At 37.2% G+C, this 288,358-nt stretch overlaps 8 protein-coding genes across 11 annotated transcripts in view; 4 read left to right on the top strand and 4 right to left on the bottom strand.

Moving 5' to 3' along the window:
* The window catches only part of abcc4 (ATP-binding cassette, sub-family C (CFTR/MRP), member 4), a 68,349-nt gene extending 56,640 nt beyond the window's left edge, over nt 1-11,709 (bottom strand). The window contains exons 1-4 of one of the 2 annotated variants that reach the window (XM_041259680.1): nt 11,464-11,709; nt 4,318-4,428; nt 1,501-1,621; nt 51-275 (exon numbers count right to left, since the gene is read on the bottom strand). In XM_041259680.1, the coding sequence (XP_041115614.1) occupies nt 51-275; nt 1,501-1,621; nt 4,318-4,428; nt 11,464-11,537 (531 nt within the window). In that variant the 5' untranslated portion in view covers nt 11,538-11,709. Of the gene's footprint in view, nt 1-50; nt 276-1,500; nt 1,622-4,317; nt 4,429-11,463 lie in introns of those variants that run through there. The other variant, XM_041259682.1, reaches the window with a different exon arrangement.
* A 7,090-nt stretch (nt 11,710-18,799) lies between these two features.
* On the top strand, nt 18,800-31,360 carry LOC121321330 (claudin-10-like). The gene is given in 6 exon segments (XM_041260225.1): nt 18,800-18,968; nt 25,518-25,748; nt 27,948-28,109; nt 28,195-28,276; nt 28,932-29,039; nt 31,138-31,360. Coding segments are annotated over 6 exon segments (891 nt in total). The 3' UTR covers nt 31,277-31,360.
* Nucleotides 31,361-43,308: 11,948 nt separating this feature from the next.
* LOC121321101 lies at nt 43,309-53,049 on the top strand. The gene is made up of 10 exons (XM_041260008.1): nt 43,309-43,775; nt 45,486-45,647; nt 45,770-45,851; nt 46,143-46,250; nt 46,822-47,032; nt 49,574-49,814; nt 50,150-50,311; nt 50,407-50,488; nt 50,965-51,075; nt 51,448-53,049. The coding sequence occupies exons 1-10, from the start codon at nt 43,556-43,558 to the stop codon at nt 51,545-51,547; spliced, it is 1,479 nt and encodes a 492-aa protein (XP_041115942.1). The 5' UTR covers nt 43,309-43,555; the 3' UTR covers nt 51,548-53,049.
* A 166-nt stretch (nt 53,050-53,215) lies between these two features.
* dzip1 (DAZ interacting zinc finger protein 1) lies at nt 53,216-71,694 on the bottom strand. 2 transcript variants are annotated; one of them, XM_041259678.1, is made up of 19 exons: nt 71,541-71,694; nt 69,583-69,748; nt 68,681-69,289; nt 64,806-64,890; nt 63,692-63,819; nt 62,242-62,403; nt 61,762-61,905; nt 61,442-61,504; nt 59,725-59,865; nt 59,243-59,291; nt 58,858-58,899; nt 58,476-58,535; nt 58,016-58,167; nt 57,363-57,567; nt 57,069-57,204; nt 56,622-56,848; nt 56,176-56,306; nt 55,450-55,624; nt 53,216-54,667 (listed from the first exon to the last, which is right to left on the bottom strand). In XM_041259678.1, the coding sequence occupies exons 2-19, from the start codon at nt 69,583-69,585 to the stop codon at nt 54,573-54,575; spliced, it is 2,607 nt and encodes an 868-aa protein (XP_041115612.1). In that variant the 5' UTR covers nt 69,586-69,748; nt 71,541-71,694; the 3' UTR covers nt 53,216-54,572. The 2 variants fall into 2 exon arrangements, with proteins under 2 accessions (XP_041115612.1, XP_041115613.1); XM_041259679.1 differs by lacking the exon at nt 58,476-58,535.
* Nucleotides 71,695-77,786: 6,092 nt separating this feature from the next.
* dnajc3a (DnaJ (Hsp40) homolog, subfamily C, member 3a) lies at nt 77,787-91,155 on the top strand. The gene is made up of 12 exons (XM_041259677.1): nt 77,787-77,948; nt 79,446-79,556; nt 80,536-80,660; nt 81,728-81,802; nt 84,345-84,497; nt 85,365-85,546; nt 86,077-86,196; nt 86,768-86,873; nt 87,072-87,192; nt 88,852-88,984; nt 89,195-89,343; nt 89,766-91,155. The coding sequence occupies exons 1-12, from the start codon at nt 77,867-77,869 to the stop codon at nt 89,924-89,926; spliced, it is 1,518 nt and encodes a 505-aa protein (XP_041115611.1). The 5' UTR covers nt 77,787-77,866; the 3' UTR covers nt 89,927-91,155.
* Nucleotides 91,156-93,286: 2,131 nt separating this feature from the next.
* Nucleotides 93,287-153,537, bottom strand: uggt2 (UDP-glucose glycoprotein glucosyltransferase 2). Of its 2 annotated transcripts, XM_041259675.1 has the most exons (40): nt 153,515-153,537; nt 152,024-152,157; nt 151,558-151,640; nt 151,271-151,401; nt 150,574-150,686; nt 147,093-147,270; nt 144,146-144,242; nt 143,186-143,258; nt 142,144-142,244; nt 141,548-141,647; nt 141,126-141,186; nt 137,984-138,075; nt 134,334-134,484; nt 133,033-133,152; nt 131,981-132,066; nt 130,516-130,651; nt 130,022-130,153; nt 128,808-128,972; nt 128,186-128,309; nt 124,618-124,716; nt 124,094-124,188; nt 122,361-122,567; nt 121,353-121,484; nt 119,661-119,791; nt 119,014-119,109; nt 117,622-117,724; nt 114,741-114,820; nt 112,797-112,986; nt 112,009-112,167; nt 110,559-110,644; nt 107,328-107,412; nt 106,974-107,056; nt 101,221-101,322; nt 101,053-101,137; nt 100,024-100,206; nt 99,218-99,378; nt 98,361-98,475; nt 97,058-97,174; nt 94,816-94,975; nt 93,287-94,317 (listed from the first exon to the last, which is right to left on the bottom strand). In XM_041259675.1, exons 2-40 carry the CDS (start codon nt 152,143-152,145, stop codon nt 94,295-94,297), a joined length of 4,557 nt encoding a protein of 1,518 aa, XP_041115609.1. In that variant the 5' UTR covers nt 152,146-152,157; nt 153,515-153,537; the 3' UTR covers nt 93,287-94,294. The 2 variants fall into 2 exon arrangements, with proteins under 2 accessions (XP_041115609.1, XP_041115610.1); XM_041259676.1 differs by lacking the exons at nt 151,558-151,640; nt 152,024-152,157; nt 153,515-153,537 and having other exon boundaries at nt 151,186-151,273.
* A 5,709-nt stretch (nt 153,538-159,246) lies between these two features.
* On the top strand, nt 159,247-251,392 carry LOC121321302 (heparan-sulfate 6-O-sulfotransferase 3-B-like). Its single transcript, XM_041260201.1, has 2 exons — nt 159,247-160,081; nt 249,956-251,392. The coding sequence occupies exons 1-2, from the start codon at nt 159,537-159,539 to the stop codon at nt 250,656-250,658; spliced, it is 1,248 nt and encodes a 415-aa protein (XP_041116135.1). The 5' UTR covers nt 159,247-159,536; the 3' UTR covers nt 250,659-251,392.
* Nucleotides 251,393-278,303: 26,911 nt separating this feature from the next.
* LOC121320898 (2-oxoglutarate receptor 1-like) lies at nt 278,304-280,982 on the bottom strand. The gene is made up of 2 exons (XM_041259671.1): nt 280,949-280,982; nt 278,304-280,239 (listed from the first exon to the last, which is right to left on the bottom strand). The coding sequence occupies exon 2, from the start codon at nt 280,227-280,229 to the stop codon at nt 279,240-279,242; it is 990 nt and encodes a 329-aa protein (XP_041115605.1). The 5' UTR covers nt 280,230-280,239; nt 280,949-280,982; the 3' UTR covers nt 278,304-279,239.
* Nucleotides 280,983-288,358: the final 7,376 nt, after the last annotated feature.

The following is a 288,358-nucleotide window of genomic DNA, read 5'->3' as shown; positions in this document are numbered from 1 at the left end:
AGAACCACGTGCCACTGTAAAATACTGAATGTTGATATTTCATCATTTACCTTTTTAAAAATCATATGACACATAGCCACTCGAATTTTCATTCCTGCTCTCTGGACATGATAAAAGTACAAGTGGTGGAGAATAGCTAACACAAATGCTGAGAGAGACACACCTGCCGCATATCCACAAGCGACATACAGTGCTTCCCTGTCATCAGGATTGTAGGTCTCAAAAAAAAGAATCAATTGGCCTAAAAACACAGGCTGGATTACTTTGAGAGTTTCCTGCAAGAAATAAAAGAGACACATTTAAGATGCAGTTCATACCCCTAAAAATCACAGAAAGCCATTCATTTTGCTACATAAAAAAATATCACAACTGCTAACAAACAAATAGGTTTGAAAAACAAAACTAAATAGAAAAAGTAAACCCAGGCCTGAAAAAACAAACTGGTTTGGGAGAGGAAAAATGAAAACTGACAGTCTATCTAACCCATCGTTAAAGTTAACGTTGTTCAAAAAGTCATAATCTTAGAACATGGTTTATTTTATTAATATACAAATATATACTAATATATATATATATAGATATATATATATATATATATATAATATATATTATATATATATATTATATATAATTATATATATATATATATATATAGTATATATATACACACACACACACACACCAGAAAAACAATTCAGCTGATGCTTTTTCTCTATGGTTAGCAAATCTATAGAAAAAGATTAGATTAACATTTAGGCCCAATTTCCAGCTTTATTATTCCACAGCCTGGAAATCCATCCTGCCGTTAGAGTTCCTTCTCCTTTTTCACTGAACAGTACTTAATGCTGTTAGCTGATAGCTGATCATGGGCGCATACAAAAAAAGATTTGTATTGTGAGTGGGGCCCTTTCCTTTCGGTTGCTTTGCCATCGTGCATCTATTACCATTAAAAACTGCGAAATATGCAACTGTACATTACTATATTAGAAAGAAACACACCAGCATGTTTAAAGTCATTGGTGTTTATTAATTAACAAGAAATCCAAACATGCATGGATTGGTTCAGTGCTCAGTTTGCAGTGGAAATCATTTCTACCCTAACAGAAGCTGTACATGGTTTAGTTCCATCTACTGTACTGGACTAACAGATTAGCTTGACAATCACAATCCTGATTTATTCTTACTAAATATATCTTCTTCATACCAATTCAAACACTTGCACTCATTAATAATTAAAAGTTAATTTGCTCAACTGCAGTAAAGTACTGTATACGTGCAAAAACAATGCAGTCGTTACTTTCAGTCCATACAGCTTCTTGTTTTCAAATGCATGATGAGTTTCAGTTTTGTCTTGGCATCATTTTTACAGAGACAGAAATGCAATGGAAAGACACAAATTCAGACAACATATTAAATGTAATACAAATCCTAAACAACATAACCCCACCCACATACAATAAGACTATAGCCTATATCCTGAACATGATCATTTACACTCACCTCAATCAATGTGAAAGCCCCTAAAACAACATAGGACTTCCAGTAACATTTTACAGTAGCTTTAGTAAGCTTTGGTACCCGTAGATCTTTCTTCGCTTGCTCGACTTCTTTATCCCAGTACCTGTGGAACACAATACAGTTGGGCCCAGTTGCTGTATAGAGAGGGTCACAGACGCACACAGTACATGAGCACCAGAGTTCCTGTTTTCATACAAAATGCCCCATGCCCAAATCTTCTCTTACAATTGAAACAATACTACAATACGGTTGTGAAAATGTGCATGTTAATTTGTATAGGCAAAGGAAAGCATGTATTACATTTTGTAAGTGCAAGTGTCTCTAATAATTAGATGCTTGTGTGCTATAGGGTACATCATTTGTGGATGTGACCTAAAGTACTAATATAACAAAAAAAAAACACACACACAAAAAAATAAGTTTTTGCATCAGTATTTCAAATCTATTTAAAAATAGAAATACTGTTTATGTACAAACCTTTAAAACATTTTAAAAAATAAATCAATACCATATCACACAGAATGCTCTTTTTTTCTTGTTGGTTATTCAAGTTGGTTATTCATTAGCCTCAGTACAGAAGACTGCCTAGCATTGGCTTGCTGCACATAGCTGAACAGTCAGGTTATTACTGTAAGCTGATTAGCTAAGAGGTAAATGTGGGGAAAGATTAGGCTTTATGAGGAACAGGGTTACAGGAAGTGGATCAACATCAGCAGCGATGAGGCCTGCTTGTGTCCAGTCTAGAAGACAGCTGTTAAGTTACTGATGTCTATTGGAGAGTGCTGCTATCTTTGAATGATGCTGAAAATGACAGGCAGACAGTCCAACTGCCAGCAATGCTTGAAGCAAGGCTGCCCGAATGGCCACAAGGCTGTAAGGGCTGTAAATCAATCATAGTTCCTCTGTGGAATGTCTGCAATAAAACTGGTAATGAACTGGCACTTGCACTACAAGAACAGGTAACAATCCCAATGCTTCTAATAAAGCTGGACCCGTTTTACTGATATTCAGTAGTAAGTACAGTGAGCACACATGGGTTCTACACCGCTGCACATAGCAGTGTTTGGATATCTGTTTCCCACAGAATGCCTATTCCCCATTGCACGCTTGACAATACCGTACATTTAAAATTGCCTCATTGTGTGTAAAACAATACAGGCCTAATTCGTTTTGTTATGAGATTACCATTATGAAAGTGTTTGGAAATGAAATGGTTCCCTGCATCACTGAGTCACTTCAGGGAATTTGTGACAAATTCACTTTAAGAAACCAGTGCCAGCATTCATAACAGAAACTTCAACTAAACAGGATAAGGGCAAATAAATACTGTGTGAGAAGTAATGGGTGCGTACAGTATTATTCTTTAGAACTGTAAAAACAGGACACGATTAAACTTTCACCAAAGTGCAACTGCTGTGGGAAATTAAGATATGCCCTGCAGTAAATGTTACACATTTAAAAAAAAGAGATAAACTAACTTACAAGAAAAATACATTTCATGAACTCTTATTGTATTGCAACCATATGCATCAGTGTTGACTTGCAACTGTAAGAGAAAAGACATGTAAAAATCCCATTGCATTTCATTTTTAGTTTCTCCATGTTCTCCACAGTGTGCTCATCCTAGTCTTTAAGCAGGTTCCGGATGCTCTGGAATTGAGCAGTGAATTACCGTACAATCAAAGAAAGCCCTTTGGTGTCTGGAGTATACATAGGTGGCAGTCTGTGACCAAGCCCCTGGGGCAAGGTGCCCTGCCCAAAAATCACTTTCATGCTCTTGATATTGGATTTTGCAACAGCATTTTCTAGAAATTCCACAGTGAAAAATGGCACAATGTGAAAACAATTTCAAAAATGAAAAAAAGTGTTCTGATACACAGAAATTGGAACAGATTGAACTGTTAAACTTAATTACACAGAAGATCCTTTTTCAGTGATAGCTCGGTGTACAACAGTGCACAGAAAAAAAAGCTTTAACAAAATGGGCCCAGTTTGGGCATAAAGGAGCTCACTTCTACACATGCTACAGGGTAAAGCAAGCCAGCAACCAATCCATAGCCATGAATACATGGTACCATATTTGTCAATGGATTAAATATTTTCAAGCTAATTGGATAGGGGTAGGTGGGGGTCCTTAATCCCTGCTAACCAGCCAGCAAGTACCACCCCTGAACATGACAGGAGAACAAAGAAACACAGTAAATACATTTGTTCAGGTTGCTAAACAACCTACTCAACCATTGTTAATTAGCAGTACAGTATAAGCCTACAGTGCCTTGTTTTAGGACTTCAAAATAGTGCGTTTCAAAAATCCTGTACATATAGGGAGCTAACAAAAGGTGGAATTTCCCCATTGCTAAAAGGCCAGGCAAATTTTAATTGCTGTTGAAATGTAATTCTTAATACAATTTACATATTTTGCCATACTTTGGCCCCGGTTATAAGGAGTTTATACATGTTCACTATTACATTTTGTCCAAACATTACGCAGACAAGCGTCTTTCTGTGCGACAGGCTGTGGGACAGACGCATCAGAAAAACTCCATAAACCTCCAGATTAGGATACACTCAAAAAAGCTGTGCTGAAGACAGTCCTTAGCAAGCTTCCCCACAAGTCATCACATATAGTATGTACGACCAGCTGCACTACATTAAAAAAAAAGGACCACTAAGTTTGACCTTTGGGGAATTTACTGCCTTTGTCAGAGCTCTGAAGGGCAGTACACTGGACATGTGTACAAAAAATGAAATACTGTACAGAACCAGACACTGTGCACAGACAGTAGAAGACACACATACCACTGTAGCTCCTCTCCCAGTCTTTCTGATTGATCTTCTGGAAGAACTTTGTACATATCATCTTCTTCTAGCTTTCTTTTATATCCAATTCGAAATAAAGGGTTTAACCAACTGTAAGAGAAAATAACAAGAGTTTCAGTGACAGTCACCCCCCACCATGCCTTCACAGGCTCCCAGATTCTGATTCTCTAAACAGCTTGTGCTAAAGCATGTCCAGACCAAGTTTCATCATAAACGACCAAGTGCTTCTAATATATAAAAACTCAGTTTGACATATGGAGGTAAATAGACTAATTGTACTTAATACCAACAGATACTGAAACTCTTGCACCCTTGGGTCTTTGCCAAGTTCCATCATAATTGGATTTGCTGTTACAGCTGCAGAGAGATATGTAAAAATGTAATTGTGGCCGGAGTCATGTGACACAGGTGAGAAGATGGCTACCTAACTCTGAAGCTCTGTACCCCTGCATCGAAAATCCTGAAACACCCTGATCAATACAGCCCTGACACGACTAAACAGAAAGCCATGGCCGGCCAACAGAATAATCACTTACCACCCCAACCAAGAAAAAAAACAAAAGCGAAAAATCCCCCTCAACCAACAGAGATGTACAGTCTGATATAAACAATATCGCTAAGGGCATTGCAAATATCTATAAGGTACTGAAAGATATCTCTGGCGATCTCAGGCTTGGGAAGAAATGAAGGTTTATCCTTCTGCCTCCCAGTCTGAATTGGAGACCCTTCGCAGCAAGCTGGAAGACACTGAAAAAAGAAAATCAGCACAATAATCTCTGCTTCGTTGGGTTTCCTGAGGGGACATGATTAAAGGAGGATTACGGGAATCTAGAAATGGACAGAGCTCCTTGGTCCTTGACCAACGTCCGAAGTCCATCATTGCTAGATTTCTGCGATTTCAAGATCAGGAATTAATCCTCTGTGCTGCCAGAAACAAAGAAATTCCCTGGGAAGGGCAGCGAATATAAATCTTCCCTGACCTTCAAGAGTCATACAAGAAATGGCAGAATTACTACATGAGCATAACTGCAGCAAGATGGAGTGAGTAAGCACACTAAATAAATATATACAGAAACATATTTATATTTTATTTTGTTTTGCTGTAATGTTTTTTTGTTTTCCATATACTACAATGGGGTTAAGCAAAAATAAAATAAAAAAAAATACATGTTTTATAATTGTACAGCGAGAAGAACTTAGTATTGAATGCTGTTTTTTTTTTTTTAAATCAGCCCTCAATTACAAAAAAACAGGTTATTTATAGCAATACAAAAATATAACTTCATTATTATTATCACCATTAACAATGCTAGTATCTGCTGCATATGGTAATGACAGTGAATTGAAGGGCACAGTGGTATCCACAGTAATTAACTGAATCACTGTGCTGTCACTTGCATGTATGAACATGGGTTTGCAAGTATATGTTTATGCAGATATAGGTGAATATAGGTGTGTATGTGTGTCGGTATGCATATACAGGTTAACTTCACTAAAACGAACTCCCATGGGACCTGGAGAAATGTTTGGGTTTATAATAGGGTTTGCCATTTTTCTGTATCAGAACAATGACAGGGTCAGGGGGTTATCCTAGCTAATGTCTATACCCTGCATTTCTGGGGGGGATCTGGGTCAGTATCCATCGGTTGCAGGGCGAGCCTTTAATCAGATAATGGATCCAATATTTGAGTGCAGGCCATGCACCTAAGTCAGTGAGAGTGTTGAAGGGCATGTGTGATGGGCTGGGCTTAGCAGATATTGGGCGCCTGCAAAATCCCAAGGAAAGAGACTACACATTCTTCTCTTCTCCCCATAATGTATTCTCTTGAATGTATTTTTTCTTAATATCAAAATCTCTAGTTAATTCCACTGTACCATGAGTAACTGGCAATATCGCTGTGTCAGACCATGCCTGTATATCGCCCCCAACTGCTTGCATTTACAAAAATTATCAAATCCCCAAGGTTTAATTGAAATCTTTTACAAGAATTCAGAGACATTTGTTCAGATTGCTCTCTTATATAGAGAATGCAAAGGTAACCCCAGAAGCCATAAAAGCTTTTCTGAGGGGCTTTATTATTCAGTACTCTTTACTTTAAAATAACTGTTAAAGATAAAATAGGAATATAATTGTCTCCTGAGGAAAAAAAAAAAAATAATAATTTGCCTTATTTAGGGTTAAAAAAATGTATTTTGAGGACAGAGATACTGCAGGGAGATTATTAGCTTGCGATATAAAACAACGAGAGGAGGCAGCTATCATGCCAGCGGCGAGGGCTTGAGGGAGAAATCTTGCGACCGAGTCACGCAAAATAAATTAAACTTTTAGGGAATTGTATCATACATTGTATTCGTCGGAGGCAACAGCACAGAAGTGTGCGAGATGCAATCCTTCTTTGACAAGCTGGGCCTCCTTGGACTAGATGACCAAGACAGAGACTCCCTGGATGCCTCCAATAACACTGGGGGAGGTAATGGAGGCAATAAAGGGCTTACCCTCAAAACAAGGCCCCAGGTCTAGATGGTTTCACAGGGGAAAAAACATGTTAACAGCATAATTTACAAACAACTCCTTACCAACCTCCCTGTCACTTATACTTAAAAAAGGAAAGGACCCGTGTCAGTGCTCAGGGTACAGACCCATCAGTCTGACTAATAATGATGGGAATATTTTATCAAATTCTCTCTTGCTGTCTGGGCAGAACCATGACAAAATGTATTCACCCTGATCAAGTGGGGTTTATTAGTACTGGTAGTATGTGAGTTGCACAACAAGCAGACTCTCCAATGACTACTATCTCATTAGATGCAGAAAAGCCCTTTCACAGGGTGGTGTATTTGGTATTGGTTCTAATTTTATTCGCTGGGTGCAATTGATATATCAACACTCAACGGCAGCATTTTTAACAAATGTCTTAATGACCCAGCAGTTTAACCTGGGAAGGGTACCAGACAGTGATGCCCTCTCTCACTCTTACTATTTGCTCCAACACTGAAACCACTTGGTGCTGCTTCTTGAATAAACCCCTTTCCCATGTGATCACATGGGAGGTTCAACACAGAAGCTCTGATATCCTGTTGTTCGTGTCCAGCCCAGAGAACTCTATTCCAGTCCTACTTAAAAGTGGTGAAAGCATTCCCCAAATTCTCAGGATACAAAACTAGGCAAAGTCAGAGGTGCTCCCCCTAACTCCTTCGGTCCTAAATCTCAGTTCTAGGCAGGCTCATTTCAATGGCCAAGGAGAGGTATAAAATACCTGGGCATTACAATTTCATCTCAATAAGATACATTAGTCTTATGCAATAATGAACCCTTGGTGAGTTGAAATTACAGCTGATTTTACTCAATTGTCTTCATTTTTGTCTCTATGGGGAAAAGCTAACATTATTAAAATATTATGATTTTGTTTAGTCAACAAAACAACTGAATCTAAAAAGAAAAAAAAGTAATTGATATCCAGAGAGATAGTTGGACTTCCCAGCTTCATCCGTATGCCACCAGGTTATTCTGCTAACTGAGTAAATTGAGCTACAGAAGGTTCTTACAGTAGTTAGAATCATCACTATACTGCAGGACAATCACTACTGCATCCCCAGTTTTAAGTGAGGTTTTAATGAGTTTACTGTGCTTGCAAGCTGTTCCTACTTTTTCACCCGAAATATACTATACTAATATTCTTTTATAGCTTTATGTAATACTCCTACTTTATCGCAATTCATATATAATATTTATACAGAAATGTTCACTACAAGAAAAAAACAAACATTCTTATGAACGGGGACTTTTTTCATTAATGAACTACTCCTGTGGTATTTACAAAATATTACAAATGGAAAATAATTCTCATATTTTGTCATCACACAGTCTCTTACAGTAGCAGTGTGTTCAGTCCTTTACTGTATTGCACAATTACTTGAATTCACATGGCACTCTTTATAAACCTTTAGGAATCAGAAAAACAAAGCTGTCTGAATCTGAGCTCTTGTGATACAACAAAAGAACAATATTACTGCTTTAAAACCAGCATGATGGCTAGTTTATTCCTGTAGTACATTTAACACACACACAAGAAGGGACATGAAATCCAGGGACTGTTCCTCTGCCACTACAGTAATTGCCATCTCCTTCAGCAGACAGCTGTACAGGGAACAGCAGTGTAGCACAGCAGAGCTCTGCCCTTTATAAACTGGCAGCTATGGGGTTAAATTCCCCTACCTGTCTGGGTTTATTGTGTTCAGGTGGCTGGTGTTGACTAGAGTAATTAATGATCAATCAGCACCCAGCCACCTGACATAAAAGGAGGCCTCAGCTTCCCATTAGGGAGAGTCAGGAGCTGAGGAAGCAAGCTGGTGTTTGTGCTTGCTGTTTTTGTGGGGGGTTTTTTGATCCAGTGAAGGCATCGCCCAGCCTGGAAACCTTTATTTTTGTAAGTCTTGTTCTGTGTCTTTCTATTTGTGCTTAAATACCTTTGTTTTGGACCCTGTGTCCTTTTATTTTGTGTTTATTTATAATTAAAGTATTATTTTTTTGAACTGCAGTCTGTCTCTGGGCCTCTAGCCACTCGCCAGCCTGTCACAAGTAGGTTCCCATCATTTGGAGTTTCCAATTCAACGACATAACCTGATACGCTGACGGACTCAGACAACTTGTGACATTCTGAAATGCCAAAATACTGCCAACAAAGCTGCAAATAAACCATCCAGAACAGTGCAATGCACATTAGATTGGGAGTACTTAATTACAGAACCTGAAGTTAATTGTGTCAAAGCTTTCAATTAGCTATGACGTGGCTATTTTCTATTAGAAAATGTCCAACCAGTTATTTGTCCAACCTGTTCATGCTTCAGGTAGTAATGTATGATGCCCAACTCCTGGTTATCTACGGTAATAGCAGCCAACTGACGCGCTGAGGGTAAATAAAGGAATCAGCCAGAATTGATTGTTTCAGAATCATATTCAATCTATAAATGGCAAGTTAACTAACACAAATGCTTAGCCTCCCCAATCAAGGATATAGACAGAGCATCAGCAGTCATCATTATTCAAATATCAACGTACAGTGTCAACAGAATAGCCCTTGCTTTTGTATTACAATCAGGCCTGATACTGTGAAACCAAGTATTGTAGGTCACAATGACACAGAATTATCTGCTGTATGGTGTGCTGTCTATTCAGAATTATATAATCCTTCAGAAGTGAAACTTAATAGTGCCAGAGCGATATTTAAAGTGTAGCTCACTTCGATATTGCTCTTACGATCTGTGTACAGTATGACAGTTATATATGTGCTTGACTTTAATTTTTTTTTTTTTTTTTTTACTTGATACAGTTCCTGTGCTTGACTTTCTTTAGACTGTGTCAACTGGTATAAGGAACCACTGTTTACGCTGGGAATCTAAGCAAATTAATGGGTCTTGTAAACAGTACGGTCTGCACATTGTAATAGGAATAATAATCTGTATTTTCCTTACAAAGCAGTGGACAACAGGGCAATCTAAAAGATTTTCTCAAGGATCAATAAACTTTGAGGTCCCCAAAGGCAAGTTCAATACCTATCGTTCGTCCTCCAGTTCTCTAGTTAATATACACTGTACAAGTTCACTTACACTGCCCTATTCTGGTGTTATCTTTTACCCTACTGATAAATCAAGCATTGCTCAGTAGATAAATGCTTTGCAAGTCATTGCTACACCTAGTTTTAGACCGATGGTTTCTACAGTTTTGTAGAATGTCTGAGGTGTGAAAGTGACAACATTACATCACACACTTTCTATGCGATTGTTTCCTACAATAGCTTAAGTAACTAAAGGCCGATTTAACTGCACTGTTCTATATGCACCAGAGATGAGCAAGGGCAAAGGAACATGTTTCACTGATATTTTAGATACTGTAACAGGACTGCACCTACTCACTATACATTAGTACCCAAACTGGCATCAGCTCCTTCAAGGAGAGGCTGAATGCCACAATGTTAAATCATATATCATACACCTTTATTACTCTTTACTTGCTGTAGTGTCACATTGGCACGGAAACCCATTTTTTTCAACTGCAAGTACTGTAGCATTCAGAAGTGCAGTGGTTCTCAAACAAAAGTCTAACAATACTAAACCATTTTAAATGCTGTTGGACTACAAACTAGACGTTTCTTCTAATGCTACAATCTGCTGAAACGTTTTCTGGCGTGTTATAGTGTGTGCAATACGGAATTAATAAATCTTTAAAGTTCCTACATCTAATGCAATGCACAACTTTAATAGCCTGGGCCTGGATCAGACATGGATGTAGCAGCGTGACTCGGCTAGTTTTTGTACAATATCTTAGAGACATGTGTCACGATAAACACCAAATACAAGTCACAGGTTTTGTCGTGGAAATTAGTGACATTGGTCAATTGATTACTAAAAGGTCACTTCTAATTCCGTAGTCGAAATAATCAGACACCGCTGTGTAATAATTACGCAACACTGTCAGTACCGCGCTACGACCAGGTTAGAGAAGAACCGGGTTGTACATTTACAGCATGCTTCTGAAATTACCCGCCATGTTAAGATTTTATACATTCTTTCATCTATTCATTCATAATGAATATGTTTTGGGGGTTAAACATAACTTGAAAACGTATAATTTATTGTTTAGATTAAAGGTTTTCGGAAACAGAAACTGTTCTTCCTTTGAAGTTAAGAATAATATACATATACATAGTTCCACGTATTGAAGCTAACAGCAAAATACTTTCTGGAAGGGCTAAGTATCCGGTGTTTAGAATTACAAAGCTGGGGTAGAGATGTTACGATAGTCTAGTCAAAATAGGAAAAATACTAACGTTAACAATGCGCCACTTAATCTTTGTAAAATACTCCAGTTCACGACAGGTCTAACTCAGTTTATCCTTGCAACCGTCATCTCATTAATCAATTGTTAAAAATACAGCATTGCAAAAATAAGAGACTGTGTCAATGTATTTAAACCCCATATAATAAAATCTAACAATTTGTATGTGCAGTATACGCACTGTGACAATATTATACCCAAATAAGAAACTAGAGAGAGCTAGTAATAATAAAGATCAGAATTGACTGTGAGTTACCTGTACGCTAACTCACTGACTTGACTTTGCTTACCAGAAAAAAATCTTGGAAAAAACACTAGCAGTAGCAGATGGATTTGGCTTCTCGTCTTTGTGTAGTGGTTCCATAACCAAGTTATTTCTTGTCTTTAGTATGTGTCAATACAATTTCGGAGCGATATCTTCTCTCGGCAGCTTGTGGACGTTTTCTAACGCTATTTATATAAACCACGTGTAGCTAATGCAATAAGAAGAGCTCTTAAAGTTAGCTTAGTGCTGCACTACATTGACCAATCCATGGCTCCCCTATTTCAGCTTGCAGCACGCAACCTCCGCCCACCTAAGAGATTGGCTGAGAAAGACCGAGGGAGAAATGTCAACGCAGCTTGATTGGCTCCACTATGTGGCCCTCATATGAACTGCTTCCGTGAGAATTTGTCTTAACAGGCGTGCTGGAAACACAACGGCAGCACAATTGCAATAATAAAGAAATAACGTGCAATATGTTACATAACCGTATTGATTTGATATTGTAATCGTTTTAGATTATTTGTTTTTGAAGATCAGAGGGCAATTGTACTACTAATTAGTGCATTTACCACTGGTAGTAGAGCTTACGGTCTCCATTCATTTTTTAGTGTATGCAAATAACCGTGTGTCGAGGATGCAAAAGTACGGTAGTTCTTCTCACTGACAGTTTTTCCATTGTAGTACATCACATAATGAAACTTGGCATGAACATGTGTCACAATAAACCAGAATATGTTTGCCAACTTTTCCCTGTTACTTCAACTTGAATGCAAATTGAATTATTCAAAATGTCCCATACAAACATGCACATCATTGTTTTAAATACCCAAAGTAGAATATGTAAAATTGAATAAAATGGAAAACTGCAGGTCACTGTCATCACATTATTGTTAGAGAGGCAATTTCTCTTGATAATGTCTAAAGGTCTAATACTTTCCAGACTAAGGTGTGAGTGTAGCATTAGGTCAGTGGAAACATGACTGCCTGCTAATGTAATTTACAGGTTGCAGTCTCTGCTTTACCCAAGGTTCTCAGACAGAAAGCTCAAGTCTTATCTTGCTGTTTTTGACACTTTTTGACAAGCAACCAACCATTAGCAATTCATATCCTGACACAGCTTGTCCTGTGTGAGAATGTGTCCAATTCTCTTATCTCCTGCACAAAATGTATAATAGAGTAGATGATCACATTCTGAAAATATCCCTTTCTAATTGTGAATCCAAGTCAGAATGAAAACAGCCAAAATGAAAGCTGAACAGTGGGAACTCCCAGTGATGTGAGATGGTGATGATCTCAATGGTAAGGACTCTCAGCTCCTCAGAAAACTTTTCTTTTCCGTGCACCAATAGGACTTTGCCGTCCTTCCTTTGACATATACTTGATTTGAATTGATTTGATTTGATTTTTGTGCTCCACAAATCTCATACAGCTTCTACTGCTCTCTGTACTCCTAACTCACCTCTGAGCTGTAAGTGCGGTCGTTAAATACCCCGATGCACAGGAGGACCTCATTGCGACCCTCATTATCATGATTGCAGCTGTTTATTTGTGTGTGTTGAGTAACTTGCATTGCTCTTAAGCTTACATAGGCTGCAGTGCAAAATAATTGCCTGGCCACTAGGCAATTTGGGTTTTGCAGCCGCAGTTGTTTGCCCAGCCTTACAGCAGCCCCTATGTGAGCAAACTGTATTTTGGGTGAGCAAAATGCAACATCACCTTGACAGTACTTTTGATACATACTGTAATGCTAACTTATGGGGTATGCATTAACCACAGCATTACATTTTAACTGTAATGTTACTTTGAACTATTGCACAAAAACATGGTCTTACAATAAAAAAAGTTCCCTTTCCTTAACCAACTTAGTACAAAAAGTTTGATAACATGTGAACCCAAAATTGCTATGCATATTCTTCACACATTCAATTTAAATATCATATAATTCAATTTTTTCAATTATTATTTACTACAATCACTTAGAAATATCACAGTAATCTCAACTAATATGTTCTTCTGATTGTTTAGATTCACTTGGTACAGCAGGTAACCATAACCTGGCCCCTGTAACAGACTACCCCAAATAGAAGTTCAAAGTTACTGATATCTGTCTCCATACTGTACACATTCTTAACAAGACTGAGGTGGTTCCTTCACATGAGCTAAGCATAGCACCACCTGCTCTGTACCAAACACCATCTCTTGTGAATCTCAGAAAGTAAGCATACTAATGAGTAAAAATGTGGAATATTAAGAAAGAAAACTCTCCCAACATTTGATTTTGTCTACTTTTAAAGAGCATTTTGTTGTTAAAATGGTTAAGAAATTGATATATAGTAACTGGAATATATTTTATATGAGGAGGTTGTTAAGGATAAATTAGGTAAAAGAAGTTATTATGTATGCCAACACTTGGGCACGTGGTCATGGGATCATTACGAGCTTGCTGTTAAGTTACTGTGTCAGTGTTACACAAGCAGAAAAGTGTACTTTTATTACTAGGGTGAACAATGATACACATGTAATAAAAGAAAGTATGAATGACCCCTATCGTTGGCCCATCAAAAGGGAGGCACATGAATCAGCAGAAATTGCCTCTGGTTTGGTATTTTTCTTCTTGTGTCAGAAAGTTGGACACTCAGTATAATATTTAGATAGTTTATCAATTAGGCAGCCATCCACCCACAATCATTTTTTTGTTTCTTGTTTTTTTGTTTAATATTTTAGCTCATTAACCACCCCTTGATCTGTTTTGGCTCCGCTGGAGGTCTTCATGACCTGCCAAGAACTTTTCACAACCAATGACTGTGCTCTATGCAGATTAGCCCTGTTAAAGTGATACGTGTACCAATGATTATCGACCCATGTAATCCGCATTAGACCAATCCAAGAATTTCTCTTCACAGCATCGCTGCAGGAGCAGTCAGGAAGAGTCTGTGGCAAAGTGGTGAGTGGGTGCAGGTGTGTGGGTACAGGTGAGTGCAGTTCAGGTACATCACACACAACAATTACTTTCAGGTGCAGGGGTGTTTATTGATAATAATAACAATGTCCTGAGCCCTAAGGCAAACACCTGTAAATAAAATGCCAGAGTGATACAGCGGCGTGTATCACTCGTAACTGTAATCTTGGGGTTTGACCTGCAACCAAAAGTCCAGGTTTTATACACACCTACACCCACACTAAACACAAAACAGTGAGTGACTACAGTACTCCGTGAAATGCTGGGGTGAAAAGTGATGTCCATATTAATGCTGGCTTGTACTCTAGCTCCGGATCGTGTTACTGATAGTCTAAAAAGACAAACAACAGTTACAGCCGACACTTTACAAACACAGAACAAACACTCACGCTTTTCAGCAATACCTTTACTCATTTTAGGTTAACTCCAACCATTTACAAATGAACAGATTACTTTGCTGTGCCCCTATTTTATACCCTCGCTCATGACCCCTTGGTTAACAAGTGCATCAACTCCTCCAATCCGTGGATGCCACGCCGTTTCCCATCCGGGTCATTGAGTTTGGGTACTGTAGCTCAGTTCCTTTTCTAGCCGGCCGACTTCCACCTACCCATGGGAATAAAGTGTCATGCCTTTTAGTCCAGGGTACTCTGCTCCCTTTGTCTAGTACCCTCTCAGGTCGGGGGACTCTGTCACAGAGTCTTAGAGCATCTTCGCTGTCCTGAATAAAAATAAAAAACAATATTTCCATGACATTCACATATCACTGGTATTATTAACTAAAACAACAATTAGCAATAGTATCCAGTATCTAACCTTGTTCCTCAATAAAAAAAATGTTTTACAATAATAATATGAAAATTATAATAATAAGATGCTTTTCGTGGCATTACCTTTTATAGCCTGATGTTTCTGGTCCATGTCATGGACTATCAAAGTCTAAGATTAAACAAATATGTTCAGATCCTAAGTCGAAATATGACCCATGGCGTCAGTTCGACCCCATAGGCTTGGGGTTAACTGACATTGTTAGAAAGACAAAATCTTTTCGTGTTCATGGTTGTCTTGCGAGTGACCCCATTGCGATCCAGAAAATGCACTTTACCCAAAGCTGATCTGAAGAAGAAGATCTGAATCCAGAAAAGATCTGATCATCCCTTCATGTCAAAGACTAGTTTGAATTATTCTCCAAAGTAGCCCCAAATGTGCCATACTGGGCTACTTTGGAAATAAAAAATAAATAAACAGTATAAACGTTACTGTGGTAATAAATACATTGCAGACCTATGAATAAAATAATCAGACCATCCAATTATTTTTATTTGAAAAGTGTGCTTTTAAATAAATAAATAAATAAATAAATAAATAAATAAATAAATAAATGGAACATGTATGTTTTGTAAACAAGAGGAAACAAATAAAGATCTGTTGTCTAGCAGTTGAAAGTTGACTTGTAGACCACTTATGCACCAAGTTCCTGTCGTATTTATAAATGCATGTGAGAGCAGTGTTAAATCAACTGATGCTTGCATCTGGCACGCCTCCAATCTTTGGCCCATTTTAATGTGTCACCTATTTTTATTTGAACGTTCTGTTTATTGCCCCTTTTTTTTCATTTTAAGGCTATTTCACCTTTAGAATATTTTCACTGGCCTTCTGGAAAGGCTGGTTTTGATTTAGATAGGACGATTATTGTTATCTACAAAAGACAAAGGCTGTTGTAGATTATCAGACTTGCTCTGTGATTGGCTAGAAATGATGTAATGAGGAAAACATATACTAATGTAATGTAATACAATATAAGATTGCGTTTCAGATTGGTTTTGATTACCTGTGCTATCTCACTGATGTTGGTGCAGTTGTTAATTGCTAGGCAACAGCATGATTTCCATTATATGAGAGTAGATGTTAAACTTCATGCTGATTTGAACTCGGCTCTCGCCAAGATAAGCACAACTAAGACGTAGCTTTACAGTAAACTAATGTGATCCATCTGCATCTCCATCCATTTGCGTTGCTTTCCATCTGATGATGTAGATATCCTTCAGTTGGTGTTAATTGCTGAAGTGTAATGCTGGCTCCAGGGTTCAGCTTGTTTTGCCTCCCCAGCACATCAGCACACACAACAGCTGCAATGCTGGCTCTGGGGATCAACCCAGTGCAGTCTCCCCAGCGCATCATCATGACAACCATCTAAATTGAGCTAAGTAGGGTACATCTCTGGGGTCTTCAAGTGAGCACCTTCCATCCTCTGTGTTTTGTTGACTAGCCCACTACACCTCAAGAGGGCAACAGTGATTCTGGCATCCTAGCATCACCCCCCTCCATCCCCCACTCAGCTCAGCCCAGCTTACTTACCTGTACATCAGAGTTGCTTTCTTTCTATTGTGCTTGAGATCCCCATCCAGAATCTTTCTGTCTCAACCACAGCCAGTTGCTGCTCCTTCAGATAAGTTCTTCACTGTGCGATGCAACTCTTGGCCACTGAACCCGACATCTCTGAGAACCCGGGTTGTAGAGAGTGCCACAAATCCTTGACAGCCCACCTCCACTGGGTAAACCCGGAATCTCCATCCTCGCAATTCCGCTTCAGCAGCTAGTTGAGCAAACCTTTAACAACATTGTTTGTGTTTTCATCCTTCATCCACCAATGATATCAGGCTTAATGTGTAACTATAAATCAGTTACATGGCTGGTCATTATAAGACAAATCCTGTAACTTCATAAGTCAATTATTTTCTGTTTAGCTTAAGTGGTTTATAAATTGATAAGCTTCTTCTGGAACGTGAAGCAAAGAAACGCAGGAAATGTGAACACAGAGAATATATGAACCAATTCTCTTAATAATTTAACTGACTTATTCAATGTACAAATTGAGTTTTTATTATTATTATTGGTAGTAGTTGGAGTAGTAGTAGTAGAAGTAGTAGTAGTAGTAGTACTGTATTAGTTAGTAGTATTTTGTTTGTTTAGTGACACAGTTATTTTTTAAGGTACTTCATTAGTTCTTTCTATGTATTTTCAAGCCTGTACGTACGCAGAAATGAATGAAGAGATAGGGTGAGGGACAGGTAACTGGGCCCATAATCTCAAGCATTTAAGATGAGTGGGATAAAGTGTATTGAAAACACTTAATGCACATTGCCATAATGGACAATCTGTCACAAAGAATGCTGCAGTGGGTGACGTCAGACCAGAAACAGGAACCAACAGAGAACAAACAGAGAGACATGGAGTTTTGGTGAAGCTGAGCGCTTGCTTGCACTCAGCATTTACTGATTAAACAAACAGAAAATAAAAGGTAGCAAAACAAACAAAACACAGGATACGGCACTCATATGCAAAACAAAGCAATAAACATGGTGAGCTGGTTTTATTGTAACTATTATTTTTCTGTTACCACCGTCTCCGATTCCGTACCTCCACTCGTCGAACGCACAACCCCGAGTGAGTGAAAACATGCTGTTTTTATACAATTGTACCGAGACTCGATTGCTAATCAATCATTCAATTGGAGTCTCGGTACAACTGCACGTGAATCAATAAAGTGCAATTCCCTGTGCTCACATATTATTACATTTTACCTGCACGTGAAGTGCAATCCTCATGCCTAAATACAAATATACATTTTAAACACTTGTGCGCATAACCCATATAATATCCCCCCCGTGTACCAACTACAATACACCAACATTAACACACCACACGCAACATACAACACAGAAATACACACAGGGGTGGTGCAACATTGCCGCACAATCTTTACCAAACTTTTAGCATTGACGATTTTAGAACCTTTCAGGTAATGTGTGATTATTTTAGGTGATAAGAAGGACTCTCTGTATGTGCAAGTAATGGTTTTCTGATAAAATAAAATTTTGAGTATGATTTTCGTAGAACCCAAATGAAAGATTTCCACTCCCTCAGAACTGTTGAGTCATTGCATATCAAGTTTCCGTAAGACTCAAAATCTAAGCACACTGCACCACTGGACTTTGTACTTCAAGGATCACTGAATTTCTAGTTAATTTAAAACCATCCTAAATATTGAATACAGCATTATTCTAATTATTAATTTTTTTTTCAAAACTACATATATTAAAAAATAAAGAAGACTAAAAACAACATGAAAAATTATTCTACGGTAAAACAAAAAGGTCAATAATTGCATTGTTGGTTCAGAGTCTTGTAGGTTTTTAACATTTCCAGCCTCTACTGTAGGACCTGGAAAACGTTGCTTACTGAACCATGTCAAGATGTTCCTACATGCAAATCATTTCTGTGAAACACATGTCCGAAGTGTAATTTGTCCACCTCAAGGTTATAGCTCATTAGTCCATCTTAAGTGTAGGATGTCACTGTGAAAGGACGATTCATTTTCAAAGCCTGAAAATAAGCCACCATGTCAGGAATGCAAATTGTGGCTTTTGTAGGGTGTCTTTGTGGGCTTGGTGCTACCCTCGGTGCCACGCTATCTAATGAATGGAAAACAACGAGCAGGGCATCTGCTGTCATCACTGCCACATGGGTTTTCCAGGGTCTGTGGATGAGCTGCGCAGGGAATGCCTTGGGTGCAGTCCATTGCAGGAGACACCTGACCATTTTCAAACTGGAAAGTAAGAACGATTCTTTTCAAATGTGTATCTCAGGAGAAGTGATACTCAATAGACTAGCTATGTAGCTGCTATCCTTGTTATAAGGTTACTAGCACCTTGATTTACGTTTAACTCATCCCGTGTTTACTGCAGCACATCTCTATAGGTATTCTACTCTATAACACCTTGTTTCTTTAAAAGTGCATTTCAATGACAAATCAGATTTTGTTTCCATTTTAGTTTGTAAAGCAAAGGCTACATCAAATGCTGTTTTTTATTTATTTATTTTTGTTGCTTTATCAAAAGCCCTTCTCTTAAGGTCAGACTCTAGTTTGAGGTTCAGTGGTTCCAGTGAATGTGATGAAACTGTTTTAGGTTGAAAATTCAACATGTTTATATTGTATGATGCTCCACATCTGATCATGAATACATGTTGCTTATGAACCATGTATACCCATCTTTCATAATTCATTATGCAGGAGCAGACTTGCATACAAGATTAAACAACATGATGGCAATTTCCAAAAATATTCCACAGTATGATTAATATAGGGGTGTGAAGAATAAAGCTGAGAGAAATATAAAATGTGAGCTTAGGATCCAATTCCAGCTTAAAATAAGCGTTAAAATGATACCAACATAATTTGCCAAGTCATCCACCACCTGGAAAGAAACGAGGTCACACAGCTCTTCTTTTGCTTGCACACAACATTTGCCCTGGAGCCATTTTCCCTTCCACATGTGGTTCATAAAGTCAACCGCAAATAAAACACGTCAATAGAATTTGGACCACTTAAGCTGGAATGACTCATTCACAATGCAGGACATGGCTGTGCAATTTTGAAAGAAATACATGTTATAGCAACTATGTATTTTCATTTTAAAGCCATGCTATCTGGTTCTATACAACTGTAGGTTAAAGAAACAGGCAGTCTGCTATTGCTTCACTGCCCAGGTGAAATGACCAAGGGACATGAAGACACATTGGAAGAAAGGCTCATGAAAAAAATCCATAATTGTTGTAAACACACAATTGAGACCCACATGACAAATGGAAAAGCATGACAGCTATGATTTGTGGAATTAGTTTGTTATTTACAGACACTTATAATAATCATCATTAGTAAAACTTTACGTGCCACTAACTTAAATTACATTTCTTATTAACCTTTTAGGGCCATAGCTGGTCTTAAGATTAATTTGCTTTTTCAAGTTTTCATTATGCTCAAACAACACATGCAGTAGATCTGAGTGCGCCTATGTCCTAGTGTCCTCCCTCTCATCTGTTCTAAACCACTGATATTTTAGTTATTTTGTCAATGTGACATCCAGCTTAGAAAACTCAAGGCACTCTATTCAGATATTTTACAAAATGTAATACCGCCAGGATATGACCAACACATTTAGTCATACAGACCAGTTTGGGTGAGAGTAACTTACTTCATTCTAACTTGTTTGATAAATTTCCAGACAGCTCAATACTCCCTCTTGTGGTAATTCAAGAACTGTGTGTGTGTGTGTGTGTGTGTGTGTGTGTGTGTGTGTGTGTGTGTGTGTGTGGGGTGGGGTGGGGGGTGGGGTTACTACAATGCACCTGCAGAGGGCACTCTAACATTTTTATTGGACTTTTAGGAGAAAATAAAAAGCTGGAAGTTGCTCTTTATTTTGTAACATAGAACAACCAGAAAATCTGCCTACCTAGAAAGAAGGAGGGGTCATTTTGACCTCTACTGTGTTTGACTATGTTATAGTTGCCAGTGTTGTGATTAAAATATCCTTATCGTTTCGGAACTTGCTTCTGCTGAAAAGAACCATGTAGGTGTGTGTGTGTTACTTCCATGTAGTGTGAGCTCCGATAAGACTAAGATAAAGAACAACATACCAGAGTAGGAGGATATCATATGAAGTTTTGTGGGGATGTCATGAGTAACATTTTTTTTTTTTTTTTAAGTCAAAATGACCCCTCGTTCTAGTGTTGAGTCTAGTTACAAAATGTGTCGTTCTTTTCTGAGTGGGTTAAAGAAATACATTCAATCATAGCTGTATGATACAAGTCTTAAGTGCATTAAAACAGATCTAGGCTCACCTTTAATATTGTAATGCATTTAATTATGAGCAAAATGTTTATTATATGGACTCAATCTGTGAAATATGACCAAATTTATAACCCCAAAAACTGTCTATTTAGAGTATACACCTGTCTGTAGTACTTATTGAACTTATCATTTTCTATACCATTTAAAAAAGAGAACCGGCTTTAACATGCAAAGTTTACATTAAGGGTACATGGAGAAACTTACCAGTCAATTGTACCACATAGTGTTGTCTAAATGGGCAGTCCTCCAAACGACATTCCTTAAATGAAATGGATTGTGCAATGTATATAAACTGCATCTTCCATTTGCACATTTCAGTCACAGTGGACAAACCTGCACATCTGATGGATCTTGATATATATAATTTTGTTTTATTGATAAACACATTTAAGGAACTTAATAGGTCAAGACAGGTTAGCAAAAAAACAAACAAAAAAAAGAACCAGAGCTTGTTGATGCTTCATTGCCTTCCTATAGGCTCCGGTGCGCTGTGTGAAGGAAGCTTGTGCTACCAGGAGCCTTTTTCTCAAACAAAGTGAAATATCATAAACTCTGAAAAAAGCGATGGCTGTAGTGCTCTTGTAGGAAGGCGCATAAATATTTCCAGCTTCAAAGTGTCATTGCTTTTTGATCATGAAACGTACAAGTCCCCCATTCTCCCAGCACATGCTTTGTGTGCTTTCATAAAATGGTGATAATTTTGGATGGCCCCTTTTAAAACAAATGTAATAGGTTTAATACACAGGTACAGTTGTTTTTAATAAATACTGTTTAGTGAGGGTACTGCATGGTAGTCATGCTGAATGGTGAAAGATTCAGTGACAGGTTCAAGTCTGTTTTTAAAGTGATTTTGTAGCTAAAACAAACAGGTCTCAATTGTGCAGTTTCGAAATAAACATTATAGCAAACATTTATTTTCATTTCAAATATAATGCCTGGTACTACACAAAGTTTTGTTTCCATGCTTGATTGGTTAATGACTGGAAAGAAGTCGTGACAATTTCAATAAGGAAACAATGAAGACTTGGCTGCAGCTAAGAGCATAAACAAAACAACCAAACTTGTTCAAGAAGGATCAGAGATGCCCAGAGCAACACATAGTGCTGAAAAAGTCAACTTTAAAATCCTCTGAAAACAGCAAGGAAATGCATTGTACTTTGTACTTTGTACTTTGCAGTCCATTAAAAACTGATGACCCATACCTTGGAGTTTTCTTGATAAAACGTGAAAGAAAAGTCAAAGGTTTTAAAATCTATTTCGTTACCTCTTATTAACACAAGCAACATTATCACATGATCAGATTTAATTCAGGATATGGCCTCCTGGTGTCTTTCTGTTCTGTCTGTTAGTTTCTGCCCAGTAGTCGGGCTACATACCATGTGGCTTACAGCACAGAAGGTCAATAGACACTAGGAAACATTTTCATTTATGTTCAATCTGTAATGTTTACCTTTGGAAATCTGTCAACCCCAAAATTAAAGAAATGCGTAAAGAATGAAAAATTGACAGCCAATTAAATTGTTTCTCCTAATAAGAAGTAAGAAAATGTTTTTTAAAACGTTGCTTAGCACTTTTAAGGATGGTGGGGTGCGCCCTTGCCACAGTGAAACACTGGTTACATTATAAGGCAGAGATTTGTTTCAAAACCAGTTTTATCCAGAACGGCTGCAGTACTGATGAGAACACATTCACAACCAGACTTCAGTTAATAATCCCAACAACATTCTCATACAATTCTTAAAATAGGGGGTTTAAATCAGAATGTTAATACAACAATGTTCTGCAAATACACTGTGTTTCCTTTTCCATTCCACAGCAGCCTGCACAACCTGGGCGTAACCACCATCCGATATGCACCAGTAACTGGTATTAGACACTTGCACAAGACTTTGAATTGCATTGTATGGATTGAACACTTTGTACGCTGTGTAACCCATGCAGCAAGGACATTTTTTATATAGTGTTAACATATGTTTACCCTTTGTGGGTTTGTAGCACATTGCAACATAAATAATGTCGCTAAAGCTATTGCATTCAAGTCATCAGTCATCTAAACTGTCTTTTTTTACTTAATTTTGATTTTAATTAAGAATTGCAGGCATTTATTTATTTATTTATTAATTTTTAGTTGAGCTATTGTTGCAGATTGGCAAAATGACTCTACCTCTAGTTTACTTAAATAAACTTGACAAAGCTGATTCATTCTTTCTAGTCTTTTCAATAGCAAGTGAATTACAGTAAACTTCAGGGTCCCTGTTAATATCAGGGGGCTAGTACTGCTCTCTGGTGGTAAATGTTGTTTGTTTCTCTAAAGGCTACTCATCTGAAGCAAGTGCATGAAATCTACTCAGAACAGCTTCTCCCTAAAGCTGCAGGAAGTGGTTTCTTATTCACTTTCTATGGTGGAGCACAATGTGTCAGAAAATTAGCAAAGTGTGTGAATGGAGTGACTGTGACTATTAAGTGTGTGCATGCAGTGGCTGTGAGTTGCTGCTGAGGGTTATGTTTTACGATTCATGATGTGTTTTTCACTTCTTATTTATTGTGTCTTATGTTGTTTGCTGTGGTGTTCTGAGCCTCCTGACAGGTCACCGCTGTAAATGAGAACATGTTCTCAATTGACTCATCTGGATAAATAAAGGTTTTGATTGGTTGATTGATTGGCACTGGAATCTAGTCTGCTTGTCAAGTTCCTGAATTTCTAGAAATTGAATCAATTTGACTAAGTTAAACGGGCTTAAGATGACTTAACAATATGAAGCAAGTTCATATTAGTAAAGGCACAAACTTGTGGACTTAAGAGGATCAAGTATTTTGGTGATTAGTTGTAGAATTTTTTAAAGGATCAGAAAACACAGAGCAGATGGCACACACGGCGTGGGACGCACACATATGCTAAAAGACACGGGAAGAAAATATACAGCCTCCTATTGGACAACCACAGACCAGGATGGAGCACTGTTGAATTCACTGTCCTGGAGCAGACACAATGAGTGTAGCTGGGAAGGAACACATCCAGGAAAAGTGATTTAAGAGCTATGGACTGCACAAAAGATGGAGCGGAGCCCTGCAAATAAGTCAGTATTTCTCTATCGATACGTTGACTCCATTGCTAAAGCAGAGCTTCTGCTTTTGCTGAAAAGCATTTATGATATTAGTCAAATCTAGCGCTACCGAAACTTATAATAACAGTAGATTTAGGATGATGGCATCAGATTCTGGAAAAGACGATGCATTAATGTCCCTATAGACCTCAAAAGAAAACAGCTGGTGCAAAAACTTTTAAAAATGTCAGTTTCAGCTTACACTGCACTGCTGCTCTAAAGGTTTAGTTAAATTGCATTTTTCTATCATATTTGCAGGAACACTGTATTGAAAATGACCTTTAGCAAGAGCAGAGGTACAAAACTAGAATCCCATTTCCTTTCAAGAAAACTCCTGAGGGTTAAAAATCCTTGGATTTTCACCACAGACCAGAATGTGCATTTTCAGCTAAGAAAAAATTGTCTCACATCTGATCTGAGTGACCTAACCCCTTCTAACTCTTTTAATTGAAGCCATTATAAACAGTCCAAGTATTAACCAATCAATTATATCAAAGCAATGTAAATTAGTAAACTACTACCGTTATGAAAAATAAAATTCATAATGAGTCAATAATTTAAATGTAAGTACGTACATGTCGTTACAAAGTATTTTTTCTATATTCTGAATTTGTAAGCATCAAAATCTATTCAAGACTCATTCGATATTTAATCATTTTTCAAATCTATGTCTGCCTCCTAATGATTATTATGAATAGTTGATCAGGACAAGAGCTATGAAGATGACAATTATTCTGTAATACATATACTTAGATGTATGTATAATTGACAAACATGTATTTCCTTCAATGACGTTCTATCTGACACACTTTTACAGACAATTATTTTTTGTTACTTGAAGGAAAGGGGGGAAAAAAGGACAATGAACAATCTAGAAGAGGATCGGTTAATCAAAATATAGAAATAAAAGCCCTCTTATATTACCTGTCTTGATAAACATCATTACACAACTATCCCATCACCACTAAGGTCCTGGATCCCGGGGCTGCAAACAAGACTTCCACTCAGCAGAAATGATCTTTGGAAACAGTGTGGCCTTCAGACTGAGATGAAAGTCAAATCTATTGGTCAGCTGCTGGTGATGCAAATGTACTGATTGACCCCTCCCATTTTAATAATAACTGCTCCAGGAATATTTAACCTCCGAAAGTTTGAGAGGGAGTGGGATCACATCCCACGGGTTCAGTTTTGCAAGCTTCAGTTTCCACTAATAGCAGCTCAGGAGTGAGGGAGGAGACAAGTCAATAGTCCAGTAGTGGTTTTACGACTGTCTGAAGAAACAGAGACTTGCAGCTTCATTTTCAAGGGTCTGAGCATTTCAGAAGGTGCCTAAAAAATGAGTAATATGGGTGTGGAGATGCTTGCCTTCACCCTGGCGGTTTCAGGCTGGATCCTAATATCCTCTACCATACCCACTGACTACTGGAAAGTGTCTTCAATCGATGGCACTGTCATTACCACTGCCACCTTCTGGTCCAACCTCTGGAAGACCTGCGTTACAGACTCGACTGGAGTGTCCAACTGCAAGGACTTCCCATCCATGCTGGCACTGGAGGGTATGCAATCTTCTTTATCCATGTTCCTGTAGTGGTGCCTCACCTTCTGCCTCCTTGGCTTATCAATGCTTCAGCTTTAGTAGCTCGAGGAGCTTTTCCCTGCAGCTGTGCCCCGCCAAAAATTACAATGGACTTTCTTAAAATGAAGTTGAGTATTTTCATGTTTTCCTCTCACACTTGCATCTTAACATGAGAAAAGATTTACTTCTCTATTTGTATCATAACAGACCTCAGATGTGAGGCTCTCTCTTTTATCTCTTCTTCATGAAGAAGTGAAAACCTCACAGTGAAAAAGCTTCAGTAAAAAACACCTGCCACTTGGAGGGAGTTTCAGTGAGAGACAGTGTTTTTGGTTCCAAAGGAATTGTTAACAGTATCTAGTAACTGCAATACTTCATGCTCATCTTTACCTCCATAAGTGATCACCAGAATTACTTATTTTAAGATTATTTAGTTTAACATTTTGTATACATCTTAGAATTCAGCAAACCTATGATTGTGAATATGCTTGATTCAACATTAAGTAATAACACAAATTATACTGCACTTGTTAACACTAACTATTTTGAAATTCCAGGTGCTTCCATTAATTAAAAAAGACTCAATAGGGTTTTAAGCACCAACCATTTTTTAAACATTAAGGCCTATAAAGTGGGTTAATGAGAAACCTTGGTTCAATCCAATACCATTGCTATGTTCAGTGGTTAACTCATTTAATCACCTTTCCGGCTCATATTCTCCTTTCAGTGTTTTAATTATAGCTCCTGAAAACTCCTGGTCACCCAAAAAGGAATAGTTTATTTTTAAAGTGTCTGCAATTGTTATTTTATGGGGGAGTCATTTATTTTTTTAAATGTCAATGTTTAGCAGTTCTCCTAGGAGACCTGGAGATAAATTACACTTTTATAGGCCCCTGAAGCCATTTTGCTTATGCTCCAGTTACTTTAGGTGCTAACTAGCAATCTAATATTCCCAAATAAATCAGGTTTGTCAAGAAGTTCCTAAGTGAATTTTAAGTGTTTGCCTTTTTCTCTAGAGTAAAGCTATCATGCCTGCTTGATTGCAGTCTTTTACTGGTAGATTGTGGGAATTATAAATGTATAGTAAATATTGAATCTCTTTCCTGGGCTTAAATGATAATGGCAGACAAATCTAATGAAGTGTATTCCAATCGAAATGCTTTTCTTTGAATGTATTAATACCAGTATTTCTAAATTTAGCTTTATTGTTTAATAGTTCTGGATGAAGGCAGTCCTGTAAGTTGCTACTATATACTGTACACCTTTATTCATATTATTATGTGACATCTTGTTTTATGCATGCCATTTTGTCTGAAAAGGCTTACTGCTCAATGCAATCAGCGTGATATGAAAAATGAAATCAAATTCTGTGTAATATTTGCTGGTTTCAGATTGTTTGAAAAATTGACAATCCATATCAACATTGTTCGAGGAATCGCTTCTCTAAAATCCGGTTCTTCTGTTTATCATTCCAGAATTGTATCATACAAACAATATTTTTGTGGTTTATGTTATGCAAGTCATGTTTAGATAATAAAACTGATCCTACCTTTACCTTTTTTTAATATGCTTTTTAAATGGCCTGCAGAATCTTAGAATAGAGTAGAATATAGGGTTGGAAGGGGTCCCTGAGTGGCTCACCTTGTAAAACCACAGCTGTGTGGTGTGCAATGTGAATCATACAGTCAGGGTATTAGAGAGGGAATGCCACAGCGGATCCCACCGGCCACCGGCTTTCAAGTTCCTGGCTGTAGACGAGGAAGCTGGCTTGGTCGTGGGATCGGAGGACATCCATTGAACCTTTAGTTTTCCTGAGCGCTGTGGGTAATTGTTGCGGTAAGGGGAAATAAATTGGACATTCTAAATTGTGCAGAAAATTGCAGGGGAATATAATTAGGCATTCTATTTTATTTTATTTTTTTAAAGAAAAGAAAATAAGTTATTCATTTGAAAAACAGTGCAATTAATTGATGAATATTTCTTGGGAATTCAAAAGGAAATAAAATTTTATGGGATATGTAACTTGAATTCCTGCCACTATAAATTATTCCCAATTTTGTTTCTTGAAATAGTACTCTATATTCAATTTCCACAAAGTCCATAATTGGGCCAATGAAAGAATAAAGCTTAGAAATAAGGAAAAACAGTTAACAATGGATTGCATTGTCATGGTGAACAGGTTACATTCAAGTCTGCAGAGGCCTTATGATTGCTGCTGTCTGCCTGGGATTTTTTGGAAGCATACTCGCCTTGGTTGGGATGAAGTGTACCAAGATTGGAGGATCAGATAAGACCAAAGCTAGAATTGCTTGTCTGGCAGGAATACATTTCATACTTGGCGGTAAATATTGTCTGTATATTGTTTATAACAGCCTGTTCTTTCATGCTTTTGGGGAAACTTTAAAACTTTGTGTTCATTTTTACAGGTTTATCATCTGTGACAGCATGCTCACTGTATGCACACAGAATTACATCCGAGTTTTTTGACCCCACTTATATAGCACAAAAGTAAGTAGTACAAAAGCTTTTTTTATTTTATTTTCTTACACGGTGCTGGCTAAAATGTTGAGTCTTCTTTGATTTGCATAGGCCAAACAGATTTTATGAAGTCCTGCTGCCTCTCCTCAAATATAATGTATTCCATAGGGGCAGATGTTTGTTTTCTTTTGGGAAAAAATGATACATTGCATGATATCCAGACAACAGAGACAACATTACCCTGCTGGATGATAATAAAGCTGTAGACAGAAGATGCTACACTTTTTGTATATTATTATTCATGAAACAACTTTTACTAAGGAAACAGAACAAAAGTTAAGTCACCAAACTTATAAGAATGTCATTTGTGGGGTCCCCGAGTGGCTCACCTGGTAAATGCACAGCTGGTAAATGCACACCCTGCACACCCTGGTGTGCAGGGTGAGTCATACAGTCAGGGGAGCGCAGGTTCGCGTCCTGGCTGTGCAAAGTCGTATCTTCACTGGGTATTCCGAAGAGAGCGTCGCATTGGCTCTGGCTCTCCATTGGGTTACGGAGGCAAAACAGGCAGGCACTGCTTCTCCTCATCATGCAACAGCAAACCCTGCTGTCCAGGCGCCTAGTGGGTTCAGGTAGTTGATGTTTTGACTGAGTGAAATGTTATATCACTGATGCTCTCTTTCAGATATGAATTGGGAGCTGCTTTGTTCATAGGGTGGGCAGGCTCAGCACTCTGCATCCTTGGGGGCATTGCTTTCTGTTTCTCCATGGCAGGAAATGGGACAAACAAAAGGTAAGTTTGGCCAACAACCTACTTCCTAACTCACTGTGTCAATAGTAAAGAAACCTCTTATTCAGTTACATTCAAATCCAGTGGAGCTCTTGCCGCATAACAGATCTGATGATCATTTGCAAAAGGTTGTGTGGTCATTCTGCTGTATGTGTTTTTCTAAAAGTCAAGGATGATGTTAGTCCTGTTATGGTTTGGGAAGCCATATGCTGGCATGGGTGATGTAGTGCCGGTGCCCATGATGTCGTGCATGATGTATGTCAGAGTGGGTTCTGACTGTGTGTGGCACACAATGGGTTTCTAATGTTTTGGTAACATGGATTTTTTCAGTTTTTATCAGTTTTTCAATAAGTATATAGAAAACTACAAAGCGGTATGTAATTCAGTATGTTAACTTAACATTATTCAGCAGATTTCATTTGACTTTATGAAACAAAATGAGTTAATTCTATAGGGTGATACAAAACCTTTGGCTGTAGCTGTACATGCCTTGTCCTCTCTGCAATAATGTTCATAGTTTCAGACAGCCAAGATCTAATATTGGTTTTAATGAAGCTTTACAAGTCTAATGTTTGAGGTAATATTTCAACTGACAAGATAAACATTTTTAATAATATAAAATGTCGTCGGCAAATTCTGTAAATGGTTTTCAGCCTAGCCAAGAGAAGCTTCCAGTGATGACATTAGACACGTAAATCATTCATTAAATGAAAGGTTTTCTTTGTCGATGTACAATGTCAGATCTTATCTAGTGGTATATCAGGTGCAGCACAAGGTTGCCTTGTTCAAGGTGGGCACAAGGAACTGGGGACATTAAAAAAAAAAGAAAAAGATCATCCATTATGGATGTAACAAAGTGCTCAGTGGCTTCACGGATCCCAGTTTGTTCTTTGGAGTTCTGTTTTCTGACAGTGAATTTCCTATCAGATATGCATCACTTCTGCAGTCTGTTCTGATTAACCAGCATGATGACTAAGACACGAATGATAGCACACAAAAGAATGCAGGCTTGGAGTTAAAGGAGATGCAGACGCTCTTGTGTTGTTGTAACTCAGTCAGGTGTGTGATTATTCCATCTTCAAATACATTGAGAGCCAAAGGTCATTCCTTAGATAAGTACATGAACAGCAAGAGGAACAACACAGTTTTCTCTTTTGTCTTGCTGTTGGTGATGGACTAAAGTAAATTCAGGGTTCATTTTAATAAGTGGAGATCTTTATTTGATTGCTACAAAGCATTTACTCACACTTTGTACTTTGTTGACCATGATCCAATCCATAGTCAACCAAGGTCAAACACTGTCATTCCCTAAGAGGGATAGACCATGGCTCACAATGTGCCTGGAAATGGTCTGTTCATGGAGGTTGGATATTTAACAAATACAGGAAGGAGAACATTTGCAAGTTGGAGATGTGGAGTCACAGGTGTATCGTCACAGATGTAGCAAATGGTAAAAAAAAATGTTGAAAAGAAGATTACTGTTTGTAGAACTCATTTAAATGAATAAGAACACAGTGGTGTACAAACAACATGGCATTGCTTAAGATAATCACAAGTCATTTTGAACTTAGCAATAGGATGTGGGTGGTTATCAAAGTTCAAGTTTAATGAATATAGACCCAGATATTATGTGTACGAGACCTGATCAGTGTATGAAAGGCATTTTGTATTGTACAATATCTCATAGTGTTACAAAAGCATCAAGAGTCCTGTTCACAAAGCTTAATCTCGTTAGCAATTTCAAGGATAGGATTTTATGAATAAAATGCAGATTCCTAAAACTGTTCTAGACTGTTGTTGGGCTTTGTTTATTTTTTTACCAAGTATAGAACAAAACTATTAAACACGATTTGCTTCTTTAAATACATGAGTTTTTTAATAGAACCACACTTTTAAAATTAGACTAATGTTAGAGGAAAAATGTTTGACAGTTTTTTTTTTTTTGTGTACAATACAGTGGGCAAGGGGTTTCAAGAGATTGTAAAGTGTAACTCAAACATCTGAGACCAAACACATTGGGGGAGTTCAGTAAAACCCATTAAATGAAATAAAATCTAACAAACGTGTTGATTGATTGAAATATTTCTCTGTTCTCTCACAGGGCAGGTTACACATACAATGGAGCAGCCTCATTTATCTCCTCTCGAACTAAAGTGCAGAACATGGCAGCAGCAGATGTGAGGTCTGCCAGAGGCAATGGAAATCCACCAAAACATTTTGACAAAAATGCTTATGTTTAACAAAACTAAGAAAGGACCTGGGTGATTTCTTTATGAGGCTCTCCGATCAAACTTTGAACACAGAAGCAGGAACTTTATTGACACATTCTTCACTGCACAGAGCACCGTTGCTTAACAGTTGCTTATTTTTAAATTAATAAGCATGGGCACTGTACTTGTATAATGATTATTTGAACATATTGCATATTATTTAATACTGAAATGGGTAAGTTGACCCAATATGAAATGTATTGGCAGTGCAAGTCCAAAAAAGCATTTGTAAAGTCCAGATCTGACCTAGCACACTTAAAATGATCTAGTGGACCTACAGTTTGATTTCATGTCGTGGGGGAAAAATGAATATGATCCATGTTCTAGTGATCCCTGTTCTAGTGAAACAATAGCTCATATAAGGACACCCAGGTGACTTTTAAAAACCCTGTGAAATTTAAAGCACCACTGCAGTCTCAATATAGCTCTTAGATAAATATGTAACTTCCAAGTACACCTGGTTCATCAGATTGTAACCATTAACCTTTCCTGGAACACTGTCTGTACTGGGTGTAAGAACTCTATCACATTTGTTTTATGAGGTATTTCTTTCTCATGTATTTCATACACCTACTAGTGTTGCAAGGGGATAGGATTCTGACTGCTTCCTTGAGGACACGGATGAATCTTGCTTTTTAAAAGTCATCAGGATGATACCAAGCTGCTCTTTCATCTTTATTTACCATGTGTATTGAATCATATGTACACAAGAAATAAAAAAAATGTCTTGCAAATGTACCGTGTGTGATTTATATTTAGATTTTGTTTCTTGATTCTCTATTAATATAAATTCCATGTACAAAACTGCTTTTACAAGCATCTCATAATATTTACGGTTCACTCATAAATGAACACATTTAAATCGATATTCAGTTGTACAAAAATGTACTTACAAAAAACGTATGTGTTTCAAATGATTATAAATCAACAAAGCTGACAAGAGGTTAGTACTGATGTGTACAGTCTTAAACTTCTGAGACCGGTTCCTGCAAAAGCACGATAATAAATTGTGTACCTTGACCAAAACTGACTTGAGGAAGCCAAAAGCACAGAGAGTGTGAGAAAATAAAAGTCTCAAAGCAGAAGGTTCTTAAATGAGAACAGGACAGAACGGAGTTAACAGGCTATGGAAATGAAGAATCCTGAGCTCTCTCTGGGCACATGACTCCTATGCTTGGGAACATTCTTTTGTTGTCAGCTCTGTAAGATTACACTTTAATGAATATTAAACAATGTGCAAAAAAAAACAAAAACAAAAAACAAGAGGCTAAAAACTATTTCTCGGGGCTGCCCTAGAAAACCTAATTTGCTTGCTTTACACAGCTCTTTGTAAAACACATCACTTAACCTTTCTTTCTCCAAGAAGCCTATCTTCAGTTTGCAGTGATACCAAAGGATTCAGTGCCAAGCTTGTACAAAGAGCACACTGTACTGCTAACCTAGTATGCTTCTGATCTACTGTGGTGATTCAACTACTGATTAACTGGAAATACAGGACAATGTAACAGCCGGGGATATTTCATATCACCACAGTACAGAGTGACACCTTACTGTGACGAAATGTAGCAGTAAACCTTAGTAAAACTATTGTGAAAGCATGTTGAAGCACGGACCAAGCATGGTTAAACAAAAGTACTGCAAGTATAGTTAAAAACAGAAGTTTTTTTTTTCAAATCTGCCACATGACAGGACTAGGTTCTGAGGTTAATCAGCTACTAAGAACTGGATGAGCTTAGATGGGCCGCATGGCCCCCTCTTGTTCATAAATGTTCTTACGTTCCATGGAACAGAGATTCACAGTGTGTTCACAATCAGATTTGAAAACAAGATTTAAAGCATTGTCCCTAGCAACAGATATAACACTGACATCAGCATAATGCCTCTAGCTGCTCTTTAGTTCACTGGTTATGGGGTCTGTCTCTAAGCTTCACAGTTCACGTACAGACATCAATTTCTACTTAATTCAACAGGCTGAGATTCAAATCCAATAACTGTCATTTGTTGCAATTACATTTACGTGGCATTTCTGGTGATAGGATGTGAATAAGTGGTAGGCTGCACTTGTGGACAAGCTTTGATTGAACAGAGGAATATATAATGGGCTTCCCCAAAGTACTGAATATGGCACACCAGTAGAGCACATGCGCTTGACTGAGGAGATATCTAACTGAATAATTTCATTCAGTGGGCTGAGTGCACAACAAACCTGGCTAGGACTTTAACATGTATAGTTTGTGAGGTTTACAACTGGAATGTAAACTTAATAGGAATATACTTGATATATTATTTTCCTGGTGTAGTGTCAAACCAAAACCCAGTATGTCCAAGAAGAAAACATGTTTTGACTTGAACCTAAAAGAACGGAACAATCTGGTGTTTACTTGACTCACGTCGTCAGGGGAACAGGATAAAATAATGACACAGTACTCCAAAGACAACTAGGTTCAGCACAATGCTGTTTTGTTTTGAAGTGAAATTATAAGTGAATGAAAATCACATGACCATTTACCTGGTTTAGACACAAAAAATGACCTCAGGAATGTACTTTAATTGAAAATCTGTCCTTCAAAAAACATAATAGCACTATTATCCTTTCCTTGCCCAACTTTCTAGTTTTGACTCATGGTATGAAACACAACATAAACACGGTGTATTAGTTTGCAGACCTAAATGTCACTAGTATATAGGAACATTTCCCAAAACATTTGTAATGAGGCTTAGAATTCAAAGCAGTGCAGCCTGTATACATCTTCGAGGGCACAGGATCACAGCTCCCTGCTTGTAAAACTAATAATGCTGGAAAGGGGGAAATATCAAGAGAGACTTGAACTCAAATGACACAAGAGGGAAAAAAAGGCTTTTTGTAAAACCAGTTGAGGATAAAATGCACATGCGGTCGAATTTTGACTAGTCTATGTAAGCAATGTGTTGTTGTCTGTCAATTTCTGTTCTTTACCGTGAATTTAAGTTTACTAAAAGTAAACTTACATTTTTTTGTAAACATAGATTCTACTTATGTCTGTTTATGCAATCGACATCTAATATGATTTTTCGTTTTCTCTTATTTCATCTCTGCAAGAAATATGATGCTTAAAAGATTCACAAAAAAAAAATAAAAAAAAATAAACCACATACAAAAATGACTTCAAATTTCAATGGAATGCAACTGAACAATTAAGATCCCATTTTATAGATGGCCTGGGCTAAACTCCAAGGCCAAATAAGCTGATAGTATCAAGATCAATTAACATTTTTGTAGATTTTCCAGTTTATTTAAAAATAAAAAAGGCTAAAATGTTAAGGGAGTCCCACTCACCCTCACTACAGGAAGAGGTGGGTTCAAGCAGTACACACGTATGTGAGATTTTAAAAAAAATTGGATCTAAATTTGAGGTAAAAAAGGACCAAGAATCTTCATGTGCTGATCTGAATTGACTCTAGGGACCCAATTAGGTTCAGAAGAAGAACTGAGAATATTCTTCTGGGTATTGTGTTCTTCTGATGTCTAGTAATAGCATATGTGCTTGTCCATCTTTTCTTGGGGAGCGACCAAGGCTATTTTGTATGATGGATGAGCCATTACACCATTATGGTCCATGGAATGCACCTTGTTTTGTTTCTTCAGTGGTCCAGAGTTTTTGGACTGAAACCAAACCCAAAGGTGGAAAGACAACTTTGGAATTGCGGTCTGCTTTACAAGGTACAGTGGTCTAGTTTCTACAAGCTTTTTACACCATATTGTTGTTATTATATTTTTCATAAAGAAAACACAAATTACAATTGTGAAACAAATAAGACTTACAGTACATGCCCCTAAATCAATCTGGAATGCAAACTTAATTTTTTCCTTCTTGAAACAACCGTGCTGGGTGTCGATTTGAAGTAAAGCGTTTTGATAACGTAGTCCAATAAGTGTCCTTGTCTGTCATTCATTGTTTTGTTTTGTTTTTCAACCGTGAACACGTAGAAGGTAAATTAGCTTTACTGAAAATTAACACCACCCAAGTGATCCGAATTTCATGAGTCCCTCAAATTGACATTAAAACCTGCAGAACAACCTGCAAAAATCTAACTTATTTGTAAGATTCGAATTAAGGTCAATCTTGGATGGTTCCCGGCTTCAGAAAGCAGCCCAAGACTAGAATCTGAATAATGTAGAAAGTAGATGAAACAGTTTGAGTGGTGTAAAAAACTGAAGTTTTGTCATTGTCACCATATGATTGTATGTACACTCCATTCATTGGTGACGTATACAGTATGTGGCTTGTGAAGTCAGTTTTTGTTGCCGAGGCATGTGAATGAAGAAAAACCAATAAATATATCACCTGTCCTAAAGCTGAGTGTTACAATGACTCAATTAGTCTCGGCTCAATCAGTTTGGGTTTCAAAATGCTAACCCCCCACCCCCACCCCACCCAGTGAAATATGGGAAAAGTTGCAAAGAAAATTCTATCAAGATCAACATGGCTTTATTCTGTCAATTTTTCTTCATTTGCCTCTTGTTTCTCTCTGTATTTTGTGTTGTCATGGTGAACAGGTTACTGTGACCTTGGGGTTTTTTGGAACTGCATTTTGCTTGTTTCGGAACAAGTGTAGCAGATTGGGAGAAGCTGATCCCACCACAACGAAGACTGCCTGTGTGATGGGACTCTGCTACATAGGCAGAGGAAAATATGGCATTTCATAGTATTTAATGACATGCCTGCCTTCTAATGAAACTTGTTGCTTTTACAGGTTTGCTCTCTGAGTGCATACTCAGTAGGGTTTGTGCTGATAATCATACTTTTAATTGCCTTTAAGAAGTATTTATCTGCAGGTATTCATTCATTAATGTGTTGATTTCAAACAAGAAAATCACTTTCCCTTACCTTTACAACTAAGTACCAATCAACGGGCAATTAACTTCCTTGAGTGTTTTAAAAGCCGATTGGATGGTGATGAGGCATACAACAGGCGAAACGGACACTCTAATTGGTTTAAAGATCCCCAGAAGTCTTTAATTATACTTATAGCAGAACTTCAGCAATATAAATCTCATACCGCTGTTGGTCAGTTGGGATGGAGAAAGCTCCATTTTATGACTCCAAACCTATTAAATCCCCTTCAATTCAAAAACCATCTGTTCCCATTGTATTGACAGTAATCAATTGTGTTGCAGCTTTTCTTTAAAACCTTTTATTTTTTTGCAATCACTGCTACTGCCCTTCAGATTCCTCAAATTGGTGTGTTGCTGTAATGCCACAAACATGCAAAGGGCTTAGTTCATTAGGTAAAAAAAAAAAACGAAAAGAAAGATAGACAGAAACAAGATAGGGAGAAAGTAGAATGCGGGGATAGAGAAAAGAGCAAAACAGATACAAGATACAAGACCAAAGATAGCAAGGAGATCGGAGTGTTGCAGGTAGCGGCACCGGACCAGGATGTGAGGAATTTGGGGTGTTGTTAGCAGCAGTACGGGACACTTGGTGTACTGGGAACGAGACTAAAGAGAAATCGGGACATGAGGAGCTGAAGACGACCAGCTGAGTGGCGTTGACTGGAGAGAAGTTAAAAGCCTGAGCACTTTGAGAGAGAGAGAGCTGCCCAAGACGCTGGACTGGGAGTTGTGGGTCGTTATCCACCAGCTAAGTGTTTTGTTGTGCTGCATAATGCTTAAACTGCAGTAGAGTCACGCACCTTCTCACTGAGCTATTGTTACTTTTTATTATAACTTATCAGCGGAGTCTTTTCCCTGTTCCCTGCCTTACACTACAGCCAGAAATAAATTGATGCCGGGCTATATTTTATTGCTACAAATGCTGTTAGAGTATACTTTGCTGTTACACTAGACAATGCTGCTAAATTGCATCTGCTGCTAAAACTATATAATGCTGCTAGACTTATCTATTGCTAAATTACATAATGCTGCTAGGTTGTATATGCTGCTAGATTATACTGTATATTTATATATAGATCTAGATGTGTATTGATATGTGGTTAGATATGTGTTTATGATTAATGTTAATTAGCAATTCTATTAATGGTGATCTCTCTGGTTTTACTATACTATTAGTTTATTGTATAAATTAGAAGATGAATTGAAATGTACAAGTTCACTGATCCTTTGCTTTATTTTTATCCGGAAACCTGTGTCGTGTGCAATATTCTATTTTAGATCGAGAGTGGTGGCACTGCTCTGTTGCAGATGGAAACGTTTCTTTCTCCACTCAATTGACTCTGGTGTTAGTCTGCTGGCTTGGACTCGGTGGTGGAGTGGCGCCCCTTGTTGGAGGAAGGGATAATTGAGCAGTTTTGAAATTTGGGGTGGCAGGAGATTGGAACCACATCCCCTACCGTCAATCCAGCCAGGGCAAGTGCAATATTGAATAAGGACTGGTCATGCACATTATTTTACTGTGCTACTTTGACTTTTGTTAGTGACGAGGTGTACTATACTAATGCCAAGTTTTGAATATAGCCTGTTTTTAATAAAGAATTGCATATTACTTATCGTCTGGTTCCTCGCTGTGGGCTGTGGGCTAGTTGCTGTCCCCCTTCGTTGATCAAACCTGTGTCAATGAAAGTAGAAGGTAATTATAATAGAACAGAATTCCTTATTTTCTTTAAACATAATGTGGCGTAGTCTGGTTATTTATTTCAAGTGGGCTAGTTGACTACTACCCATCCCATTTTAATAAAACCTCAGTTTGGAAAGGAGAGGAATTTCATCTCGAAGGTTCCGGTTTGCCAGCTTGGATTTGGAGCTTCACTGACAGCAGAAGCAGGATTGGGAATGGTCAGCCATCAATAAGGTTCATCAGATCCACCAGCTGGTAAACTCATTTCTAAATGAACACAAACAGACTTCCTTTTTTGTTTTGGTTTTTTGTTTTACTTTTTAGTATTTTTATTGGTATTACAGACATCTTAAATGAATCATTACGGCTTTCAGATCGCTGCCTTCCTCCTGTGTGTCGTTGGTTGGGTCCTGATATCCTCAACCACAACTACTGAATACTGGAGAGTGTTGACAATTGAGGGCACTGTCATTGTGACGGCCATAGCCTCTGGAAGATGTGTGTCCACGGTTCAACTGGGGTGTCTGACAGCAAGAACTTTAAGTCTATGCTGGCACAACCAAGTATGTGATCGTCTTTATCCTTTACCAAGGACACTGCCTTTACATTTAAGGATCTGTAAAATACAGGCGCTTCAGAATAATATTTTGACAGCTGTTTACTGCTGAAACAGGCTTGGTATTGGCATGTCCATGCAACAGCTGTATACTGTGAATTTATAAGAAATGGTGAACAACCAAAATTGTTTAAAGACGTTTACAGACATGAGTTTAACAAAATGAAGCTTACCTTTGTTCTGTACAACATTCCCTTTACTTTGATTCATTTCTTTGGGCTTGCACATGCAATTTTAACCTTACATTTAAACATCTCCTCAGAAAATAGAAACAATCAAAGCAAAGGTAAGCTCCTATTGTCAAACTTCCACACTTGTAAACACTCGCTCTATTTTCCCATCTTTTAAGTCATGGTTTATTTATTATGGAATGTTTTTTCACTGTCCGTCCATGTGTGTTTTGAAATGCAAGATTAAACTCCAATATCCCGTTTGGAAGCACTCAAAGGTTTTATGAATATCAACACAAGCTAATAAAATAGTAAATCTCAAACTCACGTTGAATGAGGCCCTATATTTAATTTTCACAATGTCATTTATTTGATCAAGTAAATGAAAATAGCACACAAGAAAATAATATATAATTATACTGAGTTTGTGTTATGTTCAACAGATTACATCAAAGCATGCAGAGGTCTCTTGATCATTGGTATTATCCTTTGCACTTCCGGAAACATATTTTCTTTAGTCAGGATGAAGTGTACTAAGATCAAAACTAGAATTACTTTTCTGGTAGAAATATCACCCATGTATTGTTTCTAACAGTTTGTTCTTTTAATAGAACTTTGAATAGTTTCATCAAAAATGTTTTCAAGGTTTGACGTCTCTGTGCGCATTCTCAGTGTATGACCCAATTTTCAACACATAAAGTAGCACCACATTGTATTGATATATCTGAGATTATATAATGTCTGTGCACTGCTTACAGTTTGCAATTGTTTTAACTGGTAGTATTATATTATATAATGGTAGTAGAACATACATAATGTTAGAATTGTGATCAACCCTATTCCCCTCTGCCTACTGCATGTGAGGATGATGCCCCAGCTTTATGTATCTAGAGCAGGAGTTTCTTTAGTTATTAAATTGAATCAATTGAACCTCTGACAATGTTTGGGATGAACCAAGATTGCCTACCCTTGATCTAATCAGACTAGGCCATTGGAGGTCACCGAGTCCAAAAAAAAAAGAACAGAAACATTAATCAGCATTACACCCTTGCCCTTGTGATGTCCTGGGACACTAAACAGGCTCTTAACATTTATTAACATGGAAATTGTATAATATATATATATATATATTATTATATATATTATATATATATATATATTATATTAATATATATATATATAGATAGATAGATAGATAGATAGATAGATAGATAGATAGATAGATAGATAGATAGATAGATAGATAGATAGATAGATAGATAGATAGATAGATAGATAGATAGATAGATAGATAGATAGATAGATAGATAGATAGATAGATAGATAGATAGCTATATATATAGATATATATAGATATATATAGATATATTGGATGTTCATTGGATGGTCAGGTTCTTCAGTTACACTTATTGGTGATTCAATGTACTGTTTCTCAACAGTGAAAGAGGGACTGTTTGAAAGGTGAGGGAAAGAACAACTGACCTGTAGTAAATCAATCAATCATACAGGGCCTACCTGGACCACACTACAGCTCTTCAAACAGGGTTTATACTGTAGCAACGACCACTGATATTGCATAATTTTCATCGTCTGGGGGTCTACAATACTTGGTAGCTAATTAGTTAGAGAAAGTTAGACACTTGACCATTCTGGCTTGAAATGACCTAAACTAATTTCTAATATTCTGTATTTATTCTATAATAGACTGTTAGGTATAAAAATGTCCACTTTTATTAGCAGTGCTTGTTTATTTGTTGTATTCTCATGTTGTAAATGTTTTCAAATTGCCAGATGTTTATTTTATTTATTTTTTTAACATGGGAGTTAAGCACTGTCTCAATACACCACCTCTTATGATAAGCACATTATGCACAAAACTTGATATAACAAAAGTCATAGTATTTTTTTTTTGGTTTTGTTTCCTGCAGGAAGATATACATTTACAAAGGAACAACCTCCTATATGAAATCACTAACTGGAAGATCTCAGAGGTCCATAAGAACATATAGATACTCACCGTAACAGATAAAGCAGGGTGGATCGGATTTGGTCGTTGTGCTGTACAGCCCTGCTTATCAATGGAATTCTCAATTTCATTATGCAAAACACTACTGAATGTTTGCTACAATCCCCCAAAGTCAGGTATAGCTTCACTGCATTCCCTAAAGCCAGTTATAGTTTCACTGCACTCCTTAAAGGCAGTTTTAGCTTCACTGCACTCCCTAAAGGCAGTTATAGCTCAGTCTAAGCTCATTGGGGGTGTTTAATCCTGTGTGCAATTGCCTTGGTTCAAAGCTCAGTGCTTTATATCAGTCATTGATAAAGAAACAAGATTAAAATACTTTTATTTCTTACTAAAATGCTTTAAACACCGTATGCCTCAATGGGACAGTTATCAGAACAGATTAATTACTGGGAAAAGCTATTAAGAGTTGATGATATATGATTGACATAATGTTATATTAAAGAGCAAGCAGTGGGGTTCTGAAAAAAAAGTATTATCCCCACGTGTTGCTACAGCTGTTAAATAATGTACCTGTAATTTTTCTTTTCATTGTTAACATGCTGACAATGTTTTACACTTTAACTTTAAAGTCTGTTTCAAAGCTCTTTTCAAAATGTCTGCTCTAGTGCACTTATAGTGTAAGGATTATTGCCCACATTGTCAAACAGGTAACACAACAATAACAATCCACGATGTGTTACGGAACCGAAAAGTCAGAGCACTTGTTATGTTTTTTTTTTTTTTTTTTTAATCGCTCTTCCAGCAGTGATTTAGTGTACAGATCTCAAATCCCAGTGCTCTAGAGCGGACATTTTTTCTTTTTTAAATTTTGTCGTTGCCAATTATTTTTGTTATTTTCTTCCAATATTGAATGCCCAATTATTATTTTGACTCAGTTCACCGCTACCACTCCTGCTCTGACTCGAGAGGGCGAAGACGAACACACGCTGTCCTCCGAAGCGTGTGCCGTCAGCCGACCGCTTCTTTACACCCTGTTGATTCATCATCCAGCCACCCAGGAGCTACAGCGTGGGAGGACAACGCAGCTCCTGGGCAGCTAACAGGCAAGCCCGCAGGACGCCTAACCAGACTACAGGGGTCGCTGGTGCACGGTGAGCCGAGGACGACCTTGCCGACCTAAGCCCTATTCTAAATGTGATTTTGATAAACGATTTATTTCTGATTGCAAGTCCCTTTTGTAATCTTGTATTCTGATCAGGAGATTCTACTGGTTTAATTTAATTCAATAAAAAGTTTTTACTTGGTTGCAGCTTTTCGGTTTTGAATTGGAGTTCATTAGGTAAGTTCACTGCTGGTGACCCTCCAAGTTGATACAGATCGCAGCTAGTGAGGCCTTATTGTTATCTATTCAAAACACCAAAGTTAATGATGAGTTTCACACTTAATTCTGAACCATTAATAAAATTTTTACATGATTTCAAATATGATCATAACAATTGCATCAGGCAATTATTTTTCACACTCACCTACTGATGTTTCAATCATGTTGGGCATTCTTAAGAACGAAAGGCTAATGTTGATGCCAGTAAAACGATATGAATGCATTTTGTTTTGTTTTTGGCAGTCAGTTATGTGTATTGCAGTTATAATAAATAATAAGGCTTGCTGCAAACCCCTATGTAGCTTGAATAACCACTTTGCACAGTATATTGCATGCATGCCCATTAGGCAGATACAGATGATGTGATGCTATTGGACTGCTTCAGTTAAGAATGACCTTGTCAGGTTTGGCAAAATGCCTGCCCCTGTGTGTATTTTGTGTTATATGTTGTGTTGGTGTATAGTCATTGGTACACAGGATATAAACTGGTCTGTGCAATCCTTGTGCCTAAATACAAATATACATTTTAAACACTCGTGTTACACGGACCCGTTTATATCCCATGTACCAATGACTATACACCAACATTAACACACAACATACAACACAAAATACACACAGGGGCAGGCACTTTGCCACATCAGGTTATAGCCAAATGTCTACGTCTATAGGAGTGTATGATACAAATGTGGTGTAGAGTGGTGCAGTTATTGTGAGTTATCTGTCACACTACAGAGTAATATTTTGGTTCTACTGGGCCTGTTGTGTAAAAGCAGGAAAGAAAGGTACATATAAATACTGTAGAAGCAGCAGTGTGTTAAGCATCTAAATTTCCTGTCCATATATAATGGGCAGTGTTGTGTAACACCCTGCTGTTAAAGATTCTGCACCCTGTTGCTGAAATGCGATAAGGTTAAAAGCCTGTCTCTTTTGCATAGTGACTGCATCGTGCTTGCAGTGTGCAGGGTCACCGGTTTGTGTCCAGCCTCTGCACTGGTACACAAAGAAAACATAATACATGAGCACTGAACAAAAAGTGAAAAGCCATCTCAGGGCAACAGCTGTCGAAGAGTTAGTGTGAATATGAAATTATTTACCTCACTGTTTGCTTCACTACACAAACAGTTGCTGTCTCATGCATTTACAGTTATTTTGAAAACAATTTACTTAATATTATTATGGCAACAAAGGCCCCCTATGTTATCTGCATGGATGAATGCAATTACATACCTCTCCTCCCGCCCCCACCCCCATCCCTTCCATAATATATGAGCCTGGGAGCACAAGCCAGCTATCTTCTCAGCACAAATGATCTTGGGAAACCATGTGTCTTTCTGGTTGAGATGAAAGTCGAAATTATTGCATGTGTCAGGTGCTGGTGACATATATTTGCATATTGGCCCCTCCCATTTTATTAGTACCTAGTCCAGGAATTTCTAACCTCAGAAAGGATCACATCACAATTCTATTAGTGAGTGTGGAGACTGGTCAGTAATTTTTGTAGGGGTTGAGTGATCATCGGATCCACCATTTGATTTCTACTGAATGAAGGATCTAAAATGAATTCTATGAACCTCGAGATAGTTGCCTTAGTCGTCGAGTTTTGTGGCTGGGTCCTGGTATGCTGTACCTTGCCTATTGACTACTGGAAATCATCTTCACTCGATGGCAATATCATTACCACTGCTGTCCTCTGGTCTAACCTCTGGAAGAGCTGCTTCACAGATTCAACTGGAGTTACTAACTGCAAGGACTTGTCAAGCATACTGGGACAGGAGAGTACGCAGTCTTTTCATATCTTTCATGTTTGGCATAGTAATCCAAAAAAGTATGCAGGCATAGATATTGCTGTCAGGTGACAGCAAACACAGTGATAAAGAAGAAACCTAACTTCGTTTTTTTTAAACAATTAACTATTTCTCACTTGTCGTCATTTTTTGTTACCATAGATAGCAGAAAAATATTAAAATATTCAGGCATTATGCAATGTACAAAATCCATGCAATGCCTGCTCACCGAGTTAGTTCCATTTTGCCTCAATAGGGAAATTGACATCTATGGGGGATTGATTTGTACAGTTATGCAAACATTATGCGGGAAACAATTAATTGAAGTCAACAGAAATTTATACCATAACTCATAGGGCCCGATTCACTTTTTTTTTTTTAGGAATCTCTTTACAGCTAGTAACATTTCTGTCTTAATATTTGTACAAATATCCTTCTTCAGCAAATAATCTAAGCCACAAAGGCAAGTCGTGTGGTTAAATTAGTGTTATTAACAGGGTTTCCTAGTAGAGCTTTGTGAACTTGTTTGGGACGTGTTCATTACATAATCTATGCAATCCATGAAGGTGTAAACATCTGTTAGCACATTCTCAATGGAGTGTTATTAAAACAAGGAGCGGTCAGCTTTTCAAAAATGAGGTTTTAACCCCATTCTTATACATAGGAGAAGTAGGAAGATGTCTGTCACCCTTTGGTTACATAGAAGGTGTCAGAGAGCAAGAACTAACCAAGGGAAATCCTGTCTGTCTCATATCAGACCCTCAATAAATGTAGACAGTTTTCTAGACAGCATGCTTTTTAAAGGTTGTGTCTAACAGTAGGCAATATCAGAAATATGCTAGGAGCTTAGACCCAAGTTGGAATCTGCTACCAGGAGATCCCATGCAATAGCTACTAAGGCTGAAAGGATTTATCAGCAAGTTTAAATAGTGCATACAGTTGTGCATTTTCTGTAATTTACTGTAATTTTATTTAAGTGTTTTCTTTATTACAGTTATTGTAATTATTAAGAGTCTGTTTTGTTTAAAGGACAACAAATTTAAGAATAATTGCCAAAAACTTGACATGAACTAAGGCAGATTGTGCAGTGTTAAAGATTTATGGAAGAACAAATGTGTGTGCAGATTATATAGTATTCATGAGATTAGCACGTGTGATTTTAAACACTAAACAAATGATTAGTCATAGAAAATCATATGTAGAATGGAACAATGCATTTCACACTAGTGTTGCTTGAAAATAAGAGAAATGAAAGTCGAAATATATTTTTAACAAAGTTATATTAAAACATGACTGCTAATATGTGCTCCATTGTTGAGCCATTTTTAAAGGTAAGCGTTCCACTGGTATGTGAACCAGGCCCTGAGATATCATAAATGTGACCTGTAAGTCACTGCTATGCATTACTGCTGGTACTGAAATGGGCATTGCAGCATGACTAAGCACCCATGTTTAATTTACGAGTCAATGAAAGAATACAGCACATCTTCCGTGTTTCAGAAATGTGAAAAAGATGACAATGGATTCTTGATGTCACTGTCAACAGGTTACCCCCAAGCTTGCAGAGACCTCATGATTTGTGATGTCACTGTCAACAGGTCACCTCCAAGCTTGCAGAGGCCTCATGATTTGTGATGTCACTGTCAACAGGCCACCTCCAAGCTTGCAGAGACCTCATGATTTGTGATGTCACTGTCAACAGGTCACCTCCAAGCTTGCAGAGGCCTCATGATTTGTTGTGTGACACTGGGGTTTTTTGGAGCCATATTTGCCTTGTTTGGGATGAGGTGTACAAGGACTGGGGGAACAGACACTACCAAAGCTAAGATTGCCTGTGTGGCAGGAGGCTGTTACATTGTTGGAGGTAAAAATGCTCATTTTGTGTTCAAAAGCATTATTTATTTATTGTTTTATTTATTTATTTATTTATTGCCAATATTTAGCCAATGATGACTTCTAATAAAACTCATGTTGTTCTTTTTACAGGTTTCTGCTCTTTGAGTGCATACTCACTATACGCAAACAGAATAACTGCAATATATTTTGACCCTACTTATGCAGACCAAAAGTAAGTAAATACAAATACATTATGTTGTAATTATTAAATGTAATTTGTGTGTGAAGTATATTAATCCATCAGTAATTAAGAAATCATACTTTTGTGAAACAAGGATGTTTACTCCATTGGATTGATAGTTGGGGTCTGGGCAGGAAATATTATATATTTCTATATAAAATGTCCTCCCAATTTTTGTGAAAAATGAACAGGTGATATCTATAATACATTGGTCTTGGAATGGAGTAATGTCTACTTGTGAAAGACCATTTTATCTTGAATAAATGTATGCTGTTTTTTCAGATATGAACTGGGAAGTCCTTTGTTCATTGGCTGGTCAGGCTCTGTACTCTGCATTGTAGGTGGATCAATGTTCTGTTTAATAAATGGCAAAGATTCTAAGCCAAAAAGGTGAGGAAAAGAATGACCTGGAATAGTAGAAAGTTGCTGTAACTCTATCACAGAACTGAAATTTTGACATTTTATCTGATATAAGCCCAAACGGATTGCAATCCAGTAGATGTGTAGGCCATGATTAGTGGCTGTCATACCTGAATATAACTGTACTCCTTTTTAAGAAGCTGTTATCTTTTTGGCTGTGTGGACTATGTCTACAGCAATTCACTTCAAAGTAGTTGCTTCCTTAAACGGTTTTATAGCACAATACAATATATAATATACAACTTTCCTTCAGTTACTAAAAGAAGGATTTAAAACACCCAAGAGTAAGGACAAATATATACCTCTGCTTGTCCTTACACAACGAGTATCAGAAAATAAAACGCTAATATTGTTTTTCATTGCCATATATTGTTTTTTTTTTTTTCATATGACGTGTAGCCTTTGTATATAGTACACCTGTGTAAATACCACATGCATGACACCAACATTTAACAACCAAATAAACTTGGGGAATAATTACTGTACCCTTTTCACTTATCTCACAACATAACCCTATTGATTGTATTATCCTCTATTGCAGGAATATTTACAGTTACACTGGAGGATCATCATATATGACCCCTAACCGTAAAACTCAGAGGTCCATGCAGGAGTATAGAAGCCAGTCAAAAGATCCTAAAACTCAGAGGAACATGAGGGAGTATGGAAGCCAATCAAAAGATCCTAAAACTCAGAGGAACATGAGGGAGTATGGAAGCCAATCAAAAGATTTTGATAGAAATGCTTACGTTTAACAGAAAAAGGAGAAGGTCGAACTGGAGTGTACTTACTGTACTCACGTTCAGACTTACCAACAGACTTTGTACACTGCAGCAAAGATCACACTTAATTAATGAGTGCACTATTGCTTAACATTTGCAGTATGTCAGGTTCACAAATGACAATGTGAGATCACACAGGGCGAGATTGTCAAAGCAATTCAAGCAATCCAGAAAATTTATTTGGGATTTTATAAGTAGACTCTTATTTGTTTTAGAATTTGCATTGGTATGTTTTTTGCTAATGACGATTTGGAAAACAAAATGCTTTCTAGCCCTGGGTAATCTGGCTCATTGTTTAAAAATGCATACAGTGTACTTTTACTGTGTTTTTATTTATTTGTTTTGGTAATTACTCATGTATGAATATATTGTTTGTAACTGTCTTATAAATATCCAATTTCATGTTCTGTGTGTTGCCATATTACTGTGAGAACACAGAGATATGCAAATAGGGAATACCTAGAGTACAATAGAAGATTTTTTTTCCCTTTAGTTTAAAAAACGATCTCTCTTAAAATTACTTATTTTCCAATAAAAAAATACATAGCAGTACAATTATCAACCTTTATTTTTTTGAAAGCTGTTTGGTGGTCTCTGTAAATAAAGTTGTCACTTCATCAATTGTGCTCTGATTGGCTTGGTGGTATCAAACCACACTGGCTTGCTATAAGATATAACTTGCTATGCAATAAAACCACATTGACATATTTTATGAACAAGAACAATCAATTTTGTAACTGATACCCAAGACTTTAAATTAAACTGTTGTTGGCATAGCAACATCTTTGTTGTTTCAGTGTTAGTTTTCCATTCTTTACATCCACTGTCAATCAATGGTACTGTTTTAGTAGTAACCCACAAACAGCCAGGGGAGGCTAACAGGTGTCCAAATACTTGCTGCACATGAAGGGCATTTATAGGGTGGTGGCAAGAAATATTTGAGCCTGGAAGACTTTAGCCAAATGATATGGGACCTGAATGAATGTTGTTTTAAGTTAATGAGGGGTAAGAACATTTGCTTTGTCTGTATTTATTTTTAAAAGCATGACAAATGTAACAATATTCTTTTTTTTAATAGTAAAGGAAATACAAAAATGACGAGTATTTTTCCAACGTTTTTAATGAAGACAAACGTTTCTCATTTGATCTAACATATTTAGCACTATGGAATGTTTGATAGTTATGGATTGTTCTAGAAATGACAACAGACACACATACTATACTGCAGGTGCTTACAGTGTTTACAGTTTAGAGATATCAGATAAGAAACAACAAATTCAGGATGTGAAATGGAGCGGTTTGCCATCTTGGTCCATATTTCATGTGAATACAACAGTTTCCCTGTATTGAAAAGTTCTGGAAAAGAGTAAAACCAGACCTGAAGCTGACAGAGTACACTGATTTCTCACATCTGTTATTATTTTAATCAACAATTGGAGTGGCACATTACTTGTTAATGTTGGTGTCTGATAGTTACCATCTGAGGTGAGAAATTGCAAGTGCTCTTGATTAAGTGCGCAGACACCTTTCTATTGTGCATTGAAATAAAGTAACACACATTTTTTAAATTTTTAAAATTTTAAATACAATTTTTACTTTGAAGTGTCTTCTTAGTTTACATGGGAAATCATTTCAAATCCTAGGCCCTAAACATCACTGTAGCAATACAGGTTATCGATTGTACAATAAATATTGGCAAAACATTGTACTAAATTGTTGGCCACTGAAGAATGGAGCAAAAATAATGCATGATCCTGGTTACTTTAAACCAGTTTGTTAAGAACATAATCATAACAGTGGTGAGGGGATTTGTTGTCTTAAAAACGTTGTTCCAATCTCTGACCATGACTGAGTCGATTTATTTATGACACCTTGCATACTGATCCAAAGCCAAGTCTACACTACCTCTGAGTTATAGCATTGTAATATCACTGAATTTTCAGCACAACATATTGTTTAATATCATGATCTCAAGGACACTGAACCCTATAGTAAACTCTTAAAATAGTTTTGTTCCTTAAACTGTAGATTTCCTTCTGTTTTAGGGAACTAATGTTGAGAGAATTTCATCAAACCATGAAGTTCTTTCTGATAAACTTGGGTCTATTGTGAAAACAGTTATTTTGTTCCTGTTATAATCCAAGGACACTGCATGCTTAAGAACATGATGTAAATAAATATACCTGCCACCTTTATTATATTACCTGCATTGATAAATATTAGTAGTAAACAAATCATCCTGTTCTCATCACAGTGGTCCATAAGTGACTTTCATACTGGGATGAATGTCAAACGATTGATCAGCTGCTGACAGATCAACCCCTCCCATTTTAATAATACTAAGCGTGGTCCAGGATTTTTCACCTCAGAAAGCTGGAGAGTGCGATCATATCTCACAGGCTTTGAATTAACAGCTCAGCTGGGAGGTTAAAAAAAGGTTAGTAGTCAGTGGAGGTCATCAGATCCACCATTTGGTCAATACTCTGAGTGAAGAAATTCTCTAGGATTTGAGCATTGCAGACAGCCTTAAAAATGAATCAAAATGCTTGTGAGATCGCTGCCTTGTTCCTGTGCATTGCGGGCTGGGTCCTAACAACCTCTACCTTGCCTATTGAAGCCTGGCAAGTGTCAACAGTTAACGGCATTGTCATTGTGACGGGAGATTTTTATTCCAACCTCTGGAAGATGTGTGTCCACGCTTCAACTGGAATCTCTGACTGCAAAAACTTTGAGTCCCTGCTGGCACTGCCAGGTATGTTATCTCTTTGTATCCTTTGCTAAATTATAGCAGCAGGTTATTGTATACTGTTTCTGTATTTTCTGCCTTAGGCAAGTGACTCTACTTTGCTGTGTGAATTATAAATCTCATACAAACATTAACTGGTAAAACAGCCAGAATAAATGAGATGAGAATAGACTTTGATGAAGCCTATTTATCACACCACTGCACAATAGATTCACTTCCTGTGTATTGGTATTAAACCATTGCAACCACAAAGCCATTTATTTAGACAACAGATTTTCTGTGTTTCAGAAATGAGGAAAAGAAAATGTTCTAATGTCTTTGTGTTTTTTTTTGCTGAACAGTTCAAATCCAAGTCTGCAGAGCATTCCTGATTACTAGTGTCATGCTTTGTTTTTTGGGAGTCATCCTTGCATTGGTTGGGATGAAGTGTACCAAGATTGGAGGATCAGATATAACCAAAGCTAAATTTGCTTTTACGGCGGGAATACATTTCATAGTTAGTGGTAAATATTACCAATTTAATGTTAACAGTTTGTTCTTTCAATGGCATGCCTTTAGGGCACTTTTAATAAACTTGTGTTCTGTGTTCTTTATGCAGGTCTCTTGTCTATGAGTTGTTTCTCGTTGTATGCGAACCGAATTACATCAGAATTCTATGACCCAAAATTTTATCAAACAAAGTAAGTAGCACCACTTCACTGTTAGTATTCATATATCAAAGATGTATACACACTGTTTATTTACAGTTTTTAATTTCTTATTGTTAGTATTCTAATGTATATCTTTGATTATAGAACCTAAGTGAAACTACTCACAACATTATTATTATAAAGTGCTTTGATCAAGCAGTTTGAAGAATAAACAACTGGGAAAGTTTTGCTCAGAGACATGGATCATGTGTACCCAGGTCTAGAGCCTGGTTTAGTTTGACATTTGACATGTTCCTGCTATGCTCCTTAAACAAGTGCCCAATTAATGCGTAAGGAATTTATCTTTATGCCACTTGCAGATTAGGGAGAGAAAAAAAAACAAACATTGGTCTTTCAATAGATAAATTAGTTACAGTTTTATCTACATGCACAACTAAAAAATGGGAAATCTATACTGGGATTTTTCTCCTTGTTTATCAATTTATAATTTTACGACATTTTTACAGATTTGAATTAGGAACTGGCTTGTTCATTGGCTGGGCGGGCTCAGTCCTTTGCATTGCAGGAGGTATTCTTTACTGTATCGCAACGTCAAAAGTGGCGTTCCAAAAGAAAAGGTGAGTGAAACTAGAAACTTAGTAGCACAGAGAGCTGCTATAGCTCTATCACAGGTGTTCTTTGGGGGAAACGTTTCAGTGGGGTTCATCCCACAGGCTTAACTCGGTTGAAGTTTCGACACAAAAAGCTCAAGTAAAAATATCCATGAATGCAGAAATAGTGAGATTCACTTACAGCTATTGTACTGTAGTAGCATTTTTTAGTGGGACTTGATGTTTTATTAGCAAGTCCAAAATTATTATTACTTTACACACATTCATTTGACCATTATACAGTGATACTAAAACTTCTAAATAGAAAAACAAGTTTGAGCAGTAAATTGCCCTCTAAGAATGTACAGCCCCACTCATGGCAACTAAATGTTTTTGCAGGAAAGGTTACATTAACAAAGGAACACCCATTACAAATGAAATTGTAATGCCAACCACACAAAGTAAACCAAAACAGTTTGACAGAGCTGCCTACATTTAGCAGAAAGAAGAAAGCTGGAGGACTGGGTTTGTTCACAACATGCTGTACAGTTATTTCACCTTGACTCTGCATTGTAAAGAGTTTGCACACTGCTTAGTCCTGGAAAGCTTTCCTAACTATGTGCTTTGACTTTCTTGAGAAAAGCAAACTCAGGAATTGTTCAGTTAACTTCTTTTGGCAGATCAATTTTCTGAATGAAAAATAACTGTAAGTCTTGGCATTCAAGTTAATCTTTAGTTATAATGCCCTTTGCTGTCCCACCCTAAATTAGGCCTTGCAAATTTACATTTAGTGGACTTGGGCATTAGAAACACTATAAGATAGATGTCAAAAAGTTTCCCAGGTATTAGCAATGACCTTTCTCTGAACAGATTTCAGATGTAAAGTGTAGTCAATTATACTATATACTTATGTTCACGAGTGCTTGCAGTGCATACTGAAATAAGGCTGGTTTGCTAGTTTATGATATCTATGGAAATATGTATATAATTTTTATATATAATTTTTTTTAATGTATTTCTTACGTTACTGTAAATATTTACCCAAATTAATGAATGTCCCATGCTTTTTTTTATTATTATTTTTTTATAAAGAGTTTTACTGTTATTGTATATGGTAAACACCATAATGTATACATTGCTGTAACATTTTTTTTCCCCCAATAACACCCAGTGTTGGCCAAACACTCTTCTTCTGAATTGTTTTCTTTATTAACACTGCTGGTTTAGCTCCCACAACAGCCATTATTTCAATAATAGCATCAGCACAGTTGCGCTAGCTTTGGATTCACTATGGCATATCCTCTCTCTAATGCTGAATGCTCCAGAGTAAAAGTTAAGAAATGCTTTTGACTTTAAATGAATACAAACATAATTCAGGATTATGTTGCAAAATATATTTTAGTAGTTCAACACTGGTTACAGGACAGTTGAATGCATTTTTGTAAACACTACGTAATTTTAGCTTTTTACCTAATCTCTTACACCAGTAACCTTTTCTAGATGCTGGCTTTGTAGTCGAGAAACAAAATACAAATTAACAGTAGTAATAGAACACCATAAATTACCACCATTTTAGCAAGTATGAAGAAAAGAAGACACTTCCAATGGACGATAAACATGTCTAAAGACAAAGAATTCTGTTCAGTTATTTTTGTGAATGATTCTCAAGCTGCTGACCTGGAAAATGTACATGCAATGTGTGGACAGTATGACTTGGGCTTGTGGCTTGTACAATGAGGGGGGGTAGGGGTAACCTCTGCCACACAACTAGGAAAGAAACTATCGAATAGGTTATACCCCAAGCTTACCTGTAAATTCTCAATCGAGGTTTGACATCAAGAGCCGTGCTAAAATTACAACATTTCAATGTAAAGTATGTTTGTGCATCATGAAATGATAATGTTGCTTTGTTTTTGCCCTAGCATTATGCACGACAGGAACATGATCATTTAGTCCTCTATTCAGGCTGCTTATATATGGGTAAATAAAGTGTTTTCATTGCTATGCTTGGTTTGTGTTTTTGATTAAAAAAATAAGAACGTACCTAACCTGCCACACTGCTGGGATAAACTGCAACACAACAGGGGTGTCGGGCAGAAATGAATGTAAACACGTTTTATCTAATGATATAAATCAATTTATTAAAAAAGTATAAATTATACATCTTTAAATACTGCAAACACATTTCTTGTATTAACCATTTAAATTTTGCAGTGAACCATTAACCACATATATTCCTTAATGGCTGTAGTCAGGATTTAATAAAACCTGCAAAACAAATACACACATTTGAACAATATAATACACATATAACAACACCCTTAATATAAGAGGAAAAAGTTGATAAATGAAGAAAAAAAACCTGACAATCTCAAATGCAATCTGAGAACCAAACTAACCATAAAGAACATGTTGAGACACATATGTGTTTTTTTTTTTTTTTATTCATACCCTTTCTCACTAATAAAATGGCGTTGCGCAAAAAGTAGCTTCACTTCCAAAGCATCTTGTACTGGCTGGGTTGAAAATCTCAATTGTCCCAAACAAGCGTCTTAACCACTGTGCAAAAGAACCAGACAGCTCTATACAGCTTTAACCTCATCTCATCTCCCCAACAGGGGACAGGATCCGTAATGGCAGTTCATCACAGAACACATTTGCCTGCAGTAAACAAGCATCTATTATTATTCAGCAATAGAGGCAGATGAGGGATACTGTTATTTAAACAAAACATGGTCAATGTCACATTTATAAATTGCATACTTTCTACCTAGGAAACTGAATACGTTCTACTAATATGTTCCGTACAAGCGGTGTGGCAGAGGCAGTACTTTGGCAGCAATGCCCAAGTTATAATGGCATACAGCATATATTTCTAAACACTTTTGGCTGTAGTTAAAATAAAACAGTGGATAGTAGGTAGCAAATGAAAGTAGAGAATACTGTTAAAGTTTCCTAACTCCTGAAGTACCTTTAACTAAATGACATGCTTCTAAGTTTTGCACTGTGATTTAATTTGAAATCTGAAAAGGCTATTGTATTTTAGTGGACTATATGCAATGGTTATTTTATAAGAAAAAATTTGGCAGTTTTTCTATTAACAGTACAGAAAAAAATACTAAAGTTGGTACTTAATGTATTTCTTTTAAAAGTATTCCAACATTTTAAAAAGGGAATGATCACTGTAATGGCAGTTACTATGAGACATGTGTCTTAGCTGTGACATTGGGTGCAATTTTCCACTGTGGGCAAATTACTCATGTAATACAATTACTATGGAGGGGGCAATTTGCTTTCTGATTTCCCACAGGAGTAAATATAGGCCCCTATGTAAATAAACCTGCTAATAAATATGTGTGAGGCATAAAGAACACACTTAAAAATACCATCAAATTTAAAGTACCTTTTGTTTATGGCTATGTAGTTAAAACCTGCTGAATGTAAGGCACTGTAAAGCTTATATATCATTAAATCAGATTTCAAAACGTGCAAGTGCAATATTTCTTACATGACAAATAACCCATCTAGATTTGTTCTATGTCTGAAGTTTCACTCCAGTCAGTGACAGTCACCAGGCTGCTTCTGAAAGTGCTTGTAGTGTCTCCTTCAGGAAGTCCTGCTACAACAATCAATTGAAAGAAACTTGTGTTACTCGGTCATTCCATGTTAAGTGATACACTGGAGGTGAGAAGCCTGACTGGGATTTGTATATATTAATGGTGATTTGGGTCCCTGAGGACCCCACACACAGATTTCTTTCTCCTCTTGCTCCAGAGGATCCTGGTAATTACTTGTGTTTCAGTTTCAACAGTAGAATCGTTGTGCATTGTCTTGTTATCATTTTTTATAGAAAATAAATGCCAGTGAGATTAGAACTGCAGCGTATTAGAGATGTAATAATGCACTAGGTTTCCAGCTCGCTCTCACTGGAAGAGCTTTCTCTCTTCAAGACTGAACTCCTTTCAGACTTGCGACACAGCTCCTTGTGATGCGTCTCTGTGTCTTATTAAACTTTATAAACACTACTGCATTTTTAAATGAAATATAACATTGCGTTTACATCATTACTAATTAGGACATCATTTTTACAATTTTACATCAGACATCTCCCTATAAAATTTTTTTACAGTTCGTATATTTTCTGTTACTTGTTTCCATAACCATAAAGAAATGAAAACAAATGTCCCATACAAAGTGTCTACCCAAAATGTTAAGACATGGACACCAGCATTAACTAAGTCTTTATAATTTCTATAAAGTTTTGCACTTTGGGTGACAGAACCACTCAGCTTCACAGTCCTTCTGCCTACCCAACATGCTAATGAGAAAACACTCTTATACCATGAGAGAAGGAGTCAACTGTACATATGACCAAAAGGTTATTCTGTAGTTGCCACTTACTTCTGTTAACTCCTTTCGCAGTTGAAGGGCCCCAGACACTGGTATTAGTGGATGAATTTGACTCAGAGCTCTTTCTGACTGTGAAAGCAGGCTGGCCTTTCTCAAGTTTTGCTGCTGGAGGCTTATCTTCTTCTAAAGAAGAAATATCCCAGTCATCGTCATCTACATCTGAAAACTAAGAACAAAAAAGGGCTGCAAGGGAAATGTTATCTACAGTGATCAACGCTTGTTTTTTGTTTTGTAACCCTATTTTCTGTTATGTGGAATGTAATAAACAAATACGTAAAAATGTAATAAACTGTTAAGCACAGTCTTTGTTATTCTAGAAATGGCATGACACAGCATGCTCCATTGCCAACCCCCCAAAGAGTGGTCAGAGTCACATTGGAACCCTACAGATATCCTTGCCCTTTGAAGTTGGTAATGCAGCACACCTATAGATTAATCAGATAGTAATCAACAAGCACTATCAGTTTGTAGGCCAGCACGACTGTAAGTAATCACTGTTGACATTTTGTTGTTGGTCATTTTCAATTTTGGTATGTTTGACCATCTCTGATTTTGTTAGTGTATCAATAAATAACCCAAAGAGTCATGAATCACAGGAGTTGCCTACCATTATAACACCTCCGGATTTCATGTTAGAACAATCAAGGGCTGAATTTTAAACGTTCCCAATTGCCAAGTAGTGCATCAATTCTCACACCGATGTCTCACAATTCTTACCTTCAGTTCTTGAATCACCTCTTTCCTTTTCGGCATTTGTAATGCATCTACACCGCCAACTGGCTTTTTCTTGGCTCCTCGACTTGCTAGTTGTTTTTCAATATCTCCAATAATTTCTTTGACATTAGTACCTTCCAAAACATTACATGTTTAGTTTTAAATAAGCAAGCACGTCTACACAAAATGGGGAGTTAATAGTAAAGACCTCACTATTTCCTTTAGTTGATACATCTAGATTTTGTATGTAACAAAAATCCATTAATTTACGTTATATGTAATGGTCGTTTACACTTTAAAACAATGGCTGCAAATTCCTATGTACTCCACTGCTAATCCTGTGCCATTCCACTTTAATAATGAGTGTTATCGACCCTAAAATACACATTACCTGGAATGGTAGAAGGTGTACAGCTTATGAATCTGCTTCATCACACTAACATACTTACTCCGTAAGTTTGTTTCTGTGGCTTCTTTTTTATAACCTTGCAGCCGTTTGGGATCAATCTCTTCCATCTCACTTTCCTCTGTCCAGTCAGTGTCACTCTCAACAGACTTGACCATCGTTTTAATGCTAATGGGAACTGGAGTTTTTGACAGGATAACTTTAGGCTCTTTGTGAGGTTTTCGAAAAGATTCGCCTTCTGAGTCTTCTTCTGAGCTGAATGGAGGAGTTCTAAAGATTTTTTTATTATTATTATTATTATTAACTAGGCACCTGATTTAAATGCAAATAATCACGATGTCCATGGAAAAAAAAGATTCTAATAGCACTGTCTATAAAAACTATGCTTGAAATAAACTAAATGTATAGTACAATGACTAAACAATTATTTGAAAAAATTTAATTCACTCTTGTGACTCTTCATTCCAAAATAATTTCCAATGCTGCTTACTTTGGTGTGGATGTTTTTGGAGCTGGCTTCTTTGTTCGAAGGGCAGGTTGTGGTGACAGCTTCTTGATTGCTTTTGACATCATTTGTGGCATCTGACTTGTTGGCAAACTATTTGATCTGCTTTTCTTCTGCTTATCTAATAAAAATAAAAATAACAGTGAGCACAGTAATATAATTGTTTTTACTTTACTTAAGATGTAACTGCCATAATCTGATAAATTAACCTAAAGAGAGAGAGTCCCAGAATAGGGTAATTATCATAAAGATATTCATGCACAACTCAGTAACCCCTACCTGAAGACAGGTGATCAAAAGTAGACATCTGCAACACTGAGCTTAGTGTAGCTCTCCTTTCCTGGACCTTGATCCTCAATTTATCTGAAAGGTGTTCTCGGATGTTTTGAAAATCAGGCATTTTCTTTTCTTTCTTTTTTCTTTGCGACTCCATTGTAACCATGATTTTATTAAGGCGGTCACTGGAGATACCACTGGAGAGTCCCTAATAGAAACAAACAAACAAAAAAAAAAAAAAGACATTGGTAGAAACAGTTTTTGCATGCAATACACATTTTTTGTGTCATGAAATACAATACCATTGCAAAAGTTTCTAACAAATATTCCAATAAAAGTTTCTAACAAATATTCAGGTCTAAAAATCTTTAGGGGCTCAGTGTCCATGTGATCCTCATCAGCACCTCACCAAGTATACCATTTTCATTTGTATGACTATGCTTTTGACATCTTTTTTGTGTCATTACGACCTTGTGCGTTTCAATTAGATTAGTAACATCTTATGATAAACATCATTTATTTATAAGATTTATTTATAATCCTCACACGATTACAGAATAATTAAATTGTTGGTAATATATTCAAATTCTCTTGGTAACTCTTGAGAGCAGCAGCTTGCATTTCATGCATCTGATTTTCTTTTAAATATTACTTACTGGTTTCAGACCAAAAGATTCCAGTTTTTCTTCCACAGTCTGTTCTAAGATTGGGCGTAATTCCTTGGTTAATGAAGGATTTTTCTTCAAGGCCTTAATCAGAAGCTGGTTGCAATCAATCTCATTTTCTAAAATGTTTGTCGAATCTGAAACTAGTTTAATTGAAAAAAAAAATGTTACCACCAAATAAATTACATATGAACATATCATAATATAATACTTAAACCAAACTGTTATCATTTTTTAATAACTTATTCAAATCCAATATGTTATATTTTGTAAATATATGAGATGATGTAAGTGGTAAATCTGCATATCAGAATCCTTTGGATGCTCGATGATTTAATTCATCAGAAAACTGTGGTTCTGTACCGCTGCTACTTTTGGAAAATATCAGTATTAGCTATCAGTGTATGAAACATGTACATGTTTTTTCCCTTCTAATCTGGGTATCTATTACCTTTATCCTCCTCTGAAAGCTCCTCTATAGGTTCCAGTACATGTTCTGATAATGCTTGCTCTAGCAACAAGGAAAACACAAAACATCACAAACGAATAAAAGACAGACAAGAGAGGGGGACAGACAGAGGATGTTAATCTACGAATGATGACTCTTTCCCCAAACAGGCCCACGTATAATAGATATTATGATATTGCTGATAAAGCACCGTTATGCAGCAGAAAATCAGGAAAGAGTAAGCAACTGCAAAGGTCTTGGAGAAATTACTGCTGCAAGAAGCCACATTGTCCATTGTCTAAAGATGGACATGCTGGACAACCATGAGCACTGTAAAAGAGCCTCTGCACATACGGGTTTGACTCTGGTGTTACAAACGGCTTACCGTATGTCACTGGCTTGACAACAGATGGTGATGGAGTAAGTACTAAAAGACAAAAAATTACAACATGTCAGCAAAAAACTAAAACTATGCTGGCTGCGTCTAAGAGAGCAACTCTTTTGTTGTAGCACAAGTCATTTATATAATTATTTCAAATAATTAAGTCTTCTGCCCTAAAGAAATAAGTTGCACATCTTTTTTCTTTTTTTGAATAATGTTTACGTATGAAAATCACAGAACTACTGTTTAATGTACTGAACTAAGAAATACTATAATTAAAATGCAATCCACAGGGGGAAAAAAAAAACTTATTAAGTGCCAGGGTAGTGTATTTGAAATCTTTTTTGGGGGGGGGCCCTATAAACCACATCATAAATTAAGAAATTACCGGCATTTTCTGTAATCCTTTCTATTGGTTTTGAATAATGTTCTTTAATCTAAAAAAAAAAAAAAAAATGAAAATACACTCAGCTTTGTTAAATGATAGTTACATTAAAGCAGCAGACAATCTTTATAACTTCCAAAACATTACTTTTTTTTTTTTTTTTTTTTTTTTTTACAAAAGATAACACAATTTACTTAAAAACTACTAAGGTTGACAGATTGGCTTATGAAACCAAGTGTAAATAATGTTCCGTAGATAATGTTGTATTTCATTAGTTCAAAAAAACAGAAATCTCTCCCACAATTCTGAGAATTTCTTTGAATGAGTTTAGGTTCATTTTAATACTACATAAATACTACCGTCCTTTAATCTCAAGATTAGGATACATGCATTGTTGAGATCATCAAAGCAAACCCCAGTGTATTTTTACTCTCTAAAGATTACATTAGGAGGTTGCTAGCTACTACTTGATTCTAATTACAAACCTGTTCCTTTTGTGTAAAAATGATCCCATTCTGTTCCTTCAACTTCTGGCCCAGTTCTTCAATTCTTTTCTTGTAAAAGTTGATGCTGACTTTTTCATCCTCTGACAGTGAAGACTGGAGCCTCTGCAGCTCACTCTGAAGCTACAAAACAGCAGGCAAAATCAATCAACCCTACAGTGTATTAAAGACCCCCTGCCTGTCGTGAGTGAGCACTGATGAACTGCTGAGTAACCAGACTAAACTGATGGCTAATTTATTCACAATATGTTAGGTATCTGTGAACAGGCTGGCTGGTGATGACCCCAGACCTGGAAGAACTCACAGTACTGAGAGAAGATACGGTGAATGCGCTGGCTTGCGCGTTTTATTGCAGAATAAACAGAGTGAAGCAAAACACAAAAACACTTTGTAAAACAAAACGGCGCGATGGTCAAAACACAGACAACAAACAATAACGAGTATCATACTGATTTAAAAGCCAGCATGCTTAGCAAAATGTTATTTCGTTTTCTTACTAAATTACCTTCTCTTCACACCCGTTCTCTACTCGCTCACACACAACCCTGAGTGAGTGCTTCGTGCATCTATATATACTGTTGTGGCGAGATTCAATTACTAATTAATTATTCACTTGAATCCCAGCACATGAACTAATCTGTGCATTCCCTGTGCTCACATCCTAATACAAAAAAAAAAAAATATATATATATATATATATATATATATATATATATATATATATATATATATATATATATATATATAATCACTGAGTCCAGGTGTCGGGGTATATAGGGTCGTGGATATATATATATATATATAATATATATATATATTATATATATATATATATATATATATATATATAATACACACAAACCTACCCCAACAATAACACACTACATACAACATAAAACACAATCTACACACAGGGGTGTGTCACCCCACCACAGTGTCACGTCAGGAAACTGCCTCATAAGCATATTTTTTCTTTCTACTTTACACCAGGAGGGTGACATCCAATTACCATGTCAATTGTGCTAAACACAGGCCATGTTAATTTCTAGAGATACTAAGATGTATGCTGCGGCAGCTACTACTGGGAGCAACTGGAAGAGCAGCTGCATAAGCCATGCATGTTTGTACAGGTTGCTTTCCTAGAAGCGTTGTTACTAAATATCTGCTCTGCAACAGCGTATCCTGTACTTCAACTCAACTTAAAGACTACACACACTTTTATGGTCCTTTGAGTGAGCATTAAGGATGGGCTAATGCGTGGCACTCTCCTGTCCTCCAGTGGTTGTTTCTGGAGATACTATGCTATAAATCATTACTGCGGAAGCTGTAAATCTGAAGTTAGCCAACATAAAACTTTGTACCTCAACAAAAAAACAATAAAGAATACAACATCTGCCATCAATGCAAGCATTCATTTTAGTTACCACTACACCACTGTCCATGCATAATTGATTTTTTGTCATGCTTAATGTCTTACATTTATCAGTTGTGCCCACTGCACCCTTCAATTTGAAGCAGATTGGGTCTTTGACGACAAGAGTACTATCCCAAACGATAGCTTTTTCTAAACCAGGGTACCCTTCGATATATCAGCATGTTTGTGGAAGGGTACCCTGGTTTAGAAAAAGCTATCGTCTGATACCTCGTAAGGGATGAATTGTGTTCACTGATGCCTTCAGTTGGGGGTTTAGATAAATACCTGATGCTTTTCCTTGTCATGTTCTTTGTGAACTTTCTGTATCCTGTCAGTCCACTTTTCCTCCTGCAAGTAAACCTGTTATTTTATTTTTATTTTATTTTATTTAAAAAAAAAAAAAAAGTTTGTGTATTTGCACTGTTGCTGCATACTTTTAAAAATCTAAAACACATTAAGAAAATTCAAACCTATACATCACTATAAAAATGCCACTGGTATTTATAAAACCATTTTCCATGACATTGACCTCATAATGTGTATGACGCCATTCCCTAATAATAGTAAGCATCCCAGTGTAACTACTGCACAGTCTAAAAGCCCACCTGTTTTTGAAGCAGCTCTTTAAGACTCTGAAGATCTTCATGGTACCTATTTTTCTCCCCTTCAATCTCAGTGTCTCTGTCTTCCTTTAGAACTCCAATGTTAGACTTCAACTGTATATTGGACTTCTTCATCTCTAAAAGTTCCTACCATAGCAATAAAATAAAAAAAGCTTTAATGAAAACAACGATTTCAGTTTTATTATAAAGTCTAATATACCACAACTACTGGTATTACATTTTGCATTTTAAAATAACGTGATTCATTGACAGGACCAAAAGCTGCTGCTTACTGACAAACGATGGAACTGTGTGACATAAGCAGTAACACCAGTCAAGCAGATAATCTGGAGGGACTATGGTGCTCAGTTCTACATGTATTAAAATACAGATCAAATAAACAATAATATAAAAACATGCACTCCATATGCAGACAAACAGAACGACTTTCACAAATAGTACACGATTCTTCCAACCACTTACATTTTCTAAAGCAGTGTTTTTAGTAGACAACTCCTTGAATTCTTTAATGAACATCTCTCTCATTTTGTCTATTTCTCCACCAAGCTTGTCTTTTTCTTCATCTTTCCACTTTTCAAATCTCTTTATAGTTTCTTCTTCCTTTGTCCGCTGATATTCATGTTCCTAAAATGGGGATTTTGGTTCAAAACGTATTACTCAGATGGTCTTGCTAATAAAAGTTCTACTGTTTTTAACCAAGTACACAAACAAACACAAAGCAACACTACTAACAACAACATTTCTGGTGCTGCTTTATTGCCACCTAATTCCAGGGCAAGTAAATGACGCTAAGTATAAACCAATTGTATATAGTTTTGAAAGTGCAATTTAAGCAATGCAGATCTTATTTAGTATTCAGACTAAAGAAAATTGGATTAAAACAAATTGAAAGAAAAATGAAACACAAATAAGCATGTCACAACGTAGCAATAGTTCACTCAAAGTGTTTAAAGAAAGTTAAATATTAAGAGGCAAATATTCAAACACCTTGCGTGTGTCACAAGGGGAGTTGTAGAGGTTTTTTTCAGCAAGTACTTTCTGCAAAAAAAGTTGCGCTTCTAAATTAGATTCAGAACAGATGCTGCGTTGGAGAAAATGGGTTTGCGAGTTGTTCTCTTGCAAGTGCTTTTCACTCAAATTTGGGGGAGGTGTCATGAATAATCCCGCAAGTTCACCACCATAAGCTAAATTCAAAAGCTAATTTGCTAGAGTCGCAAATCACTATGTTGCATGGAAATCACTTAAGACTGGATACACTCCTCTTAATTATTTCACAGGAAATATTTCAGTACAATCTCTAGTTAAAGCGTTTCTAGTTGAAGAGTGAACTTGGCTTTCAGACAGCTATATTTGCAAATGCTAGCACAGCAACAGACAAAAAGGAAATATCATGAAGGCAGAATATACAGACAACATTTAACATTCCTTGACTTGTCTACTGAAGAAGTCCTTAGTCGATTTATACTTTTATTAAACATAATAGCACTTTAGTTTATTTCCAACACAAACATTTAATTGATTTCTGGTTTATTTTAAACAATACTAATTACCAGTGCTTAATTTGCAAAGAAAGGAGCACAAAGAAAAAAGTTTAAAAAAAATCGCAACAAGTTTATTTGAAAGAGTATTGTACGTACTAGTGTTAGATTTTATAATCATGTATTCTACATCATATATGCAAAGCAGTAGTATGTGCAGAAAAATTAATTAAAGGCAAATGCAGGACAAAACTCTCTCTCTCTCTCTCGCTCACTCTGTTGAAAGAGAAAACTACCTTTAGTGTTGTTCTGTGACTTATAGCAAATTTTCAAGTAAGGTTCTACAAGTTAATTGTTTCATAGTTATGTTACACAGGCAACACATAAAGAAAAAATGGCAACACATAAAGAAAAAATGGTGTTCTATACACTACCTTGGAAAGTCTTTCCATGTAGGCGTGTTGCTCAGTTTCTAGCTGGGATCTTGTAAGCTCTAACTGTTCCTTCAGCTTGTCGATCTCATTTTGGAGTTTCCCAGTCTGTCCTTTTTTCTGCTTTTCAGCTAATATTCATAGTATAAACAGAAATGTAAGTGAATCACTTTAATAAGGCATGCAAACACAAACAGGCATCTAAAGAAGAAACTATTCAAGTCAGTTTTTTTTTTTTATCAAGATGTGCAGCATGGATCAGGGGTTACTCGAGGGAAGGCGGGATGTGGTAATGCTTATGTTTACCCTACTGTATTTAAAATAAAACTAAACAACTGATTTTCACTATGTTACTGAAGATGTGCTAGCCAGAAAGAAGTTCCACAGAAAATAATGGGTGTTTGCACAGTCAAGGGTCAAAACTTCTTTTTCTACTTAACAAGCACACAAAACCATATACCTTCTTACAAAACTTTAATCAATAATACATGTTGAGGGAAAGCATGAAAGGTTTCTGCAAATGTCTATGTTTCACATCTCAAAAAAAATCCAAACAAAACATCATCTTCCTGTAATTTTCAAAATGTGTGTACCAGATAAATTAAGTGTTTACTAGTATGGGCCAAATGTATTTAAATCAGCTATGTGAAATAACATTAAGCAATATCACATGAAGAAATTAGTTGTGAAAGGGATTACACATTAGATTTTTTTTTTTATTATTTAAAAAAAAAAAAAGTCTAATTAAAAAAACAAATGCAGGAAAGAAAACAGGATCACACAGGAAAAATGCAACTGCGGTTGCATCTGTAGAGATATAGCATCTGTAAAAAGGGAGGAGTGAAACAGTGCGATTGTATAAAACAACAGGGTTGTAAAAACCTGTTATTGTTCAGATTTGATACAGTACCAAGCATATTTCTATGGGTAAATAGCACCACCTGGTGTTGAATTATAACTATTTTATCCCGATTTTTTATTTCTTAAGATAACATTTCTCACACATCAAATAGATCTCAGGGTGGACCTGCAGGAAGTAACACAGCTGTTAATATTTAACAAGCACCCCCACCCATAACAACAGCTTTCACAATATGTAGTACTGTCCTGTACTTACCAGTATCATATTCTCCTTGGTGACGCCGTTGCGTATGGCTTTGCAGAAAGGAGTAGTTCATGAACGCCTTGTCACAATACTGACACTGGAAGACACGCAGTACGCAAACACTTGTTGAGATTTAACACAAAGTAAATATTTGTATAGCTACAGGTATAGACTAAAATAGGCAATATTACTGTTTGACTGGACATTTCTGGGTAACAAATGGTCTTTTATGAAAGCAGCAAAACCCCAATGTAACTGCACAGAAAGAACAATTGATCAATACAGTGTTTCTGTTCTCCAGTGTTTTATAGTTCAGTTTTAGCAACAAAACAAAAGAAAATGTATGGAACACATTAAATTTAAAACCATTAAATGAGATTGCTGTCTTCAATGACAGAGATCTACTTCCTTATTTGGAGCTGGGAGAATATTATTTTATTTTTTTTTTTTTTTAATCTAATTTGGTCTTGCAGCCTCTGTTCATTTTTGTTTTCTTGGTTTTCATTGACCCAGGGCATTGAGTTCCAGAAAAAAAAAGGTTCTGCATCTTTGTTAAAACCTATTTTAAGTCTACTTGTAATGTAATGGCTGGATACAAGTTAGTATTATCAACACAATGTACAGTAATCTCACCAGTCCACAACCTTATTGTACAGCTACTGTACATTGCCTTCTGTCAAAATCCATCAAAACAGAAAACTTCACCAAACATCCAAGCAAGTAAAACAATTCTCACCTGAAAAAGCTAACCATTTCACAGATATTTAAAAAAATATTTGATACCACTGCTTGTTTCTCACATTCGGAATCTGTGCTGGTGTGTCTTCCTCTTATTTTACAGGATGCAGATTCATCCAGATTTGTTTTAAGCAATACGAAAAAACATTTAACCAAATCCACTGGTACTTTATTTATTTTGCATTGATATAAACAATAACCAAAAGATGCAGATCAGTTTTCAGCTTACACAGCACCTTTGAAAATAAGCCTGGATCAATGATTTACCATTTTTCTCATCTCCGTATGTGTGGGTAAAAAACATTAATATTTTGTCAAAATCCTATATATATATATTATATATATATTTTATATATAATTATATATATATATATATATATATATACGTTTGACTTAAAGGAATTTCTTTAGACACAATCTGTGTTATAATTTCACTACAACCAAACCCCCTAGGCTATAGTGTGGGTTTCTTTGAAAATCTGTTTTCTCTGAAGCGTTTTAAACCTTTGCTGTGCATCAAGCTAGTCAGCCAGATTGATGTGACAAGGAGGCGTAAAAGCTAGTTCTATGAATAGTATAGTACATTTACAATGCAATCCGAATCAGCTGACTCAGGCTTCATTTAAAATGTACACAGCTGCTACTGATACCTACCAGACCATAAAACATGTATGTGTTACAGATTGGGTAAACAGCATCTCCAAAACATTTACTACAGCTTACTCGTTAAAAACAGAGTTAAAAAAGGAATTACAGTTGTATTAACTTTTGCATTTTTCTTTAAATAAAATCAAATTTGAAATAATAATTTGTAATGCTAACATTATTAAGAAGATAAATGATTAGGTACACTTCCTTATTTTGACATCAACTACATACAGTAATCACAAAAGGAATGACCAAGATGTGACTGGTGGCTCATGAAAACCAATCTTTGATCCTAGTATAAGATGCAGTCATGCAGTTTTATCTTTCATTCTGTTGTACTTTCAAGGCATGGATACATAATACAATATTAATTATTTAACTGTGCCTTACACATACAGTGCCAGTAAGAAAGATACCTTCTTTATTAACCAGACCTGGGATCAATTACAATTTGTAATTCGCACTCATAGCCCGACCTGCCCCCTGAACTGCAGTGCGTGCCTGATGACTTCATACAGACCACCCCTTGTGTGAAGACATTTCCCCTCCCCAAAACACTGATGCAGAAGTGTTTAAATCAAGAACTAGCCTCTCATTTGTGTCACTTGTGTATTTCTACTTCAAGGTTCTGTGCTAATTAAGATTTAATTTTGCCATCGGAAATGGAGCAAAGCAAAAACGTGCATATCAGTAGCGTCTACTTGTCAGACCTCTGTGTAAATAACACTATAAAGAACACGTTTCTTTAAATGTCCACTTCCAGAGTGTCTTCTAATTAAACAAGTACTATGTTCAGGTCTAAGCATGTTACTTTTAAATAAAGGACTGTATTCGCTGTGAAAGAAATCTTTCATTTTCTTAAGGACTTTACGGCAATAATTTGTTTAATTCTTGATAGAGGTACCCACAAAACCAAACATTTTTTCCTACTGGTATCAACATATGATCACAGGTTTGTAGATATGTGTGAAAAATAATATTTCTGACAATAAAGTTTCAAGGCAACTTGGCCTGTTTCTTATTTATCCCACATAAAATATAAACGTAAATGTCTTTTCACATTTCACAAAAAATATATATATACATAAATGTATTTTGGGATCTCCTGCCTCTGGCTCTCGCAGTGTTCTGTCAAAGATGTTTTTGGTTTTGTTGTCCAAGTAAAAATTCCAACTTCCTGTTACTGTTGTCTGTGCCTGTTTGACACTGACTATGGGGGCCCACGAGAGTACGTGGCAAAGGAGAGCCGTCTCAGGGAACGCTGCGTTTACAGTATCTAGTGCACAGAACCGTTGCAAGCCCCTCTCTGGAGCAGGGCACTTTTAGAATGGCTGGATTAGTTTTAGTGTTTACACTAGAAGACCTAAACTGCACAAAACCGGCATAAAAGTGGCCAGCGTAAACAGGCTAATAGTATGCTTCTATTTTTGTAGTGATTATTGCTTATTAATTTTGAATAAATAAATACATTATGTTCATATGTGTAGTTGTTTATGTTACTTGTTTGTGTAATTGTAATTATAATTGTAACTGTAATTGGAATTGAACACAACAGCATTATAATTGGAAGTGCAAATTCAGCAAACAGTTCCGCTATAATTGTAACTCTACTAATTATAATTGGCCCCGGTCTGTTAGCAACTGCCCTGTTCTGCTGAGTTGAACACAGCCCAATCAGTTTCAGGGGTGACAATGATTAGCCCCACTCTAGTAATCTCAGAAGTAGTCATCTGTCAAACGTTACATGTGTACTCTTTTTTTCAGTAATGGCAGACAATTCGACTGTTAAGAGTTAATTAATTAACGTTTTGAACATGGAATATTTTGAGAATTAAAATTCTAAGTTAGGTTATTTCAAATAATAATAATAATAATAATAATAATAATAATAATAATAATAATAACATTAAAGCTATTTTGTAGCAAACATGCTTGTCATCAGCATCTCCATATCAAGTAAGATGATTATATATGTGAATACATGTTGTTGTTGTAGATGTTGCATAAAAAAAAATGTAAAAACCCTTGGTGTACTGTGATGAGTTAAATAAATGACTCATGATCTCATGGATTAAAGGCATTACAAATTTAAAGGAACTTGATTTATCTTTGCGGCTGTGGAGGTCCTGTTATTTGGGATTAGGGAATAAAATACCACCAGCAGACACCATCTGCTCAGGCCTTTTATTCTGCTAAATGGATTTTGTTATTTTCAGATTTTGTTCAAAACAATATTATAAAACATATATGTGTTATTGTTTTAAAAAAAGGATGCCTGCTTCATTTTATTTCTTTCACAATGTCACCACCAAACACATCACTTTTTCTAACCGCAAAGACCGGCCTATTTGTTTCTACTATAAGAACATCCTTCATACAAATTTGCTTATTTTAATGATTCTTCTCTATTAATAAACATGCATTTAACAGAGTTAAATTAACTAAGTGTGTATTTGAGGTGAATGAGTCATGCATATGCTAATCCCTTTATCTGCACATACCTTATGGTAATTACCAACACCAGCCTGAATCATTGTCTGCTGGGTGGTGATGATCTTTTTCCTGCGTTTGCATTCTTCCTTCAGCGATTTAATCTCCTGTGATTGTTTTACCATTTCCCTCCTAATCTGCTCTTTCTCCTGCCCCAAAGCAGTTATCCTCTCCTCCACAGTGTGCAGATTGCAAGTGAGATATTCCTGGGAGTGAAGCAGGTATTCCACATTGAGCTGGGCCAGCCTGAAAAGCTTCAGAAGGACTGGATCCACTGGGTTCTGACAATAAGGGCACCTTTCGTTGTCCATGTTGCAGAATGTGATGGCCATGATGTTCTCCTGCAGCGTGTTGATGTCCAATTCGCTGGCCACTCTGTCTACATTGATGGCACTGATTCTCCTCCAGTCCACACTCTCAAAGCGTGCTCTGAATTTAAAAGCTGGCAAATGTCCCCCAACCAACCCTGTTATTGCAGGCATTGGTGCTGGTGCAGACTGTGAGGGAATGCTGGAGGGATACTGGCTCTGAGGAGAATTCAGTAAGGAAGGTATCCCAGCTGATGACAGAGACCCTGGGGTTTCAGATGCAAATGGATAATACACGTTGTTGTAAAATGGCTGAAAATAAATGAAAACATTTTTTTAAGTTGAAGTTTACATAATTCAGCTGATATTTTTCAAACTACTATCAACAACAACACAAGTATAGAACCACACAAATTCTAGAAATGTAAGTACAACAAAAATAAAACTTAAAAACAAAGCAAATGACAGCTTACATACAGCAATCAGTAAGGCGTGTGAAACAAGACCGTACATGCAGGTACGGTATTTCAAATTATTTCTGAAACAAGAGCTGTCTTGGCATGCTCATTGTTTTGGCAATAGTGTGACTTGTTGTTTCTTCTTACCATCTCCGGTTTGTAACCCTCTGTGCTTGAAGAAAGGGGGTATGATTTTAAAGGATGGTGTCTCCTCCTGCTGTGCTTTTCACTGCTGCGACACGGATCAGGGCGTCTTTCCGGTCACCATGGTAACCAGTATTAGCATCTTTGTAAGCATTGCTCAGAAAGACTGCTGTAGCGAAGGCGAGGGAGAGAGACAAAGGTAAAATGGAGCAGGGAAGATGAAACACAATTAAAAATATATATATAATAATATTAATGTTTTTCAAAGCTGAATGTTACATTATTTTGGTTCTTCAACGAAAAATACAAAACATCTATTGTTTTACATTAAATAAATGCTTCAATAAAATATGAATTAAAAATATAATGACATGTTTTAGAAGGCACCCGCCAGTGTGCAGTCAAAGGTTTTACACACAAGGCATTGCTAGCTGTTAAATAATTTGCGTTTCAAGGCAAGTAGGCTTGATCACTTACAGTACAAAAAAGCCCCCCCCCCCCCCCCCCCCCCCCCCATAAATAAATAAATAAACGTCTAAATACATCCATCAATTATCTGTAACCGCTTAATCATAGAGGGTCGTCGTGAGCCGGAGCCTAACCCGGCAGAGAGGAAACCGGAGTACCCGGAGAAAACACATGCACACAGGGGAAGAACATGCAACCCACACAGACAGCCAGCCCCCCTGAGGCCAGTGTTGTGTAATATTCTGCATCCCCTGTTTATTGTACTATATGCAATCAGGTGATCTAGCGATGTGTCTTTCCCCAGTTAGTTTTGTTGGAATCCCGAAGTTAACACTTTTTTCTAACGTTACGGTACAATGTTTTTACTAAAAAACAAAAAACAAAAAAACCTTATTACACATACTACAATAAGCTGGGGATGCAGAATTGTATGGGATGCAGAATATTGCAAGACACGAGCCCAGTTCCCTAGAGCTAGAGCAGCGCTGCCCACCAAGCCACCGTGAAGGGGAAATAATGATACCTAACTGTTGCCCCCTTCTTATGCGTATGATAAACACTCAATGCATTGTAATATTCCAGATAAACCACTTGATGAAGTGGCATGGTTTTAAATATCACTCAATATACATATCCGTAGTGATTGCATGTTTTACTTAAATTCCTTCGCACCCCGGTGCCCTTAGAACTTAATTAAGCGTCCCTGAGAACAACGCATGCCGAAAATGCTTCTGACTTAAAATTGAATGTAGCTTTAGGGAAACACCTATAGTTTCTGGTTGTTTTATTTACAGTACGAATGTGTATGATGGTATATACGTACATGTAAACTACATGTAATGCTATTTATAAAACAAATTTTGTCTTTTTTTTAATAGCCCACTGATACAAAGTTTGCGCTTGTTTTACCATGTTAACTGTTTGTTATCGTATTATTTGTGCATTGACTATAAATAAACCATCATTAAAAAAAAATCTACATAAATAATTCTGTTTCAGATAGTAGCAGACCAACATTTCCAGCAATACAGAAATATAATTAACACGTGTCTACTTACTGTGTTGTTTATATATTACTTATTTGTGAAAATAGTGCATTATTAATAAAATAACCTCTGAAGAGTTTCTATTCGAATTGCGCTAAACCAGTGCACAACGTGGCCTATCACACAGTCTGAGCCATCTGGTGGCAAAGCATTCTAGTGCAGTTCTTGCTTCTAACTGTTTTCTTTGCAAATTCCACATGCCTGAACAAAGCTCGTTCAAACAAAAGACTTGTTCCTCACAAGAGCATCATAGGAAGTATTCGTTTCAAACTTTAAAAAGGCGCTCGCGAACTTCATGCATGCAAACAATTAAACTTGCAAGTTATAGAAAAAAAATACAAATTCTGTTTCTGCACCTCCGTGAATCAGTCTACTTAAAAAACTAACGGGATGAGAAAATAGATACAATTCTTTACAGTAAGCAGGTATTGATTATAAAATACTTACGACCACAAAATTCACTATTGATCCGTTTCTTCTTTTGAGTTTGAAATGAAAATACCAAAACGTTTTTTTCTTTTTCTTTCTTGTTTGTAGTCTACCCGTCTGCTTGAATGAGAGAGGCGGTGACGTATAAGACATTCCAAAAGCTTTCCCTCATCACCATCTCTCCTTACAGCACAAGCCGGGGGAGGGGAACATCGGCGCAGGCAGTGAGACAAATGCTGTTTTATTTCACCTATAACACCTCACGTTGGTATGCAAAGAGTGGGTTTGGCCAGTGCACCGGGGAAGCTCTATTTAATGTTCTCATCGTGAAACAGAACAGGGAAACCCATGCTGAGTTTGCCTGCAAAGATTTTGTTTGAATGCAGCTGATTTACGTTGAAACGGACATGCTTGGTCTTGAAATTATGGGGTACATATTCTAAACTATATTTTACAATTGAATGAATGCTTATGTGCAACACTCTAAACAGCAATATATATGAGAAAAGAAACCCTGTAACATGAACAGCATTTTATAATTAGATTAGAATTATTCAATTTACTAAATAAACATGAAGTTCTAAAAGCCTCTTGACTATTCACGGATAGGCTAATGCAGTATTGGTTCTTGTGAGTCTAAGGAAATGAAGCAAAAGTGGAACTGTAAACAAACGCAATCCAGACTAATGGATGTAATTCAAATAGTTAACCATTATTAGAATGGGATGGGATTAACTTTACCAAAGTACCAAGCAAAGTGAACCCTCCCTAAACACAGTTTAAGACTTGACCGTTCTGACTCCTTGAATCCACGTCTAGTAAAGCTGCTCTAGCAGCCTTGTTAGCAAGTTTCCTGTTGTAAAAGTCTGGGTAAGACCAGCTGTTTGCTGTGCATCGCTGGTTAGAGGTGATGCTAAACTCTTTGGCTCTTTGAAAACTCTATCCTCTGGCATGGTCTGATTCTATTTATTCTTTAATATAACTGACAGACAGAAATTCTGACTGCCCTGCTGAGTTGACAAAAGTATATAATGCAGTACTACTACTACTATTTATTTAGTGGCACCCTTGACTGTTTGCTCAGTGTCATATGCTCCTAGAGCTCCATGGTACACTGGGAACGCAGGATTACAAAGCAGGGAAACCTGCAAGGAGGACAAAGCCAGGATAAGTGACGATTGGCTATTGAATTTCTAGGGAACCTGGAAACCTTTTCAAAGATGGGAAAGAACTGTCGCTGGCAAGAGCAAAATATTTTTCAGGCTTAATCAAGGATTGCTGTGACCTCCACGAATCTCTGCAATTCAACACAAATCACACAACCAAAATCAGGGGCTATAGCTGGCGAAGCATACCTTTAACCAAGAGATGCACAGGAATTGCTATCAGTCCATTTATATGTATTAATAATAGACTCGAGGCTCAGCAGGCAGTCCTCTCTCAAAGAATTAAAAGTTTTTTTGGGAACCTTTTTTGTCACAAATGTTGTAAGATTAATAGTTATGACTGAATTTGTAATGTCTTTGATAATGGCATGTAAACTATGTAATTTGCTGTTATTTGTTAAAAAAACTGATTACTGTAAAACCTTATTATCTGAACCACAGTTTTGTTTTGCCCTGCTGTTATAACAAATGTGCTATTTACAAAACAGTATTTATAGAACAGTGCAGTGCTCTTTGCTATTTACTCACATTTAAAAGACTTTCTTGGGTGAGAAAGTCATTTTAACAATTCCATAGTTGGAATTTGATTAAGCAAGCAATTTGATTATTCCAAAAAAAAAAAAAAAAAAAAAACCTTGTTCCAATTAATTTGGATAGTATAGGTTTTAATGTATTTGGCATGACAGCTGGATCCTAAGGGGGAATGCTTGGCTTTAGTTTTTGTCTTTTACTACGGGTAAGTGATTCCTTGTGTGAGGTGATAAGACAGTCTAATGTACACTAGAGTGACTCTATGCAAGTAATCTGAAGAAAGTTATCCTAAAGGCCAGTACTATACTACACTTCTCAGTAAGTTGTTATAGGTGTTTTAAAATTTAAAACATACTCTATTTATCACGAAATTTTGAATTGCCTACCAAGTAGTCGAAATGCATCTAATCAAATGTCCTTTAATGACAGACGTTTCTATTTTTAAGAGGCTACAAGGTATTAGGAAGTGAGTCCCTTCATTGTAAACACCACTGTGCTGCAACCCGTCGATGGACATAGGTTACTAATGCTTTGGTACAGGGGTGGATCTGTATGAGAAGAGGCTAATATTGCCAGTGGCATGAATAATCAGAGATTATTTTTCATAATTATAGCAATTACTGTTTTTTTAATTGTACATTATTATTATTATACAGTAAAAAGTCTTGGAAGATGGTACAACAGGGATCTAAAGGACACAGTTTATGTGGGAGAAGTTAGACAACAAGCAGTGGAAGAGTTGAAGAGAGAGCATAGACAAAAGCGCTTTACCAGGCAAACTAAAACTTTGGTGCTATCAACTTGGTCTACTGCCAAGGCTGCTGTGGCCACTGACTGTGTATGAAGTTTCTTTAACAACAGTTGAGAAGCTGGAAGCTTTAATCAGTTTATCTGTCAGGAAATGGTTGGGAGTTCCACGCTGCCTCAGCAGAGTGGGACTTTATGGTAAACGAATGCTGCAGCTACCAGTCTGTGGTGTAACCAAGGAGTTTAAGTGCTCCAAGATCCGACTGGAAATGACATTAGTAGATTCATGTGACAAATGTGTAAGGGAGGCAGCAACTATGTTGAAAACTGGAAGACAAAGCAAAGAAATCTGTGGAAGATGCAAAGGCTGCCCTTTGAATTGGTGAATTGTTATCAGGCAAGTTCAACATGGAAGAGGGGGTCTTGGTCTCAATTCAGCTCCTATTACCTGGTACAAGGCAACCCCTGCTCAATGGAGGAAGCTGGTAGTCAACGAGGTGCAAAAGCAGGAGGAGAGGATGAGGTGTGTAAAGACCATAAAGTCTGTTGTCATGCTGGTGCGCTGGGGAGACCGCACTGGGTTGATCCCCTGAGCCAGCATCACAGCCATTGTGTGTGCTGATGTGCTGGGGAGGCAAAATCAGCTGATCCCTGGAGCCAGCATTACACTTCAGCCATCAACACCAGGCAGAAGGATATTTACATCATCAGATGGAAAGAAATGCAAATTGATGGAGATGCAGATGGATCACCTTGGTTTACTGTAAAGCTATGTTTTAGTTGATGCTTATCTTGGCAAGAGCCGAGTTCAGATCAGCATGAAGTTTTAACATCTACTCTCATGTAATGGAAATCATAATCTTAAAATAACAAATTGCAACATCATCCGAGCAAATCTCATAATCCTTATCAGTTATTCACTTAAAAAATATTTGATTCTTGTTCTAAAAATATTCATTAGTTCTTTGGAGTGGGGGGGATTAATATAGTTTTCTTATAATCTTGCCCTTTTAGTTTATAGATATATCTCATAATCTCAGCATTTTAGTTTGGTTATATCGAGACCACATGATAATTAACTGATTCATTTGGTTCAGCTCAATAAAGACAAAACAATTATAATAAAATATTGTGGAATTGACCCTTGTAGCACTTTTACCAATGGGGAAATTGCACAGTGCTGGAAGGACTTTGCAGCTTGCACAGCTGTATTTCAGGGGTGTAGCCAGTGGGGTGACAGACAGAGATACCCATGCCAGTAACTTTCAAAGAGCTGAAAATAAAGACACACAAAGAACTAATAACTCATACATATTTCTATGAACTGTAATATACAACTGAATGTTTTCTAAATTGTATCTTCAGTGACCCCTCATTTAATGATTCAATATAAATAGTTTATGAACTGGGGTATGGGTCGTGAATGGGAGATACGTGAGGGCAAATTTGCTTTCAAATTATGCCCTCACACTACCAGAAACAAGATGGCCAACCCGACGGAAACTACAGCTCCCAGACAGCTATCCGTTAGGAAGTGATGTTACCCAGGGGAGGGGTATTTGGGATCAAAGGGGCTGGCTCACAGCACTAAGTGAAGGAGTAGGAGAGAGCTTTGTGTTGGGAGAGAGCGTTTCATAAGTGTTGTGCTTTTGTTTGTGATTACCCGTGAATTGACCTGGATTGTCTGTCTGCCCTGAATTGTGCTGAGAACCGTTTACTTGTGTCGACCTTTGCCTGATTTACCGACCTGCCTTTGGAAAATGTTTTGTAAATAAACTTGCACCAGGTACCATCCTGATTAAAAAGTGCAATTGTTGTATCAGAGGCTCTTTGTTAACAATACCGCTAGAGTTTTAAGCGCATATTCGCCACACCCATCAAATCTGTCACAATATATATAGGCCTGTGACAAAGTGCCCGCCCCTGTGTATATTATCTGTTATGTGTTGCGTGTGGTGTGTTTAAATGTTGGTGTATAGACATAGATACACGGGATATAAACGGGTCTGTGTAACACGAGTGTTTAAAATGTATATGTGTATTTAGGCACGAGGATTGCACAGCACTTCACGTGCAAGTAAAATGTAGTAATATGTGAGCACGGGGAATTGCACTTTATTAATTCACGTGCTGGGATTCAAGTGAATAATTAATTGGTAATTGAATCCCAGCACAACAGTATATATAGATGCACGTTGCACGTTGCACGTTGTCACATACTGGCGGTTGGGTGTTAGGTGAGTGGAGAACGGGAGAGAGAGTAGGATAATTACAATTACAATTGCTATTGCGTGCTGGTGGGACCAGCACACTACTTGTTAATTTATCATCTCACCGTGTTTGTCAGTGCCTGTCCGTGCACCGTTTTGTTAAGTATAGTCCGTTTTTGTTTGTCTATTTATTTTGGCGTAGAGTGCCCTGTCCTGTGTTTTCGTGTTTGTTAAACCTGTTTTATTTTTCAATAAACCGGCGCCAGCAAGCGCCACCATCATTTCATTTCACATCATCTGTCTTCGTATATTTCATTCCTTCTTGGTTCTGACACCGCCCACTTGGCCGTCTCTGTGACAAGGCCCTAAAGCCTCCAAGTTCACTTAGCGATGTACACTCCATCACAATATAAATATTCTAATCAACTTTTGTGTTGTGTATATATATATAGTTCTAAGGTAGTAGTAATTTGACTTGAAGGTGCTGTCTTGATGAATGCGTGGTTCTTCAGGGTTGGCTGCAAAACCTGTATTTGTTATTGCAACAAAACCACAGCATGTACCACATGCACTGACTTGTAAATGTGGAGCCTGTAAGTAAAATGAGAAAATCTGGTCCATGATATGGTCCAGCATAAACACAGCAAGAAGGATCTGAGTGGTTTCACAAGGGCATGATAGTGCTGCCCATCAACACTGATCAGGAGCTACAATAGCAAGTTTTTCTCTAATTCTTTGGCCAATCAGTGGTGTTAGGAATTGGAACATCAAGTAATGAGTCCAGCATACAAGAAATACTTGGGTTTTGTCCTATAATGACAATGACAACTTTTAACAGATTTATGCCACTTAAACATTATCTGCATTTGAATGCCTTGCCTTTTTAGCATTTCAGACTGTGAGGTGCTTCCCATTACACACACCTTTAATTGACCTTTAATTAACCTCTGACCTAACATAGTTGCCATATTGAGTTATTCTTGAGGTTAACATTATTATTAGTTGTATTCTGCGATTCTTACTGTCGACTTTCTGTGTTTAACCTTTTCACTGCTTAACCCTCTGGCCATATCAACAATTCCGACCACTCACTTTGAGATAGTGGGTGAATATTCACAAAGAGTTATTTGCACCATTTCCCCCCTGCAAAATACATAAAAAAAAAAATAAAAAAAAACATATAGAATTGGAAATAAACAACTTGAACTGTAATTTCAAAAACCTAAAATAAATGATCTTCAATACAGTAATTATGACTCAAATTATTTATTCTCAACAGCAGCAACAACGCACCATCCAAAAGCCCTAATAGTTTGCAGTGATAACATTATTTTTGCGCTTTGGAACTTGTTTTTATATTTATTTATTTGTATGATGCAATACAGTTATAAAATTACAGCTTTACATATATACCGAACATTCCCTCGATATAACAGCAAAGTAATCTACTCTAGTATATCTCAGTGACGCAACGCTCTGTCTTCATTTTAATGCTGCCGTGGCTCCACGTTGTTGATCAGAGCAGAGGGGCGGAGTATCAGGCGGGGTTAGCCAATTAGAGCGACCCACGATCGAGCGAGAAAACTTATGATGAACTTTAAAGCCTGGCTTGCATATTCTTTGCCTAACCCTACCTGAGAGATATTGTATTTGGTAACTAGAAACATTGGCTTATTTTTTATTTTTTTTAATGGAGTCATTACGATTTAACTACAAAAAAATATTGTCTTATGTTCCGTTTGTACTTGTTTTGTTAGATTTGCAGTATGAAGGTAAGCATTTAAGCTAACATAACAGTATTTTATTTTAGGTGCAGTTATTTATGTTTCAATATATGTAATGGAACCTGAAAGACAGTTTGGGTCAATGTTTTTATTACTGTGAAAATTTATAGTACTTGCGTTATTTGAAACATCTTACTGCTGCCATATCATTTGTACGTGTCGTTGTGGCTGAGAAACGACGATTTTTAAAATGCAAAAATAAAAGTGTATTTCTGTATTTTCTAAAAGTGTGTATTTTTGTTGTACGTGTCGTTGTGGTCGTATACGCTAGTATCGTTGTGGCTGAGAAACTACGATTTTAAAATGCAAAAATAAAAGTGTATTTCTGTATTTTCTAAAAGTGTGTATTTTTGTTGTAAGTACAAACTGAAGATCAATTTCAGGTCTGTCCTGTGTCACTTCTCTAAGTTTTGTTAATCATTGGTTTTTCACGTAGTTACGCAGTAACGTCCTGGGCAGCGTCAGCACAGGCAAGCATGCACAGAGACGTTGAGCGTGAGATAAGGTAGCCAGTTCCAAATCTAGGTGTGCTCTGCTCACCTGCTGGCTACCTGCAGGTTGGAGAGCCGTCATACACGAACGCTGTCGTTAATCTCTTTTTGTTTCTCCTAGAATTTGACAAACAGATTTAGAGTTTATAGAAAAAAGTGGCTTTTGTTAAGTGCTTTGCAGTTCAGATCTGTCACAAGTCCAATCTAAATGAATATGTCACTTTTATGTTGGACTGTTTTTTTCTAAATCTTTATAAAGATAGATACAAATGCATAAACGACACAAGAGGACCTGTTGTCCAATTGTGATAATGCTTGCTTTTAACTATAGTTAGCACAAGTTATACAAATCGGATTGTGTGGATGTATAGAGGGATCTGTCCAAATGTCCGTCACTGTCTAGTTTTGTATTTACAGCACTGCTGACGACTGTATGAACATATTTATCTTGTATAACAAACGTAACCGAGATAAGCACCGATAAATCAATAGAGCTTCCAAAAAACAATGTCTTAAAGATTCGTCCAGTGTGCGATCAGTTGATTATGGTCCAGTGTGAGTCTGATCTTAAACAGCATGTTCTCTGTATAAACTTCAGTACTGCTGTATAATAGCACTTGTCAAATGTTCTGGTTGCTTGCACAAAATTGTGTAAATTGAAGTAAAAAGGCTGAATCTTTGAAATTGGTTCACTGCTAATATAGTCTATATTTTGAAGTTGTTTTGTTGTGTGTGTGTGTGTGTGTGTGTGTGTGTGAATGAGCTAGATGCTGAGCATGGAATAAGTTTATAGCGCTTCAGGGGTAAGGTAGTCATTTGCTGGCCTTCCAGCCCAGGAGGCAACGGTTTGAATCCGGCTCATGGGTCTCCATAGTGGATTTAGATCCATTTAGGACATTTGGAGACTCTGTTGAGAAGAGGCTCTCCCGAGCATGCAAACTCGGTATCGTTTCTCAAACTGACTAAAGCTCTGTGATTCTTCTGTTATTTACAGGAGTGCAGTGTGGGAAAAATGCAGAAGTTGAAAATCATCTGGAACTGGGGAAGAAGCTTCTGGCTGCCGGACAGTTGGCAGATGCTCTGTCTCATTTTCACGCTGCTGTAGGTTTGTACCTGCGCACATAGCTCACCTTTTTAATAACCTGACTAAAATGTGATTGATTGCATTGCAGCTCATGTGGTAAGTGTAGGTGAGGTAATGTTGTTTGTCATAAAGTGGTTACCAAATACTACAGTTAGACTATAGACTGTAATATTGTTAATACAATTGAAAACAAGAATAATGTTTAAATTTGAGAGGAATATGAAAATAAATAAATAAATACATCATTAATTATTAATTTAGGAATGCAGTGTTTCAGGAATACAAATAAAACTCCTATTGCATAGCAGTTTCACCCAGTCTAGGTTTTACTACAAGCTTAATTAGCCACAGTATATAAGTAACTAACTTAGATTTGTCTAAAACACACTGTAAAACCAGGAAATGATCAAACTTCTATACAATGGGAGTCTTATTTCCATCCTTGTGTTTAGGCTTGTTAATATACAGGTCTCACAATATGTGTAATGGAGACTGTATAGATAGACAACCTGTCTATAGTGAGGGAGCCCCTTGCTAAAAACGACCTGTCTATAAATGTCCCCTGAGTGGCAGGCAGAATTGGCAAGTGTATTTAAAGTTGAAATACTGCATTTAAACTGCAACAATTTCAAAGATTTTACTGAGTTACAGTTCATACAAGGAAGTCAGTCAATTGAAATAAATTCATTAGGCCCTAATCTAAGGATTTCACATGACTGGGAATACAGATATACATCTGTTGGTCACAGATACCTTAAAAGAAAAATGTAGGGGCGTGGATCAGAAAACCAGTCAGTATCTGGTGTGACCACCATTTGCGAGAAATAAGCTTTTTGTGGGTATGGAAAATTTCTGGGATCTTTTATTTTAGCTCATGGAACATGGGACCAACACTTTACATGTTGCGTTTATATTTTTGTTCAGTGTAATTATGCTTAACTAAGCTATATCATTCTTGTTTTATGCTTTTCTGACCATTGTGTTCTGCTGAATCCTACAGATGAAGACCCCAAAAACTACATGGCCTACTACAGAAGAGCTACTGTGTATCTGGCCATGGGTAAATCAAAATCGGCACTCCCAGATCTCAGCAGCGTTGTTGAACTGAAACCAGATTTCACTTCCGTAAGCCTGTTTGCATTATGTTGTAAGATCTCCAGATGATACAGCTGTTGTTCACGCGAGTAAGAGCACCCAGTCTTTGTATTTCATATCTGCCATTTTTTTTTTTGCCCTGGGCAGGCGGTTAATTTAGTTATTTGGTATTACATTGTATTGGGAAGGTTATTGCACCCTGATGGAAGTCTTGTTTTGCATTGGTACACTGTGACTGTACAACAAAAAACAGGCATGGGCTCTGTTACACTTTAGAATTACAATCACAACAGAGTTGTTTGCTGAAATTGCAAGTACAGTTGCGGTGCTATATTGTACAGTTACACTTACAATTATGCTGCAATAATTACAATTACACTAAAAAGTAACATAAATAAATACACACTTAACTATTATAAATAACCAAGAAATAAGCATAGGTACAAATACAGAAGCACCCCATATAATTATTTTTTTTTCAAACAAATGGAGTCACATAAGTGGTTGAAAATACAAGAACAACGATTGAATGACAAGTGCGTAATTGAACTGTAATGGATCAAGTATATGGTATAATTGCAATTCCTCAGGTGTGCCCATGTCCAACTATAGTTTTAATTACATTGTGATTGTGATTAATTACAATTGTAATTGACCCCCGGGTTTGAAAAAAACAACCCCACCCTTTGAAACTGCTTGTATTGCATCAAAGCAGTGCAGACAGCTTTAGTAAGCCGTATGATACCCTGATATTTTCATTGGAAAGTATCACAGATTGGGACGAATTTCTCAAGGTTTTTACACCACACCACAGTTTGCATTATCAGCTGAAAGGTGAAACTGTCAGTGTTCTATGACTTGTACTCTCCACAGGCAGAGATTGGAGTCCTTAAAGTTGTTTGTTACTAATTTTGCAGTTTTACTTTCCATTCACAATATATTGTAAAGACATTGATCAGTCTGGCTCTGAACCACAGACATTACATTTTCATGGTCACTTATTTCTGCATTTGTTTTGGATTTCTGTGTTTATTTTGTTATATTATTGAGATGTTCATGCTGTTGTCCATTCGGTTGTTTACTCCTGTTTTCCCCAGGCACGACTACAGAGAGGAAACCTGCTGCTGAAACAGGGCAAGTTAGACGAAGCTGAAGAAGACTTTAAAAACGTGGTGAGTAAAGGGTTTATTTTTGTTCTCTTGTATCATGGTGTAGTTTCTAATGACGAGGGGGCCCAATTTGCTTGACTTTTCTTATTTTACGTCAGCAGATGTCACTAAAGGCAAGCACAGTGCACTTGCTTGCTGTAGACACTGTATTGTCAGTCAGTCTGGGAAGTGTGTGTGTCTTAACGTAACTTGGTGTACATCGCATCTCTACTGCTGTCCAGTCTTCATGGCTCACTAGGGTAGTCTGGTAATCTTCTGTATTTCACTACTGGTCAGTGTACCTGAAACACCTTATCAAGCCTTTCTAAAGTTTCAACAGATGTCACTGGGCAAAAGCATGTCAAAAATATGATCTATTTTGTATTGATCCTATGACAACAGAACATTAAACTCTGCACCAAGACGGAAAACAATATCTTTGACGGAAACAACTTGCGTACATGTAGAAGCGCATCAATTATTACTTTTTTTGGTATTATTTGGAGCTTTTGTTTTTGTTTTAGGGTTACATGCTTTTTGAAGATTTCGAAATAAGTGTTACAGAGCTTAAACAAAATTAAACTAAAATTAAAAAAAAAAAAACGTGAAGAAGCCAGGATGCAAGCCCTCTCGGATCATGTCCTGTTGGTGCCATTCACCTTGAACAGTTTATGCATCTTCTATATACACAATCTAATGGTACTTTAGATAAATCCTTTTTAAAATTGATATATATTCAGCCTGCTGATCTGCTTTCCATCTTTATCTCCCTGCTGCCCTGAAGCTTTTCACTGCTGTTGCCACAGTGCCTGAACCTCGGGATGCCCTTGTGTCTGGGGCTCTTGATTTCCTGCTTGTAATTCCTCAGCATCATTATGAGCCCCCTTTCTCTCCTGAGAGGTATAGCTGCACCATAATTCCTCTATCTGAGCGGGATGGAAATTCTTGGGTCAGTCACAGCACCAGAAGATAATAAATGAAATTGTAAAAAAAAGGTTGTTCAAGGTTGCTAAAGTGACAATATTTAATGCATTGATTTCTTAGAATGCTGCCTTGAGAGAGCTTGGCTATTTATTGGTGCAATTCCAAGAATGTATGATTTTTTAGATTTGTTGAAATCTATAATAATCTGACCAGCAAGATAAAAAGTAAATATAGCTGAAATGTGAAATGTGATCTTATCAAACTGATTAAAATATCTGCCACTAAATGGTGTAGAAAAAGTCTTTTAAGAACAACATTTGTATCTACCGAGATTGCTGTTGGAATTTTTATTTGTAGGACCAGGGCTTGTTATTAAGTCTTTAAATATTTTCCCCTAAGGAAGTTTGCAGTGTACATATTTAAGCAATGTACAGTAGAATCCTGCAATCGGCTGTTCATTTTTTATTCAGCCTACCATGCACAAGTATTTATTTAACACAAGAGCCTGTCTAGTGGTCAAACCAACTTACAACGTGTTGGGTTTAAATCCAGAATATTTGTTAATATATATTTTTTTCTCAAATTGGGTGAGTTTTTTTTTTCAGTTTTCAATTACTGGTAAATACAAATAAAGATAAATACAACAAATTGGGCCGACAGTTAAATGAAGTGTATAATACTGTATTCCACGTTTTATTTAACTTTATGGATCTGTAGTAGAGGCAGTACATTTTGAATGCAACATATGTTACACAGCTAAATTAAATCAGAAAATGTGTGTTGGGAATAAAAGTACAGTGGTCTGTAATTCAAAAAAACAAAAGACATTAATGCAGACCCCACATGTTTCTGTACTGTGGCACCCTACTGATCTCCTTTATATCTGCTAGAATGTTCACAGGTCCCATTTTTGAGTGACTGTTAGGAACTTGAACCATTTGTTAACATTTTGTTTTTACTCAATTGAAACCTTGCCAAGTGGAAACACTGCAATTGGTAAATACAGTAATGGCTTTTGGTACTATGCCTGTGCATTTAAAAAGAGGAAAATCAATATTTCAGATTGGATCCAAGAGGGTTTGCTACTGTATTTTGAGAGCTGCTGTACTAATAACCTCCAAGTGAGAGAGATCCTACTAGGTCAGCAGTCTGTGATGTCGGGGGACTTTAAAGCATTGAACATATTCATGGCTTTGTACAAGAGCTGAGACTGCAGAAGGGACTAAGAGTAATGTGGACATATTTCTAATATATCCTGCAGTAACTCAGAAATATGATTGTTATAGGATCTTTAAATGAGTTTTAAGTAATCGAATGAAGTATTACAGTTGAATGAGTGCTGTTCATGACTCATTTAGAACACAGTGCTGTCAAACGTGATTTCTTTACTGTAGAATTTAAAAAATATGCAAAATTTATGTTCAAATTCAAGTTTTAAGTTCACATTGCAAAACGCTTTGCAGAAACAGTAGGACTAAACTTCGGCATGGCAGCAAACATGACTGTACTAGACTTGTCTGGATTGCTGCAAATGTCTTCAAACCAGAAGCAGAAAACCTACATAAACACCCAGTTTAAATGCATGGGTCAAACTGTGGCTTTTCACATACAGCCAAACTGTATGCCCTTGTTCCTTTTGTAGCTAAAATCCAGCCCGAGTGCCAAAGAGGAGACTGATGCTAGGACCCAGCTGATTAAATGTGATGAAATGCAGCGGCTTCTGGTCCAGACCCACAGGGAATTCAACAATGAGGATTACAGAACAGCAGCTGCTCAACTTGACACCCTGCTAGAGGTAAGCAAGCCTGGCTTTCCTCAAATAGCAGAAAGCAGCAGGCTTGGACCTTCTCCATAGCTGTGGTGGTTGGTGGATGAAAGCTGTACGTTTTGGATCAAAAGTCTCGGTAATGCTGTGTTGTGTTTGTGGGTTATTTACTGTTTTATTTAAGGGGTGTCTTATCTCTACAATGCATAGAAAAATCACTATTATATTACACTATTATAATAGTGCCAGGAAACAGACCTTTTACGTCAATTTGATTTGACATGGAGAAATCCATATGTCCGTGCCATTGTTTTGAAATAATTATTTTAAACAACTACAATTGCATAACTAAAAGTGCATAATTAACTTGGTAAACTAAAAAATGAACACATATGTTTAAAAAAAAAAAAAAAAAAAAAAAAAAAAAACTTGCAATATGAGCTACAATGAAAATTCATGGTACTTTTAATACACACAGGGAAGCATACACATACCATACCTAAGAAATGTTGCCTCCTGTCTGTAATCCTGTACATATACCTTGTCCTTTTGGGTAGATGGTTATCTCAAACGCCACATGCTTATGCATTTGTTGTGATGCTCCAAGGAACATGTGGCCTTAATTTCATAATAAATCTTTGTCTGATTTATTTTTCTGGGTGTCCTTTTTTTTGACTTGATAAGTTGAACATAAATTGCATTGGAACATATTGGCTCATTAAGTTATTTCAGTTTTGAAGGGGATACATGATAACTTCCAGTTATGATCCAGTTATTTTGACACTGTTGTGAAGTAATACAAATGGTTGTAAGGCTAAAAAGCGATTTCTACCCACCAGATCACACAGTAACTTTGGATTTGACCTTGTTTTTGATGGATGGCCTTGTGCTTTTCAGACTTGTGTTTGGGATGTAGCCCTTCGAGAGCTCAGGGCAGAATGTTACATCCAGCTGGGAGAACTGGGCAAAGCAATCAGTGACCTGAAAGCTGCTACGAAATTGAAGAATGACAACACTGCAGCTTTCTATAAGATCAGCACCATCTACTACAAACTGGGAGATCATGAAATGTCGCTGAAGTAAGAATCCTGATAATGAACCCTGGAAGGAAGAGCCATTACAAAAAATAAACGTGGAGCTCAAATGTAACGGATAAGCGTGCTTTAAGTGGTTTAATGTGTTGTGGAGATAACAAAATGTCCCTAAATCGTACGCTTTTAATATAAAAAAGCAACATTTCAGACTTGTTTCAGCATCCAGTTTAGGAAAGGCTTAATAATACACCACTTCTGTTATCAGCAGTTGATTGGGGACCAACAACAAAAAAAAGTATGAACATCATGTGCATATTCTATTTTTATCAGTCTTTGGTGTTACCCCACAGAGAAGCAGTGGCAGAGATTGAGATGCCGTTGGTACGACATTAACATAATAGAAAAATAGTGTCCCTGTAACAAGCTTCTTCATACTATATACTCCATTCATGCAGAAATATACATTTTAAGACAGCCTTTATTCGTAAAAGCAGGAATTTAACACAAAATACTAGACATTGTTTACCTTGTATGTCCTACTTTAACATGTTTGTCTTGCTTATTTCCCTACAAAGCGAGATCCGTGAGTGCCTGAAGCTGGACCCAGATCACAAGCAGTGCTTTAGTCACTACAAGCAAGTGAAAAAGCTCAACAAGCAGATTATGTCTGCAGAGGAGCTCATCGGCGAGGAGAAGTAAGAGAAATGCACACAGCTGTAACCCTTGAACCTGGGAATTAATGCTCTTAGCCCCCTTCCCACACTGATTAGTTTCCACTGTTGTAAGTTTGTTTGGTGGATATTTTTCAATCTATATTTAAACTCTGTTACAGACACTGAAATCCAGGACAAATAATATTGGACAGGCTCAGCTAATGCATCTGACCCAGGAGCATGCTCTGCAGAAACTTGTAGCTGTTCTAGTCCTGCCCTTTCTAGCAGGGGTCAGCTTAAAGAAGCACTTTTTTTAATGATTTGTATGATGGGATAGGATTTCAAATGGGGGACAAATAAGTCAGAAATATAATAATAATAATAATAATAATAATAATAATAATACTATGGTGATGATAATAATAATAATACAAAATAAGTTTTGCTGAAGTTACAGTACAGTAGTAATTTAGAGCTAATTAGTATTTGCTTTAACCTTCAGAAAATTGTGCCTTGCTAAAAATTACGACTTCTAATTAACATTCCCATTAACTTAACTTCTTTTTGGCAGTTAAAGACTGGGCTTGATCGATAATTTTGTTGTTATCAACAGGTACACAGATGCCATAAGTAAATACGAGTTGGTTATGAAGACTGAGCCCAATGTGCCCTATTATACAATGCAGGCCAAAGAGAGGGTTTGTCATTGTCTGTCAAAGGTAAGAGTCCTCACCTTTTAAGAGAACCTGAAACCAAGTAGAACAAGTGTAGGCACTTAACCCCCGAGTGCTGAATGTGTGCAGGACAAAGTTCCTATCAATGCTTTTGATTGATGCCAAACCATCCACTATTATAGAGCTCCCTGTTGCTGAACATGCATTTATGTCCCTGACCTAATAATGTGTGTATGTCTTTAGAACCAGCAAGCACTGGAAGCCATTAAAACCTGCACAGAAGTCCTGAAGTCAGACCCCCACAATGTGAATGTTTTAAAAGACAGAGCAGAAGCATATCTTTTGGATGAGCAGTATCACGAGGGTAAGGAAATGTACAATGTGGCTTATTGGAAAAGGAATTCAGTTGTGACTGAGCATGCATCCCTTTAGAGGGTTTCCGAATTGCACCTCACAAGCTGCAGAGTGTGACGCAGTCATGGGGTTTCCCAGACTCTCCAGCGTACCTCTGCTTTTACAACACTGTTGCATAACCGTCAAGTCGTGAATAACAAATAAAACGTGATAAACTTAAGAAAATAGGGAGAGTCATTTTTATCCACCATAATTGAAGCCTTCTAGTTCTGAATTAATTAACCAAACATTCAAAAAAAAAAAAAAAAAGTTCCATTAGCTCAAAAGCTTTTAGTACCATAGCCGTGTTTTTATTATGGACCTGTGGATTGTAACAATCTCTGTAGTGTCAGGTTATTGATCTGCTGTGGTCTCCCTTGGCTGACAAGTGAGATCTTTGCCCAGCAATTGATTTCTGAGCAGATCAGTAATTAGTAGAAGACTGGGTTTGCTGATCAGTAATAAGTAGTAAAAGACTGGGTTTGCAGTATGCTTGTGACTGGTGTTTTGTGATGTGTGCTTTGGAAGCTCTGTCTTTTTAGAATGAAGCAGAAGCAGCTTCAGGATGAGTGCTTCTGTTTTACTGGGTGCATTTGATTTCTCTCCTCAATGTAGAGGCATTGTAGTGAAGTGAATAAGCACTAAAATGCCTCTTTCAGAGCTGGCAACGAGGAAACTGGAACACCTGCTTGGCATCCAGCATCAACTGCTACATAAAAAAAAAAAAAAAACCTGCGTCCCCAAAAAAGAACCTCCTATATAATGAGGTCTCTTTGCTGTAAATTGTCAGAAGGTACACAACGCATTTCTCGTTTGCAACATAATAAAATATGCACATAATAATTCCAGTTTCAACCTCAACCCATGAGTATTTTGAAATGCAAATAACTGAATGGGCTAGTTTGATACCCAGTTATATCTCTGGAACCACATCTAGACTAGAATAGAAAAAGTGGCTGACCCAGCCTAGCTATAATGTTCTTATCTGAGACCTGATTTCACATGAATAATAAACAGATTTATTAACATGATCCTGTTTTGGCCTCTTTTTACACTGGCTCTCTGTGCAGTATAGAATTGATTTTAAGATTTTGCTGTTAACTTACAAGGCCCTGAATGGATTAGCACCTAGTTATTTGCAGGAATTACTGACCTGGTATCTTTCTAAGCGCACTCTGAGATCACAGGATGCAGGGCAGCTGGTTATTCCGAGGGTCAGCTAAAGCAACCCAGGAGGTAAAGCTTTTTATTGCAGAGCTCCTAAATTATGGAATGCTCTGCCTTCAGTTGTCAGGGAATCTGGGAACAGTTACAGTTTTCAAGTCAAGACTAAAAATGTACTTTTATAAATGGCTTTCTTATCTTAGCGGGTTTTACTGTAACTTTAAAACTGCTGCTTTTGTATTATTATGTGTATACTGTTATTTAAATCTGTTATTTAAATAGTCTGATTGTGGCAGTTGTAAGTGTAGCATGCTACACAAATGTATTGTGGTTTGTTCTTTTTTCTGTTATGTTCTGTACTGTGCTTTTGTGATACTTGTGTGTAAAAAGTGCTATATAAATAAAATAACAGTAATACCATTTTACTGTTTTGACTAGATGCCTTCTCCCCTCCTTGTCTCCCCAGCTGTGAGGGATTATGAAACTGCACAGGAGCACAATGAGAGCGATCCTCAGGTCAAGGAAGGACTGGAGAGAGCACAGAGACTTCTGAAGCAGTCTCAGAAGAGGGACTATTACAAGATATTAGGAGTAAAGAGGTACGTGTTGATCTGCAACTTTGACGTTACTGGAGTTGTGCAGTTTTCTTGGATATATGTTGTTTGAATAATACAGCCATTGCTGTACATTTGTCAATTGGCAAATAACTGTAACTAAATGGATAGGAATTTGTCTTTAATCCCTTAACTTTAACTTGCCAGAGAAAAGCACAGGCGTTAATTTTTTCCCTATGTACCATGATATTTCAGAAATGCCCAGAAAAAGGAGATTATAAAAGCATACAGGAAGCAGGCACAGCAGTGGCACCCTGACAACTTCCAGGACGAAGAGGAGAAGAAAAAAGCAGAGCAGAAATTTATTGACATTGCCTCTGCCAAAGAGGTGCTCACTGATCCAGGTAAGGGCTCCGGGGTTCAGGTTTGGATTTTATCACAGCTGTTATTATTATTTCATGCCCCTCACAATGTTTGTTTTACAAAGAGGACAATGCCAGTAGGGTTTCTCAAAAAACTATGCTATGCAGTAGGAGTCTTAGTTCCATCTCTGTTATGTCCGATGAGGAGGTTCTTTCTTCCTGCTGCAGATTCACTAATGTTATTTGATTGGGTTCTTTGCATTGCTTATGTCAAAGCAGATTTGTATAAGGTGAGTCTTGTCAGCTCTTGCCACATCTAACTGACTTCAGCTTACAAGTATGTGATGGTGGCACCATCAACATAACTCCAATTATAACAACTGTATTAAAAGCCAGTTAACACTTTTCAAACCCATCAGTCAGAACCTTTACTCCATGAGTACCCTGTATTGGTGTGTTTACAGAGATGAGAAGGAAGTTTGATGAAGGTCAGGACCCACTGGACCCTGAGAATCAACAGGGAGGAGACAATGGTGGGCACCACTTCCACAGAGGCTGGAACTCATGGCAGGGATTCAACCCCTTCGGCTCTGGATCTTTTAACTTCAAGTTCCAGCACAACTAGTACTGAGGAGCTTCTCTGAGTATTGTATAACGTATTCAGTACTTTGGAGCCCGCAGACTAGAAACTTCAGGAACAAGAACTTGAAACTTCAAGCAAGACAGGAAGCGGTCTGAATTTAGAAGACCCTTTTGATTTTTTAAGTTCTCTCTTTTTATCAGTTACATTTAGGAGATGGCAACCCTCTGTAAAGATTCCATGTAACAATTAAAAATCTGGCTAATGTTTATGTAACTTTATATTAGGAAGGTCCATGTTGGAATAAGACTGCCCATTTACAATAGCAATTTTACATTGCTTTTTATTACTGTGTTCATTTTAACAAAAAAAAAAAAAAAATCCAGTATGTTCTTATACTTGGTGAGATGGAGTTGAAAGCTGCAGTATGTACTGCAAGAACTGTGCTTATTTTGTCAGGACTGTAATTTCTCATGGCCTGTATGCAAATGTGACTATCATATTCTGTCAGAAGATTGGAGTCCTACATCTATCTCCTAATGTAACGCCTCATGTTGCTATCCAATAGGTCCAACCGTTGCCTTCCTTGTAATCCTGTTTTGTAAATTCTTGGGGAAAAAATGGGCAACATATTTTTTATAATTTAAAAACAAAACTCAAGTGTGTTAAAGCACAGCAGACACATTTGAACCCTTCTGTAATTGCATTTGGAGTGTGATAATACCATTTCCACTACATTGCCTTTTAGTATTACCTTTCCCATTTTGATAATTACCTTGGCATGCCATTCTATGTGCATGGTCACGCTCATGTGTAATACAGAACCGCAGTATTTGTTTTCAGTATCCAGTCCTCTGTATCTATGACTGCCTATGTGCCATATGAATTAAGAGGCCTTTTCATTGCTGCCATGCTAGCCACCCCCTCCATGCCAGGAAGCTGCTTTTGTTTCCCCTGGACGAGACACTGGCTGTATGTCTCATACAAACGATCTGACAGAATACAAGAACAGGTTGATTTTTAAAATCAAGTAATAACTCTCATGTAGGATTCCTGCTGTAAAAGCACCATGACTGTATAGCTTTCCAAGTGTGGTTGAAATTGATTTAAAACAAAAATGTCAATGTCTCAGTTTGAATTTCATATTTTAAAAACAGGTTGTCACATGTACTTGCACAGCATGTTCTTGTATGTGTGCGTTTATGTGTGAGATTTTTATATGAAGTATTTTCTGAATTGTAAATAAAAAAAAAAGGTATTTATGTTGACAATTTAGTGCTCTTTCGCTTGGTGGTTGGCAGGGATAAACTTCAGATAATCATTGTTACTGGTCTAAAGGGCAAAAAAAAAAAACCCACTGCACTTATTTTCTTACATATTTTTATTTTGAATTTGATCCTATTTAAATGTAAATACATATACAGTATATACCTACACAAAGTATACATATGGATTGTTGCTGAGGGCTGCATTTAAACATTTATTTCCCTGAGGATCTGAAAACTGACAAAACAAGGTTATATTGATCAATGTTGGCTCCTTTTGTACAACCACTTTTCAATGTAGTTTGACCACCTATTCTTAAGTGTGTAAATATATATTATTCAGTCATTGTAGAAAACATAGCTAACCTGGGAGAACAAGCATAGAGGGAGTGGCATAGCAGAGGTATGAATTGCATAATGGGCTGTGGGAAGAACTAGTTTTTGAGCACCACCTTTTATTCCTAGTTTCATGGAAAGTTAAAAAGTTCAGTCTACATTAATAATCACAGCAGTAGAAATACTCTTATGTTGTCCTTACATGAATTTGAACTAAGCAGGGCCTCTGATGTGCATTTATGAAGTCGAACAATAGCAGCCTCATTTGACACCGTGATAGACTCCACTGTCGTTCATCGCGGCATGGCTTTTAGCAGGTCACCATAAAATATTTTTTTGAACTGTGTTCGATAGTAAGTTTCATAGCAGCGGTTTTGAAGATATGTAAAAAATTTCAGTATATTCACAATGTTGAAAACGGACGATAGATGCTTAAAATCTGTTTTGCAACCTTATTTTCACTTGTGATTGCCCGTAAGACCCCCATGAACATTGAGAGGCTTCCAACATGTAATTTAATCATTTGAGCATCATGGGTGGAAATACGTTGTGGGATTCAATATGTTGTGACCTCTCAATGTTCATGGGGGTCTTAGGAGCAATCTCAAGTGAAAATAAGATTGCAAAACAGATTTTAAGCATCTATCGTCCGTTTTTTTAATTACTCGTATCACAGCACACCTGTGATTTGTGGAGTACCCTTTTACACGACCGGTTGATATGAGTAATTAAAAACTTGGGGGGAAAAAAGAGATAAAAACAACCATCTGTTACAACGAAAGACACATGCATGCTGACACCCTCCCAAAATTAAACTGAGAGAAGACTAATTTTCATTCAAGAGTGCTGAAGTAAAACAGCCTTGTCATTCCTAAAATGTGACGGCTCATAATCTTCTGTAATTCCAATTCATTTCGGAGTCAAGCCCTGAAGCAACAGCACACATTTTTCCTTGAGGCATCTTTACACACACCAACATCAGTGGCAAGCTTAACATAATTATTCCACAGGCATTGCAAGTGCATTTAATTGATTAGATTGTGATAAAAGGAAAGACCAACTTGGGATGAAAATCACAACCAGTAAGGCCAGTTTGAAAGAGTACAGTCTAAGAAACAGACCAAAGTGAAGAATACTGCAGTTGTAATAACATTGTTCACATTATTGTGAATATATAGAAGCTAGGTATAACTGAAATTACAAGCTTAAGACTCTGCTGTGCTAAGTTTGAATCCGGACCACACACACAAGATCAGAACTCATTGGTCCAACAAGTTCATTTTAGTTCTATTCAATGAATCTTTATTTTTATATAGCGCCTTTCACAAAATTTTCCACTAAAATAAAACTACCTTCAGCTCAACGTTACCCAGTGGGATTAAGTCAAATGACCTGCTCTCTGTACAGACAACAGGCCTATAGATGTTTACTAACACTAAAGAGCGCTAACCTAACCAGGCATCAGTCAAACTTTTAAAGTCATATTTTTCTTTCATATTTGAACTGAGATTCAAACTGCAGGATCTTTACTAACTAGCACAAAACGCTACTACATAGCCAAAATGCAATTGTTTACTTGGTTCTGTATTTGTATAAAAAAAAAAAAAAAAAAAAAAAACAACAACACTACTACTATTATTAAGAATAGCCAGCAATAGTACACAATGGTATTGCAGAACACCATGGTTAAAGGATTATGTTAAGTGACCCATGTTGCTGGTGAACTAGACTCATATTACATTTTATACTCATATATGCTCCCTGGTGAATGCTTCTTACATCTTCTCATTGTGTTTTCCTATTGTGTATTCTACTTAATGAGAACCTGGAACAGACCTATGGCACTCTCTAAAGGTAGTTTCACCTCTCCCCACCTCCCTAAAGCCTTTTTGCCATACTGTGAACTAAAAAGACAGGCTTCCGTTTCTACCTGAAGCAGCAGGTGGTTATGCATATAACCTGCCAGATCTGCTGTATTTTTTTTCAGGAAATACCTGCAGATGACCGCACTGCCCATAAAGATTGAATGATTAAAAAAAAACTAAAATCCTAAAAGTTTTTTGTTTCTCAAAAAGTATTTCATTTTCTACGTAGTCAACCCCATATGATTTGATTTGAGAAGGGATTGCTCCCCCTTCGCCCCCCATCCCCCAATTTATCTTCTTGTATTTGGATCAAGTTAACCTGAAACTCAAAAACACTTCTGAACAGGCATGTTTTCTTTTCTGTTACAATACAGAAACTGGAACATAAATATTGCATTTTTAATAGTATCCATTGATATGCAAGACTACAACATCACTTTACCGCATCTATTTATGATCTGGTTGTAATATTTCTGCTGTATTTTCTTGTATATATAATCTTGTTTGTTACCTGCTGCTTACAAACAAACAAAAAATAACTACAAACTGAGCTGGATCCTCATGAGTGTTTTCTTTTGGTAAGAAGAAACATGCTGTTGTTGTTAACAGAAATGCTATCAGAAATTCAGGTGCAATGAACTGCTATTTACATCAGTGCAAACATGTAAACTACTTGCCATCTGTAAAAACAAAACTGTGTCTTTCAAAGCACGTTCAGAATAAAAGCAGTCAGTGGTCACATTGTGGCCGGGAAAATACACAATTAAACTACTTCGAAAGTGTGTATTGCTCAACCTACAACATACTCATTCAGAAAATTGTATAAAAATGTCTTGTCAGTAATCTGTAACCAGTATAGCCTCTGGCTCTGTACACTGAGGAAATCTTCAAGCGTTATAGAAAGGCTGGCTCCAGTTCTTCCACCTTCCACACTCTAAATGCAAATGCTAAAGTTCATCACGTTGGACACCTGTGGAAGAAAGTGTGTTCATTTAATTCAATAACCCAGTTTAACACCTGTTCGACATTGAAGCCTACAGAATTTCTAATGGAAGGTACTTCTCATTGTTAGGAGTGAACATTAAGACAACATTATAATCACACTGCAGCTGTTACATGCCAGGCTTTGTCAAAAGCCACTGTTGGGATTGGTGGGGGCATTTCTATTGTATTTTCTATTGGCAGGAAATTCTGGGCATATTCTGAATACAGTGAATACAGCAAAAGACATCAATGCAATAAAGAAAATCTCTGGGACATGGAACTTTAAATTTTTTTACATGTACTTTTTGTATATAATTTCATAATAAAAAATACCTACACGAAACCATCATACCAATTCAGACTATTAAAATGTATTTATTTTTTCCTTAAAATAGATAATGTTTTAGTCTAAGTTAATAAATAAAACAAACTTCACAATGTCAAGCTTTGTGATCTATTATTGCGAATGCATTGCTATTCTTACCTTTGTTACTTTTTGACTTTGCGTGCTGGTTGACCTGTATATTTTTTTGTTCTTCAAGCTGCTTCAACAAGTGCTTTATCTCATTATCATACTCCACCCATTCTGGCACTATCCTCATAGCCGCCTTCAGTTTGGGCTCTTTCGTCTTTGGATTATTGCACTACAATACAGAAACCAACAAAAATAGTATAAGAAATTACATGTTAGTGTAAAATAGCATAGGATTGTGGGCCACAGTAAAAAAAAAAAAAAAAACTTTCCCACAATGATAACATACTAGCGCACAGTGCTTCTATAGCTTTTACAAGCGACTGAAACATTCATCATCTGTAACTGTCCATATTGCATGGTATGTTATCTTGCCAGGAGCGAACTGAACTCCTAAGAACCTAGACAATGCTGTGCCTAGAAATGGAGAACCTTGAAGATCACGAAGCAACAATGTTTTGTTACTTAATGTACGGTACGTTGTAGACTAATTGAAAAACGTAGCTTTGAGATAGTATAGAATACCTGAAGTTGCTTGAATTAAACTGCTACCGAGCAATGTTATATGACGCAAGTACCTGTGACAAAAACTCCCTGAACGTCAGGTACAAATGTTTGAATGATTTTTAAAAAGATAATATGTACGGACTCTGAGAACAAATTAATTCATCTCGACAGGCTTTGAAAGTGAGATTAGCATCTGTTCAATCTCCAGCTAAAGGCTAACATCTGCATAATCTTTCAAGTGTCTAATAAAGCCATATGCTTGCACTGACCGATTTCTTTGCTAGATAATCTCACTCAGTGTACATACAGTATGCTGTGCACTAGCAAGTTATCTAAAAAACCAGCAAAGAACTTGGTCCATGGCTCACAGGGGACTAGCTGACAAGCTGCCATCTGTGCTGGGAATTGTACTCTCTTCAGATACCTTATTTACAATTAAAAGCAACAGCATTTTAATGGCAGAACAGAGCGGTACTGTAATTTAGCCTAGACAGTATTTATTGTACTATTGCATGTGGAGTGTAAAAGTGCACCCTTAGTTCTAGTGTAGTTTCTGTAACATCACATGTAGCAGAGGCCTGGGGTGATACTTATCCATACTGATGACACTAAATAGCCAGAATAAAGCAAGTTAAATCAAGGGAATCAGACTCTCAAGCTGCTCTTGTAAGATAACTATCATGAAAATCCTGTTGTGTGTATTTTGCAAGAACGTATATGGGCAAATGGGAGGAAATGTTATGGAGTAAAACTAGACAAGAAACCATTAGAACACAAGATATATGGATGACTTATCTGGACTATGGAAACATGGAGAAGAATCTCTTGTACAGTTTCATAAATTAGCAAATTATATCTACCCTAACATTTCGGCGGATTTAAGGTGGACAAAATCTGAAACTGAATTCTTAGACACCTTGGTTAAACGTGATCAAGGATCTATTGAAACAGATCTTTACTCGAAACCTACTGATATGCAATACTTGAAGATAATATCCTTAAGGAATAGAAAGAAGACGAGCGTTGAATTGACAACAGAACTGAAAGAAAGCACAGGTGTCGTCGTCCATCAAATCAACAGTACAAAAGTCACTCTTGAAATGAGGACTTAAACGATGTGTTGCAGTAAGAATACCTCTAAAATTTGTGGTTTTAGAAAAAACAAAATTAGATAATGTACAGTATAGAAGAACAGAAGAAAATAAATGGATAAATAGACTAGATACCATGATGCCTTAAGTTTTAAATAGAAAGGAACAGTAGATCATTAGCTTTAGAGTGAATGACATGACAAAGACATTAAATTCAAAGAGAAATAAATTCAAAACACAGTTTAAACATACCGAAACGTTGGACAAAAACTTGTGTGTGCGCGCGCAATAGTGTGTATATATATATATAAAATGTATTTTCCATCGCTACAGAAGTTATAGACCAAAATACAGAACAACCCTATTCTGAAGTACATAGTTATTTTCTGTAAAGCCTCTACACTATATGAACCCTAAAGGGTTTTAGTAAGGGTGGCTGATGTCCCTAATCGATATCTATGAAGGAGTGTCACCACACTAGGACAGTTGAGAAGTGTTTGCCTACTTTTTTTTCCTCTGTTCTCCATAAACTTCGTCATTTTGCAAGGTCATTTTATAAGGTTGCACAACACACTGGAGATCCTCTTCCTCACTCTTCACATACACATCAGGGTAACCACAACCCCTCTGTTTTATTTCCATTCAATACAACATACCAAATCAATAGTTTTAGCAGTCTTCTTGGAGTTGTCATCACACCAGGTTTCACACCACAGCCACTCCTGTGGAAGAGATTTGATGGCCACCTGGTGGATCATGTTATTGGGTAGGTCCTTCAGAAAGAAGAAACAGAAGAATACACCAATACAACATATTTTCCATATCCCATGCTTTAGAGAGCGTAGCTGCAAATACAGTAGGTAATGTAAGTTATTAGCTATACGTTTTCAAGCTAATGTCATCCAAATAATATTGATGCAGACAACTAAGAGCTAGACAAACCAAACTCCATGCACATGACTAATATCCTATCCGATTGCACGGTAATTTCTTTGTTATATAGCCAATGTAGTTGTATATGAAGGCTTACAATTTCTATCACATTCTGCTGACAAAACAAATAAAGAATATATAATAACAATAAAATAAAACAAACACAAATGTGTGCATGGGTCAGAAGACTTAATATGACTGTAGAGTGCTGAATAATTTAATATGTAAAATTTCCAAACATTATATGCGTCCTATACCCGAGTATGACAGCAAAATGCAAATCAATGTTGCAGTTCACACGTCACAGCAATCACTTTGCTTCTATCCATAGATACTTCTCACTGGTCATGTCTTTTCAGTCTTTTAACTGTTTCCCTTTATTCTAGCATATATGCACTAGCAAGGAGAGGAAAATATCACCCAGAGAGCACTGGGCTTCACCTCACTATGCAAGAGTGGACCCTTACAAAGCCCTCTATCAAAACCAGTGTCTTTTGCCATGGTTTAATTTAGTTAAAGCCTGCTTCAATAAATCATGCTGGGAAATGAAACAAAGCTTATAAAAAATAGTGGACAGGAGAGTCTTATGCAAGAGTGTGGACTGACAACTGCTGCAACAGTGGCTGTTTCTCTCATTATTTATTTGTTTTTTTGTTCTGGCCTCTCGATTGGTTACACGAGGGTCACATGAGATGGTGGTTGAGTGTGTATCCTGACACTTTTTTTTTGCATGCAGACAAAATATTTTTTAGGAAAATGCAAGCTTCAAAACATTCTACAAAGTATGACAACAGCTATTTCAATGAAAGAAAAACTATTCTTTATCAAAAAAAGTTTGCTTTTTAGCCTAGTATAGAATTACACACAATCAAATGGTCCTTTTTGAACTGCATGTCAGGAATGAATGGGAACCCTCCTATATGAACTCTTCAATTCAAATTTCTCTTTGAAATCATATCCGCCACATAAACCAGTCTTGCACTCTAGAATCTTACGATATAAATAAAGCGCCTTCATTGTTCGTACCTGATCCAGGTTAGACAGGCTGTTTGGGTCCTGGCTGAGTGTCTGATACTGACCCCTGAGCCTGTCTCCAGCAGCAATCTTTCTGAACTTCTTTAGGTCAACGACGTACAAGGCACTGGTGGGGGCAAAAAACAAAACAAAAGAAAATATACACATTAAGACTAGACTAGTTTACAAAAAGCAAAGTATGCACTCAGATTGTTGGAAAGATGCCTTGAAATCAGTGGGGGAAAATAAACAACTGGATACTGCTTTAGTCATACATCTGTAGTAGAGTCCATACCTCTCGATCTGCACACTGGAAAGATCACAATTCTACACTACCCAGATATAAGTTTACCCTCTAAAATGTTTATCGCAAAAAATGTAATAAAATAAATAGAAAATGTGTCTGTCAATACTGGCTTCAGAGTTGTTATTATCACAGCAATGCCGTTATACTTTAATTACATACAGCTTGTTTTTAAAACCACATACAGACAGCTTGGGAAAAATCACCCAGCAGATGGAACCCCAGCCAAGGCTGCATCTTCAAAATGAGTTTTACTAAGCAATAGATTCATCATCATCACCATCATCACTGCTATTCTATTATTGCTTATAAAATATGCTTAAGGGTTAAAATTGACAATAAATTAATTGAACTTGGAATCGTAAGAATTTAGCCAACAATAGCTAGAAACCTTACATTATTTTGAATGGTAATTAATACTTTGTGTAAATACAACAGTCCCGTAACAGTATCACAACCTGAACAAACTGCTGATCCAATCCATAATCAACTATTTAGAATCATGCAGCAAAGATGCAGGTTGGTGCAAAGTCAAGAGGGGCTCCGAATAAACCACGCATGCTACCTGATGTGATACTTCCGGTTTGCTAGATGAGACGCCCAGTATCCCGACTTCCAGAAGCGGTATCCGTCCATTTCCTTGCGACTGTCACAGAAAGGGGTATAACCGTATGGGGCGCCCTTCAGATCTAGGTCCCTCAGCTCCTTCAAGTCAGCCCTCACAATCTGACCAGACCAAGAAAAAGGGAACCCATACTAAAAAGTGTGTTTCACACAGAAATCTACAGAATAGGATTCAGCTTGTCTAATAAACAGCTGAGATTTTTAGGCATTTAATGTGGTTTGGGGCTCAGGGTGTAAGCTAGGAGATGTGATTTTTTTCACGTAGGCGGATCCTGACTATCAAGTCAGACAAGGTCAGTAGTATGGCAAGTTCTTAGTAGTCATGCAACCTTAAATCACAAATGACATGAACAAGAACCTTTTCTTACACAAATAAGCTGATGCCATTTAACTGCTAAGAGCCGAGGCTCACAGATTGGAGTTGCCTAGCTCTGTGGTCAATAGAACACTTCGATCACCAGCGTTGACAATTTGCCACTTGGATCAAGTATCACACCAGAAGACTGGCAAACGTTTTATGACAACTTGACAACCACTATTTGAAAAAGAACTAATAACGGTGGTTTAACTGTATTAAGTAGTGACTGCCTGAAAAGGTTTTACTTAGAAAAGAATTACTAATGCATATCTTATCAAATCTATCTGGACAGTCAACCTGGATATTTACATTGGCTGGAACACTTTCATTCCTTATGTTTTTCAAGCTCATTTCATTAACGTATTATCAACCAGGGCTCTTATTAATACCTGATCAGCATCCACGAAGATGATTTTATCCACAGCCAGAGGGAACAGCACATCTAAAAACAGGATCTTGTGTCCCCAGATGATCCTCTGTTTCTCAGTCTCATGATGGAGCCAGCGAGGCCACTTATACTGCACTAACTCATACTGAAAGCCATACGCTTTGGCCATGTGTGGAATAGATTCCTGCAAACAAACAAAAAATAATGCTAAAGAATTACCCAAATATTAATTTCTGTTTGAGTATTGAGATTATCTGTACATTTAACAGACATAATCCAAACCAATTTTTTATTTAGCCATTAACCATTGAAAATAACTCAAGACTTTCTATATTATTTCAGGGATGCTTAGTAAGGACTGGATCTAGGGAAAATCAATACATGCACACAGTTTTGGATAGAAAGCTTTACACAATGCAGAATCTTCACCCTTTTTCATTGTTGTAATTTCTCTTGCCAACAAAAGCTGTTTCAGGCTTCCTACCTTATATTATTTTGCTTAAAGCCATTTAAAAGAATGCATAGCCACATATGACCTTTGCTTTTGGGGGAGTTAGGGCAATTTAGCCAGAAGGACTCTAGCTAAATGTTTTACATGATATAGAAACACATTCAGTAGTACAGAAAATATTTACAGCATGCTGGGTTACCTACCAAGCCTAAACTTGCTCTGAGATCTCACATGGTAGCAACAGTCGCTTTGACTTGTTGCAAAGTCGATCAACAAAACCCTTTATAACCTTACTGACTCCACTAAAATTCCGCAAAGGAAAACTATGCAGACATCTACTGACTTTCTCTAACATGCAGTACTATACTGTTTGTAAAATAGCTTGAAGATCAGTACTATTTGTGAGCTACTGGGTCAACACAAGTAGAAAGGATTGATCACAATTAAAATATAAAAACCAACAAGGAGGTTGTGGTTTTATTTATTTATTTATTTTTACCTTGTTTGTCTGATAGCGGTCACGTTGGAGCACAAAATGACCACATGTATCTCTAGTAAATTGTTCATAACATCATTTACCTTAAACATTGGTGACAGGTAGTTTTTCAGGAACCAGAACTTGACGGGCGTTTTGGTGTGTCGCAAAACTGAAAGCATCATTATTCTGAAACCAACAGTAGCAGGTAGTCATTATATGATTATAAGTCGTAAGGCATAACAGCCGTTTATTTATTTATTGTATCTCACCTTAAAAAGCGCTCATACAAATGTCCCGATGCAACTGAGAATATGTTCAGAATATCTGCTTTCTCCTTTTTGGCATCATCCGAAGAAGATCCTCCTGTGAAACTTTAGGTTGATACATTTACCATCAGTAAAAACAATACATATTTAATTAGCACATATCAAATGATGCACATTAGCCGATTTGTTTTTTGAAAACAAGAAAGACTGTCCAGTCACAAGACACTAAAACACGAGGCATGCTCAATTTGTAATGTAGAGCCTTCTGGGTTTGCTATACGATATACGTCTTCAATAAGCGTACGCTTCTGTGGAACAGTGCAATATCGTATTTACACAAACAAAGCACACACGATTCCGTATTCATCAAGCTGATTTACTCTGTAGAAAATCAGATCAATTGAAGTTGCTAAACAAATGCACATGTAACAGCTGAAGCCATGAGTGCAAGTACCTATCATAGACATAGTAAGTAGTGGATGGTTGGATATTGATTGGTTTAAAATGTTCATTATAAAACTACTTGAAGCACAGATAGCTTCAAGTGCTTCTGGCTGGATAGCATGCAACATAAGGATAACATACTGCAATAGTATAAGAAAGAAAGATTTGCACTCGACCAGATTAAAGGTTAAACCACTGCAACAAATGCACAGGCTATACACATTTAACACAATATGCCTATTTTACAGAAAGGGCATTCTGGCACTAGGATTTTAAAAGTCACTTAAACTCCAACCAGGGCAGATTGTGTGCAGCTCCTTCACTGAAGACACCACTGATTAGGAGAGCATGTTACTCAAACAATAAATCCCTGGGTTAATGCCTTGAGCTCTTGCAGCCAGTTTAACTGGGTAAAAGACAACTACAGTGTTGCTATCACTCATCTCCACAACAGCGGACACAGTTTCCCTCAAGCAGGGCTGGAATCTGTTCAGCTGCTGTTCGGTTTCTTCTCACCATTTAAATATTAAAAAAAAGTCTGCTTCCAAGCAGCACACGGTGTGATCTGCAGTTATAAAAGCAGCTCTCTATTGGTGTCTGCCCCCCACCAGAGGAAAAAAAACTGCTTTCCCTTGTCTCCAAAGAATTACAGACACCTAGAACAGTATTTACTGTAGCAAGGACATCAAGAGACCGGGAGGTTTTAGCCAACAGGCAGTGAAGTCTTGTAATCTGCTGTATATGCCAGGGTTGGCCAAACTTCCTGACCCTACAAGCCGCATACCAATATTTTCAAACAGCCGACAGCCGCAAGACAAATACTGTAAAACATGAAATGTTTGCCAGCAAAACATTTTAAATACTGGCATTGGTTTAAAAAAAAAAAAAAAGTAGTAAATTCTCTCGAACATTATAATGGCATTTTGCACTTACTCTGTGCAGTACAGTAGCTGTTATCTCTTGATGCCAACAAAATACACAATAAGGGAGAACATTGCAGAGCCTTATAGTCTCTGTGTAATATATATATATGTAACCATCTGCTGAGGAGTGCTTTTAAAACAAGGCCAGCTTGTTTCTCCTCAATTCTGATCAAGGAGGATATTCAGATGAAAACTTGTGATTTGTTTCATAATGATGTTTGAGGTTGCTCACCTTGTACAGACTACAGCGCGTAAGCGATTTGTTGTAGACGAGACACAGAGGTTTACCACTGTTTTCAGTGAAAGCAAATCTTTCCTCCTGTTCTGGCTTAAAGCCATACTTTTGTTTATTACTCGTGGAGGGTTTGCTCAATGCCACTGTATTATGACATGTACTTTCAACTGCACTTGAGAACATTGAAATACTCATGCACCAGGGCACGGTGTGAAACGGTGAGCAAAATAATCTGTTATACAATTACATTAGAAATGCATGTAGCGAAGGAGAAGCCATACTAATGGGGATTTGAACTTCCCCCATATAAAATGGGAAAACCCGGTGGGTAGCACGAAGGATGAAATTGAAATGGTGGAAATGACAAATGACTGCTTCCTAACACAATTTGTCAAGGCACCGACTAGAGAGGAGGCATGCCTTGATTTAGTCTTTTCAAATAACGAAGACAGAATAACTAAAATAGAGGTCAGAGAACCACTGGCAAACTCAGACCACAACATGGTCTCATTTGAAGTGTTTTTTAAAACCCCAAAAGTAAAGACTAAAGCTAAGGTTTACAATTTTAGAAAAGCAAACTATGAAGGTATGAAACAGAGACTAACAGAAGTAGATTGGAGTAAAATAGAGAAAACACCCACAGAAGAAGGATGGTTGTTCTTCAAAAATGTAGTACTAGAGGCGCAAAACAATTATATCCCTAAAGTAGACAAATCTAAATGTAAAACTAAATTGCCAAAATGGTTTAATAGATCAATTAAAAAAAATATTCAGCGAAAAAAGGCACTTTACAGAGCATTAAAAAAGAACCAAAAAGAAATTACGCAGAAAGAGTACACAGAACTGCAAACGCAAGCCAAAAAGGAAGTTAGAAAGGCCAAGAGAGAAATAGAAATTAACATTGCTAAGGGGGCTAAAACCAATTCCAAAATGTTTTTCCAATATTACAACAGCAAGAGAACATTCAAAAGAGGAGATTAAATGTTTAAGAGATACAAATGGCAAAATCGTAGATGAAGAAAAAAAATAGCAAATATATTAAATGATTACTTTTCACAAGTTTTTACAAAGGAAGATACTGACAACATACCCCACATGTCATCCAGTTCCTATCCACTTTTAAATAACTTTAGCATAACCGAGGCAGAAGTGTTAAAGGGACTAGGAGCTCTTAAAATAAACAAATCCCCTGGGCCGGATGAGATCCTCCCAATAGTACTCAAAGAAATGAAAGAAGTTATTTACAAACCGCTAACCAAGATCATGCAGCAGTCTCTTGACACAGGGGTGGAACTGACAGACTGGAAAATTGCAAACGTAATACCGATCCACAAAAAGGGAAACAAAACTGAACCAGGTAACTACAGACCGGTAAGCCTGACTTCTATTATATGCAAACTTATGGAAACTATAATAAGATCCAGAATGGAAAATTACCTATATGGTAACAGGGTCCTGGGAGACAGTCAACATGGTTTTAGGAAAGGGAGATCGTGTCTAACTAATTTGCTTGATTTTTTTGAGGATGCAACATCGATAATGGATAATTGCAAAGCATATGACATGGTTTATTTAGATTACCAGAAAGCTTTTGATAAAGTCCCGCACAAAAGATTAATTCTCAAACTGAACGCAGTAGGGATTCAAGGAAACGCATGCACATGGATTAGGGAGTGGTTAACATGTAGAAAACAGAAAGTACTGATTAGAGGAAAAACCTCAGAATGGAGTGTGGTAACCAGTGGTGTACCACAGGGATCAGTATTAGGTCCTCTGCTATTCCTAATCTACATTAATGATTTAGATTCTGGTATAGTAAGCAAACTTGTTAAATTTGCAGACGACACAAAAATAGGAGGAGTGGCAAACACTGTTGCAGCAGCAAAGGTCATTCAAAATGATCTAGACAAGATTCAGAACTGGGCAGACACATGGCAAATTACATTTAATAGAGAAAAGTATAAGGTACTGCACGCAGGAAATAAAAATGTACATTATAAATATCATATGGGAGATACTGAAATTGGAGAAGGAATCTATGAAAATGACCTAGGAGTTTTTGTTGACTCAGAAATGTCTTCATCTAGACAATGTGGGGAAGCTATAAAAAAGGCTAACAAGATGCTCGGATACATTGTGAAAAGTGTTGAATTTAAATCAAGGGAAGTAATGTTAAAACTGTACAATGCACTAGTAAGACCTCATCTTGAATATTGTGTGCAGTTCTGGTCACCTCGCTATAAAAAAGATATTGCTGCTCTAGAAAGAGTGCAAAGAAGAGCGACCAGAATTATTCTGGGCTTAAAAGGCATGTCATATGCAGACAGGCTAAAAGAATTGAATCTGTTCAGTCTTGAACAAAGAAGACTACATGGCGACCTAATTCAAGCATTCAAAATTCTAAAAGGTATTGACAGTGTCAACCCAAGGGACTTTTTCAGCCTGAAAAAAGAAACAAGGACCAGGGGTCACAAATGGAGATTAGACAAAGGGGCATTCAGAACAGCAAAATAGGAGGCACTTTTTTACACAGAGAATTGTGAGGGTCTGGAATCAACTCCCCAATAATGTTGTTAAAGCTGACACCCTGGGATCCTTCAAGAAGCTGCTTGATGAGATTCTGGGATCAATAAGCTACTAACAACCAAAACGAGCAAGACGGGCCGAATGGCCTCCTCTCGTTTGTAAACTTTCTTATGTTCTTATGTTCTTAAAGGTCATCAAGTGATGAAATGTTCTTGCAGTGAACATGCAGGCTCAAAAGAAACGTAATAGAGAGAAGAATGAATAATAAAGACGAATGAACAGAGAACAAAAATAATGAACTTGTTGTGTTTTTTTTTTTACTTTCTCTATTTCCTTTTAGTTTTTGTTCATTATTCAGTTCATTCGAACCTCAGCATGAGAGTCAGCCAGCATTTCACCACGAGCCACACTTGAACTTCCTGTGAGCTCTGGTTTGGACACCTCTGGTATACGCCTTTGGTTTTCTACATATGGAGTAAGGTGCGAGAACATCTTTAACTTTAGAATTATTACGAGACCAAATATTTTTATATTCTATGCTATTAGTTTAAAATGTATTTGTAAAGGTTACAGACAAGCTGACTTTTGCAGACATTATGTAGGCATGTCAACATTACAGTAAGAGGTTACGTTGTGGGTTGAAGACAGTCATACTGGAGTTCTACCACAATCTTGAGTCTCAGTCATATACGTTCTGCTGAATATCTTTCTAACAAACTACTTCATGGTTCATCTACTTTAGCCTTTCTTTTATATACATTTTGGAACTTAACATTACTGAAAATGTATGATGCAGCAGTAATCATACAGCAAGCAAAAAATCTATGTAACTAGTCACTATGTTAAAAATATGGCTGCCAAATGCGACACTTCCTACCTTTCCTTCATAGACCTCCACAAGCTTTCCATATTGAGCAGTAAGTAAGAAGACAGACACATAATATAGTTAGCAAAAACTAAACAAACACATTATGCAGAAAAACAAGCAGTTACCACTAATCAATACTGCATCCATTCCTCTTCCAAGGACATGGCCTATTTCCTACCCCAGTCAAGCTTATGGAAAAATTCTCCATTTCTTGCTCTGCAACACTGCTTTCCCACCACCTTGGCACAGATTTGGTTTAGTTTCATAAAAATTAATATGTTTAGGGGTTGGTTTGTTCAAAATTGTAAAACATTTTTTTGTAGGAAAGTGCCAACACTAAATTATGAATCTAATTGTTTTTTTCTATACCAATTAGGATATTACAAAAGCTAGTCTCCATAATTTGTTATTATAATTAACATAACATATTTACAACGCAATAAAATAAAAAAATAAACAAATATGAAAAAAAACAACATAAATACAACCATAATACAAGTTTGCCCCTTGCAGCTACAGAAGATACAGGATGAGTTCTATTGTCCATTATGGTTGACTCCAAACACGTTACAATTCTGAAAGAGTATCAGGAGCAATATAGTAATAGTTAACAGCAAAGCCGCTCCCCCCTACGCAACTTCATAATGGCATCCAGTTTATCAACTGGAGTGTAACTTTGTTTTGTACTTTTGGCAATACCAACTCAAGACGACTCCTTTTGTCTGTGCTTATCTATTAAAATAAATGTAAAAAAGCTCACCTTGTAATTGACTCCCATAATCCTTTGTCCTCTGTTCCATCACTGAGCAAATCTTCGTTTATTTTATCTGCCCTTTTCTGCACCTAGACCACAGATAAACCAATTGCAGCCAAACAGAAATCATATAGAAAAAGGTTCTTTATTTAACTGATGCTTTTTGCAATGTAAGACAGTGAGTAATAAATGATCTTACTCCAAGTCATTTATTGTAATTCATCATATAATTCTATTATTTCAATATTGACTATATTATTAAAAAGTGTTTCTTCAAAGTCCACCCTTAGGGAGGTAAACAAAGAACCAAAACACACACACCTAGAACAACAAAAACAAGGCTCTTGTTGGTATACCTACCTTTACATTGATGATTTTGCTGTGGAAACTATTCAACACAACAATGACATTGTCAGAATCAGCAGGTGAGTCAGTGCCATCATGACTAGAAGTAAAGAAATTAAAAAAAAAAATGTAAAAAAAAAAAAACACTATAGATCAGTCAAAATAACTTGAGAAGAAAAATACTGGAAGAAACAAATCAATGGCAAAGGTTTTGGATTTGAAGTTTTTTCAAATGTAGTTATGGATGATTCATCTACACTGGATACAAGAAGAAACAGATCTCTACAATACCTCTCTCACACTGCTTTCTTTTCTATCTGCAATGAATACAGCTTTATTCTGAAGTGCTTATAGTGCAAACAAGCTTACACACAAAACAAAGAAATAGAGAATGAGACACCGAGAAAAAATGACAGAATCGCTCCGCAAACTAATGCCAAAAGAACATAAACACTTCACTGAACAGAGGATTCACACCAGAACACAAGCCACACAACCATCACCACAGCAGTCATGCTACACAAGAGAGAAACGTTTCCTTGATTTAAACAACTCCCTATGGACATAAACATTGACAAACTACATGATAAAATATGTTTTGTCATAATGGATCAATAAATCCCACAAATCTTCATGGTTCCCCAAATTTTCCAAAGGAATGAAACCTTTTTGATAAATAGGGCCTCAAGAGAGCAAAAGGGCAGTGGAACCTGTCCTTCTATACCACTTGAAGAACAGTTTGCATTTGTCAGTTTATCATCATAAAGCAGGTTGTCATCTTGAGTTACTACCTGGCAAAATCAGAAGTTACTGGAAATCAGATGAGAGATGCAAAGCAAATTAAATCATGCTGCCATAAATAAAGAATCAAGTGATATTTCTTTGCCGAAGCTTTAATAACTAAAAAAACACACAAGAACCTCAGGCATCACAGCCCAGATCTCTAGTGAACGTGTTCATATGTCAGTTTAGACAATCTGCTGAAGCAAGGGCAGCATACCTATAAAACAAGAAACTTTTCTATCAGTGTTCACTAATAAGTTGTCACGACTCACCGACCCTTTATGACCTGAGCAGTTACTGAATGCAGGGAATTAGCCTAGTCCTGATGAAAGAGGCTTACAAGATATTGTTCACAGTGCAGAATGCTTAGATTGATGGGTTTTTTTGTTTTTATTTTTTTAAACAGAAAACTATCTGGCCAAAGCGTGTGGAAGTAGTGGATATCAATTTCTGTCCCACCTCAGGGGAGGATTCATATCTCATTCCTCCCTGTCAGACAAGCCGTGCTGCCAATGCTCACTGGACTGGGAGTTGTAGTGAAAAGTTTTTTCATCTAGATTTGCCCTATAAACTGGAGAAAGCCCTGTAACAACCACATGAATAATGGCACTGTCAGGATGAAAAATTAGATCTCCTTTTACCTTTACGAGTACAAGAGAAGAAATAAATCATAATAGATCTGAAGGTTCAGTGGGCGTCCTCCAATCCCACAACCAAGCCAGCTCGACAGCGGATGTCAGCAAGCTAGCGACCACTGGAGGACAAAGGACAGCCCTGCAGGTGTCTGCTCTGTGCTCACTGGGTGCCTAGCAGAGTTTGCTGTAGCAATTAGAAGCAGACCCTGACTGTTTTGCCTCCCTAACCCACAGGAGCTCCATAGCCAATGTGACGCTCTCTGAGCAATCCCAAGTGAAGACCGGCAAACTGGTAAAAGCATAACCCCTGCTGGAAGCATTTTAATGTATAAAAAAAAAATATGAAAACTGATAGAAATTATAGTTTTTTTTAATACGTTGACTATAGAGAAGGAACAATTGCGTGCGATATCACCCCCCCAGCACCAAGACAATTGTGACTGGTCCAGGCAGTTATGATATGTAAGATTTCTGCAAAATGAAGTCAGTTATCATGTTCATCATGTAAAGAGTGACAGGCAGAGATGGATGGACGGACAGACGCAGTTCAGCACAATTGTGAAACAGAAAGGCCGACGTAACACTGCCAGTACAGGGATGTTTCAGTGATCACTAGTAGTTCAAATTGCCCTTCCTGTTAAGCATAATTGTTCTCACTAGAATGTAGGCGAAAATATGCAATATTCAAATTTGTATAACACTTATATTTACAAAAGTAAAAAAAACCTACATCTTGATACCAGTACTTCGCCCACGGGCCATGCATCTGAAAAAGCTTTATGAAAACATTTGTAATTCTGTACAGTAATTACAGTTGAGTACTACAACTTGTAGACTGGTAATTATTTTAAAACAACATGATTTAAACTTTTTTTTTAAATCACAGATTTAACATGAATAAAATCCATGTTTATTTTGTCTGCAGTGATTTCTGCAACAATTGCGAGAGGTAATGCTGAAATTACCTAACAACTACTTATGTATTTTTTTACTCTAGGTGGGGGAATATGTCACAGGTATTCGACTTGACCACGCCCAGTCCTCCAAGGTTCTGAGGTGAGAAAGTGTAGCGTTGCAAGAGCTGGGTGATGCATTACTGCTTTAATGTTCCAAGAGCAGTATAAAATCAATGCAATGCATTGGGGTAAGGGAAAACTTGCACGCAATGGATGATCAACTTCTTTGTTAAGCTATCAGATCTATAATATTCCCTTTAAATATCTGCTGTACTGTTTACTCCTTTTTATATTTGAAGTCTACAATTCTAGATGACACATTTCAAATAGGATTTGTCTTGGTAAGATAATTAAACAATTAATGTAGCCAATAACAATACAAATGTTACTGCACCAATAAATGTTTTTTTTGATGGTTTCTTCTGTATTAACAGTCAGTCAACAGAAGCATTCTGGCATGGTTAAACACCAAGTCTCCATGAAGTCAGAGTTTCTCCCAAGTTGCTCCTAATGGGAGGGAAAGGTTACTGTGAAGAACATCTGCCGACAAATCCATCTTATCTCCTCTGTGCTCAGCATCTTGTATCAGGTGATGTTCACCACCTGCAGAGGATAGACCTCTGGGTTTGATTTATGAAGGGAAGGTCATCTGCTTTTTAGATTCATAAATCAAATGCACGCTACTGCTAAATGTATATAGATTTTTGTATTTTTTATTTAATGATAAACACAGCTCCCTGTAGCAGATACAGGCTTGCCTTTCTCTAGCCCATGCTCTGCAACACGATCCGATCTCAGAACATCATTTTGTGAGTGCTGAACATGTTTAAAATTAGTATTGTACTGTAGATGTAACACAAAGCAATACTCACGCAAATATCTGATAGATATCTTCTGACCTTCCTTTACGTAACCTTAAGATCCAGGCACCAGGATTTGCTTTTAATTGAAAATAGCCCTGTATTAAATCGAGAGAGAAAAAGAACAAATAGGCTTATATATTTCTACCTCTGCATTTTCATTTTCAGAGTGCTTTACAGCAAAGACTGAGAAGAAAATTGTTTTTGATGCAACAAAAGAATTCATTTCTTATGAATCACGGCATTAATGATTTTTCTGGCTAAAGGTTAGTAAATGCAAATGCTCTGAATGTTGATAAGATTAAGGTAGAGCAATAACTAATACTTTTAAAATATGACCTTGCAACTTCTTTATAGAGCAGTCCATTTTTTTTTTTTACCACAAGAGAATGTCAGTCATAGGAAAGTGGTTCTTTTTCCGAACTCAGCCCAGTGCACTAGTGTGCTTAGATCAGAGGTGTGCTGATGTTTATATTGGCAGCATAAAACTTAATAAAGCTAGCAGTTTTACAATACGCAGCAAACAAAGCAAAGTGCATGCAATGGGGATACTGCCATAAAATATCTAAATGAAAACATTCATCTCAGGAAAGTTATCGATTCTTTGCCGTTTTCTAATCCAGGCTTTGTTGCCAGTTTAACTCTTTCCAGGGCTAACACCGAGCCTCCACAGCTAGCTATGAGTATGTTTACAATGACTTGTGGCACCCAGAATGGAAAGCTGTCTCGTATTTTGAGGTCATTACCCCATCGCCGTGTTTCAGTTTTCTATATTTTGATGTCATCATCCTGTCATCGTGTTTCAGTTTTCTATATTTTGGAAATACATGTTCCAAGTATGGAACCCTTGGAGGGGGCAGGCGAGTGCCAGTTTGGTACGATTACCATCATTCCATGGAGAAAAATGTGTCAATTTCACACGGCAAATTGAACAACCATCACCTTACTGAGACAGAGATGCACTTCCTTATCTTCTGTAATCCTGTTGCAAGTCTTGCGTTAACAATTGAATAAAATAGAGGTGACACACCATAATAATAGATGGTAGATCTAATTTCCATTCTTTATCATTTACTATTCAAAAAGAACAAAGTTAAAAATCAAGCAATGTTTTGGCTATAGGGAATGGCTGTAGGGACTAGACAAAAATACAGTAACACTTGAGCTCAATTAATTAATTAACGATACAATCACTGAAAATTAGCAAGTCAAATACTAATTATAATAAGTGCAAACAAAGCTATTATAATACAACACAAATATTTGAAAACATGCATACTTATATTTACTTTTATAAAAATCACACATTTCAAGATTATTTCTCTTAAAATTAGATTTTATTCTAATTTTCAAAAATATTCATCATACTCAATCAGTTGTTATGATACAGGTTATTTTTGTAAACGTGGGTTTTTACAGCAATCTTTTAAAACAATCAAGAGTAATCCAAGTAAGAACCTACCAGATTGGCCATCACTATGGTATCTTGTATAAGGGGGGCAATTTTGACTCCCAGAGTAAACTGTAACCCACGAGGTGGCTGCCCACTTGTCACATCGAAGCAATGCCCTTCAAGCAGCAGATACTCCAGCTCGTATTCTGCTTTCACAATGCCATCAATCTGAAAACGTACCACAAGTACCAGATTACCGAGTTGAATCTTACTGCACTTTACTCTTAGAAGCTTATATTTGTACTATAAGTTAACTGCTCTTAGTTGAACTCGCTCTTAAGTCGTAATTATTTACTGTATTCTTTATTTTTCTCTTCTCTGAATTAGATTTTTTTTTCCTACTGATTTTATTGTACTTTACAACTGTAATATGATACTCTGTAGTGTGATATTCTATAACAATTGTAAGGCAGCCTTGGATAAGGGCATCTGCTAAGAAATAAATAAAAATAATTAAATGCTAATTAGCTGCATAATTGTTAAATCACAAGCAGTTAAGTTATATAAACCTGGATTGGTTCAGTAGCTAGTTTTCAATCAGAATGCAAAAATGTTGCATAATAGAAGTAGACCACTTTTCTGGTTTGGAAGTTTTCACTTTTAAATTTTTTAAATATAAGTAAGTCTTAACTTTTTTTTTTTTTTTTTTTTTTTTTTTTTTTTTTTTTAACTCAAATGTTACCCTTTCAACAGTCGTGGTTATATTTTCAAATATGTCTACATGCCAAAAAAAAAAAAAAAAAAAAACCACAATTATTCTACAATAATTTTCTCCAAGAAGCGATCCAGCTTGTTACCTCCTGCAGGTGGATGTTATCAAGGTCATGTGAGCTTTGCACAGCTTCCACCAACCAGCTCTCTGGTGTGATCATGTTGAGCGTGAGAAGAGGAGATTCAGGCATTTCTAGAAACTTTGCTACAGGCCCTGGAGACAGGGTGTTGTTGGCCAAAAATGTCACATCAGGCTCCAAAACATAGCGATAAAAGCTGCAGAGATCAAATGAAAGTTATATTATGAGTAACCAGCCACCTAAGATAGCGATTAGAGCAGGCATCCAAGGCGGTGTCCCTGGCTACAATCTGAAATAAACATTTCGGGTGAGGCTGGCCAATAATCAAGTTGTGTTTTGTCATTGTGGTAGTATGGTAGGGAAAGCCCTGCCAATACACTGGGATATGTGTGTATACCCTCCCTGCAAACACCTGTGGGAATGTGGCTGGAGCCATCAATTCAATACATGATTAATTAGGCTCCAGCCACAGGTGTATAAACAAGGTGATCATGGGTGCTAGTTAGAATTTTGTTGGTGAAGGAATGGTGCGGTGGACAGTGTGTGTTTTGTTTGCTTGGCTACAGCTTCCTGGTCTCAGAGTCTCCTTGGTAACGTGCAACCTGTCACAGTCATGTTTAAAATCAAGGACAACAGGCTCAATCCAATTAACTTTTCAGCTGGGTAAGCATTTTGACAATATATAAATCCACGCTATAAACAGATCAAAAGGTGACGTTCTGTTTATTTTGAATAAATCTAAGGTTCCTAAAACTGCAAGGCATGCATTGCAGATACTTAAAAAAAAAAAAAAAAAAAAAAAAAACACTTGGAAAATGTTAAGTTGTTAGAATAATTGGATTAAACATGTTACAATCATTACTTGTGTTAGTTAACACAAAACAGGGTGCCTTTTCAGTTGCCCATGTTATTACACACTTATTGAACTGACAAACTAAAACCCCAGTTTACACACAGAGAGAGAGTTTACACTTATTGAATGCAAGATGGAAATATGCAGGGTCAAATAAATGGTGCCTGATTTTCATAAAAGAAAAGCTACTTGAAGAACAGCTATGGCTCAACTCAGCACCACTTGACTGCAGAATGACTCTAAAATCAAGGCTTCACAAGCATGCAGCAAATATTAGTAAGGGGATTTATATACCATATTTACTTTCACAATTGACATTTTCACAACTCGAATAAACTGAATAAAAGCAAGATTATCTGAAACTCTGGTAACGTGTACAAGGCTTTAATGGTTATTAGCAGCCAATCTCTGAGAAGTCAAAAAGCTGTCCTTCAGGGGAATGAATGGTGTTTGACTTGAGCACCACTCTACCAATACTTAATTTATCTTGTAATGAAATTGCTAAGTGACACAACCCTTTACACTGCTTGTTAGCCATCTTAATATTCACTTCCAGGATTGTAAAACAATTCTACTTGTATGAAAAGAGCAATATTTTCTTTCGCTACTACTTGCAATTGAAAGAATACTAGTACCGTATACATAAGCCATCAAAAGAAAGCAGCATTTGCGTATAGGTAAGATGCGTGGATTTCTAGTTCAACCCTTTCCTATTCCAGTAATGTTGAGATTTCATAAAATACAAATCTCTCTTTAGCCAGGAGGGGGATCTTTTATAAATACACTGGAAATTGACATTTTCATTAGGGCTTTGGATAAAGTTTGTCCTGTGTTCAAAGAATATATAATTTTCAAACTTTCAATAGTCCTTTGGCTTCAACTGAACTTTAATTAACCTGGCTCAATGCAATTCTCAGACATAGAGTAGGTAAGGAATGAGGGAGCCAGAATACAATAAAGTTAATAAACAGCTCCTGTGTTTTTGCAGCACATTATTAGTTTTAGTTCAGCCTGCGAGGCAGAGACTTGTGTAAAAATACCACTGACCCTCGGGTGCTTGTGCACATAAACAGAGTTTATTATATTCTGCTGCTTACCTCTTCAGAGGCCTCTCCGAAAGCTTGGGCTTGCAGTTCATAAACACCCGGAGTTTCATATTGATGACTTGGCCAAGTACCTGAAGGAGAAAGGGTTCCACTTACTTGGGAGAGAGAAATAAACACTGCTATATATTAAGCTTTGGGACGTTGTTTAGCACAGAATGTTTTGCAAATATGTAAACCTCACTAGGTAGGGTAAAGTTAACGTAATCCTTCTAGGAAAGAACTGCAATAAAAGAAATGCCTGCTGTTTACAGTTGCACAACAATAAAGGAGCATTATAATACAATCTTTGGGAAACTTTGATGTACAGTAAATATCAGAAGACCTATTGTATTGGGATGTTGTCACAGTCCCTAATTTTGGGATACTGTTGCCGAGTGACATCAAGAGTACATTAGAAGGTATTCTTATAAATAAAATACAGTTGTTCTGCTTCTAATTTTGTCACTAATAGTGCTTATTTCATTATGAGGATTGTTTGAGTTTTATGAAGATATATGCCCCTCTAGTCTGCAATTACTTTAAGTCTGTTAAATATGAATGTGTTTTTCTAAGCAGTGTTCTTTTTTGTTTTGTTTGTTTTTTAAACTATTCCTTGTTTATTGAATCATATTTAACAGACAATTCTGTTAAATTCTAAACATTCCTACAATACTCTATTAGGAGACGATGGTAAACAGTACCTAGCAACCCAAACTCACACATATTGTTAAATCTTTGACTAGCCCATGAATTAAATTCCACAATTATGAATTCTCATTTTGCTCAGCTACCCAAAACAAACCAAACCATTCATGTATAAATACAATCATACGCTGTGACAGCGTTTGGGATATGAAATTTGGTGGTCTGTAAACTGCTCTGTACTGGAGTTTTAAGAACACCAGGTCAATCTTATTTGTAATGAAATGATCATAGTTGTTTCTTACATTCCTTTTGCAGTGATTTTCAATATGACGTTTATCAGTAGTCTTTTCTAGAACGTGTGCAATAAAACACATTCAACTGTAATGGAATGTAAAATTACCTTGTGCTTTAGTGCTCTTGTCTTTCTACACAGTGCTAAATCTATTAGAAAAAAAGCACATACAATGTTATTTAGTATTTTAAAAATATAACCTTAAAATGAGGTTTCTTGGCAGCAATATTTGTTTTATGTTCTACTCTCCCAGGGTGTATATAATTAGATTGTTTACATCTAATACATTTACTCTGTTGAAAGTTTGAATTTCATTGTGATATTACTGGAATGCTCTTATCAATAAATTATACCTAACTGCATTTAAATCCCTTATGTAATTGCAGCCAAAGGTTTAAGAGTAGAGTTTAGCAGGCTGGTAAATACAGTAGGCAATTATATTGCCATCTGGGAGCAGAGTTACAGCTTGGTCCTGTAGGCTCCACCTGGGAGGAGGAGGGTGTCGCTGGTCAGAAGCTTTTCAGCTTGTAAGGGGTTGTGGTGGGAGAAGCACAATGGTTCCTTTAATTACTGGACAGGGTAGATACCTCATACTTACTTGATTTCTTAGTTTTTATTAGAATACTTAAATATTAAAAAAACAAATGGCACATGGGTACCTGTTAGCAAAGGAGTAACACAGGCACATATATAACATCCTGTAACATTCACTGAATGCGTAACCTAATATGTATGCTGAAGTCTGGATCGGTGCTCTTTAATACCTGACTCAGACATTAAAGGAGAACTGTACTCAAAATAACAAGGATCTTTAGATACTCTGTATACATAACAAATGTGCCTTGCTGCGTCAATTTTGTTAAAAAGTCAAGCTCTTGGCCAGTGTTTCAATTTTTTTGTCAGCTTTCTGGCACCGTATTGGATCCTTTCTGGCGCTGCTGTTACGTCACATCATTGACAGCCACCCACACCAGTGAACGCCGGCAGGGGGAATTATGTCGGAATGCAAAGCGTTTGGGTGCAAAAGTAACAAACGGAAAAACAGTAACAAAAAGTATTTTTGTGTGCCTAAGCCTTTAAACCAATAAAGGGCAGCCCTAACAAAACACTGGCTACATAATATAGGAACGGAACATCTATTCAATAGAATACTGTGTGTGACTATAGAGCGAGTCAACGACAGGACGCCACACAAACCGCGATGGAATTTGTTTTAATGGTTTTTATACGATATACTTCAAAAGTTCCCCTTTAAGTTATTTCAATTGTATACATTTTTTTCGTGTTCAGAAACACAAAGGAATCTTTTTTTTTTTTTTTTTTAGTAAGTGATTTATATTACCATAATATAAATCATATGCTACGTGAACTCCTAGTGGTCATAGTGGCAAACTTACCGTAATAATAATAATAAAAAAATGTTTTAAGACTGGTATCGCCATTACTTTAGTCTACAGTAGTCAGTTCTGAGGGTGCTATAATTTTTTATTATTATTATTGATAATCCAACGATATGAATAATCTGTCCAAAAACATGCCACGTGCAAAACAGCCAAGTTAGCATAAAGGTTAAAATGAAAGGAGACAACACAGTATTTCAGTGGGAACTAGTAGCCACAGGAATATAAAAGTGGGGCCCATTTGTAGATATCACATATTTACATGGCTGGACCCTTTGTGCTAACTTGGCAGTTTCTGTGCCAGTTTTAGAAAGCATGTACCTGATACATGACCACATTGCTTTAGAGCCGCTAGGACAAAGAGAGGCCATATGAACTTACTAAGTATATAAATTCTATCAAAAAACATAGACAGAAAAATAAATACAAGTGCTACAGAGCTTAAAAAACTGTATTCCCTGGTTCATATCAATCCCACAAGAATCTCGAGTTGGTCTTTCATTGATCTTTGTGTTTGCTGGACATTGTACAGAAAAGTAATAAAGATTAATCTTACGATCAATAAAGGCGCCACTTTCTGGGCCTCCCTGGTGAGTGGATCCACAACCGCTACAACATCATAGTAAACTTCATCTTCTCGAGGTGGTAGCTGTACTACACTGGAATACAACAAGCCAGAAAGATTACAATGGCAAGGTGTGTTTTGCTTACAAATATGAACAGGGCACTAGATGGCTTGAACTGCATTCCTGCAGTCGTATTTATAATCAAAACATTTGTACCGAAGATCACAATTCTGTGCACTTTCCATCATTAAAAGCTGCTGTCAGCAGTTTTCCCAGTGAAAGCACTCGCGAATCAATGGAAAATGACGTTTCTAGTATGTCAGCCTTAATTGCACAGTTTGAGAAGCGGTTTGAAGATTTCAGTGACTGACAAGGATATTCAACTGTTCTCTTTTCCTGTCATAGTCAACATCGATCAAACTTATGAAAACCTGCAGTTGGAAATGATTGCAGTGTGATAACATGCTTTGCAGTCGCCATCAAGAGCAGCCTCTGACAGGATTTTACAAGAGCCTCAACAAGACCCGTTTCCTTCAGTTGAGAAGACATGCAGAAAAAATATCTAGTGTAACCGATGACCCTCATACTGAGACTCCCAACCACAAATCTCACACCAGGTATCACCAGATACTCAAGTCATAGCCCCAGAACAAAACATTGTAACCTATAGCCTAATGGTGAAATTATTATTATTATTAATTTATTTTTTTAAAATTAGATGTAACTTTATGCATGTGCATATTTTACTCTAAGTTTGTTAATAATATCACATGTAGCATGGGCAGTTTGTAATAAAAGGTTATGTGGCCCACTGCTCATAGCATATTTGTCAATCTGGCCCTTAATGCAGAATGTTTGGACACCCCTATCCTAGTATGTTGATTCTATTTTAAAACAAAGCTGTGTGGCCTATTTCTATGCCCTAGAGCGACATTGTGCATAACTTTAAAAAAAAAAAAAAAATCAAATGCGCATCTGAAAAGAAAAAAATCAATGAATAAATGTTCATGACATACAGTACATCCAGAAAAGGGGAGGGGCTGGACATGGTCCAAGAGAACCCCAGTCACTTTCTGGCTCACTCACTGACTCATTGTGTGACCCTGAGCAAGTCACTGAATCTCCTTGTGCTCCATCTTTTGCGTGAGACGTTGTATGTGACTCTGCAGATAATGCACAGTTCTCACATCCTAGTCTCTAAGTCACCTTAGATAAAGGCGTCTGCTAAATAAACAAATAATAACAACGTTCGGGTCCTATATAGGATTATATCAGCGGGCTAGAGTTCTGACAAGCAGCACATCCTGGGTGTAGTTAAAAAGTTGCAATCAGAAAGGACCAAGTAAAGCAGTAAACTGTAGAATTTGTATTTCATTTCTTACCTCAGTTCATCTTTAATAAACCTGACATCTCTCCTGGTTTCTCCCTTGGGCGCTGATGTCAAGAGTGCATCCACTTTCATAACCAAATCACTGGCCCTGCATACAAATACAATACAAGTTGTTTATCTGCAATATAGAAAACAGCACTACTTCGACTGTTTAAAACATTTCATATCAGTTTGGGTTTTTTTTTTTTGGAAAGAAATGCTTAACCCATGAATAACACATTTGGTATACATATTATTTTGTATCTAATTACTGCACTAGAGAGATGGACAAATGGCTTGACAGAATCTGTCCTTGCACCGTCTGGTATAATATATACTATTAAACATGAAAGCCAAAAAAGAATGGACTGAGAAACATTTAAATATGAAAGAGTTTCAGGCATATCATTGTTGCTTGTCAATTAATGACAGCAACTATCCATCTCTCACGGTAATTTGACTCGATAGTTTTATTCCATAACAAGAGAAGTCTGTTTGTTATGTGGCCAGCTGAGGGGGAGGGGAAACAGTCTCATTTTTATGCAGGAAGCTGGAAGTTGTTTCCAGTTAGAAGGTGTTGAACATAATCCATAGCTAACAAACTTAAATGGTATAATGCGCTTTTATTAAAAAAAAATAGAGAAAAGCATATCAACATACTGTTTTGCCTTCATTCCCATCTGCTTGATTTTAACTTTGATCTTCTCTGCAGAACGGCTCAAAGTTATCTTTTCCAACAGATGAAAATCATCTTCATGAAATTCTTCATTTTCATCAAGCGGCCCCAAAATCTAGCAGCAATAAAGAGAACCATTAGATCGCTCATCATTTCTTTGAAGAAAAAATAAAACCAACATCTTAAATTATCTTATTGAAATTAAAGCATCTCTCATCCATAACTTCAAACACTTAATCAGGAGGAAAAACTTAAGTGAACTAGTTAGCTAGTCCAGGATTAGTGCTGATCAGTGTGTGTGAAACCAGCCCTAAATGTTCAAGTTATACTTAATCAACACACAGCACTTGTACCCATCATGTAACAAAAACATTTTGGAATCGCCATTGTACATCAAGCATTCTTGACTTACACTTCCTGGGCAGGCGGATGACTAATCCCAGAGAAGCAAACACACCTTCCATTAAGTTAACTGATCTATACTGATCTAGATATTGAATAGCACGTTATGTTTTACAGCTATGAGCATTCTTATTCCCATTCTTATTGGGAATAAAATAGAGGTGCTTATCATTCAAAAGAGGAGATGAAAATGAAACATTCTGAAGCTATTTTACAGGAAGAGTATATACAGAGTCATGTAATGGGAATCTTTAAGAGCAGTTAACTTCAATGAGGGGGTCAATGTGGAGAGCTAGTGAGAGGATCAATAATCTGTCACACTGCACGACTTATTGTTTTCTTTTTGACTCCATCACATTTGCAGTGTTGTATTGAGAAAGTATTTTATATCTCTGACTATCACACTTGAAGAGTTATAATGAGAAAGTATTTTGTATTTCTGACTATCATATTTGCAAAGTTGCATTTAGAAAGTATTTTGCATCTCTCTGACTATCATATTTGCAAAGTTGAATCTTGTGCTTCCTGATCAACACTTGCAAATAAAAGGGAACTTTTGTTTTACTTGAGAGTCTCGTAGATTTATGATTTTCAAGTCAAGACTGCACTCTTCATACTGTTTTTCACATCTTGTACTCTATATTGTACCTTTTATATACTACCCTAACCAAAAGGTAAATTGTGCCTCTTGAATATATCACAAAAGGTGTGTATTATATTAAAAAATGATGGTATTAACCAATTATGTCCTTTATCACATCTGTGTTACGTAAGGAATGAAACAGGAATACAACATATTATTAGATTGTTATATACTTTACCCTTCTATGTGAATTGGCATCAAATATATGAATGAACTAAGGGGGCAATTTGATGAAACTTATACCCTGCGAGAATATGTCGCAGCTAGATTTTGTTAGGTTGTCTCTCCTGTCTGGTTGCCTAGTCTGGAACAGGATGAAAAGGGATATGAATAGAAACTGCTGTGGCTTTGTATTCTTTGTTTCTTGTGCCTTGATGCTGGTACATCAAATCAGAAATACCCTGATGCACATATGTCAAAGATAGCGTACCAGTAGCTGTGTAAAAACTCTGATGCAATAAAGAAGATCAAAATCTGTGAATGTAAGCATCTAGATTTAAAAAAACAAACACTTCAAAAAGGATATAACCAACATCCATGGTCCCGTTGCAGAGTGTCTCGCCATATCGATCATCCCATTACACTGCAATCACATCAGGACACTGCTGGTAATAGACTTACAAGGACTTACCTGTCCATTGATCACAACAGCCATCTGACCAGGCAACAGCTTGACAACGTCTTGGCAGAACAACTGCTGAGTACTGATGAAATCCACTCCCAGGGTGTTGTGCTTCTTCTCAAAGCTGTCATTATCCATGCCCTAAACAAGCAGTAATGAATCATTCCTGGAGATTAAATTAATATCTATTGTTCTGGAAGATGATGACTTATTACAAAAACTCACTGGACCTGCTCTCCAGTTGTACTCATATAGCCTTCTGAAAAGAGATTACTCCAGTACGTGAAATATGCAGGCAGAGGATTGCTTATTTATTGACGTCTTTTAAAATGTAAGTAAACTGGCATGAGACCATTTAACAATAAATATTTTATACATAGATGGCAAAGCTATGAGAATTTATAAAACTAAATCAACTGGGATTAATCAATGGTGAGTGACACTTTGTCTTAGTTTAATCTTCTGTGGACCAGTAATACCCTATTCATTTTAGCATTCATGTTTTCTTTACAAGTTAAATGGAATTACTATGAATACAGGATTATTTGTGACAAATGGTTTTTTTAATATGGTCAAATGATTTTTTTTAACTTTTTATGAAAGATAAAAATGAGCCAAAAATATTCTATAGAAAATACACCCATCAAGTGAAAAACAAATACTCCTAAACTTTGAGATTTGGTCAACAAATTAAATTAGCTTTTGGTTTTATAGTAATAAGCACCACAATTGGGATTTAAAAAAAAATAAATTAAATTAAATAATAATCCATTACACAGTAAATAAGGATAAAGCTTGTTTTAATTAGATATCTCTAGATCTGTAATAGTATATTGTTGTAATTAATCCTAACTTGAAAATAATTCCATCTATCTTTAAATTACATTTTTTGTAATTTCTATATATACTGTAGTAATGAAATGTAAGCACAATTTATTAATGAAGTGCTATGACACATGGAGTTTGAGGGATGAAAAACCTGGGCAGTTGGAATCACCTCATTCATTTTGTACCAACCTGGATGACTAAATCCTTCATTTTAGTTCCTTGTGCAAGTGCTTGTACGCTTTCTTCCTTGATGAGTTTCATTACGAAATGAAACGCCTCCTTTATTTTCTGTGTGAGGACGGCTGCCATAATAGCCCTTGCAATCACAGTGTTCTCTTCTGTGGGTTTGGCGACTGGGTTACTCATCACCCCGATACGGGTTTTGCTGCTGCTTTTCTGTAAATATTTAAAGTAATAAGAAGTGACCAGCTGTGCATAACTGGACCTTTCTTTCAGTCACAAGTGATCAGAGTTTGATATTCTTAGTGAAGTCCACAGTGCACAACTTCACCAAGATTCCAGTTAGCCAAGTCCTGATTACAACCAACACCAACAAGTTAAAACCCCCAGTAGAATCGGAAAAGAAAAATGAGCGCATTTAAGAATGCACTTTGCATCCTTTCCATATTGACTGCTCTCTGAAATCGGTGCAAATCTCAATATTTACAGAATTACCTGCAAACCAGCCAAAGGCATTTGCCAGTCTTGATTCATACTGCTCAACACACTTCATTTCAATGCTGTGCATAAATAAATAGACAATACATTGGATGGCAGTCTGGGCAGAAGAACATCGCATATCCAAACCAGTGCAGCCAAATACAGAGGGTCTTCGTAATCCCGTAATAAGCGCATGTTTATTGTGAAATACAATCTAAAATTCCTACAGAAGGCTAGGAGTGTATAATTTAAGTATGGTGAAGATTGGTGCAAAAATTAGCAGCTATCGCATTTATCATGTCAAGTGTGACAGACAGGCATTGCATCGTGTTGGGCATTCTTCAGGACAAAAGGCTAATGTTGACGACAGTGATAGGGCTCAACATTTTGTTCTGAAGAATGCCCAACACCATTGCATCATTATAATCACAGGCGATAACTTTTGGGTCTCTGGTTGTTAAGGGAGTATGTCAATGCTACTTCTATGCAACAAGCAAAACATCAACAATATTTAAGCCCCCAATGTCATATTGCAAACACATTTTGTTTTGGTTTTAGATGTCAGAAACAATCAAAAGGCCTAACAATAAGGTTAATCTAGACCCCTTCATTACTTGAATAAGTTCTGACCGCACTCTACAGTATGTTTTGTGCACGTACATTTGGCCGATACAGCATAAAGGGATGATGTAATGCTTCATGTCTGCTTAAGGCAAGAAAGTGAAGGATTACACGTTAAATATTCAAAATGATAAAAGTTGCAAAATCAATACAGTTATAATTTTCACCCAGTATAGTGCAACAGGCAGACAATCAGCATTAAAAAGGCATTGTAACAGTATTTAAGAGCATCCCATTCATCTGCAATCACTATGAACAAAACAGAAACAATACAAAGCTAGCCAAGAAAAGGGAAACATGTCAAGATACATTTACAGGTTAAGTGTAGCTTGAACACAACTCACAAAAAAAAAAAAAAAGAGAATAAAATCAAACCAAGTCAGTGGGGAATTGTCCATGGAGATTAGCCAACATAATACAGTTAGTATAGGGAGCTGGTGCTTTAAACCTGCGGTTTGTTCTGACCAGCAAGTCTCACTGCAGTTACTAGGAAGCATCCTTATAGGACCGTATATATCCTTCCATTTATGAAAAAAAAAGTTAGAAAAAACATGTTAAAAGAAGCCCAAAGAAACTTTGAGAAACCTGTTCAATGTGGGCACTGCTGTTCTGTGGAGCAACAGGAATCACTACAAACTCACCATGTGTTTCAATGCATTAGACAGCAGTCTCCTCCCAGAGGGCATGTCAAAATCAGCAATAATCCAGATGCTCGCCGCATAAATTACATCCTCACCTAAAAGCAATAACATAATCAAGTCAACTGTGGATTGCTTCTGGATAAAACAATTCAACCAATAGCAGACAACTAGAGACAAAACTGAAAACTGCATTTAATACAACACACAACTGTTTAATTTAAGGCTTGGTTATAAAGATAGATAGCAGATAATAGTTTTGCCTTGGCCACTTATAGCAGACAGCTGTGACAACAAATCATTACTTTCTGCCCTGTGAATGACAAACAATGCTAAGAGCTCTAATGCAAACTCTACTGTATCAACCACAGTTCATCCGAAGTCCATTTTAACTACTTGTTTGCTGCATTGTATTCTCGTATAGGACTACCTGGCAGCAGTATATTCCTTCTATGGTCATCAACTTTCAGGAAATCTAGAACATGGACCCGTTAAAAGAGCAACAGCAACAGATTGCAATGCTTTACCATTCTTAGTGAGGTATTTCATATTTTCAGCAATAACGGCAGTCTTATCTCTGGAGTCAAGGAAGGAGAATGTGGAAGTGTCATGCCAGTCTTGTATAGCTGTAAAATCAAGAATCATATGCTTTATATTATAAAAGGCAGTATGTCATGTGTCTCATTGTACAGAGATCTCATACAGATTGAACAAGAGAACTGTAAAGCAAAACATTAAATCTTCTATAATAAAGAAACATCCTAGACATTTGAACTTTATAAAATCACAACAGTGAAGGCTGTGCTATTAAAGATAAAAAGCGTGTTTATTTTTCAGTTTTGTACCACACATTCCTAACTGGAATCTTGCCATATCTGTAACTGTGTAGATTTACAATACCAGAGTATTGTTTTCAGTAAAACTTGGTACATTTTTAGTGACGAATATAACAAAATAAAACATTCACTGTAATGGCTTCCAGCTGAATCAGTGATGAAGTCAAGACCAAAATTGAGAACAAGACTGAGACCAGATGTGTTGAGACCGAGACCAGTATATATGTAAACTATGTAGAAAAGTAACAGTCAATGGCTCATCAGCTTCAATAATTCTACTCATGTTTTCACATACAGAAATAGGATTGTGCTTCAAAAATTACTTAATCTTTCACATCAGACTTTTAGAAATAAAGCAATACAATACATTAACTTTTTAAAATATTATTATCACTATTATCACAGTGTCGGAGTGATTTTGGCCCATTCTTCTTGGCAGATTTGCTCCAGGTTGTTCAGGTTGGTTGGACGACGCTTGTGGACCACAATTTTCAAATAGTGCCACAGATTCTCAATGGGATTGAGATCAGGACTTTGACTGGGCCACTGTAGGACATTCACCTTTTTGTTCTTGAGCCACTCCAATGTTGCTTTAGCCTTGTGCTTGGGATCATTTTCCTGCTGAAAGGTGAATTTCCTCCCAAGCTTCAGTTTTTTAGTGGACTGAAGCAGATTCTCTTGCAGTATTTTCCTGTATTTTGCTCCATCCATTCTTCCTTCAATTGTAACAAGATGCCCAGTCCCTGCTGATGAGAAGCATCCCCACAGCATGATGCTGCCACCACCATACTTCACTGTAGGGATGGTGTGTCTTGAGGCATGAGCAGTGTTAGGTTTGTGCCACACATAGCGCTTTGAGTTTTGGCCAAAAAGCTCTATCTTGGTCTCATCTGACCACAAAACCTTTTCCCACATCGCAGCTGGGTCACTCTCATGCTTTCTGGCAAACTCCAGACGTGCTTTCAGATGGTACTTTTTGAGTAACGGCTTGTTTTTTGCCACCCTCCCATACAGGACAGTGTTATGCAGAGCTCTTGATATGGTTGACTGGTGCACCATTACTCCACTCCCAGCCACTGAACTCTGTAGCTCCTTCAAAGTGATTGTTGGCCTCTGTGTGGCTTTGCTCACAAGTCTCCTTGTTTGAGCGCTGAGTTTTGAGGGACGGCCTTTTCTTGGCAGTGCCTGGGTGGTGTGATGCAGCTTCCACTTCCTGATTATTGATCCAACTGTGCTCACTGGGACGTCCAAACACTTGGATATTATTTTGTACCCTTTCCCTAATCTATGCATTTGTACTACTTTATCTCTAACTTCTGTAGAATGCTCTTTGGTCTTCATTTTCTTTCAGATTCACAGCCTTACCAATGATCCTTCAACAGTGGGGTTTTTATCCAGAAAATGTGACAGCAGCTTTAATGGTTCACCAATGGTAAGGTAACTGTGTCCTCGTTAGGGCAATTTCTTTCATCGGTGCAAACTGGGAGCTTCCACAGCACAGGGGTTGAATACTTATGCAAGCAAGATATTTCAGTTTTTTATTTTTCTTAAAAATATTTCCCAACATAAAACCAATGTCACCTTACAATAACTGATTTTGAGTTTCAGTGTTTAAAAATAAAACATCAAACAGAACGAAATTTCAATGTACCATTTGTAATTCAGTAATATGAGAGAATTTGTCAAGGGTCTGAATACTTTCGCAAGGCACTGTATGTGTGTGTGCATATATATATATAGAGTAGCAATTCTGATGTTATGCCAAAAAGTGTCATCAGCAGTCTGTAAAAATTAAAGAACCTATTGTATTAGAAAATGCGTTTAAATGTTTAATCTGAGTGTAAATTCCCTATTGCTAGTTCAAAGAACTTGCAAAGTATAAGGCTGTACTCGGGAAAACTTCACTTTAGAACATAAACTTATTAAAACATCTTTACGTAACCGAGTAGAGAAGTTTGGAAATCTGCAGCGAAACTGAGAAACTTAGAGATGTTTGGAAATCTGCCATCAACTTACCTTTAGGGATGTTTTACTTAATTCAGCGGTGTATTTTATTACATTTTAAGACTGCATGGTCATGTTTTAAATAAGTAAAGCAGAACTTATTGTAACCTGTCGTACTGAATAAGTTACATGTTGTGCTACAGACATCTTCCAACTCGTATATGCTAATTATTATTAATTTAATTAATTAGTTTAATTATTTAATTAAACCAAATGGAATAGTTTTTTCCACGCATAAAAAGCAGGTTTATGGAGTACACTATTTACTTGGTTTAACTTAAAACCTACCACTGTAAACTGTTTCCTAATTTAATCATGGTTATATAATAACGACAAAGCGAGTTGAAATAGCGTGTTCACCAGCTTTACATACAAGCTATACACATGTAAAATAATTGGCTTACCTTAAAAAGGAAGAAGTTCCCCATACTTCTGACACCTTTATGTAGCAATGTTTGCACTTTGAAATTTTTAAAATGTGACTACACTGACTATTTAATCTGTAATTTTGTAGCAAAATATTACTGAAAAATAAACAAACAGAAAAGGAAATGTCCCACTGTTTTTTCCTGTTAAAATAATGTATTTATTTTTTGTATTTAACAATAAAAACGGTGCAAGCCATTCCTTTTGCACCGCAGTTACTTTGTTTGTTTTTGGTTCCTGCATTCTGGCCTGACATCACTCAGCCATCCCTGTCACAAGGTCACATCAGCATTGCACAACAGCAAATATATTGTTCATATGAATTTACAACTTCCATCAAACATGAGGCTTCATTAGCGAAATTACTTAGAGAACTCACAGATAGCAGTCACCATAACCTACAGTCTCATCACAAACAGATGATTAGAGCAAACATATTGTATCCTTGGAAAAAGATCATTGTAAGACAGTACGTGGAAAATGTTTTAGCTTACAATAAAAAACCACTACAGGATGTCTTTGTGTTTTTAATGTCCACTTTGTATGCTTTCAGGCTTTAACTGCATTTCTGCTGCAGGTTTCAGAATGTATTGGGCTGAAGTCTCCAGTTTCCCTATAGATGACTTTGCTTTAGAAGCACAGAAACCTGACTGAACAATGAAAGTAATTTAGACATGAAGTTAAAGAAAGACCAACAAATTACTTGACATCAGGAAAACCTAAAAGAAATTCTGAATAGCCAAGAAGTTCTCTATACCTACAATTTTAGAATGTGCACTTTTAAAAATGGCAAAGCATGAATTAAATAAACAATAATACTTTTAATTACCTGGTTTTGAGGTGAGATCCAGGTATCTCCTTTTTAAGCTCAGAATCAGTGTATTAATACGAGGAACCACATTGGGCTGGTCCATCAGATACTCCACCACATCTGTTTCATCAGTCAAATGACCCTGTTATATCACAAAAAACAATATTATCTAAACTGCCTGTTATATCACAACAAACAATATTATCTAAACTGCCTTCCTTTTACAATATCACATTGCATAGATTCCCAACCTGTGGTCTAGGTAGCTACCAAGTGGTTTGTGAGCAAATTCCAGGGGGTCATTGAAAAATCTACAAAATAATGCAGCTGCATCTCACAAACCACTGATCTGCTATACCACATATAACAAATCATATAACCAAACATAATATGAGCCCTCCAGAGTCCCAACAAGACCTTAAATCACATCTCTATTTACTACTCAACAATAATTTGTGGTCAAAAGCCATAAGCAAAACTTCCTAGCACAGACATATCTTAGTCATTTACGTGAGAAAATAACTATAATGAAGAACGAAGGTTAGGACACCAATTACTGATTTGATTTCAAGGCAAGCATGTATGAGTCCATCAAATGCCAATTTAGATGGTGGGTGGAAACATGTTAAGCAATGCATACCATGAAGACGGATCTCTGCAAGAAGCCTGTGGCCTCCACGATGCGTTGGAGAAGAACGGTCTCCAGCTCCTCAGGGTCCATTTCTTCACTGCTGAAGGGAACTCCATTGAACAAGGCCTGTGGAAGAGCACCCAGCCCACTCTTCCTATAGAAAATCCCACCTGCCTGTTGTATCAGACAACTCACATTGTTACCAACTCGCCAAAGGAACCCCCATGCAGAATATCAAATTTAATATAACACTGACATGTAATGCACCCCACTCCTCCTTAAAATTTGCGGTAGCTCTCACAAACTCCAGCCTTCCAATGATTAGCAAAGGTCACCTGTTTGCAGAGTGGGGTCATTGTGATTTAGACTTTCAAGTTATTTTGTGTTTCAATATTCTTTTACAGGGGTCAAGGCGTGCTGCTTACACAGCATAATGTTCTCTGTGATTTTTCATCAGGTCAGAGAAAAAGCATTCCTCCACTTTGAGTATCTATTTGCATTAATTAATCTAGTAAGCATTCAGTTTCACTTTGTCATTTTTCCTTTGAATGTACAGTATCAAAACATCAGATGCTTAGCGCATTAAATCATCATTTCTTAGATCATTAAAAATAGGGACCATTGTGTGCCAAGGTTTTCAAAATGAAAGATCTAACAAAAAAAACAAAAATACTGCTGTTTGGAGTGCAGGGTGAACCATTGGCGTGGTTCAAATTCTGCAAAGGGCATGCAGCATTGGCCTTCCCTGTTTTATTAAGTCAGATTGAGCCATTTCATCTCCAAGCACAAATCCAGGCTGGGCCCTGCTTCCAGGGTTCATTGGCATGATAACTTTTTTTGCTTAGGTTTAGTGTGAAAAAAGGCAATTGACTTGACTGTGAGAAAGGAGGTTGCCTGTTGATAGTCATCTTCCAGATTGGGCATTTTCAATTTGGGATAGAAAGATATGGGGGAATATATAAAGAAATACAAAACATAAATTTTAGTTTTTACAAATACTAGGAGGGCCTACATTAACTATTCAAACAAAGGTGGTATTTCGTTGACATCACATTGAATAGAAATCACTTTGACAAGAAAGGCAGTTAGGGCTGTGACAAGAAGGCCGGAGAAAAATAGTTAAATGTTCAGAGTTGCTGTTGAGCCTAAACACAAATCATTCATGAAACCAAATATGATGCCACATTAGTTAGAAGTACGTATGGAAAACTAGCCAAGCCCACCTTCCTTTTATCATCATATTGGGAATCCAAGCCAATGATTCTCAAAGCATCAGCACGAGGGTACTTCTTCTTCAGAAACCCAACCACTCTGTCCACAGTCAGCACATCTCCATGATTTACTTTATTGTATATCTGTAGGTGTAATACAATAATATTAACTAGGCTGGATAGTGTTTGCGCAATTTTCTTCTGTTAGCAGTCACATGAGAGGCAATGAAGAATGATCATAACCTGTTACGTCTTTCATTATACATGTGAAAAAGAACACAAACAAGTGCTAAGGGTTTCATCTCACACTATAGAGGGCCATTTTTTCCCCCCTTATAACTTGGAATGTTTGGAACACTTCAAAATCCTCTGCACTCCTGCAGAATGAATTACTGCAGTGTAAGAGTATAGAAATGCAATCCTGTTTGTTAAACACCAACACCACACTTGGAATGTAAAAGTTCAAAGGCAGACATGAATGCTTGTTTTCTTTATATAGTACTTACAGAAACCATGGAAGAAAATGCCTGTGCAAAGTCATACTCCTCTGCTATGTAGTTCAAGGCTCTAAACAGGGCAACGCCAGCGTCCTTGTTACCATCACATTTCTCATCAGTGTTGACAACGAATACAAACCCAATCCTTTTGGGAGAGACCATACATTAATGGGTTACAGTTTCACCTGTGTGCATATCAGCTTTTTACAACACAGAACTAAAGCAACAAAGACAGACCACAAATAAGAAATTAATGATATTCGTACTCTGGCTTGATTCAAGGTTGTTTTGCTGCTGCATCTACAAAAGATAAAACTGGTCTGAATTCAATAGAAAAATACAATATGTTATAAACAATGAAGAAGTGGTTTGTAAACTTGACAGCTGTACCTCAAGGTTAAAGCTTTGAATTCTGCATATAAGGGCGAACCCGGCAGCTGCTCCATCATTTCTTTATTTGTTTCGGAAATAGGGGATGCTACATTAAAAAAAGGGAAGGCACTGGAATGATGTCTTAATTCCCTCCAAGTTTGGGAGATCATGTATACAAACATTCAGGCTAGTGCCTTCAGCACTGAACTCATTTATTTACATGACTAAATTATGTGTATTGAAGTTGTGGATGCTTTCTCCATTAGCTTGATGACCATTTTTGTAAAGTTTAAAAATCAAGTCAATATGTTAAATATAAATGTATGACTTGGATGAAAACATAGAAATGGACATAACTGCCAAAGGTTGGACTATAGCATCAGTTTCTGAACCTCCTAAATTAAATAAGGCATGTCTTACAATTGCAGCACAGTGAAAAACAGCAAATAATAAAAACAACAACACAGAGGTTGTTAAGTACTGAAATGGATTATTTTTGTAAAACAATTTTAATGCAGAATTATCAAGGGCTTCACAACACATTAGTCGTAAAATGTGTTGTGAACCCCCTGAATGTTTTTCCCACCTGGAACCAAAAAGAAGGTATCTGCTAAGGAAGGGTACACTACAATAATCTTTTCACTCCCCTCAGGGATTACAAACCTTCTGTATTTAAAGAAACTTGATCCAGCTGACAGAAGTGTTCTGCTCTATTTCCCACATCACTTACACCTTCAACATCTAATCTAACCCATTTAATTCTTTACAATTTAAATGTGGGACTAATTTAAGCTCTATAGCGAGTTAAACAATCTTCTGCTTGTGGTAGATTATTATTATAATTATTTTTCCTGTAATTAAAAAAAGGTTGACTGTGTATCTTTTTTTTTTTTTTTTTGGTAAACAGAGGACCTTGCTATTTCAGGCAACAAAGCTGTATATGATGTACACTGCCACTTTACATTTCTGTTACTTCTATTTAGTTTCCAAAGTGGTTTCCATGGAAACAAACCAAGACTTAAAAGAAGAGAGATCCGACAGAACCAGAAGGCTGTTGGAATGTATTGATATCAATGGATTCTTACTCTCGGGTAGCACTGACCTGAGAGGAATCTTGTGCTGGTAGAAAAGTTCAGCTAGTTTAACTAGTTCAACCGTTTCTTCTTGAGCAGGATGGATGAACAACACCTGAAAACAACAAAACAATTAGAATCCGGGTTCACTGGGGGTTGGGGATGTGGTTTTGCAGATAAAATGACACTGGAGAATTAAGAGCTTTACTTTTTCCCCCAAAGGTCACACAAATGGCAAGGAGGCCAAGAAGCCCAGCTCAAACACACTTCTGCTGGCTAATGTTAAACTAACTCAACTTGACTGGGGCCACACACAAACACATACAGCTATGACCAAAAGTTTTGCATCTTCTATAATTTAAAAAAAATTTTAAAGAAAAAAACAACATGAACATAATTTAGACCTTTTATTTATCATGTATTCAAAGAAACTACAAAATGATATTCGAAAAAAGTCTACCAGAAGCCATAATAGTAGTACAGTATATCGTTAGATTTTGTAATGTCACATTTTTCAATTTGTCAGTTTTTCATTGTGTACATGAAAAACTACAAAGCAATATGCAATTTAATATGTTAATGTAACATGATTCAGCAGGTTTCATTTGACTTTAGGAAGCAAAACTAGTTAACTCTATAGGGTGATGCTAAATCTGTACAAGCATCAAAAGTTGAGTATTCTAATTAGTTTTCAGGCCCGACAAATAAGACATCTTTGTAAACCAATACCATGGTTGTTAAAACTGCATCTATAGAGTTAACAGCAACAACATACATCTGTAAATAGATGTAAAGCTGCTTTGTGTATTCTTTACCAGATTTGAAATATGTTATTCATTCTCCAATAACACTACTGATGTCTTGAACCAGACATCATTAGAAATGTTAAACATTTTACTAAATTTGTATAAAATAGCAAGATTCAACTCACTGATTATGACACTTTCAAGGGGCCAACATCAAACAACATGATTTTGGGTGTTCACATTTCATGCACAGGCAAAAATAACAAGTCTTGAGCTGAACAGACCACTGACAACATGCTCAGCAGGGCACATCAAGACTGCTCGTCAAGGCTTACCAAACTGAAAAAGTTTCGTCTGATTTGGCGTATAACACCTGGAAACGTCTGCCTTAGAAGCTCCTGACAACTAGACGGCCAGGAATGATACATGTGGTCTGTTTCGATATCATTAACCCACTGAGAAAACAAAAAAAGAGGTGTCAATGCATTCAAGATTCAATAAATGAGCTTCTGCTTATTACTTAGCAAGTCCAGAAGTCTGGCTACCATTTTGATGGTGCACTCATGTGTGTCTGTTGAGAATTATTATTATTATTTTTTTTTTTTTTTTTTTTTAAACATCCTTTAAAAAAAACTCAAACATTCCAGTAAGCAAAAACTCACAACAGGGTGTGCGGTAAGACATATCTTACACATGCCTGTGTGCGTTGTGAGGCACAAGGCCATGATCTTCAGGCAACTACTGCAAAGTTCAGTTCAATTAGGTAATTAAATCAATTAAATATCAAAAGGATGAACAACTCACAGAAATGTTTTAACCTTGCCTTTTTTTTTTGTTTAATAAATAATTTGTTCTTGTAACAAATGTCCATGTAAGTTTAATCAAACTGGAGAAACTTTTCCCTGGATACAGCATTTATTAGCTTAACCAACTACAGAATGCAGCTGGGTATCAAATCTGACTCCTGTGCACCAAAAAGTGCAGATGTCTGAAGGTTTTGCAACACTCAAACATACTGCGCAGCATTTGCCTAAGTCCTGAATGAATTGAGGAAAATGAGTTTCTGTGCCAGGGGGACTAGTAAGAGACAGCTGAGTTTCCATTGATGGCAACTAACTTCTGCAACTACCATTGATTGGTACTCAATTGTGAAAGTGGGGGAAGGACAGCTTTTCTTGTTTTGAAATCAATACATTAATGAATGGATTTATTTAATACCCATCAATAAATACTTCTAAAAGGCAATTATGAGCATGAGTATCAGCACACCCCTAGTATAGTTCTCCCTCGTTATACAATTCAATACTAAACAGTAAGGATGTGGTTACATGAATTATCTACACCGTACTATACTGTACAATGGCCCTTTACTAATTCATGGTTTTCACTATTTTATCATTTTTGGATGTGCAAGTCAGACAGCAAAAACGTCATTTAAATGTATACCTAAATCAGTAAGCAGTGTACGTATCAACTACCTTGTAAAAATAGGCATTACAGCATTGCCTTTTCTAAAGTGCTTTAATTGTCTGGTATAGTGTGTAGTTTTTCGTATTATTCTCATAGGCGTTTACTTTTAAATAGTTGGCTCTCTTACATGCTTAGTCTTTGATCGTTTCTCTTGAAAAACACTCACCATTACTGCAGGATGGCGAATGTCCAGAGCAAAGCTACCCTCCGCTGGGTGAACATCAAGCCTCAGCAGTTTCCTTAGATCATTGTTCTTGATACCAAGGTTATGAAGACCCTCCATGGTCTTACCTTCGCCCCGTATAATATCTAGAACACTAAAAGAAATAAATGTGTACCGCCGGTCACATAATATCTCTATATCTATATCTATATCTATATCTATATATATATATATATATATATATATATATATATATATACACACACACACACACACACACACACACACACAGCTCTGGAAAAAATTTGAGACCACTGCAAAATTATCAGTTTCTCTGGTTTTACTATTTATAGGTATGTGTTTGGGTAAAATGAACATTTTTGTTTTATTCTATAAACTACTGACAACATTTCTCCCAAATTCAAAATAAAAAGTCATTTAGAGCATTTATTTGCAGAAAATGACAACTGGTCAAAATAACAAAAAAGATGCAGTGTTGTCAGACCTCGAATAATAATAAAACATAGAAAATAAGTTCATAATCATTTTTAAACAACACAGTACTAATGTTTTAACTTAGGAAGAGTTCAGAAATCAATATTTGGTGGAATAACCCTGATTTTCAAGCACAGCTTTCATGCGTCTTGGCATGCTCTCCACCAGTCTTTCACATTGATGTTGGGTGACTTTATGCCACTCCTGGCGCAAAAATTCAAGCAGCTCGGCTTTGTTTGATGGCTTGTGACCATCCATCTTCCTCTTGATCACATTCCAGAGGTTTTCAATGGGGTTCAGGTCTGGAGATTGGGCTGGCATGACAGGGTCTTGATCTGGTGGTCCTCCATCCACATTGATTGACCTGGCTGTGTGGCATGGATTGTCCTGCTGGAAAAACCAATCCTCAGAGTTGGGGAACATTGTCAGAGCAGAAGGAAGCAAGTTTTCTTCCAGGACAACCTTGTACTTGGCTTGATTCATGCGCCCTTCAATCTGCCCGATTCCAGCCTTGCTGAAGCACCCCCAGATGAGTCCAATTTTCAGCTTTGCCCAACACCTGGTCGTCTAATGGTTAGACGGAGACCTGGAGAGGCCTACAAGCCACAGTGTCTCGCACCCACTGTGAAATGTGGTGGAGGATCGGTGATGATTTGGGGGTGCTTCAGCAAGGCTGGAATCGGGCAGCTTTGACATGAATCAAGCCAAGTACAAGGTTGTCCTGGAAGAAAACTTGCTTCCTTCTGCTCTGACAATGTTCCCCAACTCTGAGGATTGGTTTTTCCAGCAGGACAATGCTCCATGCCACACAGCCAGGTCAATCAAGGTGTGGATGGAGGACCACCAGATCAAGACCCTGTCATGGCCAGCCCAATCTCCAGACCTGAACCCCATTGAAAACCTCTGGAATGTGATCAAGAGGAAGATGGATGTTCACAAGCCATCAAACAAAGCCGAGCTGCTTGAATTTTTGCGCCAGAAGTGGCATAAAGTCACCCAACATCAATGTGAAAGACTGGTGGAGAGCATGCCAAGACGCATGAAAGCTGTGATTGAAAATCAGGGTTATTCCACCAAATATTGATTTCTGAACTCCTAAGTTAAAACATTAGTATTGTGTTGTTTAAAAATGAATATGAACTTATTTTCTATGTTATTATTATTATTCGAGGTCTGACAACACTGCATCTTTTTTGTTATTTTGACCAGTTGTCATTTTCTGCAAATAAATGCTCTAAATGATTATATTTTTATTTGGAATTTGGGAGAAATGTTGTCAGTAGTTTATAGAATAAAACAAAAATGTTCATTTTACCAAAACACATACCTATAAATAGTAAAACCAAAGAAACTGATAATTTTGCAGTGGTCTCTTAATTTTTTCGTAGTTCTGTCTTAAACCAAGTGTATATATATATATATATATATATATATATATATATATATATATATATATATATATATATATATATATATATATACACACACACACACACATACACACACACACAGTACTGTGCAAAAGTTTTAGGCAGGTGTGAAAAAATGCTGTAAAGTAAGAATGCTTTCAAAAATAGACATGTTAATAGATTATATTTATCAATTAACTAAATGCAAAGTGAGTGAACAGAAGAAAAATCTAAATCAAATCCATATTTGGTGTGACCACCCTTTGCCTTCAAAACAGCATCAATTCTTCTAGGTACACTTGCACAAAGCCAGGGATTTTGTAGACATATAGTCAGGTGTATGATTAAACAATTATACCAAACAGGTGCTAATTCAATATGTAGGTTGAAAAAACAATCATTAACTGAAACAGAAACAGCTGTGTAGGAGGAATAAAACTGGGTGAGGAACAGCCAAACTCAGCTAACAAGGTGAGGTTGCTGAAGACAGTTTACTGTCAAAAGTCATACACCATGGCAAGACTGAGCACAGCAACAAGACACAAGGTAGTTATACTGCATCAGCAAGGTCTCTCCCAGGCAGAAATTTCAAGGCAGACAGGGGTTTCCAGATGTGCTGTCCAAGCTCTTTTGAAGAAGCACAAAGAAACGGGCAACGTTGAGGACCGTAGACGCAGTGGTCGGCCAAGGAAACTTACTGCAGCAGATGAAAGACACATCATGCTTACTTCCCTTCGCAATCGGAAGATGTACAGCAATGCCATCAGCTCAGAATTGGCAGAAAACAGTGGAACCGTGGTACACCCATCTACTGTCCGGAGAAGTCTGGTCAGAAGTGGCCTTCATGGAAGACTTGCGGCCAAAAAGCCATACCTCCGATGTGGAAACAAGGCCAAGCGACTCAACTATGCACAAAAACACAGGAACTGGGGTGCAGAAAAATGGCAGCAGGTGCTCTGGACTGATGAGTCAAAATTTGAAATATTTGGCTGTAGCAGAAGGCAGTTTGTTCACCGAAGAGTTGGAGAACGGTACACGAATGAGCGTCTGCAGGCAACAGTGAAGCATGTGGCGGTTCCTTGCAAGTTTGGGGCTGCATTTCTGCAAATGGAGTTGGGGATTTGGTCAGAATTAATGGTCTCCTCAATGCTGAGAAGTACAGGCAGATACTTATCCATCATGCAATACCATCAGGGAGGCATCTGATTGGCCACAAATTTATTCTGCAGCATGACAACGACCCCAAACATACAGCGAAAGTCATTAAGAACTATCTTCAGCGTAAAGAACAACAAGGAGTCCTGGAAGTGATGGTATGGCCCCCACAGAGCCCTGATCTCAACATCATTGAGTCTGTCTGGGATTACATGAAGAGAGAGAAGCAACTGAGGCTGCCTAAATCCATAGAAGAACTGTAGTTAGTTCTCCAAGATGTTTGGGCCAACCTACCTGCCGAGTTCCTTCAAAAACTGTGTGCAAGTGTACCTAGAAGAATTGATGCTGTTTTGAAGGCAAAGGGTGGTCACACCAAATATTGATTTGATGTAGATTTTTCTTCTGTTCACTCACTTTCCATTTTGTTAATTGATAAATATAATCTATTAACATGTCTATTTTTGAAAGCATTCTTACTTTACAGCATTTTTTCATACTTGCCTAAAACTTTTGCACAGTACTGTATATACACAAACACACACACGTGCGTGTGTGAGAGAGAGAGAAAGAAATTTTAACTTTTAAAAACTGTACCTGAATGCATTCTGAGTGTCTAAATCAATCTGAAGTCCATTAATGAATAAAGCTGCATCGCCAGGGTTAATTCCCAAACTTTCTGTGAGGTGCTAAATAGAATAAAAAATAAAAGTTGAAGACACACTGTCCATGCTTATTTTTTTTGCTGACTGTAGCAAATGTGCAGCACCTTTCAGCTCTGGCCCAGCAATTAATTAGACGACATTCCCTGCCCCAAGATGGTTTCCCATGTACCTGCACGAACCTCTCAGAACTACATTTCCCATCATCCTCCTGCTCACATATGTAACTGAGATGGAGTTACCAGTTAAATTGAAAATGCATTATTCTCTTCTCATTATCCACATAAATGTATGTTAATATATCCAGCACTCTTTAAAAAAAAAATTTAAAAAAAGTTTTCTGATAGACCTTACAACTGCTCTGCAAATATGACTTCAGACTCAGTGGGTTAAACTTGTAAATATTTAAAATGAGCAAATAAACATGACTTGGTGGTTCAGAGTTTCAATTTAGAATAGAACATGTGTTATATATATATATTATATATATATATATATATATATATATATATATATATATATATATATATATAACACGCCCCTAACCTAAGTGAATAGCATTTATTTTGACCTGCTACCAAATTATTGCAATTTCTTTCCCTTTAAAAGGCATGCTAGCTAAGGTTTTAAAACTTTGTATTGGTACTCATAATATTAGCAACTGGTTTCCTTTTCTCCTGCTGAAGGTGATTTTTAGACAATGCTATACAAGAAGGTGCTGCTTTCTAGTACCAAATCACATACTTTGCGGTAGTAGCTAACTTCAAACTTGCGTACAGCATGAAAAACATATAAAAATATATAAAAATAGCAAGAAAGGCATTGATAATCTTCAATTCACCAGGAGAGTACACAGAAAAGGGCTGGGTCACAGTTACTACTGAGGAAAGAAAATTAACTTTAAAGTTATTTCTCCATTAAACAGGGATTTAAGGCTTAATTCAATGGGTTTTTTTTTTCTGAACAATTAAAGTGTATAAAGCAGGGAAAATGGGGAGCAATATAGGTTTGGATTGAATTTACACAATTGGTGATGTGTTTATTGACTGAATTAATGTTCCTTCATAGTTGCTCTATTATGTAATCTATAAAACATCCCCAGGAAAACAAACAAAAAAAAGGGTTATTTGACCTTTACATTTCCCAGCATGCAAAGGTAGTGATCCAATACATGATTAGAAACAATGACAGCGCTGCTCTGATCCAGCCAAGTAATTCTCGCAGAGTGTCCAGCCTTAGGCCACTTAATCACTCGTCTGCTGCTTTCTACCTACTGCCTCGCCGCAGACTAGATGAGATTATAACACCTTTAATCTTGTTCAGTCCTTCTTTCAACCTGGCTTTCATGCAGCCGGATGAGACATATCCATAGCTACACAGCATGTGTCTGCATGGTCACGCTGAAAGGCTAGTGTATTGCAGAATGTGCTCCCAGCTGCATTCGGTTTTTCCGGAAGAATTAAATATTACACCTTCTGTCAGACAATCAACATGGGATGAAGGCAGTTCTGATCAGAAGCTAAGATTTCATTTAGCCTATAAAACCTGCAGGGCTGCTGGTTCTGTCCTGCCTGTAAATCCTTTGTTCTCACCACAGCTTGTTATTGGTGCGAGAGTAGTGGCATGCTACAGGCATATTTATTACTTTATAGGCCAGCGCAAATATTTACAAAGAATGATAATAAGGTGGGCACACAGGAGGATTTTTCTCAACCATCTCCATGACTGGAGGTTGATCAGCAGATGGTCACAGCTTCAAATCTGTGCCTCCAATATCATCGTCTAGTCAACCCAGCTGTGACTAGGTACCAGTTCTGTTGAGACCCAAAACATAGGCACCTACAGTAACAGCAGCTAACTTGTGACAAACAAAAAAAGTCAGCTATCAACAAGCAACCAAATTAGTTTCTTTATGTTTACAGTGTATTTGTTTAGTTTCGTTTTGTTGCTTCTGTGTCTGTTCTTTAAAAATCAGTCATAAGATGCAATCATTCCAGGGCCTATTTGAAACCTCTCTGAGGGGTGCACGTTTTTTGGTACAGCGCTCCATACTTTGTTTTGTTTGATGCTGTGTTAATGAGCCCCATTGTCCCACTCTGATTTTGTTCCTTCCCTGCAGGTGAGCATGAGGGCTTAGTTGACAGTAGTACTCAGGATGCTCAGTCGGGGACCTCAACAGTGCACAGGGATGCAATATGAGGCAAGGCAGGATTATTTTGTCTCAATTTGTGCAAACTGAAATTGAGTTAGGGGCGGTTCAGAAAATAAAATCAAAAACACATTTGCTCGCATTTTAAAAGAGTATGTTATTCTGCTTCAACATAATTTATTTAAAATAATGCTGGGGGTTGTTTTTGTATTAAAAAGAGAAAAAGGAAGTTTGTGAACAAAAACAAAAAATATCATACTGAATGTTTTGTAAACATACAGAAGCAGAGACAGACAAAGAGGGTGCCTCCAAATAACTCCAGATTCCGAAAAACCTTAAAAAGAATGTCAACGGAAGTTGACAAGGATTTATCCAGGTAAATCAGACAGCCTCCATGCACCCCTAGATTATGAAACATTCTTATGTGTACCACACATTAACAGTTTACACCACCATATGAGGGATTTCATTTCAATTTGTCACTTGATTTGCAAACTTTCTGATTTGATCATTTTGCTTAACAATGTTCATTTTAGAGGTGGTTATAAAATAAATTGTAACACTGCCAATACTGGATAATCATAAAAATATGGTCAGATTTTAAATCCAATTTAAAGTATGTAGTTAACAGTAATGTGAAGAGGACATTTTTACATCTGTTGTCATTAACATATTTATAGCCAGATGTTATAAAAGACTTCTGGGCAGAACATACTACTGTACAGCCTTCTTACGATTATTTTCAGAGGACTTGGTTAGAAATCCTTTCAACTCAAAGTTGCCATATGACTTTTGGGATAAAACATAACTTTTACCTGATTATCTTATTAAAATGTATTGCCTCTTAAAAGTGATAATTCAAGTTCACACATTGAATTTGCAGTGCTGTTTAATCTCCATCAAGCACAGCTCTAGCTTAAAGTCTCACCTTTTGATTTTCCTCAATTTCTTTTCTCATTTCTTGGTTTACGACAGTTTTTGTCAGTGATCTGTGGGAACAGTAAAAAAGTTACTGTCACTGACAGCTCTACTTACTCCTGGCTAAGCAGTACAAATCCATTATTAACTCTCAAATCTATCTGATCATCTGTCCATCCTTCAGCACCCTCAAGGTGGATTGTTCAATTCGTACCCCTCAACAGTACAACCAATCTGAATAGTCAATGTGGGATGGCATTCCACATACTGTGTACCCACCTTTTTTCATTTTCTTGAGTACACAAACACATATTTTTACAATAATATTCTTTATACTGATGCAATCAGGAGCGCTTTCTAATTCTAACATCATAAAATTAAAGGTATTGTATGATTACTATTACAATCCATCAGCTAAATGTTGTACATTACCTGGCTTTTGTTGGAAAATTTTGACTTATGTCTCTCATTAACTTCATAGCATCATATTTTGGGGCCGAGGTAATCCGAGTTGCGGCCTGGAAGCTAAGGTCTATAAAAGATTAAAAAAAAAAAAAAACAATACAGAAATTAAGCAGCTTTCTGGTTTATTTATTTTTTTTTGTTTATGATTAGTAACAGACCTTCTTACAATAAAACCTAACAGTTGTTTGTCAAGATTTATTTAACCCACTTTTAAACAGGGATAGCAGCAGGTATTAGTACTATGGTGCGATACAAACTAAACTAAGAGATACTGCATGGTTTATTCTAGTGTACTGCGCCTCTTCTAGCAGTTCCTCAATCTATTCCAAGCTTTACATTCGTCCTCTACCATTCTGAACACATGATCGGACGTGTGATAAAAGTAATGGATTATATGCTACAATGACATTCCTTTATAGACCCTTTATAGTTGTGAAGGGCTGATAATAGAGCAATTTACAAGGTAACAGGTTTTGTCATTTGTTCGACATTCACAAATTCAATAGGAAGTGTCGCACCATGCAATCACCAGTTCTGTGCATTCGTTCTCAAAGCAGCAATACCTTGAAGTTCCCAGACTTTCAGAGGAGCCATGTCATTAGTACTCTCAATGAGGTGCTTTCTGAGCTCTCCAAGTTCTTCCTTCATATCGGGATGCATTTTCCTGCAGAGACAAGACGATTTAACATATACAACAATAAAAAATAAAGTGTCATGTTCAACATCATGCACCACTGCCTATTAACCTGCTGATGGTATGTTTGTGTATAGTTGCTATAACCCCTCTGTGTCACACCATGGTTTTGGCACTGAATTTTTTGATTCAAGTACAGAAAATATAAATCAAAAGGTATTTCCACAGTAACTGTGGGCATAGAAGTTAACAGTCATCAGTGGACAAAAACACCAAAAGACGTCAAGGTTTTTATACCGGTAAGACACTTGATGCATTCTCCCGCTGTAACTTGTTTTGATACTATTTGATAAGTCCTGGGTTTAAAAAAAAAAAAACACTCCTCTTCTAGTCTTTATTTGGGGACTATGGCAGACACAAATGCACGACAGCCTCATATGAGGATGTTATTTTCTCCCCAAAAGTATGTGTGTCCAAAAATGCTTGCTTCAGCTATTTTTAAAAATATTTCATGGATTACAAGGGTTCATAAAAAAGGGAGTTACGTGCTACTGCACTCTAAGTTGGACTTCAAACAAAACATTTGGCTAGGCACCCGGCAACAGGACCTATGCTGTGAATGGGATATTTTGTGAAGTTTGTTTACTTCAAGTACAGTTACCGCAGCATAGCAGAACAGCTTTGGAATGTCTATCACAATATACAGCAATCATACAGCTGTGGCATCTCATTTCCAGGGTATGTTTTGCTGGCTGCATATTTTTTTGACCTGGGCGACAGGGTTGGGAAATTCAACCAAGCCAGAGTTCAAAGTGCGTGTCCTTTAAACCTACCAAATGTTTGAACAAAAAGTAATTCATCAAAGTAATATATATATATCTATATAATATATATTATATATATATAATATTTGGTTTATGTCCACAGAATGTTGTTTATTTTTATTAAAAGATATGAAATACTTTACATACTTTAAATTCTCAAAAAGAAAACCTTGGACTTCATCACCATCCTCGCCAACCTCAAGCACAGTCATGTTTGTATCTGGTGTTAAAGCAATAAAGAAAGCAATTAAAAACGCAAATAAAGCACAGTTTAATTATATGTGTGACTCTAAAGGCCTAGGCACACCAAGCACTGTGTGCGACAAACGAATCTGTAGAACGACACACAACAAAAAAATAATAATACATGTAGCTTTGATATGAACCATTCACATTGCCTGCGATGTGACGAACATTGGGTCTACTTTTGCGATCTGTCAGGAATGACCAATCAGAGGAGTCGCCTATCACATCGCACGCACCAGTCGCCGCTGGTGTGAAAGACAGTGTCACAGTCAAAGTATATTTTTTTTATTGCAGGACAAATCGCATCACATCTGGTGTGAATAGGCCTTAAGACTTACTGTGGTGTTAATTAAGGACTAATCGCTTTGTAATGAGCTGCTATTTTGCTTAACCACTCTCCTAGGGAGTTCCATCCCTTATAGCTAGTCTCAGTAGTCAAAGGATAGTGAAAGGAGAAGGGAATATGGTGGGTAACTAACAGTAATGGAGTATGTGTGCTCTTGTTATTTCAGTTTACTACAGCTTACTAAGTCTGCTTGAAACCTTCAACTATGTTGCTAGTTACACTTTACTTATGCCTGTTTGTATACTCGCTATGATAAGAACTCAGAAGACAGCAACTAGGCAAAAGTTATGCATAGCCTCCATTCCAAGGAATAAACTCAGCTTGATTGCCCAACTTGTGTCTCATTATTTCACCATCTTAACGATCCTGAAGGTCCAGCACGACTTACTACAGGGAAAACTCTCCTGAAGTGGAATCCAGAACTATACAACTTCCATGTTTCTATCTAACACAAAAAACTTTCCAATTTTAAATAAAAGAAACCACACATCATATTTATAGAAAACAATAAGCACCTTTCACTTGGGTGTCATCCACAGCTCTATACTCTGTACTTTTAATAGCAAGCTCAACGCCATATCCTGACAAATGCATTTTACCCGAACTGGAAGACTGTAGCAAAAGAGAGGAGAGAAAAAAAACAAACAGTTTAGAAGAAATGTGTCTGTGAATCATAAACCATGGACTGCAGGCAGACCAGCAATGATCAGGAAAGAGTAGCAATCCTGTACATAGCACTATTATAGACACCATCTGAACATGTATTATCTTACATGAGTATGTCTGTACTTCTCAAAAGGAGTAAAATAACCCAAACATCCAAAAAGATGAAAAAGTATATAAAAAAAATAAAAAATTTAGGTGGATGCCAACCTTGAATTCACAGGAAAAAAAATTGACACACAAAAAAGCAACTACACTGTTAACTGCACCCTGAATTTAAATTTCAAAAAGTCAATTACTGTATAGAGGATAAAATGGTAATAAAACAATAATTAAAACCAATTAAAATATGAAATGTTTTCTCTTTGTTAACCGTCAAAAGAAACACTGATGTCCTTTTCTAACCTTTCATTTGATGCAATACCATTTTGACTGCTCGTTTATCACGCTCACTCCCACTTCACAATGCTCTTCTTGAACAAGCTTATGTAGATGAAATGTTAATACTTTTTTTTTCTTTTTTCAGTGCAGAATAAATCTGTGACAACATTTGTGTTCGGCTGCAGGTTCCAGTTTTCCTGATAAACGATCAGTGGAGACATCAACCACAAAAAGAAAACATCCCCCAAGCTCAGTACCAATGTGATTTTTGGAGATATTTGTGCAGTGTGTCGTACCCTCCCCACAAATAGATTACAGAACAAAGCCTGACATTTCACTACCATTCTGATTTTGTTGTTAATCCCAAAGGTGCTTCACACTGTTTTATCTGGATACATCTGGAATCTCAGACCATTTTTCTACACCTACGCTTTATTAAAAGTTTGCTTAATGGTGCTCCAGTGGGGCTTTAAAGTGACACCCACACATTAATGGGGTTTTCTCATTAGAGTAGGAGCCAGGATTTGTCAAGCGCTGCACTTAAAGGTAATTACATTCAGTGTCTTAAAGTGATTGTTGCCATTTTCTCCTTAAATCTGGACTACTGATTGATATACTTCTGACTCATCTAACAAATATCACAATACTTACAGGAGAAATGCTGTGTCTCAAACACCATTCTAGGTATACCCATTATAACAGGTCTAGCCTTGTTTTAAGGTCTAAGTGCTGCTTTTGCTCTGAGTACGTGATTTAAAAAGAATCAGTTTGGCAACAGGCAGCTGTCACTTTTGTCAACATGCCCTTTGCGAACAGGAATCTCACTGAAAGGAGAGTTATAAAAAACAATTAGAAATATTAAAGAATCTGTTAATTGTTGAAAGTCCAGTGCTCCCTCATTATACCGCCAACTAAGGGTCCCCAAACTGGCATGAAAGCAAGGACAGCAGTGTAATGGGAGTCAGTAAAAATCCACATTTACACATTTTATAGTGCGTTCTGTACATTAAACTAGATGGAAGATGACGTGTCCGAGAATAAATAGTTATTTTCAGCATTGTAGCTGGTTACGAGTATCTTGCCGGTGGTAAAGTGAAGGAGAGTTCATTGCATTTGCTTGGCTTGCTGCATTGGAAGATGGGGGACAGTGAGGGCGGCAGATTAACAAGGGGAAAAAAGCATTGATTTAAACTGGTGCACATTGCTTCAGAAGGAATATATGGCAGAATGAGAGGATGCCATTTTAACCAGCGACGGTATAACAAGGGAAGACTGAGAATTATAAACACCAGTAGCAGATCCATGTGAAGCAGTGGTATTACAGTTTATGACAATGAAAATACTAACTGTGTACTAATCTACACCTACCTATGGGAACCAATTAAATATCCCTGTGCAGCATAAGGTTAACAAAGATTTGTAAAATAACAATTATATAGAAGTATAAAATGTCAAGAAAAAATGAAATCCCAATTCACTTGGATACATTACAGACCAAACTGCCCAACTTCTGACAATTCCACATGCATCCGGAATCAATAATTAAATAGAGTATAAAAAGGTTAAGCCAAATTGTGTGCTGAAATGCTTTTTATTTTTTAATGCTGAAACAGGCAAGAGGAGGCAAGCTGCACTACTGCCATCGTGTTAACACCATTTAGGGATCAAAAGGTGCCGGGCAGATTAAACAGGTTATTAATCTAAAGACCATAGTACACTCCAAACACTGTTAATCATTCTCTCCAGCTTAAACTGCCTCAGAAACCTTTCCCTTAGGTTTCCTGGTTTACATTCTATTGGTTTGGGAGGCGGCACTAGGTAGAATTCTCTTTTAGTTCTACATGGTTCAAAACATGGAACTACAGCATGTGCTCCGTAGATAATCAACTCAATGATGCTGGAGCGTTTCAAAGTGAAGTACTCTCCAAGTCACCTAAACCATCTAATTCAACACACTGTACAAATGCTTTGCTTTAAGGATGTCAGCTCTTTTGACAACAGTGCTCAACATTTGTTTAAAATTCTCTGAACAAAATACTCTGTTTAATTAAATAAAGAACACAAAATGTAATTACACGTACCGTTGGTTTTTGGATTAAATACCAGTGCTACAACCCTTAATACACATCTACTTCCAAAAGTGGAATAAAACACTCTTGTTGTGATCTGAATGTGCTTTAATCTCGACTGAATTCCGTACTGCACTTAAGGAAAGTTTTAAAACTAATCATCTTTTCTCTTTCTATATAGCTTCTTAGACTTTTGCAGAATATGCCTCATTTCGAATATCATGCAGGAAGACAACAAGCTGATGAAAAATAGTCTTCCTAGAATGGCTAGCTTTTCTAAAACTCACTATCTGTCAGGGAAAAGAACCACCTGAATGGAAAACAGAAGAAAAAAAGCAGAAATACTTACTGCAACAAAGTGGCGTAACACATAGACAATGTCTCCATTCTCAGCTTTCTCAGACAACACCTTGTGGAAGTTATTAAATGAGTTTGTACCAAGCTCAGCATAAAGGATGACAACTGGGGGATCTCCCCCATTAATCCCAGGAAATGTATGGTCACTCTTGTACAAGTATGGCTTGGGTCTGCAAGAAAAAACAGGACACTTGTTTTTTTTCATTGTCCTTGTTTTAGGACAATGCGTTAATGCTGAGGTCTAGTTTTTGCAACACTGTTCAATTCCAGCCAGACTGAAACGTGACATGCCTCAGTTTCAGACAAACCCACAGTAATCAACCTCTGAAAGTAAAGATTACAATAAATTCTACATTTCACAAAGACTACATCTGGACATTCTCCAAGGGTTTCCAATCTTAGAGTATGAAAAAGTTAAAAATAATAGTCTAAACCTGACACAGGACAGAATTACCAAGACAGCACTCCAACTGTCAACTGATCAACTGTTACAGTTACTTTACACAACTGAAATTCATTACTTATATTTAGTTTTTTAAATCAGATCTTTTAATCTGACCCTGATTTTCAGAAATGATAAAGAGTATTCTGTCATATAGACTAGCCAGCAGGTGCCTCTAGTAATACCCCAACACAGATTACAATACAGTTGACTCTCATTAATCTAAACCAGCTGGTGCTGGACCCTGTTCAGATACTGACAGGCTATAATTTCACTGCCCTTTTGTATTGTTCTTTGACCTCTACTCTAAACTAGTGGTTTCTCATGATAAAAAAAGACACATTTTATTCCTCTAATATAGTTTTCTGCCAGGATTTTGTTGATGTTTTACAGGGCCAATCATCTTCCTGCTATAATGGGCTTTTTATATAATGTGTGCATTTTTTAATTTTCACTCCAACTTCCTAAGCCTGTCCACTGTCGACTGGACAGATGACTCACTGATGCTCGTCTAACGGCTGTGCTGGAATGGGCTCGGAATAAGCTCTGTGACCTACTATTCATGTTTCGGAAACAACTACAAGCAGCTCAGTCTCAGACCACCTGTTTTTGCTTTTTTGTATTGGACTTGTCAGGACTATTAACATTTCTCAATGGAAAGATGCCTAACAAACCCTAGGAACATAGGAAACCAGTGCAGGCACATACAGAGGGTCCTCATAATCCCATATTATCGTGAAATGTATTCTAAAAGTGTAAAATAAAATGTTTGCTTTAGATTGGAGTTCTTATAAAAACTGTGAACTGAACCAAGCACAAATACACATTGCCACTTTCATCACTATATGGTATAGCACTGTTTTTCACCATTTATTTTCACTTACCATGCAGCAATGTACATGTCTGTGTCCATGCTTTTGGACTATTTAAGGTAAGAAAGTGAATGAGTGCATATACAGGTTAAAACTACTATATAAATCTCAGAAGTTTATCCAGTTACAGCCAAATGCAATCTGAAAACACCTATAGGAGGTTAGCGTGCGACAAACGTTTGGTGAAGATTAATGCGAAATGAAGGCAGTTATCGTACTCACATGACAGAGTTTGATGGACATACAGAGAAAGAGACTGATTGACACGATCAGCGTATAATATTTTTTTTTGTATTGCAATAGTGCCCTCATGATAAATGCTCTACAGTCTGAAATGCACAACTCCCGTTGTGGTTACTTACACAAGGGTAATGCCTGTAACGTGCGAAGTAATAAAACCTGCTTGCCAAGTTTGATCTCAATTTATCTAGATAAACTGTATATAGGAACACAATAGTAATATACTGTATAGACAGATTTGGGTAAGGGATCCTCATGCCTCTTTTCCACTGTACAACCGAGCCCTCACAGTGCGGATAAGAGGAGCCTGGGTTGTTTTTCCACTGCAGAGCTGAGCCGTGATACTTACATCACACACAACAAAAGACAGTTGTTATTAATTATTGTTATTAATTAACTCAGTTCGCCAAAAGATGCACAAACAAATGGAGTTAAATTAATAGACTAACGTTCCAGCTGTATCTTGTATCGCTATATTTTGTAACTATTTAGGAATTTCTTTATAATATGCACATTTTTACTGATACAGACTTTATAAAGTTCAAATTGGTCTTGTTGAAAGAAAAAAAAACGAAGGTTTTAAAAATATGATTTGCCAAAGAGAGCCTTAGTTATATGCAAGGTACGTAAGGTACAGCTGTATTTTGTTTTAGTATATTTTTGTGAATAAGTTTACAAAATTTTTTCCCGCATTTTTCTTTGTATTAATATAATAAAGGTCAAGGATGAGAAATTTGGGAACTTTTTCTGTTTTTGAGTGTGCGTTAAGTGTACCATACCTGCGGTTTATGTCCATTTGCTTCAAATCATCAGAAATTGGGGCATAGACTTTCTTATTTCTCAGGCATGACTCCAGTTCTTCCTGAACACTTCTATCTACCCACAGAAAAACTACAGTCTGCACTTCCTCAGCATCCCAAGGCTGTACTTTTCTCTCATCATACTCGCTTCTCACCATGTTGCTTGTTGTTTGTCTTTGTGGAGTGTATGACTGATGCAATGTAATAACGAAAATCCTTAACCCCGCCCCTAGCCCAGCTTGGCTCGGAGCCGGATTCAGACGTCTTGTGGGGCCGGAGTTCCATGCTTTGGTTCTCGCTCTGCTTGACAAATAGCCAGTGGAGAACCATCCGTACCCGTACCGTACCAAGCCCTTACCCTAACCCAGTACGTTCCACTACAATTTAAAAGATGATTTAGCAAAAAAAATGCTAAATGCTAATGCTTTGCAGGGAATAACTAAACGTTCGATAGTAGAACTTCCTTCATACTTTCAACTGAAATAAATTGAAAGAATACTGTAAAAGCACGAGGGACGCACAGCAGCACCTCAGTGTTGCAGAGTACTCTGCAGTGTTTACAAGAAATGCATTGTGTTTCATTTGTGGTGTCCTGTGTAGTCCGTATCGCAGCTTTATATCTTCAAACATTTGGCCAATACTTTAGAATTACTTAATCAAATATCATAGGTTATAACTCAACAGGGGTAAATACATTCCTCAACATTTACTAAGAAGCGTTGAGCAGCAGAAAAATAGTCTTTTCTAAGTGTTGCAGCGTTTCCAGTTCACGCTCCCTCCTGCATTCATTCTGTGTTTCTTTTTTCTGGTCCCACAATGCACCACTGATTTCAAATCAGAGCAGCATGATCTGTATACACTGAGAAAGTTTTTTTTTTTTCTCCTAGCGAACATTCCCGAGTAAAAGATTAAAAAAGAAATTCCCTAGCTGATGTAGCTATGAAGTGTGAAAAAATATCAAATAGATTTTACTGCGACATGGACAACACGCAATGCAGCAGAGTAATGTGTTTCTTGTAAAACACTGCTAGGGGGTTTGTTAGCTACTTATATATCTAACAAGTAGCTCAAGCTGCAAGAGTCAACTAAGAGCGAAGTAAAGAGCCCGCTGGCTCTTACCTGCTGGCTGCCTTCTTCAAGAGTTTCTTGACCTCATTAGCACTGCAGGTGTGTTTCCCATGGATGGCCACAAAGGCAGTGCAACCTTGGGGTGGTGGTTCATCAGCTGCAATCTGTTAAAAGAGAATTGTAAACCACAAAGGTAATCATGTTCCAGCTGAATGTATTCACGTCTTATGACTAAAAACATCTCTGGAAATGAGCTACATAGATAATCAGTTCAAAGTTGAGCAAATCTTTCTTTTTTTTCTAGTACCAGCAAAAGAGCATTTACAGTACATTAAAGTCCTCAGATGGTTTTTGAAAGAATATAGTTAATACAGGAAATTTGAACTATACAGAAATAGGTCTCATAAATCATAACATTAACACCATCTAAAGTAAAACTGTGCATATTATTGATTTATTTATCTTCCACCTTTTTTTCTAGAAACATTTGAACATGGGTGGGGCATTTAGGATAATGCTATTTACCCTCATTAACTGCTGCAGGGTAATACTGTAAATCACAGAAAAACATTGAAAGGATAGAAAAGCTAGATGAATAAATTACTGTGTTAAACAATAATGCACTTGCTATTGTCTGTTTAATACATTCAAATCCCAAATTACCTGAAAACAATTGAGAACTGAATTGATAAAAAGAGAAGCTCTTGGCATGGAGGTCACTGAAAAAAATCAGCACTGCCAACTGTACCTGCTGGAACATCTGTACAGCTGGAGAATAGACTCTCAAAGCAAGAGCAAACTTCAGCAGATTAATCTGAAGATCTGTGACAAACTGGGCAGCTTTCTTCAGTAACAAGCTGTAATAAGAACTTCCCGAATCTAGAGAACGAGGACAGCAAAAAATAAATACAAAGAATATGTAGCAAACAAATGCACATTGTACTGAGAGAGTAAAGAAATAAAAACGTGGAATGTAAGAATTCAGGCACATCTGTGTAGATGTGTAACTTAATACCCCAGTTGAATTGTACTTACCTGCTTTCCTATATATTGTCAATTCTCTTACAGTGTCCACAAACTGCCAGAATTTTTCATCACCGTCTTCTGCGATGAACTCACTGAAAATAAATTAAGAATACACTGATTTGCTGCTGTAGCCCCACAAGTCCAGGAATTAACTTCCGACTACAAATAACATTTGACATTTTGAAAAACAATTACTTACTTCACATTTGTTTGCATGTTTTAGAATCGTGATAAAACAGGTTCAACATTGCACTTTTTTTTTTTTTTTCTTTGAACAGCATAGACATGACACAGATTGCTTCAGTGAGTGAGAGTTCATTACTGGTACTGAGGTATTACAGGCTTGCCTTATATCAACAGGAAGGTACGTTATGACATATTTCAGCTCATAATGGGGGTATGTCAGTCAAGTACACAGAAGATCATACTTAAACCAACGTTATCACTGTACACTCCACCTACAACATCTACCTACCTGGTCTCCAGCAGAAGTGGTGTGGCTGGCCACTTAGCATTTAAGCTGGCAGTCACCCCTTTTGTTGCTGCATGGACAGGTGGAGCCTTCAGCAACAGTGCACACAGAATAAACAGTGTCATTGTTTCAGGACCCTGAAATGACAACAAAAACAAAACACTTTCAGTACTAGAAAAAGAGTGAATGAGTTTGCATTTTCATTCTTCTTTATATTGGTGACACCTATAGTATAATGCATAGGAAACAGACTTGATTTTTCAAAGGGAGCAATGCAGTTACTATTAAGATAACTGAACCCATTAAAATCGTGGACCAGAAAAAAATCAAACAGACTCACTACCCTCCACATCTACAACCTGTTAAATACTGCCTGTACACTACTTAAAATCCAAAGACAACCTCAGCGGGGAAGTTAATTTAAATAGTAATGTAATCAGATAGGGCATGGCAAACACAAGGTGGTTTAAAAAAAAGGAGAATGTTTTAAGATGAGGAGAGGGAAAGAAAATGGTCTCACGTTCACCCAAGTCTTTTAAGGGCTCAACGGTTTTATATCATGAACAAGATCTCTAGAATAAGAAAACATGTGTAATTATTGAAACAACAGAAAACCCGCGTCCAATACTTTATCATACACAGACACTTTCCAAGAATGTGTGTTCATATTGTCTCTGGCGGGCGAGAGCCGGAGTGACACGCGGCTATGTGCGGATTGTGAGCATTGTGTAAACAATAAATTACGTGATTTTCTGTCTGTCCAGTTTCTAGTTGAATGAAGAACTTGTCTTACTGATTATTACTGGACCTTTGCGAAAACATTAAAATGATAGCTTAATTCCTGCGTATACTACTGCTATTTAAAGACACTTGAAGCGCGACACTTAAACTGTTACTTCTGATAACAGTTCAATGTTTTCTTAAGAAACTGGTGATTTTCTGTCGCCAACAAAAACTAATTATGTTAATTAAATTCAACTTTATTATCAACCAGTATCGGTGGACAAGTACAAACTGTTTTTCAAATAACAGCAAACACATAATACGCAACGCTGTGTCATCGTGGGGGAAAAAAAAAAGAAAACAGATAACTAAAGCGGCGTAGTTAAGGAAACCTATAATTCATCTGGTACACATCATCAAATAGACCCACTGCCACGTATGTAACGGATTAGTGTTTTCAAAGGTACCGGTATAGCATGTAGATTTTGAAATTAAATCATAATATTAAACTAAACGTTTCTAAAATGCAGAACGCATTAATTAAAACCGTATTTGCAATTATAATATAACTTTAATTTGGCTTTTAATTTGTACTACTGTATCTGCCTAGATAACCCAATCGGACACAGTAAACCACAAATACAACTATTTTTTTTTTCTTTTTCTAAAAACAATGTGACACAATCACTGCACTAGAAAACAGTGTTTTTTTATTATTTGTAAAACTGTAGCCGCTGTTTCTCATTCATTTGTGGAACTCTGTAAACTTACCCCGGCTCGGCTGGTCGCTGCCATTTTTGGGTCCTCACAAATCCACTACTTTAATTGACTCTTTCATGACTTCTCTTGAAAGAATCTTCTTTTTCTTCTAGTGACACGGGTTTTTTTTAGCCGTGAAAACGTATGATTTAACATCGCTTACTTGTTGAGCTAGTTGTGATCAATTGGCATGTTTTAAAAAGTCTTGGGTTTTTTTGTTTGTTTGTTTGTTTTTATACATTAATGCACAATTTAAGCAGGCAATTCTTTGGCCGCCTGCATGAAACTGCTCTACTCTTAGTGCGTTAATCTGCACTCGCACATGGTCCATGTGTACACAGCACGAATGCAGTAACAGATTCCTATGGAACACATACCTACAAACAGTTTTTTAAAAAATTAATTACCAAATATCACAAACATATAAAGAAGTCCTGGAGGTGTGGGGGGTGTGATTAAAACGAGCAAGATTATTCCATTATGATATACTACTGAAGAAAATACTTTAAATATCATATACTGACCACTCAGGGAACTGCGTAAAACAAGTGATCTTTACATGTGGCTATTTGTGATCTATTTTGTTTAATTTATTTTGTTTTATTCCAATGCATAACGTCTATATCTGCACTTACTTCGCTGCGCCACACCCCGACCACCTCTTTACTGGACATTATTATCCCTTATAAACGTTTACTATTGTATATTTGCCCAGTAATTCATTTTGCATTTAACACTGCTTTTCCCATGCTAACGCTGTTCATTTAGTGTGTTTAACCAAGCTTGTGTATTTATTATTTACCTTGCTGTATAATGTGCACAATGATTTACCACGCTTGCATTGCTTTATGCTGCTTTCGCTAAGCTTTTACTATGCTTTACTGCACTTTGCTCTTCTTTGGAGCTGTTTATCACAGTAAACTTTTAGACAGGGTTATAAGGAGGACTCTAAAAGAATGTTATATACATTTCAATGCAGTTCTATTTTCATGGCAAAAGAGTATAAGTATCATGTTGTATGTGGAATACTTTTTATTTTGGATTTTGTAACAGAGATTTATGGGAGAGTCATGCAAGTTACCATTCCCATCAATTTAATCTCCTATCACATAATTTTGATGGTATCAGGTGCTAAATAACTAATGAATTGGTTTTATTGTTCTTTCATATCCAGTCTCTGCACCACTTTAAGCTGTCTAATATACACTGACTATAACTGCTGAGCTGGGTTTTAAGAATTTTGGATTATAGCAGTTATAACACTCATTTTGACACCATATGTGTTGTGAAATATTGATCACATTACATTTTACCAAACATTTCAAATGTGAAGGATAGTGTTCTACCGCAGTGACATTCAATGAATCAAAATAGTGTAAAAGAAAGGCAAACAGTACAAGTAGTGAAACCCTATCCCTCAGCACAATCCTTTTTATATGTACATTGCGTGAAGTTACAGAAACCATTCCTGTGCTTATGGGGATACATTTTGGCATGTTAATAGCTTGTTTATTTAATGTGTGAAGAATTGCCATGCCACAACAGGACAGCCAGGAAATAAAATATTTAAGTGAAATAGGAACTGCTTTGAATTTATGAATCAGTGTCCTTTTCTTTGTTTTATTTTCTGTGCAGTCCTCAGGCATGTATAGTCTATGCAATCCCTAGGCATGTGTATTCTGTGCAGTCCTCAGGCATATGTGAAACATATGAAAAACATACAAAGTAAGGTTACCAGGAGCAAGCAATCAAACAAGAGTCCTTGGGCATGCTGTTACATGGAGCTACAAAAGAAGACAACCCACACTGGTGATATTATGAGAATATAACAACTTGAGAAACGGAACACAAACAGTATCCCAGGGACATATCAGATTGAAAGGTGAAAAAAAGATCGGTATCATTGATATAACCTGATGTGTAAAGAAAGGGGTAGTGAAACCAGTGATGTTCACGGGATACCACTGAGTGATGTGTACATGTAGTTGAGCAGTAAGACAAGATAACAACTTCAGGTGCTCTGAGCTAACCACCAGGCATGTGTGTGTATCTGTATGTATATATATATATATATATATATATATATATATATATATATATATATATATATATATATATACACACACACACACACACACACACACACACACACACACACACACACATACACACACACACACAATGAGTGTACAAAACATTAGGAACACCTGCTCTTTCCATGAAATAGCCTGACGAGGTGAATCCAGGTGAAAGCTATAATCCCTTATTGATGTAACCTGTTAAATCCACTTCAATCAGTGTAGATGAAGGGAAGACAGGTTAAAGGATTTTTAAGCCTTGACACAATTGAGACATGGCTTGTGTATGTGTGTCATTCAGAGGGTAAATGGGCAAGACAAAAGATTTAAATGTCTTTTAACGGCATATGGTAGTAGGTGCAGGTGTGCCAGTTTGAGTGGGTCAAGAACTGCAATGGTGTTAGGTTTTTCACGCTCAACAGTTTCACGTATGTATCAAGGATGGTCCACCACCCAAAGGAGATCCAGCCAATGGCAGGCTAGTGGTCAAAAATGGCTTATTGATGAAAGAGGCCAAGGGAGGCTGACACGAATTGTTCAGAGCAACAGATGGGCTACAGTTAGTCAACTAACAGTCCTGTACAACATTGGTGCCGAAAGACCCATAAAAGAATGGACAACTCATCGTAACTTGACACGAATGGGGTATGGCAGCCTACGACCTAACAGGGTTCAATTTCTTTCAGCAAAACACAAGAAACTGTGGTTGCAGTGGGCTAAGGAATGAAAACACTGGATACTGGAGGATTGTAAAAACATTGACTGATCTGATGAATCCCGGTTCCTGCTGTTTCACGTTGATGGTTGGACTATGGTATGGAGAAAACCACATGAGTACATGCATCCATCATGCCGCATGTCAACATTGCAGGCTGGTGGTGGTGGTGTGATGGTGTTGGTTGTGTTTTCATGGCACACACGTTTGAATGCCACAGAATATCTGAACATTATTGCCAATCAGGTGCATCCCTTCATGGCAGCAGTGTATCCATCTGCTAATGGATTTTTCAGGACTCAGAATAGTACTTTTTTAGCACTTTCATTACACACAAAACAAAATAAACAAACAAAACCCTAATAAAACCTTTCCCAACTCTCTACTACTATTGCACCGCTAAGCGATTTACCCATTCCCAAAACACACAGTTCTCAGGTTAATAACACAGAGTAGTAAACCATGGTTACATGGCACACTTACTTACATACACGGCCACAGCCACAGCCTTCACATAACTCCTACCTTCAACCCACCACCAACACAGATAAAGACAAGCTTTTATACACACCCACATTACATTAATTACAAACATTCACAAAAATTCACATAAACGATCCCCAGGTGCACACAGGTGATTTCCATTAAGCCCTGACGCCTTCTGGGACCTGCAGTCTTTTATCCCTATGGCCATGATACCTCTCCCGTGCACTACAAAAATGACCATATGCACAGTGAATCCCAGCAAACACACAGGCAGGGCTCTCGCCCTGTCACTTAATATATATATATATATATATATATATATATATATATATATATATATATATATATATATATATATATATATATATATATGGCTTGCAGCAGCCATGCGCTTAGAATGTCCCGCTAAGTCCTAGGAGAGTGTCTCCCTATTAATCTGATATACTCCCTTCTGTGTCAATAAAGAACACCTTATTAACTAACTGCCATTGTTCCTGTGTGAATTCCTTACACAATGTAAAAGCACACTCTGTATCATCTATATGGCCAGAGGTTTAAACAAGGTGGCAGTGAAAGTGTTATTTTTTACTCAACAACATGGCAATGGAACTTGGGGGATATGTGTCAATTATTCATTGACAGCCTTTTGCAGTGGAATCGATTTTACAGAAAAATCTGTTTTCTACAACATTAGAAACAGTTCTTTTAGAATAAGTGCGTTCTCTGATACCTAAGTCACTTGATACTGAATACCAGCTGTCAGCCCACGATAAACGTTGATTACAACATGGAGATACATCTTTTATATACTGTATTAGTAAAGGTATTAAAGTGATGTAATTTGTATTTTAACTCATATATATATATAATATATATATAATATTATTATATATATATATATATATATATATATATATAAATTTTAAAAAGCTTTAGATTTAATCTATTTCATGCTCCCTTTAGTTGCAGGAGCACCCCTATTGCATCCCAAACTTCTTTTGGGGGTCAGCAGTCTTTACCACTCTTCCAAACTTGCCATGACCTAGGATTTTAACTTGGCAAATGTGTAGTAAAACATGCAATGATATGTATAAAAAAAACTCCAAATGATGGTTTGTCCCATGTCAAGAACTTACTTTATCAAGAGCAGTCTGTCGCCCAAGTGCGCTGTCCAGGGTACTGACGTGCACAGTAAACAATGAAAACTGCTGAATTCATTTTTGTGCTTTACAAGACAATTTAACAATTTAACAAGCTGTTATCATTAGTATTTTTAGAAAAGCAAATATCAACAAAGTAAAAAATACAGTTTTGTCGTTGAAGTGAGCCAAAAAAACACCGAATACTTTCCCATTTTCATCGCTTCTGTACTGCAGTATTTATTACACATTGTAGCACTGGCTTTACAGTTCCTATTCGAGTAAATAACATGTGTTGCCAAATTCTAAAACTGATCGGGGACATCTCACTTTTATTAGAAACTGCGAAGGTTTATTAACCCCGTTCTAAAGAATAATTCCCCTGAATGCTTGTGTTCATGTTTGTTCATTCAATTGTTGGCTGTATATAGTCCAAATGACTGCATCAATTGACTTGTTTAACAACGCGATTCTTCTTGATCTCAGTCAGAGACACGACAACTCATTCTGCAGCACCTTCTTTCGACCACCCTGACAAGCAAGAATATTCTTAATGGATTTATTTCCACCTCTCTAGTTGTCTAGAACTGCTATTTGTACTAGGCTGTGCCTAGCTGCATATCCACTCTGATTGGATGGCGGTATTAGTCGTCTTTTTTTCTTCTTCTTCAATTGGTCTTTTGCTAATATATATAGGAATGGGTCGCTATTGGCTGAGTTTATTCAGCATGAGATTAGCTATTGGTTAATTGCATGTGCCTAATACAGCCTATTATTATATTCTTTGCCGATAAATGTGTGACCATGGGTCCCTGCAGTTTATTTAGACTGGGTTTGGCAGCGAGCAAGTGCGCTGTTGCTGCAGCATGAGAGAGCCTATGTACAGAGAACTAGTCAGCTCTTCAAATACTGCTATACAGTTTTTAAATGCATGCTTTTCAGCATAAGAGACATCTGCTACGTGCGAAATAGTTAAGGAAAGATTGCTCGGGGTGCTCTGAACAATTTAATATTACATAACAATATTGAAAACGACTGAATGTTTCATCGATACTACAGACCTGTACAAATCTGCAGGGATTGCTGCGCCGAAGGCTGTCCCTTAGCTCCACGTTTATGTTATCATGCTTCTGCATACTAAGGATGATAATAACATCGAATAAATGGAAAACAGTAGTCTATTTAATCAACAGCAGGAAAGTTGCTTACGGTATATGTTGGAGTTGTTGAGTCATGTATATTGCTGGATGACACGCGCCAAAATGTTGCTAGTCAAGTTTAACGTTTTTATTTAATGCAAAATTCTAAGAGAATCGACTGTTTTAAAATAACAAGTATGCATTTGGCAACATAAGTAATCCAGTCATCTATTAATTATCAGTAACTCTGTATAACATAGAAAGTGAGTTCTTGTTAAAAGCGTCACAAAGCACCTCTGCTAAAGAAGCCAGGACAAGGTGACTCATGATTTGGTCGGTACCTGAGGAATATATAGCTTTTGGAATGAGTGTGGGTGTTTCATACAAGGAGCTTATTTTTGACGGAGAGACCTAAAGAAAAGTGTTTGTACTATTCGTACTAATGACAGTGAATGGAAAACCTTTCCATTTAGTATCATGGATGACAAATCCAACAAGCTGATCCTGGTCCCTGTTATATTCGTGTTGTTTGTGATGATAGGATACCAGTACATTTGCCCAGCAGGCAGTAACTCGTGCCACTTCAGGACTGGGGAGAAGGTAAGAGGGGTCACCCTTCCATCGTTCCAAAACCCTGCGATATTCGATTTCTATACAGATCAAGAATTAGAAGACGAAAGCCCTCCCAAATTTATGCCTGCATTTAACTTCTCGGAAACAGATCTGACACGGTACGCGGATTTCAACATCAAAGGGGATGATGTGATTGTTTTCCTGCACATCCAAAAGACAGGCGGCACTACATTCGGCAGGCACCTGGTGAGGAATATTCGCCTGGAGCAGCCTTGTGACTGCAAGCTTGGGCAGAAGAAATGTACTTGCCACCGGCCCGGGAAGAAAGAGTCCTGGCTTTTCTCTCGATTCTCTACAGGATGGAGCTGTGGGCTGCACGCGGACTGGACAGAGCTAATCAACTGCGTACCTGTCATCATGGACAAAAAGGAAACCCAGAAGCCCCGAAGGTGAGCAAGGTTAAATGTAAAATTATACAGCAGCTGGCTCTGAGCTTTTATATATAACTACAAGCAAATACAGCTATTTTCCCACATTATCCTGTATGTGTATAGGTTACATACATGTTAATATTTATTTCATATTTATATATATTGGGAATTCATTCTTACAGATATACAAGTAGGCAGTAGGTAACAAGTCTGTTATTCTTAAATGATAATTCAATACAAGGACATCACCCCAGGTTCAACCAGTTCAGGTCACAGGCTACAGTGTGATGTGTGTGCAGTACAGCACTGGAGGAGGAACCAAATAAAAGAACATGTTTGCCGGACTGTCTCTCTAGCCCAGGGCTACTCAACCCTGGCCTGGAGGGTTTGTTATGCATTAGAAATCAAACCACTGCAGCTGGCAATCTTGCAAAATTGCCCAATTGGCACATTAGTGATTGTCCAATTTAATTGATGACTTTCATATGCCACACATGCAATTCATTTAAAATAGTAAGAGAAAATGGTAAAATGCAGGAGGCTTTTTAGAAGTTGTTTAAGATGCCTAATTAAAGCACAAAGTGGTCTATCATTTTCATATGAGTGCCTATTGTTTCTGCACACTACTGGATATTATTGATAAATACATTTAAAAAAAAAAAAGAAGACGACATGTTAATTGTAATTTAAACACTAACTAGACAATGTACTTACAGTTAACAACCAGAGTAAAATTGTATCAATTGAAATGGTCTGACAGAGTGAACTTAATAATGAGCTTGTATTAATATAGAGCTGGTCATGTAGAGTGAGTTTAATGTAGGCTATTACTAACTATAACAGGTTCAACAGCTGAAGTCATGAAAAGTTTATTTTGGTTATAGTCTTCTAAAAAAAGTGTGGTTACAAAGTTATTTGGACAGTTTGCTGTTGGGGGAAAAAAATAACATTCCTAACTGGAGGATGCGATCTTAAAATGTATGTGCTTTAATAATGGTGTGTTCTGCATTGATGGTGGAATTCAAAAGCTTGTGCAGCAACACTTTTAACTATCAGGAACAGCAATCAGGAACTTGTGAATGTGGTTGGGTGGAGGCTGGCAGTAAAGGCCCTCTCTGACAAATGCGGTACTTTGGGGTTATATAAAATGGTATTCAGTAAAACCTGGTGTGCAGAACAGTTGGTAGCTAACATACAAAGTCGTGGATGGATCTCTCAACAGACAGATTATTAGGGTGGGTCTAAATGTACCACCTATTATGTGCTTTAGACTCCCTCGACCCTCTCATCCCAAACTGCACGCAATGTCATGTCTTATGCAATAAGAGACACCCTGCATATGACGTGTTAACTTATAGCAATAAGTGCTGTCATTGAAAACAATTGGTAGGTGAAGAAACAAGGACTGTCACAGCTCAGTTCTGCAGTCTGACGAGATGATTGTTTTTCAGCGATTGAACAAAAAACAAAGTGCATTTCAAAGTATAGATAATCAAGGTTTATACACATTTCTGCACTGTTTTAATTTCAGTACTGTGTTGGTGTTTTAATAGTTGGTATGGAAGTCATAGATGTTAATGGACTAGCAATTTTTAGTTTGACAACCAAGCTTATAAACTTATATTTTAGGCTGTAATTTTATTACGTAGACATGCTTCTGATCATTGTAGTGTTGAGGTCATTATTTGCCCTGATTACAAACTACAGTTTTCCAGCCACACCTCAAGACCGATGGTGGGGAAGCATATTATTGTTACGCTGTGCACTGAGGACCATACACTATGTACTGTATTGGTCTGGAAATTTGCCCAAAGTGAAAAATTGGGTTCATTGTTTTTTTTAAATTTATTTTTAATGGATGGATAACATCACTAACCATCCTGAAGTGATATCAGCCTTCAACCAGCATAGAGCTTGCTGTGCCCTGAATGAGTGCCCAAAAATGGGTGTTGTTGTTCTAAAGCAGGGTTGGGGAATCCTGGTCCTGGAGGGTCGGTGTCCCCCCTGGCTTTTGTTCCAACTATGCCCTAAATTAGTTAATTGGACCAATTATTGCCACTTATTACCAATTATCGGTCTAATTAAGTAATTTAGAGGCACAGTTGGAACGAAAACCATTAGGGACACCGACCCTCCATTAACATGGGTTCCCCACCCCTGTTCTAAATGGCTAAAGATACCGGATGTCTCAAACTACAGCTATGGCAAAAAGTTTTGCATCACCTACAATTTTAGGATTGAGACTTAATTAAAAAAAAAAAAAAAAAAAAAAAAAACTACATGAACATAATTTAGATTTTTTGTTTAACATCATGTAATCAAAGAAATTACAAAAGTCTACCAGAATCCATAATAGTAGTACAGTATTTCATGTTAGATTTTGAAACGTCACAGTTTTTAATTTGTCAGTTTTTTGTTAGGAATTTGGAAAACTAAAAGTGTATGTAATTTAATATGTTAACGTAGCATTATTCAGCAGGTTTCATTCGACTTTCTGAAGCAAAATTAGTTTATTCAATAGGGTGATGCTAAACCTTTGGCTATAGCTGAATGCTTAAATGTCTTTACATTCACAATTTCACAATCTTGCCATGGCAATATATTTGAGTTACAGTCCCTTAAGGAATTGTGGATAAATTCAACAGAAAATACCAATGATTTGGAAGACATACTCCTGACAATTTTTATGTTTGGGTCATTAATCAGCTGTAGAATAATCAATGAAAATTATTCTACATCAGGTATAAATAAATGTAAATTGCTGCTAGGTTTCTGTTTCCTGTCTTGACATGTTCACCAGGAGGTATTTGGTTGAATATGGGAAAAGTTAAGGTCATGAAGACTATCCTCATTTACACAGATCTCCTGCTTATACTCTTAATGGAAACTGTTTGGTATAATTATTCTTAGGCAAAAGGTGCTTACCACCCCTCCTCTAAGTATTGTTCCTCCCAAGCATTGCTTGTAAGCGGATAAATGCCCTGTTGTCAGTACCAAAGTCACTGGAAAAGAAACTGCTGATTATATTAGGCACCGTAGCCTTTTGCAGCATGAAGCAGATTTCCTGTTTTCTCCTGTGACAAATACAAAAAGCACTTTAAACTGCTAGGGCATGAACACATGATTTATTTCTGCAATGCTAAGTGTTTCCTTTATTCAAGAAACTGCTCTGTAGATGTGACAGCAACCCATTTAATACTTTCAGTCTTCACTTCTCTCCTTCTCATGCACCTCAGATAGCTATTCCTTGAGCATAAAGAGAGAGTGTTGGGCACCAATAAATCATTTCTGACAACAGTTAGAGACACTAATGCATATGAGAAAAATTATATTGAAATTATGAAAATGTCATGATGGTGGTCTTTTACTCTGCAGAATGAATATCATAGCATAGTGAGCTGGTCTTTTTAAACAACAGTCCGGTCCGAGATTTTTTTGTTGTCGTTATTTACTGTCAATCTAATCATATTGTTGCATCCTCAGTCAAAGCCAGGACTTTATTATATTTCTTAAGCTGCCTGCCCAAGAATACTTGCAAATACTATAAAAATTTCTTACCTGATGAATTAAACAACAGAACTTTGATTACTGTCTAGTAGCTGACCATATTGGGAAGGCATAGCTACTGTTCAACCCCCAAGGTTATACCTGATAACACCAAAACGAACCTGGGGTACTGATTGTATTAGGCATATATTTAAAGGTGCACTTGCATTTGAACATTAGTTTTCTGGGATGATTTTGGTAAGGAGAAGCACAGGCAGCAAGTAGGGGCTAATTAGGGGCAGACTGGCAGTACATGTGTTTGTACAGCCTGAAACTGCGAGAGGTGTGACAAGGTAGAATAACATAGGAGGCCTATTTCACTGCATGGACTCAGCCATGGCTAATAAGTTTAAAGTGCTTGAATAAAGCAAAAACATTTTGATGACAAACGAGCAGTTGTTTTATTTACTGGATATCATTAGAAACCAGGGAACAGGCACTATAAAGAAGTATCTGCCATTTCACCTTCATAAATAACCAAGTAAGCTATCAGGTCTATGTTTATTGATTAAGTTGGCATTCCCTCAGTTTCGATGCATATCTGTGGCCTTTGGTAAATACAGCTGACTGAACTGCAGTGTATCCAGGGAAACTTTGAAAGATCAGTTATGTCAAACCTCATCCGTGATGTTCCTTCTCTGTGCTCCAATACAGTGTGACAACTAAAACAGCCAGTAACAGCACATCTTTGCATAGCTCAAGGAAAAGTCAGGGATTATTTCTTTAGTAACCATGTGAGGGGGAGAAAAGGATAGCGGATTAGAAAAAGCATTATGAATAGCAGATCACATGCATGATGTAAGGTATGTGCGCAGGTGCATGCTCCTCTACATTTTTCTCATTCCAATCGGTGTTTGGTGACAAATCCAGTAATGTTAATGAAAAAAGGGCAGATGCACTTCTCATACAATATTCTAATTGCACAATGTAGAAGCAATCATGACTCTGAGGCTTCAGATCAGCATTTATCAGCACTTCATTTAACCACATTTTACCTGATTTTTGTGTTACTGAAAAACCTTAAACAATGCCTTTGAGGGTCTGGTTAACTGTTAATGTTAAAAATAGTTCTGCAGAGAAGTGATTAATAATACAGAGAAAGTTAGACTTCAGTGTAGTAGAATCTGACAATATCTCCAAGGAAAGTAAACCCATAAAATAATAATACTGAGCAGCACTATAAATATATGTGGTCAGTATGTCATCATGGAAACCAATTTTTACATTTTTATCCAAGTCATTAGTTAATTTTTTTTGATGACTTTCAAAGTGTAATTGTTTCACCCTAGTTAAGGGATTCAGAAAATGATTGATTAGGGAAATGATTCAGAGCCACATTTATTCATTATCTCTATCCAGTAGAAGTAATTAAATACAAAAATCAACCGGGGGAGACAACTGAAATAGACTATACTGAATGTAGGCCTTACTGAGTAGGATTTAACCATTAAACAGAAGTAAAACCCTCCTAATAAAATAATAAAACAAGTCAAGTTTATAGACACCAAAAAGCAGAAGCCCTACTTTATTTACTTCAAGAGCACTCCCTTCACCATGAAAACCAGCAACTCTGTAGTTAAGAAGACAATAGGTTGGCTAATTCTTCTCAGAAATAGAAACATTTCATGGAAGATGCAGGAGGGAGCAAACAACTGAAAACTAAAAATAACATAATATAAGACATTTCAAGTAGAAAACTGGTCTTTAACAATTTGATTAAAAAGGTGGAATCTATGACAAATTGCTTGCTTTTCAGTATGGTAACTAACAATGTGTTGCAGATAAATTAGCATGCCCTTAGTGGTCAGTGGATTTGGTTTAATTATCTTTATGAGATTTTTAGGGGTCATGACCGTGGTCTAGTAATGTTAAAATTGTTAATAACATCGCAAAAACCTTCATGTACAGTTCTGAGAAATATGGGCACCTTTATGGCCACAGGCTTGTGACAAGGCTTTGTGAAAGCCCCTGTCCCCATACTAAGGCACCTGACCTAACTACCACAGTCAGTCTTTGTTTACTATCCTACAAAACATGTCTCGCTGACCTTCTTTGTTTGTAACTGAAAAAACAACCTCTCTAAATGAAAGGTAACACCGCTTATAGAAATACTGGGTAATAGAATATTGTAATCAAAAACTGAATTTTCATGCCTGGTAAACCAATAGAAATAGTTTTATTGAATATTTTATATGACCGAAATGAAGATACAGTATATAATCATAATGACATTAAGAGGTTTTTGCTGTACCACCAAAAACATTAAAAATCCACTTATGAAGCTGGATGCAAAAGAACCTATCTGAAGCCTTTACTGTGTTCATATACTACGCAATCAGAAAGTATTTTAAAATATTATATTAGCATAGTAACCTTTTTTTCACAATTTCCGTTTTGCTTAATGTACAAAGCCTTTCATGACACCTTCTGAAAGATCCTTCCTCACTATCAGGTCAAGGTCTTTAATGGTTATTGTGAAGCATGTAATTGTCTTGTCTTTGTCTTACAAACCTAATCGCATTGTTACATCTTTTATAACATAGCCTATTCTTGCATTGCTTTTTTTTAAATGCTATGAACCATATGTCCAATTATAAGATGAAACCCCCTGAGAGCTGACACTGTAGGAATGGTATGTTCAGTCACCTTGGTACAGCAGAACAGAGCCCTTGGGTTATGTTGGTCCTGGTGATTAATGGTATATATATATATATATATATATATATATATATATATATATATATATATATATATATATATATATATATATATATATCATAAACTATGCATTCACAAATCAAACCGAAGCACAAGCCCCTGGGGTGAGGCACTGTTAAAATGGGTTCTTTGACAGGAGAGGTACAATGCCTAATGTGTAGTTGTTGTATCAGTTTCCAAAGTTAAGAGAAGAAGGGTTCATTAGAATTTGCTTGCCTGATTCACTGTGTCACATGATCCCATGCCATTTAATCTTCACTGTATGCAGCTGTGTATGCATTTTCACTAGCTCCTTTTTAGAAGACTTCTGTATTACATGTATTAACGTATTCAGAATGTATATCCCTACATTTGGAAAAGCACTTCGTCTAGCTGGCTGATCAAGAATCCATAGTGGTTTAGCAGCAGCATAAAATAGAAAGGGGGGGGGGGTAATGGAAAGTTTTTTATAAGCTTTCATCAGTCGTAAAGCTTTTCTGACAAAGACAAAAATTGTTAACACAGGTTAGCCTTCATGATTTAATAAAGTTGAAATACAGAGACCTTTGACATACACTGGGAGAACAAAGAAACAACAGTGTACCATCTTCAGTTTTCTTTTTTATGAAAAGAAAACAACAAACAAAAAAAAAAAACATCCTCAGAAATTGTTCCAGAGAAACTCCACATACACTATTTTAAAGTAGAAGAAAAAATATATACAGCACTGCAAGGCTGTATGCATTGTGAGCCACTTAGCTTACCTATTGAAGTAAAACAAATTGGCTGTCTGTTGCTAAAGAGAATAGGATCTCATATTCAGCAATGAGCTTTGTTTATGCCCAGAAGTCTTCTGCTTCTGGCTGTGTGTTATAATTAAATCTCACTGTGGTGGATGGAGGCTGGAGCTACCATACAGTCAGACTGTATTATGTATCAAAGGAAACCATATCAAAACTATTATAATTGGCCAATAGCAATCTTCCAATGTATCTGGGCTGTATCCTGCTTTGATGGAAATTGTCTGGACTCTGGAACAGACCCCACAAGGTCCTATTGCAATGGAGCCAGCTGCAGTCTTACCTGAGGGTTCTTACAAATAAATGATGATTAACAAAAACAAATAGCAATTAAAGCTGCACTGCCTTGTACAGTGGGGTGGAGTTCCATTCTCGCGTTGTAAAAATGCATACATTTTTTCTAATTGAAGTGTGCCTGATTGCTTTGTTATTGTTATTTTTTTTAACTTTTGCATTTCGTAAGAAAATCGTTCTTGTTAAATAGTGGTTTGCTGACACTTTCTGCATTTCTGCATTCAGTCATCATCTAATAAAACACTGTGGGTATAATCACGTCACCATGTGACTCCACATTTCTGGAAAATTACTGAAAAAAAAATAAAAACGATACCATATTAACTTGTTACTGCTGCCTATCAATTCGTTTAAGGCAGTAGCACACTTTAATACTGTATGTACAGTTAATCTGGATGCATACTTAATACTGCCTTCAAGAGGACTAGCAAATGTGTGTCATAATGGAATTTTGAGAGTGTTCTCTTACTGCATCTCTAGCTCTGTAATTTAACTACATTGTCTAAATATGGATAACAGACAAATTAATTGGGTCAGAGTGAGCCTCATGTTGAGATAAGTCAGTGGAAATAAAGTTTTCAATGTATGGTTAGGACTCTTCTAGTGGACCTGCAGATTTTACAGATTACAGACATGTTATTCCATGCTGGAGTTTGATGATACCCCAGTGAGTTTTGTACACAGGAAGCTGGAGATTGCTTTTCATGCATCATTAATCTAGCAAGTTGTAGCTGCTGGGGTATCACTTACATCCACTTGGTTTGATAATTAAGTGCCACCTGGATTTAGTGTAATCCTCCATATTCTTACAGATGTAGGCTTGTGTGTTTAAAATTAGCCAGGTGAACTATAAAATTTCATAAAAATTGATTATTAGAAAAGGTCATTTGTTATCATTTTTTTAAGATTACATTTTGTTGTTTGTTTCCATAACATTATGGAAATAATTCTAATAAGGTCATTGTGTCAAAAGCAATATTTAGAACTCATTACTCCAGATTTAGGGAGGGTTGGCCGAATACAAGGTACAAGCAATGTTAAGTGTGTGTTTTATCATTTTGAGCACCAGTATTGAGGAATGAAATGTTCATTATTGTAGTGGCATTGAAGTGGAAAGATGTGCTAGTTTGTCAGACTTTTTTTTAGTTTTATGTTATCTGGACTGTTGATTGTAAAATTGGTTAAATTGATATGAACTTGATTTGAAGTAGAGAATTAATGGTGTAGCACAGGTCAAGGGGAAATCCAGAGTCCTATTTCTTAACTAATTAAACTCCCAATTTGTTTAAAAATCTCCACAGGGATTATATCTACAAGAAACCAAATCAAGTACATAAACATCCCTATTCAGGCACACTGAAAGCATGTTTTAAAATTTGCGATCATTAAAATATGTCGAGCACACCAAACTTACATCCTCGACCTTAGGCAGTTCTTTGTACTTAAAATATTTAAGGGAGAGATGCGACACTTGTGTACAATGTTAAAGCAAGTTAAGATGCAGATATTCGCCTTTACTTTTAATCCTTAACACAAAATAACAGAACCTGATACTTACCCCCCCCCCCCCCACCTTTGATTTTAAGAATAGTTTTTCCTTGTCTTTGTTCTTATATATATATATATATATATATATATATATATATATATATATATATATATATTTTGTACATTTCTTTTCATTAATCTGACATTATATTATAGTGGTCAACATTCACTGCTCTCCCTTATAACAACCAGGAGATGCTCAACAACAGTAAGAACGGGCAACAGGAAGAGTTTTTACACCCTTCACTGCACAGATTGAGCTTATTCCTTCTTTATTTTTTCTTGTAGCATTTGAATAACCATTTATTGAGAATGGGAGACAAAGATTGTGAAAATATAAGGCTTCAGATATCCTTTCTATCTAGAAATCTTATCTGTCCAAATAATTGCTGTATTCTTTCCTTAGCATGAAGAATACTTAATGGGTAATTAACATTCATGGATTTTAATTTTTTTTTCTTCAGAATTTGACATAACATATGATCTATAGGTTTGGTTGTCATTTGGAGTTGAAGATGTGTTACTGGAAACTCTGGTTAGGTATGACCCACTAAAACAAAATGGGTCAGCTTCATTACATAATAAATAAAACGCGGACCACTGCAATGTTACATTGATTGGAACCAAAAAATAATTAAAACAAAATGAAAAAAACATGTTGTAATTCATTGTATTTCATTTAAAGTTTAATTGCAAATTAAATTGACTTCATTATTGCTTAGTGGTTAAAAGGTATAATAATATTATAACAAATGACCAGATTATTGTAATAAATCATTTACATTTTACTGTAATAAATCACCTACATATAGTATGACTATTACCTTATTAAATATCAACTCAGATGTAATGATTTTGGTTTTGCTTTCTTATGTTTCCTTTAAAAAGACTGCAGGAGGTACTTCCAAGCATTTACCACCTAATAATAAAAGGCATTCTTGATACAGTTTACGCATTATTGAAGATGAAATCAGCCGTAATCATATTCTAACATTGTGAAACCTTACCTCTCGTTTCCTAGTTTCAACCTGCAGTTTAGCTTTATTCACATGTCTACATTGCTTATGGGAGAGGTATTAATTTATAATACAGTGTCAGTAATTTACATGAACTGATTTCCAATTGTATACCTATGATTCTCACTAAGTATAATCACATATTCATGACAGATTCCAAAAGTGATGTAGAACTCCAGATCTGTAGCAGACGTTAATAAAACAAACTTTATTCTTGCATTATCAGATCAGAATAATAATTTACTAACGCGTTTTGACAAACACACATCTTCATCTGATATATATATATATATATATATATATATATATATATATATATATATATATATATATATATATATATAATGATCTTAATACCTGTTTTAAGCATGTATTTTGGTTTTGACCTATCTGGTAAAGAAGCCATTCTGTCTCAAACTGTCTCAGTGTTTTGCTTTCTCTAGATAATATAAATGTTCAAAATGGTTCTAATCAAGATGGTGTCTTTTTTATAGAACTGCGATTCCTGTTACTCTTTTATTGCTGAAAGCTCTATATATTCTGCACAAGCCCATTCCAATATCTTCAGAACACATTTAAAGGGTCACTACCTCTGGAGACGTTATAATTAACTGGCTGCATTTTTTACAGAGGTAAACTCAGCCAGGAAATCAGAAGCATTTAAATCTGTGAACCTTTGAGCACAGCTTCAATAGACACACCAAGGTGACATTTTCCTTTCAGTGTGCCAAAATGATTGCCCTCAATCTTTCTTTGTATTGACACTGATGTTCATTTTGTGATTTGCATTAAATGTCATTTTTTTTATATAAATTATACTTCATTTTAACTTCTGCACATGCAGTCTACAGTATCTTTATTAATATGATAACTGAAAGGTTTTTATTCTGCTTTAGATAATGTGTTACTGGAATAATAAATGTGCACTGCAGACATTTAGGACAGCTGCATGAGTTTGAAATAGATACATGTTGCAATCACAGTTGCAGTCAAACTTCTTAGAAATAAATGTTCAAATAAAACAAAAATACTACAACAACTGCTCAGAGAATAAAGTGAACGTTATTATATTTCTTTGCATTATTTCACTGTCCCTCCCTTTTGTTTGCATCATTGTGAGTGCTTCTCGTTGCAGGTGCTCAGGGGCTTTCACCTTGTTTCTGGAGATGCTCTTCAGGTCTAGTTATATATACCCTTGGGTAAATCAGCCAAAGTGTCCGCATAGAAGTAAGATTCAGCGTCGTCTAGTGATCTGTCACTTTGCAAGCAAGTTTGCTTTAGTTTTGCTGGCAATGCACTGCTGAACACTTGATGGTGCTGAAGATTATTTAAAAAAAAAAAAAAAGCTCTGGATAATTAAGTATATGTTAGGATCCCAAGGTGAAATTTGACCCCATCGGCTTGGGATCAGCTGACATTTTTAGAAAGACGAAATCTTCTTATGTTCAGCTTGGTGTTTTCTGTAAAGATCCCCATTGTAACGCAGAAAATTCACTTTACCTGACCTGAAACTGAACTGAAGAAGACCCGATACCGGATAACGTGTTTAAGATAATCTTTTTTTTTTTTGCACATTGAGCTTTACCAGCCTTTAGTTGATTAATGCAAATTGAAATATGTGGTGGTATAGCCTTGAAAACATTTCTGTTGGAGTGAAATCAATAAGCTAGCCCAGCAGGAGGTAGAACATGAGCCTCAAAAAATCCTGTGTCCCTATCTGCTAAGAAATAAATACCATTAAAAAATCAAATACTGTTCCATACAATACAATGGGTTGTAAAATCAAATACTGTACCATACCGTGGAATGGGCTTTTTTAGGACGATAGGGCACCAAAGCCATTTATATAGCAGGTAAGATTTGCTGGAAGAATTGTTCTATTTTTTTTTTTTTTCAGTTAAAAAGTTAATTGAATTTGGTCCCTCTAATCTACATCTGGCAGAACTAACCACTTTTTAAATTTTTTGGTTTTGTTTCAAGTACTGCATTTAGTGATTGCTGTTCGGAGAGCTGACCTGATTGAAAGCTGTATTGACATTTAAGGAGCTCCGATTATAAGCAGCAAATTCAAATGGCATTTGACAGGCCTGCTGCAAGTGACAAGGTTTCTAATAAACCCACAGGTTGCTAGGTTTCCATTCACAATTACTACAAAGGTACGTGCTCGTGGCAAGTTTATATAACCCATTTACTGATGCTCTGCTTGACATTGTTTATCTGTAAAGAGCATGTCCACTGAGCCTAGTGGCCAGGTTTGGTTTTCTATATGAATCTTGCATACTCCACTGAATAGATGGGGTAGCTGCTTGCTGTGCTCTGACATTATTTAGCTGCAGGACCTATCTGTGTGATTGACACAAGGAAGAATCACAGCATGAGATTCAATTGATGGAAGGATGTGCTGCATCTTGTTTCCAGTCTTTTGAGCAGCAGAGCCATGTGAGTCAACTTGAAGAACATGAAGTTTCAATCATTCATGTCTATGCACACCACTAAGCAGCAGTCTAATTATTAGCGAATCAGTCAGTAGTTAAAACTTCTGGTCTCTCACAGCAAAGTTGTGTTTTATTGACTCTGTGTATATTGAGGGGAGCAGTGTATATTGATGGGAGCAGTGTATATTGAGGGGACCAGGAAGCAGTGTATATTGAGGGGAACAGTGTATATGAGGGGAGCAGTGTATATTGAGGGGACCAGGAAGCAGTGTATATTGAGGGGAGCAGTGTATATTGAGGGGACCAGGAAGCAGTGTATATTGAGGGGAGCAGTGTATATGAGTGGAGCAGTGTATATTGAGGGGACCAGGAAGCAGTGTATATTGAGGGGAGCAGTGTATATTGAGGGGGGAAGTGATTATTGAGGGGACCAGGAAGCAGTGTATATTGAGGGGAGCAGTGTATGGTGGTTAAGTGTATGGAGTGGTTAACATGTAGAAAACAGAAAGTACTGATTAGAGTCAAAACCTTAGAACGGAGTGTGATAACCAGTGGTGTACCACAGGGATCAGTATTAGGTCCTCTGCTATTCCTAATCTACATTAGTGATTTAGATTCTGGTATAGTAAGCAAACTTGTTAAATTTGCAGACGACACAAAAATAGGAGGAGTGGCAAACACTGTTGCAGCAGCAAAGGTCATTCAAAATGATCTAGACAAGATTCAAAACTGGGCAGACACATGGCAAATGACATTTAATAGAGAAAAGTGTAAGGTACTGCACGCAGGAAATAAAAATGTACATTATAAATATCATATGGGAGATACTGAAATTGGAGAAGGAATCTATGAAAAAGACCTAGGAGTTTTTGTTGACTCAGAAATGTCTTCATCTAGACAATGTGGGGAAGCTATAAAAAAAGGCTAACAAGATGCTCGGATACATTGTGAAAAGTGTTGAATTTAAATCAAGGGAAGTAATGTTAAAACTGTACAATGCACTAGTAAGACCTCATCTTGAATATTGTGTTCAGTTCTGGTCACCTCGCTATAAAAAAGATATTGCTGCTCTAGAAAGAGTGCAAAGAAGAGCGACCAGAATTATTCTGGGCTTAAAAGGCATGTCATATGCAGACAGGCTAAAAGAATTGAATCTGTTCAGTCTTGAACAAAGAAGACTACGCGACGACCTAATTCAAGCATTCAAAATTCTAAAAGGTATTGACAATGTCGACCCAAGGGACTTTTTTGACCTGAAAAAAGAAACAAGGACCAGGGGTCACAAATGGAGATTAGACAAAGGGGCATTCAAAACAGAAAATAGGAGGCACTTTTTTACACAGAGAATTGTGAGGGTCTGGAATCATCTCCCCAGTAATGTTGTTGAAGCTGACACCCTGGGATCCTTCAAGAAGCTGCTTGATGAGATTCTGGGATCAATAAGCTACTAACAACCAAACGAGCAAGATGGGCCAAATGGCTTCCTCTCGTTTGTAAACTTTCTTATGTTCTTATGTTCTTATATGAGGGGAGCAGTGTATATTGAGGGGACCAGGAAGCAGTGTATATTGAGGGGAACAGTGTATATGAGTGGAGCAGTGTATATTGAGGGGACCAGGAAGCAGTGTATATTGAGGGGAGCAGTGTATACTGAGGGGACCAGGAAGCAGTGTATATTGAGGGGAGCTGTGTATATTGAGGGGACCAGGAAGCAGTGTATACTGAGGGGAGCAGTGTATACCAAGGGGACCAGGAAGCAGTATATGTTGAGGGGGGAAGTGTATATGAGGGGAGCAGTGCATATTGAGGGGAGCAAGGAGCAGTATATATTGAGGGGAGCAGTGTATATTGAGGGGAGCAGTGAATATTGAGGGGAGCAATGTTGAGGGGTGCAGTGTATATTGAGAGCAGCAATGTTGAGGGGAGCAGTGTATATTGAGGGCAGCAATGTTGAAGGGAGCAGTGTATATTGAGGGGAGCAGTGTATTTGGGTGCGATCAGGGTTACAATTAAACTCATTACGTCCCTTAAATTTGGGAACAATGTGTGCAGTCTGTAAGAGGTGCCCCGCTGCCTGGTGCACAGTGCAATGAGACAATAAGAACAAGATGAGGAGGAGGGCATCGCCCTGCAGTTATCAGTAAGATGACTGAAGGAGGTCCCAGTAGAAGAACAGCTTGTATCGGCATGTTGTTTGGTACTTTGGCCAACGTGATAGTTGAGATTCCCATGAGAAACAGACTGGTTATTGGGATGTGTCTGAGATTGAAGACTGACCAGCAATTGCTTGAACAGATGTTCTAAATTTACTGCATTCAGATCTCTCATGCTACCTCATTACAGTTTCCTTACAAACACATTTTAAAGTATATAAAATTATTGGGAGGCATTTTTATTTGAAAATAAAAATGTCTCATAGCTGATCAAATCAACCCCTAAATCAAGTAACTGTAATGACAGATACCTCTGGTACAAAGGTAAGTGTGCAGAGAGCTGCAGGTTTATGTACAGGTGACCATCTCCCAATTAGCAACAAATGAATCACTTAATTCGGGAGATGGTCACCTTCTGCACAAGGTTTTTAATTATATGTGACTGCCGGCTAGTTTAACAATGCACTAGCCGACAGCCACACATTACCACGAGGTTTTAAAAACAAACACACGGCTCTCGCCATCATAAATACAATAACACTAAATGAACCATAATAAACAAATACAAAATAACATAGCACAGGGGCGGAGGGGGAGACCCCGTTCTAAAAATAAACAAACAATACATTCAAATAGCAGGGCTTTCCTACCACCCTGCTACACATCCTTTAAAGACAACGATCATATGTGACATTGGGCTTATTTCAATTGTACTAGTGGTTTGGGAGACGCTCTTTGTAGTTATTATTAGTATTATGACGTCTGCATAGTGTGATTTTGACGTCATGCAGCATGGCCGCCATACCACACAACCTATGAGCTTCTTACAAACATCAGTTACTCTTGGACTATCCCTCAATTATACCAGCTTTCAGCACTCTGCAATAAGTGGTTTTCGAAAGATGAATTTTTTAATTTGGGCAAGTTTTTTTTTAATCCAATATGGCTGCCAAACCATGTGACTTACAACATATGTTCATTAGCATTTTCCATCTTCCCATAAGCATCTACCAACCTAACCGAATCTTTCGAGTTTTCGAGCAAGTTTTGGCAGAAATAAGAAGAACATAGTGTAATAAGTGTCACACGTGATTCCTTACATTAACCCTTCACCTGATGTGAACAACAAACTGTAATTGTTTGAATCCCTCTTTCTAAGCTTGTATATTATGCTGCCATTTGATTTGATCAGCAGAACAACATCACAACCCCTCACTGATGTTTATAATAGTGTCTTTATCATTAATAGCATACACCTGATCCTGCATTTTAGAAGCACGTTGATCTGAAAAACACATGTGTATCAATAAATCATTGTACTGTGTTATTTATTGACAGATTGGCAAACCTCTTTAGTAAAATGCCAACTTCACTGTGTTATTTTCAATAGACAGCGGTCAGACCTGACTGAAGGAAACTGCTGGGAAACAAAGTACTGCAAGCTTGATTTATCATAGGCAGCTACAAAAAGGTCATATTTCCTCATTTGGGTCCAGCCTCTGACAGGTAACTGATGTTGCTGTGGCTCCAGCTGTGAAGCAGCAGGCTAGGATTAGTAATATTCATCTTATTAGGGATAGATTCCCAGTTTAACAGCGAGGTCCAATTGAACCAGAGGTAGGGAGTCACTTTTATACATTTGAAGCCCTATCAGCCATGAGGTTGCTCATATCCTAAGGCAATTACATATTACTTAAAGCCAGTCCACATTATAATTGTGTTACCCCAAAGAGCATGCCGTGGTTTCAAAATCTTCCTTTGCCAACACCTCTGCATTCGTCTGGCTAATGCTGTTTTCACATTTTCAGAGAACAGAAGTGGAAACATGATGGTGACAGAGAGCACGAATTTCACAACTAATAAAAAATACAGTTTTGAGAGATGAAAAGATTAAATTTAAAGGTTTGATACCAAGACACAAATAAGCCATCAGTTCTTTTTTCATTTGTATTGAATTTTATAGTAACGATGTTCTTCCTGTCAGCAGCAGTGTGATGTAAAGCTATTTCCGCTTACATTTTTATAAGACACATGAAAAATAAAAGCAATCACATAATTCCAATTATTTCAGACATTTTAGTTCTTATAAAACACATATTGGTGGCAGTATTGTTTTATATTACAGAATTTCAGCAGCACACCACTGGATTGGAATGTAAGCCAAAACACATTTGAAACTAAGCCCGGTAAGCATGTTATTCCACTTATGTTGTCCCAGTTAAATGGGATAACAAAAATGTATCCCCACGCTAGATATACCCATGCTTGTGGTATAAATGTATTTATTTATTCTATTTGTTTAGTGTCTGCATTCAAAAGTTTAGGACATTTCATAGTGAACTTAGCTTCCTGGTGGTATCAAATATTAACCCAATAGTTTTCTCTACAACTGTTCTAATAGGTTTTTTTGGTTATATATATATATATATATATATATATATATATATATATATAGTGATGAATTCTGCAGCTCACACGGTTCTGTGCCCCTTTTAAGCAGAGTCCAGGACACAGAAATCGAAGTTCTTAATGCGCTGACACACTATTTTTTTAATAAACACAAAAAAACAAAAAATAAACAAACGCAAACCAAACACCTAGCTCTTATTCTGTGCACTAACACACCGGACAGCTAAGCTGTTTACCGGTACACAAAAACACAGTTTAACACAGAGTCCTACCCATTGTGACTGCTCAGAAACAGGGCACATACCGTCCTGCTTCTCTCTCCACAGCAGGCCTGAACAGACTGGATGTCTTTCTTAAATACCCTGCACCTGGCTCTAATTTACAATAATCACCAGGTGCAGGGGATAATTAATAATTAAAAAACAACAATTAACAATTAAACAGCACCAAGAAATTAAAAACATGCGTTTCCACCTGTTTTAGGCAGGGAGGAATCCGCCCTCCATCCATATATATATATATATATATATATATATATATATATATATATATATATATATATAAGGGGGATCTGATAAATTAAAAAAAGCTGTGTTTATAAAAATAACTCTCTAGAATTCTATACTTTCAGATTGCCTCTCTACAGTGGTAGTCGTTAGTACAGTATGTTCAGTTACTTTTGTTTACATGTATTCAGGACTTGGGACATCTCTCTAGAATTGAAATCTTTACTGTTAGTAGAACTGCTGTCTGTCTGATTGCATCCTGGCCTTGGGGCACTGCAGATCTAATCAATATATTGGATCAAAAAGGTCACCACCCTCTGTGTATCCCTGTCAGTAATCTGACAGATAACGTCCTTTGATTCATTTTTATTATTAATGAAAAAAAAAGATATTTCTCAAATTGCAAAAAATATAATATGAATTAATAAATAATATTTACTTATTACTCTAAGTATTGGATAAAACTAAATATCGTAACGATTCAATGAACACTTTGAACAGTTAAAGCTGTTACAAAACCGTTCAATGAAGATATAGAACAAATAACATAGAAGGCTGTGTGGTCCAGTGGTTAAAGAAACCGGCTTATAACCAGAAGGTCCCTGGTTCAAATCCAGCTCAGTCACTGTGTTCCGTCGTTGTTGTAAGTGACTCTGCAGCTGATGCATAGTTCACAGACCCTAATCTTGTATCTAGTAAAGTGCTTTGTGATGGTGGTCCGTTATGAAAGGAGCTATATAATCGTGGTGAACCAAACATACTAGGTGTTGCCATGGATTTATAAGAAATATCTTCTGAGGTTTGCCTTCCATTGTCTAATTGCAATTTGCAGTGTTCACCTTGCATTGTCTAATTCCAGTTTGCAGTGTTCACCTTGCATTGTCTAATTGCAATTTGCAGTGTTCACCTTGCATTGTCTAATTTAAATTTGCAGTGTTCACCTGTCGTGGTATGAGAGTGTATTTATGGTACTTAGAGTTGATATTCTTCTCAGTGTTTGTTTGTGTTATGAAAACCTATAATTGCATTTCTTACAGATAAAGGTGGTGTAGTATTATTTAAATTGGGTGTTGAGGGTATTGCAGGCACAGTGTAAACACGGCCACAGTGCTGCAGGAGATCAGCAGTTACACAAAGCTGTTTATAATTCCGGAAAAAATACCAAAAGTAATTTCAGGTGAACCGAGAACACAGGAAAACAGCAAGGTTACATCTAATAAGTATTGTTTCCACTTTCACAGACATGATTGTGACTCTGATGGGAAACACAAACAAGAGTCAAAATGTGAAGGACTGTGTTCAGAACAGCTGGCTGCAGGGTGCACCTATACACTTAGTGCTTCATTGTATAAAAATAAAATCCTGAGGAATAATACTAATCAATTTCTTTACACACTGCAATGTAGTATTTACTTGTCTGTAGGTAGATTTATACATACAAATGTTGACAAATATGGTAATTACATGACCGATATTTAGTCAGAAAAGGATACATTTATTTGCCAATACACATATGTTGCATGTCACAATGCACAGAGATAACAAGGGGATACTGATTTATTGCTTACCCAGTGGCACTTGGGGGTTTAAAGACACCTGTTTGTCTTGACAATACAATTCATCATTCGCTTCTGGGTCAAAGGCACTTTCTGGGTCATGCTGATCTGTTTTTTGGTGTGTGGGGGGGTTATATTAGCTGTGGTTCTCAGTATTAAGTGAAAATCACTGAATGCCATGTTAGTACTGATCTTCTCTAATGTTTAATTTTTAGATGCTGCTTCTAGACACGATCCTGCTTTAAAGCAGTCTATAGTAAAGTCAGATGTATGGTGTTAGAGAGATGGTTGTTATGTGCTAATCACACTTTGAAATAGGGAATCAATAAAAAACAATGTAAATGTGAAAATATGGGAGTTTTAGTCCATTAACCATGAGTGAGGCAGGCCGGAGCAGAAAGCTTGAAGACTTTAGAGCTAGCCGAATAGTACAGACACAACTGTGATTGTATTAGCCTTTAGAAAAGCTTTCTGGCACAGTTACTGCAGCGCTTGCAGGACTCGAGACAATGCTGCTAGAGGCACATTGCTAACACTGCTAATCCAGATTCATTTGGGTTTGATTAGTTTTCAGAGGAGTTTGTCTGTGTCAATACCAAACACAAAGTATATCAAGGAATGTCTGCATTTTGCAAGGTAGATTACATGTTGTAGCACAGCGTGGGTAGCCAGTGACAAATTGTGATCACCTGCAGCTGTGTGAAATATTGATGTGAGAGAAATACTCTGATTGATGGGGCTGTGACCTAATCTAATTAATGATGCCATTCATTCTGGTTCCCAATTGAGTTACAGTATTACAGTGTTAATAAAACTTGTTTTTGTTTTTTGGGTTTTTTTGTTTTTTTTCACCTCAGGTTTTAAAACATGGAATATATTCAAAATCAGAAATGGTTTATAACCATGACATACATGTATACTCATTATACAGGACATTTCATGGTTTTGAAAATGACAAAGCATGAAAATGACTATAATATATATATTATATATATATATATATATATATATATGTATATATGTGTGTGTGTGTGTGTGTATATATATATATATATATATATATATATATATGTATATATATATATATATATATATATATATATATATATATATATATATATATATATATATATATAATATGTGTGTGTGGGTGTGTATATATATATATATATATATATATATATGTGTGTGGGTGTGTGTGTGGGTGTGTATATATATATATGTATGTGTGTGTGTGTGTGTGTGTGTGTGTGTGTGTGTGGGTGTGTGTGTGTGTGTGTGTGTGTGTGTGTTTTAAAGATACATGTCATGCATCCTGTAATTATATATTCAGCATATTTGTTTCTGAAAATGTTTTGCATAATATGGTCTTTCTAAACAGCTGACCCATGGAACCTCTGAAGATGTGGTAACTGTGAAACAGGGTGGGACTTCTCTAGTTGAAGAGTTTGCTTGATAGTTTTGAATGATTAATGGTACATTGAACAGTGGAGATACTGTACTACCCAGATAGTTTAATGAAGGCAAATTCTTCTTGGGATGTATTTTCCATGAGAAAAGCTTGTAAGAGAATATTTAGAAAGGACCAATGCCCTGTAGCTTTTCAGCAATTCATTTCAATAGAGACAAACACCAATCCCCAATAACTGGAATGATAAAAATGCTTCATTTAAGTGTTGGTACATTTTGTATTTCTTAGGCTCTTAGACTATTCAGCTTGGTGTCTCTTGGGTTATATGCCTCTGCCTAGGTACATATTTCCACTGTGGGCGTAATTGCCTACGTTGTATGCTTATTATTGAGTGGGCAATTTGCTTGCAGTTTGTCCACAGTGCTGTAGGTCTATCTACCACTTGTGTACTTGGGTACAGGTGTGAAGCTGTGCCTGGAATTGAAAGAGTACTGCAGTAGGAAAACTGAGTGAGGTAATTCCATACTACTACAACTACGAATACCAATATGACTACTACTACGACTACTACTACTAATAATAATAATAATACATGGGCATGTTTGCTTTTTGGAAGCCCTGCAATAGTAGCTTTCATTTGTACATTACTTTTATGCACTGAAGTTTATCAAAGTAACAGAATTTGGCACTTCAGCTCCAAGCACATGCAGCTTCCTTTTTAAGCAAGATCATCCATTCCAGCAAGATTTGTTAGAGGTCTAAAACCGCCAAAATCAATTATTTTTTCCCCTTACTGGCTCCCAGAGGTGAACGCCAGCATTCTAAAAAAAAAAGCAGTTTCCATGCTACTGAATCTCCCTCATTCCATCACCTGCAGGAACTCCAATGAGACTGGCAGGGCAGATAGATTCTGCAAAGCCAGTCTTTGTATATGACTGACTCCCACTGGATTAGCCAGCAGTGCTTGGTTTAATGGAATTGATGGATCTGACGTTGTTTCACCCTCACACTGAGAGGCAATGTTCAAGACCATCAGTAAACAGAGAGACTGTGCAATGCTTCGATGAGACATTTGAAGACCTCTTTGTAGCAGACAGCCTGGCCACTATGTGATAGGCAGCCACAGGTCAGACATGTGGCAGGGAAATTTCACCTCGCTGTGTTAATGTATTCAGCCTCAGTGGCGCCTACAGTAGTCCTGTCTGAGAAATGTGGAGAAAAAGTAATTGACAGCATAGAGAACATTTACCGTTTACTTAAAATGAATGGTAGAATACAGATAATCTCTTGGGGCTATTCTTGAGGCTAATGTGAACTACATTAGTACCAGACATAACTGAGTAAATACAATTTACAGAAACCGTTCATGAGAAAGCTTTTAATTCTTAAATGTAGTTCATTTTCTAATTCTTTGGGCACACTGGTCTTTTATAATTCTATTCCTCACTTTAAATCCAGTTTACGTTTGTTCTGATCTGACGTGAGCAAGCAAGACTTGCACAGGACTGAACAGCACAAAATGGCAAAGGATTGGTCCTAAATCATCATGGCAGTATTTTATTAGAAAAAGATTCCCAAGACTGAATCCTCACGCTAGACTAAATAGTCAGAACTTGAAACATTCAATCACAACTAAACAGACATTCTAACTGAAATATCACTAAAGAAGTTATTTGCTGACTTTTCCCTCACAGACCATTGAAACGACAGATGTTCATTCAGTACTTAGCTTGTGGACAGTGACACTACATGGTTCCTAAACAAGCATGTTAACCACTTGGTCCCATATTGTCAACTGTTTTAATCAGAGAAACTTAAATATAAAGTCATTGCAATCATACAGAAGATTCAGCTGCTCCTTGGAGTTTTACAAGAACTCCCAGTAACCTTCTCAGTAGTCAATTGCTGCATGCGAGATGGGGCTCTTATGGAGAGCTGTAAAGACTGTTCAAAGTGCAGAAAACGTCTTGGAGATTATGTGTAATAAGGGCAGTAGTGAAGATGACACGTAGGCTGCTGTAATGAAGGGGAGGCAAATTGGGTTGAAATAAACTTGGGTGAATAGGCTCTGCAGTAGCAACATCTTATTTTATTTATGTAATGTTCTTTATTTTATTTTATTCAGGCCATTGAATGAAATTACATGCATCACGCTTGAATTATTTTTTTCTGTTTTAATGTGGAATAAAATGCAACAAATTATCTGCTGAATGCTTATGGAAATACAGTCAAACATAGATGATCTTTCTGGAGTAATAGATGAGACTTGCTGTATCTTGCTGAAACAGTAAGGCATTTGCATTGTAATGCACTGTGTTTGGAAACCAGCAACTGGAGGTTTTTTGTTTGCTTGTTTGTCCTCATTCTTCTTGAACTCTTTGCTGTGTAATTGTTTAAAAGTCCCTTTAGCATGATGTTGAGTGAGACGCTTGCTGAAGCCCGGGGGTTGGAAGAAATGGCTTTAAATGCCATGATACTTGATAAGCTTACACACAGGAACTTGTTTATCCACACATTGATAAATGGCTTTGATTTTCATGTAAAGAAGGCAAATGATGTCTAAAGGAGAAGTGCTGATGTTTTTAATTTAAACACTGCATTTGCAGTCATAGCAATAAAACATTCTGACGCATTTCTAGTTTAATGAAAGTGGATCAAAGCCATACCTTTAGAACCTTTACATTTTTTGAGATTTGTGTTCCCTGCACATTGAATTGGCTATTTTGAGATTTCTAATATATATATATATATATATATATATATATATATATATATATATATATATATATATTATATATATACACACACACACACACACACACACACACACACACACACACACATATATATATATATATATATATATATATATATATATATATATATATATATATATATATACTGTATATTGTATATGTATAGTTTATTTTTTAAATTAACATTTGTATAAATGTAACAGCTGTATATACTGTGTATACTGTAGCAGGGTGTAATAATATAAACAGCAAAATCTACATATAGCTATTTTTTAACTTGTTTGTCCTCGTTCTTCTTGAACTGGCTTGGCAAATCGAGTGAATTGTCTGCAGCCATGATTATCTTTCACAGTACTGTGGCATTCAGCAGGAACAATAGCAAGAGAGTGAGGGTTCATTTCCCTTCATGTAATAAGTAGCTTATTCAAGGTTTATGTAAATGTGTATAGGTAAAATCAGGTTCCATAAACTGAGAGAGGGACTGTGGTAAGAAAAATGGGAAAGCTAATTTATTGAAATGCTATTGTCTAGCTCAGCTAAGACCCCATGTCTGCTGTTCTAGCTTTGAAGTTTTTTCAGCCTGCACTAAACAATGCCAACCTGGCGTCTTCTGGGACGGAATGTGATAACAATGTAATTGTGTATTAAGGTATAAAGCTGCAGTGGTTAATTGATTGTTTTAATGTAAAACATGGTCAATCCACGCTGAGGTACTGCCTTGAGGATAAGAAATGGACTCCCAGAGAGGAGGGTTTGGACCACTTATTATTGATTGAAGAGGCATTGGCTGAGTATGGAAGGTCAATATTTACCTGTTTCATAGCTGGATTATAGATTCAAGTTACATGTACTAGCCCAATTCCTAATAAAATGGCTTGGCCAGAACTAGGTCTCAAATGTCTATACAGTCTGATCCATTTAAAACATCATAGTAGAGAAACCTTTCAATGTTGTTCATAAGCATATGTATGACATATGATGGAGAGTGTAGATAACCTAAAATAATTGCAGCAGATAATATGGGTCTCTTCATATCCAGCTTTTATGTGCTGTCCACTGTCTGTCATGTCATCAGCTAAAATGTAAAGCCGTTCAAATGACTGAAGAGTATTGTGATCTAAGACACAGAGCCTGCATTGATAGTGAAGCTATCTTGTTATAAATGAGAAAGTCACAATTATGTTGAAGAGGACATGCTTGAATTCTCTCTTCCTACGACAGTTCCTAAAATGATTTTGATTAGCTTACATCTATGAAGTCAGTATGTGGGTTTGTATAATCTCTAAGGACATGTTGCCCATAGCCTTCCAAGGATAGCAGATTACTAGTTGACATTTGTTATAGCTGAAACATAAGGACATGAAAGCGTTGTTTTAAACTGTGTGCTGTAAGGCATACAAAATCTGCAGCTCTGTTGCAAAGTTGGCATAAGTAATCCTGTATCCTTTGATATTAGGAGACTTTTGGGAAGCAGCCAGTTGTTCCACTCAATTACTGATCCATACTCTCTAAACAGGCATGGGCTACTGCTGAGTGCAGTGCCATCCGTGAACTTTGTTCTAAGTAATTTTGGAGAGCTATTCTCTTGTGTTTGTAGACGCTTGTGATGTGCTTAATTTCCTGATAAATATAGAGTGCTTCTGAGTGCCAGTGCTGTAAATCCATTACCTGTCACACAAGCACTACACTAAGTGCATCACAAAAAAAGCTACAATCCACAGAGAACCAGAGGTGGTTACACATCTGGGAGTGTTTGTTAGGCCATTTCAGCAGGTAGAACATTAGCCTCTGGTCTAGAAAGGGCACCCATTTGGACATGTTCCATTTTCCTCCACCTGCACGTTTGTGGGATGTGAGATGAGAGATGTTTTTTTTTGCTGTTGGAGAAACTATAGAATATAGAATGTTCTGCTTTTCAGTAGTGTTACCTTTAAAACTGATGGTTAATTTTAGGGTTAGGGCTAAGGCTAAGGCTAAGGTTAGGGTTAGGGTTAGGGTTAGGGTTAGGGTTAGGGTTAGGGTTAGGGTTAGGTTAGGTTACGTTAGGGTTAGGTTTAGGTAATGGTAGTACATTGCAGTGCATTGTTCCAAAAAAGTGACTTCATGCTGTTTCTTACATGCATACAGTATACATCCATATACATTACTAAATGAATAACTCAAACCCAGAGTGATCCAGGTGAAATGTATTTTCTTACTGTGCCGAACAGTGGGTTGGTAAATGTTGCAGTTGGTGAATTATCAGCAGTGATTGCATGTAGGTCTGAATAGAGATATCGGAAGGTGTTTTTAAAGAGGAAGTCTCCTGAAGATCATATTTACTTTATTGGTACGCCTCTTGCATTTTCCGTAAGTGTACATATTTGTAGCCATTAAAAAGTCATGGCTCATTGCCACAAGCTTGCTTCTCCTTTCCAGAATCTTACTGGAAAATATCATTGTAGTATGGTTGAGAGTTTGCCTCTAAATATAATAAATGCAATCGTGCACTAAACCCAGACTGACCTCCTGCCAAATTCAAGAGAGGGGTTTCAAACGAGACTCTAGTTGTGTAAATAACAGACCTCTCCCATAGTATTGGAATCTAACGTAGCTGCAGCACAAAACCAAAAAAGCAAACAAACAAAAAAAACATTTTTAAAATTAAAATCTGGAGCTGCATTTAATGAGAGGGAAATTCAATTAGACTAAATATTACATGTCCACAAAGGTTTTAGGCCATTTTACATGCAATGTGAGAGCAACGTGGCAAGTAGAACATGCAGATGGCTCTGACAAGTAAAGCAAGCACACATTTTGGATTTTTATTTTTTGTTTTTATTGCAGTCGCATAAGTTGCACACGTATTATTGATCTTACATGAATCAGTATTGCTTTTGAGTCAAAGTAATATCTTAGACTCCACTGTAAATATATTAAAGTATGGAAAATTACAAAATGTTGTATTAAGGATAATGATGATGAGATTGGAGTTGACCTAATAAAATAATATTACCCATCATGGAAACAAAAACAAAAGCTGCTGTGACCTGGAGCCTGCCATGGTAATGAAGATGCTGGTATAAATGACTAAGTCATTCATGATTAAGTAGCATGTCATGCTTGGAGTAATTGCTTTAATTAGCTATTGAACACGTTTCTGGGTTAATATGACAACAGGTTTGTACTGAATTTGATTTAGTAGGAGAAGTTAATGATTTTATTAGTATCTTCAACCTATTCTGGTAAATTATTTGATTAGCAGCAGGAAAGAAACAGGTCCTAGGTTTGATATTGTAAAACCAATTTCATGCCTGAGCACACTGTCTCTGGCATTGTTTTCTTTTTTGTCATGATTTTTTCAGTTATCTGTAACAGAGAGAGGGGTTTAAAACTGGAGGTTAGTACATGAAACAAAATTGTGTCCATGATAAGAAAATGGGATTTAGATTCCTTTGTGCTACTTGTCTGTTATTAGTTTCTAATAAAAGTTCTACAATAGATTCTACAATAGTTTATGAAGAACATCACACGCAATATAATACAACTCAAACTGATGCCACAAACAAGATTTTGTTTTGTTGCCACATGTCAGCCTGGGTTTCTAACATATAAATCCGCAAATTTAAATTCTGTCAACATTTAGGTAACATTTCCAACAAATCAATCTGTTTAAAAAATACATGTAACTCTGTAAATATTTATATATATATATATAATATATATATATATATATATATATATATATATATAAAAGATTTAAGTTATAATGTACATGTTCAAGTTTAAAGACAAAATTTTTAATTAATATATTATCTTAAATATTTCTGAATTATGTCTTTAAATATATATATATATATATATATATATATATATATATATATATATAAGATTTAAGTTTTTAATATGACAATATATAGACTGACATGTACGTATCGATTGGCTATAGCTAACATGCTATAGCTAACATGCAAGCCCATGCCCATTGACGTGTTTGATTTGGCAGAGCATTGACATGTTTGATTTGGCAGAGCATTGACGTGTTTGATTTGGCATTGCTGCAGAGCTGCTTCACACTCAGACTTTTAAGATTGCTTGTTAACATTTATGTATTTACAAGCACTAGAGTGATCTCATTTGAAAGGTAAGAATGGATTAATTACCTGTCATTTATGTATTTGTATCAAATGTTCTATCCTTTTAAAAAAGTTTTTACAGAACTTTCCCTTTAGTCATAGTTGCGCTCCCCTTACTGACTCTCCACTCCTCCCACTTTGTCCACCATTGTCCTGAGGACACATGAATAGCAATATAATGACTTGAGGGGCATCAAGTACCACAGACAAGAGGAACTGGGATGTGGCCCAAAAAGTTTCAGAACCTCTGGTCTAGCTCATTAAATATCTTTGTATAAGAAGGATTTGAAAATCAAATATAAGTAGACTGGGATATCCTGGTGGCCTGTGTTGCCATTAACAGAACTTTTTTTTTTTTTCTTTTTTTAAGCAGCACAATTAACTTTTTGACAATCCATTATTCAATGAGGCTCTCAGTGGAACACAGATTACTTCTTGTAATATTCTGTTGATTTTAGCCATGACAAAACATTCATTCAGCCTCTACATTGTTTGCAATCTAAATAAGTTTATGCTTTCTTTTTTTTTTTTTTTGTACACTGTTCCTATCAAATCTTGGCTGTATGAAGCATACCTGTATTATTAACAGAACCACACAGTGCATGCAAATCAACCTGACAATATCCAATACATGCTTTTGCAATAGACATCAAAACTTTTAACACCATGGCCTTAAAAGACATTAACATATGTATGTTTATAATCTGTTAGCAATTAATCTGTTGACAGTTTAATTTAAAATCAGCTTATGAGTCAAAACTTTATCTGACATAGCAAAAATAGAAAGAAGCTGCAAAGCTCTCATTTCGAGTCAAGACATTTCTCCCAGGAACAATCTACACAATCGTTAAATCTGTTCCGCTTTCATTAAAATTGTGCTGATCATAATGCTTTCTTATTGCCAGACTTTGACGAACCTTTTCTGAGAATTCTTCACAGACAAAAACAGGAATTGTGCTTTCCCAGGAGTCTTATTAACAGCTCTTCTGTTCGTTGAACACTTTCTTTTGACTGAATAGTTAATGAAACCAAATTGCTGTCAAACAATAGAGGCATGTTTATAGTCTTGTGTAAGCATTGTGGATGTGGATGTAAACATTCAGCTGTAAAGTAAACATTTGAAACATATCTGTCAGATATGTAAAATGTTGTTAAATGTTTTGCACTGTACATAGAAGAGTCTGAAACACCAATGATTTGTACAGCTTTGATCAAAAGTTTTGCATTCCCTAGAATGTTAGGGTTCAGACCATATATATATATATATATATATATATATATATATATATATATATATATATATATATATATATATATATATATATATATATATATATATAATCTAGAAATAAATGTAGTGAATTAGTTTCTTTGATGTTTTAATCACGGTGTTTTCAGATGATGCCACGGTATTATCCGGATCATGTAATAGTAGTACCAAAATAAAACTTTTTAGTTGAAAAAATTAAACAGTTTTTTAATTTGTCAACTCATTGTTGACCTTATGGAAAATTATTATTATAATTATATATATATAATTATTATTATTATTAATACATATATATTATTATATTATTTATACTATTTTAATAATAATAATTATATTTATAATAATAATAAATAATATTAATAATAAATTAGTTAATCCGTCCTCGTCCTCGAATTTAGGTTTCGCTGAATATCTCTGACACTTGATACGTAGTGTGACGACGACGACTAATAGGACGTTGGTTAACTCATCCGAAGGACAGAGCACAAGGAGGTAAGTGACTTCCTCAGGGTCACTGTGACAGGGTGCAGCCTGTCTTTGTGTTTTTGTGGTGTTTAGAGTGGATGTGAGTCTGCTGTGTGGATCTGAGTGAATGAGTTCGTGTGAGGAATGTGTGAAAGGTGTTGCAGCTGATGAGGTGTGAATTGTCCAATTAGCTGCAGCACCTGTATAAAAGGGAGTGGTTGGGAGTGTTAGTTGGTGAGTGTTTGTGAGAGTGAGAAGACATTGTAATTTGTGTTTAGGATTTATTGTTGAGAGTGTTTTGTGTTTGTTCTCTATTTGGCCATTGTGCCTTTTTGTTTGGTAATTATTATTTAGCTGTGAATTCCTGTGGTGATTCTACTGGCCACTGACCCTCTAATATGCATTAGAAAATCTGTTGGCAACAATCTATGTGATCTTTGAGGGATTATAAAAATGACATTTTTATATTTAAATAACGTACTAAATCACCCATGTTAAAATGAATCCAGCTCATAGAACGTTTTGATTTTCTTTCAAAACTTAATTAGCATTTAGACAAGTATATTCTCTGACATATTCTTAGCCCAAGAGTCTTCCGGTCTTTAGAAGTAGAACCAAAATGTATTAATTTTAGGGTTCTTATAGCACTGTTAACACAATTGGGCTTCCAGCAAATGCACATTTATTAGCATTGCTCTAGAGAAACCATCAAGCTTTATAAAGCCCAATTGATTATCTGTTTGGTTTTCAACAAGGATAAATATTCTTTAATGCACAGGGAATTGCATGATTAAGTGCCACAGTATGTGCTTAATGTGTTTTAGAAATCAAAAATACATGGCAGAATTCTAGTTGGCTAACAATAAATGACAGGAGACATTTCTTTGGTGAAAAAGTTCACACAGAAACAAACTATTGGTTTCTATTAGCTTATAGGATACATCCATATAGATGTCTGCCCCCTTTGCAATGCTGCAAGTTTTATTTTTGTACTTTTTTTGTGTGGCAGTTCTATATTCTGAATGTAAACAACCTGCCTTTATAAGAAGTAAAACAAATAAATCAAATTATTGTTACGCATGAATGTCTTCTGGGTGACATTTGCTGTACTGAATGTCCTGGTAACAGTATGAGTTGCTACTCACCAGACATGATGCGACAAGTGAAACTGTGCAACGATGCTTCAAAATGAATAGAACCTATACTTTTGATAAGTATCTTTCACACCAAGGGCGATACGACAGACAGGAGAGACACCAGGGCGACACTGGAGCAACACTGGAGCGATGCAAAATGTCATGTGACAACTAGGGAATTGACCAATCAGAGAACAGTTTTAATGCATGTGATCCAGCAGGTTGAAGCAGTATCCAAAATGACAGAGGAGACAATAATAATTGCTGTGGAAAAACACCAGAGCATGTCAAAGGTCATCGCAATTATAAAGATACAGATTTGAAAGACAATGTATGGGAGTCTATTCCAAAGGAACTGGATAAGTCTGGTGCATATGATCTATTGCCATATATGTTGAAATACTATCAGAGAAGACACTTATAATTTCCACATCACATTGACGAATACGTACCAGTCTTGATCATAGTTTTGTCAATAGCAATTTCGAATAGCTCTGGCAGTTTTCAAACCTGTTGCATTGCCTCTGTGTTGATTCTAGTGTGTATGGTCATGTCGCTGTGAAAGTATCTTCTTGCCCAATGAAAAATCACATCAAGTCTGGTGTGCGGTAGCCTTAAATGTTAGCAGGAAGCTCATTCCCTTTGCTCTGGTGTACAAGCAACATTTATTTTTATCAAATTGAAGTGAGTAGACGAATATTCATTGCACAGCATAAGATATTAGTCAATATTTCTCTGTGCTAACTCATAGCTAAATGTGATATTATATAATTAACATAGATTGTTATGTCTTTAAGTATAAGTGTGAAAAGAAAGAGTTTTTGTCTTAAAAAACTTGACTCCTGCAAAGGGCTTATTATATCAGGTGTACAATCTCAAGAAATGAAAGATAAGCTTGATTCAGTTGTAATATCACAGCTGCTTCCCGGACTGGCATTACTATTGGCATCAGTTATGGGAAATGAATATTTATTCACACAGTTTTGCAAGAAAATATGAGAAGGGCCGAAAGCAAACAGTTCCCTTAAAATGGGTGGATCTGTCAACACTTTGAAGAGGCAAGAGAATTTTTACATGAAGCAACAGTTAATGAAAAATAAATAAACTGGAATGTCTTGGTTACATAAGTATTCACCCCCCTTAGTCAATACTTGGTAGAACTACCTTTGGCAGCAATTACAGCTGTGAGTCTTTTGGGTTAAGTGTCTACCAGGTTTGCACATCTGGCAAAATAGTTCAAGCGCTGTCAAGTTGGATGGGGATCGTTGGTGGACAGCAATCTTCAAGTCTTGCCACAGACTCTCAGTCGGATTCAAGTCAGGGCTTTGGCTGGGCCATTCTAGCACATTCATTTTCTTGTTTTCAAACCACTCTAGGGTCACTTTGGCTATGTACTTGAGGTCATTGTCCTGCTGAAAGGTGAATCTCTGTCCATTAGGTCTTTTGCAGACTGAAGCAGGTTTTCCTCAAGGATTTGCCTGCATTTAGCTCCATCTATTTTGCCCTCTATCCCGACAAGCTTCCCAGTCCCTACCGATGAAAAGCATCCCCATAGCATGATGCTGCCACCACCATGCTTTAATGCTTTGTATTTAGGCCAAATAGTTACATTTTTGTTTCATTGGACCACAGAATCTTTTTTCAGAAATGGTTTCCCTTTTGCCACTCTTCCATAAAGGCCAGATTTGTGGAGTACCTCAGCTATTGTTGACACATGGACAGTTTCTCCCATCTCAGCCGTGGAACACTGTAGGTCTTTTAGAGTTGTCATTGGCCTCTTGGTGGCTTCTCTGACCAATGCCCTTCTTACCCGGCTGCTCAGTTTGGGAGGACGGCCTGCTCTAAGCAGATTCTGGGTAGTGCTGTATACCTTCCACTTCTTAATGATCGACTTGACTGTGCTCCAAGGGATATTCATTTCCTTTGAAATCTTTTTACAAAATTAACAGTATCAAACCACAGAAAGCTTAAAAATAAATGCATCTTCACTTGTTCAATGTAGTCTGTAAGCAGTGTTACGCATTGCTGCATCAATTTTGGACTAAATTAAGCAAGTCATACCCTGATCACTGTTGTAGTTAAAAACAGTATATGATATGGGCACTTTGTAAAGCAGCATGTATGAATGTGAGTTCTTCCATAAAATTCTGGTTGGATTAGATGAGTCTGGACTAATAATACATGGCTAGGTCTGTCTGTGTATCCATCTAGTTTGATCACCTGGACAACAAGGATTTATCAGCCAAAAGGCACAATCATAGAACTCATTGGGTTGACTTAACAGTGCAGGACAGAAGTAGGCTAGCAATTAGGAGGTCGGTCATTCCTAGTTATATGCTTTTAAGTTCTATCCTCTTAAATAAAAATAAAAAAGATTCACACCAGTAGCTCTATCCTACAGTCAGGGATGTATATCATATAGAGGTATAGACCAGGATTGAGTGCCATCATATTTATGAGTCAATGCAATACAATACCCTGCGATCTTTCCTGTTCCTAACACTGAGGGTGTTCTTCCTCACTGGTGGCCCTCAAGGTCATCCATTGTCTTTCATTTCATGAATGCATTAAGCAGCCATTCTGAGCTTCCTGCTTTACTGCTGCCACACAGAAATAAAGCTTTCACAGTTGAGCCTCTCACATCTACTCTTCCCAGCTCTGTCACAGTGTCTCAGTTGCTCATTACGTGAATTGCATTGTACTGTCTGCCATGGCCAAAGCTGACATGCAGCGTACATCCAAAGTAAGATGGTCCTTTAATAACTCCTAGTTGTATGTGAGGCATGTATCTTGTTTCTCTTTTGTTTTCCATGCTGGTTAAGCCTGATATCTGTTATTAGCAGCTGTATCTTTGCTATTTCTGTTCTTTCACTGTATCGTATTCTTATGATTCTATATGACATACACATACTGTCTCTGCTACTCCTGATCTTTCACTGTATCTTCTTATGATTCTATATGACATACGCATCCACAATGTTTTAGAATTTTCACATCCTAGCCTTGTATCTAATGTAGTATGCATTGTTTTTTAGTGTATCTTAAAGCACTTTGTGATGATGGTCCACTATGAAAGGTGCTGTATAAAATAAAGGTTGATTGATTGACTGATGTATAGCATGCTCATTAGAATACATGTGTCAAAAACCAGTTTTGACTACAGAAAGCCAGCTCCAGTAAAATGTACATTTTCCAGTATTACCATCCTCAGATACAGAGGACAACAAGCATCAGTATAGCGTGTTAATTAGAATACATTTCCAGATCCGTATTTCAGTGGAAATAAGGAACAGTATTGAGCTTTCTCTTTCATCTATGCTCCACATGCTGTAGATCAGGCCTTTACAATCCTGGTCCTGGGGACACCCTGTCTTCTGGTTTTCTTTCCAACTGAGCTCTCCATCACTTTCCTAAACCCTTAATTGAACTGATAATTTGCTTAATTAGACTTTTTTATGTGTTTTCACCTGTTAAACAGTTGCAGATTTCAAGTTAACTGTAACGTTTTACAAATAACTTGAAATCTGCAACTTTTTAGCTGCTGAGAACAATTAAAAAGGTCTAAAAAGCAAATGATCAGTTCAATGAAGGGTCTAGTTAAGTGATTGAGAGCTCAGTTAGAATGAAAACCAGCAGACACGGGGGGTTCCCAGGTCAGGGTTGGGGAGCCCTGCTGTAGATGGCATTTGTAGTGATTGTTGGCAGGCCTCTGAGTAAGCTTGTTAACCTCGATTTTGTTTGCATTTCTTCTTTACTGGAGCATTCATTCTGCGGATCATGGCATGAATATAAAACATGTTTATTCAACCACTGACTCCAAAACTCTCCACAAAAGTTGCAGTTACTTTAATAAAATGAACTCCAGTATCTCTGACATCACTGTTCTCTCAAAGCATCTCTGTTCTTGAACTGCAGCACATGCACATTGTAAGAAATAATGAAACTGATAAACAATATTAGTTTCGTAACATGTATATGTTTATTGGTATACTTTAGAATAGACAATTGTATTGAACAGAGTCGCGTCACTCTGGGCTGCAGTGAGATTGATAGAACTGAGCACCAGACAATGCATTCACTTCAATTTTGTAGATTCCAAAACACACCCTTTAAATTATGTCATTTATGACCCCTCCTCACTATACCTGTATACTGGCAAGTTTCCAAGCCCACCAACACCCCAAACAACCAAGGCCCCTCACATTTCTTTGCATCTGTTATCTCTGAGATTCTCCCATCCCCCCATGCAACCAAGCAGAGCAGAACAGAGAACCCTTATCTCCTTACATTCCTGAACTCAAAAACCAAAAATACCACACCCAGCTTCTTTGTTCAATTTGTAACAGAAAATAACATATTATAAAAGAATGATCGTTCTAATACAAAAACTATTACACAATTCCTTACAACATGCTATTACAAGCAGTTCTGTTGAACATGAAAGCATTTTCTATGTATTCTTCTTATAGGAAATAAAAATGTAAAAAAAAAAAAAAAAATTAAAAAAAAAAGGAATTACGGGTGCCAATTTCTGGAGATTCAGCATGACTCAACAGGGTAATGCTTTTTTCTATTTAGTAATTGTAGTCTTCTGAGATGCAGAAGGACGTTCTCCGCATGACGTGCTTGATGTTTATCTGGAGAGGAGTATCAAATAGAAAAATGAAGACGTTTGCCAGCAATGGGAATTGCACTCTACAAACAGTACATGTTAATTTGTGAGATCTTTCCAGAATAAAGGTCCCATAATCAACGTGTCAACTGGTAGCCAGCGTGTGAGCTACAATGTGATGAAACTGTGAGCATACCTATCACAGTTTTATAATTACCAGCATGCTGCACAGACTGTCTGCATGTAGCATTCTAACCAGTGTGCAGTGCGTCCATCTTCCTGATGAATCCTGACATCACAGAGTTCTAATGAAGCCCCAAGAGAAACGGCCTGATTGATAAAGGAATACACCAGGGCACCTCTTCCATGCTTGACTGTGGTAATGAAGCACTACTTCAGCATCCTTTCACCTAGGCTACCAGGCTACATCTGCCTGCCTGACAGTGATTTAGGGGTGCCATTTCAGAAATAGCAAGATGTACCATGGACAAAGGAATTATGCGCCATATTATCAGTATGAATGTCATTACCAGCAGCATGGGCTTTTTATGGTAAAGTTTGTTGCAGAAATATACTTTTGAGGTATTTTCTGACATGATCCCATACCATGCCTTGTTTTCACATATTTGTCCAAAATAATACAAGCTTTAACTGATTTAGATAAAAATGATTTAGTAAGAGTTATGGATCTGTGACCAAATAAATCAAATCCTACAGGTTAATGTACGTGTAAACGCAACAGGATATTACACAGGAGAATTATTACACTCTTAAGTTTCTGTTATTAATAAAGGCAGAAGAAACAGTTTAAAATGCAATCGCCATACCATTTAAAAGCTCATTAAGAAATCCCAAAGTACAGCTGCACTAAATTACTGGTGTTTTTCAAATTGTTTTAAAAACCTGTACAATAGTAATAGTCGACTATGTCTGCTCAATACGTGCACTGTATATACTATGACATATTGCACTGTTATTAATAAAGCAGTGATACAATATACAGTTCAGTCTGGCTGCCAACTAATCACTTAGTTCCTCTGTTACCTGGTACTTCTCATCAAGACTTTAAATTAGGCTGGATAAGGAGCTGTTATTGTGGATAGACTGCTTTTTAAAAAATCCTTGTAAAAAAAAAAAAAAAATATTAAACATACACAAAAGCCACAACTCAGTGTTTAACAGACATTTGTGTGTGTGTGTGTGTATATATATATATATATATATATATATATATATATATATATATATATATATATATATATATATACAATTTAACTTTGTATTGGTTTACATACATAATAAAATAAATACCTAGGGCTTGAACTTTTGGGGTTTTATTTTCCAAATCTCTGCCTCCCTTTAAATGTTAATAAGTAGTTGTTAAGCTGTCTCTGCATCCTAATAAAGTTAAAATGATTCATTACAAATTGGGTTTAAGTTTTTTTTTTTTTATTTGCTACAAATTAGATTTTAAATGATGCAGTTGCTATCAGTGTACACTCCATACTCAGTATCTTATGCTGAAAAGAAAAAGGACAACTTAGTCATGTTATGAAGGTAAAAACAAGTTACATTGTTTTGTAATTGCCATCTTTTTCTGAGTTTAATTACGAAACAGAATAGGCTCAAAATAAATTTAAAAAGGAAAGTCATGTGATCAAAAATCTTCAAGCCCTATAAATACATAACATATGAAATGAGATAATCGAAACAGACTATTCATTGATGTATTGAAAACTACTGACGGTTCTTTTGATGGACACAAAAAAATGCAATTCTTTGTGGTCAACATAACTTTGTTATTTCATAAAGGAGAAAAAAGCAGATAGAGTTCATTGGACCAAAAACCTTTTTTATCCTTATAATTTCTGATGTTCCTAACAATCCAACTTTTCTTTTTTAAATGGTGAAAGGCAGGCACACAACACTCCAGTAAGAACAGAAACATGTCTTTACCCAACCCAGGCTGAATGTGTTAATTTTAAATAACTAATGTAATCTAGTGTGCACTGAGAATACTTAAATGCCTCATTATCAGTTTGCATGCTCTATCATACTCAATAAGTGGTCAAGCTGTGCCCTCTTCAAGCCATTTATTTAAACACAGGTTTCATCCCTGCCTCAAACAGTATGTATGCTAAAGCAGATTTCACGGGAAAGTCACGACTGGATCATTGCTTATCAGACCAATGGGATTTTAATGCTGCAACAGCAGAAGTTGTGAATAAACAAACATATCAATTGATGTAAACCCTCACATGTTTCAGTTTTGATGGTAGGTCTGTAGTTTGGTCATACTGTATAAGTATTTTAATTACTAGCTCCTATGAAAATTTAACTATCCTCCAATGGCAAATAAATGGCTCTATACTATGGGGCCACTGCACTTTAGAGCCGTTGCTCCTATTCTACTAAGCAGCTAAGCAAATGAAGTTGACCAAATGCAGAGATTAGAAGACTACTGACTTGTTGAAGACTCCTAGATTATCCTACACAATCCTGGAAAGCTATTCGTTTCCAGGCTTGTGCCAACCAGCCCTGAGATGTGCATTTTAAACCTGCATTATTATTTAGTGCTTAGATAAAACAAAAGCCTATACCAGCTTCCACATTGCATCTTTTATATGTGCTTCCTACATGACCTGCTTCTGTTTTGTGTTTTATATGGTACAGTAAATATTCATTGTAGTTGAGAATTATAACATATCCACTGATTTTATACCACTTTGACTATTCTGCCACGACATCTCTTAACAATACAGGTTTCTTGAGAACTGATGGGATTTTGAATAGACTCTCACTGCCTGGCCACGCAGAATTCACACTAAGAAACCATCCTTGCTTAAGGTGATCTTAACAGCTGCCTGATGAATTTTTCTGAAGGAGCCACCATCTAAGTTCTCTTGTCTATTTGTACTATAGCAGGTAATGGCAACCACCTTCTTTCATTAAAATGCTGATAATATAATATCAGTAGCAATCTATCCATACTTTTATCCAATATGTGAACATTGTAATGACGTGCCAATATTGGGACAACATTGACAGTCTACCTAAACGTTTTGAATTCATGAACAATTTGGAAGAGCCCTATAAGGGCTGGAACACACACACACGGCACAACACAGCTGGACATTGTTGAAAGGCGATGCCGCTTACTCACCCACTGGGTACACATGAGCGGTATGCACTAAGCTACCGACTTTCTTGAATGGTAGCTGTCAGTGCCACACAGTAAGGCTGTGTACCTGAATATAATATAATGCCCCCATATCATCTACTAAATAAAAGAAAAATGTTTATTTATCAAAGTTGTTTTATCTGTCTTCCACATGCAGGTATACGAAAAGAGCAATCAACGTGGCAAAGAAACATTGCTGACAGCAAGTAGCCCACTATCAGTGAAGTGATAACCATCTGAGACAGTTATTTTGTAAAATAGTAGTTAGCTACAGAAATTATTATAAAGGCAAAAAGTATCAAAAATCATTTGATACTGTGAGGGAAAAGCGATGTTACTAAGTAGGCTACAGGAATGATGCTTATCAGGAGCATCAATACTTAATAACATCGCCAAAATACTGGCCTGCCTGTATTTGGTTCTGAGGTTTCTACCTTGAATATATTTCATTATACTGTAATATGGCGACTGGTTATATTCTTTCAGGTAATGAAGTAGTAGCTCATATTCTGTCTTTTACTCAAACAGGAATATTTGATGCAGCTCAGTGTTGGAAAAAAATGAATAAAAGTAATAATTTGGCTTTGGTTCAATAATCCCTCTATAAATGTATCAATCTTCCACCCTGTGCCATTATAATGACATCAAAACACTGCACATGTGTGGATAACAAACCTATAGAGAAAAGATTCAAAGATTAGTGAGGGGAAACCTGGCATTAGGGGACATTCAATTTCTTTGACTGCTTTTCCCTGATTACATTGCAGCCCTGTCCATGTCCCTGCACCCACACAAGCTCAGACAGCTCTAGGTATTTCTGGTGATGAACCATTTCAAGAAAACAGCAAGCAAGCCAGCTTTACACATACAAGCTAAAAATCCTATATGCCCACCAAGGGGATTTCTTGGCAAATAATAAGTAGGCCATGTCGTTTGATTTGAAATAAACCATGAACTTTAACAGAAAGTTTTCATCAGACCAGTAGACCTAACCAAATGTTCCCTTTGAATTCCTCACAGTCTGATGTTATTATATTCAGATGATAACTATTTCTGTACAGTGCAATCAGCAATTCCCTGAATAAATCATACATTAATAAGATTAAACAAACCTGTGATTCTGCTTAAGAGAATTGAAATGTAAGCAATTTAATACTGCCCGCTAGAGCTACCTGCTATTCATGGCAAACGACTACTTTTTCCTTTAAATTGCGAATGCTATAATGTTTTAATGGCATTTTTAACCTGAATGAATTACCAGGTGAACCCGGTTTGTATGTTTCTCAATATGTGTACTTAATGTTTCAGAAGTAAAAACAAAAAAATAAAAACAAACTGTCACAGTGTATTAATAATATAGATGTATGTGCTTTTGTAATTTTAAGATATCTTTACATTACGAAGTGGCTTAATAGTGCACTCATCAGAGAGGTTTGTAGCAAACCAATGTATTGTTTTAAATTGTGACAGAAACAGAGGTAGGGTTAGGGTTAGGGTTAGGATTAGGGTTAGATTTAGGGTTAAATCATGTAGGGTTAAGGTTAGAGTTAGGGTTAGGTTAAGAATTAGGGTTTGGTGTAAAGGTAAGGTAAGAGTTAAAGTTAGGGTTTGGTTTAGAGTTAGGGTTTGGTTTAGAGTTAGGGTTAGGGTTAGGGTTTGGTTTAAAGTTAGGGTTAGGGTTAGTGTTAGGGTTAGGGTTAGGGTTAGGGTTATATCGTGTAGGGTTAAAAGTACACATATATTAAATACAGTTTTAAATACTTTATGTTCCAATGCTTACAGATCCTGAAGATTCAGATTTTCACTGTGGTGCATCTTAGGTTTACTGAAGGCTGTAAAACAACACAGAGGCATTACTTATGAAAGTGCTTTAATGCCAGATGAAACCCTGCCATCCAACCCCCAGAAAAGGTAGGAGGTGACCTACATGTGCAAACAGTTCACGCTGGTACAGTGAGGGAGAAATACATTACTCTGCTGTAGTGCTGCCTGATTGTACAACAGGTTGCGGAAATTGAATGGATAGAATAATAGGTCAGTGCTATTACACTGGTCTTTTCCACGATGTACTGTACAGTAGATTTCTTCTCTGACGCACTACACCAATATTAAATAAAGCATAGTCAGACACAGTAGTGTGCAATCTGACTTGTGGATATTTAATGTTGAAGATGAAGTGGTTAATTCTCATATTATGCAGTACTGGTATGTATTGTTATCATTTAATCATTTAGCAGATGCTTTTATCCAAAGCAACTTACAGAGACTTGGGGGTGAACTATGCATCACAACTGTTGCTGCAGACTCACTTACACTAGGACCTCAGTTTCACGTCTCATCGGAAGGAAGGACATTCAGAACTCGGATTGCTGGATTCAGAGTCCAGAGTGCTAACCATTCCATTCTATTACTTAGCTCAATGTTTGCATATGTGAGATGACGTGACAGACAGCTACCGTTTGTTTTGTTTTGGTTTTTTTTTACCATGGATTCCTATAGCAAGTTATTGAGACTAAAAACCACTTTTAAAATTCAGTGGTGCACTTTTTCTCCAGTAATGTAAGTAAACAAGCACAAGTGGTTATCTGTGTACAGTATGTGTGTCTGTGTGAATGTGCTGCCCTGAGGGGGTGATAGATTAGCATGCTGGATATTAGTTGTTGTGGAGAACCTCCTTCTGTACGATATTGTTAGCTTGTCAGTTTTGTATTTCGAGGCTCCTCAATTCAAATCCAGCATAGGCCAGAACTTGAAAGTTTATTCCCTGCTTTCAATAGATTCTGTAGGGCATTAAATAACCAGAAGCTGTAGCAAACATGATATTTGTATGTAAAAGCATGTCAAGGTGTTCATAGGAGGTTTATTTTAAGAGTCACTGAAGTAGCTATTCACTGTTTCTAATGTGGTTGGTTGTTGGCAGTTGGAGGTTATAAGCCTCTGATGAGAACAGTTTTATCTTCCTAAAAGCAAAATATTCTTCGGGTATGTTGGTGTTAGACATACATAAAAAAACAATTCTAGTAATAAAAGAGAGAAATATAAATGTCACCTTGCTCAAAAAAAGTAAAAAAATAAAAAAATAAAAATAAAATGGAATTTGCCTAAATGAAAGTATTGTAATAACTATGTTTTTATCAATAGAGGCATTAATACTGAAATTCTGAGTTAAAACTACACGAAACTAGACCAACTGTAAGGATAATATCATCAAAATCATCATATTATAATGTATTTTCAGAAGTGAGTTTGCATGAGATTCATATTTAAAAGTATTGATTGTGGGTACCCCAAATATAAGAGGAGCATTAACCTGCATTGAATGTGACTGTGAGTTGTCGATTTGTATCATTAGTTGGTTAACTGCAATGAATGTAAATGGTGAGAGCTCATTGTATCATTGTAAAGGATTCAGCCTACTGCATGTCAGTGTTTTACTGTTCAGGCTCTCTGGAGGAAAAAACAAAGCAGCACAGTATGAAGTACAGGTCATGTTTGTTAATAGGTAAGTTAAAGGTTGATTACAAATTAATCATTAAATATGTATGCTCTTCTAACGGCTGTGCACTTAAACAAAGCAGACTTACCACTCCTCATCAATGGGAACGACGCTGTTCTTCATTTCCAAATGATGAGCTTAAATAATTGACAGTCAGAGCTAGAAAATGACCTCCAGCCCTAAAGGGTAGAAGGCAGCGCCTGCCACCAAACACCTTGTAGCAAGATTCATTATTCTCAATAAAACGTGTCATTTATACTGTCGTTTTACAGCAGCACTGGGAACCAGATACACCTAAAGGGTTAATACACTGCTGAGCAATGAATGTGATTATGTTTAGAAAGGGTTTACATCCACACAGCATGACCTTAAAAGGAACTGCCTTTGAGCAGCTCAGGAAAGTAGCAGCAGGAGCAGACGTGACAGTTTTTGATCTCCATAATTAAAACAATAATGACTGGCACTATCCAATACAGAAATAAATCGATTGAGTCATTGTTTGTATATAGACATTCAATTAACTTTTAGCTGGGGAAAAGGAGCTCAATCTTGTAACGTACTTGACTTTACCATACAAATGTTAGCCTTGTGCAGAGAGAAAGATCTATTGTTCTCATTTTGCGAGAACCTAACTAAAAGTGGTCTTTATTATTTATTACATTACAATTCAATACAAGGAAATTGCAGTCTGTTCAAAAGACTACATGCTGGATCATTGCTCAGTAGCTGAAGACAAGAAAACCCTTAGAGGTCAAATTAATAGGATGTACAAAATCTAATAATTCTCTCACCTACTAATCATTCTTGTTATTTGGTTTCCTATTCTTGTTTTGTTTCCGTTTTTCATTACATTCTTAAAACTTAAAACATTTAATTTAAACAGCATACTGATTGTGGTTTGATTTAATGACAAATCCATCAGTGAACAATGAAAATCTAATATGAGCTGTTAAACTGAAATAGTTTGGGTACACGTTTTAATTTGTTACTAACATTTTATATCAGTCTGAAACAGCAAATCAAATAATTTCTGGGTCTCTGGTTCCACACACTCATATGTGTTCAACCAATAAATATCCTTACAGTTTATCTCGACATATGGACGTGGCATGGCCTGGCTCCAAAGTCAAACTGGGTCAAGCGAGTCCCATCAGATTTATTCATTCCAGTTGAGATGCCACCCATACTATGACATGGCATTAAGCCAAGTTCTTACGAAAAGAGCAGCCATACTTAACCATTCTAAGACCAACGGGTCAAAATAGTTGACATAGATCCAATAGATATTTGCCTTTATCTAGATACTAATACTGTAATATTATAATTCAGGGTGTGGGTCAAATCAAGTGTTTCAACCTTCAATAGGTCTGTCCTGGCGCCTCACCCACCAGTCAGATCTGTGCTTTTCTCAAAGAGTTGCACAACTAGGAACCACAATCAGTTGTGTTGGTTATTTGTTCGTATATTTGGAATTAGATTCTACTTTGTGAGGGTTTCATCCTGCTCTCTGGGGGAAATTTTGCAAAGAGGAATAAGAGGAATACAATACAATTCTTGGTTAAAAATGTTCAGTAAAAAAAATATTATCATCATTTACTGTATGAGTCCCGGTCTTGTACTTGTACAGCACACACAGCTATGTGTCCATATGTGTCATTTCTGGCATAGTGTACATCCTGTTTCCAGTGTAATCTCTTGTGTAGGCAGTGAACATTTTACTGGAATTGTTTCTTAATTACCCATCTGTCCTTGATCACAATAAATGAAAATTGTGTTGGCAAGTATTGATTTATGGGGCTCCATTTTCCTCTTTAGGGATTGCACTGAGCCAACAAAAATACCCAGCGACAGACAGAAACAGCAGTCAAGTTCGCCCTATGCTTGATTAAATCAATAGGACTGTTTACATAGCAGATAGAGGTGACTGTGTTAATCTGGTCATGAAAGTGCCATCATGAGTCGTCCCCATGAGTTACAGCAGAAGGAAGTCTGTTGAAAGGAAATAGAATCTATAGAATAGAACAGAATATGTTTTTTTTTTATTGTATTTTTATACAGTCAAGCTTTCCATCTATTCAATTGATCTAAACAGTGACCTAAATACAGCCAATGGTGTTACTAATTAAAAAGGCTCTTTGTGAAATCCAGCATCTTTAGTGAATGTCTGCTCTTATTTTAATGTTTAAACAGCAAAGCAAAGTTTTCAGTAATTTGGATTCACAAAGACATCATGTAAATAATTTTGAAGCAGCAGGATAACAACACAGAGGTAGTTGAATGTGAATGTAAACTTGACAGTTAATTGAACCACAATGAAAACAGTGGCCCCAAAAGGCTGCTCAAATTGGTATAGTTTACTAGCTCAAAACCCCATTTAAATGATTGCCTAATGTAGCATAGCCATGACCCTGACAGCCAGAACCTCCTGTCTCCTAGACGAGATCAGCTCTTGCACACATCACTTTTGATTTATTTCCAGTCCTTGAATATTCACTGGACCAGTTCGGCATTTTTTTATATGTAATATTATGGAAAGGGATTGTTCAATTAGGACTTTCACCGCATGCTGTACCTGTCAGATTGCAACTAAGGTCCCTAATAGGAGTCTTTAAAAGCTTTGAATGTGTTTTCCCATGTTGGTCCAGATCTTGCATCTAGTCCCAACAGGTTAAAGGCATTTGTGCACAATGTAGCGTTTACTGTTTGAGATAGACAGTTTGAGCGAAGTGGAGATCTGTTTTGAGCAATAAAAATGAAACTTTTAAAATATTTAATTAGACAAGAGATGCGTGTTTTGCCGTTGGGTTATTACTGTATGACCAAGTACTTGTGCAGCCAACTGTTAATGTAACCAAGCTTCATCTGCGGAGAGGTGTGATCTATTGGCAGGAGAGTGGCATGTATGGATTTGCTAAAGGCAGTTGGTGCATGTTGTGCTATTCATATTTTATTAATATGATGGTCTCTAAAGGAATACAATGGCTGTAGTCTTTCAAAAGTGAGAACAGCCTCATTACTTGCAGGATAAAGGCTTCAGTGCAAAAGGTCTTTCTTATTATATAAATGATGTTTGTATCTTTATTCTTGTTTTTATGATAAAAAAAATCCCCACAGTATAGGATATGTTGGCTTTATAGACGTAGAGGCTAGTTGTACACATTTACTGTATTCTTTCCTTTTTTCTTTGCATTAGAGTAAAAGCACTGAGATAAACAATTTACACCTGAATTTACTTCAGTGGTCACAGGTAGAAATCTTAACAGATAATAACCTTGATACCCCTTAGTCATGGCATGTTGTTGGGTGGTGCATTGCTCTAGAGTAAAATGAAGGTCACATCTGTTTTTTTGTATACAAATCTCAAATCATTAACAGAGCCAGTGCAGTGCTGTTGCCCTGGTTACATTAACACCAGGAAGATTATCTTCCTTGGCCACAATGTGGGAACCTTTCTGTGAAAATAAGTTTGTATGTTTAAAAGATGGTGCATATTAACAGCAAATACAAAAATGATAATGTTCCTTTGAAGATGTGGTGTTGACTGCTATCAAATTATCTCCAATGTATTTGGGAAGGAATAAAAAAGGTGAACTAAATATGCAACTGGCAATGAAGTCACCACAACAATACAGACACTGCGTCTATCTGAAACTACATTTTTTTTGGTGTTTTACTGTTCTGTTTTCTTTTTATTCCTCAATTTGCTTTTGTTTTTGCACTTCTGAAGATGAATTGCATGTAAGCTCTTAAATATTAGTGCCTGATGTGTTACTGGATAGAAAAGGCTTTGAGAAGTTGTGTTAACATGTTTTCATTAAAGTTACTGTAGTTAACACAATCATTCCATGTATTTTCCAGACCTTGCTCATCCATTCACTGTATACCTGTATGTGTCCAATACATACAATACATGTTCAAACTGAACACGCAATTCCATTTTAAAACATGACAACAGGATCTACAATAGGTTAATATGGCAAAGTGGTTAACAGTATGCAGTAAATGAATAATAATGAATGGTAGTACACAAGGCTGTGTACTACACAATTAAACCCAGGGCTTCAGTCCCAAAACAATAAACACAGCCTTTAATACACTCACAATATACAAACACAGTCACCAGTCCAAAGTGAGTACTGTAGTGCTCATGGTACAAATGCAATTTATGGTGAAAGTGCAGTGTTGTCCAGGTTTTGTGCTGGCCTGCAGTGGCAGCTCCAGATTGTGTAAGCCGTCTAAATAACAAATAAATACAATTAGACATGACAAAAAAAAACACTCATGAGTCACAATACCATCCTCGATCTGGATAGTGTTAACCATAGCAAATGAACAGATCACTACGTCCCCTTATATGCCGTCAATCATGACCCCTTGGTTCCTCCAATCCGCGGCTGCCACATCGTTTCCCTTCCGGGTCGATGATTTAGTGTACTGTAGCTCCGTCCCCTTTCTAGATGGCCGACTTTCGCCTAACCCTGGGAATTAATTGTCGAGCCATCCAGTCCAGGACACTCTGTTCCCTTTACACAGCGACCTCACAGCTCGGAAGGGTGATTTATCATCAAGAATCATTCTGTCTCTGTCACAATTACAAAAAAACTCTGATTGCACGGATACAATATAGATGTTGCCTTAAATAGATGGCATGTTAACCAATCATTGTTTTATGTTTTTTTTTTGCTTTCTTTCCCTGTTGTTGCCTGTGAATTTCATCTGCTCATCTGACACTCAATCCAGATTTCAGTTAAGACCTGTTGCAGTTATAATGAAGAGAAGTTTTCAGTAACTGACCTTGTCTGCCTGAGTCACTCAAAGCATTTTGATGAGGTATGTCTTTTCTTTTAGGTCGCTGACCTCCCTGGATCAAGGAATGCCAATTAAGCAAATAGCAGAAATAATAAATTACTTTAGTAAAGCTGTCACCATTTTTTTTAATCAAATAACTATATCAAGAATGATTTTTCTGAAAGTTAAAGGTGTGGCAACGCCAAAAAGACTTCTGATCCACCAAGATTTCCGCAGTTGACAAAAAAAAAAAGGTTTATGCACATACTGAGGGTTGTCATGTAAATATGTGTATAAAATAGTAGTTTATTGTATCCAAAGGCACCCTGAAAGGTCTGTAGGTAGCTAGTGGTCTATGAAAATTAAAGACAGTTATCATGTTCCCCGTGATAAAGAATGGCAAACAAACAGAAAGACAAGATCATAAGGGGCCACATTTAAATAATAAAGAAATACACTCGCTGGTGGAAAATCATTGTTTCACCTAACACTCTCCATAAGTATATTCAGCTGCAGAAAGAGAGAGTAGTTGCATTTTGAATATTCCATTAATCCTTACGCTTTTACAGAGTTTTCTACTTTGAGGTATTCATATTTCAATTCTTGCTTTTGTCTCTAGTATTCCAGTTCCCCTAGGATATTAACTGTGAGTGTATTTGTCAACAAAAGTCCCAATTTCTTCGTATCATTTTATACACAAAATCAAGACTTATACTTTCACTGGAGAACTGATTAAATTACCTTCCTCTATTCTTTGAGAAGCTCAATATTACAAAGAGCTTGAGGCTGGCAGGCATGTGTTGCTAGGTAGAGATTTGACCTTGACGGCGATTCGCTGTAGAGATGAATAGCACATTTCAGCAGTGTCATCACTTACATATTTAATAGTGGAGCAGGAACAATATTTTACTCTTGAGAATTGCATTCCTTTCGAATTTGCATAAAACCAAAAGAGCTTTGGAACCGAGTATCTAGAATATAGCTGTCCGATTGTGACTTCTCCTGTGTGAGTAGAATCTGTTTGAGGAGGGAATCTTTTCTATCTTGAGACTGCACATACAGTATTAAGGATTAAAATATTGCCAGTGCAGTCAGGAATCAGAGGCACAGTTTCCTCGAATACATTACTGCCATTTGACTCAGATATTGCATCATGCACATTTTTATGCTTTCAAACAAAATGATATAATACTGAACAAACCTCTTATCAAGACTGCAAATCTGGGTGCAGATCTCAGGCTACTGACTTTTCCACCAGCAATCTTTAACAGCACAGCAATACAACTGTGGAGAGTTGAATCCAATGATGTATAATTATAAGCCAGACTTGCACTGCAATGACTTTAATTCAGCAGAGTTCTAATCATTGCTTGAAAAAAAGCTATATACTTATCTTAGATCGCTTGCTGGCACACTCTGTTCTCATCCAATATGTTTATTTATTTATTTATTTATTTATTTATTTATTTATTTATTTATATGTCTCTTTGTTTGTTTATTTATGTATTTATTTTTGCATTTGTTTTGGTGCCTGGCGTCTTAGTTATTAGGCTCAACCTAAACCTGTTCAATTGACTAGGTGTGAAAAATCAGAGTTATATTAACTGTATTTTTCTTGTTGTTTAGATCCGGCTTCCATCAATTTATTTTTCAGTTAGAGATCCTGGTTACTTTTTAAAACTCCTCTGTGAGCTTTCAGAACCTCTTTCCAAGTCTAGCAGGAACCCCAGAGTGTAACTATTGCCATGTCTACCTGCAACACTGCAGGCAGGGGGAAAGCGGGGGGAGGGGGGTGACTTGGATTCGAAGTCAACTTGGATTCTGGGTTTTTTGGTTCTGGGACCAATTTACATTTGAACATGTCAATTATTCTGAGCTGTTGCACAGAGTAATGCCCTGTAAAGTATTTCCTCTTGACACAGTAGCAGTATATTAAAATGCCTACAGGTGACGACACTTTTTTCTAGTACCGTAAGTGTTTTATTTTTAATAGGCTTACAGCAATTAAAGAGAAGAAGAAGCCTATATTGGCCAAATTAAAGAAAGGAGGACAATAAAACTGACAGAAATAACCATATTGTAAGAGGACAGTGAGTGAAACATTATAGTCAAATGCAAACGTAGATAGGAGGCTAGGATTGAATAATAAAATAAAAGTTTGGTGAAGATTGGTACAAAATCAAAGCAGTGGTCATGTTCACAATGTAGTGTGCAACAAACAGACCGTTAAATAAGTATAATGTATACCATTATATAATGGTATAATGTATACCATAAATTATAGTAATAATTAACATAAGACATATTAGATACTGCTCTTTATAGAACACTGATTCCATGTAATATATATTTATTATACTGCTGTACGAACAGTATTTTCATGTTCAGATATCTGTTCAATTTGAAGTTGAAAAAGTATCCCATAAGAAAGGCTTTACTTTACCCTTGTGAATTAATCACAAAACAAAGGACACCAAAAAGTAGTTATGCTTAAAACAAATCTTGTGTGCATTTCAGGTAAAAGAAAATACATATCGTCTGCAATGCATATTTCTCATTCATCTCTTCCATTGCAACTTCATATGTGTGTAGAGATCCCGATTTGGCAGACATTTCTTTGACAGCCAGAAGTAAACGGGGGACCAAGCGTGTTTTTGTCGCTCTCCTGGCAAGGTGGGAAATCGTTGCGAAACAAAGCATGTTTCTCATTTCTGTCAACTGTGTCATTTCTGACAGACACACACTTTTTACACATGTAAAACAAATACAAATTCTGATATTTGTTCCAGCACAAAATCTACATATATTTTTTTCCCCTATTGAAATGTATTTTACTGTACAGTTAACTTCATTGTATATTATTATTACACCAAGAGAAAGAGAAAATATACCATAAAAAACTGTATTATTATTATACCATATAACAGATCACTGACAGTTCAATTGCACAGATTTCCAAGCTCAATAATACACAGTTCCATGTTGTGTTTTACACTGAGCGAACATTCTTCTCGTAATTTTCAACCACTTTTAGAAATGCCATTTGTTTCAACAATTGTTATATAATTTGTTTCTGTGTTTGTACCTGTGATTACTGGTAGTTACAGTAGATGTAACTTGTTAGTGGGCGCGTTAAGTGAGTGAGCGGCTCAGAGTGGCTCAGTAGAAGAATCAACTTAACGACTTGCTCAGATCCAACCCTGCTGAGCCGCTCCTGAGCATTTTCCATCAGTGATCAGCGGAATGGCCACCGGCAGGAAACAAGTGGAGGCAACAGGCAGGACTGACAAATACGTTTGTCAAGAACACTGAACTGGTTTCGACTTATGAAGTTATGTGTTAATTGGCTAAATAAGATGGTAAAAATTGTTGTTTTCGAATTTGTATCATTTAATTTCATTTTTTTTTAAATGTAGAGCTGCTTTACGGTTATTATTATTATTATTATTATTATTATTTTATTATTATTATTATTATTAGGCTTGTAGTATTAATATTATTCATAATTTTCATTATTAATGTCGATATTGTTGGTATTAAACACAGCCAGATATGAGCTTCAGTCCAAACAGAGCGCCGAACTCAGTGAGGTACAGCAGGGGACAATAACTTCACACAGAGCCATTTCATCTACCATCACCTCAGAAACACAAACAAGCAAAGAATTATTATTCTCTATTTTTAAATGTCGCTCAGTGCTCTCGTGGAGCAGAGAGTTAAGTCATTTAAATGAACTCAGTGTGCTTTCTGTGCGCTCTCACTCTGAGTGGCTCACTTACTTAACGCGTCCTGTGTAATTGTAATTATAAATGTAACTGTAATTGGAATTGAACATAAAAACATTGTAATTGTAATTTCAGCAAACCATTATACTGTAATTGTAATTATAATTATACTTTTAATTAGCCATATTTAAAAATTGATTATATGGTGGTAAATGTGGCATATACCCGCCTCAGTATCTACCAAATAAAAATACCAAATGTTTTCACAATTAACTCCTGTCCAATATATGTGACTCCTTAGCAGGTCATTGTTGGATCAGTGGTTTTTGGTTCTTGGTCAGGTTCTGTCACGGATTGACGTTTTCTGCAGGCATTAGAACCTTTCAGATATGTTCGCTAATAAATAACCTACAGTATACAGTAGGATATGTGAGGGTTAGGGCAGTTGGGTGAAAAAGAGAGGCATGGGAATTGCATTCTCTTTCCTCCAGTGCTTTGTGCTGCATTGCAAAAGCCAATAAGGGAGCTATAGAATGAAGAGAAGAAATTAGCAATAAATAAAGTTGACAAGATGGACTGTTTTGTTCTATTACTTGGAAAATCCCTTGTAGAATACATCCCACTATCCCCATGCTTTTGAGATGACATGAAGAAATGAGGTAAGAGAAAAAAAAATAGCAACTATAGCTTTGCATGAATTAGTCCTAAATCCCTTTTTATTTGGCAAAAAATATAATATCCTGGTTCTGACTACTACATCGTCATCCTCAGGAAAGGACTGTCAAGCTGATTTACAGTAAGAGACGTTTTCAATAAAGTCCTTCCGAGGATGGGGGGCTGTTGTGTGGCGGAGGAGGACCAATCCTGAAAGCAGAGAGGGATGCTCAGTACTTTATGAATGCTTATAGCTATACACAGCTAACACAAGCAGAGGGGCTGTGGAGAGAAGAGAAAGTGCCTCTCAGTGACGAACAAGAGCACATCTTCAACCCATACTATATTTAGCTTTAAGAAGGTCGATGCAAGAATATTGTTTCAGCAGTTTTTTGTTTTTTTTATAAAAAGGTTCATGATGCAGAACTAGTGAGAAACAGCAATGGTTAGTGACAGTAACTGAATCTGTGTAATATCAATAGCTTGTTCTGTTGTAATTAGAACAAGTGCTAACTAGAGGTAAATGATGCAGCCCATTGTTACGACTGAAATTACTAGGGAACTAAGAAGCACGTCTGATAAAAAGCCAATATATAGAATCAAAATCAGTTGGGTAAATAGTTAAGATTTGAATATATTTTTCTGCCTCACTATTTTTTGAGGGAGGAATCTCACTAGTTGTATTTGAGAACATTGTTATTGAATCGAATTTCAAGTTATGATTGAAACTGCCTGTAAAAGGACCTCTGTAGGGTTATCCATTTAACAGTGCTGTGAGGTAGTGCCACCGCTCTGACTGCATCACATCATCCTGAGAAAAGGGCTGTCAAGACGATTTCCTCTGAAGGCTATCAGAACCTCTTTGCTGTATGGAGCTGGGGAGGGAATGTTGTGTGGGGTGAGGAGGACCAACCCTGATGCTCAGAACTTCATGCATGCTTACAGCTGATTGAAGCAGTGGGGCTGTGGTGGATTGTACTTTGTTTTAAACTCACACAGTAGCACCATTCGGTCGCAGTATTGTACTGTTTAAATCTGCTGTGTTTACGGTTGTGTTTGCACAACAGGTGTAACAAAACCAGACAAAAATGGAGAGGCATCAAAATTGATTTTAAAACTTGGTCAAGTTAATCAGCACTTGGCAAATACACAATTGTTCTAAGTCAAAACATGATAAATGAGTGATGAAGTTCTATATGTCTTTACTCAGCGATTTTACTTAGCTATCCACAAAGAATCATTGTGTTTTCTGCTTTTATCACCACATTGTAATGAACTATTGACTCATGATGATAGATTTAATAAAGTCGTTTTTTTTTGTTTTATGGATTGAACATCATCGTGGCTGTGGGGAGCTCTGAATTCAAAGCTCTGAGAAGTCACTAATGTGATGTCATGTCATGTGCATTTGCCTGGATGTTCAGTGCCCAGAATAATTAGTTCAGGGCAGTTCTGAGGTAGTTGTTGCTCAAAAGAAGATAAAACACTGTGTTTAGCTTAACTGCAGCTTCTTCTAATGGGACTATTTTGTAGCACAAAAAAAGGTGTGAGGTTATTTGATTTGTTACCATGGCACAACATAAAGAATGAACACAGTCTCCCCAGAGGCCTCTTACCCCAATCATGCCAGTTGTTTTTATAAAAAAAAGTTTCCTTTGCTATAAAGGACAACCCTGTTCCTATTAACCTCTTGCACATGTTTTGTAGTGCATGTGTTGCTTGCTGAATATAAGCACAGCAGAATGACCTGCAGTGCAGAGGGTTTGCTGGAGAATTATATTTCCACAGTGCTCTGTCAATTGCGTGTTAATCACATTCAGAGCATGTGGCATTCATCATGTTCACTTCACAAGGCATCAACAGGCACACATCAGCAACAAGGAGGGCCACTTGTCAACCGCACACAAGAAAATGAAATTTAACTATGGATCTTTGATAAATGATGCAGTCGAGACCATCAAACAAGATGACAAAGTGTTCTGAATAAAAAAATCCCCTGTGGCGATCAGACTGGAAGCAAGGTCTCATTGCTGTTTCAGCTACAGCCATCAGATCTACAGTAAGAGGCTAAGATGGATGGAGAGGAAGTGGGGGGAGGGACATGCTCAAGCTTCTAATTTACTTTTAATAAGTGCAGAACTTTCTGGAATAAAGACACCCTCTTACATTACTACTCCTTATTATAGGGATGAAATGTTGCAATACACTGAACCTAACTCCTGTGTATTATTGAGAACTGGGTACTGTAGGTTGCTCTGTAATTTGTGGTTTTGTCAGGTTAACATTGTAACCAGTAAACTGCACTTGATTTTATTTTTCAGGATGGCCAGCTGAGATACCAACATGTTTTTCTGATTTATGGTGAAAAAAACAAAAAAAACAAACACTTGTCAAAAGGACACATAATTGGTTATGGAAAATAAAAATCATAGTATAAGCAATGAGGTACTCCAGGGTGTTGGCTGTGCTAGAATAACTGCACGCCCAGGGCATAGAAAGGTATGAGGCCGTAGCCCCTGGAAGAGCGGTTGTTCTAGCACACTCAACACCCTGGAGTGTGTTATTGCACTTATAAAATGGGTTACTAGTTCTTGGAAATAAAGGTATAGACACATTTTTATTTAAAAATTATTATAGGTTTATTTTTTCCTAAATATATTACTACGCTAGGAAAAAATAGTTCCAATGAATTTAATAAATAAACAAATGATTTTATATAATACATTAAATAAATTCAAATAAATTAAACAAATTATCAAAATATTTTCAGTATTTGTCACATGAAGCTCCCTGTACCAGGGAATGTATAGTTTTCTAAATTAAATGGCTGGGTACACAGTTGGGCAGATTGTGCAGTAGGTGGCACTGTTTGGTGAGTAGGGGAGTTTGTTTCTGCCTTTTGTTTATGAGTTGACAACGGTACTCGAGAGGATGTAACTCCAGGACTTCTTGTCTTTCTCAGCTGGTGCCCAATAGCTTCTTAAACTGCCTTATAAAATGGGCTGGGAGATATCTGCGTCCTGAGTACCGATCATTTAAGTTTGTTTAAGTCTGTTTGGGATACAGCAGGGTGATGTTGTGACTTGTCTTTTTATTGTCACATGTAAGTTTTCAGGATAGAAATGCAGAGTTTTCATGACTCGAGTTATTGCCATCAAATGACTTAACTTGACTCGAGTCCCTGCAAACAAAGTCTCAAATCGACTCCCTCCTCAAAAGACATGACTCAACTCATGACACGCAAAAAAGTCTCCATCTTACTCAAGTCGTTGTCTTCATGATAAAATCAATAACAAACTTATTTCATTTTCTTACATGCAGCCCCTCTCTAACACACACAGTCATCCTGTCATTTTGCACATAAACAGGTTCCTGCCATGGTTGTTAAGACCTTTGCTAAGGAAATAGAAAACACCTTTCTCTTGATCAAAACATCAGAAGCAGCAGGGAGCCCCGGAATCAAAATGTGTAGGTGGGAAGCAGAGACAGATTTCTGATCACTGACTGCATACACATTGCTGATAATAGCGTACACTGTGGGTAAAATGACAATATCCTTGTCTTGGAAAATGCAGTCGAATATCCGTGTGTGCCAATAACAAATACTGAAATAGTTAAAACACCAAATTACAAGGGACAATATTTACAGTAGGTTTTTATTTGCACCTGTGACTTTCACACAAACTGGACAATCAGCTAACATATTAGCTGATACCCCACCTGTCTCACCCTGAGCAAACAATAGCTCACGCAAAAAGCTGAACAGACATGTTTTCTTTATTACAGTGAGTGTTGAAAATAATTGCCACGTACACAACACATTGCAGCTGCAAAATGACTTCAAACTCCTTACATCAAGGGCCCAGGAACAGCTGTCTTTCGCGCTCTCCTGGGCCCTGTGTGCTTTGGATCTCTTCAGGGAAAAGTCCGAAACACAATTACTTATTGGAAAAATGAGTGGATCGACGTAACCAGAAGAGACTCAGTGTAAAGCTAGTCCTTGGAGTCAGAAAGGATCAGGGTATGAATTTGATTCCTTGTGTCCTCGAGGTATTTCAGAGTCATTAGCAGGAATGGATTGTTCGTTAAGAAACAATCTGAACCCGACCAAATGAAGCTGCCACTGTCGCTCTCGACAATCTTCTCGAGGGCAAATGTCATCATAATCAAAAAGGCAAAAGAAAAAAAAAAACATAATGACAAAAGCTTCCATTTTCTAGCTTTCATTTTACTTCTTAATTGCACTATTTGCAGTAGGAACCTTCATTTAATAGTCAGTAATTACACAAGGATGCTTGAACGGTAATATGTTTTTAAATACATAAAAAAAAGTAATTTCAAGTAAAATCATTTGTAATATCTGAGGGACCATTCATTACGAAGATGTCTTCAGCTTAATTTAGTGCCTAAACTGCATTAAAAGCTGATAATCGAGCAGGCCAAACGTACGTGCTAGTAGTTTGAAAGCAGTGGGGACTTGCCCAATCACAAGATCTACACCAGTCAAACTAAAATATAATAATAAAACAATAATATTTCTGAAATGGATTGCAAAGACATTATATGATATACTAAATAATACAGCCTACAAACTCATTTTATGTCAGTTTTGGTAAAAAAAAATTTAAAAAGCTTTATGAATGGAAAAACATGATTCATACTTTGGTGCATGACAGTACTGAATCTCCATTTGATGTATTTGATTGATGTCTTCAAGCATGGCAACCCCTACCCTATAAATCTCAATGTGGATCATTTATTTCATTTAAGAGGCTGATATTGTAGTGCCTGTGCTGTTTTTTCTTTTTTCTTTTCCGCGTCTCTTCTTCACAAGCAAAACAAATGCATGCCAAAAACATAAAGCAGTGCAGGGGTCTGCAGGGCGGCAGTTGTGGGAGGATTTTTTCCAACTCAACCAGCCCGAGACTGATAAACGGGGGTATATTTGACCTTGCGTATGTTCTGTGTCTATAACAAAATTATAACTCACGGTAAGAAACTGATGGGGTTAAGTACGTTGGCCCGGAAGGACAAGGTGAACATAGTTTTTATTTCCGGCACACATTTTTATTTTCGGCACACATTTTTTTGTGTTCACACACTCGTTTTTAAGTTTCACTACCGTTCTCGTATATGTTGCACACTACTTTTTTAGTTTTGCGCACCATTTTTTAAAAATGTTCACCTTGCCCTTCCGGGCCATCGTAGTTAAGTAATCCTGGGGCAAATATCAGAATTCTCAAACTAATATTTTTTGACATGTATTCTGAAACAAAAATCAGATGTTCGTAATCACTACAAATGACAAAAATACCTTGCACTTATTTACCGCCATACCAGTTTTAAAAAATGACAAATGAAAAAGAGCTCTGTGTGATATGTGAGATTAATATATTTAAAAAAAAAAAAAACACAACACAGCAGCTCTTGAGTCTCCATTTAAATGTTTTAGACAGCAAAAAGTAAACACACCCGATTATGGACACGCACGCATAGTGCTCTTTATGGAAAAACACTGGGGCAAAAATGCCTTCATTGCTATTTTAGAGCAAGCCAGAATCTCATGGGACAGAAATAAAAAGCATATCATTCTGAAACGCCTCGTTAAACAGTACCCAACTTCCTGAATGTTGTGTAGTGATTTTTATATATATATATATATATATATATATATATATATATATATATATATATATATATATATATATATACTTTCTGTTATGTGGAATGTAATAAATGAGAATCAAAACTGAGGCTTTTTTTTCCCCCCCTTCACTTTACAACACCATTTCCATGTTTGTCTTATTTGAAGTGTTTAAAGTTAAAATTCAATTACAGTTACAGTTCAGCACAAGTAAACCTCATGTTATCACTATATGAAAACATGCTGATGGCCCCTGTTTACTGTGAAGAAATGTCAATGACAAGGAATGAAAAAAAAACACTTTAACGTCTTTAACTTGAACTGCTATTTGGCATCTTTTGTTTTGTAGTTAATTCACTGGGTAAAGTAAGTCCTACACAACTTGTTCTTTACTCCTGGGATATTTTTTCTATTTTAACATGTTATACAGAGCATAAAAAGAAACATATCACTTATATTTGGATCTAATTCACTAGATGTGATCGAAAAATGACAAACTCTGTTATAGAGCAGATGCAGTGACTTTTTTTTGTGCTGACTAATAATTGACATCACAAAGATGCTGCAAAATAATCTATTGATCCTGGGCAGGTGTTGTGACTCTCTGTCTCCCGGTTCGTGTGCTGTCATTGACAGAGTGTGTCTGGTTATACCGTCTCGCCAGGTTTGAAATTGCTGGCTGCGAGCACCCAAGACGGTGAGCCACAGCACGCTGCCCTAGTCCAGCCTCCAACATGCCGATTGCACGAAGGCGCTGCTCTCTTGACAGATGTGGCATATTGTTTTTTTTCTGTGATTTTCTTTATTGCTTTTATTCAAGCTTGCATTTCAACAGCTGAAATCACTCCATATCCAGTGCCCAATCAACAGCCTCACTAATTACGTGATTAAGTGCATGTGCTTCAGTCATAGTCACTCAAGCGGGTCATGGTCAGGGATGAATGATCGAGTGAATAAAAAGAAACCAAAAACAGTTTGTCATTGTCCATCATGTATATACCTTATTTTTTTTGTTCGAAAATAAATGTATTATAAGAGTGAAAAGTCTCTTTTGATGCTCGGTATACATATTGTAAGGTCTTGCTGTAGAATAAAGGCACACTCACATAGGGTCCATGGCCACGCCCCCTACCCCTGCTGCTATGCTGTCTCTGCCTGTGTTCAGAGCAATATAATGGCTTTTATTACTTTTTGAAAAACAAACTAATATACAAGCGAATAATAAATTATAAGTGATTATCTGAACATGGAAATCCTGTGTTCGTCCCAGCAGTAGTGTTTAGATATTGTTAGAGTGGACGCAGAGCTCACAAGGTTCGGCTTCACGCAAACGTAGTAAGGCAGGGTATCTAAGACAGGCACTTGATAGTGTGAGTGAGACAAGTTTCCTGAATCCTCTCCTGAAGACAGACCATCTCCCTACCCGAGCTATCTCCCAGAGAATTAGCCATCTCCCTACCCGAGCTATCTCCCAGAGAATTAGTCATCTCCCTACCCGAGCTATCTCCCAGAGAATTAGCCATCTCCCTACCCGAGCTATCTCCCAGAGAATTAGCCATCTCCCTACCCAAGCTATCTCCCAGAGAATTAGCCATCTCCCTACCCGAGCTATCTCCCAGAGAATTAGGTAACTGATCATTATCTGATTTCTGTTTAAAACTAGGTGCCACATTTGTTGTGTCGATCTAATGATAAATTTTTAAGCTATAGATGTGTAACTTTTTAATATTGGAATCAATAAATGGAAACTTATTAGCATAGCAAGTTTCAGGCATCAGATTAATTAGTTGCCTTACCATTTTGCTTTTAATTTACTATAGCAATGGTTGTATATGCCCATGATTTTTCCATTAAATAAATATTTAATTGTCTCTGTAAACACAGACCATATCAGTTAAATATACATACAATTATTTTAAGATGTTTGGAAATTCAACGCTTGAATATGGAAGTGTATATATCTACAATAAACTTCAAGGAACGCAAAGTTATATATCACATTCCATTTCATTATCTTATATTTCCTTTTTAACTAGCTATGCAATGATTAATTATTCAACCAAAGGTAAACACACGTTTAATAAACAAAACAACAACAACAACAAACTTAAAAGGCCTGTGAGAATCACCCAGGAGATTCAATTGTTATATCTGAAATATCTGGACCCAATTCAATGGAACTGTCTTATTTATCAGCCAGTTATCCAAAAGCAGCTTGGCTGACACAACCAGTATTAACCGGGACAAAAGATAGAACATTCAGGTCACTATCAGACAGGGTTGCAATCCAGCTGGGGACATAGAGGTTCATAGGGTTTTACATTTTCCAAAAAACTGAAGTCAAGGTTTCATGTTACCTGCAACCCATTTTATTTTTGTTCAGCAAGTTAACTGGTTTCTTGATGATAGTTACAACTTATATTGTGTAGGTAGAAGTTAAAAGTGTGTTTCCTACTGAGCCAACAGCTCAAGGTTTCACGAGCGTCATATATTTATACATTAACACAGTTGCTAACATTTTGTGAATCTGTATAAATGAAAAAAAAAAAAGAATTCTGTATATCTATAGGGCACACATTTCTCTTTATCTTTAGAACTGTGATTAAACATGTATTTGCCTATTTTGATTCTATCCAGTTCTGTGCATACAGATGATATATATCATTGTCCTTTTCGTTTTCATCATACTGAAGGCTCTAGTTTTGAATTTACAGTGGTGGGAGGGAATGGACAGTATGTTACTGACAAAATTGTTAGTTGTGCACTTCAAAGAACAAAAATATAAATGTATTAAAAACAGGGGGGCGAACAATCAGAAGGAAATCATTGGGAACACCTCCCAAACCATATCTAAAAGGTACCATTATGAAATCATTTTGTATTTGAACTGACATGGTGCATACTGTTTGGAAGTCTCTGCCAGATCTAAGAAACACATCAGAGATGCAGCTTTGTAAAGTAAACCTTTGGTGTTACAGTGGGGCCAGTGGGTTAGTTATGATTAAACCAAAACTTTCAAACAGCAACCTGTGAAATAGGATTTTAGATGTAATGTGCTGTAAATACGTGGCATTAAAGATTGCCTCTAAATAGCATAAATAATATTTGATTGGTTAAAGCCACCTCATTCACATTATTGTCGGACCCACTGAGACCATGGAATTGAGCTCAGCGTAATGGGATGGGTTCTTTTTAATGGGAGAACGGCTGTATGCTTTTAGAGCTTTTTTCTCACTGTAGGTTAGGCACGGTTGAAGGACGTCATTGTCCAGGAAAGTACTGCTGTAACAGGTCGAGTGCCCATCTCTGTAGTTTTATAGTGTACAATTTACAACTGTAATAGGCCTGTACAGCACCTCTTCAGTATTGGACGAGCCCTGAATTCAGAGCACTGGTCAGCTAAAGCCATTCCATTCTGTTCTGCACCTCATAAAAAATCATTTTGGGCCAGTGTGGAAGGGTGGTGGGTAATTCACTGACACAGGAGACAGACAGGTGGATTTGGACACACCGCACAGGTGCCCAGTTTTATTTTTAGGGTGCTATTTTCAAGTTTATCCTGCAGATGGCGCTGTGGGTCCGTGGTCTGATTTACCAACAATGGTAAACAGAACCACGGGCACACCAAGCGATGGTACACAGTACAGACGCCCTTGCAGGTGCTCAAAGAAATAATAATGAAAACAGAAGGCAAAAATAACAAGGGAAAAATAACACAATAATAAAACTACAAATAAAAGGTGCTGCACTCTGCAGCAATATCCCGGTCGCTGCTGCCCGTGAGACCCAGATCTCCGTCCTACACTGCCGGCTACCTAGCCTGCTCCGCTAGACTTTTAAGGGGTCTGCCCAAGGGTTCCCCGCCCTCACTGTCTCGCTGTGACATGTTCGTGTCTTTTTTCTCTCCCGGCTGGTTCTCGGACCGGGACCAGCGTTTCCGCACTCTCCGAGCATCTATAAGGGCAGACCTGAGGAAACAGCAGAGCGTTATTTTATAGGACCAACAATCTCCCAAGACGCGCCTCTCAGCCATTCAGAGAGGGGGAAAGTCCGCACACCCACTTTCCCACCTCCCCGTGTCACTGCCATGACTCACAGGAGGTTGTTGGACGACTGCCGCCCTCTTCCTGCAGCCCTGTGGACACGCCAGCAGTCTCAGCACAGATCTCTCCTTGTTACAGCCAGTTATATTAGATACATTTCCCTTACAACCGCTGAAATGATACTGTGCAGTATATTCACGGAGGCCGTTATTTCCTGAGATTCTCAATACACATTTACTAGAAATAGCAGGGGATTGGCAGTTATGTTGGTAGAAGCCATGATCTCCACTTTGATCGCTCTGGGTGGGGATTTTGTCAGCTATGAGGAAGAATGAGTGACAGCAATATGGCTTTATGTATTCAAGATTACTTTTACAGTTTGTAGACAAAGCAACCTCGAGTACAGCATCTAGTTTATCTTATTCCAGCTGTTTGCTAGTGTTTGATTGGAGCACATCCCTATGAACCATTTCTATGACTTTAGACTTTTAAAATTAAAGATTAACTGTTCCTTTAAATTGTACTGTTTTATCATTTGAAAAGCATAAGATATTAATATAATTAACTCAGAGGCAAAATGCTGTTAATAGGGGTGAGTAGTCCAGATCATTCTTACTGTATGTGGGAATAATATTTGAATCACAATGAACGAGTGGGCAAAGCCCGAAAAGCCACTGGAGGTCGTGTGCATGTTCTGTGAGTGTGTTTGATTGACAGTGACTGGTTAAGATTCCATTTAAAATGTTTTAATGATTGTCAGATTCTAATAACAATTCAAATATACAGCTGCCAGATTTCTGCTTGCCTATGATTGATTTAGACAGAGGGAGCAGTGAAATCGAAAAGATCTATGTCTATTCCAGGGGAAATTATTATTTTTTATTTTTTGGACAAACTTGACAGCTGTTAAAGTTGTTAACAAATTGTTTCCATTGTTGATTTAATAGTGACCAGGAGTCATAGATAAATCAGTTTTTTCTTCCTTAATAATATTTTTTACCAAAACTGAATACAGAACAATGTCCAGACTGTGGTACTAGGCAACTTAGAAATTTTAAAATCACTATCAACTTATAAAATTCAACATAAGAACATATTTTAAAAAACCAATAATAGTTTCTTCTAACCCACCAATGGACAGTACTTCCAGTAATTTGGTCTCATTTATAATTTCATCATCCTATTCACCCTTATCCAATATGTTATAAATGGCATATTTTAATACAGTTTAAACTCTGTAATATAAGATTAGCTGTGGAAACTAATTTATAACCCCATCTAATAAGTTTACATCTACTTTAATTCTTATTTTAATTAATCTGAAAGGGACATAAATTATTGTACACCACACTCTAGTACAAAATAGTGGTTGACCATAGGGTCATTATATGTATTTTGTTATTTGACTTAAATCCCACAAAAAAAATGTAAGCAGTTCATGATAATGTCAAAGATAAGTCTGTGTGAGGTTCAAAAGATTAAACCAAAGAAGTGATTATACGCCTTCAAGAATAGTGTGATTCATCTTGCTGGAAACATGTAATAAGCTGGTATTGTAAGCTATTAATTATGCTTTGAATTGGAAATTAGCATGCTTGGTTGGGCAAAAGTGAGGATTCCATACACCATATTTTGTAAATCTCATTTCCTTTTTTAACATTTCTAAATCTAAGTTTGTAGTTGATTGATCTAATGTATAGCCTTTTTCGTTTGCATTGTTGTAATTACAGATATTGTGGACTATAAAGATTAGTTTCACTGTGTAAAGTGGTTTCTCAGTGGTTTTGGCTTCTTTGCTGTACATCAAAAGCCCTCCTCAGGTTGCTGTCATTTCTTCTTTTTCCTATAGTGGCCTGTAATCACTGATCAGAACATACAGCACTGTCCATCCCTTACTGCTGCTGCCTTACATTTGATCTTCTGCTAAACCAGGGTGGGAGGACATGTTTAAGGCTCTGTTAACTGTTCTAAGAGCAGTGAAAAGGTAAACATTGGTCATAACCCCTGAGTTTAACATCATTATATATAAAATGTTTTGAAATAAGAAAAGTTGAAATGTTTTACTTAAATAAGAAAAGAACAGATTCAAACTTTACTCCCCCACTCTTATAAAAGTTTGTTTTAGCAGTTTTACCTTGCTTCTCCCATGGTTAGACTATGCATTTACCATAGTTTACCCTGGATTGTCACATTTATTAATATGCTTTACCGTACCTCGCTATTCTATACAGTGCATATCTATGTTTTATCATGCTTTCATTATGGTTTATTTACTATGGTAAGCTTGTATAAAGGCAACACAGTCTATTGTAGTGTGTTGTGAATGCAAGGGCCTCCCACCTGGTATAAAAGAACATTCCTGTACAACAAATGAAAGAATCCTCTGTTCTTCACAAGAGGAAATCTTCCTATGTAGCCTTATACTCCACTGATGCTGTACCAGGTACCCCTTCACAGCTGAACAGAGGCTTTAGATGCCCTTATAGAAATGAAATATATGGCGAGAAATGTATGTTTAATAGATTTTTTTTTTTAAATGTGTTTGCAATATATTTAATTTCCATAAGGGAAACCACCCCATGGGGATCCCTTATAAATTTGCATTGTAATTTTGCTTTACAGTACTTCTCGCCATGCTTTACCATACTTGTGAGATACTATGCATTTTTCTCAACTGTATGCCTTTACCATGGTACAGTAAAAGATGTCTTTACCCAGTAAGCTGCTTGTATTACTAGCTGTCTGTGAATAACAGGACTTTTCAGCCTTTATTAAATGCTTAACTCAAATTCTGTTTTAATCAAATGCCTTGATGCATTAAATGGTTATGATGATATGATAGCAGTGATATCACTTGGGTTGATATAAATGGAAATCAAGACCAAAAGGCTGGAATTTTTTTTAATAAAGAGGATTTCAAATAATCTGCAAATGGATAGATGGGAATGAAATGGAAAGTGGAAGCTTACAGCCCAATTTCCGTTTCAAGCAGCATGAGGAGCAGCTGTATAAATGTTAAGCAGAGCGATTAGGGGATGTTGAAGTGACAAGAGCCACTCATTTATTAGATTGAGGTCATTAAAAGAGGCCCTTTCTTTTTCACATGGCTCTGTTTAATGTATGGCAGTACCAGGAAATGAAGAACTATTACCTTTTTTTTTCATAATCTGCTGAAGTGGTTAAACTTGCCAATTTGATGAAGCTTTAATTTGTTGTTCTTTGGCGGTTAGGAGAAATGGTTTGGTTCAGATAAGGTCAGTTGGTTTTCATTAGATGATTTGTAATGAAATGTTGTTAGGGTGACCTCATTTTAGGGTGTTGCGGCAAAGACTAATTATCATGCAAATAACTAGAGGCTTTTTAAAATGATGTGTACTCTCCATTGTCCTTATGTCTAGATACAAGTATATGTACTGCTTTCAATTTTTATTTGTTTTAGTATTGTGTTGCATTTCATGTAGCACTGCCTTCTGTAATGCAGGCAGTCTGTGAACGAATTCAACAGCCTGCAAGGCACTCTTTTTCATTTTAAACGGAGACACATACAAGCCTGTTATATGGCTAAATCAGTTATTGTTAATATCCATTATCATTTTTGTTATATTGAGGTTTTGCATGGGCTCGGCAGACCCTTCTTTTCAAGACAGACAAACATTTCCATGCTATTGATAAAGACTTCTCGCTGAAACCCTTGTCTACTTAAAACTTTATAGGGCCAATTCAACAAACCTTTGATTCTTTTTTTTTTTTTTTTTTAATACAAATGCATGCACCAAATACAGCAAACGTGAAGCAGGTGCTACGTTGATTCAATTAACACATCATTTGAGGAAGAATCAAAATAAATAAAAAAAAAAAAAAAAAATTGATAGCTAAATAAATTGCACCCTCTGTTTCTTTGCTTGCTTTTTGTATGATATATGCACTACATTCACACATTACACATTTACATACTAAACAAACGGCAACTAGCGTATGGATCTGAGTTCCAGTGTGACTCTCCACTGACACCCTTTATTTTGGAATTAGAGAGTTCTGTTCAGGCATCGGGTTGGGTGTGTACTGCCACTATAATACTATTGTATCATTCCCTGCTGGATTTGATTATCTAAAATGTCTGCAAAATGTTTATTCTTAAGACTGCTAGAAGTGTAGTGTTTACATGGGCCTGGATGAACTGTCTTGAGTGCTGATTTTTACGTAACCCTCCACTTTTCATCCTGATAACTCATCCAATGCCATAGTTCTTTTGCTCATCTGACAAGGAGGTTAATTTGCTGCTATATATTTATTTTGTTCCTTTACTCCAGTCAGGACGGCTTGGCATCTCTTTGAGCCGCACTTGGTGCTCCGCCACATATTTTGCATTCTTAACCTTTTTTTGCATTAGATTTTAGCATTTGATAGCTTTTCTGTTGTGAAATGGAAGATCTGTTTTCAAATTGGACATGTACCAATTTTTTTTTTTTTTTTTTTTACTTAAACAATGATGGGTGTCTTCCAGTCAATGCAAAAAGTCCTTTTCACTCATTTGATTCTTTTCGATTGCCATCTTGTCCTCTTTCAGTCACCATCAACTAACTGTACAATATGCCACTTTCAGAAATGCTCCATTTATTGGCTTTCATGGGAAATGGATACAGTATTATGGAGATATTATCCATTACAAATAATGTATGCCTTCAGACAGCTATTCATCATGTCGTAAAGTATGGAACCAGTGGGATTGTATCAGATGGATGTACCAGCCAACAAACACAGAGACCTGCCAGAACTGTACAACACTGTCATCTTGGAAGATCACCATGGCAACTGCTGTGTCTGCTCTTATCTGAAAAGCAGAAAATATATCTAAGAGCTCGGAAAATCAAAAACACTGCCTCTGATGATCGATAAGGATTTAAAAATGAAATACTGCCGTCAAACTGCCGACAAACAGGGCTTGTCTTGTGGCAGTGCATGGGCTCCCTTTGTGAGTGTAGGATGACATAGTTTTTTATGGTGGTACCCGTGGTACCTTGTGTAAACTGAAAATCAAGGTTAAAAGTATACTGCTGCTGGTCATAGCAGCATAACTCGGTTAGAATAAATCGCATAAATCAGTCAGTCAATAAGCTAACTATACATCCAACAAATACGTTTACTAACAGCAACGTCAGCACTATGTCATTTACCAGTCTTTTTTTTCTATTTACTTCCTTTATGCTACCTCAATAGCATCTCTTTCTGTATCTTGTTGGTTTATTTTATATGATGTTTGTGTTTTAAAGCATATAAAAACAGACAAAAAAAATAAAAGGATGGGTTTTAGAAGTCGGTTTGATCTCTTAATTGGCTTTTTATTCACCAATAACAATGTACGCTGTTTAGATTGCAAAGATTAGTGGTATAATGATCAGGGAGTGCATTGCAGAGCCAAGACTATGTCATGTTTATCAGGAAGCTCCTGCTTCATTTCTCACCTAGGTTCTCATGTCTTCTTGTTTTTGACAATTAAATTGACAGCTCCCAGCTATTATCAGCTGGTATTCCTATGCTTATCTGGGTGTTAGACTAAACAAATAAACCTGAAACTGTGCCATGTTAACTGTTCAGTTTATATTGTGTCCTTTCATCCAATCTGGTAGAGCTGTAATTCCTATTTCTGAACTTGTACATCAAAAAAACCTGAGGGAGAAAAAAGAAAAAATTACCTTAGAGAAAAGAAACATGATCCAATGCATTTTGTTACTTTTGATACTTTTTCCCCTTAACCTGCAACTTGGCAATGTATTTATCTTTCAGTCTTATCTAGAGCTCTTCAAATGACACCTAATGTGTACAGCCTGAGCTAGAGCTTTTTAAAGCTATCATTGCACATGCTGTTCACAGAAGTCTCTTCATCTCTTCTAGCCATGGAAAAATTGGTGCCTCTTCTTAGTATGAGTGAAACAAACTGTAAACTTTCTATAACTGCTAATCAATTAATATTTCAATTTATTTTATAGTGGACCACCAAAGCGCTAAGTACTTTGAAGCAATAGGGATTTACTTGTACCATCGGTATTTGCCAAGAACAAGATTTATTTTGTTCTAGGCCTACCAATGACAAAATAAATAAATAAATAAGAATAAAGATTACTTCAAAACTAATTATTAAATTTTTTCAGTGTTTTGGTATGTATTTTTGTGATATGCTGGGTTTTCAGAAAATCTAGAATTGTAGGACGTGATAGACCAAAATCACCTTCAGTGCCAGACCAATATAGAATAATAATGATAATATTTAAAACAGTTAAAATGATGTTTTAATGTGGGAAAATATTAATAAAAATAATTCTAAACTGAACTTAGAGCAACATGGTTTCATTTTTTGGTATGGCCTAATGTATAGCAGGTTATAAATGGTGCCAGGTTTTAATTGGTTTAATGGGTGGATTTTATGTTCTGCAGATTTGTTTTGCACAAGAATGATGGAAACCTAATCTGGTCCTAAAATATACAGCAACTGTTTAAGATCTACATTTTTAGGAGCAGATGTAGCTTGTACCACTAATTCCTGTAATATTTTAATACCATTAATGTCTGCAAAGGGTGCGAAACAATTTGAAAGAGATTGTACCTGTATTATAAGTAAATGGGTTGAAAACATGTGCCCTCCTGGCTGTCCATTGTGTTTATACATGCTATTGACGGTGTTTTGATAAAGACCTGCTTGATGCATGATTTGTGAGAACTCACCTTGAATGGCACAGTGCTGTACCGTACCATATGTACAGTGTTGTTGTTGCTGTTAGCTTGAAAAGAAAAGCCTACCGCAAATTGTTCTTGATTAACATAATGCTGTCATTTCAAAAGCTGTCTGCAATCCCCAAAGTTTGCTCCTAGCACTTATTAGTAGTTTATGTTGGTATACTAGTTCAGTATAATAAAGAATATGTGAGTGTCTAAAAAGTTGATCATTGCAGCAAAATGGTGTTCTATTATGTCCTTTGTTTTTCATTTGGCCCAAAGCAATTGCTTTAGTAATGCTATCATTGGGATTATACAAAGCTTAACTTTTATTTTTAACATGTATCGTGCTCTATTCTAAAAACAGCGTTGAGGGGCTGTGTGTTTTGATGAACTTTTTATTTAGCATTTTATGAGTTGAAATGAAAGCGGCGAGCATTTTCACCACTACTATGTCTATCTTCGAAACGTTTTAAATTCTGGTGCACAGTACCTCAAACAAGACAGAACAATAAACTGTGTAACTTACATATACAATAGAAAACTCACCTTTCTGTGAAGTAGCTGATGACTTAATAGATCATATTGTTGATCATTTCTTGCATGGAAGATTTCATGAAAAGGATCAGCAATGCTGTCCTTGAACAAATGCCACAGAATGTTAGTTTCCTTAAAAACCCAACTGCCAGGATGTTTATGTTATACTGTCATACTTTTCATTAAATGCCAAATTGTTGTGAAAATAAAAGATAAACATTGTTAAAACTGACATTTAAGACATTTAAGATGTAACTATATTGTAACTACAGAGGATGACAGATAATAATTACCAGTAAACAGGGGATATGCAAACAGTGGAAAAAAAACTGCATATACTGTGAAACCTTTTTGTGGGCGATGGTTATCTTTCCATTTCTCACCTAGGTTCTCATGTCTTCATGTTTTTGACATTTAAATTGACAGCTCCCAGCTATTATCAGCTGGTATTCCTGTGCTTTGCAAGGAAGGGACAGCTGATGACATTTCACTGTGACACTCTGCCAAAGAGACTTTGCATGAAGACACTAATGTATTCAGAAATGGCAGACTTCATGAGTAAACATCAACAGTTGGAAAACAGCAAGTTGTTGTGTTATTAGTTTAGAATGTATGCTTGTCTTTCTACCCAATTAATTTCCATAAAAACATACAGTGTTTTCCGTATCGTGTGGTGTCAGTTTATAAGGTGAAAAAAAAAGTTACTGATATGTCACTGATTTGTCTTAAGAATAATATGCTTAGCAGAAATGAATTTAAATGACATGATGAAATAAGATCCATGTCAAGCACCCCACTATGACCGCATGGATTGGACCTCATGGTCTAATTTTTATGTCTTCCCATAGCCATTGTATGAGTGCAACACCTGTCAGGCTGTGTTGAAGTCACTCTGCTTTGCCTTGGCAAATACCCTGCTAAATGATATTGCTTACATATAATACAGTATATGACTTGATAAAAAACATAAGGGGCACTGCTTTTTCAGTAGCTCCTATCAGACTTCATATTTTCTGTGTTATTTTCAGCGTTGACCTACCTGAATGATCTAGGTCTAGGTCAAGTTTTGAGGATCATTAAATAACAAAGTACAATTTTTTGACAATAATTTTACAAAGTTGCACCGTCAAAACCACATTTAAGATGTTGACTTCTATTTATAAGACTGTTTTTCAAAAGAAAACCAAGTTTGATATTCATCAAACTTTGATAAACTGCTGGTAAAGAAGCCCAGATAATTTTAACAATAATAATAATTTTAAAAAACTGAAAAAGGGATGTGAAATGGCCTGAGAGAGGCAATAGCTTTGTAAACAAACTATTTCCCCTGATTAAGTACGTGTGGAAATGTATAGAATACAAAATGCAGTTTCCTTACATAATTAATGCATGATTCTATTAAAAGTTGGCTCCCTTTTGAATTAAAGCTAGCTTACATCAAAACACAATGATGAAACTGCACAGAGGAGGTTGGCAAATCAGAAAGCTTTTTAATGGAAAGAACTCAAACAGCATTTTTTTATGCTATTCTAATTCAAGTATACTTATTTTTTATTAACTTAATTTGTTCTGTCTAGTTGTTTCATGTTAACGGATGTTTTCAGAAGTAGCCAGTACAGACCCCACATGCGCTTAACAAACAGACACCCCATACAAGCTAAATGAGCTCAATGAGTCAATATTGATTGTAATGTTTTGATTATCACTCCTAAGTATGCAAAAGACATTATGGAAGTGAGCAGCCAAAACATACTAAGACATTATATAGTGTCAGTATATCCCTTTCGGTCTCTAATGTCTAATTTCATTTTTATACATTTGAAAACAGTTTGTTTGAACTGTATGGAGTTTGAGAAGTTACCCTACCATAACATTACAAAATACATACATAGATAGGAAACTTAACATTACAATTGTGCACACAGTGACTGTAGGATATATACTTATATGTCCTATTTCAATAAATAATTTTCTATGGTTTAAATGTTCCACTCGGTGAAAAATGATATTTTAAGTGTTAAAAAGCTTTTTGAAATCGAATCTCCAGTCTGAATATTGAGTGTCCCAGCTGCAAGATACCATTAACTTCTTAGACATTTATTTATTTTTGATGGAGAAGCTAAATTGCTTTTGAGCAAATGAAAGCTCATATATTGAGGTCTGAATGTCGAGAGGACCGATAGATGTTCCTTGCATAATAATGGTATGACTGTACAAAACACTGGCCATTAGGTTTGTTATTCATTGCAGTAATGCAGAATATCAAAATGTAGTTGAAATTGCGAAGAATAGGAACTGTGCTTCTGCAATGCATTGCATGATGAACAATCATGTATTTTCATAAGCCTGGCTGCTATCTGAAAAGGCTAACCAGCAAGAATGATTAGTTTAATTTACCCATTGAATAAAGTGATCTAGCAGTACAATTGATCGTGTTATATTGTATGTATTTTAATGTTGTACAGTAAGTACATTTTAAAAACCAAGCATAATAATCCATTAAAAAAAAGTTGAAACTTTATCGGATTATAACCAAGTACAGGATGGAAAGGAGGCTAGGAGTGTGTGTTTGTTGAAGAATCAAGGTTATCATGTTCATCATGTACTGAAGTGTATGACATCCAGAGAGATAGACGGAAGGGTCAATGATACATGTTGAGAGCGTATTTAGCGTTTGGACAGACACATATAGACATACAGATGCACAATCAGTGCTTGATACATGTTTTGAGATCATCTGGTTATGCATTGGTTATTTTTACACTAGGAAGTTTAGATTATTCAGTGTAATGGTGCATCTGTGAAGAATCGAAACCACTGTGTCTTTCTTGCAGTTTTAGTGTATATTTTATGGTAAGTTTGAGCACAGAGGTACAGACACGTTTGCTGAGAGATGCTGATTCCATCAGCACCCCCTCTCCACCACCTCTCCTAAAGTTCAGTATTCTACTGACACTTCTACTGTGTGAAACCATGTGTCAAAACATGCTTCTGTTTCAAACAACCAAGGGATAGATATAAATTATCCTTGTAATGTCAAGTCACATATTGCTTATCCATGCCCCACAGAAACAAAAAACAGCTATAGGCAAATAGTTAAAGTATTCATCTAAAAAAAAAATTCCCCCAGGAAAATTAAATACACCTTGACATACAACAAGTAACCCACAGACATTTGCCAGCAGGTTGCTAAAGCATACTACTTCGTCAATAATTAAAAAACAGTTTTGTAATTTGATGTTCAGAATGAATAGCTGTTTTAGATATTTGCAATACATTATGGAATACAGCATGGCAAAGAAAACACCAGGGCTTTCTGAATAACTACTGTTGTGTCCACTCATTCATGTGTAGTTTTGTATAGAGTAATTATTCAATTGTTAAAGTCTTTGTGACTCACAATGCTTGCAGTTTTTTAGATGCAAAATATGTAGTCATTTGATAATATTAAATAAATATAGCCAGGAGATACCAAAAGTTCGTGTGTTCTCAATAATTTCACTATTTCAATTGTTGGAGGCTATGTCAACTATAAAGTCAGACTATAAGGAAACCCAGCTAAGGTTAGTTCCAAATGAATGAAAATATAAAAAGCTGTTTGTTTATTTATTTATTTATTTACTGAATAAATAAATAATGTACTCAAACAAGGGGTTGGATCAATTTTCTGCAGTAATTTAAGTCCTCAGTGCACACACCCATCTTAAGTTAAATGCAATTATATATATATATATTTGTGTGTGTGTGTGTGTGTTTGTGTGTGTGTGTGTGTGTGTGTGTGTCGCTTCACTGTGTGCAGTATCATAAACTGCTTATTATCTTGCATGGTCCAAAGTAGAAAAGAAAGCTCCCTGCAGGATTTATGGTACCTAGATCAAGACCATGTTAATTAAGCAGCAAGTTACAACAAGGCATACATGAGTTGGATATCATTAGTCCTCAGTTGCGTGAAATGCCTTCATGGTATTTTAACATGGACTTTAAGAAAAGTGGTCTTCTATGCATACATTTTAGAAATGTGTATATGTTTTATGATTTAACAAATGTTAGAAAATGAAATAAACTGCAGAAATAAAAACACATTGTTTCCTGATATCAAAACGGGACTGACTTTTACAATTATGTGCTGTTCCAGTAATTCTGGCTGTGTCGCAATAATAATAATAATAATAATAATAATAATAATAATAATAATAATAATAATAATAATCCTAGATTTCATAATTACTCAATAAACTCTAAATTAAGTTTAAAATATAAACTTGAAAACAATTTGGATAGTAAACATTGTGTTAACCTGATTTGCCGCCTATTCTATCTTTATTCATAACAAGGTGTTTCTTAAAGCACTCGTTGAAATGTCTAAAATATAGCATGGTCTAAATTCTCAGAGCTATTTTCCGATTCAGCATTAGCACCCTTCAGAAAGCAAAAACACAGCCAATACATTTACAAACCAGAAATAAACAGCTAAGACACTTAATCCAGAGGCTTGAGTGAAGTATCGAGCTGTTTTTTTTTATTTGTTTTATTTGTTTATTTGTTTTAAATGGTGTTTTTCTTTTCCATTCAGAAAAAAAACAGTGCTAATGATGATTCGGAGTAAATGGCTTTGATCGATTTCGCAATGTTTGCCATAGTAGTTGTTCAAAGGGAAAAAAATATTAGTTATGCCTGTTTGCCTAATTTCAACAGTAGAAGCATGTTGACTGTAGAATATTTAAATTGTTGCTTGGGGACATGTAAACGTGTTTCCTTCATCACAGACAAACCCCCTTATTATGGTGGGCAGACATCTTAAAGAATCTGATCTCAAAAAGTTGTTTTAAGACCCATAATTTCCAACTTGCTTTTTTTGTGTGTGTTAAGGAGGCAGACTGTTAATTAGTAATCTCCCCATCTCCAAGTCGCTCCCTGATAGAACACAAGAAACTTCTACAGAAATGACAATGTTAATTACCAATCATAAACAATACTAGCTACTAAATGAGTACTGCTAAATATGAAGCATACCTGGTAGTTAGGAGTCTGCGTAATGTTGCCTTTATGAGGACAACAAAGTGAACACGACTGCCTCTGAATGTCATTTGTTACCGTTATTATAATAATTAGATGGACTGTTGATGTACCCTGCGAGGGTTTAATAATTTATAATGAAATAATCTTCTTCCAGATTGTAATATGTTTAACCTGTGTTGTTAAAGAGGAGTTGAAAAGTGTTACAGTCTGGGGCTTCTCTGGTGTAGTTTTGTAGGTTATAAGCCGTGTTGGATTTCAGTGTCCTAGCAGTCAGGAAATTCAGCTCATTTTTCTTTGCCGTATCAGAAACCATTTGTTTTGCTAGAGAGCTGCTGTCCGTTCCTACCCAGCCCTGTTCTTTGGAGGGGTACTAAAGGACCCATTAACAGATACTTAATCCTCAACAATTCATTGGTTTCAGCCATTTAGTATTCCATTCGGAGGAGTCTTCTGTCTCGGTTAGAAACACAGCAGTAATTCCAACCACAGTGATCATTAGGGTTGAGTTTTTATTTATTTATTAATTCAGTTGGAAATAAAGGTCTTCAGATTTAGTGGTGAATTAGACGGTTTCTCTTTCTCTGGCGACTTCTTTCAAGGTCATTAGATAACTTTAATAACTCATTAGCATGAAACTGAAGAAAACAAACAGTGAAAGGATATGGAGAATATAGTCCCTGAAATATCTATTAATCTTACATAGTTTTGTCACTCATCTGTGTTTATGTTGCTGATATCTGCAAAGCCAGTTTTGTAATGATTCTGGCACTGCTTGATCTGGTGTTTTCTCCATGGGAGTATAAGAAACGAACACGCAGGTCAGGGTCTGTTCCATTGAACCATCATTCTGCAGGTCCACGGACACATGGACACAGCTTACAGGTACATCAGTTGTATGTATTTTCTAAATTAGTTGCTGTGATGCTCAGCCACTGAGGACAATACATCAAAACAATCAAAACAAGTCCTCATGGGTAAGCAGCTTGTTATATGATCACCATTATGTTTACTCAAGGCTGCAGAATCCTTTTTAACTACAATATACTTCGGAAGCAATCGTCTCATAAGGATGCCTAGTTTATTAAAACACATTTTCACTAACAGAGAACACAAAAAGCACCTGTACAATGCAGTCGCGTGGCTTTCTTTTTCCAGCTATGTCAACACACATAGATTGCACGACTTGCTTTTTTTCTACTGGGAGTTGCTGCGGACCAGGGATTATACTGTACTTGCTGTGTATGTGCCTAATCACACAAGATGTGATGAAATTCAAATTAAAAAACAGCTTTATTGGTTGTAAACGTCATTGCACTTCATGCAGTATCATATTACATGCAGCTTGCCCCGAAATGATTCTTATAAGAGGATTGCTTGATTTTCTTACAAACAGAGTATTTTAGCATGATTAGTATAGGAATGATTTTGTCCCAGTGGTCTTGATCACAATATGCAGTTAATTCTTATATCAATTCTTATAAATAGAGTGCACTGTATGTATTTTTTAAAGTAGCTTATCCCTTTTAAAAGTAAGTTTCAATGAAGGTGGAAAAGCCATCAGTTGAGACAGAGTGCTGACAATAGACAGTCAGTTTGGAGAAACAGCTTTTTTACTGAGGTTTCACAAGGAGCGGTTTAAAAGTGACAGGGTCATTCTAGAGAATATATTTCCTTACAGGTTTCTGCCCCTAAACTCCTTATTTTGATGAGATAATCTTTAAAGAATGGCTACGCAATCAAAGAAGAATGTGAGTTGGCTCAAAATAAATGTTACATTGGTACAACCACCCCATTTGTGGTACAAACTTTGCACTGGAGTAAAAGCTTAGTTAATCTTCTTGTTTCCCCAAGTCTTCCCAGCAAATTGAGTGCATGTTAGTGTAACAGCCAGTGTTCTGTGATACACTGCCGTTACAGATTCTGTTCTCTGAAGTTAAAAGCTATAAAACCATGGACGCAGAGAAAGCTGGCTCTTTTGCGCTGTGGTTTAGATGCCTGCTTGCTCGTGGGGTCACCGGTTCACACCCAACCTCCACCCTGTTACATTAGCATCACTCATTTCCCAAGTCACTGTCACTGGGGTAGATTAAGGGGTTAGTAAGCTAGTAGGTACCTACTGGCCCATTCACATGGGCTGATTTTTGCCTGATAATGTCCCATTCAATTGACTGATCTCAATCAGATCATCTGCTCTTGCAGGCAGGCAGTGCCAATGTGACCTACTTAGAAAGAGCAGCTATCCATCTGCTGGGCTCAATCTGACCTCGACATCTCTGCTTCAAGATGATGAGATGAGCACTATTTGTTACCACTCAGCCCACTAATCCCACATTAGTCATGAAGGTTTCTCTGTGAGGGTGTGTCCTCTCATTGTGCCTGCAAGAGCAGAGGAATATAGAGATATGAAATAACTAGAGTCAGGAAGAGGGTTTTTTGTTGTTTTGACAATTCTCCAGATTACCTACCAGACACAAAAGGATGTCAATGACAAAGATGACCTTGAGAACTGAGATCAAAGGAGCTGCCACCTGCATTAGAGATTCAAATTAAATAATGCCCTTTTCCCTGTGGCTGTTACTCCACTTTAAATCTCTGCCTTCTTACTATAAACCAGTCTTGTCAGATGAGACCTTTTCCTTTGGTATTCTTTGTGAAAGCAGAATCGCTTTCCATTATGTTTAATCTACTTCATACCAGATCAGAATTAATTGTAGGCAATGGGATCAACATCAGTCTTCAGAGGAACTTCGTGCTCTTTGGTGTAGCCACTGAGAAGATTGTCTTTCTTAGTTTCTACAAATAGCTTGGGTTTCTTGGTGCTCAAAGCCATTACCATATTAACTATGAAGAATCAATTCAGGCTGAATCAATGCCAGATTTTTGCAGTATCCATCTGGGTATTGTTTAATTTCATTTGAACTTCATCAGTTCAGTTAGTCTGATTGATGGCATTGCCGCATGCAAAACACATTTTGCGAAACAAAAATATAAATAAACCAATTATTATGTTGCATATTGAGAACAATTGTGGAAAGATAATTTTGGAATACAAAAAAGAAAACCAGAAAACCCTAAAAAATAAAAAAATAAAAAACCCATTTGTTCTGTGGGATAACATCATCCTTTTTTGTATTGGAGTTCGTTTCTAGTTTAGATCAGTGTTTTTATACCTTTCATTGTTCCTGCAATTTCTGCCCGAGGCCATTTTGTTTTCTTCTCCTATCAAATTGGTCCAACAATCCCAGTTTCCTGACATTATAAATTATTAGCTCCCATTACAAGTGGTTCACAATGACACCATGGGCTAAAGGTATTTCTGCTTTTCACCAGTTAAATTGAATCTCTAGTTAGATGTAGGAGGTTTTATTAATAAGACTTTTACTACAGGTTAATTCCACTTGGAGGCGAGTTCATTCACATGATTATTTCATTTTTATTATGCTAATAACCTAATGGTAGAAGTTAACCTCTTAATGTCAGATGTAAAAGCTGGGAGCTTTTTTTAATTGCACTTTGTATTTGTGTTAGTTCTACCACATAACCTCTGACTGTTTCAGTTTTTTCACTTTCTTGTTTTAAATAAGACATTCTTTATTATCTTTGTTAAACAGACCTTGTCTTTGCTTTAGTGGTGTTGAAACTGGTACAGTACATATGTAAGATCTGCATTCTTGACTCATAAAAACACCTCAAAAGCTACTGAACAACCTGCAGGTTTTAGACTGACTATTTTTAATGCTACCTAGTAATAATCAGTGTGTTTATGTGCACACAACCAGTAATTATCTGAAATGTGTTTGTGAAAATGATTTTAAACAGTTCTCTGATGTCCCCTCCTGCAATATTCACATGCCTGCAAACAATTTTGATCTACAGTGTATGCACAATGAACAAATCATTACTGTATCTAATGTGAAATGTTATACAACAGGTACAAGTTGTTGCATAAAGGCAATACAGATGTTACTTATTAAGACATTTTGGAACAAGGGATGTGTGTCATGGATGTTGAAGGCAGGGTAATAATCAGATTACTATTGTAAACCCTTAATCCTCCTCCTAGTCACATTCTTGAATCAATCGGGTTATATGCAAGAAGCAAAGGTGCAAAGATCCTTACTGCTTCTGAGAGGTTCATTCCCACTGATGCATGCACATTACCTGCCAGATATGTGGAGCTCCCATAACCTTTTGGGGTCTCAGATCTCTTAATGTGGCAATATTCTGTAAATACAGTCAAAGGGCCTATTTTTTTGTGAAGCAGAAAGGGAAATAAACAGCTCTAAAAATATATTTCTTATGGCAGGTGTGACAGGCTGGAGTTGCGGTGATGTCAGGACAGAAGCAGGAATAAAAATTCTGACACCAGTACTGCAGTGAAAAGACGATTTGTGCGCCGTTTATTTAAATACAACAAAAATAAATAAAAGGTTTTAACAAAAATAAACACTTGCTCACAGAGCAAAATAAAAGAGATGAACACAAATCATGACGACAAAAATAATAACAAAAAGGTACCGATCAAGCTGGTCATAGACTTCGCTGACTTTAGTAAATTTTGTTTCTCACTTTCGCTCTCAATACTCCTCGCAATCCTCCCGGGTGCAGCGAGCTGCAGGTTTTTATATGCTCAGCCGGGGGATTAACCAGCTACCAATTAGCTGATTATTCCCCGGCTGCATTCTGCACAAGTTTTTGAATTATTGGCAGAGACGAGTTTGCCAAACCTTGCCTCTGCCAGAATGTACACACATGCATGCGCACACACACACACACACGCCATCTTTTTAAATAACAAAACAAATATACAAAATCATAATAATACAAAAATGAAACGGTGCAAACAATAATACACAAGGTGGAGGGGGGAACCCTGTTCTAAAAATAAACAGTACGAGTAAAAAATAAACACATTTAAATGGGCAGGGCTTTGCCCTGCCACCTTTTCTATGTGCAGGGCTCCTGGCCCTGTTACAGCAGCTAAAAGAGATTCTGAAAAAAATAAAATGTCTTGAACTTGTTAGATGCATCTCTAACCAATTATAATTGTTTAACAAGTTGGGTACAATAATAAGCTTTCAGGTCCTTTACTTCTATCTTTAAACACATACAACGAGTGCTTGGAAATGGCCTGCCCTTATTTTCAACATGAAGACTTGAAAATCGCTCACAACAGCGGGGGAATCTACAGAAAAGCAATCTGTGTATTTTGCAGTAACATGTAGGTTTTATAAATCCCTAAAGTTGTGCTCTTTTAGCTTCAAGCCATTGTCAGCAATTCAGTATTACTCTGTCTCTACTGGGCCTCCGTGCCCTTTAGTTTTGTGATTTTACAAACTCAAGTCAGATTTAAAAAATAATAATAATACGGTATCCCAGTTTTTTAAAAATATATTTCTTACAAACCTGGTATTTTCATTACTGTACTGAACTCTATTCTAATGAGAACAAGAGAGTCAACAGGCTTCCTAGCATTTTGTATATGGGGGCCACTGCTGTGTAATCCATTTAAGCATATTACTAACAGGCAATACACTTGTATTCACTGCAGCCTCCCTTTGTCAGATCACCAACAGCTTCTGAACCCAGTGATTAGTTGTCCTGATGGCTTCAGTATCCAATCTAACACATACTCCCTCATTCATCAAGTTTAAGTGTTCTATGTTTGTTTCTTTCTTTTTTAGGCAACATTTTGTGCAAATTGTTATGTCAAGCTGTTGATCTTTCAGAAATAATTCCGTCTTTGCATTTGAGGCTGTTGAAATGCTTTTCCCATTACAGATTCTCTCTCTCTCTCTCTCTCTCTCTCTCTCTCTCTCTCTCTCTCTCTCTCTCTCAAAAATAATATTACTATTTTGTGCCATTTATTTAAAAGGGGGTTATGCTGTTGTTTATGTCTTTATTGCTGTGTTGTCCTTATTTTATCCAATTTCCAACAGTATGTTTTTTGGGTTATTTTTAAACATGTACTTTACACAATAGTAGCCTATGCTATTACCCATGATAATGCGCGCAATAACAATGATAAATAATTGTTGTCTGATTTGGTAATTAGTGTGTCATGGACTTGGTTAATGTTTACAATATGAAATACAACATGCTGCGTGTCTCAATCACAGGGCATTTTACAACAACAACAATCTTTATTTTTATATAGCGCCTTTCATAGTGGACCACCATCACAAAGCGCTTTACAAGATACAAGACTAGTCTGTGAACTATGCATCAGCTGCAGAGTCATTTACAACAACGTCTCACCCGAAAGACAGAGCACAAGGAGGTTAAGTGACTTGCTCAGGGTCACACAATGAGTCAGTGGCTTTAAATGGTTCTATTGGTACGGAACTGGAAGTGGTAGTATGTAGAAGAACATTTAATTAGTTTATGTAACAGCAAAATGCTATTTAAATCAACTCCACACAAAAATCATTCAGCTGTTAAAAAAAAGTGTTCCTGGCAATGCAAGTATGTAAATTGCTTTCTCAATTCTCAGAGGAAATGTGAAAGTGATTTAAAAAGATCCTCTGCTTATGTCTCAGCAGCAAACATACACAGTAATGTTTGGAGAGATCATTAGCAGCTATTAAGTGCCTGAATATATATTCATCCTTTGTGAATCACATAAATAGAAATCACAAGAAATTATAAAATATTTGTAAATTGGTACCACAATCTGTTAAGTGCAATAGCACATGTTTTGTTTTGTTGAGAAGGAATGTAAATTAAGTGCTTAAACTTTGCTATTCATAGTTCCCAGGAATTAAACCTAATAATTAAGAATGGCACTCCTATTTACATTTACAATAGAAAATAATTTTATAGATAAAGTAACAACAAAATTCCATTTATTTTCATTTAAGTTTAATGGGCTAAAAAGTCTAGCAGTGATATGGTACCGGTAGTATAAAATGCCATTTAAAATATATACAGTATTAAACAGTCATGACTATTAAGTATGCAACCTTTACTACAAAGGTCAAAATGCTCAAGGGAAAAATTGAGAAATGTATTTTTTGTTTGTGGCAATGAAACTTAAGGAAGTAAAATGTCAGTTGTCAATATAGTTTATACAGGTAGGGTAAACAATCATGCCAGGTTGCAGAGAGCCACTAAACTAGATTGAGTGATCCAGTAATTTAGTATAACAGCCTGCCTGAAAAGTTCTTAGGCCATAGTGTTGAGCACATTACTTTTTTCTAAGATCAATATAGACATGATTATGCCTTTATCTTCCATGCTGACAATGTTGTGATTGTGATTAATACATTAACAACATGGATGTAAATCTCCCATGATGCAAGTACATGAGTTACTCATGTAATAGAAGTGCAGGTACACTGTTTTGTGGACACTGTGTAATTAATGTACCTGGATTATGAAGCCTATCCCTTGTTTCTCCATTTACTGTTGTTTGTAGCCTAAAAGTTTCCTAGTCTTTTTTGTTTGGTTTTGTTTTTTAGATCATAAAACAACAACTTTACTAATGATAACTTCAGCCTTGCACCCTGGCTGCCCTATAATCAATCAATATGGATATTAATTAACTCAGTTTGAGCACAGAATATACTGTTGAAACATAAATGCACAAGCTGTGTGTAGTTTTCAAAATCATTTCTATATATTGAGAGAACAACATGAGCTGTTCAACTAGTCAGATGTCCAGACCCTAGTTGACATTTGGAGTGTCATTAATTTAAAAAGCTGTTGGTCATTCTAAGATGGCTGCCAAAATAGTTTGAGTCAGTTATCAAAATCCTGCATTAATGATGTTTCAACAAGAAGTCAAAAACCATTGCACACTCTCAGTCCTGCTGCAGAAACAGGCAATGAAAATAGGCATTGGATAACATCCTGAACTCCCCAGCAGTGGAGACAACATGGTGTTACCCCTGCTTTTATTAAGTGTACCCCCTAAGAACAATTCACAATTGACATTGGCATGATTACTGCAGTGCTGGATTGTTTTCTTAAAACAAAATAACATTGTGTCAATTTGTCATAGAAAAATTGTTATTTTCCCATTTAAATTGAGAACTGAGCCTTATATTAAAGTGATCATTTCAAATAGGGACCAGATCAGAAAAAAAAGAACATGTTGATTAAGATGGCAAAGCACAGTGATTGTTTTCAGAGCATTCTATAAAAATGATTGTGGGCATAGAGAACCATTAAATGTAACATCAAGACAATCTGGAGAAAGACAGAGAGACAGAGAGAGAGAGAGAGAGAGAGAGAGAGAGAGAGAGAGAGAGAGAGAGAGAGAGAGAGAGAGAGAGAGAATCAATTTGGCTTAACAAAACAACTTTCAGCAAATGTCAGAGCCATCCACCTGCAGCTACCAAAGCATATATTCTACAGGTGTGATTGTAATATATGAGCCACAGGAGGAATGCTAACACAGTGGTATATGTTTGTATTTGGACACACCAATGGTATCACCATGGAATGAGCAAATACTCTTTGGCATTTCCTTGAGGTACCAACAGTACTATTTAAAGCAGTTGTAGATTAAGCTTATCGGGAGAACTCCTTGAACCCATGTCTGTGTTATTGTAAGCCATTGTGTAAGTGCAAACAAAAAAAAAAACAGTACTTGCTACTGTATTCTTGGATAGATTTGATCCCAGAAATCAGATAGAAAAGACCTAATCATGCTTAAACACACAACAATATTGCAGACATATCGTATGACCAAAGTGGCCTGTGGTGTCTGGCATTTCTGCCCGGATACTACCAGCAGACAGCCTTGAAACCCAGTCGTTCAAAATGCTTACTGTTCCTCTCGTCAGACTCTCAATAAAAAATGCTCTGGAGTTTTTTTTAGTCAACTGCATCTCCTGTTCCAAGCAATTTCACCTGAAATTGAATAACTGTAGAACCTATTTTTATATCTTGACAGCAAAAAATAAGGTATGACTATATTACAGCCCTGCAGTCTGCTTGCAAAGTATAAAAATATTTTATAGTTCATTGAATTTTGGTCCACATTGCCATGTAATGGGATTTATCAACTTTGCAGAAGTGGAGAAAAACGATGTGGCTGTAAAACTGATTAGCTGACTGTGTACAGTTCTTACCCTTCGCTTCGTGTCTTATGTTGTGATTCACTATGCAACAGCTGCGTGCGTAGGTCTGGTGCATTCTACCCAGTCTGGAAGGTGGGAAAGGGAGCTGCACCAGCCCCTAGATGGAGACGCCATTGCAGTTATCAGAGAGGGGGACAGAGGCAGCAAAATAGGCAGACAAAGCGTAAATGCCCAGTCCGTTTTCAATTCATTTTGGGTCGGTCATTTTTGTGTCAATGCAAAGTGTTCATTGACTGGTTTTGGTGGATAGAATACATTTGGACCAATAGTGACTTTGCTTAGCGTTTGCCGTCCTCAGCAAGTCAAAATGAACAAGCCGGCAAATGCTTGGACTGATTTTAAATTTGACTCACAAGTGATGTGGTGACGTTCCAGCAGGCATCCACTGTGTATTAATGCCCGTTTGAGCTATATCAATAAATATTCTTGTATCAGTGTTTCTTTTCTAGGGTACCCAGAAAGGCTTGTTTTACTGCTAAAGCCTCGAGGACTGTCACTAATCATACCTTAGCGTATTGCTGTCCTTTTTGTTTGAGGGCTGATTAAGTTTAAAAAAAAACACTGATTTTCTGAGGTATAGATTCAATTGTACCTTATGAGTGCATTTAGACATCTCTGCACACAAATAGCAAAAAAGTAGTCACCTTTGAAAATGGACCCCATTATATGTAATTGATAGTCAGTTCATATCCAGTTTTCATTTACTGCAGTTACAGTCATTATGCATTTGGCCTTATGGAACCTGCTGGTCTAAATGCTTAAAATAACTGCCATAAATAAACAGCCTGACATTTTTAAATATTTGCAAGCATGTCGGTAGCTTTATTTATTTATTTTTTAAAACAATTCCTGCTCTCTCCTAATCCATTCAAAGATGGTTAATCTAGATTGTGCTTCTCTGTGCTGTATCATTTTGCTTCTGGTTTTTACATAATGTGAGAGAAAGGAAAAAAAATCTGCTGAATCCATGAGAATTAAGGTTCATTTGTGACAATTAAAACACAGCTGGTTATTCTGCCACTGTCAGCTGGGATGAATAGTTCTTTAATGTCTCTACACATGGGTTGCTTTGATGATAAAGCAGGTCTGTACATCAGTGCAGTTCTTCTTGTTGTTACTTTCTCTGCTGCCCTTGTAGCACAACGAGCTGGCAAACCACCTTATACCTCTCCTTATCTTTCTTGTGGGGTTTGTTGCAGACCAATATCAGATAATACAAACATATGTATATATTTATATATTGGGGGGGGGGGGGGGGGGGGGTCGGAAGATAGGTATCACTCAAAACCATAACAATAGCACAAGAATGCTATTGAGATGTTTGAGATTGAAATTGAAAAAAAAGCTTTTCAACAGCAAGTTTAGTGGCATTTTTATGAAATATTTGTTTAACAATTAGTCATTCTCACAGTTTCTGTGACTCCATGAGTAAGGAAAGATTACATAAGGAACATGTTTCAAGCTACAGTGAAAACCCATCAGATTTGCTTCTTTGTTCCAACTCGAGTCAACTCGATTCACGCAGTACACACACACACAAACACACACACACACACACACACACACACACACACACACACACACATATATATATATATATATATATATATATATATATATATATATATATATATATATATATATATATTTATTACATCTGACAAAGAAAAAGAACTTAATGACAAAGTAAAATTAATATAAGGTCAGTTAAACAAAAAACATATAAAAAGTATTAAACGAAGGGGACATTACAAAAAAACTAACTGGTAAAGTGATTCATAATTCATCTCAGTCCAGTCAGGTCTAAGTCTAGATTTTAGAACAATAAGTCGTGAAGAACCAAGGAGTGAAGTCGGAACAGAGAATCCGGGCCCCCGCCCGAATTGGGAGCCAACTGGAGTAAGTTAAAATCATGGAAAGGGGGGGGGGGGGGGCGACAACTCAAGCATGTGCCCGGGTTCTGTGGTCCACGAAAACGTGGCAATAGTAAATGAAGACGGATCTTCATTATTTTGTTGTTATTGTTTTTTCATGTTGTTTTGATTGATTTGACATTTAAAACACTGCTGTAGGTTGTCAGGTTTGGATATATCAAATAAAGCAGAAAATTGAGTATCTGACACTTGTTTAACTTGGCAACTTTTGTAGATATCATATAGTTATATGGCTCATTTATTCTAATTTGGCTGTTGCTGTACATGTAAAATGTTTTGGTCAGATTTAAGTTAGAATTTTAATAGTTTCACTAGTTTTAAAATAGAAAAAAAAAACAATGTTTATACCAATCTACAGTTAGATCAAAAGGGAAACTCCATCTGCACATGTCTACTACCTACTGAGCCTAATGAAGCAGGCAGTGTGCTGGTGACATGCCCTATAATGATACACACAGCAAGACAAAGAGAAAAAGACTCAAGCTCACACAAGCTACTGCGTCCCTGCCCTCCTGAAGCAGGGTCTTTAAGTCAAAGACTATAGGCCCTTCCGAGTAATTATGCAACATGAATGGAAAGTGGGAGGTTTAGCAGTGGAGTTGGAGCGATGTCTTCTGGATTTACAATGCAGTTATTGACTAGTTTCAGGAAACCTTGTAGCACATAGCACCAATATAATTAGTAGCTGCTATGAATGTATGCATCACAATGCTGCGCAAACCTTTGTGTGGTTGAAAGTGCAATTGGATTGCGATATACAGAGTGTGGTGTTTATTTGGGTTGACATTACTTCTACCTGTATAGCCCTGCATCTTGCATAGGGTCAGATTTAGATTTGTATGCTTTAGTGTAGGTATCTTTTACTCATCCAAAAACAGTGACATATAACCGAAAAAGACACTTAGATTTTCAATTATAGCAATATTGATGAGCAGACAAATGTATCTCAAAATTGTGTTCCATGGATCTGCTGAATCTGACTCTGGTGGTCAGCTATGTATAAAATGCTACTTAATAAGCCACAGACTTATTAAGTACATCTTGATTGATAGTTTTCACTTTAAGATTTTTAATATTTAATATTATCTGGGCTTGGAAAGTTGGCGTACAACTCCCATTATAAAATGAAACATGCCGGGTTGATTTATCGGTTTCTCTGTTGTACATCATTTACCACTGTAATTATGTTCTTAATGTTTTTTTTTTTGTTGTGTAAAATTGTACACTTAATTACCAACATCGTATTCATTCTCAAATCCTGTTGAGCTGTGCTGATGTTTAAAGAATTTTCTTTCAGCAACCAACAGTGCAGCAATATGGTTATTTATCCATTATTAATCCATGGAAAGTAGTCATTAGTGTTTTTACAGCTCTTGACTTTCACATTCAGTTATACGTATAGGGTAGACACCATTATATTGTGAAATTGCAAAATGGAAATGTGTACTCAGAAAACCTCTATTGCTCAATTGTATATACAAAAAGGATTTAAAAGTGTATTTTCAGTACTATGTCTTTCTACTGAGAGTTTTAAGTTATGGATTATACATTATATATAAAAACAGTAACAGCAAAGGCTTTGAAATCAATTCCCTTACCTTAGTAGAAGGAGCGACATTAACACTGGTACCCCTTTTTCTCATCTTGAAATCTCGTGGTTCTTGGCACATTGTTTGACAGGTATGCATTTTATCAGGAGAACACACTAGAACAAAAAGGTTGTGATCATGTCCTGTGCTGTAAGCCACTCGGCTTTACTGCAGTTAGAACGTGTTACAATAAGCAGTGGATAGCGATTCAGTATGAGAAAGCAAAAACTTTGTCATAACTGAGAATGACAAAATCAAACCCAAACCAAATGGTCATCAGTAGTGATAATGTTGCCAAGGAGTAAAAAGACATCTTGTATGCAGCATTCACTTGTTAAGATCATACAGTAATAGGCGTATTGTAACCCATGTTTAATGTCCAGATGCATATTGCTTAATGTAGGTACATTAAAATAAAATAATGTATTAAGCAGTTCAACATGTTTTAAGCTTCTTTAGTCTAAGGTGATGATGAAAGGATTATTATAACGCAGTCACGTGTATGGCTGTCTTTTTACCGTTCATTGTGTTTAAGTGTATGTCTGCTACTGCATTCTTGCATGACAGTTTTAAATTACCATCTCTCATATCCCATTGTGTCAGATGGGGAGGGGGCTTCAAATGACTGTTTGAAAGACTTTTGAATGGTGTTATATATGATATGTACTGCAGTTATAGTTTACTAAATGACTTTCTAATCAAGAGGGCTGAACACAACATTAACTGACTAATTCCTAATCTGGGTTCCCTCGTCCTTGACAGAGGCAGTCCTATGTGCTGACATTAATTATCCTCATACATGATCTTTCGGCGTTTGAAATACATTTATTACACTTGCACCATGTGTTTATGTCTGAAAGATTGGTTAATGAAGTATCTACACATCCGCCTACTCAAGAAACAGATCTTGACTACAGCTGCAGGCAGTGTAGCAGAAGAGGGCACACTTTGTCTGTTGGTATGGCCCTCACTTTTAAAAAGCTGTTGGTAAGATGAGTGCATGTATTGTAGCTGACTATGCAAGATGTAGTTAACAATGTCATTGATGATTAGTTTGTGGTGGTTTCACAGTTTCTGATTCAGTGTCTATGCAGATTGAAGCGAGTACAATATGAAAGTCTCCCTTGCACTTCTCAGATCACTGCTAAGGAAGGCTGATAGACAAATCCATGCAAAATAATACTTTACATGGAGCAATGTGAGCTTTCCATGTACAAGAACAAGTAAAAGAAAGGAGCCTGTCTTTCAACAGAATAATACCATTAAGAGAGGCAGGTAAGTCTTCATGGAACATGAAACACTTGGACCTAATTCTTCGAAACCTCCTCATTATAATAAATGTAAATTGTACTCATTGTTCTATATAATGTAGTCATTGTTCTATATTTAGCTGGTGCATATGTGTTATTTATCTGATGCTCTATCATATCCCGGATACACTGGTCCAGACTATTCCATGCCATAGGAGGCGCTGTAGCTAAATGGTGATCGGACAACACAGGACCTTCTCCAAGGCCCTTGATAAATAAGTGTAAGACTAGATCGTAAATTGTATATTTACCTGTAACACTGAGCCCAGGTAACCAGGCAAGAAGCCCATTACAGTTCTATACACAAAGGTACCCATTGCAATTGCCTTCTACAATTCAGAGATATTCCAATTTAAAGAATGGGTTTGAGGGTGGCATTCTAATACAGATCTGGCTGCTTTGTTCATTAGATGATCAAATTTCTTTCATTTCTCAGCAAAGGCATGTAAAAATAAAGTATCTCCATCAAATAAGGAAAAAATACAGCTCTTAATAACTGTGTGTCAGTCGTTCTACAGTAAAAAAGCTCCAGACTTAATAACAGGGGGGAGGGTTAACTTCTTTTTTGTGTGCTCCAACAGAAAAGGTTATGGATAAGACACATCTATTTTTACACTTCCTCATGATGAGTCATAGAGTCATTTCACAATGTGAAATCTAACTTTTTTGTTAATAAAGTACCATTCCCTTAAGGAATCTGAACTTTAAAGACTTATTAACTTTTTTTCTCCCTTTCCACAGTCAATTATGAGGCTCACATACAGATAGAAAGACAGCTTCCTCCTTTATACAGTGTGATACATCCGTGTATGCAGCGCTCCAGATAAGGGTTTGGGTCATTGAATAATTTACACTCCAATTTAGACACGATGTCAGTAAAATGTAACATTACTTTGTGGAAAAGCTTATGAATAAGCTACAGTATTAATCCTTCACTTTGCGTAAAGCACTAAAATGATATTGCAAGTTTCACTATCAATCAAGTTTCATTGATTGAACAAATAGGGAAAGAACAGTTGAGAACAAAGAGGGTGAGGGTCCCATAATACCAGTACTTTTCCGGGAGCCATGAACCCTTTCAAACAGGCATATATACTGTGCTTCAGAAAATCCTAAAATATAGTCCATCAACTTACATTTTCTGGTTAGAAATCACTCTATCTGTAGACACTGCCTTCCAGTCCCAACACCTTTAATTCTATAAAATAGAAATGTAAATAGGGGTACTTTTAGGAATCAGATAAACATTAACAGAAACAAAGTTTGGAATAATGAACCACTGACCACTAATGATTCAATTTGCCAAGCCAGTTTTGATTACTTATTGATCTGACCTAGTTTCTAATTAAAATCCTCATGTTGCAGGAATACTTTTGTTTTGTATTATTGATTGATTGCGTGTTTAAAAAAAAAAAAAAAAAAAAAAAATGTAGATGATATTATCCCTGTGCTGTTTGTATTATTTTTGTTTACCCCATAAAATTACCAGTCAATGGTAACCTATTTAGTTTGTAAAAATGTTTTGTGAACTTGGTAACACTAAAAAAGAAATTGAAATGAGACATTTTAACAATGATAAAGCAGGAATCTGATTTTTAGCAGAGCTCTTTGATTAACGTTAGGTTTCATGTTAATAGACAAATTGCTGGTGGTTTGTGGTAAATATACTGTAGGCCTTTCTTTAAAAGTCTCCAAGCATGTTAAAATGTAAACTGTTCCCTCAGAGTGACTAGCCCAAAGCCAGTAGAAGTTATACAGTGTGCTCTCGCTCTTCAAGTTGGCATTGATTTTATGTTTAGTTTTGTCTTGAAGGAGACACAGAGCTTTGCCAGAACAGTGTGTGGAAGCACCAAAAGCAGCTGTGTGCTGCTGTTCATTAAAGGGTCCTCATTGCTGTGTTAACTTGTGATTTGTTTTTAGCCCTGGTCTTTAGCATAAGCCCTTGCTGTTGCCTTAAATTTAAAAATGTTAAACTAAAACTTCAATTCCATGACAAATGTTTCCACTAGAGTTTTTTTTTTTCGATGTCTGCCTTTAAATTAAGACTTCAAAAAACCGTAATGAAAAATAAATGCATAATCTCTCAATCTGTAAAACCGCAACCATGAAATGTAGCATTGTTTCTGTGAGTAGTTCCTTTGTTTTGTGAAATTGACTTTTGAAATGATTCACCCAGTGAATCAAAATATGCATCTGAATCCTTGCCCTAGCCTAATTTCTCAAACGGGCAATGCAGATGTTAGCAGGTAGTTTGAAGGGAGGACACGTGGGGCTCAAGGGATGTGGGGGCAAAGCACCTCTGCCCTGATAGCAGACAGCCAGGGAGACAATTTCTGAGCATTGAGACACTGCAGCAATCATTAGAGACGAACCTGTCACAGCTGAGATGCAAGTTTGAATGTTCTGTATACATGGGGCCAGCTTCACGAAGCATGCACTCCTGTGTAACATTGCAAACTGTAACAAACCTTTAAAATACATGACATCATATTATACACTTTGTTCCTTGCTTGTTCTTTAATATATACAAAGTTAGTTGTGATGTACACTTTTTCTGAACCTTTCTGACGGAAAAAAGTTTCTGCAGATCTCCCAGAAAATGGCATATATAGTGAAATGATTATATTTGTATTATTTTCATTCCAGGTGAGTTTTAGTCACTTTGGAATCTTATATTGTCTATCAAACTGTGACAAAATAAACTTGCACTATATCATAGATAAAGAAATCTCTTAACTGTGACATCTATTAACTGTGACAGTACACACCCTAAGGCTTGTATGCCACAAAGGTAGAATGAAGGAATCAGCCATAACCTTTTGTTTTCATTTTTAGACTAATAAGGTATATGTTGTGAGATACTGCAGTCTTGAGAAACTGTACATACATCTTTTTTAAATCATCCTTTTTTGTCCTTTAAAATGCTTAGATATTCTTTTTTTAATAGGCAGTAGTACAATTTACTAAGCTTTTACCACATAAAACCATATGGATTAAAAAATATTAACGATTTATTTTAATCTATGTGTGTATTAGGGTCATGTCCTAGACAAAGTAATTCTCCTGTGTTACCCTTATTGATTCCTTTAGCTTAGCTTATTTTCTGGGTGTTCTGTTCCTCTCCATCTGCCACCCTGGTTTCTGCTCGCTGTGTGCATGTAATACAGTCAAACATTTTACAGACACCAGCTTTTCTTGACGGCATTATTGGATTTAAAGGCAGGTGTGCCCTCATGTGGACTGAGAGAGCTATAGTTTCATATTTTGCTTAAATTCGTACTGAAACCACTGCCCAGCAGCATGCAAAACAATTGAATATCTATTAGATACTCTATGCAAGCCAAAGCAAAAATAAGACACAATGCACCAGGGAGTTTTAAAACACGGTATTCTATGTAACATGGTGCATTTTGATTGATTATTTACATGTATTCACATTTTGTGTTTCAGGAACTTCTATTACATCACAATGTTGAGAGACCCGGTGTCACGTTTCCTGAGCGAATGGAAACATGTCCAGAGAGGGGCAACGTGGAAGACATCCCTGCACGTGTGCGACGGCAGATCCCCCACACACGATGAGCTGCCCACCTGTTACCTAGGTGACGACTGGTCAGGGGTGAGCCTGCAGGAGTTCATGGATTGCGTCTACAACCTGGCCAACAACCGGCAGGTGCGCATGCTAGCTGACCTCAGCCTGGTGGGCTGCTACAACCTCTCGTCCATGAACGAGAGTGAGCGGAACGAGATCCTGCTCCGCAGCGCCAAAGACAACCTCAAGAACATGGCCTTCTTCGGGCTGACGGAGTACCAGCACAAGACTCAGTACCTCTTCGAGAGGACCTTCAACCTGAAGTTCATCTCACCCTTCACGCAGCTGAACAGCACGCGGGCCGCCAACGTGGACATCGCGCTGCCGACGCGGCGGCGCATCGAGGAGCTCAACTTCCTGGACATGCAGCTCTACGAGTACGCCAAGGACCTGTTCCTGCAGCGCTTTCAGTTCACCCGGCAGAGAGAGCGTCAGCTGGAGAGGCAGAGGAGAAGGGAGGAGCGCCAGCTGCTCCGCGCACAGAAAGCGCACCGCTACAGGCAGCAGGCTGACGACAGTGTCACCACAGAGGACTACACGGGTCAAGTGGCGAGATGGTGACAGCTTTTGTCTCAAAATGGTCTTTAAAATATAACTGAAGAATTAACCACATTTGTTTTCAGCTCTTAAGTGTGACATTTTATCGATTGTCATCATTCACATGAAACTGTCGAGGCTGTGGTTAACACAGCTACCCTGCCTTTTGAGCACCCTTTTGTGTCTTAACTTTAAAAATAGATGTATAGTATACTTTTGTGACCTTTCCCCTGCTTACTACTGTAGCTAGTCATTATTATGTAGATTGTGAACACTGTGTATAGACAGGAAATTAAGCTTAAGGTGACATTCACAAAAAGAAGAGTTTCAAGCCAATGGCTGGTGATAGCTATTGCTCACCTTGTGAAAAATGATTTGGTTTTTACAGTATGCTATTAGTGTGATTTTATTTTTATTTGTATGCAATATGTAAGTGACTTAACAAACTTGGCCATAAGTGTGTGTGATAAGTAATATAAGATACAGTAGCATTATAAAGAAATCTTACCAGAAGCTTCTTTTTTTTCAGTTTGATTCTCTGACATGCATCTTTACGGATGAATAAGGTGTCACATTTAGAGTTCATTGTCTGTTCCAGAGCACGCTTCTTCTTTTTTTTTTTTTTCCAGTAACCCAAGATTAATGGACATCATACTGATCTGAAGCAGGTTTCTGGCACTTTCTCACACCACAGCAACCTGATCTTTCAATTGATGAGTTGATTTATAACTGGCATCTAGTCTTGTTAGAAGGGCTGCTAGCTGCTCAGACCTGTTGTTTTTCCATAGCCAGTAGGTCTGAACTTTTATGTTTAGTTAATTAATTGTTAAGGACATTTTTATATTCCTTGTAAAAATTAAATCCCTTGGAAAAAATGTGGAGTATTATTACAAGGATTCCAGTTTTATTTAATTTCTTTAAATAAAAAATAATAATAATAATTTAGAGTAATTACAACACTGTTATGGTTAAAGTTAATCAATTTCCTCATAAAAAAAGTACTTGCTATTCTCTAAAGTATACTACCATTGTACTGTGTGTGTGTGTGTGTGTGTGTGTGTGTGTGTATATATGTATATATAGTTTAATAAAAAAGCATACATTTTACAATAGAATACCATAAAAATAAGATTTGGAAAGTTTAGCAAATCAATTCTTAATAATAAGAGTTAAATGCTGTTTACCACGCTGCTGCAGCAGCAATACTAACACTGAACTTGTCAGAGAACAGAGACACAAATAGAGGGGAAACAGGGGGTAGCCCACTTCAAGACCTGACCTACCCAAGAGTGGTGAGCACACAAAACATAAAAAAAAAACACATCAATGGTGAAACAACACAAAGGACAAGCAAATATAGATATAATTGTGCAACCGGGCAGCACATTTAACACACAATAACACAAATAACACTGCTATTTGCAATCTGCCGGCAATGGATTCTGGGATTCCATTTTTAACATAATTAGATGTAATATCTATGGTATTTAATCATAAACTACACATGATTTTTTAAAATAAATTTGGTCTGTTAAAACAACAAAAAATTTTTTTTAAAGGAAACGTTCTGTAAAAATATACATATTTACTTGTTTTTACTTTGAAGGTAATTTGCTCTTAAACTTAAGGTAAAATGTCATTTTATATGAGAAGCCATTTTACCTTTACTATTTACCATATTTTTACAGACTTTACAGACTTTTTTTTACAGTGTATAGCATTTTCTGAAGGATTACCCTTTACAGTTGTCCTGCTAATCACAGAATAATGCCTCATCAGACCTGAGGGGATTGTCTATTCATTTTAACGTTTATATGAGGACCCATTCTCTGAATATGTCAATGAAGATTACGCAAGGCAGTTATAGGATTGGCCAGACAAGCAAATAAGGCTTAGTATTTGTATTCCTGCATGCGAAACATTGATGACGTTATGAGATCTCTGGAACATAATAGAACTCAATCAGTTTCAAAATGAAGCATTTCAAAATCGGGGAAATGTTACACCAAACTAAGAATAACATGCTGTAGCTGTCTCCTAAAATATGTTAACCAAGTCTGTCAAGAACATATATAGATGAACAATGCGCCTGAGGGTTAGAACTTGCTGAAATAGGTTGGCATGCTTTACTGCACTCTTTGGTTTGCTGCATTCTAGTTATCAACCTGCATTTATTGTTTTGGTTACAGTTGAGGACTACACTGAAAAGATAAATGAGATGTAGTGAGCTGTCTCCACAGTGGGCTCTGAATAAAGAAGGAGCTTGTTTATTGTTTAACAAACATAATCAAAGTCGTCCGTGCACACAAATGAAATAAACAGAATCCAATGGGGAACTGCTGGCCAAATTGTCTCGATATTATTCAGCGTAAAGGAGAACAGAATCAAACAGTTTGAATTAAAGCCCTTTCAGCTGATTAAAAGGACCGTTTACGGAAAAAGCATCTCAGTAATGTCTTCTCCCAAAGCATCCTAAAAACTGCTGTGCTCATTATTGAAGGGAGTGTAGCTCATCAGCTGAGCCTTACTGGTGAGTTACATTTAAAATCAATGTTGAGCATGTGTGTGGGGAAAGAAGAGTTTCTGCACCATGTAAACACTGTGCATTGAGAAAACTAATAGACCTCAAAAATAAGCACAGATTTAAGACAACTGTATATTCAGTAGTTTCAGGGCAAACCCCCCGACATAGAATACAGTTTAAAGATTTAATTTATGACAATGAAGATGCTAAGAATTCAAATTATATGAAGGTTGATTGGAAAACAATTTGGCATCAAACCTGCTTGGTTTGAAGGAGCACTACCTGGCCATTTGGATGAGGCAGGAGAACCCCCCATAGACTGTAATTAGGATAAGTTCCTGGTGGAGATGGGGAGGTGAAGAGATGTGAATGAATCAAACGCGAGAGGGTGAGTTACATGGGTATTTATGCATTTTGATTAGTTAGATGACGTAATGCATAGGGACCGTCCCTCCTCCCAAACTTAAGTTTTACTAAACTTCATTATATAGATATGTGTGTGCGTGCGTGCGTGCGTGCATGCGTGTGTGTGTGTGTGTTAAAATATTTTAATTGTCTGCCTATGGTGTTATTAAAATTAATTGCATTAGTAATTTCATGAAACAGCATGTTCACACTGTTTATCAGGATAGCTTTTGTTTGCACAACTGGAAGGGTTTTACCTTCATAATTGTTTTTTAAACTTGGTTTATGCTGAGAAAAATCTCACTGTTGTATCGACAAGGTACATGGGGTGCTTTGTTTTAATTAGGACCAATCTTGTTTTCTTTATGTGCAGTGGGGCTTTTCAATTAACTGCCTACTCGGAGGGAAATGATATGCCTACAGATCGATTTCTGTTTAATGACAATAGTGTATGGGTGTTAAGGTACTCAATTTGAATGTATGAAATTGTATGTTCCTATTTTAATTATTGTATTGTAAAAAGGGAAATTCTTAATGTTATTTGACATTGCTAATTTTATCAGTGGGTTTTCTGTCAAATCTGCAAATGCTGATAGAATACTTTGAAAGATTATTGTAAATAAATGCCTAGAACAAATAACCTTTCTGTCTGCTGTAATTTGAATTCACTTAAATCACGATAAGTTCACATTTACACTGGATTCTAGTAGGCACTGTTGCAGTTTCAGGAATTGCTTTTTAACCTTATTAGAACATAAGAACATAAGAAAGTTTACAAACGAGAGGAGGCCATTCGGCCCATCTTGCTCGTTTGGTTGTTAGTAGCTTATTGATCCCAAAATCTCATCAAGCAGCTTCTTGAAGGATCCCAGGGTGTCAGCTTCAACAACATTACTGGGGAGTTGATTCCAGACCCTCACAATTCTCTGTGTAAAAAAGTGTCTCCTATTTTCTGTTCTGAATGCCCCTTTTTCTAAACTCCATTTGTGACCCCTGGTCCTTGTTTCTTTTTTCAGGCTGAAAAAGTCCCTTGGGTCGACACTGTCAATACCTTTTAGAATTTTGAATGCTTGAATTAGGTCGCCACGTAGTCTTCTTTGTTCAAGACTGAACAGATTCAATTCTTTTAGCCTGTCTGCATATGACATGCCTTTTAAGCCCGGAATAATTCTGGTCGCTCTTCTTTGCACTCTTTCTAGAGCAGCAATATCTTTTATAGCGAGGTGACCAGAACTGAACACAATATTCAAGATGAGGTCTTACTAGTGCATTGTACAGTTTTAACATTACTTCCCTTGATTTAAATTCAACACTTTTCACAATGTATCCGAGCATCTTGTTAGCCTTTTTTATAGCTTCCCCACATTGTCTAGATGAAGACATTTCTGAGTCAACAAAAACTCCTAGGTCTTTTTCATAGATTCCTTCTCCAATTTCAATATCTCCCATATGATATTTATAATGTACATTTTTATTTCCTGCGTGCAGTACCTTACACTTTTCTCTATTAAATGTCATTTGCCATGTGTCTGCCCAGTTCTGAATCTTGTCTAGATCATTTTGAATGACCTTTGCTGCTGCAACAGTGTTTGCCACTCCTCCTACTTTTGTGTCATCTGCAAATTTAACAAGTTTGCTTACTATACCAGAATCTAAATCATTAATGTAGATTAGGAATAGCAGAGGACCTAATACTGATCCCTGTGGTACACCGCTGGTTACCACACTCCATTCTGAGGTTTTTCCTCTAATCAGTACTTTCTGTTTTCTACATGTTAACCACTCCCTAATCCATGTACATGTGTTTCCTTGAATCCCAACTACGTTCAGTTTGAGAATTAATCTTTTGTGCGGGACTTTGTCAAAAGCTTTCTGGAAATCTAAATAAACCATGTCATATGCTTTGCAATTATCCATTGGTATTTTTTTAAATACCATCCATATTGATGGTATTTAAAAAAAAAACATCAGTGTATCATAACATAAACACATCAAGGTCCTGCAATGGGTCATAATAACCAGGGAATAATACTGGCATTGGACAAAACGAGTTTGTGTGATTGGGTTCCGACAGGACTGCCTTGTGTTAGTAATGCAAATGGTAACCATGGCATGAAATCTGCCTGTAGTATATTAACTTGACGAATGACTGTCAGATGATTCAGTACACTGTTCAAGACAAGACTGCACACATTACTGATGGCCATGTGCAAAACTATTAATAGTATTAGTGTTTCTGGAGAACAAACATCACTACCTAGCATCTAACTCTAAATAATCTGGAAGTGTACAGTACTCCTCAAGTACCTACTAATATAAAGCTTGCAAAGCTTGAAATCTATAGTATAATTAATTCAAGTGCCTAGTACATTCAATCTACAAGCCAATTACCAGCAAGTTCCCATGAACCTATAAGGTATATAACCCTATTTTGCAAGCTCAGTCCAGCCGTGCTTTCAAATAACCATCTCCTCCCCAACCACCACCATATCTCACTTGGTCCGGGAGGGAGTACATGATGCTCCTCTGCCTAATATTTTTTGTTTACTTGGATGAACACGTCGCATAGATGTATTATTTTATTGTTTGTTTTTTACCAAGCGGCATCATGATGCTCCGCTGGATGAGGCTGTGCTCCCATTACTTCATTTTCTTCAACCGTTGTTTGGGTTCATTGTTTTTGGAACATGCATTATAATAAAGGTGGTTGTTTATCTCGATTGTCCTCTCTGAATAGGTTACAATTAAAGGTGTTCTTCCAGATTTGTTTTTCACCATATTCCTGTGCTCTGTCACTTTGTGATATTTTAGCAAAGGTCGCTGGGTGACTTCTTATTTACTAGTTCAATTTACTAGTTTAATTCACACAAGCTTTCAACTTTATTGCACTTTCTTGTTGATTTGCTTTTGCTCTGTCAGTTCCATACTTTGAACTTCTCATACTGAAAAGATCAGGTTGAAATCAAATCTGCTTCAGAGCTGTTTGCATGTGTTTCCTCCATGGGGAGCTATTGTACTGGCTAAAAAAAATCAACCAAGCATTGCAGTAACTGTTTAACATAAAAAAAAAAAATCTGCAATTCCAAAAACCAAGGAGCGTAACATTAACATCCTGAAGCATTTGGTTGTGTCTGTGATGTCAACGCATACTTAAGAACTTTAATGACTGATTCTTAAAGTTACCGCTGTCTTAAAGAGCACCACTGCAAGCTTTCTTGGAACCAGATTTATATAGTGACCCTGTAACAGTGCTCTACTGTTTGGGACTTTCCAGAGACTTTCCAAAATTCTTGGAATAAGTTTTGTCATAATGGAGTAAGTCACTATTATGACAAAACCCAGGCTTTCTGGAAACCAAAAAGCATGCCATTCATTTCATGTTCAAGAAATGCAAGCACATGGGAACATATAACGCTATATTTATTGGAATCCTGCTACTTACGCTTTAAAAAAAAAGACTAAAAGAAATTATTCCACTAATCTAGTTACCGTTAATTTATTGGCTCAGTGTGCTCTACATGTATTAACATTCTTAACATGGTCCTTGTTTTAGTACAGAGGGACTGCAGGCACCCTGCCTGTTCATCCCCGAACAACTCTTTGGTTCATCCTCCATAACATACCAGTTTCTGCGAAACCACCCTTTATGTCAGGTATAGCTTAGCATTCAGAAGGGCGTATGCGTTGAGATGTATAATCTTCTATGCTATTTGAATATGTTTTGGTTTTTTTTTTTTTTTTTAGTAATGGTGAGTCATTTTCTATTCTATTTGAAAATGGTTTTCTTAGTAGTGATGAGTCAGATAGGACAGGGCCAGGATTTAAAACGTAACTGTACCATACTGTATGCGGAAATAACTTTGTATCTATTGATATTCCACACGAAGGAAACTGCAGTCACTATGGAAGCAATGTTAAGTGGTTTTCCCTATATATTATGCCTCCTATACAATCTAGCCATAAAACCTACTGCTGCAAAGTGTGTGGGTAGTTTGTTTTCAGAAACATTGTCAATCATAAATGTGTGTTTCCATTGTTCAATACCACTTACTAGTCTGGCTGCCCCGTGAAGGTCAGCCACCATATCTTTCACATATCATAGATTTAAACAACATTTCCGGAAGCTGCTGCAGGAGGAATAAAAGCCTAAGAAACATAAGGGAATGTATCGCATACATAGCATTAGTATGTTGTTTTACAATTATTGGTGCATGTTTATAGAAATCCACAGAAGTGCCTGTGAAGATAAATGAAGGTGTTTGTTAGGAGTAGGTGGTGAGGTGGGGACATGTAACTGCAGTCTTCTCACTTCTGAGTTTGCTTTTTCTGCCACTGGCCAGCCTTGACTGAAACGCCACAGGGGGTTAACCTGAAGTGGCAAGTGTATTTTTTTTTCTTTTTTTTTTTTTTTTTTTTTTTTTTTTTTTTTACAATGGTGAGCACATTGACAAAGTTTACACAGGATACAATACCTGGACTGGCACCTGAACTAAATTTGGGAATCCCAAATTTGGGGTTATTTTGGATTAAAAGGAATGAAAAAGGCGAACCAGTTGAAGATGGTATGCCTATCTGTATGGCCTGTGAAAAAAATATCATCAATGATTCACTTGCACATCAGGAAATATTAAACAGTACGTTAATAAGTTTCTAACTAAATACATCTGCAGGTTTAAAACACTTTAAAAAAAACCAAGGGAGTTCTTCTAGCTCATAATTTTAATTTGTAGTAAGTTATCTGAAACCAGTTGAGTCTTACCACAATGAATATGCGCTATTTAAAAAATAAATAAATAAACATTAAATATCATACCGAACATATCAAAATGTCAATAATCGCAAAGATCTAAATGGTTCATTAATCAAAAAATGGAATTTTGATATCATGGCAAACCTAGTAGGTACACAATAAAACAAATGAAGAAAATATTAACATTTACACACGTTTTATATCATGATCAAACCATAAGAAATAAACAAAATAAACAATCATAATAATTATAATAATCATCATCTAAGTGATACTGTTATGTGTTGTTTATCCACCCAGTACTGAATCAGTATACTAATTTACAGTTTTAGCTCTTGCGAAGATGTTTGCACTGAGCTTACAAATACATACCTCTGGGCTCTTAGAAATACTCAATCTTACTTTTTTTAATAAGGTTTCCTAGTTGTTGTTTTTCCTCATCTCTTTCTTTTTAATCAACATAACACTATAAGTGAAATATGTTCCTGGAATATTTGCGTTATTAATGTCAACTGTCAAAGTGGTGTTATATATATTCCAACTGAGTTCTCAGTTACTTAATTGAACTTTGAATTGAACTATTCATTCACTTAATTAGACCTTTTAATTGTTCAACTTTTAAACCATTGGAGATTTCAAGTTAACTTTACAATTTTATAAGTAATTTGAAATCTGCAACTTTTTAGGACCTGAGAACAATTAAAAAGGTCTAATTAAGCACGTTATTATATTAAATTAAGGGGTTGAAAACCACCATCCTCATACATAGGTTAACGACAGTACTCCATGACTGTTCATAAAGATCAGGTCTCTACGGATGTGAATGGAGGGCATATTCTTTCACAATAAAACACAGGTTGACAGTCCCTACAAAAGTTTACAGTAAATTTTCCTATGGTTATAATATACTGTGACAGAGAGCAAATGAATCCGAATCAACAATCTCCCTCTTGACCTGTGAGGGCACTGTACAACAGGAACTGTGTGCCTCGTACTGAATGGTTGGGCAGTTTGTTCCAGGGGCAGTCGGAAGCCGGCCATTCAGGAAGGGGGCGGCCTTACGGTACCAGGAGTCATCGCTGTAGTTTGGTGAGCGAAGTTTCAGTCATGAGGAGACGTGATTGAACTAGCTATCGGAGGGCGGGGCATAGGGTACTTTAGGGGGATGTGATGCTGTAGTCAGTTCCTTTGTTGTGGTTAATAAGAGGAAACGATGACTGTGAAATTGTGAGTTGTGTGTTTTGTTTGTTTTGAGTAACCACACCTGCACCTAGCACCACACCTGCACCTAGAACACGCACTGTCCGGAGACGTGTCTGTGTTTTCTATTATTATTTTGGGACTGCAACCCTTGGTTTATATGCTGGCAATACCTATAGTTGGGTAGAGCCAGCATTATTATTTAAAAGGTCAAGGAGACCATTACAAAAAAAATAAAGTAACTTGAACCGTGAACTTTGTGTTTGCCGTTGTCTGGAGCACCTGCATCACCCCTGCACCTATGCACTGCCACTCACACTTTCACATCTACATTTATCATTTTTTATATGCTTTAGCATACCTCTCTGGGCTTTACAATGCTTGTCTATGATTTACCATGTTTTCATTATGCTTCAATACACTTTGCTATGATTTTACTACAGTACACATTTAAACCCAATATAACCAAGATATACAGTACATAAGCTAATTACCACCAAGAAAATTGTAAGTAGCATTCACAATTACTACACACTTTTAAAGCTTTTAAAACCATTGGCACTCTACTATTAATCACTGTTTGTGATTAACAGCCTTTAGTTCACATTTTATATGATTAACAAAATGTCTACTTTAACTTCTCCACATGCAGTACATAAAGACACTTGGGATTCCCCCCAGTTAAAGAATCTTTTTTTCTGGCATGAGGAAGGATTAAAAAAATGTGTCTATAAGAGTATCTTTACCGTGAAATTTACGTCAACCATAGCACTGAGCGTGCAGCTCTACATTGTTCTTTAGACATTCCTTCTCGGTGAGTTCATGTATTTCCCCGATGGGCAGGCTATCACTATCACTATTACTGTAACAGAGTAGTGCATAGCTAACACTGCCTTCGATTATCTGGAAATCTTTGGGTAAATTAAACCTGGAAGCAAAATACCTACATTACAGAAGCTAAGAAACACAGTGAAGCACCAGGGAAAAACTGAACTAGAGTTGAAAAATACTTCTTAAACACAAGGCTGGCTATTAAGTCGCGTTCATAAAGGGGTTTGAATTGTGTACCAGTAGTTTAAATAATAGCTGTCATTTATTTCAAGTTCCATTGCAGTTACAATTAATATAACTTCTGAAATATTTACATAAATTATAACTAATAATAACAAAACAAAAGTGCAAAAGCAAACTAACACGTGTGACTGTGGGTGGAAAGGGCATGCCCTAGATTAAATGTTCTCTGATAATCTACACATTTACCTAGATCGAAATAGACCTTGGATTCCCGGAATGGCAAATAAATTGCTCTACCGGCACCCTACAGTAGCTAGTGCAATTGTTTTCTGGTTAGGCAGTGGTTGAGTCTTCCTGGTCTCTGAATAATGCAGCACTGGAAAGTAGCCAGGCCTTCTAGAGTTGTTGAAAACTGTCCAGCTACTTTACTGAACTGTGCTCTGTGCATACAACAAATTTTAAATCATTAAATCTGTCATGGTCTTTTTACATATTTTTGCAGACAGATTCATATGTTCTTGGATGAAAAAGGTTTTGTGTCAATAAGTGAGCCACAAAAGGGGGGGGGGGGGGGGACAGGGGAAACCCCAGCAGGATTAGTATAGAGCTAGAGGAAGTAGTTATTCAGATCCATCACTGTTTATGTGTGTAAGGCAGTAGATAGCTGCATGCAGATGAAGCTTTTATGCAAATCTGTGCTGGGATGGATGCAAAAGATTAGGTAACAATAGATTCTTCTAAAAGAAGAACTGCCAAAACGTTCTTTTCTGTTGTGTTTGGCAGAGGGAACCAACAAGTTCCTTGAAAAGAAGAAAAGGGCAGACTTAGGTGTCATATTTTTTATTGTAGATTTTTTTTTTTTTTTATTTCTAAAAAAACATTTCCTGTAAATGTGCAAACCAACCAATAGCCACAAAGATCTCAGTGTCTCTGAACTTCGCTCATGGGTGAAGAAATGAAAAGATCAAGTGAAATCGAAACTGAAGCAAGCAAACAATAAAAAACAGATTTTTAGTTCCATTAAGTTCCATTAATGCGCATGCAATTAGAAATTAACTAACACCTGAATTCCAGATTAATATTTAATTAATATCGAATTCATCTGAAGTGACAGTTACAGTAATAATTATTACTTCTGCATAAGAGGGAGTGGGATAAATCCGAATCATTTCTTTTTTTTCCCCTTCGTAACGTGACTATAAATATATGTTAATAATCTATTATAATAAAAAAGGTAGAATCACACTTCATCTTATTTACTAAACATTGCTACAGAAATATCTTTAAAAATGTAAGTGATGTGTGGTATGAGATCTGTCCTCTAAATCACTGCAGTAAGTGCAATTAAAAAAACAAACAATAACAAAAAAAAAAAAACATAACAAGTGCTCTGGCTTTTCTGTTCCGTACCACTTCGTGGATTGTTATTGTTGTGTTACGTGTTTGACAATGTGGGCAATAATCTTTACAATATCAGTGCACTAGAGCGGACATTTTAAAAAGCACTTTGAAACAGATTATAAAGTCATAAGTGTAAAAAGTTGTCAGGATGTTAACAATGAAATGAAAAATGACAGGTACGTTATTTAAACAGTTATAGCAACACGTGGGAACGTGTAATACTATATTTTTCAGAAGCCAGCTACTTACTCTTTAACTGGTTATGTTACTTTTGGTGCCAATAACTTGGCAGTACTTAATTCCTGAGGTTTTACTCAGGTGTTGAAGTATAGTCAATTCCAACTGCAAACACAGAAGCAGGAAAATCATGTATAAACTATTTTACACTTTGACAGCTGTGGGTGGCAATAGACTGGCAGAAGCAGAAATGAATTAGCATGCCTTTAGGAAGATATGCATAATAGGTGCAGATGTCTGTGTATGGGACAATTCTTTAAAATTGTTTGTTTAAACTACTGTTGCTAACATTCCTAATTATATTATATTGTATTTAATTTATTTTGTTTTGTTATTACATTAATTTTTTTGTTATTGCAAAAACTAGTTTTGCAACTCTATATTTTTTATATCCAACTTACCTCAACCCTGCATCTGCCTGTGGGCTTCTCTTTTAAAACCTATCCCTCAATCGCCAGGCCAAATGTTTCTGTGCACAGAAAGCATAGAGCACCAAACCAAGTAGTGTACTTAACTGTCAATACACCTAAAAGTTTCAAGACTACCCTTTCTCCAAGTCCTGTGAGAACTTCAGGAAGCTTGAGATCAAAGGTGTCATTGGTGCTACTAGCAGTACTGTATTACAAGAGTATGTGAGTTTACCCATGATACTGAAGAAAGGGAGTCAGGCCTACCAATCTAGATAGGTTCACAATCATTGGTTTGTCATAGCTTTCATATTCTTAACCATACCCTCTGTGTGTTTCACCGTACTTCCCTATGCTTTCCCAAGCCTGCCTACCCATACCACAATGCTTTACTACACTTTGCTATGCTTTTATCATGATGAACTTATGCAGGGATAGATACGGCACAGTGTAATACTGGCATTACAACAGCTATAGTTGGGTACAATGTAAGAAGCAGAACATTATTTTCTGATGTCATTTGTTATAAAATATTCTTTATCTATCGCTCCTATCTTTCAACCACAGGTGGTAAGGAATTTTAAATACTGGTAAACCATATATTTAGTTACAGTAAAAAAGAACAGAGTATGAAAGAAAATCCTTATCATAAACCACAACACTTCCTAGAATGTATTGTTTAGGTATGGCCCTGTGGGTTTGTTTTCTTCTGTTTAGAAATGAGAAACTGTTGATAGAAAATATGGTGATAACAGCTTGACAAGCCTCTTCCCAAAACAACAATGCAGCCCTACACATTATTTTCTTAAAGCCAACCCAATTACTTCAATTAAACATTGCATGATTTCGGTAAGTTCTGCTGCTTGGAAACCATGCTAAACATGTTTGAACGTATGATAAATATTGTATTGAGGGGTCAGTATGACTCTTTGAAACACTGCATTTATTTTAGTGCTTACCGTTTAAGCTGCTTGATATGCTTAAATGGAGAGGGAGGGGGGAAAGAGGGAGAGAGAGAGATAGAGAGAGAGAGAGAGAGAGAGAGAGAGAGAGAGAGAGAGAGAGAGAGAGACTGAGACTGAGACTGAAAGTGAGACAGTGACACTGAGAGACAGAGAGACTGAGAGACAGAAACTGAGACAAAGAGACAGAGAGACTGAGAGACAGAGACAGAGACAGAGACACTGACAGAGACAGAGAGACTGAGACTGAGAGACTGAGACTGAGAGACAGAGACCGAGAGACCAAGAGACTGAAAGTGAGACCGTGACAGAGAGAGACTGAGAGACAGAAACTGAGACAAAGAGACAGAGAGACTGAGAGACAGAGACAGAGACAGAGACAGAGACAGAGACTGAGAGACTGAGACAGAGACTCAGAGAGACAGAGACAGAGAGACTGAGACTGAGAGACTGAGACAGAGAGACTGAGACTGAGATACTGAGAAAGAGACTGAGAGTGAGAGACAGAGACTGAGAGACAGAGACTGAGAGACAGAGAAAGAGACTGAGAGTGAGACAGAGACTGAGACAGGGAGACTGAGAGACAGAGAGACAGAGACAGAGACAGAAAGACTGAGAGACTGAGACAGAGAGACAGAGAGAGAGACACAGAGACAGAGACAGAGACAGAGACAGAGACAGAAAGACTGAGAGACTGAGACAGAGAGACAGAAACAGAGACAGAAAGACTGAGAGACTGAGACAGAGAGACAGAGACTGAGACAGAGAGACAGAGAGACAGAGACAGAGAGACAGAGAGACTGAGACAGAGAGACAGAGAGACTGAGAGAGAGACAGAGACAGAGACAGAAAGACTGAGAGACAGAGACAGAGACAGAGACAGAGACAGAGAGACAGAGAGACTGAGACAGAGACAGAGACAGAGACAGAGACTGAGAGACTGAGACAGAGAGACAGAGACAGAGGCAGAGAGAGACTGAGAGACTGAGAGACTGAGAGAGAGACAGAGACAGAGACAGAGACAGAGACAGAGACAGAAAGACTGAGAGACTGAGACAGAGAGACAGAGAGATAGAGACTGAGACAGGGAGACTGAGACAGGGAGACTGAGAGACTGAGACAGAGAGACAGAGACAGAGACAGGGAGACAGAGAGACAGAGACAGAGACAGAGACAGAGACAGAGACAGAGACAGAGACAGAGACAGAGACTGAGAGACTGAGAGACTGAGACAGAGAGACAGAGAGACTGAGAGACTGAGAGACTGAGAGACAGAGAGACTGAGAGACAGAGACAGAGGCAGAGAGAGACTGAGAGACTGAGAGTGAGACAGAGACAGAGACAGAAAGACTGAGAGACTGAGACAGAGAGACAGAGAGACAGAGAGAGACAGAGACAGAGACAGAGACAGAGACAGAGACAGAGAGACTGAGACTGAGAGACAGAGAAAGAGACTGAGAGTGAGACAGAGACTGAGACAGGGAGACTGAGAGACAGAGAGACTGAGACTGAGAGACAGAGACAGAGAGACTGAGACTGAGAGACTGAGACAGAGAGACAGAGAGACTGTGAGACAGAGACAGAGACTGAGTCTGAGAGACTGAGACAGAGAAACTGAGAGACAGAGACAGAGAGACTGAGAGACTGAGACTACCAGGGAGCTGAAACAAAGAAAAGGTGCTGTGTTTATAATTCAAGAGTATAGATGTTTCATACTGGTAAATGGCTTAGCTGTCTAGTTTATTGTTTTAGAATTGAAACGTGTAGTTAGCACCCCAGAAAGGAGTTAGGCTTTTGTTTTGTTTATTTTGTTTTTGTGTTTAAAATAAACATACAGGCCTGACCTGCTTAAAAACCTATCTGTGCTTGTGAAGTGCTGTTATTATACACAAAAAGACAAGTAAAGACAGACGGTCCTGCATGTGACATGCACACCCTTTTGTCACTGCACGCATGCCTTCAGGTAAAAAAAAATAGAATTAGGAATGAGGAACTTCTTAAAAAACATGAATGTTATTTCATAATATACATGGCTATTATTATGTTTCTACTCTCACGAAAAAATACAATTGTGACGCATTAGGCTGCTGTGTAAGAGATTTGTCAATAACAGATTTCTCTGACACCTATGATTAATCTGTAACGTCAAACATTAAATTAAACATTCAGAGTTCAAACTTCTGTATATAATGCATGTTCCAGTTTTAGCTGAGGTTGCTTTTTCAGAAAGAAAAATCATCAGGGCTCTACGTTTAGATTTTTAACTACTGGCCCCCTTTTGGGCCACTGAGCTTGTGTTTTTAATGCCCCGGATACAATTTTATCTGGCCCAATATATTTATATATTTTTTCATGATGGTTTTTATTTTCAGTATGTTTCTAACCAAAGAGCCCACGTCTCAAAAGAAAGCAGCAAACAAAGCCTTTCAATATATGTTACTTCAGCCATTAAACATGTATATAGCAAGTGCTAAAAGAAGAACGGTAATCCGAACTTGGGTAACACTGAAATTAGAAAGGTAATTTAACGTTATGATGAATATAAAGACATATGAAATGTTAATCACAACCACGCAGTGACTATAAGAAAAGGCAAGATACGTGGAGTTGGAAAGGAGTTCTTTTTTTTAACTCTGGGGTGCAGTTCAATGTAAAACATCTACTGTTGACTTTCTGTGAATGGATGAAGTAACATTTGCACTGACCATTAAAAGTACAACCAGGTATCCTTGTTTTGAATTAATTACAGGTTATTGAATAAACAAAGTAACTTGACTTCAATTCATCTGATGTCAGTACTTGATGGCTCGTTGTAATTAGTAATGTTAAACTATTGTAATGTTGGAAGGTATTTTCTATTTTGGCCAGGTTACAATATTTATTTATTTACAAGATTATGTTATAAATATTATTTGTAAGAATTAAACACATGTAGAATATTTAGGTTGCTATATGATAGGTGTTATTTTATTCTGAATACACTACAGCAAAAATTACACTGTGTAACAAAAAAATATATATTTTTTTGTTCCTGGGTAGTAAGTGTTATTTCCTAATTGCTTATGCCTCAAAAGTATAGAAAATAGCTATTATTCCCCACAAACTTTGCTTTTGTGACCAGGACAGTGAGATTTCAAAATATCACTATTTCCAATGGGAAAATGGGCAAATGTGGGTCTTTTCGTTCACATAAAGTCAGAAAAAAACAACATATGAATCAACATTTATTTGTTATGAATTAACATGTATTTATACTAAAGTAATACAAAGATGACTACAAAAGATTTAGAAGTGAGTACTTTATCGAGATTTACAATTATACTGTATTTACAATTATAGATGTATTTTCATCTTTGTATTACTTTAGTATAAATACATGTTAATTTGGATTCATATGTTGTTTTTTTCTGACTTTATGTGAATGAAAAGACACACATTTGCCCATTTTTCCCATTGGAAATAGTGATATTTTGAAATATCACTGTCCTGGTCACAAAAGCAAAGTTTGTGGGGAATAATAGCCATTTTCTATACTTTTGAGGCATAAGCAATTAGGAAATAACACTTACTACCCAGGAACAAAAATTGTGTTACATAGTGTTATTTATCAACAGCCTCATTTAAATATCACAGCCATCATTTATTAGGTTTCCTTTATAAAAGACAAACACATTATGACAAACTTTAATGTTTTTTTTTTGTTGTTTTTTTTGTTGTTGTGTGTTTAAAATTTTATGATAAACCATTGGTACATTCACCACATGTAAGTGGTCGTAATATAAGACTTTGAATTATATTTGAAACTTTAAACAAAGGGTAAAAAATGGGGTTTGTACGTGTACTGCAACGTTATGTAGGGACTATGCAAAATTTAAGCAGATACGTCCATGTATGAATATCACAAAAATTGCCGATTCAAATGTTTGCATTGTAAACGTTTAAAACTCTATCTTTAAAATCATACCGCGATGTCAAGATTTTTTAAACGGAAATTTTTTTTTAATAACTATCTTATAGCGCCAATGGGAATATTGCCTTTTTAAAAGCATTTGTATTTGTATTTTAGTAAATGTCTCTCTTTGTACTGCACTACATGTGCTGGCCCTGTGGGCACAGAGTGAATAAAATAAAGTAAAGGTATATATATATATATCATATATATATATATAAATATATATGCTATATACGATATATATATAGTGTCTTATATTATTTGGTAATATATATAATTATTATATATAATATCAATAAAATAAAATATTTTAAGGAGAATATATATATATATAATAATAATAATAATAATAATAATAATAATAATAATAATAATAATAAATATAATAATAATAATAATAATAATACAGATGCACATCTATGAAATGCAGATTCCAATACGTTATAATTCATATAGGAGTGGAGCGTTTGGTGAAAGTTGTCACATCACCAATTATACGTCTAGCATATTATTCAAAGTTTAACCACTTCTTTAGAATTCATACATTTAAAATTCCCATGCCTATAATACATATTGTTATGAGACATGGTTTTATTGTATTTTTTATAAATGTTTAATAAATGTGTTGCTTCGACTAGTCCCCTTTCGTAGGCTGTATTGAATGTTTAGGGTTACATACATTCAAAAGAGGAAGAACATTTCCAGTTTGGGGGTTTGCAATGAAATGATCTGGAGTATTTTATGTTTTTCTTATTAACTAAATTATTTACAGATATATTTTCTGTTTTCTGGACTATTGTGTGAGTTAACAGCTATCGACACACCCAGACATAGGAATATTTACCAGGGCAATTATAACAAAACAGAGGAAATATCTATCTAGCATTACGGTATGTCTCTAATAAATTATTTTGTTGTGTTAATAATGGACCGACGACTGTTTCCAGTTAACACTTCGAGCTTTCCTTTTTAATTATTACTGTAGAAGTAACACAGAGTCTCTATGGGCTGAGACCACGTCAAAATAACAAACCCCTTTTTCTGAGCTATCTTCCTATACTCTGTCTTTCTCTCTCTCTCTCTCTCTCTCTCTCTCTCTCTCTCTCTCTCTCTCTCTCTCTCTCTCTCTCTCTCTCTCTCTCTCTCTCTCTCTCTGCCTGTACTACTCTCCGGCTTCTCGACAGGGCGCTATCAATCTGTAATTCTGCAATTATTACGCAAACCCACACTGTCTCACACTCTCCCCTCACGTCACGTCCACCCCCTTTTTATATCCCAATCCGGTCCCTCCTGACTGAACCACTTCTATCATGGACAACCTCATGGTAGACAACAATTAACCAGTCTCTAGCGATGGCGCTCCCTACAGGTCCCAGGTCGCTACTAGATATATATATATATATAAGATATATATATATATATATATATAATATATATTATTATAGATATATATCGCTATATATCATATATCATATATCCTCTATAGTATATATATATATATATATATATATATATATATATATATGCATATGGCTTCCGTTTCATGAATCCATGAAAACGGGCCAGTGTGTCAAAAAGCTTAAAATTAATTTACAAACCATTTTTAAAAACATAACTACGAACTAATCCTAACTTTCCCGACGCGCTTCATATTTGTTGTACAGTCAGAATGTGAGATTGCGTACCGAAGCATACTCGTTCCCGCGGCAAATCATTTACAAATCGGGTTTTCTACAGCTAAGCAACCAATAAGCGAAAAGGAAAGCGCCGAAACCAAAACATCATAAAGAACGTCATTATGAAAAAAAAATGAAGACAAACATTTAGAGTGGAGGCTTCATTATGACAGAGAAAGAAAGTAACGTTCTGCCTTGTTTGGAGTCAGTTTCCCAGATTTGCAGAAAACAGCAGCTTTATTTGTTGTGAATTAAACATTTCGTTTACATCATATCCTGGCTCACAGTAAGATGTCCCGATGGATACCCAGATACACAATCGAATTGTCTGACTTTCTGATTTGGGATCCGATGTGTTCAGGTCAAAAATGCCTTTCAGAATCTTTCCAGGTCTCGTTGGTTTCACTCAGCAAGATTGGCGCTGACTTGGGAGAGGCTACACAAGAGACAACGCTCTAAGTAGGATTGTTATTATTTTGTATTATGAATATTGTTTTAATAGTGTTTATTATTCGGATTAGGAATGGACATAGTTTCCTATTTGAATACACAGGGTGCAACATTTTTGTGTATTTGATTACCCGAACGCTGGTCGCTCCCAAGAGTAAAAAGCAAACGCGTTTGCACTAAACAGACAGCATAACAGAGTAAGCCGGTAAAGTTTATCCGGGTTTAAAAAGTGTACAAACAATGTCCAAGACGAGATTTCTTCGCTCTGTACCCTATTTCCTTAGGCACAAGTTTTTTTTCTTTTGTTTACTGAATTAAAATACACCGAACTCAATAAGCAGCAACGTCACAGTGCATATCTATTCCAATTAACGCAACAGTAGCATAATATTGCGCAAACCACCAAATAACACTATGTAACACAATTTTTGTTCCTGGGTAGTAAGTGTTATTTCCTAATTGCTTATGCCTCAAAAGTATAGAAAATGGCTATTATTCCCCACAAACTTTGCTTTGTGACCAGGACAGTGATATTTTGAAATTTACCTATTTCCAATGAGAAAAGGGGCGAATTTGTGTCTTTTCGTTCGCATAAAGTCAGAAAAAAACAACATATGAATCCAAATTAACATGTATTTATACAAAAGTAATACAAAAATGACTACAAAAGATTTAGAAGTGAGTAGTTTTTCGAGATTTACGATTATACTGTAAATTTACAGTATAATCGTAAATCTCGAAAAACTACTAACCTCTAAATCTTTTGTAGTACTCAAAGTATTCAAAGGATGGGCCACCACAGAAATATAATGAGTTCTGGTGATAAATCTCCCTCCCGACCTGTGAGGGTGCTAAAGAATGGGAGGAGAAGTATCTGGAAGGGCTGGCCTGACAGTTCGTTTCCGAGACCAGGAAGTGGGTTAGCCTGGAAAGAAGCGAGACTCTGTTGTAAGACCGTATTGACCTGAAAGGTAAACGAGGGGCAGATGCAAGTAATAAGGCAGCTGCAACCGTTTACCTAGATGTCATACGGGAGTACATATAGGGGCCAGGGTAACGCTGATCTTTTCCTTCGTTTGGGTTAACGTTTGGAGAGAGAAGGATCGAGAGAGGAGCTCTCATTGTAAAGAGAAATTACGCATTGTGTTTTGTTGTGTTTGTCTGTGTAAGTGTCTGTGTTTTTCACCACCAGATAGTTAAAGCACTACTCTGGAGCTGTCGCCAAGGGTCTGCACTGTCCTGAGCACCACTGCGCACCGCATCTGTGTTTGCACCGAGCACCATCACAACTGCACTCACCCAGGACTGTTGACAGTCTGTTTGTTTTGTTCGGGACTGTCCCCTGTTTTGTTATCCCCGTGCGTTACACCTTGTTGTGTATCGCCGGGGAGTTATTTTATTTTACGGTCACCAGACCTGGAAAATAAATAAAGCACTTTTCACTGGATTACCGCAGTCTGCCTGTCACTCCTGCACCACATCACCGCTACACCTGTTCCCCTTACCAGCCAATTTGCCACACGTGGTGTCAGATCCGAGATGGACTGCAACGCACTGGCGGAGTTGCTGCAGACGCTGGAGAGCAGACGGGATACAGAGGAGAGAAGGAGGAAAGAGCGCTATACGGCGCTCATTGAACAGGTAGGGCTGGACGTTGTTCGCGGTGACGACCGCTACCACAACATCACGGATGTCGCCCCCGAAGGCAAGGGCGATGAAAATGTCGGCGGAGGATGACCCGGAGGCATATTTGGTGGCATTTGAGAGGCTAGCTGACACAGCGGGATGGCCGCGGGAGTTCTGGGCAAGTCAAGTGGGACCCTGCCTGATCGGGGAGGCTCAGGCAGCCTACCAAGCCATCACCGCGGAGACCCACCAGATGCGGTTCCGCGAGTTCTGGAGAGCCCCGGAGACATGCCCAGGGTGGTCGCAGACTGGTTGTGCGACCAAATGGTCCATTGGCTGACCCCTGAGAAGAAGACCGCTCAACAAATGGGGGAAGCCATTGTGGTGGAACAATTCTGCCATGTGGTCGGCGCCGAAACCCAAGCATGGATACGGCGCCACAACCCTGACATCCCTGGAGGAGGCGGTCCGTCTGGCTGAAGACTATGAGGACTCCCTGACATCAGCCCAGGTCGGGATATTGTCAGTCCCTGCCCTTCGCAGTAGCTGACCTCTCCCTCCCTCTCCTCCAACACCATCAACACCACCACCCCCGTTCACGGGACCAAGACCACCGAGACCGCCGACCCCGTTGGGCCCCCTTGCCTCCCCCCCATTGCCCTACCAGCAGCAGGGACAGATATTTGACCTATGCCCCCTCTGTCCCCCCTCTCTGTTTCAGATGTAACCAGCCGGAACACAGGGCCAGGTCATGCCCCGCTGCCATGGAGTGTGACGTACCTGCGTGCAACTGGGCACCTGGAACTGGTAAGCATGGGGAAAACGGTTGGGAGGGGCCCTGTCTGATTGACATTGTTTTAGGGAATGTGAACACCCACGCATTAGTGGACACAGGGTGTGAGCAAACCTTGATTAGGACAGCTCTCCTGGGCGGTGTGTCATGGCGGCCACAAGGTCAGGTGGCCATCTCCTGTATCCATGGAGACACGGCGGCATACCCCACGTTAAAAGTATATTTATCGGTAGGACTGATAAAACGTCACCTTGTAGTCGGGGTGGCGGAAAGGTTGCCACACCCAGTTATTCTGGGCCGAGACTGGCCAAAATCCAAACAATTGGTGCAGATAATGGCAGTCTCAGTCACACACGTAAACGTGGCAGAAAAAAAAGGGAACAGATTGGTGATGTGTTTCCTTTTCATACTGAAATGTTTTTCCCGTCTTTTCCATCCTAGAAAAACAAATAAGGAGGGACAGACCACGAAATGAATAGATAAGGGAGGACTTTCTGTAAAAGGAAGCGTTTAAGAATTTTAGAAGAATTTAGTAAACAATTCATCCAATCAGACTGACATAAGAGTTCCCCTTCTGTTTTTTATTTTTCAGTGCAGTTCATCAAACAAAAATCTGGAATGGTGACATTCTCACATATCATACACCTCTAAATGCATTCAGGGCTATTTAAAAAATATGATCAACCCTAGGGTGACCTCCCGGGTGGTTTTGGCAGGGACAGACACAAAGCTGCAAGGTTAAATATGCTAACGCTCTCTTTTAATAATAATAATTATAAAAATAATAATATCTTTATATAGCGCCTTTCATAGTGGACCACCATCACAAAGAACTTTACAGAGTCACTTACAATAGGACATTGATTTAACATCTCAGCCACAGGATGGAGTGCAAGGAGGTTAAGTGATTTGCTCAGGGTCACACAGCAAGTCAGTCAGTGGTAGAGGTGGGATTTGAACCAGTGACCTTCCAGTTACAATCCCTGGACTTTAACCACTGGACCACATGTGGACAAAACACAAACAAAACTACACTTTACAAAACAAACAGCTCGAAGGCCAAAACAAAAGGATTTACAAAAACTCACGAAATGTAAACACACAGACAGCAAAGCACGGAACATGTAACACAGACCACCTCTATCACGAACATTAATCCTACTTATTCTCTCTAACACCTGTGGCTCATTCCCACATGTTTTGACAGGGATAAATTTAACCCCCTCCCTGCCAACCCAATATTCCCCACACAAACACACTTGTGCACTGGCAGGGCTTTTCCCCTGCCACACCTAGTTAGAAATAACTCAGACCAAAGCTTCTTGTGTAATCAAATTGCATGATGTGTGTCTGTTATAACCCTCTGGGTCCCCACCAAGTTGCATATTTGATGTCATTTTGTTGTTCTTGTCTAAATAATGTTTATAAAACTTAGAAACACCATTAGAAATACCACATTTTACTAACATGTTTTTATATTAAGTTGTTTAATATTCAGTTCTAAATTAAATAAAATGTATAATAAATGTAATAAGATTTGATACATTTGAAACAGATTTTCGGTCAACCATTTTCTATCTTCTGCTTAAATAGTTTCCTTGACTATTTTCCCTATCCCTTGGCATGCAACTGCAGAGTAATTAAGAGAACGTTTAGCTCCAATCATGTTGAGGAAAAAATAATCAAAACTGTATTACTATATTGTCTTTGTAAAACATGTTTTCGTAATGTACTAGAAATTGGGAAAATAGTTAGGTGACTTTTTGTGGAAGACAAGCACATGGCTTTACTACTGTGCCCCGTAGATTAGAGAGCACTGAACTGACAATGTTAATTGCATATGAAATTAAAATGGTGCCTTGTCTGACCCATAGGCGCCTAACCCATGGGGCAGAAGGGGCACGTGCCCCCCCCACACACACACACACTTTGAATATGGGGTGTCAAACTAAAGGTCAGCTCGGGTATAAAAATAAAACCCAATCCAAACCCGACCCGAGCCAGAGACCTTTTCATTTTTTTTATACCCGATCTGACCCTACACCAATATCCCCATAAATAATATCAAACATACTATTGAAATACAGAAAAGCCTATTTCGAGTCAAAACGCAAATTAAAAGAAAACAAATACTCTCAACGAAGCATCCAGTTGGATGAACATTTTTATGTGGTAGTCTCAGATACAGTCATATAGCATCATGCTTGGATAAACCTAGCTAAAAACAGCAACATTAACGTTGAACATCAAATTATATGTCGAGGACTTGTCACAATATCACACCAGACTTTAAACTCGATGCCAGAGTTTTAACAACGACAATGTTTCCACTGGAGAACACCAAAACTGGTGAAAACAATGTCATTTAAGTTTCTCAAACCTCGGAATTACCATGTACGACTGACTTGACCCTGCTGCAGGGTGAGTACATCTGTTTCCTGACGTTTTTGCTGTCATATTTAAGTAAAACTTTGCAAGATTTGCACCGCAGAAATCCACATGAACTTTTACTATTGCGGAAAACAACGACGTCGATATGTTTCCAAGCAGAATATTTACCCTTTCCAGCAACAGAACTTTCCACTGTTAAACATTCTCCAGCAGACAGCTTTCTTTTTATATCAACAGCCTCCATACTTAATAATGTAGAATCACTTTTTGGCTGTATTTTTTACAGCATAAACACGAGAACGCTTTGCTCACATGGGATCCATGATAAGTCGCAAGTAATTTTAGGAGCTATTTGCAAGAAGAAAAAAACACTTGCTAAAATGTAATAATGCATTTATTTATAAAACACAGAGCCGGCCCGGCCCAACCCGAGCCCAAGTGCTTAACATTGAATAAACACCCGATCCGACCCGAACCAGACACATATAGTCGGGTCATACAATTGCCCATTTATACAGTATAAATAACTAAACAGCAGCTGCATAAGCTGGTTGCTTGCGTGCAATGAAAGACAAGTTCCTGTATGATTGCTGCTGACGCGCTTAATTTCGATACGATACTATCGAAGACGCAAGTATCTCAGTTGTCCAATCAGCAATCTTTTTCATAGCCATGACAACGGTACTGAGGTTGGTGGGACGGATATATTTTTTGAACCACGAGGATTTCGTCGCACCGGATTACAGTCTGATACAGTTTGGCATGAAATGTTTTTAATTGTCAACTGTTCTATAACTGGGTGGGCCCATGAGCAGAATGGACGGGCCCAGGGCCCTCAGGCCCAAGCGTGGCGCCACCCCTGGCTGAAAGTTACAAACCTCCCTTATTGGGCAAAAGCATATTTTGTAATTAAACTCAAGAGTCTCAAAACATTCTGATCCAGCGAGAGCAGAATGGCAGAATCTATGGTGCACAGTTAATATTCTAGAAGCAATCGAACTAGGTTTTATTATAGTAAGAAAAACAAAAGCATTTAAATAAATAAGAAACATAATATAATAACGTTAAGTAAATGTATGAGCAGTCCTTTTAATATTCACGGTTGCATTTGCTGATAAGCAGGTGCCTAATTAAAAATTACCTTCTGTGTATATCAGTGAAGTAAAATAGAATTGCAGTTTATAAGAGATTGCTATATTGACATATCTGAATTATAAATACATATTATAAAATCATTTCAAGCATAAACTGTAACTTTACATATACAGTGCAGCGCTTTGTAACCTAGTCCTTACCTGCCTGTAGTAAAAGCAGTGTTGAAGATGAATCACTGGTTTTGGCCAATGTAGCGGGGATTTTTTGATTTGTCAGTGATTTAACAGCCAAGAAAGATCTTCTGTATTAACGAAGAAATACCTTTCAGATAACAGAAGATAGGCGTTTATATTACAATAATCATTTTCTATATATATATATATAAATAAATATAATTAGAACCTGGCGGGAAGAGACTGGAATGAAAAGCATAGGACGTGTTAATACGTTAAGTTAGATATTGGTTTGAAATAATGAGTATTGGAAAATGCTTACTATAGTGTTTCATATTAATCAACCCTAAAATTGGCAAAAAGCAGAGGTTGTCTTAAAACCTGCTTTAACTGGATTTTGTACGAACAGTAAAGAAGGCCAGAATTAGTTCAGTACTATAACACTATGGCATTCTAATATATTGATAATAGCCTGTATTTAGATATAAATAACTGGACCTTCCATTAAAAGCTTAAAAGATTTATCAATGGAGTAAAATAATATTACAATATCTAGGAGCAACTGTTATACTGAAGTAACTTAATTAAAAATAAATCTTATAATTCCATTTAAAGTTAAACTGTTGAAAGAACATAGTAAAAGTTTATTATAACAGATGCATAGCGTTGAAAATATTGCAAACATGTTGTTAAGACACATTTGAGATAATGTTCATTTAATTTAATTAATTTAAGAATTACTTCAGTTTCTCCAACGAAACAGCAAGTCTTGTAGACATTACAATATCAATTAAACTAAAGAATGTAAATGTTTAGCTTATATAAAGGTTTTACTGCAGTAATAAACAGAGGTATTTATCAACCACTAACCTTCGGCCAGACATTGTCTTGTGTTTTGAATCATCATGTCTTGTTCAAATGGTAGAGCTAACAGTATTACACTTCAGCCATCAACACCAGGCAGAAGGATATCTACATCATCAGATGGAAAGAAATGCAAATGGATGGAGATGCAGATGGATCACATTAATTTACTGTAAAGCTACGTCTTAGTTGGTGCTTATCTTGGTGACAGCCGAGTTCAAATCAGCATGAAGTTTTAACATCTACTCTCATGTAATGGAAATCATTAGGCTCAGGTTAATATAATCAATCACACAGAAAGATGATATTATATATAAAATAGAATCTCTTTTAATACACGTATATACTTGTATTGTATTAGAACACAAACATCCAGCACTTTGTGTGTTTAAAATCTAGAAACACCAAGCATTCCATATATCAAAATAATGGTGGGTGGATAAAGAGGGGCTTGTCTCAATTCTGTTTCTCCTATCGTCTTGTTCATCATTTAAAATTCACATCCTTTTCTAACATATTGATTCATGTGACACAACTAAATTGATGTCTCTAGCTTGTTTCTTGCCCGACCAGCGTAATTATAAGGCAACATGCAGGTTTAATTCTGTAGTCATGCTGAGCAGTTTGTAGAAGTCATGAGAGATGTTATCAGTCACAACATTGCACATCCACCATTTAAACTGATACACCCACACACTGCAACCCTCCCTCCTCTCCTGCATCCCACAACACACTGCAACTTTACTGCAACTGTGCAAACTCAGGGTGAGATTGTGAGAAGCAAAATCTCTTTTAAAGCATTTCTCTGGAGGCTGACCAAATGAATTCTGATTTAGTGTATTCTGTTGTTTTATCTTGGAATGTAGTCTTCTTATGTTCTCAAATCAGCCTAGTGATGTGTACTAGTGTAACAATCACACATACTTATCCACACACATGCGTACTGTAAATACATACATACATACTGTAGCAAAGTAGGGTGTGCTTTGTCATGCTTCAGGACCTTTAACACTGTCTTCTTGTAAAAATGAACTCTCACAGCAGCAGGTAGGGTGGAAACAGGGCAGTGCCTGTATATTTATTATCATACAAAACAAAATAAACAAAAGCCTAACTCCTCAAGTTGTGCTAAAATTAACTTTTCTCAGTTTTTACCTATAACCAGACAGCTAAATAAAAACAAATACACTTTGCCTTTTCAGGTCTGATCATACAGGCTTCCTTCAGGCTTTAAAGCAGACACCAGACCAAACATTGTGACCTGCTTATATACACCTGCCTCCTTTATTATTGACAGCTGTTTCTAATTAAATTAGAGCCAGAGGATTCTAATCCTGGCTCAATAAATAATTAAAGAATCTTCCCTAGTGTGCAGTATACAATACATACATACATAAACGCATGCATATATATATATATATATATATATATATATATATATATATATATATATATATATATATATATATATATATATATATAAAGAAAAAAGGAAAAGGCAGGAAAAGAGTACTTTATAGACTAGTTAATTATTTAAATTGGATAAAGTTACATGTAAAAAATTGATTAATGACATTTTAAATGCCAGTAAACAATACATCTATTAAATATAAAAAATAAAAAAAAACATAAAACCATGTCTCATTGCAATATGTATTACAGTACAGGAAAATGTGCATGTATTGGGGAAACAAATAATTCAAAGTCTCAGATTGTCTTATATTACAGACAGACACATACTGGTGAATGTACATTGCATGTTTTAATAGTGTTATATTAATGACCATTAAAGTTTGTCATAATGTGTTTGTCTTTTATAAAGGAAACCTAATAAATGATGGCTGTGATATTTAAATGAGGCTGTTGACAAATAATTCAATGTCTTTACTGGCAAACACTTTAAATGAAGTGTTACTGCACAGCATCTACACTACAGTAACACAGTACTGACACATATGGTTACAATGCAACAATGTGTTTACTAAGTGACACATGTTATCGTTGTTTGTAATTTTACTGTAATTACACATGTGGTTGTATATAATGCAATTACTAAGAACTACAAATCCGGTCACATTGCAGTTACTGACAGTTAATGTAAAGTGGCACTTTGTTATATAGTCAAGTCCCGTCTTAAAACTTTTTTTAGAGCATCATAAATCTATATATATTTTACAGTTAAGAGTAGTAATAAAAAGAAATGTACAGTTGTAATGAATTGAGACAAACATTGATCAAGACATTGATAAAGATTTTTCATTTCTCTAAATATACGTGTTACACTGCAGGTAAGGTGAACTGCATGCTGTACATTTTAAATACATATATGTTTTTAAATCATACCTTGGATCTAGAAATCCCATGAGATGGAGTTTGATCAGCATTCATTAAGTGACCAACTTTTTTACATTAATCTAAAGCTAAACCCTTGGTCTCAAGGCATTGTATCATTGTGTTGTGCTTATCATTTTATCATTACCTTGCTGGCATCACCAAAAGTTGGTTAACATGGTTTCATTTGCTTTAACATAAGATACAAACTAGCTTTGATTCACAGTAATTGCACTAATAAGAATAATATATCCCAGAGTTCATAAACAGAAAAACCTCAGTATTACTTTTTGAAAGTTATCCAAACAGTCTTTTTAAATTGTATACATATACATTTATGAAGGGTTGTCGGATTTATGAAATGACAGCCACGTTGCAAACTTCTTTGCGTTTTGATTCACAACGGAAGCAATTGAAAAGCTCAGCACAGGCTTTCTGAAACTGATCCCCAGCAGTTGTATTCAAAGCTAAGTTGAAAAAAGTGTGCAGTCCTGCAACTGGCCTAAAGAAGATGTATGCTGCATGAGCTCGCCTCATCACAAGACAGTCAAACTCAGGTCTCCTGGTTTCCACCCGGATGGCTCTTGATATATGAAAAGGCAGAAAGCACAGCACAAACACAACTATGATGAGGACGACATGACGTCGGGCCTTTATCCTGCACTCACTCTGAGTGTGAGGCCCTGTGTTCAGTGCCCGTACAATGCTGAAGTGGCACATGCATACAATCGCTAAGGGTACAAGAAACCCCAGCACTGTCAAAAGCCAGCCATACCACCAAACTGTTTCCAAGTCATTGCTCGCAAAATCTAAGCATTGCGTAACATTCTGCAATTCAACCAGAGAGATCATTGTCGTCATGGGGGTGACTGCCACTGCTGCAGTTGCCCAGACAATGGTGCAAAGAAGGATGCCCCACCGTTTCTGTTGCACCTCCTGAGTTCGATAGGGGTAGACAATGGCGACGTAGCGAAAGACACTGAGGCAGGTGAGGAACAGGATGCTCCCGTAGAGGTTGAAGTGGAAAGCGAAGCGCACAAACCTGCACATGAAATCTCCCATGGTCCAGGAATCGCCATTGGTGTAATAGTATACCAAAAACGGCAGAGTCAACATATACAGAAAATCTGTTACCACAAGGTTAAACATGATGATGCCTCTGCTCTTCCATGGTCTCATCTTGACCAGATATACTGTGATGGCGAACAGGTTTCCCAATAAGCCCACAATGAATATTGTACTATACATTGCTGGGAGATAATACCTCTTCATTAGAGTATCAACGTTGGTGCAGTTGGAAGGAGGTTCATAATTTGAAGCGCTGTCTGAAGCATTGCCTTCCATGGCACGAATTCTGTAAGGAAATACAGAGCCAGAGTTTGTAAATAACTTTCTGGGATTAGCCTTACTCTTTCGTAATCCCCTCATTATTCATTCTTGCCTGGTGCTCGACATACATTTGCTTCACAGCATTTTAAATAATACAAATCAAAGGATGTTATCTACTCTACCAAGTTCACTTTTTCCCCCCCCTTTCCTAAAGGGGGGGAAAAAAAACAGAAAACCAAGAAATATGAATATTCTGATTTTTAACAGTGATTTTGTGTTCATTTACACACAATTGCATTTCTCTAAATGTTTTTATTGTCTCTCAAGTGAAATTTGCTTCACTTACCAAGTCAACACCTGCAAGTGGATTGAGGGGAGGGATTGTATCAACAACCTATCATTGGTTAGCCACAAAAACTATACATAGCTCCTGAAGCAGGTCATACACATTTTGGTTGTAAAAATATAATAATAATTATTATTTAACACATTGTTTACAGCATTAAATTAATAGACAGTCGGAATAACAGATTCCCAGAAATGGAAGCAAAGATTGAGAAAAGGGATTCCTCAAACACAGACAGATGTTCCCTTTTTCCATCTTTCATTTGTATATCCAACGAACATATGAAGGTGACTCTGCTCCTTTTTACTCTATTTCCAGAACAGACAGGTTTCCTGTTCAATAATCTAGCCATGCAATCCTTTAGTATAAAAGAAGAGGTGCTACTTACAGTATTGCTACACAATGAGCTGCTCCTGGTCTATTTTATCCAGTGGTTTCCTCAAAGGCTCTCAGAGGGTTTATGTATTGTGTTCTTTACACGCCCACATAGGTAGATAAGGGAGGACTTTCTGTAAAAGGAAGTGTTTAAGAATTGTAGAAGAATTTAGTAAACAATTCATCCAATCAGACTGACATAAGAGTTCCCCTTCTGTTTATTTTTTATTTTTCAGTACAGTTCATCAAACAAAAATCTGGAATAGTGACATTCTCACATATCATAAACCTTTAAATGCATTCAAGCCCATTTAAAAAATATGATCAACCCTAGGGTGACATCCCAGGTGGTTTTGGCAGGGACAGACAGAAAGCTGCAAGGTTAAATACGCTAATGCACTCTTTTAATAATAATAATAATTATAATAATATCTTTATATAGCTCATTTCATAGTGGATCACTATCACAAAGAACTTTACAGAGTCACTTACAATAGGACATTGATTTAACATCTCATCCACAGGATGGAGTGCAAGGAGGTTAAGTGATTTGCTCAGGGTCACACAGTGAGTCAATCAGTGGCAGAGGAGGGATTGGAACCAGTGACCTTCCGGTTACAATCCCTGGACTTTAACCACTGGACCACACATGGACAAAACACAAACAAAACTACACTTTACAAAACAAACAGCTCGAAGGCCAAAACAAAAGGATTTACAAAAACTCACGAAATGTAAACACACAGACAGCAAAGCACGGAACATGTAACACAGACCACCTCTATCACAAATCCTACTTATTCTCTCTAACACCTGTGGCTCATTCCCACATGTTTTGACAGGGATAAATGTAACCCCCTCCCTGCCAACCCAGTATTCCCCACACAAACACACTTGTGCACCGGCAGGGCTTTTCCCCTGCCACACCTAGTTAGAAATAACTCAGACCAAAGCTTCTTGTGTAATCAAATTGCATGATGTGTGTCTGTTATAACCCTCCGGGTCCCCACCAAGTTGCATATTTGATATAACTTTGTTGTTCTTGTCTAAATAATGTTTCTAAAACTTAGAAACACCATTAGAAATACCACGTTTTACTAACATGTTTTTATATTAAGTTCTTTAATATTCAGTTCTAAATTAAATAAAATGTATAACACCATGTAACACATTTTTTGTTCCTGGGTAGTAAGTGTTATTTCCTAATTGCTTATGCCTCAAAAGTATAGAAAATGGCTATTATTCCCCACAAACTTTGCTTTTGTGACCATGTGACGGAAAGATGAGTTCTGGTGATGAATCTTCCTCCCAACCTGTGAGGGCGCTAAAGAACGGGAGGAGAAGTATCTGGAAGGGCTGGCCTGACAGTTCGTTTCCGGGTCAGGGAAGTGGGTCAGCCTGGAGGGAAGCGTGACTCTGTTATAAGACCGTATTGATTTGAGAGGTAAACGAGAGGCAGCTGCAAGTAATAAGGCAGCTGCAACTGTTTATCTCGATATCATGCGGGATTACATATAGGGGCCAGGGTAACGCTGATCTTCTCCTTCGTTTGGGTTAATGCTTGGAGAGAGAAGGATCGAGAGAGGAGCTCTCGTTGTAAAGAGGAATTATGTGTTGTGTTTGTTTGTAATTGTCTGCGTTTTTCACCACCAGACAGTTAACTCACCTATCCGGAGCTGTCGACCAGGGTCAGCACAATCCGGATCACCACTGCACGGAACCGTCACAAAATACAGTGTCTTCACCCACCACAAGCACGTCTGCACTCACCCAGGACTGGTGACCGTGTGTTCGTTTTGTTTGGGACTGTGTCCTATTATTGCTATCCCCGTGCTTTACACATTGTTGTGTATAGCCGGGGATTTATTATTTAACGGTCACCAGACCTGGATTATAAATAAAAGCACCTTTTCACTGGAAACTGTTGTCTGCCTGTCACTCCTGCATCGCATCACCGCTATACCTGTTCCCCTCCACTAGCCACTTTGCCACACGTGGTGTCAGAACACGGGACTATGGACCGCAACGAGCTGGCGGAGCTACTGCAGGCACTGGAGACAAGACGGGATGCAGAGGAGAGACGGAGGGAGGAGCGCTATACGGCGCTCATTGAACGGGTAGGGCTGATCGTTGCTGCAGGAGCGACCCCTACCGGAACATCATTGATGTCGGCCCCGAAGGCAAGGGCCATGAAAATGACGGCGGAGGATGATCCGGAGGCATTTTTGGTGGCGTTCGAGCGGCTGGCAACCGCGGCGGGATGGCCTCGGGAGTTCTGGGCAAGCCAGCTAGGACCTTGCCTGGTCGGGGAAGCGCAGGCAGCTTACCAAGCCCTGAGCGACCAGTACGCCACTGACTATGACCTAGTCAAGCAGGCTATCCTCCGTCGTCTCAACATCACCGCGGAGACCCACCGGACGCGGTTCCGCGAGTACCGGAGAGCCCCGGAGACACGCCCCAGGGTGGTGGCACAGCGGTTGTGCGACCACATGGTCCATTGGCTGACCCCAGAGAAGAAGACCGCTCAACAAATGGGGGAAGCCATTGTGGTGGAACAATTCTGCCATGTGGTCGGCGCCGAAACTCAGGCGTGGGTACGGCGCCACAACCCTGACACCCTGGAGGAGGCGGTCAAATTGGCCGAAGATTTTGAGGACTCTTTGACGTCAGCCCGGGTCGGGATCCTGTCAGCCCCTGCCCTGCTGAGGAACCAACCTCTCCCTCCCTCTCCTCCAACACCACCACCATCACCCTCGGTCCCGGCACCCAGACCTCCCAGACCGCCGACCCCGTTGGGCCCCCTTGCCTCCCCCCCATGGAGACCGAGGTTGGCCCCCAGCTGGGGTAGAGGTGTTGCCCCTGCCCCGTTGCCCTACCAGCAGCGGGACAGATATTTAACCTATGCCCCCTCTGTCCCTCCACTCTGTTTTAGGTGTAACCAGCCAGGACATAGGGCCAGGTCATGCCCCGCTGCTATGGAGTGTGACGTGGCTGCATGCAACTGGACACCTGGAACGGGTAAGCAGGGGGAAAACGGTTGGGAGGGGCCCTGTCTGATTGACGTGGTTTTAGGGAATGTGAAAACCCACGCGTTAGTGGACACAGGGTGTGAGCAAACCTTGATCAGGACAGCTCTCTTGGGCGGTATGTCGTGGCGGCCACAAGGTCAGGTGGCCATCTCCTGTATCCATGGAGACACGGCGGCATACCCCACACTAAAAGTGTATTTATCGGTAGGACCGATAAAACGTCACCTTGTAGTCGGGGTGGCGGAAAGGTTGCCGCACCCAGTTATTCTGGGCCGAGACTGGCCAAAATTCAAAGAATTGGTGCAAATAATGGCAGTCTCAGCCACACACGTAAACGTGGCAGAAAAAGGGAAAAAGGAACGGATTGGTGATGTGTTTCCTTTTCATCCTGAAATGTTTTCCCCTCTGTTCCGTCCTAGAAAAACAAATAAGGAGAGACGGACCGCGAAATGGGAGGGAGCGTCTTTGAGACAAGGCTGGGGTCTGGTGGGAGAGTGCTGTAATGGTAACAAACGCCAGTCGAAGGGAGTGGGAACGCAGTGTGACCGAGAGAGCGAGGTTACTGGGCCGACTAGGGCAGAGGTTATTCCAGCCCCTCTCAATGTACCGGACCCGTGGTACTCAAGCGCGGACCTAGTGTGGGGCCAAAAGAACGACCCGTCACTGGTGCACGCTTGGGGGCAGGTCCGGTCCATTGAAGGTAAGGATGTTGATGGCGCTGGGCCGCTAGTATATCCACATTTCAGTATAAAGGGGCAATTACTATATAGGGTAAACCTAGCCGCGGGCACAGGACAGCCTGTAACACAATTATTGGTTCCCCCGTCTTGTCGGACCGAGGTCATGAGGCTGGCGCATGATATCCCTTTTGCGGGGCACCTCGGAGCCGAGAAGACGAGGGAGCGAATATTGGCTCGATTCTATTGGCTCGGTCTTCATACTGATGTGTCGAAATATGTAGCCACATGCCCAGACTGCCAGCGAGTAGCGCCAGGTCGAGTGCGCCCCGCTCCTTTGATCCCACTGCCGATTATTTCCACTCCGTTCGAGCGCATTGCAATGGACATAATGGGCCCATTGCTACCTTCTGACTCTGGGTATACGCATATATTAGTAGTGGTGGATTATGCAACGCGATACCCAGAGGCAGTTCCATTGAGGTCCACTAGTGCAGCTGCAATAGCCACCGAGTTAGCGCAGATTATGGCTAGAGTAGGGATCCCCAAGGAGATTTTGACTGATCACGGAACCAATTTTTTGTCCAATACGTTACAGCAGGTGTACAAAATATTAAAAATACGTCCCATCAGGACGTCCGTTTATCATCCACAATCGGACGGTTTGGTTGAACGTTTTAATCAGACCTTAAAGTCGATGCTGAGGCGATTTGTAACACAGGAGCAGAAACATTGGGCATCGCTTCTTCCCTACCTCCTTTTTGCGGTGAGAGAAGTGCCGCAGAGTTCAACGGGGTTCTCCCCCTTTGAGCTCCTGTACGGCCGGCAGCCTCGCGGCATTCTCGACCTGCTGAGAGAGGGGTGGGAGGAGCACAAAGGCTTGTCCAAAAATGTAGTGAAGCATGTGCTCCTACTACGAGATCGGCTGGATTTGGTCGGTCGTTTGGCCCAAGACAACCTCAGATCGGCTCAGCACCGACAACAGCAGCATTACAACAAAAATGCACGGATTCGAACCTTTCGACCAGGGGACAAGGTAATGCTGCTACTTCCCTCATCTGAATCGAAACTGTGTGCTAAATGGCAGGGGCCGTATGAGGTGATTCGGGCTATAGGGAAAGTAAATTATGAAATTAGACAGCCCGATCGCCAAAATGAACGTGAAATTTATCATGTCAATTTGTTAAAGCCCTGGCAGGCAAGGGAGGTCTTATTTATAGCCCCAGGCAATATGGAGGATGATTTAGGTCCCTGTCCAGAGACCCCGAGCACAAGAACGATTTCTATGGGGGAACAATTGGTTCCGGATCAGCAAAGAGAGCTGCGTAAGCTTATTGAGGAGTTCAGCGATGTTTTTTCTGACGTGCCCGGCAGGACAAACTTAGTTGAATATGACATTATCTCTCCACCAGGTGTCACAGTGCGAGAGAGACCGTACCGGATCCCGGAAAGTCGACGAAGTGGCGTTCGCAAAGAGGTATGGGATATGCTCGAGCTTGGGGTGATTGAGCCTTCCAGGAGCGAGTGGTGCAGTCCGAATTGTCATAGTGGCTAAGAAAGACGGCACCAACCGCTTCTGTGTGGATTTCAGAAAGGTGAACGCTATTGCTAAGTTCGATGCATATCCCATGCCTCGGGTCGACGAACTTTTAGACAGACTGGGAAAAGCGAGGTTTATTTCCACTCTGGACCTGACGAAGGGATACTGGCAAATCCCTTTAACCCGCAGCTCCAGAGAGAAAACCGCATTTTCAACACCAGAAGGGCTGTTCCACTTTAAAACCATGCCGTTTGGGCTACATGGTGCGCCCGCTGCCTTTCAGAGACTGATGGACCAGGTTTTACGCCCACATCATGAATATGCAGCAGCGTATATTGATGATGTGGTGATTTACAGCTCCACCTGGCGAGAGCATTTGGCTAGGGTTGCAGCCGTTCTTCAGTCTCTAAGGGCAGCCCGGCTGACAGCTAACTTGAGGAAATGTGCGTTTGCCAAAACAGAGACTCAATATTTGGGATTTTTAATGGGGAATGGAAGGGTGAGACCTGTAGTCACCAAAATCCAGGCTTTGGTTGATGCAGCGATCCCCAAAACCAAGACTCAGGTGAGGTCACTACTGGGCTTAGCCGGTTATTACCGCCGCTTCATCCCCGAGTACGCCACAGTGGTTAACCCGTTAGTCGACCTCACCAAAAAGAGTGCTCCAAATTTAATTAAATGGTCAGCTGAGTGTCAGGGAGCGTTTGATACTATTAAGCGTACACTTTGCCAGGCCCCCACTCTTATCACACCGGATTTCACCAAGAGATTCATCCTCCACACCGACGCATCGGATGTAGGTTTGGGTGCAGTCTTGTCCCAAAAAGTAGCTGGAGTAGAACACCCGATATTATACCTCAGTAAAAAAATGTTACCTCGGGAACGCAACTACTCCGTAGTCGAAAAAGAGTGTTTGGCCATTAAATGGGCTACTCACTCTTTACGATACTACCTGCTGGGACACTCATTCGATCTGGTCACAGACCACGCCCCACTCAAGTGGTTAAGCACAATGAAGGACAGCAATGCCCGGATAACTCGGTGGTATCTGGCATTGCAGCCCTTCATGTATCACATGGTACACCGTGCGGGGAAAGACCACCAAAATGCGGATTATTTTTCCCGGGAGGGGGGAGTAATGGGGAAGGTAGATTTAGCCGAGTGTTCCTTCGGCTCCACTCTGAGCGGTGGGATATGTGACGGAAAGATGAGTTCTGGTGATGAATCTTCCTCCCAACCTGTGAGGGCGCTAAAGAACGGGAGGAGAAGTATCTGGAAGGGCTGGCCTGACAGTTCGTTTCCGGGTCAGGGAAGTGGGTCAGCCTGGAAGGAAGCGCGACTCTGTTGTAAGACCGTATTGATTTGAAAGGTAAACGAGAAGCAGCTGCAAGTAATAAGGCAGCTGCAACCGTTTACCTAGATATCATGCGGGATTACATATAGGGGCCAGGGTAACGCTGATCTTCTCCTTCGTTTGGGTTAACGCTTGGAGAGAGAAGGATCGAGAGAGGAGCTCTCGTTGTAAAGAGGAATTACGTGTTGTGTTTGTTTGTAATTGTCTGCGTTTTTCACCACCAGACAGTTAACTCACCTATCCGGAGCTGTCGACCAGGGTCAGCACAATCCGGATCACCACTGCACGGAACCGTCACGAAATACAGTGTCTTCACCCACCACAAGCACGTCTGCACTCACCCAGGACTGGTGACCGTGTGTTCGTTTTGTTCGGGACTGTGTCCTATTATTGCTATCCCCGTGCTTTTCACATTGTTGTGTATAGCCGGGGATTTATTATTTAACGGTCACCAGACCTGGATTATAAATAAAAGCACCTTTTCACTGGAAACTGTTGCCTGCCTGTCACTCCTGCATCGCATCACCGCTATACCTGTTCCCCTCCACTAGCCACTTTGCCACAGACCAGGACAGTGATATTTTGAAATGTACCTATTTCCAATGAGAAAAGGGGCGAATTTGTGTCTTTTCGTTCACATAAAGTCAGAAAAAAACAACATATGAGTCCAAATTAACATGTATTTATACTAAAGTAATGCAAACATGACTACAAAAGTGAGTAGTTTTTCGAAATTTACAGTATAATCGTAAATCTCAAAAAACTACTCACTTCTAAATCTTTTGTAGTATTCAAAGTATTCAAAGGATGGGCCACCACAGAA

Source organism: Polyodon spathula, chromosome 9 (assembly GCF_017654505.1).
Source record: "Polyodon spathula isolate WHYD16114869_AA chromosome 9, ASM1765450v1, whole genome shotgun sequence".
NCBI lineage: Eukaryota > Metazoa > Chordata > Actinopteri > Acipenseriformes > Polyodontidae > Polyodon > Polyodon spathula.
This window is presented reverse-complemented; position numbering and strand designations above follow the sequence as displayed.

Coding starts and splice junctions, on each gene's coding strand:
- LOC121321101 (XM_041260008.1), top strand. CDS start 43,556: ATGAATTCTATGAACCTCGAGATAGTTGCCTTAGTCGTCGAGTTTTGT. Junction 45,648..45,769: donor AGGCTGTTACATTGTTGGAG/GTAAAAATGCTC, acceptor TTCTTTTTACAG/GTTTCTGCTCTTTGAGTGCA. Junction 50,489..50,964: donor CCAAAATTTTATCAAACAAA/GTAAGTAGCACC, acceptor ACATTTTTACAG/ATTTGAATTAGGAACTGGCT.
- dzip1 (XM_041259678.1), bottom strand. Junction 63,820..64,805: donor CCAAGGAGAATATGATACTG/GTAAGTACAGGA, acceptor TATGAATATTAG/CTGAAAAGCAGAAAAAAGGA. Junction 59,292..59,724: donor TTTTTACACAAAAGGAACAG/GTTTGTAATTAG, acceptor TTTTTTTTTTAG/ATTAAAGAACATTATTCAAA.
- dnajc3a (XM_041259677.1), top strand. CDS start 77,867: ATGGAGTCATTACGATTTAACTACAAAAAAATATTGTCTTATGTTCCG. Junction 85,547..86,076: donor GATCATGAAATGTCGCTGAA/GTAAGAATCCTG, acceptor TTCCCTACAAAG/CGAGATCCGTGAGTGCCTGA. Junction 88,985..89,194: donor AAGATATTAGGAGTAAAGAG/GTACGTGTTGAT, acceptor ATGATATTTCAG/AAATGCCCAGAAAAAGGAGA.
- uggt2 (XM_041259675.1), bottom strand. CDS start 152,145: ATGACACTGTTTATTCTGTGTGCACTGTTGCTGAAGGCTCCACCTGTC. Junction 130,652..131,980: donor CAGCACAAGATTCCTCTCAG/GTCAGTGCTACC, acceptor CTCTCCCAAAAG/GATTGGGTTTGTATTCGTTG. Junction 110,645..112,008: donor CCATAGTGATGGCCAATCTG/GTAGGTTCTTAC, acceptor GATTTAATACAG/GGCTATTTTCAATTAAAAGC.
- LOC121321302 (XM_041260201.1), top strand. CDS start 159,537: ATGGATGACAAATCCAACAAGCTGATCCTGGTCCCTGTTATATTCGTG. Junction 160,082..249,955: donor GAAACCCAGAAGCCCCGAAG/GTGAGCAAGGTT, acceptor TTTGTGTTTCAG/GAACTTCTATTACATCACAA.
- LOC121320898 (XM_041259671.1), bottom strand. CDS start 280,229: ATGGAAGGCAATGCTTCAGACAGCGCTTCAAATTATGAACCTCCTTCC.